Source organism: Hippoglossus stenolepis, chromosome 6, assembly GCF_022539355.2.
Source record: "Hippoglossus stenolepis isolate QCI-W04-F060 chromosome 6, HSTE1.2, whole genome shotgun sequence".
NCBI lineage: Eukaryota > Metazoa > Chordata > Actinopteri > Pleuronectiformes > Pleuronectidae > Hippoglossus > Hippoglossus stenolepis.
The window spans coordinates 15,378,137-15,606,377 of record NC_061488.1 but is presented as its reverse complement, the minus strand read 5'-3'; the positions used below and the strand labels follow the sequence as shown (position 1 = coordinate 15,606,377).

The 228,241-nt window shown below is 41.5% G+C and overlaps 4 protein-coding genes and 1 long non-coding RNA gene across 17 annotated transcripts; 2 read left to right on the top strand and 3 right to left on the bottom strand.

Annotated features, from left to right (window-relative positions):
* The first annotated feature begins 11,971 nt into the window (after nt 1-11,971).
* Nucleotides 11,972-15,896, top strand: masp2 (MBL associated serine protease 2). Its single transcript, XM_035159661.2, has 6 exons — nt 11,972-12,050; nt 12,124-12,346; nt 12,423-12,600; nt 13,438-13,569; nt 14,639-14,835; nt 15,071-15,896. The coding sequence occupies exons 1-6, from the start codon at nt 12,043-12,045 to the stop codon at nt 15,227-15,229; spliced, it is 897 nt and encodes a 298-aa protein (XP_035015552.1). The 5' UTR covers nt 11,972-12,042; the 3' UTR covers nt 15,230-15,896.
* A 2,494-nt stretch (nt 15,897-18,390) lies between these two features.
* dffa (DNA fragmentation factor, alpha polypeptide) lies at nt 18,391-26,253 on the bottom strand. The gene is made up of 6 exons (XM_035160307.2): nt 25,967-26,253; nt 24,408-24,563; nt 24,137-24,291; nt 23,338-23,542; nt 21,904-22,031; nt 18,391-21,083 (listed from the first exon to the last, which is right to left on the bottom strand). Exons 1-6 carry the CDS (start codon nt 26,058-26,060, stop codon nt 20,865-20,867), a joined length of 957 nt encoding a protein of 318 aa, XP_035016198.1. The 5' UTR covers nt 26,061-26,253; the 3' UTR covers nt 18,391-20,864.
* A 917-nt stretch (nt 26,254-27,170) lies between these two features.
* Nucleotides 27,171-71,123, top strand: pex14 (peroxisomal biogenesis factor 14). Of its 3 annotated transcripts, none has more exons than XM_035160306.2 (10): nt 27,171-27,270; nt 28,406-28,456; nt 45,388-45,472; nt 52,361-52,486; nt 54,737-54,822; nt 56,815-56,917; nt 60,993-61,090; nt 66,480-66,571; nt 68,475-68,863; nt 70,267-71,123. In XM_035160306.2, exons 1-10 carry the CDS (start codon nt 27,235-27,237, stop codon nt 70,284-70,286), a joined length of 1,086 nt encoding a protein of 361 aa, XP_035016197.1. In that variant the 5' UTR covers nt 27,171-27,234; the 3' UTR covers nt 70,287-71,123. The 3 variants fall into 3 exon arrangements, with proteins under 3 accessions (XP_035016197.1, XP_035016195.1, XP_035016196.1); XM_035160304.2 differs by having other exon boundaries at nt 68,475-68,934; XM_035160305.2 differs by having other exon boundaries at nt 68,475-71,123.
* On the bottom strand, nt 50,525-70,340 carry LOC118111595. Its single transcript, XR_004697104.2, has 2 exons — nt 70,256-70,340; nt 50,525-52,474 (listed from the first exon to the last, which is right to left on the bottom strand). It is a non-coding gene; the product is annotated as an uncharacterized LOC118111595 (long non-coding RNA).
* A 12,520-nt stretch (nt 71,124-83,643) lies between the features above and the next one.
* casz1 (castor zinc finger 1) lies at nt 83,644-160,264 on the bottom strand. 11 transcript variants are annotated; one of them, XM_035158407.2, is made up of 19 exons: nt 159,830-160,264; nt 116,967-117,524; nt 111,082-111,982; nt 109,198-109,263; nt 106,485-106,581; nt 103,769-103,933; nt 102,046-102,218; nt 100,555-101,420; nt 97,001-97,148; nt 96,585-96,648; nt 95,447-95,610; nt 95,099-95,221; nt 94,671-94,991; nt 94,367-94,592; nt 93,429-93,600; nt 91,697-91,845; nt 90,590-90,800; nt 89,484-89,819; nt 83,644-88,718 (listed from the first exon to the last, which is right to left on the bottom strand). In XM_035158407.2, exons 1-19 carry the CDS (start codon nt 159,876-159,878, stop codon nt 87,442-87,444), a joined length of 6,066 nt encoding a protein of 2,021 aa, XP_035014298.1. In that variant the 5' UTR covers nt 159,879-160,264; the 3' UTR covers nt 83,644-87,441. The 11 variants fall into 11 exon arrangements, with proteins under 11 accessions (XP_035014298.1, XP_035014293.1, XP_035014297.1 ...); XM_035158402.2 differs by lacking the exon at nt 159,830-160,264 and adding an exon at nt 131,500-131,641; XM_035158406.2 differs by lacking the exon at nt 159,830-160,264 and adding an exon at nt 131,500-131,641 and having other exon boundaries at nt 94,367-94,565.
* Between the last annotated feature and the right edge of the window lie 67,977 nt (nt 160,265-228,241).

Sequence of the window (228,241 nt, the reverse complement as noted above, 5' to 3'; positions counted from 1 at the left end):
CCAAAATGTGCTCCCCTGTCCTTTTAGACAGCCCACCCACCATTTTAGATCAGTTTTGTAAAGGGAGGGAGGGAGTCATGCTCAAGTGGGAATAAACTGCTTTCCAGGTTCCTGTATGTTAAGTTACTGTTAGATATTTAACAACATTAATAAATGTTGCTCCCTACTGGACAAAGATGGTTTTCGGCAGCTTTTTTGGCCTGGTCCCAACATCATTTAAAACTACACAAATTATCCCGCTGTCATTATTGTAGATTCCTGTCTTTATGAATATATACTAACTAGCAGCAGAATTTGGCTAGCTACACAATGCTAGCCAAATTCTTCAAAGAACTTTATACTACCAAATAAGCAAATTGCAAAAAACCCCGCTATTAATTGCTACTGCACAGGAGAAGTTTGAGCAAGTTAAGAAATATGGTGCTAGTTCAATATGGTACCATTTCTATTAAATTAGCTTTAACGGTGGAAGATGGTGGCACTTATGATACTCCACACCTTTCAGATTTTTTTTTTTCTTACCCAGTCATTTAGTTGTTGGCACTCATAAAAGAAACTAGGTATGATATAAATGCATTGAATCAGCAAATTTGACCAATAGCAAGGCAGTGCTGACCAAGGAGGGGCCGGACAGCTGGATGGTCCAAAATGGAGGAAGCAATCATAGCCTATCAGCTGTTTTTATATATCCCCGTCTCTGTCGGAGTATTAACTGTCTCTGTTACACAACTTCTTCTGGAGCTAATTTAGTAAAGCTGCACACATCTCTGAACCACTGTGGTGTGACCAGATCTGTGTATCCAATGTGTGTGAGCCTCCACATTATCTTTAATGATGTTTTCACCGTCACAGTGAGGAGGGAAGAGATTTCATTGATTGTTTCTGAGAGTGAACCTGAATCTTGAGTGTGACGTACTCTCTTTAAACTGGATTTACTGTAAAATTACTCAATATCTTACCTTTATTTTGTTACCTACAAACGCATTGATTGTCTCACTGTAATTGTAAGCTGGCTTGGCCTCACGTTGTGTTTGTCTCTGTATTTCACAGATGTCAGGACACATTTTCATCCCGCACTCGTGAAGATTTAGAAATGGTTAACATCAAACGGTTCCCTAACCTGGCCTGGATCAGTCAAGACAGGCCAAATTAACACCCGGTGCCCGGCTGATGCTTCTGAGGAAAGGTGTTAACAGGCGGGTTGTGTGGCGATTCGCTGCTGAAGGAAAGGCTGTGTCCTCCCTTGTTTACAAAAGACGCTGTAAACAAATGATATAAAAAATAATTTTACATGAAATCAAATGTTTTAGAGATTCAAGCTCCTGCAACTGATGAGTATTTTATAAGATGCGTCATGTACTAATTCAGCATGTACCAGAATAAATCGGAATAATCCTATAAATTGGAAATAACTTGTTATACACATACACATTTTTATTTGATAGGTTATGACACAGTGGGTGAACATGTTTGTTTCAGCAACAGAGATGAAGGTTCTGTGCAGTACACATGTACTTGTACTTTATTTACCCGGCGACTCTGGGTGCAGCGCCTGCAGCGGCCTTATTCATCTCTGTCAGCGGGCCTCAGTTTGTTTAGTTGTGACATTTCAGATAGGTTGTACGCAGAGCACTGAGCAGAAGCATTATGGTCGACTAGCTGAGGCATTTTGAAGAAAAATAAATATATATACAAACTAACCAGCGGAGAAAGGACACGCCAGTAGGAGTAATAGGCGTGTGTGCGTGTGCGTGTGTGCGTGTGTGTAATTGTTGAGAGATCATCAGAGCCTTTAAGTAGAGACTCTCTTGCTGTTGAAGTTTTGATTAAGATTCCAGCCTAAGTAAGAATTTGTAGATTCTTCCATTGAAACTGATGTTTCAGATTAAAGAAATTATACTTTTCGAAGAGATCGTAAATAGCTTTATCATCTGTGATGTGCAGTCACTCGCTGCCGCGTGATGCTGAGCGTTGACAGAGTGCAGAATTCTGGCTTAAGTGTCTCTGATGTATCTGTCCCAAAGAGTTCCCTTGTTTGGGAGCACCGTTGGGAATGGAGAGATTTTTTTTCTCTCCCCCAGCAGGACCTAATGATGCCTGATGGCTTATTCAGTCTACCGGTGGCAGCGCTAAAAGCTCATCATTATAGGGCCCTCTGCTCTTTCAGCGCTAAAGCCGTGGCTCCGAAAATGAGCTGTCACCGCAGCACGAGGACAGGATCCAACCCACTGGTCACTATAGCGACCCTTGTCCAGTCTGGGTGCCACTATTTTGAGAAGCTGGGCAGGTCTGCAGCGTGAAGTCAAACAAAGGTTTTCAAGGGTTTAGTTAATGGTGATATTTAAGTGCTGTGGTTTTTTCTTTTTTTTTATAAACCACAGTTTATATTCCTTGTTGCAAAAAGCAGAAGTCCTATCAGTTTAATTGGATTGTTTAATATGATGTCTACCTCTTGATTTTATTTTTGCCTTCACCGTGTAATTAGGATACCAGATAATAAATATAAAAAAATAAAATTTTACTAGATTATCCCCCATTGACTTTGTCAAAACAAGCCAGCAGCTCTGTGAGGCAGTTTGTAGGCACATCGCTGCTTTTAGCTAAATGTTAATGTCATATGTTGATGTTTATGGTGTTGACCATGTTCACCATCTTAGTCTAGAATGTAAAAATTCTGACATTTGCTTATTAGCTGGATCTAAGGTCATTTTGCAGGTTTGCAGTCATCAGCTAAACTCTGTGTCCCAATTCAGGAGCCGCATCCTGGGGAGGCTGCATTCGGAGACCGACTCCAAACGCAGCTGAGAAATGCATCCTTTCATTCTCAAGAGACTAGGGCTCCAATGGGAGGATCCCTCTCGGGCCAACCTATCCCAGGATTCATTGCACTCGGGTAACGAACTCTTTTTCATATGATTCAGATGATTGCAACAACAAGTCCAAAATGTCCGATGTTTACACCTTTAAATCTAAGTAGCCTATCAGACTTTAACTCAAACAACATTACACATGTTAAAGGAACCATTGAGACGTTCTCTTCATGTCCAACTGCAGCTCTTTTGCTTGGCAAGCTGTTGATGCAAATCATAGAAATCTTCTGTAGGACCAGAACATCTTATTTTGGTTCGGCCTTTGCTGTCTACCTGACCCACGATGGCCAGCATCCTCCTGAGGAAGGAGCCCCTGAATTGGGACACAGCTGAAGTCATATTAAAATGAGCAAATTAATATAATCAAAAAATCTATTATCATGGAATATGTTCTGGCTTTATTTTAAAATTACAGCTTTATTTAAAAAAGCATAAGCCACTCTTTGTTTAACGTTGATGCTTTTGACACATCAATGTACTGTATCGTGTATCTGACCAATATTAGCTTGACTTTAGCACAATATTAGCTTGCTGTTTTTACCCAGCAGAAGATGTAAAGTTATTATGCTTTGGTTCTTCCATATGCAAACATCCATTTTAATGGAAAATTTATCCTAAATTGCTCAGCAGATGATATATATATTTCGCATTTTAGAGCAACAGTGTTGTAAGTGTAAATCCTTGGCTGGATTAAATTAGCTACATCTCTGAAGTCAATGCAATAGTCAGATGCAAAAAAATAAAAATGTTTCCTCTAAATATTTTTTATAAAATCTTTAATGAAGCAGCAAAGCACAGAAGTCATGTGTAGGAGGAGCAGAGGCTTTGCAGATATTTGGTTGTACCAACAATACAAAGCATGTAAAGATGAATTGTTTTGTGCTTCGTTGACCAACTGAACGGTTCATCTGCTTTTACTCCTTCGGTGAGAACGTATCGTCCAAGTAAATTATTGTGTCTGCATGTCTCAACGTCGGGAGGAACATCCCTGAAATTCCCCATCGGCCTGTGAGCCCCGAGGCCAATTTCAACTGGAGTTTAGCTGATTAAAAAACCATCAAGTTGGAAAATTATATTGGTTATTCAGCAGTAATACAACATTGATCGAATCGTTGAAAAACAACTCAAGCACTCATGTTATTTATACAATAATAAAGTCTCTATATAGTTTTCAATTGCTGAGTGCTGCTGTATTATAGTCACTAAACTTATATCAGAGTAAATGCAATCCATCACGATAAAGCGGCGTTCCCATCACAGTTCATTAGGCTGGCTTTTACACGGGATGTCGGACTCATGACCGGCATCCACTCATGTTGATGGTGTCATTAGAAGAACAGGACTGCAAAGAGGTAGGCAAGCATCACAAGATGATAGGGACTGTCTTGTATAAGCACTGCCGTGTCCTCTACGAGGTGTACAATATAGGTCTCTAATCACAGGGGCACACTCCTGTGATTAGCCAGCAGTGCTGTCATTGTTTGCCTCAGCCTTTTGTACCCTCAACAGTCTTGTTGCCACAGCACCAGATGAGGATCTCGAGTAATTTGTTTTTCTCGCGGTATGTAGTGCTACTTATGACTATTCTTAGGACAATTGGGCCCTTGTAGGATAGCAATGCACCTGATTGCTGTTCCTCTAACAACACAAAATCACTTTTATGTCAAATGATCTGGTTGCAATACACACACGCACACACACACACACACGGCGCGCGGGCTACCGACATCCTAAATGTCACCACACCATTACGTGTGACAGTGATGGTTTTCGTTTATTAATGGCATGTGAAGTCCTCGCCGCCGCCGACCAGAGTCGCGCCATTACTCATATTGGAAATCCATGTTTAATGTTCAGGCTGACCACCATTTTTCTCAGGCCTAACAGACCCGAAAATGTTTAATCAATTATACAAGAAATAACCCCCATTAATATCCCTACTGGAGTTATTGAGTCATGGCCCGTCAGCACTGTTACATAATTTCATATCGGTGATCTGAGTGGATGCGTCTCTGACAAGGGCCCCGATGACTGGGTCAACGTGTCTAAGAAACGGAAGGACGGGCGCTCCTGGTCAGACGGAGGCTGAGTAGGGACGAACCAAGAACAGGCGACAGGGTGACAAGGGGATGTCCCTGATCCGCAGAGGCATGGGCCCTTCCACCTTCAGACCTCCTGTAGGGTCCAGGCCTTTGCGGATTGGGGCTCTTCTGGGGCACACAGAGAACCTACATATTAGGAAGAGGTTATCATGATGCGTTGGCTCCTAATTTTATCATGTCACTAAAACTATACAATTGCAGGCTTATCAAGAACTTAAAGAGGCGAGACCTCCTGGGTAAGACTCAAACACTTCACCCAACCCCTCATCTGCATAGTGGTGAGAAGATGATGAACTAGCCCTTTAAATCGTTATTCAGTCGTTTTGTTGCAAAAGAGCGAATGAAGGGGGAAAAAGCGTGGTGATGCTGAGCGCATTAATGAAGGAGAGGATTCTCGGGCGAGAGCAGCACCTGTGTGTCATTTCTCATCACTGCTTCCTCGCGCCAACGTCACTGACTGCTTTACTGCCTCATGGCAGTCCACTGAATTGCTAGAGCCGGGGCCCGTTTAAATTAGCAACGAAATGACCGTATTTGTTATCTGCAAAAAAGAGCCATGCCGGGGCCAAAGTGAAAGAGTAATGGGCCTGACGTCAGGAATGAAATCTGGCACAAAAAGACTCAACATCAATTCATCAGGAGCCATTCTTGGTGATTAGCATCGTGGCATGTTGGGAGCCGGGGTAAACAAGTAATTATACATTGAACATCTGGGTTTAGCATTTGAGACACTTTGTAGTAAATGCACCAAGGCCCTGCTCCTATGCAGTTGTTACATTGGTCCTTACATGAAACAGTACAACCCGTGTTAATGTGTTCCTGGAGATAATTGAAAAATGTATTAAAATTTACATGTGTGAAAATTGCAAAGCCGTAACCAGCAGCAAACATCAATACAAATGATATTGTTGCAATTCTCAGAACCACAAAAGAAAGTCCAAGTTAATTTTGCACATGAATTATTCGTCTGTCGAACTGATGAACAAAACAGTCGGCTGATCATTTACGTGACAACAAAATAACATACCAATTGGACAAGAACAATAAATTCTGCCTGTTTAACGGCCAAATATGATAATCACACATAAAATTATTGATTTAAAAGAAGTGGAAACTCCTCATCCACAAAATGTATTGAGCAGAAGAAGCCGTGGTCAGTCTGTCATACAAGCACAGACCAACATCGAGATAATATTTGTAAAAGAAACATAGTATTTTTTATATTTCTAAACCCTCGTGTTTTTTCGAATTCAGTACCACATTGTCATTCTGCCTGATTATTCCACTTTGACTGGTTATGTCCAACAAAATGACGGCACCAATAACATTTATTCTTTGCGTTCATCTTCACATTTTAACATTCTTAAAGTGTCATTTGGCAAGAGTATTTGGCAAGAAACCAAAAAATTTCAATTCCCAGGTGTATTTTTGCACCCACGCATGATGAGCAAGGACAATGGTGGTGTTAATGGAAACATTAAGCCAAACCTGCCACTCTCCTCAGAACAAAGGACAATGTTAATATATATTGATGGCATTCGTTTAATTCCGTTTCGTTTTCTCGTGAACATCTGGCCTCGAGGCTCCAGTCAAGGCAGCTGCTCATGGTTTTTGAAACAGTGAGTGAGACCCTGGAACTGTCACGACACATGAAAGCTCTTCTCTTAATTCTGTGAAATACATGTGGACGTTCCCTCCAGCAGAAATGTAACATTTATATATTGAACGTTGTTGATCTAACGCACTTGCAATCACACACACTGACAAACGAGTGGATGATTATCTGACATGTGAAAGAGACGTTTCACCTACTCGGCTTTTAAACCGCCCATTCCCTGCAGCAGGTCGTGTGCCACGGACGCCTAAATTCAATAGTTTTTTTTTTTTTGCATAACTGCAGTGGAGGAGCAAATTACAGTGGATTAACTCCACATTGTTCCTCTGTGTTCAGCCAGAGTGACACATCCCCACTTATTCAAGTCCCTAATTACAGTTTACAGCATGTGGGTGGATGAGACTGCTGTGATTGCAGCCAGTGGAAAGGAGAGAGAAGAGGAGAGTAAGGATGAAGATGGCAGAAGGTTGTCATAGTAAGACTAAATACTCTCACAAGGTATACTGGCACTAGCACTGTGTCTGGGGAGGATCATTTATTTCTAGTACAAGATGTTCAGGGAGAGACGGAATCAGGGAAAAGTTTTACCTGCAGCTTGTGGTCATGAGAAATCTGTATATCTACCTACAAATTCTACAAACGTTTGTATGTATGTGGAACACATAACTTGTGGCCTGTTCATTTAATCGGATCACGCTTTTTCGACACGTGATACGTTAAATATTAATAAAATCTGAATAAACAGGAGACTAGTGCTCTGTAACAGTCGGGGGGGGGAGTTGCGTGACAGTGTGCCTTCAGTCTGTGGAGCGAGTTGAACATGTCTTCTTCTACGTCCTTGGATCTACAGCAGCTGTCGAAAACATGGCCAAAGTTGCTGCCACATAAGTTTGATGATCTGATCATTTGAAACCATGTTATACTGAGATACAGACATTCCCAGGTGTCACAGGTGCTGATCGCTGTTGTGTTATCAATATTCATAGAATCACTTCCTCTTTAGCAATTTGACTTCAAGGTAAAAGCACAACGTTTCTTTTGTTGCTGCAATATTTAATATTGAGCTGGATTGCAGAGCTTTTATTTTGAACAGTTGTGAACTTGAAGATTTGGTTGATCTGGTTTACTGTAACAGACCTCTGAAATGGCCAACATGCAATGTATAAGAAATACAACAGCAGTTAAAAAATCATTCAAACTTTCAAACAACACACATTTGATTAAAAAAACATTGGCCATAAAATCTCCATTGCAGATAAACCAGGTAGGATGAATACGTTTTCTTTACTTGACTCTAAATGTTTCAATATATCTTTTTGAGGAGGACTCACTAATGACAAGGAATAATTCTGAAGTAGCTCCTGAGCATTAACAGGGGCCAGGAGGACAGCCCATTTCAAACAGATGGCCTTAGAGCGGGCACTGCACTAAGTTGTGCAAAATGAAGAAGATGAAAAACAAAACCTTTCACCTTTCATCTGATGCAGCATTGATTTGAAGCTCTCTCTCTCCCTGAATCTTCATCGTGCTTTTTGCGTTGACCCTCCAGACATCTCAGCGGCCTGTTTTGTATTTAATGACCGCCTGACTTCATATGAGGAAGCACTTCATTACAGCATGGAACAGCAAGCAGGCGAAACAATGGTGTGAGGGCAGCGTCTGACTTGCGCACATGGACATTCAAGATTTGATCATGCTGAAATCAAAACTGTGTGTGTGTGTGTGTGTGTGTGTGTGTGTGTGTGTGTGTGTGTGTGTGTGTGTGTGTGTGTGTGTGTGTGTGTGTGTGTGTGTGTGTGTGTGTGTGTGTGTGTGTGTGTGTGTGTGTGTGTGTGTGAGTCAAATTGCGCTTTGCTTGTGACGCAAGTGTACAACACTTAGCACAATATCTTCAAATGTATCCTGAAGTAATGAATGGGTTTTCCCTAATGTAACACAAGATGCATCTACACAACTGGTAAACAAATTGCAGTTTGGGCTCTTTTAAGGCATTTTACCTTTGCAAAACATCGTCGGTGGGCAACAAGCTCCCTCCCTCCATCTCACATTAATCTGATGATGCATATACAAACGGAGATCTCTCCTCTATAACTGGAAACCAGACTATTTATCTTTGACTTAATGATGTCACCAGGTACGAGTGAATCACTGACTGAGCCTGTTGACTCATGGACATGTTGTTTGAGGCATTGTGTTCATTCAAGTCGAGTTTTATTTAAATATAGAGCTTTTTCCTGGAAATACAAAATGTACTCGTAAACCCGACAAATCACCACGGCTGCTGTAATGATGTCGGCAGTTGCTCCGTTATTCTCCGTCTATAGAGCTGCTCTGGGTTTCGTCTCCTCGGTCCGTCTGTGAGACAGGCTCATTCGAATACAGAGACTCCACAACATCACAGCAATATTATCATTCTTTAAAAGTTTGACTTATTGTATTTTATTCTTGTTTGTTTCCTTAGCACCTCAAACTTTTCACATTTGCAGAGCATTCAGGAATCAGATCTAATCTTTAATGTGATAATTATGTGTTGTGAAACACTGCCTCCAGTCCACAGGCGGACACGGTAAGAGGATAGGTTGTTGTTGTTTTACACCTGAAGGTATGACTTACGGGTGTGAAAGATATGACCTTGGGTTGTGAAAAGGTTATAAAGCTGTGCAGCTGCAAAGAGCACGCACCGGAGAAGATGAAAAAGGTGCCGTGTCAGTAGCTCCAGGCGTTTCAGGGGGATGCTGTTGGTTTTCTGATTTCACAACACGCTGCAGAGCCGACATTTAGGCAAGAAAAAATAAATCTTTGGTGTCCTGTCAATAAAACAAATAAGCAGTACATTCAGAAGAACTGACAATCTTGTAACTTATGATTAGTACAGCTGATATGGTATTACAGTGACAGACACTGCATTGACATTTAGAGCAGAAGAACACCTTAAAACAAACCTTGTGATCAGAATATATACTTTATCGGTCATTTCACATCAGTCATTTCTTTAAAATTAAAACGTTTTACATTACTTAACAGAAAATACTATACTGTAGAAATACAAGTTTATAATTCATATTAAAGAAAATCTACTGTATCAAAACATTCAGTTGCAGATTGGGAGTTGAATTATTAACTGACTCTGAGAAAAGCTATTAGTGTGTGTTAGAGTCATTAATACTAATGTTTTTGCTGTGGAGCTGTTGTATAAGTTCAAAGAACATTACAAATAATGGTCAATAATTACATAATAATTTTAAACAACCACCCTTTTTACTCATTTACTTAAATATGTAATAACATATATATATATATATATATATATATATGTGTGTGTATTTCTTGAATTGCTGCATTTTAATACAAAGTAATATCTACCTCATGGTTTCAGGAACCCGCGTGCAATATATTTGACATTTGATAATTAGAGCTGCATATTATATTTATATGTAACATTTCATATTAGCATAAGAAATAATAACTTTTTTGGGGGGTTCTTTGTGCTTCAAATTTTTGTGTGGATAAGATAAATTGCATTTCTTCTATATTTCATGTGAGAGTACATTATCATTATGGCCTTTGAAGTAACTGTGGAGTTTTAATTGCTATTGGATACTTTAATACCTGGGTTACCTTGTGTGTTTTTTTACCTCTTTTTCATTTTGATAGTTTTGTAAACTGATTATTTTTTGTGCATGAACTTTGCCAGTGTTCCTTTGGATTATTACATGTATATTGGGATGAGAGGAGTCGCCAGAGCATCAGACTGGGGCTTCACAATGGGAGACTTATAAGTGTTATGAAATTCAAATATATATCAATACAAAGATGAGCAGAGAATATTTTACAAAAGGGTTTTACATTTCGCCCTTAAAAACAAAAGACGTGACCCAATAAATAACCAAGAGCAGACCCAGGAGGCTGCGGCTTTTCACCCAAGATAAAAACCTTGCACATGTGTTGTGCATAAAATTTTTAATTTTCTTTTTTAAAACAGCAGAAATTATTTGGGGGGGAGTTTAAAGAATATCTCTGGGTACCGAAGAGAAATACTGGGTGGGATATCTTTGGGTGAAGAGTTCAACCTTCTTTTTCTTTTTTTTTTCTTGATTAAGCTAGGTTACTTGTTTAGTGTCAGGAGGAGTCATTTCTGTGGGTGCTTCATACTTTACGATATCTGAGAGGAGACCATCTGCTCCCAGACTCCACCGGCTCTCGGGTGGAAAGGTTGTAGCACCATTTAAAAAGAGTGCCATCAGAGAGGTCATTAGCAAAGGGAAATCAACGTTGCTGTTTATGTGGATAATTATTGTAATTCGCTTCAGTACTAGCCATTAGCGCTTTTGCATAAGGGAACATCAGACAACAGTTGCTGGTTGAAAGGCCCCCGTCACTTCTGAATAACTTCAATATCCATGTTCCATCAACGCAGACAGCGGGGAATCTCAATTTGTTATATAAGCCTGTAAAATAATGTCTGACCTTAGAGCATTTGGCACAGTGCAGACGCAAATATGAAGATAAATGAATGGAAAATAATGGGAAACTGTTGCTGATGTGCCCTGGACTGTTTTTCATCCCCAATGCTGTAATTAGGTGCAAATAAAAGGACCAGGCTGGTAAATGTCGTGGTTCTAGTGTATTTACGTTGTGAGGCTTTTATTTAACAGCCTCGCTGCTCAGCAATCATGAGAGCAGGGTCTGAAGTAATTAGTGCCTGGTCTGATCAGCATCACTGTCTGCGCAGGTTTCATGGAGCGGGGAAGTGTGATACAAGCACTGATGATCTTTGCTTTTTGTTCTTTTTTTCATTTTACGATTAAAATCCTTACATTTTATGACAATTTGAGTATTTCTGTGGCACTTTCAAGGCTTCACTGAAAGCGCTTGACAGTTCAAGTTACATTCACCCAATCACACACACCCGAACAACGCACACCTATATCCAGTGCTTTATTCTATCACACTTCTATCAGAGGCACTTAAGGGTTCAGTGTCTTGCCCAAGGACATATCATCATACAGTACGGAGGAGCCGGAGATCAAACCACCGGCCTTCTGGTAAGAGGACAACACGCTCTACCTCCTGAGCCACAGCCACACACCACTGACAAAAACATACCAAATTGTTGTAAACTTAACTTTTTCTTAGTCTGATGATTTCGATAAGCCACGTCATGCACATCGGTCCTCCTTCATGTCCTCTGATGAGTGCAGGGAGTTTTGAGGAAGAGGTATTTTGAGGTGACAAAAGAGTTTAAGAGGAAGAATGAATATGAATTATTCTGACATTTCATCCGTCTGATAGATTTCTGTGTGACTGGGAGAGGTGGAGAATGATGACAAACCGATCATGTGCCTGTCTCACTTTGTTTACCTAAATGTCAGCCAGCCAGAACAGCTGGGTTCATTTACCCTCGGACCTGAGCCAGTGAGCTTGTTCCATAATATCCGGGGACTGCAAAGCCAACATGACCAGGTGAGTGTCACTGAGCATTTCTTTGCGTGAAATAATATTTGGAACTACTGGCAACACACCTAATTTTGCCCAGTGGGCGTTGTGTATTTGTCGTGTTCTCCCTCCTCCGTGTGTCGCTGAGTGTGGAACTGACAGGGCTGTATGGCAGCTTCACCTCCCCCAACTTCCCCCAGCCATACCCTGACAACCAGCACATAGCGTGGAACATCAGCGTCCCAGACGGTCACAGGGTCAAAGTCTACTTCACCCACTTCAGCGTGGAACCCTCCCACCGGTGTGAATATGACTACATCCAGGTACATGCTGGAGAAACCCACTCTCACTATCTGCACAGGAGTCTGTACTTAAAGGCCTCTGACCCTGTCACACCAGGTTTTGGCGGAGGGAAATGAAACCTTGCGGTTCTGTGGCGAGGAGGAGAAGAACTACGAAAGCGCTCCGAGGAACACCGTCATCCTGTCAGCCGGAAACCTCATGTCAGTGGTCTTTAGGAGCGACTACTCTAACGAGGGCCGATTCACGGGCTTCCGAGCGTTTTACACTGCAGAAGGTGATGCAGAATGGTGACATCTGAGGCCAGAGGGCAGATACGATTTTGTTGGCTGTAATTACACCAAGAATAATGGAGTTTACAGATAAATAATACCAGGATTACATAGTATACTGTATATATATATTTTTTCTTTGTGATTAAAGTTTTAAAATACTAATTTATTTATACTACTATAATACTATAGCACCATACACAGGACAAATAATGACACAACAATAGCACACAGCTCCAATAAAGTGCAACATAAGTTATTAGAAGAAGTAACTTAATTTACATTCAACTATCCGACTGTAATAATGCAATACTTTAAACATAGTTTGGCTGTTTAAAGAGTAATTTGGCTACTACTTCTCCTTCCTCCTATTTTTCATTTTGCTAGCATCCTTACATAAAAAAAATACGTGACTCCCCTCAATTTTCATTACAAAGTCCGTCTTTTATCTTCCATTACTTTTAGTATTCTGCAGCTGATATCAACCAAGAAGGGAAAAAGTGAAAATAAGCTTTTACAGCAACTAATACTTTTCCAACTGAATGTAACAGTCTCACCTCGGCAGCAGCTGCAGCAGCTTTATTAAAATGTTCATTCAACATCTGGTCGTTGGTTAGTTTCAGACAATTTATGACACATTTTTATGAGAGACGCTGTTAAGACAAAGTAGATTTATTACATTTGAAAGATGGTGACCTCCACTCCCCGGAAAGTTGCAGACCTCAAATCATTATTACTACAAGAGATAATTCACCCTTTCCCTGTGTAATGTACATTAATGAATGAAAATAAGTACATATTTATGATGTAGTGTTTGTCTCTTTAACCTCTCTACCTCACAGATATCAATGAATGTCTGTCCAAGATTGAAGATGAGAAAGCTTGTGACCATTTCTGCCACAATTACATCGGTGGGTTTTACTGCACGTGCAGACGAGGATACCTTCTACACGACAACAAAAGAACCTGCACAGGTAAGAGCCGTGCAGACCTGAGCTTAATCAGAGTCAGACCCTTTGTCGTGAGCTGAAGTGTCACTGTATATTGATCTGTGTAAATGGGGCTCCTCACGACCCCACAGCAGATGTTGATGCCCATTAGTGTGCATTGACCTGTTTGAGGCATCGGCAACAACAAATTTCAATTCCAAAATATTTGTTGACGCGGAACTGTATTAATGACACAGCTCGCACATTTGTAAACGTGGTATGAAGGTGTTAATAAAAACAAGTAGCTGCTAATTTTGAGACTTGGATGAAAATGACATCCCACTGCTGCGCGGTGAACTACGTCATTTGTCTTTAAAAATGCTCTCGATACTTCACAGAGCAAATCTTCAACAAAAGTATTTTCTGACCTTTCACACAGGGCCCACGGTTCAGAGTCCTGCAGTGGGTTCTATTCGGTGCTAGCTGTCCTGTGCTGACTCATTTCAGAGTGAAAAGGCAAACTGATGCACAAAGTAGTTGATCTCTGCCAGCTGGTGCAGAGCAAGGTTAATTACTGTCGATTCCCGAGGGAAAAGCAACTTCAAAATGGTGTTAAAAATTGATACCTGTGTGCGGCGCTAATAGTGTACTGACAACAGGTAATTTATCACAATTACCAGCTGATGTGCTTTAAATTATTATTCTTTGCCGGAGGAACAAGGTTGACAAAACAAATCATGCAATGAATGGGCAAAAAAAATGATTATCTGCCTGGAGTTTGTACTAATTATATGAATTACAGCAACTCAGCCTCTTTGCAATGCTCGTTTGTTTCCGTCTGTAACGGCATCTGCACACACTTGCCGGGGCAGTAATGCAAACCTAAATGAATTAATGGTGCCAGGAAATATCTCAATTCTCATAAAAAAAACGTATTTTCATCTAATCAAGAAAACATTTTCATACTCTGAGGCACTTTCAAGTAGAACCCTCATTCATCAGTTTGACAAATTAACATTCAGGAGTTGCAAAGATGTGAACACTGAAAACACAAATGGTTAGTTTGAAAAGTTACCACATTTAAAAGGGGTTTTAATGAGACTCCTCCTCACAGTGCCGTGCCACAGCCAGGTGTTGACCTCACCATCGGGGGTCCTGACCAGTCCCGGCTATCCGAACCCTTACCCTCCCTTGATTCAATGTGACCACACCATCCGCCTGCCAGAGGGCTACAGGATAATCCTGGACTTCCTGGAAACCTTTGACGTAGAGGGACACCAAGATGTCCCCTGTCCATATGATATGTTGAAGGTTAGTCATGTGACTTTAGGACCTGACAAACACACCCACACACGCACGAGGTGATGATTAGCAATGTATTCCTACTCATGCTTGCGGAGGCAGTCTGTCATTGACTTGTCCTCCTCGGGTGATATACCGTGTGGCCATTCGTTTTGCTGCATATTTAAGTTTGGCTGGACATCAGTCAGGCAAACATTTAATGACTCAACATGCCCGTCTCTTATTTGTCATTCCTCTTCTTCAGATTTCGACAGCTGGACAGGAGTACGGACCCTTCTGTGGATCAACCGCACCAGCCCGCATCGACACAGGAAGTTACCAAGTGCATGTTAGGTTCAATTCTGATACTGGTGGCAAAAACAAGGGGTGGCAGATCAAGTACACGAGCAGGCTGAATGCCTGACTTTAACTTCAGACTGACGGCTTGTTGCCACGGACATTGTGCATGTCGTTATACACAACCTGAACATTTTATGGTGACTTCTACGGTGGAGCAACTTCACATAACCATAATTTTTGTGATGAAGTTTGGATATTGTGTTCAGGCTAGCAGATGTCTTTTCTTAAAGGAGATATATTTGCCTAATTTCAGTTCAAAATTTTTATTTTGTTCTTATTTGAAAAGGTTTACATATTCCTTTTATTAGCCTTGGCCTGAAATGCTTGGTTTTGAGCATGGCCACACATACGTGAACGCAGGTGAAAGATAATCACATGTTTACCGAGGTTGATCTCTGTGGATTTGCTTCACCCCAGGAAGTAAATGTTTTATTCACCCCCCCTTGCTTGCACAGAATGGAAGTGCATGTGACCGTGCCCTTAAGCTCCTGTCTCTTTAAGGACCGTGTGGGAAATGTCGGTCTCTTGCCGCGTGATTCTCTTGCAAGGGGGCATGTCAGACTAACCACCTCATGTAGGTACATTATGCAAAATCTCACAATCCTTTGCAAATCGGCTACATACACAAGATACAATATATAACACACTAGAGCCGAGGTCTTCAACAGGGGGTCCTGGTCTTCCCACAAATTTAAATGTCTTTAAATACACATTAACATGAATCCAACATATTGTAGCGAACGGATAAATGGAGGCAGAAGACGTTATCTTCCAGTCAGCAATGCACACATTGTGTATTATTTGAATAGCTTAGTATTGAATGCACAATAACAGGGTAGCTATGTTTATACATGGCACTTGGCCCAGTTTAATATAAAACACAATTTTATACAATATATATAGTAGGGGGTCCCTGCTCCATCTCTCCATCAGTTTGGGGGTCCTTGGCCTGAAAAACGTTGAAGACCCCTGCACTAGAGGAAAGGGAAAAACTGAATAAAGAATAATATATCTCCTTTAATGCTTCTTTAATATGACATCGTGAACTTGGCACTACAAAGACCTCCCAAACTTCAAGCTATTTCATTGTGTGTATCTAATTTTATTGTTTTGATCAACAATCATTTTTAACCTCTTTTATAATTTTGCTTAATTTTTATTTTTCTACTGCAAATAAACTCAGGCTAAGAAAAAACTGTTGTTTTAACTTACTTTTATTTAGACATACAGTATATTGGCATTATTGTATAAAACCTGTGGCTCTATGTGACCAAACAACAATTAGGATTCAAAAAGATTATCCCACAAAATACCGTAGCTGAGTGTAAACAATTCTCCTGCTGTATTCTCACTTGAGACGGGGGCGCATTTTAACACCCTGGCAGAAACAATAAATTAACTCCTTTTAAAATATTCTGGAAGTCCCTGAGTCTCGTCTGAGAAGCTGGTCGTTTAACCTTCATACATTATGCAGCTTGTTCTCAGCAACCCCAGCTCTGCTCCTCTATCAAAACACTCATTACAGGCTTCTTTAGTCCCATGAAATTGCCTCTCAATGGACACCTTTGCATTGACTGACTAACATTTCCTCCATCTGTGGCCCACAAGTGGTGCAGAAGAGCATGCCTGATGTGAGGAGGAATCACTTGTGTTGATTTACTTCCACTGTTCCCGTTATTCTAGTGTCAGATTTTTCCCTTCGTGTTTCTTGGAATTACAGCAGGTTGAGTTCCTGTGATTTCTTGTTTTTTTTTTTTTAAACCATCACCATATTAACATTGAATGAGCTGTTATGCTGCTACACACTGAGTAAGGAAGGGTACTGACCCATAAAGCACATCACCTTGACATTTGCAACCCAACAGAATCGTAAGCTCCTCGGTGGACATGAGTCCTCTCAGAGTTATCTGACCACATTGGCATAAAGTTCATTTCCAGCACGAAAGGCCCAGACAGTCCTCGGGGCAACTGGGTGCTTACAGATTAAACCTGCAGTTTTTTACTTGGGCACTGCTACACTGACAATCATATCCACCAAGACAGTGTCACACATGACAGCACAATCGACTGATCTGGTACCACACACACTCACAGTTCAGCCTAGTTGGGGCCAATTCCACAGGAATTACGCACACCATGAAACCCATTAGCCATCTGTTGGAAAATATGTAGCAGCAGCATGCAGCCAACAGGGTTACAGCTAGGAAACACATCCTATTTGTAGACAACCCGGTATCTCATGCATGAACTTACTGTATGTGAGGAAAGATGTATAAAGAAGGTTTACTATGTCAGAAACGTTTTTTTCTTATCGCCTCCACCATTGAGGTTATGTTTTTGCCCCTGTCTGCTGGTTTGTTGCTTGATACATTTTTTTGTCAGCCGGATTCCACAAAAACTTAGAAGGATGGGACACGAGTAAAAAAAAGAAACAACATTTTTGACAAAATTAGAGATCCAGGTAGAGATCCAGGAATTTTTTCAAGACATTTTCCCAGATTTCCCCAGGAAAAATTCATGGATCTTGATGAAATAAATCTGGCATAGTTAGGGAACTGATATGAGTGTGTGCAATTTGGTGCAGATACAAATTATTTGTTTATGTATTGGATTTTGACTTCGTGGACATTGAAAACCGTTTATAGAAAAAGCCAATTCTCTCCCTGTCTTATTTGCTGTTGTAGGTTCCTAAAGAGGCAGCAATATTAAACTAAGACTGTTTCATAACCAGTTAAAAAACTCCTTTTAGGGTCTTTAAAGCTGCTGTTGGTAAGATTTGAGATTTGGTGAGCATTAAATATATAATAACCTTTCAGAAGAATGTAACTCAAGCAATCTGAGACCAAACTAGACTCCTGCACTTCCTCTAGGCTCTGTTAATCTGGCCCATGATGGGAGACTTTGACCAGAGCAGTTCACTAACCCTATAGGTTGTTCTCTTAAGCATGTCATGCATGCTCATCTCTTTGGTGAAAAGCCTGCCCTGAATCAATGGCTAACACTATGGGTGCCCTTCTAGTTGTTAATGGTTCTGATCATTTACTATTGAGCATTTGGGGTATTTAACCAGAGCTTATAGCTTTGTGGCCAAAATCAATGTTGTGCATCACAGCTCAATGCTCAGCTTTTGAGTAAATCCTCAGAGCACAATGCTGTGCACATAAACACTGCTAATTAACATACTTGAAAATAAAAACACATTTGAAAAAACAAAGAGGACACAAGCACTGTCAAAAGTTTGAGTTTATTTACCACCATTCAACATGTGTATCAAAGGTACCTTATACTGCACAATCATATACAAGTTCCCATTCTAACAACTGTCGTACGTGTTTCAATTAAATACTACATGTGAATGTGCTGGAGAACTGACACGGGGAAGTTCTTAGAAGCTTTAAGTGGTGTGACGTGTTACTTTTGACGAAACCTCTTGACCCAATAATGCACATACAGGAGATCTTTCTAAAAAACAAGCTGGTGGTGACAACTCAATCTCGCCACAACATAAAAAAAAGATGATCCTCCCGCAAATTCAAGTCCACCATCATTTGTGTTCTTTGTTCGAGAGACAGATGAAGCGATGACAGGCACGACAAAGGCCATCTTCTCCGTGACCTATGAGTCATGCGGACCTGCACACATCGAACACACCGATGCATATCACGTAGCCACTGGACTGATACATAGCCTCCTAATAGTATATAATTGATAGTGTTAAAGAGTGCTCATCCAGAAATACAGGTTCTCAATAATTCAAAGATGAAGCTTTGTCATTCAAAATGTCAGCCATAATGGGCTCAGTGAGGCTTGCATGTATGTGTCATACATCTCGTCTTGTCTCACACTTTACTGGTGGAATGATAAATTAGCCCGTGTGATCCATTCAAATAGATGTATTTATTGACGCAGAGTTTTGACACAATTATGTCTACTCGATTTTAGGATTTGCATATATGTCATAAAAATTGTCACTCTCCGAAGGATCAAGGTCACGGGTTCTGTCTGCACTCCATGTCATTCTAACGTAGTGCAAGTTACTTTGGCATTGAGTTTTGTGCGTGTTCCCACCATACTATTGTATTTCTACTATTCAATATTCCACATACTGAATCTACTAATAGTAACAGGTCAGTAAATTAGGATATTTCACACCTATTGGTAGAGTCCCACCGATTTTCTTGGCTATTTCTTGGCTAGAAAATCATATCATATGATCCGATATGAGCCGTTCACAGACTTATTGGTATCCGCGTTTGTTTGCGGATATACACAGATGGGAAAACGTTTATCTTACAGAATACAGGATGTGGATTTATGTTTGCATTTTCCGAAAAGAAAAGAAAAAAAAAGGTGATTTCCTTCATTCAAATCATTTTTTAATTTTTATTTATGGCTATTTATAATAAAGTTGACTGTAAAATATCAAGCCTATAGTTTTTTGTCATAAAGGTTTCATAACGACATCTTAGGAATCACTGCCAAATTTTATTTTTGCATAATTACATCGGCCAATGTATTGGTATCAGAAATCTTTCACTCCCTTATATCTGTATTGGCATTAGCCTCCAAAAATCTATATCTGTCGAACTCTATAAAGTAGCCCACACATGAAGAGTGTGGTGAAAGATGAAAAGGAAAATACCAAATTCAGTTCTATTAACACATTTGTTTTTTTTTCACAACAATTTATCAATTTCTTGACATTGAGAGTCTATTTGTAAACATAAGTGATTGTAATAAAAGTAAACTTTTGATACGGAGCTCTAGTGGGGTCAGTACATGTCTCTTTTTGCAGGGGCCACTGGGACGGGAGTGTTATACGGTACAGGATCAGCCTGGCTAGCAGCTGATTGAAATAAGAGCACACTGCTACTTTCAACGTCACAAAAGATCCCCTGAATTCAAAATGTAAATGTCCATTCTGTGATGGCCCTTTTAAATTATTTCAAAAACACAATATAATCAGTTTTGTTGCTCACTATGAACTGGACATCAACTGGGTTTCTTTGACTAGCTGAAAGTATATTTCTTACTTATATTCAACTTAAATGTGTGCATACAAAAAAAAGCAGTGCATAATTTCTGTCTTAATTGGCAATTATAATGAGGAGCACATAGTAAACAATAATACTGGGAAACTGATTCAACAATAACAGTTTTTATAAAAACTTAGAAGCAAAACCAGCAATAGCAGCTTCAAAATTCGTCTGATAGTCCACTGAATTGGGAGAATGGTATCTTTTATATTCCCAGTCCCCAATGAAAAATCACTTACATGCTCGGACATGGATCCCAACAGAAGTGATATGTGAACTTGTGATCTGAATAGGTGCTGGCAGGTTAATTGTGACCCTACATGAACAGAACCAGGCTGCTGAAACTGCCTGCTGCTTTCAGCTCCATATTGAACAGATTTTTTTTTTACATAGATATGTTTATATGTGTATATATGTATATTTTTACAGCCTGGCACAAATTAAGGAGCCAATAGAAAGCTGCAACTAGTGGTTAAAACCTCTTGTGGCAAAAGTGCTCAGGTGGTTTTGCAAGTTTTACAAAGTGATGCAAACATCAACATTATTAGCATTCATAGATTCCAGCATTATGTATATTATCAGTACCACAGGACAAATCCCATTCTACTGACCCTGAGGCAGGTAGTGTGAATTCTTATCAGTCTCTGCTCAGATGAAGCTGGCCTAGTCCCTGCCTCTGGCTGCCGTTCGTTTGCCCTGCGCGTTCTTCCCACCGGCCTGCCGGCTGCTGTCCAGCTGTGTGCTCCTGACGGACTGCACGGCCTGGACCTGCTGAAGACGTGTGGCCAGCTCGGCCTTGCAGGCCTGCAGCAGATCTGCCGTCCTGGATGAGTCCCAGCCCAGCACCTGCTGCATAGCTTCAACCCCTCTGCTCGCTACCATCTAAGGACACATGGAAGAGCCTTCGTTTCCAACGTGAACATGTGAGATTTTATACTAATTTATGGTTTCTGGATACACATGTACAAACAAATGCAATCCAATCAGACAGCCATGTAATAAATACTATCCAAATCCTATTCTCTGTGGAGAATATAATGTTCAGCTTCTATTGACAATGTGTCAGATAGATTTTGATTTGCGGTTTAGGTAGTTGTGTTGATATATTGGACTAAAGGATATTGACAGTAGTTTCCCCTCCTTGTTGTGTGTATTGAGTGTGGATACCCGACCCGAGTCCGTTGAGGACCCAGCGGCTCAGACAAAGGTTTTCTAGATATTCAGGGTTGGTCTGGATTCGATCACATTGGCTGAGCTATCTTCTTGATCTTTTTTTACACTACACATGAATGTAATTGTGAAAACATCGGGCTAGGGTCAGGTTACAGGACACATATAGTAGAATGTCTGTCCGGTTCTGGTCGGGCTCAGGTAGTTTCTCTCAGGCTTAGCTAAATTAAATACCCTCTGGATTACATAAGAGAATTATGTCACTATAGTAACATGTGGATGTGTCGTGTCAGTTTTACATAATTGCATAATCATTTCTACAGCTGCTACTCAAATAGGTATGTTGCAGAATAAGCCATGAAGGAATGATACATGTTGGAATCTCAGGTCTGATTAAATCCACTGTAAATCCTTCACCTTTTTAAGAAACCCTGGATCTGCATTTGAAGTTACACACAGTACATTCATAAAAGTCTAATTTGGGTTATTTGTATCTGCAGAGATGTTGAGGCAGATTGGACGGTTGGACTACCTGCAGGTCTTCAGTGGAGAGCCTGGTCTCTGGGCTTGTTTTGCCTTTCAAGACCATCAGAGTCCTGGACATGAATCCAGATGCGGAGTCCACTTCCATGCCGTCTGGCATATCCACCTCTCCAGCCCCTGACATATCAAACAAGTTTTCTCTCAGGATCATTTGTTGTATAAAGAGTTCACAGTTACCACTTGGGGAAAAAACAAGCAGAGACAACGGTTCCACCTAGTGCCCAAAATGCACAAGCACACCTTTTCCCTTACACGTAATGATAAATACTGTATGCCAGCAGAGGGAATAGACTGATTACTGATTTATCAGTAAGTGTTGGTAGTGTTTCTATTGTTTACAGCTGCAAAATTATTGCTGGTGCTGCATATCATGAAGATGCAATGCAAGACTCCGTAGAGAGCTTCAAATATGAAACAACGAATCCATGAGACAGGTGGCAAGGCAAGGAGAGAGAAAGAAGAGAAAAATAAAGAGGAAGAGTGAGAGAGGTAGATTTAACTAGCTAACATCAACCTAGGTAGATTTTTATTACCTGCAGTTTTTTCTAGATGATTCCACAGCATGTCATTTTTAAAATCAAAAGAATTCAAGAAGTCTTCCTGTTTGATTCAGTTTGTTGTGACAATATGCTCTGCCACTTGGCACATAAAAAAACTAAAATGTATATGAACACGTATCTATTTAAATATTGACCAATTGAATACAAATAGTTTTCTTAGTTACTAAATCAAATACATGTATAGATGTTTATAAAGAGTTCTTTTCACATCACAAGACTCCTCAGCATTTCTTAGTGCGGCAGTCTAACATGCTGGTTAAGGGTTTGTCACGATCCTTTATCAAAAGAATGAGCACTTTCTGGGTCATTAACTTCCTGTGGGAGCGATACAATCATAGACTTGTATTGATTACTTTGTTGGATGTTGTACTCATGCTTATTGATTATAATGAGGGAAGATTAATGAGCACCTCTGGCATATTAAGACTCATAGACGTATTTATTTTACGGCAAACATATATGAAATGGCTTTTATATGATTATCATAAACTAATTCGATTAGATACACAGATAAAAGAAAAGATAATATCACAGAAACAGAACTATTCTATTTAATGGAAAGATTGAGTTCTCAAAGGTTGCTGTGATAGGTTTGCCGAGCCAATAATATAACTGCTGGTTTTCCATGAGAACTCTATGTGACAGAATATTTCTGTGAGATACTAAATAAAGCTTCCGAGGTTTATTTGATGTAACTGAAATACAAAAACTGAAATAACTTTCTAACTTATCACATGTGTCAAAGAAGCCACAGTATAAACAATGCAACCTCTTTAGTGTGTAGGCAAGAATAACATGTCCCAGATCTTTATTTGGGAAAAACATTTTTAAATTGGAAAAACCACATAATGACAAAGCCATACCTCCCTGGCTGGGCTGACTCGGCTCTTCCTGCTGCTTGTCCTCTTTTTCCGCAGCTTTGAGGTAGAGCTGGAGCAACTCCTTGGACTGTCTCTCCTCCTCCCTTCTGTCCAAAACCCTCTGCAGTGTCTCCTGTAGGTCCACAGCCTTCTTCTCTTGGAAGCCCAGAGCAGAGGCTAGCTCAGGGCATGGGGCATCTACTAAAGTCTGGAACAGCAGGACACACAAAAGGATACTTAGAATGGACAGCTGTTTTTTTTTTCTATTGTTGACTATAGAAAAGTTTATAGAATATTCCCAGACTTATCCTCTAACAGGAAAAACATTAAGGGCATTTTCAAATCTAAAAGTTTAGATCAGGCCTGAACCAAGGTTCATGTCTTTGTTACATTGTTTGTACTTGATCTGGTTAGATTTGGTTTCACATTGTTATTCAGGGAGTGAACTAAAGACTTCTGTGTGACATATGTACGACCTGTTTTCATCACTTATGTGGGCTGCATCTATCTATACTTGATATTAAGTGTCTTTGAGTTTCTTGAGAGGCGCTATATAAAAAAAGTAGTATTATAGATTGGTTTGTCTTACGTTGGCATATTGTCAATTTGTCTGTCTCAACTGTCTCAACTTCTTGCAGTTGGTCCCAAAGTCTGTACCATCCAAAAAAGTGTTTTCACACTGTAAACAAATTCAACCATGGTTTTCTGGTAGTACCATTTCCATATTGTTTCCTTCCCAGTGCATGCTGGGATAGTCATGACAGCAGCTGCTGTTTGTAAAACAGAAGAATAATGTTGGTACCTGTAGGTCGTCCTCAGACAAGAGGATGATGCTGGCCAGGTCCTGCTTCAGCTGCTGAGCCAGGCCCCACCAGGGGGCTACAAGGCCGAGGGCATCCACAGTATCATTCTCCAGAATCACAGACTCCCTGGCCATCCAGGCTGTGCCACCATCCACTACAATGAGAGGTAAACTGAGCACCTAAACACACAAGGCTGAGCATTTCACTGTTAAAATGTTAAGAATCACTTCAGACTGAAGCCAGATCTGTGACAGAAGTAAACCTGCTTACTCTTGCGAAGTGGAGACCATGATTCTTTTTCATGCAACAGCATGAACTTTGTGTTTGGGGGTAAACACAAGAAGTAGGACTGATCCTCTACTATCGTCCCATCATCCTCTAGGACCACTGTGACCTGGTCACTGGGACACCCAAGGAACTCAGACCCTGCAGGAAGAGAGAGAGATGAGAGACTGTACAGGTCGAATGTGTGAATATGCTTCATTATGAGCACCTCTTTGACACATCGACATCTTTGGCCATGTTGCCATGTTTCAGAACCAAAATAAGTAGGACAACCGGTCCCAAGCTTGAATATCTTAGGCAGCCAACTCACATACCAGATGATCATCAGCTGATTCCAGCAAATACCGATGACTTCTGTACTTTAAACAAGTCCATCCAATAAAGATGTCACCTCCTCTTTCATCACAGCTGCTCCTCCCTGTCATCCAGTACACTGCTGTTGCATTCTTGAGTCCCTCTGCCTCTTTAACCTGAGGCTTGGATTTTAAAATGACGTATTCCTCATGCCAATGATAAATACATAATTTAGTTAATGTGTCTGGTGGGTTTGCTTCTCATAGATTTGGTTTTTGGGGTCTTTAATTACCTCCACCAAGGAGATTATGTTTTCACTCTTGTCTGTTTGTTTGTAAACAAGATCAGGGGGCAAATCCAGTTTTTCAACAATGGAACCATTTTCCTAGGGAATAACTCATGGATCTCAATGAAAAGAATTAGGCAAAATTAGGGGACACCATTGAAAGCAATTGATGACATTATAATTAGATCACAAAATGAATCTTCAAATGCATTTTTTAAATGACATGCTTCCAGGTATTGTCACATCACCAGTCACCAAAACTTTTTTATCCATCTATACATCTCTAGAAATCGACAATTTGTAGTCATAGTCCCAGAAGAGCAACACTGATGTAATCTAACATACAAGCTGCATCTAACACTTTGTGATCTTCAAATTACTTTTAATTGTTTCACTTTGCTTTTTCAAACTGTTTCCTATTGTTTGCTTTACATTTTTGACTGGTAAAGCACCCCTGTAACTGTGTTTTGAAAGATACTAAAGATACTACATATCAAGTTTATTATTATAATAATTATTATCATTACTACATGTGTGACTTCCAGCTCTACTGGGCAGACAGCTTGAGGATTGCAGTGATGCGGGCAACGCCTGCTGACGAGCACTGAAGGAATGAGCAGGACACTGAGGCAGCTCTCTGACTTTTCATGTTGGTCTCCTGCAAGTTCCAACAGGACCCCTGACAGATAAGTGAGATTCACGTGTGCAGCAGAATACCAGCAGAGTTTAACCTGTCAGTGACCAGGATCTACATTCAAACAGTCGTGTTACAGGTTCACACCAGAGCCCAGACCGAATCCCAGATAAGTGGGATCACAGTAAGACACAGATCACATCCACTCGAGGCTGTTTCACTTTGACGTCCCATGTTTCTGTGTCTTGTAGAGTGGGTGTTACATTAGAATCTGTACATCTCCACTGTCATTCAGACACGTTTACAAGTTGAACCCATTCAGCAGCTCACCTCTTATCTTCAGCTCCGCCAGGGAGGGAACAACCAGCCCGTAGGACTTCTGTCGTGTGAAGTTACACACCTTACACGGCCGTATGTCCGCCATTCTGGCCTTTATGTTCCCTAACTCACGTCTATTCTTCCTCTTCAGATGCTCACTGGGAACAACCAAACAGACTCCTGTCTTCGAACCAACGCGGAACTGCCGCGGTGACGCTAAGGACGCTGGGATATGCAGTTTTATACAACGCCAAGATCAGAGAGGCAAAGAGGTGACAACAGAGCTGTAAATCTCCAATGTGATAAAACATAACATAATATATGTTGTATTGTATTATAATATAATATTTAAAAAAGACTTGTCACAAGTAAGCAATTTAAACAGTACATGTATGTTTGCATGTAAAGGGTGTACTTGATGAATTTATAAAATGTTCCTTTATATTTTTTATAATCTATAATTTATGTTTTGTTTGAATTTTTTCATATTTCTCTCCTGTCATTTGCGATTGTTGGTTTAGCAAAGAAATGACAAATCTTAACTTTAAGGACATTTTGGCAGGTTGTTTTTCTTCTGAAATCTCTCATCAGATGACGATTCTCCCCCTCAGTAGAAAGTGTCAAAAGTAATCTGAAAACACATTTTTATTCTTTAGCCTTTCAATGTGCCTAAATTGTTGTGTTGTTTAGTATTATGATCGTTGTTGTTATCGGTATAATTGTAATCACTTCTTATCTGTCATTACTTTTTTTTTGTAAAGCACTTTGGATCAACAATGTTGTTTTTAAAGTGCTGTATAAGTAAAGTTGATCTCTCTCTATATTCTTATTTTGTTTGTTTTTCTCTTTCAATGAAGTGTTACCAGTTCAGTTGAAGTTGTCTGTTTGTGTCCTGTTTGCACTAATGGACACTGAACTGTGTTTAGTGTGGTGCAGGGTAGTCAACTATGGTGGTTAGTGAGAAAGTAAACAGAGACATCAGTGGTGAATATAATATATTTACTGGTGCAGGGTAGTTAACTGTGGTGGTTAGTAAGAAAGTAAACAGAGACACCAGTGTTAAATAAATATATATACTGGTGCAGGGTAGTTAACTATGGTGGTTAGTAAGAAAGTAAACAGAGACACCAGTGTTAAATAAATATATATACCGGTGCAGGGTAGTTAACTATGGTGGTTAGTGAGAAAGTAAACAGAGACACCAGTGGTGAATATAAACCGTTGCTGTCCTCCAAGGAAAAGCAATCGAGCGCGGCTCACCACAGCGAGGAGATAGGAAGATGGCATCCACCGAGCAACCTGATCCACCAACACAGGTCCACATTCACACAACTAAAACACATCCACCCGTTTGTGTGCACGCGTGACAGTGACCTCCTGCGACGTGTTTATCTTTCGCTTCTCTTCAATTGCCTTAACTCCCCTTAGTTACTTTTATAACGCCCCAGTTAGCTAGCTTTGGTTAGCATGCTCGCTAGTTAGCACGCTTAGCTAGCCGCCGCGGCAGTGCTCCAAAAGTTTCTCCTCAGACATGTTTGTGCAGTCACGTCCACGCGAAGGGCTGAGCGGACGTCGTCGTGTTTCTGCCACATGTTGCCATATGTTGTCGTGAACAGCTCACCCAGCCGGCTAGCTCTTTACTTGGACTCAATGCCCGCCCTTCCCCCTGACAATGTAGCCTCGTCTCTGTCTTACAGTGCTGTTAATGATAGGATGGGTGGAAAGGTCACAGTTAGCCCGGACGAGCCTGGTGGGGTTCGCACTCCCCTCCGCGTCTCGTCCCTGACACTGCTATCGGTTTTAAAACGCTGACAGACGTCGATCATTCAGAGGAAACTAATGGTAAACAAAGTTTCGACTCATGCTTAACTCGTCTGGGGGCAGCTTAGCACCCAGCTGCTGCATTTACAATGTAAATGTTCACACCACAGGTTGTGCAAAGTCCTGAAGGTCAATGTACCAGTGGGACTCCATGTTGACTAAATGACGAGCTAGTGCAGGGACATGTGTCCTAAAGTATCTCGTCCCTTTTGTGCACATGCATCCACTTTACGTGTCACTATTTCTTTTATTGCTCAGCGTTATATGAGGCAGAAGAAGGGCGCACAGATGTAATGCAAATAGACGATTTTACTGGTTCCTTCCCATTTATGTTTACAACTCGATTTTATGTGCATTCAGCTCATTATGAAGGAGCAGTCAAGTGACAGGTGTTCCTCCTGCTAGCTACTCAGGCTAGAGGTGGTTTGAGACCATCAATTATATGTTGTGCGAGATGTTCATGGTTTTATAACTGGAGTTAGTCTTGAGTTTTATTTTTCTCAGCAGCATTAATTAGTGAGAAACGTAGAGTGATGGATTTCATTTATTTATTTATCCGCTCCCTCACTGATACCCACTGTGCTCCAGTAGATGGCACTCTAATACAACTTTGTGTGTTTATCTTCTCAGGATGGCCTTCCACCTGGAGACAGTGGGCCAGCTCCCCCCAGAGAAGCACTGGTAAGAATTAAGTATTTAATATAAATTACTTCATTGATGCCAGATTCATAAAATGATTTAAGAATCCCTATTTGATGTAAATGTGTGTTTGCAGGATGGATCAAATGACAGGCAATTGTGATTTAGGAAACAGCTTTTTCTTGATGACTTTCTAATTTTCTATTGTCAGTAAATGTGCTCCATGCTGTTATTCTCAGCCTTGTGCTATTAATTCACCACAATATGTAAGTTCGATATCTATTTTTACTCATTTGTGTTGTGCTCTCATTGTGTTCTAACCTGTGAAATCCGCCTCTTTGGTATTTGGAAAACATGCACTTGTGGAAATTGACACAGTGAAGGAACATTGTGCTCGTCTTTTTTCTGATCGGGTGACTTACAGACATTTGTTTTCATCTTTTCATCAACAAACCACTTTTCCTTGGCTAATCAGATGATATTACCCACGTTCCCCAGTGAGATCGAGTATTAAAGGCGTCCAATTAGCAGCCAGTCATTTAGCACCACACTGATGTCCCCAAGCCCATAATGAGACTGTACTTTATGTTCCTCGGCTTTAGAGAGTAAAAAGCATGCAGAAAGCTCTGTTTTAACAACGACTGTGGTTCCACGGTTGCTTTAATCATGTTTCATAGAAAACTTTCACCACATGGATTTGTTTTTCCTTAGTTTAGCGCATTGTTTTTCTTCCTCAATACAATTTCACTCTGGATTTTTTTTTTGAATGAATTTCCTAATAGTTTGATTGAATACTCCTTTTGTCCTCAGTGAACAGTATTTAAGAAAAATGGCAGTGAAAAAGTTGCACATACTTGTTGATATTTGCAAAGCTGGTAACATTTAACCAGAATCTCGGGTCTTTGTAAGAATAAGAACGTCAGTTGTTTTTCTATAATGTATAGTGAACAGTGTTTATAGGACAAGTGATGACAATGATTATAACCGAGAGTGTCTTATTGCAAAGTGGGCTGGAATACATCACAGCACTTTCCTTGTATGGACACAGCATCCAGGTTAGAGCAGTGCTGTATTGTTCAGCCTACATGTCTCAATGTCATTCACCACCATTCACTCTTCATCCTCCCCCCATCATCCCTTCATGCCAAGGCTAATTTAATCCTGGGGTTATTGATTGTGGGAGCATTCTCCCAGGCTTTCTTTCAATTTACTTCAATTTCATCATCCCAGTGCGCTTCAAGACTGCCTACTCAAAAAGGGAAGAAATTCTTGTTATGAGGGTCCTGATTCGAGGCTGGTTGACAAGCCCCCCCCCCTCCCCACAGACAACCACCACCACCACCCTCACTTCCAGCCCCTTTTCTCCTTTCTCTTTTTGATGAGCTGCTCTTTCCCAGTTAAGTGGATTATTACAGTAGGGATAATTCTTGTCACATGGCATTATTTGGATGAGGTGAATAATTGAAATTTGTGTCTGAAAGGATTTTATCTGGTTGAGAGGAAAGGGAGTGCTGGCAGGGTTGGGAGGGCAGAAAGCGAGAGAGAGCGAGAGCATACACGTTTGTATAACATTTATGTGCACATGTGCATGTCAGACAAGCCAGTGTGTCAGGCTGGGGACACCAGTCATGTTAACAGGTTCTGACTCACCTCGCCCAGATCAGCAGGCCCTGGCACACTGCACGGCGTGGGCTCTTCTCTGTGGTGAGAGGGCCCAGCTCAGGGGCCAGTGCCACAGCCTCTGCCACCGTCCAGGCCAGAGGTGCAGGTCTAGACCTGCAGTTGCTGTAGAGAAAGAGAGTGTGTGTGAGTATGTATTCCATGGTTGACTGGTATACCAGTCACTGCCAGCTGCTGCTGTTGCCTCTGGCGGTGTTCTCTGCTCGCCCTCACCCCGGCTTGTTTCTTCTCTCTCTCTCTGTAACCCCCCTCCCCCCTCTACCTTCCACTTATCTCTGCCAGGGCCATTGCCCCTACCAGTCTCTAGCTGGCGTCTCCCTCGTCTCTGTGTTCTTACCCTGTAGTGTTACCCTGTGCTCAGCCCTAGTCACCTCCAATCATTCTGCACTTTGCTTTCAATTAATATATTTCCACCATAATTATATGTGAACAAAGTCACTTTGATCGTATGAGAAAACAGATGTAGATCTGCATTATAGTTTCTAGTAATTCCAATTTTATGAATTTATTTGATTTACGAAGTTAACTTTAGGTTAAAAATTAATACCTGCTTGACTATCTTAACTGCTCTATTCTAATCATTTATTTTCTCTGAATTTGTAGTTAAATACATACAGTAGGGCTCAAACTAATTGTTTTTTATTATCGATTAATCTGTTTGTCAATTTTCTGCCTATTTACTGCATTAAACTATATAAAATATCAGATTTTTGTTTTTCTTGTCAAACTCTAGGACCAACTCAATAACTGAAAACCAAATCATATATGTTTGCTGATGTCGGACTAACTTATCACTGAGTGTCCAGATTGTCCCTGATTTTGTTTGTGAATTTCCAGCACAGAAGGAGACGAACCGCTGCCATTCTGTGAAATACTTTTATTTTATGATGAATCATATGACTTTGCAGCTGATTTGCAGAAGTGTCGACCCCTCACAAATAAGATTCTTTTTCTTTTGGATATCCCTGGCAACATTAAGCCTCCTACTGTCACAGGCCTATATGGGGGGAAAATCGAGTTTCTGTGGGGATGCAAGCAGCTGGGTTATGCGTGCAGGAGGTGCATCTGTACCATTTGCATACTTCAGCTTGTGCATGTAGGCATTGTGTAAACTGAGCGTGTGTATGTGTTTAGATTTGTGGGGGGGGTCAACCCAGCAAAGGGAGGATGGTAGTGGGAGGGGGAAAAAGAATTGTATGAAGAACATCCCCAGTCTCACAGCAACTTCAAAAGCTCCCCTTCCCCAGGATATTAAGCGACTGTGATGAAAAATTTAGCAAGCGTTAAATAAGCCGCTTTGAAGTGATCTGTTTTGGCTCCGCAGTCTCAGAATTTCCGTAGCCGCTCTGCTATAGCCATCACACCACAGAAGGGGAGCGGGGTAAAAGGGAACAGTATGCTAAGTGTAGGAGTTGAGGGGGACCTGGCTGGTTGGCGGAGGACATGCCAGCAGGAATCGGTCCAGCCGGGCGACATGAAGGCACTGCCGCTGCTACTGTCACCTTTTGTCTCTCTCTGTTGCTCTTTTCTTCTCGCGTCACCTCTCCCTCCCGGATGGCTCTTCTGCTGAGCCCTGCGAGTCGCAGACAAACAGATGTTGCTCATATGTTAGCTCTAAAAAGGGATTTTTTTTCTTCTTCACTTAGTGGGTGTAACACAAATGTACCACAGTGGTGATACCAGGAAGTCAGAGGTTACTCTCGGGTTTAGTTATTTTTTGTCTTTAATGACTTTCCCCATGGAACTTGTGTTTGTGGAAAGACATGTCTTTCAAAACCAAACCTGCCCTCTGTGTGTGTGATTGTGTTTTTCTTTAAAAGAGCATTGAAATTCCTAAAATGTTAAAAAGAAAAACCTGAAATACCACAGATTTTAAGAGTTATGTATATTTATGTTTTCATTACCATAAATGATACAAATATTAAGTAATTTTATTGTATTTGACAATAAATATTTCAATTCACATTAATCACTTTAAAAACCATTACTTAAATTTTTGACTCAAGGTTTCAACACATGCTTCAAATTAATTATTGGGGCAGAATAAGAAATGGGATCCAGTAATGAGTCTGGTAGGGTAACTCCATTCTGTCAAGAAACTAGCCTTCAATTTAGTTAGTCAAGGGAACCTTCTGAGATTTTCCTTTTTTCCTCTTTGCTCATTACTTTAATTGTAATTGTAATCCTTTATTGGAGCTGTCTGCAGTAAAGGAGAGTTATGGTCCGAGTGGGGGCGCGAGCCATAGAGATATTTCATGATTATTGGAGAAGACGGTCACTAGGTGGCAGCCACTAGTTCGGCCTTGCTGTAATTACTGGGTGGGAAGTGATGGCAAGTGTGTGTATGCATTCAACGGTGTGTGAAGAGACATTTCTCAGACTCGATCACACTCCTTGAAAGAGAAAAGTGAAATAAATCTGATCGCCTTCCATCTCTCAGTCAGTAGATTGTGTATCCTGTCACGTTGACTGTAAACATGCTCCACGGACAAACAATACAAAGGCGTATGTGGAAATCATCTTTCTCCACAATCCTGTGGTTAATTCCAAATAACTTAAATTCTTCTTAAAACTTTATTTTCAATGTTACTTGAAAACAGTTTCGCACTGTGGGAACCAGTACAGACTGATGTAAGATTGTGTGTGTGTGTGTGTGTGTGTGTGTGTGTGTGAGAGACATGCCCACAGATTTACAAGAAAAACATTTGCACAGCAGTTTGTTTCAGTGGTCGTGGTGAAGTCGTCTCGTTTGAAAAGCATAAAAGCTCAATTCTCTGTTTCTCAGTGCAGCATTCATGGTGCATCATACGCTGTTTGTTTCAGTGGTTAATGATACAGGAAGAGCCCTCCATTTTATTGTTGCTGTGTTGCACTTTTTCCCCTCCTCGCTCAACCCGGCAGCCAGCCTCCTTAGAGGACTCTGTATGAAATCTCACTGTCATGTCCAAGGACGAGTGGCGCAGGGTCAGCTAATTGCTTTTATGATTATGATTTCACGTCAGATTTATCGTGCATGCTCGGAGCACATCTTCCAGGTCCTGCAGACGTTGCTGGCTTGGATGGGGAAAATGAGTTTACAGCTTCTGGCTGTGACTTCTTGTTTAAGTGCAGGTCACACTTTTTGACTCATTAGAGTTGAACGTGGGGGGGGGTGAACCACACAGGCTTTTCCTGTAAAAGTTTCTGTTTTCTATGTCAGTAAATGAGCTTGTTTTTCTCATATTTGGCCACAGATGAGCGTAGCTTCACTTTGTCTCAAACATGTGCTAAAGTTTGGAGGTCATAAGCGAGGAATGACACAGACAAGGATTTTTGGTTTTTCTGTCGTTTGAACTTTTTACGAGCCATAAATCTCTCATCTTCATTTTTTTTTTCTCAGATGAAATGATTGCGCTTATTCCCCTCATAGTATGCCAGAATTATCAGTCGACTTCTTTTTGATGTTGGTGACTTTTTTTTCTCTGATGGATCCACCCACCTCTTTGAAAACGATGCGCACAGATGAGTCCAACCCATTTTATACATTTTATTTATTTTGTGGTTTCCTCATGTGCAGAGCCGGACCAGATCTGCGCTGCCAATCGAGACAATAGCACTTTTATCTCTGTTTTTGATGAGCGTGTTGAAAATCCTTTTAATACGTTGTAAAGTTCATGGTAAATGAAGAAGAAGAAGCTGTTGTTGCTGTATGTCAATAATGCACATATTTTATGCAGGGAGTTTCGCATTATGACCCGTGGCTCTTGATTTGTTACATCAATTTGACCTCGCTGTGACCTCCCTTGCTGCGATGCTGTGTGACTGGTGACAGATGCAGCCTGGGAATATGGTTTAGATAGTTTTCCAATGCACGGAGGAATGTTGCAGCTAGCTTTACACAAAGTTCATTTTGGAGACATGTAAAGTCTGTGATTAAGCTCGATTCAATAAACTTTAATGAATACTTGGGATTGTATTTGTGGGGTTTTCGTCTCAGCAAGTATATTAATGTAAACAGCATGGTAACAGAGCTGTAATTTCCTATTCTCCCACAATTTAGTGAACTGTCATAATGTGTTTACTTAAGAAATGTTAGAAATATGACATTAGTTTAATTACAGTGCAGTCATTTTGCCTCAATATACTTGGGAAAGTGGCCTTATTGAGCTGAGCTTCCTTTATACTCTATTCTGCTTTGTAATTACTTCAGCTTGATTTATCGTCTTTTCTTTGTGTTTATGGTTGTAAACTGCTCGAGTGAGTAACTTGGTCTGAGAGTGGCTTGTCTCCTTGCAGCGAGGCTGGAAATCTCCCGATGAATCTGAGATGTCTCCGCTGTCAAGACTGCTCACATCGCTCTCAGCCTCCAATGTCACTTTCAAGGCATAATTACACAAGTTGTGTTGATTAGTATGAGAAGCAATTACGCTGGCTTTCCGCTGCAAATGGAGAATGTGATGGCTCTTGATTGACAGGAAGCATCCTGGCTTTAATAAGTAAATGACTATGGTAATTCAGGTACTGAGACCCTTTGATTTGTCAGCATCTTTCTAATTTTTGCGATGTCCTCTAATTTTAATGAACATGAATTTGATTGAATCCCCCTTCAATTCCCTCTGTCCCTGCACCCATACGTCTGCCTCTCCTCTCTGGCCGGCCGTACGGTTACACTTTCACTGTTCCTGAACAATCCTGCTGCTGTCGTTGAATTTTCTCTCTCTGAATTAGCCCAGTTTGTAACAATACGAAAAATAAATATATAAATGAACAACATGCAATTTTGGCACGCGATTCCAAATGCTTTTTAGCACACCATGCTCTCACAAGTGTGGAAATCAGAGGAAAAATAATTTTTAATTGACACTTTGGGGAACATTTTTTTTTTCCTCTTTTTATCTGGCTTCCCAGTAAGTTATTAGCTGTTAATTTGTCGGCAAGCTCCCCTACAGCGTTAGATATTTGTTCAAATGCTGGGATCCCCTCAGTGCATTTGTAACTACACTTCTGAAAACGCTGCCTTGTCTAATTATGTAATATAATACTGCCTTTTAGGCAAGTTTATTTTAATTGAATAATATTAGTTCTTGCTAAGGGTAAGCTATTGCAACCGTAATACTTTTAACAGCTCTCTATACTCTATACAATTCCCAGACATCTACAGTAAAATCAAGCAAAGGCTCTGAGTCTGCAGAATACTCATTTTATAAAAACGGAATTCTTATAGATTTAAAGCTTTTACCCTGAGATCAATGTATTTTAGATATTTGAATCCGGGCCAAACGTTTGAGTGATGTTGAAATCTGATTGGCCCTACCCTCAATGTCATATTTCTTTCTTTGTTAACCACAGTTGGCCTAATCAAGTAATTCCCTGTTTGTCTTAGTAACCCCCTATAGAGTCATACATGCATAAATATAATAAAATAATTTGCTCTTGCACTCCATAGCCCAGCTGTAATTTATATGGATTGAATGAGTGCTGCATTGTGGAAAAGCACGAGTGGACCAAATGCTCGTTTGTCACCTCTAATAAATGTTGGAATGTAAATTATGAAGTTATGCTTCAGATGTAAATGCACTTTATTCAAGTCCTTTAATGTAAACAGCCCACTTCAATACATTAAGGGGGTGGGGGGAGGGCGGAGGGGGATTTGATTTGGAATTTTGACTCTTTTCGTAATCAATAATAAACACAAAAGAGCCTGGATGGGGAGTGTTCTAACATATCTGAAGTTGGGTTCATAAATTATTGCATGAAAGCAGGCTTGTACACCAAAAATGTAAATACATTAATGTTATTAATAATGTAGTGACTAATAGTTCTATCAAGACGGTAATAGCAGTTTAATGGAATATGACAGCAAGAATGTATTACACTTCTAACATTAAGACGGGACCCCACATGACATTTATCAGGGATTTGTGAAACAATTTTTTTGATTATTTTGTTAAGTTAATTGCTTCTTTTCCCCCCAACGTCTTCTCCGGGAGAGGGGCAAAAAATTGGTAATGGATATTAATTAATAAGTGTCAGTTTTGTGGGTTTGATTAAAAATAATGAAAGTACAATGCTAATGGGATTTCAGAGTTTCTCTGTGTGTGGCGCCCTGAGATTGTGGCTTTATCTGGGGAATCTGAAGAGAGGAGATAGTGGACTACTCCAGGCTAAAATGAAAGTAAAATACAGTAAAGGAGAAATTATCTTTAAAACCTGCAAAAATGGAGAACTTAAGTGAGAATATTGCACGCTAATTAGCCCCACTATACGTGTGATACACAAGTGTACTGGCTGTAAAGTTTTCAGTGTGTCTTAATGGAAAGTTGCGATTCATCTCCTCCTCTCAGAATGACATTCTCACCTGCAGCCCAAGGATTTTTTTTTTTCTGAATGAAAGAAACACTTGAATCATTTCTGACAAGCTGCTGTCTTGGCAAGTCTTTTTTGCGGCTACTGTGATGTGTTTCTAATATATTGTTGTTTGCCAGCAACGCCACGTATCGACTTGTTTTTATAGAGGTTGTAGAGATTAGATGGGGCTTTTAAAAAAACTTTTCCCTCAAAATAGACGCTACTGATGCACTGTGAAAATTTAGCCGCACTTGACTTGGCACTGATTAAAGCGGGGCGTCTATGACTTCACCCGTAGTCCACTACAGTCAGCATGGAGAAACCCTTGCCAAGACTTCTTTGTGTCTATATGCAGCCTTCAGCAGAAAGAGGACTTTTAAAAGCTATCATTAAGGTGGGGCACAAGTGTAGATCAGCAGTGAAACAGAGGCTGGCACAGTTAAAAAACAGACATAGCCACTGACAGAACTGACAATTATCCAACACCTGGACTGGCTCCCCTCCCTGGCATGTGCGTCAAGACTGTCGGCTTCTTGTTAATGCAGTGATTAACAGGAAGATCGCATTTGTTTTCCTACGCAGCGCTCCTGGCAGCGCTACTTTGCTTTCTTTTTGATTAAAGTAGTAGATGGATGGAAGAATTGTAGCTCTGTCATGAACTTCAAAAGGAACGCTGAGAGGGAGATGTTAGAAATGTAGTAAACAGAGGAGCGAGTCTGAGGCCTTTTTGTTCTATCCACTTGATGTTTATTGTAGGATTTGGTATTTTAAGGGAGGTATTGGTGTCCTGCAATCCAGTTGAAAGAGTGAACAATCTTTGGTGGTGCCCGAATATGATTCTATATCAGATTTTTGTACGTCTCTCCTTGTAGGTCCCTGTTATTTACTGCCACTGTGCGACTGTCCCTCCTCACATCTATAGCACTACGTCATGGTGGTTTCCGCTCCCACACTGTATGGAAAGTGATTTTAGGTATCCTGGGGATAAGAAAAAGAGGAAGTGAAGGGGCTTCGACAAACCGCCTGCGCTTTTGAAATGCAGAGAGTGGCATTGTCATGTGTTTTCCGTGTCAAGGTCGACAGAAAATGTCAGAACAGGTGCACGTCTGCTACTGAGCCGCTTGCCAACTCAGCCCCTTTGCTGTAACGCGCCACCCTGTGTGACATTATAGTGGTTCACTCTGGGTTGTCTCCTATCTTCAATCTGTTGGAGGAGCCTGGTAAAGCGTGTGTTTTCCGCTGTCACCACACACAGGTTGATGTTCAGTCGAAATGGGTGTTGACGCCTTAACTTTGACCAGTGCCTCAGATTGTCATCCAGTCCCAGAAAGTGTGGTGCTGCGTGATGTGCAACATTCCTGTCTGATTACTCCTCTTTTTTGTTGAGTTGTGAATCTGATTAAAAGTTCTCATTTTAGTAGACATACTTTTGATGTAAAAGGAAGCCTTTGTCTTTAACATGATCATTGCCTCTTTAGAAACACTGCCAGAGAGAAATACATTGTTTTAAACCATGAGTATAATCTAAGATCGAAAGAAATACCTCAAAGTAGATTTAAGGCAGATGCATGGAGTTGTATGGGGTTGAGTTTGCTGATTTATATCAGTGTCACGTTATTTACCGACTGCATCAGAAAAACATGTTGCAAAACCTGATATTCTGTCGGAACATCTCAGGACAGGGAGGTTATATTTAGGTGCGGCATGGAGACCAAATGTCACGCATGCTTTTATCACTTTATGACATTTTATACACTGTGAAATCTCCGGTCTGTATCCTCAGAAAGGCTGAAATAACTATTTATTCGATCTGACGACTTGTATCCTCTCTGGCATCGGGTTAAATGAGAAGACAGAGACACTGCTGCCTCTGTGACCCCGATGACTATTGTTTTCTGACACTGTCAGCACCACATTCCTTCTGTGCTCATGCTAGTTTGGAAGTTGGATTCTTCCTGGCAGCTGGAGGCCTCCAGAAAAGGAGAATTAGCCAGCAATTTTCTCTGTCACTTAGTGTGATCAGGAACAGACTCTTGTTTGCTCTCCCTCCAAAACCAGACCAAAGGCCGACTGCTTCAAGTTTCCTTCCTCTTTTGATGACGATTTCAGACTGCCTTATCTGCCGCTGTGTATGTGTGGCCCATTGTCTTGGCAAGTGTGTCTAAATGTTTGTGACAGGTCTCAGTGAGAGACAGGCCGCAAGGGTAAACTGCCAGGTTTTCCTCCCCCCTTTTGACTCAACCGTCCCACCCCTGACCAGTAGATGGCGATGTTAATCTTCTCTGGCTCCGGTCCTGCCTTCGTGTGTCTCCCTTTACCATCCCTCTCCTCTCCGTCTCTCTGTGGCACTCGCTGAGCAAAGAGGGGTCTCACCCTGTGTGGAGGGTCATGCCACCAATTCCTGGCCCCCTTTGAAGACCATGAAATTACTGATCCAAGACGCACGATTAGTGCATTCAGCCTATTGACTGGAGAGGGGTTGACGTGTGATTATAATGTCACTGGAATGTCACAATCTGTCTGGTTGTCTTTGTGGACATACTCTCATTCTGTGGCACAGTGTACCCAAGAAGGAATAATTTGATCAATAAAAGGACACTACTCTCCCTATTGTCGCTGGCCTCTCTATTCTAGTTTTATTAGTTAATTTGGCAGGCTGGCAGGACTCGCACACACAACTGATGCCAACTCGTTGCATCTTCACCCCGACTCCCTGCTTTATTTGCTAATCATAATGGTTCACGTTGCTTTGCTGTGTGTGTATTGTAGGGTGTGTGTCTGTGGGTGGGTGCTGCCTCAGTGAGAGGAGCAGTTTGGATCAACAGAGGAGGATAGGCTTGTCACAGTAAGTTGCTTGTGACGGCGGCAGCTCTTCTCCTGACACCACAACACAACTTCTGTGGTGTGTCGCTTGGACACAAGCTTCACGTTGTTTGCTACTGGTGCCGCTCGCATTTTGCCTCAATCAACTAATTGAATGTGAAAGGCCAGCGGGCCTTGATGATATGAAGGACAACACACAGAGCGGTGGCAGTTTCAAGAAAAGCTTGTGTGCTTGTTTATGTGACCGTGTCCGGTTGCGTCTCCAGTTTAGGGTCACAAAGGACATCTCACCAAATTCATGCAGATCAGTTTATTGTGGCTAAAAACGTTCATGTTACAGTTTAAATGTTTGAGCATGTTTTGTTTGATCAGGGCAGTTTTTGTTTATATTTTTAAAATTGGATAAAATTGTTTGGTGTGTAATTTGTTTTTAATTAATTTGACTAAGCAACCACTGATCAGTAATATCTTTTTTTAATTATTTCAACAAACTTTCGGTAACGCATGCACAAAGTTGTATAACTACACATTTAGCACTTTCTACTCATCTATATTTCCACACATTTAATATACAACGTTGCAAAAACATTAACCTCTGTTATTTTATTGATTACGTGTAGTAATCAGTGAAGAAATGATTGGTTCAGTATTTTGATTGTATTACAAATATTTTTAGTTTTTCACAATTTTTCATACACGCCACATTTTTTAGAACATTCCCCTGATATAAAGTTACATTGTGAGTGCTCCTGTGTTTGTTCACGCTCAGTCCTCTCTCTGAAAAGCACATGGAGCTGCTTGTCACAGAATGTCATCATTGACTGTACCAGAAAAAAGAGAAAAGAAAAAGAAAAGCTTCAAATTACAGGAAAGAGGCACTGCATTAAAGAACAAAGGAGATCGATGGCAGTACATTAAATTTTATGCGAATGAAAAAAAAGTCAACTAATTAAAATTGATTACTCCTGCTTTGTAAATGTGTTTCTGAATTAAATTATTGTATGAAAACATTTTGACCAATCGAGGAGCTGAGGAAGTATCCATTACTGGATTGCAGCTGAGAAGGGGCTGGAATGTTTTGTGGTGGCTAAGTAGTTTGTTGTGCTCCACTGCGACTCCCCTCTCGCACCCCCACTGCTAAAGTGCCATGGGTTAATCTCTGATGACCCTCATCTCTCAGAGCAGCTCCAGCCTCATGGTTTGGGCCTTTTACCTGAATTAAAAGGAATTTGTGGGCTATATAAGTATTTTTGTCCAAAGTAAGTGAAAGTGAGGTGTCACTGAGGGAGTCGCTGCTCTTTAGTCATCGGGGCTCTCGGGGCTCTGAGGGCCCCGCTGGGGATGTCCTTATCTAAACAGTCATCTGTCTCGCTGGTGTAGCAAGGGCAACCCCAGGCAGCACGACTGACAGTTACACATTAAGAAATGTCAGACTCTGCACTGTAGCGAATCTCTCAAGCTAGTTTTGAGTTGGCTGCTTGCCGCATGCTTTTCTTTAGTTTCAGATCTCATAAGAAAAAGGAAACACTTCACTTTGATGCAGATCCATCTTATTTTTCAAACACTTGGCTGTTTGCATGAACCACTGTCAGTTCTTGCTGCACTTATGTTTTTGTGTGTGTGTGTTTAAGTAGAACCTGAAAGAAGCTGATTTATCTTAAATTACAAACTGTAAAAACCCAAACCAAACTATTTAACCCGACATTTTTTTATCATGCATACCCAGCATATTGAATCATAAAATATGTGGCTTCATTTTTGCAATATAATTTCACACCATTGTAAAAAAAAAAATGTTCTCTGTAACTGCAGAAGAGAAGAGAGGAAGGAACAGTTTTACTTTTTCTTCCGAGACAGGCATGACTCCCCAGGCTCAATTATCTGTTTTATCTGTACTCTGTTTTTACAATGTGATAGTGGCCTCGCTGGATCAAATGTACTTTAGCCCCTTTCTTACGCTGAACCAACTCAACTTTTCCATGTTTGTGATGACAGAGCTCTGAAAGGGAAATGCTACTCAATGGAAAGTTTGCTCTGTACATGCAGTGGTCTTGAAAAAAAAGCTCTATTTCCGTCCACCAACCCCCCATTACAAAATTGCATAATGCACTTTTGATGGCATGATTGCTTTGCCCATGGCTCTAACACTGACACCGATACAGCAGTGAATGTTATTTTTAAACCTTTGCAATGGTAATGTCAATGAAGTTTTCCATGACCCTTTTTCGTGTGTTGTGTGTTTTTAAATTTCAAAACTTTGCATCGGTAAGACTGACCAACTCTCTATTTACTCTTATACTGACAGTAAAGTGTTATATATGTGAAAGTTAGTCTAAAACATCTGATCATTTGTCAGGAGAAAAAGAAAAAAGGCCACATTTGAACAGTGTTCCTTTATCAGATTTTACTAATGCTGAAAATTGGCTTTAGTTCAGGTTTGGTTATGGTTTTTTATTTTATCTTCTGCTTCTCTGAAAATCACTGGCATTAAACAAACATCTCTTTTTGTACAGTCAGTATCAGAATGGTTCAGCTCCAGCAGGGCCCTTTCTTCAGTGTCATGAACGATATGGAGCTTAGCTAAATGGTCCAGTCTGCACCTCACTTCCTGATGTCTCTCAGGGTCAATAATTTCCTATAGCAGCTCCCATGAGGCCCTGCTTCCTCCGCTAAAGGTCACATTAAGGCGGGAAAGATGTCACAATTAGAAGGGCTTTTAAAGCTGCTCTTTTAAAAAGATTAAAAAGCACTGTTGGCCACATCAAGCAGTCAGGCGACTAAAGGAAATACAATAATTACATTAAAACTTCATTCCTCTCTGGCAGGGCTCTGGTATCACAAAGGTATTGGGTTAAGTCATTTAAGACAGCTGCCCCTGATAGCAAATCATCCATGAAAGCACCAAATTAATATAGAGCTTCATTTTTCGCCGTCTCTCACTTTCTCTCGCTTTTGGTCCTTCAAACGTGTGTTTGGGGGGTGAAACTTGAGACTGGCCTAACACAATTTTTGTTCATGTCTATCAGTGTGTTATTATATCAGGGGCACTTCTCCACAAATGTACAGGCCGGGGCAATTTGGAATGAATTGATTCACACTGAGACTGAATCCTATACTTGCTAATGATTTCCTTTTAGCCCCTCCATTGCACCCCAACACTCTACTTTGTGTTCCATCATGTTCTCTGACTGTCTTCATCATTGAAGACAAGATGTGGACATACACCTTCCTGTGGAACAGATGACACTGGTTAAAAGGTTGCTCAGTGCCTGGCAATATAAAATTCTGTAGTAAAAACCAATAGATGTGAATTTATGCAGTGTTTTGTTTGAAATACATGAGGGTTTGGATAGAAATTAAGTTCAGATAAACCCTGTGTTGTTAAGATGTGTAGTATTTTAATTAAAGTGAACATAATTATTTTTAAAAGAGGCTCATAGATCAACAATCAGCTAAACTTAAAAAAAAAGAAGACTTACCATTGCAACACTGCATTTCATCATAACTGTAGAGAACCAGTGGTTTGAGTTTGCCTGAATTAAACAAATCTAGAATATTTTCTTGTGAGATACATTTTTTCATCTCTTGTGGTTCAAATGTTGTTCTCCAGTTTATTTCCCCAGAATGCGTGGTCTGTGAAACATCCGTAGGTTATAGTTAAGTGATATTACCAGTTAAGGCAAAAATATACAACTAGTTACATGGATTTCCTCAGGCGTCCAACCATGCGGTTCGAACATAATTGGATTTCATCTTCATTTCTCACAATTCAAGGTATCACGACTGTAATTTTCAGACAAGTGCAGCGCAAAGTCTTGTCCAATTCAAACTCAATAACACCGCTGTAATCTTGTCCTTTCATCAACTGCACTGTCTTTAAGTGTGTTGGTTAATGTTATCTCTTCCTATGATTGAGTTTTCGTCTCTTTTTCAGCTTTACCTGACACTTTATTGTTTATCTGGTTAGCAAAGATTATTGCTCTTAACATGGAGCACTTTGGTGCATTAGCAGTCAAAGCTTTACAAGTAGTTTAACACAAGAGCCTAATTGTTGTTTTTAAACACGATTGGTTCACCAGTTTTCTACAAGGAAGGAAATTCAACTAATTTTTAGTTTTTGTTGTTTATGCCCCCAACCCAAATGGGCCTTGCACTGTTATCCGTCTTACCCCCCTAAAAGCCCAGTCATAGTGTGCTACCCAACACTATAACTGGGGTGATCCATAAGTCAATAACAAGACAAGACTGAAATCTGTGCAATGTGGTTATAATTGATTGAGATGTCTGGCTGGAACTTGTGCAAAGCATCTATGTCATCTGCTAAGAAGTGCACTTTTCCTCTCCCTGAAGATCTACCACTACAGTTTTAACCAAATGGACATTTACCTCATTAGTTTGCCGCTGAGCTAGCTGCGGTCCTTACTAAGATGTCATACTTACGCCTATTAACATTGACACAATTTTCTTGTCAATATTGTGCTCCTGAAATTTTAAGGGAATGTAAACAAGGTTTGCTCAATCAGCATATTCTTCCTCTATTAGGTCATTTCCCACTCACAGGGCCTACATCACAATGTTATTTACGGGAATAAATATTGGAATATTAGATTTTATTGTGTTCATTATCTCTGACTCCTGTCTTTTACCACAAGTAGTCTTGTAGGCTCACTTAGTTTAACAGCCAAGGCTTTGCCAAGAGCAGGGTTATTTTTGTCTTGTTATCAAAGGGATATTTTCTCTGTGTTTTGACTGTATCTTTTGGCCCAGAACATCAGTTGGTGGTTCACCATGCAAATGGTTTAATCTGCTTGTCACAATGAAGGTTCCGGGTGACTGACTTTAATAAGCCCTCAGCATATAGAGATCCAGGAAATTCCATACCCCTTGCGTAACCCCTACGTACATCAAGGTCACGGTAGTGTCACAGTGAACTGGTAGATGAGTGTCTAAATGAATTGTGGCAGGATCTCTCGGGATGAATCTGGCACATTTTGATAAAATTCACAATTGAAGTCTCATCACTGAGTATAGCACACTACAGGAAGCCTGCCTGTGTGTACCTTATTAGAACAAAAGTGCTATCATGTTTCTTTTCAGCATATTCATTGACTACTGTACTGTTTGTTTGTCACTGAAATCTAGCTCTTCACACATCCTCCCTGCCACCCCGTAGACAAGTTTAAACTGCAATTCTTTTGGATTGAAACGGGTTCATAGTGTATGCAATGCATTACCCAAAACGAATTACCACTGGCAGGGCGCTCAATCATTTTGTATCTTTCAACACTAAGAGAAAAGAAGAGTAATCAAAACCTTTCAACCTATTAGAGGGATGACTTTTACAATTGAATCACGGGGACCACAGGTGCGATAATAAGTCATCTAAACCTCCCCTCCAGTGTGTTTCCCCTTTCTCTGTGTTCTTACATATTTATCTATTTTAGGAGGCGCCACTTCACGGCGCCCACTTCAAATTTATGTTTTAATGCCATTTGAGGAAGATTTTTTTTCTCCCTCCAATTCTTGGAAATGCATACTGGGGTGGAAAATTAAGGTGCATCTCGAAGGAAAACATAATAGAATCGATGAACGCACTGCACTTAAAACTTCTGATGTTCTGATGCTATTTAACGTTCTAGTGCATTAACGTTTCAAGTCATTACAACATCCAGGCTGGGTGATTTGATCATGGCAGGTTTTTAACTGGAAGAATTACAGAAGTTTTCAGCCTAGGATTCTCAAGTTATTAGATACAAATGATCACCTCTGCATTAAGTATAGATTTTCTTCCACTGCGCACTTAAGAATGGAAGTTTGTCTTTAAGAGGGTAATAGCAAATTAAGCTCCATACTCCATTTGTCCAGCACTCGTGATGGGCTAATTTTATAACTGCTGATTTGGTCATTCCCCACATTTAGCTGGAAAGTGGTCAGGTGGTCTTTCTCCTCACTGCTGGGTGTGGGGGTTTTAGAAGCAACCATCAAATGGAATCCATTTTTTTTTTTTTTTATAATGAACCTTTTTCTTAAAGAAGCTCTGGACTCTAGTTTGTGCTGTTAAAAGCATCACTTCCCTGTGCACCTCGTCTCCTCCCTCTCACATTATCTTACTGAGAAGTTAACTCACATTTGTCTCTTTCCAGATTGTCACCGCTGTAAAATTTCTCCAGAACCCCAAAGTACGTCAGAGTCCCTTGGCCACCAGAAAAGCTTTCTTGAAAAAAAAAGGTGAGACATTTTATTCACTCTTCATTTGTGTTGAATGCAGTTCTGAAAACCTTGAAAAACATAACATATATATATATATATATATACACAGTATATATTAACATTATAATCAATATGTCTTTGTTTACAAAATGTGATTGACCAGAGATGGACACGCAGCGTTTTTTTTATTTTTTATAAGATTAGTCGGTTAGGGTCAAAGGTTGTGGCCATAGCTCTTTGCCCTGGAGGCTTTAACAGGAGTCGATTTGGCTTCAGAGTGCATGATTCAGGCCCTGTGAATAAATGACACACCAGTAGGGATGCTCCTTTGGGTTCAGGAAAATTAATATTGACAAACTCTCTCTGCATTTTCAATGGAATTATCAATATTGCCTTCCAGCATTTTAACCCTTTTACTTAATTTAACTGTTATCGTAAATTTGAGGCATGACACAGGGAGGGTTTTCTAAGCAGGGATGCTGGAAATGTTTGCTGGCTCTTCAGTTTCTTTGCAATTCATTGAAATTATTTCTGACACACGGTGGAATATTGTTTGTGCAATAAAACTTGCAAATAGCTTTATTACTCTGAACTCATTTAAGTCGGTTCAATATAATGCGGCGGTGGGATTGTGCAGTGTTATGCCATGTTTTTCTTCCAGTCGGTCCATGGCTGAGCAATGAGAGTATGTGGCTTTACTTTAGATAAACTCTTTATGGTGAATATTTTTACTATATATATTTACTATATAAAAACAGTTCAGTACTTCGGGGACTGTAGCTCTGCAGTGCTTGGTGACTTTGCCTCTAACATTATTGTAGCCAAACAGTGAAAAGTGAGCCTAAAAGCTCCATGACTGGCAAAGGTAACCTGAAACTAAATCCATGGTTGTCGGCTGTTACTACACACATCTCATCTGGCTCTAATGACTCTTTGTATCTTTTGAAATTGTCTCCGTCTTTATTTCTCATTATTGACAACTAAGCCATGTTCACTATCCACTGTTTGTTCAGAATCAGAATGCCTTTATTGTCAGTGTAAGCTATGCATACAACACAATGAGAAGTATTACTTCTCTTGGTGCATAAAGACACCCACAATCACACAACAACATCAAACAAACAACAACCGGCTTAGAATAAATATGCATTATCTCAAATGTAATGAGGCCTCATCAATACAAAATGATGTCATGCTACACCTCATGTTCCTCTTACTTTCTGCTTTGTTGTAAACTCCACAGAGCTCCGCTATCCAAAATGGTATGCTCTTACTGCACTTTAAGTCCATGAAATATGTATGACGCTTTGATGCAGATTTATTTTGGAAAGTCGGATCCACTGTAGATCTAAACAAGAACTCTTGATTTGCATAAGGACATTGATCTCAGGAAGAGAGAGGGTAAAGATGATAGAAAATGGAGTAATGTAACACTAAGCACAAAGTATGTTTGACTATCTCTCTGCAGAGAACTCTTTGACTTGAGTGGTATAGTCATGCATTAAGTGATCTTGAAGATCTCATACATTCCTACCTCAGTTTGCCTGAGTTGTTTCAGGAAAGTGCTTTACTATAACATCATACATCTTTAAATTATTTTTTTGTGTTCTTTTAGTACACAAAAAGTAGTACTTCAACACACTAATTTAGATCTTAGAGAAATATTTGCACGTGTTTATTCTACAGGAAACTGTCAGAAAAAACATTCTAAAACCTTGAACACTGTATAGTTAATATATCTAAGTTAACAGATAGAAGTAGGTCTGGGATATATGGCCAGGTAGTTAAATCAAGATGGGTTTTTTTCAGAGTTGTGGACAATTTAAATAGATTTTGTTGTTGGTTTTTTTAATGTGTTAATGAACTCAAGACAAAGAAATGTCTCATAGGGTTCAATAACCTTTTTTTCGTGGTGACACTCTAAACTATATCTGTAAAATGTACTGCTTCCTAGCTGTGGTTTTGGGAGTTGGGACATGAGCTAAAACATGACTACTTTTCTGTAGTATTATTTTGTCATCTTCATTGGCTGTGGCTAACTTTCTTCAAGCTGGTTGTTGACAAGGCTGAGACGTTTGGGTGTCTCCAAGGAACTGGCTGTAACTACAGAGAAGTGCTGTTGGAGTTTTAGTGACGCACAGATCAATTTCAATTTCCTTAGTAGGAGTAAAAACCTGACTCAAATTAGTAGAAATATGTTCTTATATAATTGAGCCTTTTCTTTGTCATAATGATAAATCGTTTCCTCTGTCCTTAACTATGGTGTTGCAACACACGTCAACATGAATTACACTTCTTGCAATCCAAATATAAAAAGTAATAGAATAGGATCATGATATTTGGAGATTGTTTAGATTATTTTCTAATTTCTGCCTTACCTTGGCCATAGTAAACATGGTAAACTTAAGCACAGACATAACAGTACGTCAATACTCACATTTCCCGTTTCTGTGTTGTCCTCTCTGCCTTGTGACATAGAAACTCAATCAGCCTCCTCCTCCCGCAGTCCTCACAGCAAATGTGTCAGTCTTAATTTCTAATACAGTTTAATGTCATATTTATGTAAATACTTCTGGATTTTACTCTATATTAACAGCCAGAAATGTCAAAGCACACATAAAATGAAACAATACCATCTCCTGGTAGAGTGGAATTTAAATTGGATTCCTCTTGCAGCCAGTACTTATGCTGGACAGCTGATGAAGGGGAAAATAGGGCCCACTTTGATTACATGTTGCAGAATCTTTACACAATAATCTCGGTCGTGCATATTATTTCTCCGCACATTTGTGCCCTAATCTGCGTTGAAGGATGCCTCTCTGGTTACATTTTTTTTCCCAAAGAGATCCTAATAGTGTGGTTTATTTCAATATTCATTGAAAAATATAATTTTCTGTTTGGCTGTCAATTTCCGAATATGAATTGGCAATTATGCAGTCCAATACTTCTAGCTGCCCTTCTTGAGTCCTTGTTGAATAAAGCGGCTGAAATATTGAAACTTTGTCACTTAGATGAAATATAAATCAAGATTTAAGCCCGGAGATGTTTTCTCTTTCTTTTGCTGAGTAGCGGGGAAATGAATTGCATTTAAACGCTCTTGCAGCCATCTTGAAGCAATTTTGCTTTACTTGTTCCTTGCCAAGATCAAGTGAATTTTATTGTGTTTGAGTGAAATATAATGTGGCACTGTCTCTTCCAGTGAATTGTGCCGTCTATGTCCTCTACAATTAACAGATGTAGCAACTAAGGAGTGTTGGGACCCATTTAACCAAGACAATTAGTAGTTACACACGTAATTACCAAAAACTTCTGATTCTCAGGACGAAGTCAAGAACACTTTCCAGCTTTCAGAATGTCACTTTGACCGTGGCCCCAAAGTGAAATCACTCAGCCGCTCCCAGATTACCAAACTGAGAGTACACATACATTGTTGCATTACAGGTAAATTCAGCAAGTGGAACAGGCACAGTACACTCTCTGTCAGTGAGACATAAATGATGGCTTGACTTATTTCTTTTTTATGCCGTCCCAGTTGTTATTGACTTGAATAAATAATGCTAATAGATTTCACCCTCAGAGGGCCACTGATCCAGGGTCATGGGGAACACAGGTAGACTATTGGTCTATTACCATACCTGGTATGAAGGTAAGGGTAAGGTTCATCATTCCAGATATTAATAGGATCCTGTTTGTAAGTGGGGTTATGTGACTCACCTCTCGGACAAAAATGACAATGACCAAGGCCTGCATAGAAGGTAAAGGGATTGATGTGGTTATAAATTACTCCACGGCGCCACCTAGCCTAGGCCTTGCCTACTTTGTCATCAGTACAAGGCGATAAAGCAGGGAAATGAGAGCAGAGTCCGCTTTTTTAATACATAAATGAATACTCTATGAGAGTGGTCATTATTTAGGGCATGCCATTTTCAAGCAGTTGTAGTGAACCAAATGACATGTAGAATCTCCGTCGCCAGCACACCATGAGAAACAGGTTGAAGTTGCACTCGACTTCTTAATAACCCATTGACCTCCATCTATTTATGACCCCTGCCGTGCATTTCTTTTTTTTCTAAATACGATATTCAAAATGTAAGTAATTTCCACTCAAGGGCAACTTCATAATTCAGGCCTTGGAGGACAGCGGAAAAGGCATTCACCTTTTACCACCTAAAATATTTTAGTAAGCAATTTTTATAATTGGCTGTCCGGCCTAGGTCTTGACCCATAAAATCCAGAAGTGCCAGAATCGGAGAAATGGATTTAATGCGGAGCCTTGCTGCCTCTTTGCCCTTAAAAAATACCCAGAGAATACGAGGCACTGAAAATAGAGCTGTAAATAACCTGACGAGCAATGGGTTTTCCTTTAAATAAATACCGATCAGGTTTATGTTGAAAGACAATAGAAAACGTTGCCCAGATATGCAGTTTACAGTATTTATAGCTGTAATATCGAGGTGCCAGCACCGTAATTTCATGCCCCAATGAGAATGGCAAGGTCAAAGCAAATGCTTTGGCTGAGCATCTGCTAATACGGTGACTCATAAACAGGCCCTGCGTGTATCAGGTGCACCAAATAATACAGTATAATGAAATACAGAATAGCTTTCCATTATTGTTCTTTTTTTATGGTGTCGTCATTAGTTGTAATTTATGTCTTAAAAATTCATCTCCACACAGGTCGATCTGAAATAGAGGTCCAGGGGTCATTCCACAGGTTTTGGAACCTATAATAAATTTCACAATCCCCTTTTGGTCTTTTCCTTTTATATGTAAAACTCACTTTCACCTTGTTCCGCTTTCTTTTGGATCTAAGGGCCCTTTCATTTTGGTGCTGTCTTCCCCTCAAAAAAAAAAAAAATAGATCAGAGCCTGCGACACACAACTTAGCTAGCTGTAATTTGACTAGAAAACAGCTTAAGGATTGTCCATGTATTTTATTTTAATACATGATAAAAAAAACACCTTTCAGTTGCTGAATATACAACATCAAAGACGTCAACCTCCATTAAAATGTACATACATTTGCATCCTAAATGTAGATAAAAAAAACATCAACTTTACATTTCAAGGTGAAATGAAAAACTAAAAGCATGTTTTTATTTCTTCTCTTTCGGTGAAACTGAGATCCTCACAAGTTTCACTCAATAGTCTGCCACCATGTAGTCTGCTGTGGTCAGAGGAATCAGGAGTCCAGGGACACATTATTGCTTATTTGACAGTGCAGTCTGACTGCACAAACTCAGCACATGGTGACACCACTTCCTGGCACTCAGGACCTGCTGTAGACTACAGGCTGGCCAATATTTGCCTTCAATTATTCAACAATTTTCATGGCCATTTGAAGTCCTTGGAGCATTTAAATAAGTGACGGCAGGGACCTCCCCTTGGCATAAGCTGCGTGGTAGAGTATCAAAAAATTCCTTTATGCTTTTAGTTCTGCTGATACAGGATTAGGTTAAAGTGGGATTTCACATTAATGTTGAACCTGCTATTGAGATCTGACCCACTGCTTAAACAGAAATTCCCATGTGAGGTAAAGATTTTGATTGTAATATCTCATTCATCTGAAGAAATATAATATAATAAACTTTATATAGCACATTTCTTAACAATGTAACAAAGTCCTTAATAAGACATTAAACCAAACAATAAAACAGAAAAGGCAGTTGACTAAAATTACATTGTCCACATAAGAGTTTAAGAATTAAATGCTCTATATGTTTACACAGTACAATTCATTGGCACTCTTCACTAGAGTACGTTTCTGTTATGTAGTCCATTCAGGAGGTCAGTATCAGATCTGGCTTTCTGCGGTCACTTTTAATGAAACTAAGAGCCTTCTCTTGAAACACTAGAAGTGAACCCTTTCCAATTTCTCTGGATGTCTCTCAAAACACAGAGGAAGCTTATTCTGAGCTTGTGTAAATTCTCTAAATCCTGAGGGAGTAGCTCAAGTAAAAGGCTCTGGTACAAAGGGGATTTTCTGTCAATAAGCACAGGAAATGGCTTTCAGAAATAATGGTACAATGTTAGGAGAGACAACCTGCTTAGCCACAATGAGCAGTATGCTACAACACTATGATGTAAACTGCTGATTTAGTTAACACTGCTTATCAATATCTAAGAAATGCAGCAGGTACTAATCAATTTTGATTTCTTTTTACAACATTTAATTGGTTAAGGTTGTATTCCATTGTATTTCATCAAAAGTTGTAATTATTTTCCTTTTGTTTAGACCAAGATGCTCATTAAAAGATGATACCCAGAGCAATGGCAGCATATGGTGTCTGGAATAAAATCCTTTCTTGCCACAAAAGGAGATGTTCATATTAGATTTTTTTTTCCGCCGCCCCTCTGATTCTCCATCAGGGAGCCCTTTGCAATTTAATCATCACTAAAATCATTAAAAAGATCTGAAGATTAAATTATATTGGCATTTGCAAAATTATGTAATACATTTACATTACAATGAAGAAATTAAAATAATGCATTTTCACTGTCTGGGGTGTATGAAATCTCCACATGGGAAATATAACTGGAGAAGTGGACAGACTCTTATTTTCCTTGCCTTTGGTGGCAGTTAATAGGCTAGCAGAGTTTCCGATTTCATTGTGTGAACCTTTCCACACTATCTGTCTTTGATAGATGTCCCTGAAACAGAGACTCTTAATGGAGAATCCCATTGAGAATCATGAAATGAAAATATAGTTTTCAGAATAGGGTAGGTAAAATTCAATAAAAGATTTGACATACTTTTTCTAAGTTGTACTTGAAAGATTTGTGGGGAACCTGGGAAGAATTTAAGTTCATATTATGATAGGCAAGGAGCCATTTGGTGTTTCCCATTAACACACAGTTGGTGCAGTTCCTCTGAAATGTCTTTAAAGGTGTGCGTCTTGATTTCAGGGCTGACGGATGAAGAGGTAGAGTTGGCCATCCAGCGTTCCGGCAGCACAGAGGAAGTCCTGGCCCTGAGCCCCGTGGGACCCCCACATCTACTCCACGCAAATCAGCTGGTTCCTGTAGTTCACAGTGAGTGCACAACACCTTATTCTTCCCTTTTTAGTACACGCTGCATATACATTGATTTAATATTTATGTTCACCATCTCACCTGGGGAAAAAAGCATTTGTAGTTGAGTCAATTCAAAACTTAGACCCTTGTCCAGAGCAGGTTTGCTGTCGGAGATCTTCCTTTTTGTTTTTATTAATTTAAACCAACTAAACAGGAGTATTCCTTGCTCCATTTATTACAAGGATTACAGACTTGCAGCATTTGACTTGAAATCAAACACAGGGAATACAATATTGCACAGCACAAGCTCATGAAGTCTCCCTTGCCATTCTTTTTCAAGGGGTTCTACCCTGGCAGGACCCCACACCGCAACCTGTATCTTTATTACCTCAGGAGGTTATGAGTGCTGTCCACTGATTTACCAATGCAGAATGAAGTCCGCGTAATGCTTAACCCATATGACAATGATTCCAGATGTATTCCACCCTCATTTATTACCACACTGTCCTTGACTCCCCCGGCATCTCATGTTTTGTAATGAAAGTGATGTTGATGGGATGGCCATGTAGTTAGGGAGACTAGCGGCTCTCCGTCCATAGTGGGGGGTTTTATATCAAAACGGCTATAAGGCAGCTGCATAATGAGGTGAGAGCGGGGAGTCTTGTATGGGGGGGTCATGCCGAAAAGAGGGGGCTACTTCTCTTTGATGTCCTTGTTATGGGGACGGTGCACGGGGACCCGCATCCATCTCTGTCCAAGTAATGGATACTCTGATCTCTATTTCCACACGGTAGAAGGACAGGAAGGCCTCCACTGAACCCAATAAATTTGAGAGGAGATTGGAAAAACGGGGGATGGAGACCACAGTTCCACAGCTTAAGTGACCAAATAAAAAGAGGAAGATGGCAGAGTGGAAGTGGCAGAGGAAAAGGGAGCGACGGGAAGAATGAAAGGTCCTAAAGGGGGGGGAAAGAGCATGTGAAGACCCCTGGTGATGCAGTGAGGCTTGTTCAGGGTCAACCACCTATCCCAAGGACTCCAAGGCCTTTTAGAAGCACGGTATTCTGGGATAGGTGACAGTATATCGCAGCTATAATGTTGATGAAGACCCAAATTTATGTGGTTACCATATGGATGTTGGAGAATAATTCAAATTTTAGATAGGAAAGGTTACGGTTTCAGCCCTGAATGCTGCCGCCATGAAACGTGCCCTTGAGTAAGTTGACTGAGGAGTAAAACGGCATTAACCTTGAAAATGTACCGTATAGTCCAATGTGACGTCTCTCATTTTATTTGCATGTCAAATCCCACAAGTGTTAAGGCACATGATCAATCTGGTTTACCTTTATCCTGTCAATAGGCACCACATAACCCAATAAGATATGTCAGACCTGCTGCAGAATATCATGCGTGCATTTAAGTGGCTCAGCCTCTGATCATTTCCTATTCATTTGGGCCCCACCAGAGTGAATCAAAGAAAAACTCATATATTTCCTCCAAACCTGTTTGTTGTTTAGTGACATTTTCAGTTGAATGCATCTCTTATGTGGGGAATTTCCACTTTGACAGACAGTTAGCCTACCCAGATGACAGCTTGCACAATGACACACTTTCACATTATCTGTCACTCAGCAAGACAATCCAACTTCTAAACACACACACACTCTCACACACACACTCGCTCACTCACCTTTTGTTCATGGCAGTTATTTAAATAGTTTGATGCATACACTGCATTTGGCCCAATCCCAAAATAAGTGCAGGACAATGAAGTCCTTTCTGCTCGATCAGAGAATTTCCACTGCAATTTTTAACTTTGCAAACTTATGCTTTAATTGTTATGTTTAGTGTCTCTGCAATGATTATGCAGTATTTATTAAGGGTAGACTATAATTACTATAGCCATGCACAATGTTTTTTTTATCTTGAGGGACCATACAAGTTGTTTTGCATGTTTTAGCCTATTTACTACAAATTCTGTGTGTGTGTACATACTCTGCCAACCATTATGCAAACCATGTTGCAGGGTGAATTGATGGAGAATGTATTTTTGATTGCTGCAAGGAAATACATCAATATGCGTTAAAAACATCATCTGAAAAAATGTGTTTGTAGTTATGAAATGAAATTCCAAAGTAGGTATGACATGTTTTAAGTTTCATGCCACAGTGTGTTCACAGATTAATGCACACATTAAAACCACCATGATATTAAAGCAAATCATTTTCCAAATCCGTATTTTACCACATGTTTTATCCTCTTCTCCAGGTCCAGCAGGCTACCGATGGAGAGACTACGGTGCCCTCACCATCATTATGGTGGGCATCGCCTTTGGCTTTCATCAACTTTACAAGGCAAGTTACACCCTGCCCCTCCTGCCCTTCAGACCAGGCACCGACTTTGTTTTCACAGTTAATGTTTCTCTAAAATTTGTTATACATATTATGCTTTGCATCCTAAGATTTGTCAGTACTGCCTCTCTCTGATATTACATTTAAATTGGTGGGCTTAGCAAGTCCATCAGTTTATGATGAATTATGGTGCTAGAAGAGAAGGCGCCTCTGCAGTACGTAACATCACTCTGGTCTTGTTATTAAAGCTACCCTGCTTTACGTCAAAGCATGATCTCATTTGAACCCCTTCTTTTTAACTTCACCTTCCCTCCTCCTCTCAGATATATATATATATATATTTTCCTCTAAAAAATAAAGTTGCTAACACAGCACACAGCCATTTTTGCTGTCCTACTGTCTAAAAATAATCACCTTGGTTTTTATCGGGCTTAGCAGCCCTTGAACATGAGCTCATGAGGCCCCTTGTCCCCGGTGACATTAATCCCATAGTGGTTGTTAGTAGTAGTCTGAGTGGCATGTGGAAGCCATTACTCTCGTTTTAGAGGAGGACAGCAGCTCTAGCAGTAGCTCTTGGCCTGGATGACAGGCCATTCTCCTCAGTGTCTGTAAGAGCGAGAAAGGGAGCACGTATCATGTACATGCATATGCCTACCTGACCCTGTCAGACATATAAGCTTCTCTTTAGATCCTGTTATGTCCTATTATTTCATTCTTCTATACAGAGCCTTCCATAAGGCTGCACATGCACATTCGGGGTCTCCTGTCTCTTCTTCCTCTATCCTTGCAGTCTTTCACCGACAAAAACACGCACTGTACCAGTCCACTGTTGATCCTACATGCAGCAGGCTTTGCCAGCCACTGGTCGCCTGGGAGGTGGGATTCCCTGGCGGGACGGCACAGGTTGCTGTCATGTCACTGGAGCGTAGCGCCAGTCGCACCATATGTCCAGGCTTCTGCCCATACTTTATTTATGTTATAGTGCACCTTGTAAACATCACACTCACAGCAACCCACTTATTAATTACTACGTGTTGACACTCATTTAATCTATTTTTCTAAAAAGTGTTTATTACTTGCGCTGGTGTGTCTGCTTGCCACCTGAGCTGGAGAGAAAACCTGGCTTGGCTGTGAGGGATTAAGGGATCCTTATTCAGCCTTAAAAACCAATGATTTTCAATGCAGTTCAGTGGGGACTATGAACTGTGGGGACACGGTTACTTGGACATTCTTATTTTGGGGAACTTGGCTCTGCACGCACGCAAACACAATCATACACACTCATACATACAAGCTGCTCATCTGGGCATCACTCACACTGGATAACAAACACCCTCATTTGGCTGTCAAACGTACATATGATTTGGTGGAGCTTTGTTTATTCAGTGGAAGAGAGATGATAAACAATGTGACATTGTTTTTGGTTTTGGACTATTTTCACTGTTCACCACCATGTTTTTCCCTGTAGGCTTGTTTCTTGCTTTCACTGTGCCATTCTGGGTGTCATTCATTTAGATTGCTGATGATGTGTTTTTTAGTGTCTGCTACTTTAATTATAGATCAGTGTGATTATTGACAAAAAAGAGAGAAAATTCAGAACCCAAAGTTGTATGTTCAAAGGGCTGTTATTTCCAACCAGGGGTCTAAAACCCAACGATATTTCATTTCCAATGGTTTACAATAGAGAAAAGCAACAAATATTTAACATTAATTCTTAATAAATAACTTCAATAGCTAATGAGTTTTTCAAAGTGTTGATTAATTTTCTAGTTGACTGATGGTTTCATCACAGATCTGTACACATACCTGTTTCAGTTGTTTGGACACTGTTTAAATATGTAGTTAATCATGCAGCTTAGACAATTAGGCATTAGTCTAATAAAACAATGCCTTTGACCCTCCAAGGCCAAGTATAGGTGGCCTTGTCTTTTTCTCATTTCTCTGCGCCTTCCCACTGAAGAGAAGTGTAATTTTGTGCCACGCTTTTAATTGCAGAAATACATCCTTCCCCTCATTATGGGCAGCCGAGAGGACAAGAAGCATCTGCAGAGGATGGAGAGCAACATTGCGGCAATGAGTGGCACGCTGACACAGACAGGTGAAGATTAATATCTTCATCACTTTCTCCCTCCTTAACATTTTCCCTCATTTATCTGTCGCCAAAATCGGGGGGCCCTGCACGTTTTTAACAAATGACGCTGCTGTCATTTCGCTTTAATTTGAAATTGCTTGTTTACTGTCAGGCTCGGGCTCAATTAATTACGTTTCGCTGAAAAGCTCTTAACCTCGGAATATTAATGAGGAGTTGGGAAATGACAACTTTTCTCTCCTCCACCCATCCTCTCTCACTCCCCCCCTCTTCTATCTGTCTCCCCCTGCACCAACTTACCCCCCCCCCCCATCTAAACCTCCACCACCACCATCATCATCATCCACCCTCTTCCCCATAGGTGGTGAGAAAGTTCAATTTAATTTTGTGTATGTGTGTTTGCGTGAGTGCGTGTGTGTGGCGTGCGTGCGTGCAGCATGGCACTGTGTGGCGTCTGGGCTCACCACTGGCCCTTGTGTGATTAAGTGTACGGTGACAGGTGCGGCTCCCATGTTGGACAGGTGAGGAATCTCAACCTGGCTGTCAGACATGGAGAGTGGGAGAGAGCGGTAGGGAGAAAGATGCTTTCCCAGCTCTTTGTCAGTATAATTAAAAATCCAGGGAGGCGTAAATGACGGAGGCACTCTGAGAAAGTTTGCTCTTGTTAGCTGTACTGTTGAACCGGAGAGTGTTTTCACCAATCCACCTTTGAGATGGACGGCCTGGCAGAAAAGAAAAAAACGTAATAAAATTGAATTATAATAGGAGTAATCAATTTATTACTCAAACAAGTTTAATCAAAGAACTCAGAGGCCTAAAATACATTAAGAATAACAGGTAACAAGACATTTACTCAAACATCAAAAGCATTTGAATCGGAGTTTAGTGTAGATTTGAGATTTGCTAAGTATTTACCAAGTGCTCCACAACATGATAAAAACAGCGATAAAATAAACAAAAATTCAAACAAAGATCATTTTTTCCCCCCAAGTTTAATTTAGAAGCAGTGACTGACCTCACAACATTTTTTTAATTTCAGTCTCTGGTATCAAAGGCCACCACCAGATGATCTATGATGGCACACAGGCTCATTGGGAACTTTAGTGGCATATATCATAATATATGTCTGTGTTTGACTTTTTCTTCTTTTAAATATGAATAGTTAAATACAAACTAAGATTTTAAGACAATGGATTGCCTGTTAGATTTCATGAGATTACATTCATGTGTGAATTTATTGTGCCCACCTGTTTGTTTGAGATGTCAAGCAAGGTAAAAACTTTACCTCAGAAGTTTTTCCTGCCCAAAATGAGTGTTAGTTATGCAAATCTCTCATTTGTCAAATGATTACAAATTTTATAATATATTTGTTCTTGTTATTGCAGAAAAACAGTATCAACTAGTATTACACCTGTTTATAGGAGTTTTAAACAGTAGATAGGAAATAATGAGCCATACATGAATCATAAGCCTGTGTGTTTTAAATACAGTCATTCTTTGTTTGAGTTTCAATCATCTCCTTATTAAAACAAATAGTTAGAGTTTACATCCTCTGTCACGGACCAACGTAGTGTAGATGAAAATAGTGCTGTTATCATTTTATCCAGCCACGCCCATGCTATTGTTGTCTTGCTGGCAGACGTAGGTGGAGGGTTAGAATTTGTGTGAGATCGCGTGCGAGGTGTGCCACCCTAAATCTGATTAACAAATATATGCTCCTTTATGGTCATTTTCTCCCAACTATGCAAACACATTTCTCCGGTGTATTTCACTACCAGTTCTTACTCTACTTATAAGTATTTGGAGATTTGCCAATGTACAAACCCTGTTTTGTTTGCATGTAACGACAGGATTTCACAATAAGAGTCCTCCTGTGTTTGCAGCGAGTAGGTGAGCCTCCAGTGGGGAAAAAATAAATAAAAAATCGTGGGTCTTTTCTTCAGCCAGTGTGGGGAACTAATTTGCTATGACTGCAGTAGCCAAGCTGCTATTGTAGTTAATGACTGTTGTAGTTAACAGTTTGGGAGAGGGGTTGCAATTACATCGAGAGTTTTCTCCCCCTGCTTTCCCTTTGTCTTCCTCTCCCTCTCACTCCCTCTCTCCTCGCTGCACTGAGTAATAGCGGCCGACTGCCTTGCTGCTGCCAATTGCTTGAACCCCCTTTTGTTAAAGTTCATGTATTTCTCTAGTGCCGGGCGCAATGAGGTGATGTATTCTTTTGAATGGGGACTACATTAGTCTCTCTCACCAGCCCCAGCTCGAGAGTAAGGGCCTTGACTCCCATTATGATTTGCCTACAACTTCACACAGACAATTAATGAATGGATCTTGGAACTCCTTCAGCGGAGCCAGGCTGTAATGGAATTGTGCGGCTGTTTGGGCACTCTTTGTCGGTGGGAGCCATATTGGTGACCAGCTGGCCATTAAAGACAGAGACAGGCCTGGACATATGTAGTGTACATTATATTGAGGTATTTACTGAATAATTTACTGAATACACAATGTGCGCCCTCCTCACAGCAGCTGCAAGCCTCACACATCATCTTGTCTCTGATTCTTTCTCACTCCGTCTCTCCTCTTTCTCTCACACACACACACGCTCTCACACACACGCACACATCACAGCAACAGCCGCCTCTTGATTCATGCCTGGCCAAAGTCACTGACTTCATTATTTTTGGCTCCATATCTGTGACAACTATGGATAAGAAGTTGTGCATTTTTGTCAAGTGTCTCAGCAGTACAAAAGAGTCAACTTTATGGAGAGACATGAAAAGGGTTAGTCTGTGAACTGCTTGGCTGAAGGGGCTGAAAAAGCGGTGCCAATGGTAATTCAGGAGGTACGGCATTACAGGCTGGCAGACTGACCCACGCATCTGGATAAGCTGTTTTGTGGTGGGGTGGAATCGGAGAGTAATAGGGCAGCTCTTGGCTTAGCGTGCACACCCTGTCACCGTAACACCTTTTTAAGCAGGGATGGCCGCGGTATTTTAGTTTTATTGCCGTCCTCAGAAAGCTTGGTCACACTCTGCATCACAAACCGAGCAGCGAACTGTTTGCACATTGGTTTTTTCAGCCCCAACCAACGATCCTGCTCAAACCCGTATTCTGCAGGATTCTGCGAGTATGAAAAGATCTAACGTTTCAGCACCCCACCTATATTGATACAACTCCACCCATTTAAACACAGGTGTCACTACAAGTTATTAGTGTCTTTGAAAGATCAAATATTTTGTCTGTGTTGGTTTTTCAAAAGAAACACAGCCTGTCTCTGTCTTTTGTACTGGTTAACGTGAGGGGAGGGCTCTTTACATCCCGTCCAGCCGGCTGCAGCTCAGGCTTTTAACCATTGGCCCGACAACCTCAGTAGTGGACCGCCACAATATCTGTTGATGTTAATCCTATTAGGCTTGATTTAACACTTTACACGCCCATGATTTATATGAATGTTTATTGGTTTTCTGTAATATAATCAGCTCGGGGAAACTTAATGCATTGTTTGGTAATACACGCGTGACTGGAAGCAGGGGGCAACAAACTGTGCCTGGTGTTATTTGAAATCATACACCCACATCCAACACCAACACTTGAACTAATTCAATCTTCAAAGTCAATGGAAAAAGAACAATATTTATTAGGATTAGGGGGGACATTTTGTCTGGCAGCCTCCTCCCAAATAGGAGCCTTGTTTTTTCCTTTGTTGATCGTTTGAGGATTTAAGATGCATTAGAAGGCAGTGTCTGGGTGGATAATGGAAGGTTAGAGACTGTTATTTGATTTAAGTTCAGACACTAGAGATTAATATCTCCATCCTATGTGTCCCCCCCTCCCACCCTCCACCCTCAGCGCCTTGGACCAAAAAGCTGCGACTAAAGTTACGGGGTATTAGCTTTGATTACAATTCTTAGAGGACAGCTTTGATCAGTAACATGAGTTGAATCCCATCAGTTCTGTCATCTCTGGAAAGAAGATATTCAGTTTTGCGCCACCAAAACAAATTAATCACACAATCTCACTTCCTTTTTAAAAAAAATGTTTTCAAATTTGCTGAATTTCCCATCTGTTCTTTTGCCTGTTTCCACAGTGAGCCAGCTGCAGCAGACTCTGCTCACTGTCCAGGAGCTCCTGATACAGCAGCAGCAGAAAATCCAGGAGCTCTCGAAGGAACTGACTTCAACAGAGGTAGAGCAGCCACCCATCTCATCAGCAACTGGGCAGCCTTCACTGTTCAATTTTAACTACAACATCATTGGTTTTACTTAAAACTCTGAGCCACTTTTTCTTTCTTTGTTCTACTTTCTCCTTCAACGCGTTCAGTGGATTCAAAATTACATTTTCAGCAGTAGTTCTTTAATCAATGCAGATACTGGACAAAGTGCGGACCCCATTGGTGCCAACATTTCCCATTCATGTTTGTCTGAAAAAGGCTTATGAAATTCTCTTCATATTCAACCATATACGTTCTGGCAGGTTATGTCTGTTTTATAACATTACTATCTCACTTAATAATTTTGTTAAAACTATTAAAAAATAATATATCTTACTGCAGGCAAACAGAAATTAGATGAAACAACTTAACTAGTTTCACTTTCCTCTTCAGTCGTGAAGAGTTTGCAGACTGTACCTTTTTAGAGTCTGTTACATTGCGATTGATGATTTGAGGGAAGCTCGACAGGCAGTAACTCTGAAATTACAGAAGAGCTCAGTAAACGTAAAGTCTCAGGTTCAAATCTCCAGATTGATGAGGAGAGAGAAAAGGTTTCCTGACGACTCTGTGTACTAAAATCTCTTTCGCTGCCCTGAGTCATAACGACCTGAGACAGACAGCCTTATTATACTGTATATCATCAGAACACAAGCTGCAAAATAGTATGGTGCATCTCATCATGGGACCATAATCTTTAACCGTATGGTCATTCCTCTTCGCCTTGATTTTTATAGACAGTGTTCATAATCTACTCAGAATTGTAAGTGTTTAGGTGAATCGAACTGAGCGATTGTTCTAAAAACTTATGTGCGAGGATGAAATGTTTCTTGCTTTTACGACACCACTCATAAATCATTTTATGATCTCTGGGCTCTTAAAAAGTGCCTTGGAAGAGACAATCTAAGACAATATTTTATGTCCACAGCTGTTAAGCACACGGGTGTTTCACTGTAGCATCTGGATATTGCGGGAAAACATATGCAGCCACATCTGCTTCGGCACAAACGAGGAAGAAAAATATGAATCTCTTCCCCTGGACAAGGTTCATAAAAGACTGACAACTCATAGCTAATTTTGTGCTGTTTCAAGTTCCCAGCCACACAGTCTCTCTGGTGTTAAAAGCAGTGGAAGCCCATATCCGCACGTGTGGATACATGGAAGAGATGATCCGATTTGATCTCACACTGCCGTGAAACAGACCAAGCTGCGGTGTTGTCTCAGGGAGAATGAAAAGGGATGTTATTTCTTTTCATTCGTCATCTCCAAATCACAGATTGGATTAAAAAGTGTCTACTTCATTTGCCATGAGTGCCTAGTTGGACAGCAGTAGTGTATAAAAAGTATATTTCACATCAAAACACCCATTAAACAAATCATAAACTCTGCTTTATAGCTATAGCGTTGATCTTAAATTTTCCCTGCGAGCCGGCACAAGGCCCTCTGTTGTCTCGGGCCATGGGGGAAATTGGGAAATTGTTTTCAGGTCCGTGATATTTGATGAGAAACACATGTTGGAGCTGGCGAGCTACTTATCATTCACCGTTTGTGGCTTTCGGGGTTTGCCTCACCACGCTGCTCAAAGTGCACCATGCTTAGCAATTATACCTCTCAACACGGAAATGTGCCTTTAACCCGAAACACATGGAGACTTCTGTTTCCTCAGCTGCTAAGTAAACATTTCTCGTAGTTTGGAAACCGCTCAATTGCGGAGTGTGTTTACTGTCCCTAAACTGGGGACCTCATCATGGAAGTGAGTTCAGACAAACTGACTCATGTCCACACACACACACACACATACAGAGCACACACACACACAGAGCACACGCTGATGCTGCACATTTCCAGACTTTAGCGCCCGGGACAGTTTCTCTTTTTCACCATTTTCTCAGCTATGACGACTCTGTCATGAAAAATGCTACTGTTTTCTACCGCAGGTGTTAAGGAGAGATTTGCCACAGGATGATTCATCCCTGATGTTAAACAGTGAGGTCTATTTCTGCGCCATTATCATCACAAATCTGACTGTTAACTGTGTTTGCCCCGCTGTCTAAACTCACTGATTGTTCTTTTTATTAGTGGATACTACAGAGAAGATTAGAAACCGCCTCCTTGCTTGCGCGAGACACTGCCAGTGGGAAAGCGCATAAACAGAGTGAAATCAATTGCATTGTACCAGTGTTTCGACTCAAAAACTCTCCTCTGGGGACTTCCTTTTGAAACTAATTCCATCATAAATATACATGTGTTACACGAAAACACACTGTCTGCCGGCGGAGTAACTGTGAATTAATTTGCCTTCAGACTCTCTTAAACAAGGCTTGTTAAAGATCCTATCTTGTTGCTAATGGTCCACAGGCATTTATCTTCATTTATCCAGATGCGTTGCCGTCCTTGGGTGCTGCTGCAGTTGATAATCTTTTTTTCTTTGCTTGTATGTGTCTGTGTATATCTTTTTCCCCTTTTTTTTCCCTGAAGCACTTAGTTAACCAGTAGAAAGAGGCTGACCCCAATCACACCCAGGCACCCACCCGAGACATATTAGTTACAAGGCTTTTAAACCATTTAGAGGAAATCTTTACCAGCTTAACCACCTTTAATGGTATTTACTCAGTAAAAAAAACATACCCTGTCAGTACAATGGTGCTTGATAATGTAAGGTTTTGGGTTTGGCTTTGGTTGGTTAGTTAATTTGTTCGACCTCCACCCCCATGACAGGTGTATTTGGAGGTGTTTTGTTTTTGGGTTGTCAGTCCGTCTGGCCCAGTTGTCACAAGCGATATCTCTGGAACGCTAAGAGGGAATTTCTTCAAATTTGGTACAAACGTTCAGTTGGACTCAAGGATTAACTGATTCGATTTTTGTGGTCAAAGGTAAAGATCCACTTCCATCCCGTTCTTCTGAGCATGATGTATCATGAATTCAAGGGATTTCATCACATTGGACGCAAACATTCACTTCAACTCAGGAATAAAGAGATTAACATTAGGGTCAATGTCACGGTGACCTCATATGACCAATATGAACTTTTTCAGGTCGTGGTTTTTAAGCTCTTCTTTATGACAACCACTTGATAAACAGAAAAACATTTTACAAATTTGAAATATGTTTTATACCTCATCACTGCAAAATGTAAAAATATGAAAGTAATATCTATAAATATTTTACTTTTGTTATATTGCTATTGATCAAAATTACATTGCGATAATTATTGATCTTGATTTATCACCCGTTCCCATTCTCTTGTTTATTACTGATACAATTGTTGTGAGAATAATAATACAAAGGTTAAGGTCTGCATTCTAATATGATCATCGCTGTAAATAACCCTTAAATTATTCTATTTGTAATCAAAGCTGCAAATTTTTTTCAGACGTCCATATTTTTGATCACTGTGTGCAGTCCACTGGATAAGCGTTGCCTCCTCTTGTAAAGTCGGCATGTGTTCTTTCAATCTCTTCCCTGTCACTGATAGCCCACCACTCAGCCTCCGCCTAAGCACCTACTGCACTTAACACAAGATTCTTACACAATGTGTGTGTGTATAAACACTGACATAATGTATCTGAAAGCTGAAATTCAGTCCTGGCCCAACATTTAATTAGGTTTCCTCAGACTTAATTAGACATATGTCAGAGGTAGTGTTGTGTGACAAGCCTTGATGTGAGATATTATATGGTGCTGCTCTGTAGATAATGCACATTATGGATGTAGCTAGCGGTTAACAATTCTACTCTAGAGCCTGTTTTCTTGCATGAAGTGATAGAAGAACATAGAAATCCTCACATTTCAGTCATTTGGAGAAATCTTTTTTTCCTCCGCTGATTTGTGCTTTGGAAGTGTTTTAGCTCGGCAATTAATTTTTTTTCCGATGTAAAACTAGAGAGAAGCAGAATCCAGCGTTATTATAGCGCTGCCTTGGGGAGGCAAGGGATTAAGATGGTTCTAATGAGGTGACGACTGTAATAAGAGTGTCTTCAGCTGGCCTCCAATGCACTCCCTCTAAAACACGGCTCCTTATCAGCGAGGTTTAGGAACCGATAAGAGCCACAAAAAAAGCCCTTCCCCTCCTCATCGCCTTTTCTGTCTCCCCCTCACTTCTCCTCCTCTTGCCTCCCTCCTTCCACTGTAAATGAGCCTGATCCCTTTCAGATGTGATTCAATTAATTTCTCTTAGATTTAATTACAAGCAAAAGAGTCCAAGTTATCCCTCTACCCTCGATAGGGGGTCCACGCTTCCTAACAAGCTTCCTCTGGTGAGTCAGGAGTCTTAATTACAGTTTTTACTTTTCTTTTATCCCACTTTTCCCCTGTCTTCTCCCTTTTTCTCCCACTGGTCCCATCATTCTATCCTCCTGCTCTTGCACATGTGTATGCTCTTTATTCAGGGATGGACTCAGAAAGGGGAGCAATTAAGTACATCACTAGCTCCCAACCATTTTGGCTCTATAGCCAAACAATGCAGAGTCATGACACCTTGTTACAGGTTGCATTTTTCAATGTAGTTCAATCAACGTCGTTTGAATAGCTTTAACATTTCTTAAGAAGTAAAACCACTGGAAAATGCAAAAGATTTTCTAAAGTCAAAAAAGTTACATGTTCATTTTGGGCCACTAAGGTCTCCATTTTGAGTTAATAATTATGTTGTGATCCATTAGTCAACATGTCGTTGCAGCACTTATAGCTCAGTTTTATTGTTGCATTTATTGGCGCTGCCACGTGATCTTTTTTTTTTTTTTCTTTAGGCCTTTATCAAAAGTCATCATTTTATAGCTCCCCCTGTCAAAGTCCTGCCTATCCCTAAAATAGTGCTGCAGAGACAGATTTTCACCAGCACTTTGCCATTCAAATACTTTGCTTTTATACCCTGTAGCATTTCAAGCTGTGTGTGCGTGTGTGTGTGATAACACATGCCTTTGATAAAAGAACAAAACAAACTGCGAAGCTGTGGTCTGCCTTCATGAATGTGGCCTTTGTTCAAGTTAAAGTCATTATCCAAAACATTGGACACTGGCTTAATCTTTTCTAGATAGTATGGAAAATTATGTAAAAACAGCATGATTCCCACACTCTGGACATTCGGAGCAGTTGAGGCCATAGAGGTGACTGACGTGTGAATGCTTGTCTTCCTTTCTGCCATCGCCAGCATTTGTGAGGTCATGGTGTTGACTACAGAAAAACATGTGGCTTTTAGCGTTAGCATTGACCATATTTGTTTACCTTGCCGTCTATGACCTTACATTTATTACATATTGTTGAGAATAGAGGAGCATAGAGTTGTTAAAAGATGTATATTGACTTTGTGTTGTGCCACGGCACGTGACCTGAACTGTGCTTGTGTGTGTGTCACTTGTGTTTTTCCTATAGACCTCATCTTCAACCAACCGCATCCTGGACAACCAAACAATTGGAGAGCTAAAGCAAGAGATAGTCTCTTTGAAGGGCTTACTGCTCAGCAGGTAACAGAGTTATCCATGCCCTGTCACATGAAAGTGTGTGTTCCTGTATCTCTCTCTCTCTGTGTGTGTGTGTGTGTGTGTGTGTGTGTGTGTGTGTGTGTGTGTGTGTGTGTGTGTGTGTGTGTGTGTGTGTGTGTGTGTGTGTGTGTGTGTGTGTGTTTTGAAGGGCCTAGAACATACTGTTCACATGCACTTTAGAGTTCCTGAATGCATTTGAGCCGTTTGACAGTGTTATACAGGATTAAAGCGTAATGTGTTATAAAACTACTCTTTACAGAAACTGGGGTTTCCACATAACAGCTCTTTTACATGACTCTTGCCTTGATTGTATTTGTCTCTTGGTTTGCATATATTAATAAGATAAACTTATAATAATCATTATATTACTATTATTTGATATATTTATTATATATAATAAGAGCCAAAAAAGCCTTTTGATGACTGTTTATGTTGAACATATAAGTCAACTGAGACTGTAAATCTTTCCTCAAAGAACACTTACAAATTTTTGCGGTGCTTTCAGTTGTTATCACACTACTGAAGTACTGAGGGTTCATACAAGGTGAGATAATCCCTCTATTTGAGCGATAGTCTTCAGTTTATTTAAATGCTCTGGAAAAAGCCTGTAAGTTCAGCTAAGATTTTCTTTGTCATACTGTGTATATTCTTCTTGAGCTCTGACTCTAAATCTCACAAACACTGTTCAAATAGTAACTACACAACAGCCATTATGGTTGCGTAGTCACTTCTACATTACAGAATTGTTGTAGATGGCCCGAAAGTTTGTGTTTGTGTATGAATGAATAAAATAAAAGAACACGTAATGTCACATTGCTCTTCCAAATTGCACACTTAAAGCATAATCATTAATCTTGAAGAAGTTTAATCTCACATGCACTAGAGGTTATAATACTGATTGCAGCGTTTCTTTTACTTCGCAACGTGGCTCGGCCTATTAGCATACTGCAGGCATCAGCTGCTCTTCTGTGTTTTACTGCTTTTATTGGTTAGCAAGATAACCACACGCGCACGTGCATAATTGTTCCTGTGCAACTTTCACTCATTTTATGAGACAAATATAAAACCGCAACAAGAGAAATGATGTATGTGCACTGACAAATCAGCTGTTTCCCGATCAAACACAAATACTTTAGTTGATCATTTCATTCACTTACACGTTGATACAAGATGTGAGACATGTTTTGTCACTAAGATCTTATTGTATAGATCTCATGCAGCTTTGTTCCTCAATCTAGTCAGGTGCCGCCTGGCTCAGTCAGGCCCATTAGCATGCATGACTATGTATCAGTGTCTGTAATGAAGTCTGAAGGAAGAGTGTACATCAGAAAACCGGCAAGGATGAAAATTGCCTCAGAACTGCCTAGTTGAGGATGTTTTGTTCCCCCCCTACATTCTAATCAGTAATAATCCCTTTGTCATTTGCTTTCTTGACTTCATCTGGATTCTCACAGTGGCAATGGCTCCGATCACAAAATAAAGTGTCGGTATCACCATCTGTCTCCAAACTCGTTCCCTTTCTGTTCAAATGATCCAAATCAGCTCCAAACATTTTTTTTTTCCAACCACTAAGAAGCGCTGATCCCGTTACGACTCAACGTTGTCCTTTTCATCTTAAAAGCTGCAGTGAATGTAATTAAAAAAATCTTGGAGCATCTTTAGCAGGTGTGATGAACATCTGGCTGTTTGGGGGGGTGGAAATTCTTTGCTGTAATTATGAGAATTACATTGGATGCTTTGTGTGCGTCGGTGCATTTTAAATGTTATAGATTTAGTTGTGTGGTTGCATTCTGTCAAATCTTAGGAAATGTGTTTTCACAAATTTCTATCACTGAGGTTTTTTCGATGAGGTGATGATCAGCTCTCATTTCCCTCCTCCCCGCAGGAAACAATTCCCCTCCACTCCCACTATTCCTAAGATCCCCTCATGGCAGATTCCCCTGAAGCCACCTTCAACATCCAGCTCGCCGTCCGTTAACCACAGCAGCAGCGACATCTCCCCTGTCAGTAATGAGTCTGCCAGTTCCTCCCCTGTCAAAGACGTACATCACAACCCTCAGGATGAACTGGCAGGCCCCGATGGAGCCCATGTTATGAATGGAGATGCCTGCACCGTGGGCCACGGCACGGCGCTGCCCGTGGACCTGAAGGACCAGGTCCGCATGGAGGTGCAGGGGGAGGAGGAGCGGAAGGAGGAAGAGGAGGATGATGTCAGCCATGTAGAGGAGGAAGAGGAGGAGGAGGGTCTGAGCATGCAGACAGAAGATCGGCGAGGTGGGGATGGACAGATTAATGAACAGGTGGACAAACTGAGGCGACCCGAGGGTGCCAGCAATGAGAGCGAGGTGGATTAGACAACAGCACAAAAACACTCTCCAAACACCACTTCCTATCTCTGCCGATGGCTTTGTTTCAATCTGCTCTCCGCTCACACTGGCTCTGTTTGTTTTTTATTTTTTAAATCCATCTCCACTGTCTCTTTCCACTTGTTTCTCTAACATCTTAATCTCGAGCAAAATGAGGAGTAGGCATGAACGTGAGAAGATGCAAAACGGACAAATATTGTCGAGTTGATTCATGGCTTATCTCAATTTGCTTTTCGTCATGCACACGAAATGACTGCATGCCGAGCTGAGTACCATTTTGTGATGTTACCGGGAAATGACGGGCAATAGGCAAATCAGAGGGAGTTTAGAGGGTTCATGCAGAACTAACCATGTAACCGACTGCCTTTAATTTTCATGATTTGATCAGATAATTCACAGCTGTGCGTTGGTGTCCTTGTAATTGTACTAAGGCTTTATACAGACCAAAGAGGCGACGCTGCACAGAATGTCTCTGCTGTCTAGTGCAGCTGTGGGTCAGGAGTCATATGTTGGTACTTCAGTCACAGAGTTACTGTGAGCTTCCAGAGAAGCATTAACACAGTTTGTCTCCCTGGTGATGGCAATAGGAGAGGACACGTTCTTCCAGGGCCGGAGCTTTTAGCCTCTTTTATGTGTCCTTTCGCATTGGTGTCAGTCTGTCAATAATTCACAAGGCCAGCAGGGTGGCATTTGGGTGAAATAAAAGCCCTGAAATTCGAGATTAGAATGTGATGACGGGCTTTGTTCCATGCCGGTGTCAGGGTGTTCATAGGCTCAAAGGAGGGGAAGATAAATGTTTTTTCCCCCGCTTTCGTTTTTCACTGAGGGCTGAATTGTACATCTTTCGTGAGTGTGTTTGTGCGTGGCAGACGCTGTCTGCTGAGCTGTATCTGTGTCTCCAGCAGGGCAGCTGATTTGGTTTGTGAAGTATGTTAATAATCAAATGATCAACAAATAACAGATGTATTAGTTCATGCAGCTTGAAATGTCAAGGAGGCTAAAACTGGAAATCTAATACAGAAAGCCCAGTTGCATTGTATTATTTTCCGTGACAAACCCTCCGGTCCAAATTATGTAGGGCCTCCTACAGTGAGTAATCTTTACAGAAAACGGCGCCGATATTTTGTAATTAAGCTGCAGTAAGACAACGAGGGCTGCCACAGATGGAAGTTGCACAACTTGTATCACTTTTTTTTATCTTGGTGTGGAGGTGGATGGGGGAAGTTAAAAAAAAAAAAAAAATACCCCATGATTGAAAAGGAAAGCAATAAATGAATTCTTGACTTATTGAATTACTCACTCTGTCTCCAGCTAACAAGAAGAGTCCCTGAGTGAGAAGGAGGGATATCAGCTCTCGTGCCACTTCCACCTCCATCACACGGCCTGCATAGGAACACAGAAAAGGTAGAGGGACACTGAACATTTCTGTGTGACAATGGTCCTAATCTACACATCGTTTTTAGTTGTGTTGATGTACTTTGTGTTCAAAGTTTCAAATGATGAGACGACAACAACGCTGCAGTGTCCTGTACATGTTTCCTTTAGTAGAAACACATTTGTGTGGATGAATAACTTAAAAGAAGTCAAGGTTCGAGTGGTGTAACGCATTTTAGCAAAGTGGTTTCAGTCATTGTTCCTTTCTATAAGCTGAGTGTTAGCCAGGAGTGTACATTACTGTCACAGATTTGGTTTATACATATTCTAAACCAACTGAACACACATGCTACTGACTAACCTAGTATTACTGCAATTATCCTGTTTATGAAATCCTTTTTTTTTTTTTCATTCAGTTACTGTTTTCCATGTGTCTCCTCAAGTGTTTATTTTGAAGTATACACAGTTAAATACTTGACTTCCAGTAAAAAAATAAATAAAGTGCTAATTGTAAATCCTAATAGAGGAACATGTACCATCTTTGAATTTCCATCCATTCAATTAACGTTTAATGAAAGAAAAATAACAAACATAAACCTCACGCTGAAAGTTGTTGAGTTGTCACTTTTAACTGGGTTGTGTTGTTTTTTTGTCTTTGCTTTTAAATCGATCTGAGATGTTTGTGTAAATGTGATTTTTCAGGGGAAGGAAAGTTTTCTGCAATATTCATATCAAGTAAATTTGTACAATTTCTTGTTTTTGTTTGGCAATAATAAAATCAGACCACGCTGTCATATTTGTTAATAAATTTGAGCCTTTTACAACTGAGCCTTTTGGAATAAAGAAAACTTGAATAATCGAGTGACTCACATCAAAAGGCCGGAGAGGTCAGATAAATCTTTTAGGTTCCTGAGCTACAGATTAGAGTGCTGCAGTTCTTCTGTGTACAATCCTAAACCACACAGTAGTGATTTTTCAGGAAACATGACGAGGCAGGGACTTTCAGCCTTTTTTCAGTGTTCTCTCTCGAAATGAGTAAGTGACAAAGTTATACATCGAACATGTGAAGATTTGTTTATTTCTGTGGGTGGATTTTCAGTGTCTGTTTTTCGGTTTCTGTTGTGGGAGTAGAATTTCCCATTCCATTTTGAATACATTAAAGAAGTTAAAGATAACACATTATTGGCTTATTTCTTGTAGTTTTTTTTAATTGCTTGGTTTTTAAAACTAATTATTTTAGCCTAATCCGACAGTACAGAATAATAAAACAAGGTGCATGCGTAGTTTTAAAATGTTTAAGTCGCCCCTCTTGCATTTCCACCAGTGAAGCCGTGTTGTTGCCTGTATCAGAAGGGTTCATCCTATTCATTTGTCCACAGCAGTCTCATCTTCACGTTGTCAGACTTTCATCAGTCTATGCTGTTCTGTAATTACCAGCTACAGCTAACATGCTAACTAAGCTTCAGAGCAATAATTCAAAACTGCAGGTGAGTTTTTTTTAATACTACTAATGCTACATAGATTCATAGTTTAATGCATTTTTTTATTGATAACTTTACTTGAAACGAAATTGGCATGCGGTATTGCTGTATTATTTTATTCCACATGTAACTTTTCCTTCTGAAAACCTTGTGCCTACATTACCCAAAGCGCAGCTCAACCCTTTACAATTCAGTTGGAGAGTTGTGTTATGCATAGTAGTGGGCTAATGTAACCTCAAGCCACCAGCCCATAATGTGTTTGTGTTGCTCCTTCTAAAGCCACAACAGGTTTCATACAATTTTCTTCACAATTATATTGCTGAGAAAATTGGTGGAATTCCCCTTTAGCTCAGCCAATAGTCTTTGAGATCATTTGTTTGACTGACAGTTTGCTTATCTCTCAACCTCAAACTTGGATTAATTTTAATTTATAGCAAAGTTTATGAATGTGTCTGAGCTGGTGCCTCATTCATGTTGAGAAATGATCCTCAGAATCTCAGCCTCAGTCATTTATTGTAATTTCTTGCAACGGTTGGGTTACTGATGATTTCTTGAGACTCCCAGCATTGATAGAGCAGCTAATCACAAACTGTGACGTTTGTTTTCCTATTACGCAGTTTTGTGTGCTCTTGCCGACAATGTCCCACTTAACATCCTCATCCTAACAAAGCTGGGCTGAAAACGATGGTTCTTCCTTTATACACATCATTATGAATATTACCATATATTATCAGTTGTATGAATTTAATTTATCAAGCTCCTAATGATCAATAGTGTTTCACATATTGATGAGGTGTATAAACTTCTCAGAGGTTCGATAGCACATCCCTTTGTAATCCATTAACCTCTCCCTGGAGTTCAGGCCAACCTTAGATTTATAGGGACCTACTGTAATAAATCCACTTGTACATCATTTAGTGTCTTAGGGGATTTGCAGTGCATTCCTGTTCAGAAAGCTGCATCTATCCTTCCCTCATATTCACTTCCACATTTTAAGACTCTTAACAGCCTCCACAGCAGTTTGCATACCTTCTGAGAAACCTTGTGCCTGTGTGAATCCACTTCCTGGGCGGAGTTGGTAGGTTAGACAGTAGCCAGCGCCTCTCAATGTGGTAGTGTAGTGAAGGATTGTTTGTCCAAAGCGACACCTTGGTTTTGACACCGTTTGGCTCCCCGGTTGGGAGCCTTAACCTCATCAATCTTGCTGCTAAACGGAGAGCACTCAATAGGATAGTGTATCGACGCGCTCTGAACTCCATTGTTCACTGGAACTGAGCACTCAGCAGGTTAGAGGGCTGAGTGTCTCCTTGGATCAATGCAAGGGTTGTTAGCCCATAGCAGCTAGTCAGAGGGCTACACCACGGCTCTGTCTGCACCGTAGACACATCATCTTTACTCCGGTAAAGTCCTCCTTCGGTCCTTGAGGGTTAATCCCTGTCCGGCTTTTGTTTTGCAGGATCATTTACGTCCTAGCAACACAGGTCAGGTTGCTCCATCCAACATGGCTTCCAGACATATGGGGAAATGTTGTAAAAGATTTGCATAGTCATGGACAATGCAGGAAAAGGAGCCCTAAGGATGACATCCTCTTCCCTGTCAGATAAGATGCATGTTGCAGGCATCTGAGGTCATACTTTCATGTGTGAGTAGCCCTGTAGAACATCAGAGGTTTCTCTACTCATCTGGAAATATCTCTTACTTTACTCTGCAGGAATCCTCGTTTGAACTGGTGTTCTCACCATTTGCAGTGAAACTAATGACCTGGTTTCAAAATGTTCTCATCATCAATGGGGATTGCCATTAACTTTCATACAGACATTCATGTTCCCCAGAGGATGAATCCTTATAACATTGGTTATCCACCAACATTTTTTCTAGTGCCAAGACAAGGTCAAGGTTTTCAGTTTTAAATATCGTAACATCTAGCTGATAGGTTGGCACAAGATTTTTGTTTTGTAATATTCATAGTTTCCAGATGATGCATTCATGTTTTCTTGACTTTGTCTTCACACGATGATAAGATCAACATTTGTGGCTTTTAGTGAAATATCACAGAGATTACTATCAGGAGTGCTGTGAAATTTAGCAAATGCATTCATGTTCTCCTAGTTTCCTGAGGATAAAGCAGTTTATAATTATGCCACTGTCATGTCAAGATCATCCAATACTAGTATTTCTAACCAAATAACTAAAAAATCATGACATTCTTATCACCCTTACTTTGTATTTAGATGTTAGAACTCTAAACTCGGATGGTGAAGATGATAAATGTTACACCTGTCATTGAGAGCCTGTTAGCATGCTGATGTTAGCATTTAGCTCAAAGCGCTGCTTGGCAGTACAGTCTGGCTTTGCCTAGCATAGCTGTGGCCTCTAGGTTTTGTTGAAAATATATTTATATTCATCATAATAATTCAACGGCCTATGCTTTTCTCTGAGTGACGCCTTTCCCCACTAGTGTTTTCCGCAGTGGAAGTAAGGAAGCATGGGTCACCTCCAGAAGCTCTCCACGCCTGTCTCTCTAAAAGCAGCTCACCAGCTCTGAGTAGCCGCTGAACCCTGGCTCCTTCCTGGTGAAAATGAGAACATTTGACAAGCCAAGGTCACCGGGGGGGGCTTTGCCTGTATAAGGCTTCAAACGCAGGGCCCCCGCGAACACTGCAAAGTCATAAAGCACTTTGTCATCGCTCGCTATATAAACTCTCAACAATCAAGTGGGATCACATTCCCCCCCTTCCACTCTGTGTGGCCTGTGTCACTTGATTTTCTCCTGGCGCTGTTTCAAATCCAAATGGAGTGTGTGAATGCTGGAAGGCTGTCATGAGCAGGGCTGTGGGGCCTCTTTTGAACTTGAAGCAAAGCCTTTACTCACCTTAGTGGCAGGTAAGGGAAGGCGCTGGAGACGAGCGGAGGAAAAACAGTGGCAGACCGTGAGGAGAAAAAAAACCCAGGGAAGTAGTCTCTGGCTGACAGTACTTATGAATGGCCCAATAGTGAGCCATCAGGAGAATGGTGGCCAAGAGAACGTGAAGGAGGAGAAGAGGTAGAAGAAATGGCCGCCCTTGTGCTGCGCTGCGCTGGTGGAGAGCGGATAGGGTATTGTGAGGAGATTGGATTATCCAAGAGAAGACCTGTCAGCCTGCTGAGGGGCCGCGGCTTCAGGCGCCGCACGGGCAACAGGTGCGGCGCTTGCCAGCATTTGTGCAAATTAGACTAATCACAGGGCCTGACTGTGGAACACCTGAAGCATGCTAGCAGCCAGGTGGTCAGGGGAGGGGGGTGGGGGGGAAGGGAGAAGGAAATAAAAGGGTTAGAGAGTCGAGTGCTTTATGGCTTTTTGCATTCACAGTTGTCCTCACATACAATATTTCACTTGGAACTTTAAAAACAAGACTATGTCTGAATCCAGCCATGTTAGCAAGTCTGTGAGTTTGTACTTAGACAGAGTAATGAACTAAATGCTAATGTCAGCATGCTAACAATGACAGTGCTAACATGCTGTTGTGTAGCCGGTATAATGTTTAGGGTTGTCATGTCCGTCCATTTTAGTTCGCCCATTTTGCATGTCAACAGTTTCATAATGGCGCTTAACACAACATGCAGCTGAAACTTAAATGATAGAATTTTATTAGCTTTGCTGGTATCTGGTCATAAACCAAAAGTGTCAGATCATCTCCCAGTTCATCTGGAAGGGGAATATGAAGATTTGCACAAGATGTCATGTCGATCCATCGAACAGCTGTAAAGACATTTCACTCAAAACCACAAATATGAACTCGGTGGAGAAGTATGAGGGGGAAAAAAAGTGTAGATGATGCATTAAGGTGATAATCGGATTCTGTGCTTCTCAAACTTTGCTAACAATCAACTTGTTTCTGTGAACAGTTCCGGAGAAATTTCAAAATGTTTCCTGGGCCTCTGACGAGCAACAGTCAATAAAGTCGTTGCCACGCCAATAAACACAGTGTTGTAATAAGATGAGTAAATATTGACCATCTAACTATATTTTATTTCTGTTCCAAGTGTAAATATATTTTTTTCAACTGTATTCAAGCTCTATGTTGATAAACGTTTGTTTTCAAAACCTAGAACCTCAACATGCAAAATGTGCTTTAGCTTTCTCACTCTATTTCCAACCTTTCGTCCAAGTCCCATGTGAAATTTAATGTGTAAAGTTGGATGGTGGGGCCGCACATTCACTGACCTTGTCCTCCAGAATTGGCTTGGATTGTCACAGCGAAATACAATCCACATTTTCGTGCCTGTAGCGAGGAGGAGAGAGAGTGAAAAAAGTAATCCCAAAATCCCTCGGTGGACACCCAATGTCTTGTTTTGGAGGGTCTGCGGTACTCGCAGGATTCTTCTGGTAACAGAAACCCACACTGAATGATGGACATTTTCTATTATTAGCATCGGCAGAATCTTCCCAACCTTTGCTTCCTTCGTGCTACAAATATCACATTGCTGATGTATTCCATATTAAATTACTGAGTTTTAACTGAGCGGGGGGCTGTGCAGTGTCTGTTATCAACAACCATAATGTGGAAGATTAGCACACACATGATGCCCACCTGTTGCCCAGCTCTGTTTTCTGAAGGTCACAGCTGTGATACTGAAACCGGTCTTTTTAAAGGCTCGCGCGATGTTCATGGGCTGCTGGTGATATTTAAGAGTCATTCAACAGAAATAAAGCAGAATGTTAGCACACTTAACTTTAAATGTATTTCAACGGTTCTGTCGCAAGGTTACAAGACACACTCCTAAATTAGATTCTTCTACATTTCTCAGTATTTTTTATGAACTCTTAAAAACAGGACTCCGCCACATGCTGTCCTGCAAATGCCACAGTTGTCACTTTTCTGTTTGACCCGAGCTATTTCAAGTTTACCCTCTCCCCCCCCAGTGTCACCTTCATAGGAGCTGTGACATTATTGCCTCTTTCTGTCTCTTTCACAGCAAAAATAGTCAGCAAACTCCAGAAGAAGGTCAAAAGAAATGTTTTCATTCCATGCTGTCTCTCACAGTGGGTGATTATTAATTAACCACAGCTAACTAGATTTGACAATCATTCACTATCTGCACAGTTATTTTTGTCACTTAGTTATGAAAGGTAATTTTGTGGCTGTTAAGTGGTACTTTAACGCAGGAGAAAAAGATAATTTGAAAACAGCTTGAAATGTATCAATAATTTCAGTTCATGAATTTCATAGATTGTATACAGCAATGCACGGTATTAACATTTCTTCTCAAGATGCTGATGTTTTCAGTGAGGGAGCGAGTGAGTTTCGACCATTAGTTTGATCATATAATATTTGTAATTTGCACAATGTCTGTTTTGCTTCCACATTTGTGACCAAAACTTCATAATATAAGAGTAATTTATTGAGACAGATTTATACAAGTGTGTGAGTTAGCGCTTTGCACATTCAGTAAATACCTTTTTTTTTTTTAAACGTACAAACACACAAACCACTTTAAGCCGCTTCAGTAGAATAATTATCATAATTTTTCTTCTCCACAGAAATTACAGTCGAGAGGCTTCCACGGCATTAACATAAGAATGAGTCACACGGCGCTGGTTTTACAGCTCTGTCAAACGCTGTCCGTCGTATGTTCCAGTCGTTGCCGCCGTGCAGAAACACCATGTTGAACCATTCCAGCTTATTGTCAGCCAATATGGCAGGCTTTTTCCCTGAAAGAAAATGATCCCGTTCCCCTCGGACTCGCGTCAAATCAAGCAAATTTACAGCTTAGCACTTAAGAACTTCTCCGTTTGCCAAGAACGAGGCAGCAGCAGCAGCAGCGGCGGCGGCAGGCCTCACTCGGCAGTTAGCGGTGCTGCTCTGTGGCAATTGAAGTGGAATGAGAATGACTGGCTTCTCAGGGCGCTGGGCTGTTGGATGTTTTTGCTCCAAGCTCTCACCTTTTGGATCAGGTTTATAAAGTGTTGAAACACTCCCACTCGACTGCGGAGACCTCTGGTCCAATTCTGAAGCAAACCACTTGAAGGGTAATGGCCACGTGGCTGCGAGCCAGACTGGATCGACTGTTCTGTGCACTTGTTTCTGGTCGCCGTCTTGCTACTAGTTGTTTGTTCTGCTGGCAAAGTCGTGTTTAACCCTGGGGATGACTAATCTGTGGCAATGGGCAAACTGGAGGCAGAGTAAAACAAATAGAACACAATGTTTGGTATTTCTCGGTAAACATTTATGTAACGGGGTTGACAGGAGGCTCATTTTTCACAAGCTGTTTAAAGGGCCGCAACACTAATCTTTCCACTGGATTCTGTTTGTGTTTGTAAGATGACAACTGTGTGTTTACCAAATAACATCTCTCGTGTTACATTACACCCCCCCCCCCTTTTTTTTTTGTGAAAATGTGTTCACTTTAAACAGAGCTCATGGAAATGCAGGAGCTATGTATGTTCCCAACTCAGCACGGTAACCGCGTTTATCTTTTGGGTGTGACCGCAACATCTGAGCTCGTGGCCAAAGAGATGAACGTACTGAACATAAACATCCATTGAAATTCAAAATGCACCCAGTGTTCAGTATATGAAGCCATCTCATCTACAGATATACACTTTATTTAATTCATTTATAGATTGTGTTCCTTGTTCCTTTTTCAGTGCGCGTGTGTGCGCGTGTGTGCGCGTGTGTGCGCGCGCGTCTTCTCTTTTTTTTTTTTCTTCTACGATTTGTATATGTGTTTGCGGAAGACGTACATTTTTGTGAATTAGGCGTCTTAGGCGGCCAAATGTACTGGCATGACAAAGAAATACAAAAAACGATGTGTATTATATGTAACATAAAGGACTCCATTCAAGTGTGTAAAAATAAAGAATTCCAAGAAACACAAAACCATTTTAATGTCAACCTCATACTCTGAAGAGCTCAAGAGTCTTTCAAGAAAAGCTGTGACCTCAACACTTTTATATTATATAATGTTATTATATAAAATTATAGAGAATAATATTAGTTGTCAATGTTTGTCGTTAGCAGCAGTGAAGCGGTTTCTGCTCTTGTTCAAGACGCCGAATCTCTACCCGCTAACAAACTGTGACCTCTGTGCATGTATAGAAAAAATGAAATGAAAGGGAGAAAAAAAGCGCGGGGGCGGGGGGGGGGAAATCAACCTGCTTCATTACCACACCGAGCTGATCAGCAGTTTCCCGTACGGTTTGCTCAACCCGTCTCTATGTGAACAGGCCAGAGTTTAATCCAGTTTTTCAGGTTTTTGAAGTTAATAACCACACCGTTGTTTGTGTTCACTAACTGAATGTTCCAGCAAAACTGTGAGAAGAATGTTTTGTTATCTTTACGTCCTAACAGAAAAAAAGAAACGTGTTGAAAGACAAAGATTTCTAGATACACCGCCCTCTAAAGAATGTGAGATGTGTTTATGGAAAAAGGAGAAAGAAAAAAAAAAGTTACCCAACCAGAAACAAAACAAAGGTGTTGCACAAGAGAATAATATCTGATTCAAACCTGTTGAGCATATAGAGACGTGGAGCTGTGCATCGTGTTGGCTCTTTAAAAGATAATTATATATATTCGTTAATGCATGAAATCATGAAGGAAAGAGAAGCCAGTACTCGTCCGACCAGCGGTTGCTATGTTGAGAAGCTCAACAACAACCTAAATCTCTTGGTGTGGTTAGATTTAGAAGTGGAAAAAAATCAAACAGATGGAAATCTCTCGTTTCTGCAGATCTTTGCGGAGCAGCTTCAGTGTTTGATGTGTGAAACTATCTCATGTTACAACCCAGACTTTCCTCTGGAGCTCAGGTTTTAATAGTGATTCTTCCCTGAACATGGAAATCCATGTTATTATGATTATTGTAAACTCAAAGTTTTCTTTTTTCACTCAGTATTTAGTCTTGAATCTTACATTTTCCAAAACGTAGATTTTAGTAGAAATAATAGCTTTGTTTTTTATGTACAGTTCCGATATGTAACGATACAGAGTAACTTGCCTGAACGTCTGTTATAGACTTGAGACGACTGCGCACGTCAGGCTGTGATCCCTAATCACAGATGCTAAGATTATCCCAGACCCCAGTCACACACATTGAAGAAGAACAGAGGCATATCTAAACAGAGCCACACAAGGCAAAGCTGCATGTTCCTATGGCCCTGCATCCAATAAGGTCTTGTTAATGGTAAATTGGATGAGTGTGTGTCCAATTCTCCATTTCCTCAGAGGTGTCTAAGCAGCAACAGCTGCTACCAATGGCAAAGCAGCTTTTTTCACACAGCCCCCTTTTCCGCCTTGTGACTGGGGTCTTTCCAAAATAGGCCCATACACATGCAAAAATAGATAAATGAACATCTATTGCAAAGGGCAGCGGATTTAAAGAGAGGTCTACCCGGGGCAGAGTGCTGAAAGAGACGGGGGAAACATCTCATCCAAAAATGTGAACTATAAATGGGCCAATGAAGCAGTAAAATGAGCAGCGTGGCCATGTCATATATACTCATGCTACATGATATACTGCACACCTGTGAGGCGGCATTTCAACCACAAGCTGCTCTGATGACAAAGATATGATACAAAGGCAGATGATTCATTTTATGCAAAAGGCTTTTCTCTATTTGCGGCTGGTGCCTCTTTTGTGTTGTTGAGCTGGAAAGACAGGACGAGGCTCGGTTATGAAACTTCTTGCCACATTTTTGACAAAATGATTTCAGTGTATGAGTTGAGCATTACAAAATAAATCGGCCTGTTTCAAAACCCCCAGTCATCGTGACCTGCAGACAGAGCTGTCGTAACATTCTGTGACTGTTTCCTTATTCTGTTTATTTTCAGGTGTGTGGAGAAAACATTTCTCAGGCTAATAGGTATTTATGAAGGCATAAAAAACACTAGATGAACACATACTGTCCATCTCAAGCTTTTTTCAGTTAGGACCCTTTAATTCTTTTTCAAATGCATGTTGTGAAAAACACATTTTTATCATTTTGCTCTTTCTACTTTTCACTATTTTCCTATAGGGTTGATTGTGGAGATCAAAAAAGATGTTTGTGAATTTCAAGCATCCACATGAGTTGTGTAACTGCAGAGTTGGTTGATGTGTGAGGTTGTTAAACACAGTGAATTGACATTATAGCACTTTATCTAGTAAATGTGGGTTTGATCACCTGGAACTTTGGCTTTAGGCGAAGAAGAGGCGCCTATATTTGTTTAACTGTGTGGAAAATGTGTCAGAACATCAGAAAGTCCAAGTTGCCAGTTGTCATAACAACTTTAATGTTGACATGAAGTGTCGTTATAAGGTAAAATTTGTAATTACAGTAATCCTGACACAACATTACTCTCTGTAGTTTGTCTTTTTATTCCAAGTTAAAAGAGTCAAGTTAAGAGAGGGAGAGAAAACCTTTTCTTTATTAAACTAGAATTACCGCACTGGGGTTGTATGCCTCCACCAACCAGTGCTGTTTCCGTGTACATGTTCCTCCATACTTTTTATCCAGACTCATATAAGGTCACTGTGACCTTTACCTTTGACACTGAAATCGAATCAGTTAATCAGCGAGTACATCAACTGAAGCAATCCTAAATCCACAGAATGTTGCAAACACAACACTAACACATTATCACCTTTTTATATAACAGTTGCATATTTCCACGTCCAACAGATATTGAGCCACGTTAGCGATAAAGTTGAGCCGTGTTTGTGTTTCCCGATGATTCACTTTACTTAAAGCTCTGTTTTGGTCTCTACCAACTAGGATAGAAAATATCTTTCTATTTAGCTGCTAAATGCGTCACTTTGTTCACCAGCTAGTCGTAGTAGTGTTATTAGAACAGCTTCCTATTGTGTGCAAACATAACATCGTAGTTCTGAGGAATTGAACTAAAGCAGTTGAATTACAGCTGGAAACCAGATGTTAAGGTGACAATTCTAATGTGACCCATTGTTATTATAAAACATGTTGTTCGTAAAGTCTTTTCTTTTCTTTAAATTCACATTGGTTATGTTTGAATAACTGCGACTCCACTCATTGTTATATTAGTGGAATCGTTCTACTTCAGTAACCATTTTAAGGACCTTATGTAGGATTTTTGCAATCTAATGACAGAGATGTATTAATATATATTTAGGTATTTAGTTTTTCACAAGTGTATAATCACTTGAAAATAAGAATACTTATTGTTTTTTACCTTAGAAAGAGTTTTTTTTCATCAGGAGCCCAGAATGTACCAACCAAACTCTGGCTGTAGAGAAGCACTTTTGTGTTTGTGTGGCAGCCTTCCGTTCTTCTACATGCGTAGGAGGGGAGTGTGATTTTCAGGTGGTTGCAATCTGCAACTTCACAGCTAGATTTCACTAAATCCTACACGTTGAACCTTTCACATACCAAAAAAGCCCAAAGTCGTGTGTAGAGAAGAATCAATTAGACTGAGGCGGGAGACAAACCAAGGAGGGAACAGTCTGTGTCAGTGATATTTGCCTGGAAGCAGTTTTTACTGACAGATGTGGTCTTAAGTGAACTATATTGTAGAAGCTCCTCCTCTGTAAAGTACGTACAGTCCATACAGACTTAGCCAATCAGCTTCGTGCCCTGACTGACTCTGCTGATGTGGAGCAGTGTTTTTGTTGGCACGACAACTGTGTCGTCAAATATGTTCAGAATGTAGTGGCAATGAGGACAGACGCACTGTAGTTATACACGTAACCACCTTTCTGTGCTGCCTTTATGTTCCACCAACATTTATAGCTCATTATAAATATATATCTAATGTGTGTATGTGATAATGCAAATATACAAACCTTTATAGTTATTTATAGTTATCGTCACACATCTGTACCTTAATGTTGTTTATGTATAATTTACCTTTAAATTACACATCCTCATGTCTACAACTTTCCTTTATTTTAAGAGTAGATATCTAAAGTTTTTCATGTTTAAACATCCCATATTTTGCCTCACACCACTAATATTTATAATTTTGTCAATTATTACATGCACACTGATGATGTAAGATGTGCATTTATTTTGTAATACATGTCACATGTTTAAAATCTTGGATATTTGGCTCATAATCCTAAAGCTGTGATCTCAGCTTTTCTTGTCATTTATACTAAAATGTCTCAGCTTTTCATTTCTGATCATGACATTCAATTGTGTTTATTTCTCTGCCTCAGTTTTTTAAAACTTTTTTTGTAGCCGCAGTGACTGACTGTCCTCACAGGTATTATTATAGTTTCATCTCCTCTTTTATGATAACTCTCTCTGGCTTCGCGGCTGGCACATTCTTCTCTCTGAGCTTTTCCAGCTCTCCCTCTCTGGCTATTACTGCGAGTTCGGGAACAGGCAGGCGGTGGGTGAGTCCAGGGCGGGCAAATCTCCATAAATCCTTCCACAGTGGCTACCCTCCTCAGACTCCACTGTACAATATCTGTCTTCATCTAGGAGTGCACGGGCCCAGCCACCTGCTTTTCCTCCGTTCACCCCCCTCCCTCCACGCTTTGTGAACTTAATAAAAGCTGCCATTAAGCAGCGCTTCATCTGTTTGGGCCCTAATCTGCCTTATAGGCATCATGTGACCACATATGCAGTGCACACCTGTCGTATGTGTTCCCAGCCCCGCCTGTTGCCGCTCCACGTTGCACACACTCTCACTCAACCTGTTCCTGGCACATCAAGCGGCTGCGTGTCAGCGATGGCCGACATGTATGCACCCCCACTACACACATTGTTGGCACTGGCAATATATACACCGCGACTCTGAGATTTTTTTTGGGAAAATGTAGAAAGCGTGCGTCTGCTGAAAGCTGTGTTGTACTCGCCTTTCGACACTCAAAGACACATCGACACTGAAAACAGGCCTAAAGTCGTTCAGTATGTTTTTATTTCACTGAGTGAAAAGCTCAATCTTTGCATAAGACATGCAGAAACAGAGGAAAACATAAATATAGCACAATGAAGATGAACAGTACTGTATCCAAGTGGAAATAAGCAATAGGACTAGAATGAATAGTAGCGCTGAGGGCAACAAATTCAAGTAGAGACTTTTTAAAAAATTGCTTCATTGTCTACTTCTCATATAAAAGGTCTCATGAATCGAGCCAAATTGAATGCTAACGGGAGATGGCTTTTAGTCCAAAAGTGCAATATATTTTACAAAGTCTAAAATGTTGCTGTTGATCCACTACGCTGCAGGAAGCAGGCGGTTTTCATGTTACATTTTTTCCAGCAGTGGCAATACATCTCAGTTTATTTCCCCAGCACTTCTTTATACCATCCTTTTTACTCTGTTAATTAAAACAGTCAAATGATCTGTCGTTTCAGCAGCAGCCTATGCAGGATTTGGAGGTCATTTCCGTCTGGTTTTTGTGTAATATAATTTTCATGTTTATTCTCTTTTTTTTCTGGTAGATTATATACAGGATGCCAGCTGGCTGACAGATGGTGATGCCTTTACTCGTGATTTTTTTTCTCCTTTTTTTTTTTTATTAAAAACATCACAAGGAAGAGAAGGAGAAAGGACAGGAACAGCTGTAGACGAGGGGACAGACAGAACCGGCACGTTGGCCACTGGGTGACATCAGGGAGTGGGAGGAGAACCCCCCGCACATGGCTCAAGGCAAAGAAAAAAAGAAAAATCAAATTTAAAAAAACCAAAAAGATAAATGCATGTGTCAATGTGCCCTGTTAACACTAAACCAGACACAGAGAGCCATCTTGTTAGCAGTAGCAGGCCTCTAAATCTCCCTAACGGTCCTCAGATCCGATCTGGTTTTTGCACCAGAAAGTCGAACATGAACAACAGGCGACCCCAACAACAAATATTGTTGATTCCTCTACCTGCATGGATGCAGATGTATGTTTTTTTTCTTTGTTTGTTTGTTATCTTCAAATTCTGTGGCCAAAAAAACTGTCCCAGTTGAATTTATAGCAGAACAAAGCAGGGAAGAGACGAACAAGGTCATGAAATATGAATCGGAGCTGTGAGCAGCTGGGACGGAGCCACAGGTCTGTGTTCCTACGGTCACAGCCTATCTGTCTCTCTCTCACACACTTGCACACACACACACTTCAGTAGTGTCACCTACAGAAAGAAAAAGAGACAGAGATCGCCGCCGTGACCTTTTACTCTGCTGTAGCTCAGCAGCGCCTCTCCCCACCACACGTGACCCGAAACATCCTCAGACTGAAGCACTATCAATCACTACATGTGTATTATTATATTTATCATAGTTTCTTTATTTTCAGCTTTTTACAAATCCTGCTATTTTACACCGTCTCACACACTCATACACACACATACATGAACTAAATTCAAGTGCACGACGTCTCCCAGCCTCTACGGTTATCTGATGAGAAAACCAAACACATGTCGTGACGCCTCTGCTTTGCAACAGAGTCCTGGGTGACAGTTGGAGTCTGTGAACGAGGCATGCCCACAGCAAAGTAAATATAAACCAAGAGTTTCAATTAATGAGGATAAAACAAAACAAAAAAAACACACACTCACACAGATAAATGACAGTGAATGGAACAAGTCATTAAATAAAACAGAAACATTGACGAATGAATTCAAATCAGTGTATTTTAGTTTGAGCTTCTGACACAGTTTAAAAAAAAAGAAAATATATATATATACTGCAAATATCATAACGGAATCTGCCAATGTTATAGTATCAACAACCTTTTTTGCCAAAAAATCTGGGGTAATTAAAAGAGCTCAAGCACACAAGTAAACTAAAATGAGGCTATTTGAATTTTTAGCTTTTTATTATTCACTTCTCCTTTTTACGGTTTTCTTTTTAAATGAATCTGTTCATCAAAGAGCATTTTGTTCATATATAGTTATTTTTTTACAGAGGAAAATACTGTACAACCTTTTTTTTGTCCCAAAACAATATCAGGAGGATTATAATCTACACACATTAATCCCTAAATAATGATCATTTCTTTCCAATGCCAAGCTCAGGCGATAATTCTTGATCAGTGTGTCCACTCCTCGGCCGTACATATTTGCTCAATGTAAACCAGAGGGTGGCTTTGACATATTTATAATTTAGTACTACAGTTAGAGAGCATTGCCATGAACTTCTCAAGAATTAATTTGAATCACAGTCCGTTAGTGGTTCTCCTCAGGACACAATGTTTCTCTGGTGTACCCTTTTTTTCTTTTTCGTCAAACTGTCCAATCACAGATGCAAAATAAAACCCAGTCTTTAAATAATCACAGAACAACAGTTCTTTGTCACACTAACATCTATTTGTGCATTAAAGCAAAAAATGTGAACTAAAACAACATCTTTAAAGCAAATTCCCTGTTAAAAGATAATATATCATTTTTTTTCAGACGGTAAAAATGAACCTAAAAAGTGCAATAACACCCTAAAATTTCTCATTGGAAGGTCACATAAATATTAAATAAAAACCGTTACAACAGGAGCTCAACCACAGCCATAGTGAATGGAAAAAAAAAAATGCCGGTGAGACATTTTTTCGGTCTGTACATTTTCAACATGAAACACACTTCCTGACGCTTCCTCTGTCACGCCCCCTCCCCTCGCTGCATCTGAGTGACTCATTGTTTCCTCTGGTCAGTCTCACCCCCCACCCTCCCGCCCGACTTGCCAGCCGTTAATCACGACCTCGCCTGCTAACAGATCGATATGCTTCTGACTAACAACACAACAAAAACGACACTGTAATGCAAAGATGCAAAATGGTAACAAAAATATTTTTTTCTTTTTAAATATGCTTATGAGTCGTCTAGCATCGTCATCGGTGTCGTCGTGGTCAGCTAATAGAAAAGTGCACTATCCACACACAAACTTGATTCCTCCACAGGGGGGTTGACAACCTTACGAGGGCTGAGCTTGGATTTTGGTGCTAGCGGAACATTTCTAGCAGAATGTCGAGAGAGAACTGTTGAGACCTGGCGTCTCGCCAGACGCCCCCGACTGCAGCTGAGAACAGTTACTGGTCGATTCCACATGTCATTGAGAACAAAGAAAATCACCTGAGAGAGACGGGAACAAGCAGAGTGTCACCCACTGTCTCTCTGTCTCTAACAACAATAATAATTAATAATAATATAATATCGATACAGAAAAAAAGATCAAATGTTTGCAACGAATCCTGTTTCCCCTTAGTGATTCACGTCCCTTTTTCTGTTTCCACGGCCCTGCGGTTTCATGTCACCTGTGCCAGCAAATTCCTTTTGTATATCATCGTTCACACACACTCACACACACACACACACTTACATATATAGTTATATAGAGAGATTTGTTTTTGTTTTTCTAACGTTTTTTTTTCCACACACAAAAAGTGAAAAAAATAAAAAATAAATTAAAGTCAAACATGCACGCACACAAAAAGACTGATGTGTAGTAAAATGCTTTACATTGCTGCCCCGCGTGTAAAACAGGGCCTAATTCTGTGTGTCTCCGTTCATATTTTTTAATGCATAATTGAATTAATAATGTTGGTCATCTTGTAAACATCATAATAAATCATTTCGGGCCGTCATTTTCACGCTGCGCTGTTGTTGTTTTTTGTTGTCATCTGAAGTCTCTAAACATGATAAATGAGGCCACTTTCATTTTTGTTTGTTCATAGTACACAGGGTTTTTCTTCAGTTTCTGCAGTCACTGTTTATTTTTTTCATGGGACAGCATCTTGCTTTTCCAGTTGGGAAGTATCAGTGTGGTTAACGGAAGCATTAAAACTCTCATCATTGTCCTTCTCACCATCGGGCTCCGGCATCGAATCATCATTCGAATCAGTGTTGAGATCCTCTTCTGCCTCCTCCTCTTCGTCCTCCTCCTCTTCTTCATCTTCCTGCGCATGCGCCTCCTCCTCTGGCGACACGTCGTCTTCGGCCTCTCCAGACGTTCCCGTGGTGTCGTCCTGAGCTGCCGGCAGAGCGTGAGGGGGTGTGGGGTTGTGGCCAGACCGAACTGCATCGTGGTGGTGAATCTTCTTGCTGAGGTCCAGTGAGTCGCTGAGACCCAGACCGACGGCGTTCTTCAGGAAGAACAGGGAGCTGCTGGTGTCTGTGCCCAGGTTGAGCGAGCCGTCCAGGCTAATGGTGGTTGGGTGGTACGGGTGGTTATAGTCGGACCCCATCTCGGCCATTGTGTAGAGCATGGAGGGAGCGTTGCTGTTAATGTTGTGGGACAAGCCATGGAGACCACCAGGTGAGGAAGTAGAAAGGGTCATGGAGGTTGGAGGGACCACCAACATACCTCCTACCAGGTGGTGAGCACCTTCCTGTTTGGGTGACACAGACGGCAGCTCCCCCCGCTCCTGCTTCTCATGCTTTCTCTTGTGGGAGTCCATCTGGGACATGCCCACCACCGTGTGCTTGCACTCGGGGAAGGTGCAGTGGAAGTGTGAGCACTTGAGCTTATATTTGCAGTCGGGAACCTCGCAATCAACGCTGGAGCTGAACTGGCAGAAGCCAGCGGCGGTGATCACATCTTGCTTGCCATGGTGCTTGCGGTGAGCGGTCACCTTGGTGCTGTCGGTGCAGCGGAAGCCACAGCGCAGGCAGTGGAAGTGGGTGCTGTTGCCTGAAAACTGGCAGTCGGGGAAGTTGCAGCTGAGCGAGGATTTGAAGCGCTTGAAGTCGTCCAGGACCAGGTTGTCCACGCGGTCGTGGTGCTGTGCATGCTTGTACATGTGGGTGCGGCCGCAGAACTTGTAGCCACAGTTCTCACGGGTGCAGTGGTAGTGGGTCACCTTCAGAGAAAACTGGCAACTTGAGTCCTTGCAGTTCTCGTAGAGGTCATAGCGCCGGAAGCCCTCCAGCATCATCCCCTCATCCAGCATCTTGCGTGACGATGCGGTCTTGCGGCGCTTGCCGAATGGTGACATGTCCTCGATGATCCAGAAGCGCTTTTTTGCACCGGTGGCCGTGGGAATGGAGATGGTATTGCCTGAAAAAAGAAATGAGGGGAGCACATTAAAGAACAATCACTTCACAGAGTAAAACCCACATACTACAAGTAAATTACACTGTGAGACCCTCTTCTAATATGCGACCTTACTCAGCCAGAAGTGGTTCACAGCTGAGTAAGCACAGAGAGCAACAATTTTTTTTTATTCCTAATTCCCAGAATGATTAAAGGAGAGGTAAAGTGATAGATTGACTTTGGAACATGACACTTTTACAGGGTGTCTCCAGCCTCCAAACAGAGGCGGAGCTGTGGGTCTTAACCGACCCTCTTATCTCCATGTTGTTTTATGAGGGGCACCCACCTCTCGCAACACCCTGCGGTCACTGCTAATGATGTGATCCCTGTTCTGCAAGACAGGAAGCAGTGGGCCTCGATAAAACTTAAAGCGTGATTAAAATGCTGCTGATGCAGCCTTGTTAATGGAAGCTAAACAAGGCCCAGGCTTCATAATATGTGTGCCAAATTTACTGCTCTGTCTCTAAATCCTAGTAACACTAAGAGTGAGAGCAGACAGAGGTGTAAGTAAAGTAATTATACACACTTGTTCTGTTATTGTACCAACTCAGTAAACATGCACCTTTCATCATTTCTACATAAACGTTCTGTTTGCATGCTGGAAAGCCCCTTTAGTTTGTTGTCTTCCCACAACTATACTTTAAAGACAGGTTGGGTCACACAGTTAAATGCTGCACAGGACTCAATTCAGAGACAGCTGCAGTGTCGGTTTGCGCCGGGGATAAGTACCTGCAGCATCCTGCACTATAGGGACGTCATTTTTAACCGGAGACGGAGTGGCAATGATGGGGCTGAAAGCTGGTGTGTTGGTTGGCATGACAACACTCCGAGTGGCTCCCAGAGAGGCGCTGAGCAGAGAGTATGACAGACAGGATGGAGAGAGGAGGTATGGGAGTGAGGGGAGAGGAGGACGGAGGAGAGCTGGAGAGAGGGATGGGACCTGGGACTGATAACCAGGCTGAGGGGCAGAGTGAGGAGGTGGTAGAGGAGGAGGAGTTGCGTTTTGGGTAGCGCTAGTGTCAGCAGGGGTGGTGGGAGCAGAAGAGGTGGCCGGCCAGCCTTGTCCTGGAGAGACAGGTTGACCAGAGAGAGTGAAGGACAGACAAGAGGAGGAAAAAACACACACACACAGACGGGAACACAAAAACAAGGAGCGCACACACACACACACACACACACACACACACAGAGGGATGGGAGGTAAAAAGGGAAAGATAAGAGATAAGAGAATGATACAAAATGAGGCCCATTCAAGACAAGTAACCCAAACACCCGCCAAATCAACAATGATGAGTGTCGTGGATAATACTGTCAACACATGGAGGAATATGAAAATTCACAGGCCGCCTCAGACCCCGAAAAAAAGCAGAGGAGAAACCCTTTTTCAGTAATTTTGACGAAAAAAAAGTTGTTTCTCCTTTCCTTTCTCCCACAATTCAACCCTGGAAAAGTGCTAAAGTAGACATAAAGCCACAGGGATGATCTCTGGCCAAAGGAAAATGTAATAAGCTAGATACAGAGCAATAACTCAAACCACTGATGTACAAAATGGATGTTTTATGAGGATGACCACGCAAACTGCAAAAGGCTTTGTCCAGGAATCAGAAACAATACAGCATTGTCATCAACCTTGTATTATATGACTGATGTTGTTGATTTAACTCAAACTATTAAATCATAAAAAACCAGAGTGAAGAATGACATGGCAAGTTGCTGCTTTTCTTTAGAGTTAAACTTTATGTACAGTGCTGAGTATATTCTTATATTTCACTTTTCACCTTTTGGACTAAACCAAAGCTCTACATGCCGGCCTGGTGTTTTGTACGTAGTCTCACCTGCTGGCGAGCCATCGTTGCCTACTGGTGTGCTGGAGCAGCTCCGGTCCTGGTTGGAGGACTCGGAGGAGAGGCCCAGGGGGCTGCCTCCGCCTCCCATGTAGTCCATGTAGTCATCAGTCTCATCCATGAGGCCAGAGGAGAAGCCGGACTGTGCCATGGACCCCATTCCATGCTGCATGTCATCCGACCTATGACCGTGTGGCATCATCTAGAAAAACAAAATAATTGTAATCTTCATTATAAAAGGACATGTTTGGTAACAACGTGTCATTAATGCAGGTGTTGGCTCTTGGCTCACAACCAAGCATTCCTCAAAACATCAAAAGTATTTCGAAAGAATGAAACTCTTCGCTTCGGTCATTTAATGAGGACTTCAAAACGGAAAAAAAAGAACAAACAGAACTAGACGATCCACATATCTAAATCTACGTAGGGAACATGACGGTCTGCATAGGTTAGGTTAGGGAATGGAGAACACTCCACTGTGATCAATTTCCTAGAAGAATGTCACGAGTGATTTGTCGCTGACTGGTGTGGCAGGATGTGAGCAGTGCTCTTTTCCCAGAATCTGACTCATAGCACAAGAAGCACAATTTAGAAAAAAACAAACAACCAAACTACGTACAGTCACAAAGACGGTTAGATGCAACTCAATAATAGATTAGTTTTCAGCCTGATTTAACAAAAATATTACTATTTAAAAAATTAAATAAACCAAAATCTGTGAGAAAGTTACTTCATAAAGAATCTGAGGTGTACTTGTTTTAGATATTGTTAAAAACATGTTTTTAAATCAGAAAGGACAACCACTGAACAAGTTTTAAATGTTGGGGGGGTGGAAAAATCTGTTCCTTTTCAAACATCTAGTTGGTTTTGGTTAAAAACTTGCAAACAAAATCAAATACATGAGCTTTTGAGACACAAAGACCCTTCCTTGTGTAACCTCTCAGGAACAGGGTGTGTGAGGTGCTTTGTCGGAATACGTTTGAATGAACTTCTCAACACCTGTTTTCGTTCACCGAGGTGTTCAGCCCATATTTTCAGATAATTACCCTTTTCACAATGGCATGTGCTTTATGCCACAGTGTGCGTGTGTCTTTGTACCTGGGATGGGACTCTGTCGAAGTTCTTCCCCAGCATCCGCCTCATGTGTTTGCGTGCGTGTGAGGTCATCTGGTGTTTGAGCAGGAAGGAGAACTGACAGCCCTCGCGGATGCAGTGGAAATGACTGTTGACTTGGTTATACTTACAACCTGCGCAGCAAAAAGAGAAAAAAAACAGTTGTTAAAGTCTCCATTTGCAGATTAATTTGTCTTTGGCTCATTGCGAGGCATCTGAGAGCAGCTCGGGCGGTAAATGCAATATTATCAGTGTGACGGTGTTGTGATTAGATCAAACACGCGGTGAAATATTTTTAGTTTTTTTTAATTTCATGATATACTGTAGCTCCGACAAAAGAGGGATCGGGTTTCAAAGTGTTTCGGAGTGCGCATGTAGGAGGAATATTAGATCACTCCGGTGTCACACTGAGCAAGTCAAGGCTTCTGTTCACTAAACCTGTGGAGCTCTTTTATTACACTGACATGCTTTATTCAATTAGGAATTTACATAAATAAATTCTCATTTTCTGTGGGCCAATAATGCACACACCCCTGCAAACCAAAGTAAATATACAATTATTACCATATTAAATTCATTTTTCAAAGTATCTCCATTGTCATTTTTCCTTTTGTTCTCCATTGCATTGGCGTCTGCTTCATATTCTTCCGTTCTTTTTCTCATGTTTTGACCGCTCTGGCTCTAATTGCTTTATGATTTCAAATTAAATGAATGTTCTGTTTTGTGCCTGTTAATCAAATACCATTATATAAAAGCAGGCAGAAATAATTGAAAGAGTTACATGCTGGGCAGGTGCTAGCATGTCAGTAACCATGGCACCCGGTTTAAGAGCACAACATGTCTGTGTCATCAAATAGCTTCCGCACACACAAACGCTTCAAACACGCAAAGTTGAGCAAATAACAGTAACCCCCGTGACATGAAGGGCCCTTTGTGAGACACAAGCCAGGTAACATCATCAGCTGTGTTCAGTTTAATGTTGCTGCCATGGATACTGGCAACCCATCAATTCTTTATGACTGGAGTGCTAGCGATGGTAATCCTTTCTGTGTTTTTTTTCCCCCCCGCAGCCCAAACAATGCAGTTGGCAGATCAGGCTGGGGACAAAAAACAGCTGTTTCGGGCCGGTTTTTGTTTGCTTTGTGTCTGCGTTCTGAAAAGCTTGTGTAACCGCCTGAAAAAAACAGATCACTTTTAATTCTTTTCCGTGCGATGGCAGCGGCGGCTGTGAGGCACAGCTTCGGAACACAAACAGGCTAAACCAGACAAGCCAGATAATTAACAAACACAAACCTAATTGCTCATTTCTGACGGGGGCAAAAGTAAGAAGAAAACAACCTGGAAGTGATTGCCCCCTCTGACGTTGTTGCTTATATCGTACAGGCAAGACTACCTTTGGGAGTTGAGGTGCCATTGTGAATATGCAAAAGACAACAACCGAGTCCATGAGGCTGTTTCATGCGAGACAAACAGGACAACGCTGTTTGCCAATACTGTATCTCTCCCTTTGCAAACACAGAGAATACCCCACACACACACACACACACACACACACACACACACACACACACACACACACACACACACAAATCAAACTACTTCTTTCTTACAAAACTTTTAATCTACACATCTCTCCTCCCAAAGTGTTCATGCTGACATGGAGGACCTGTATGGTGGCAAAGGACAAAAACGTTCATTTGAGAATCATTTTTCTTACCCAGCCTGCCACACTCCTCTCTCTTGGTGAAATACTTGAATCCATTGGCGGCGCGGCGCTCGGCCTTCTCGTGCTTCTTGATGTGCCACGGCAGCTTGGTGGTGATGTTGGTGACAAAGAAGCAGCCGGGCCGCAGACAGTGATAGTGGCCCCTCATTCTGAACTCGCAGTGCTGCGGCGGAGACACAGTTTCCAATTTCATGAGTCAAACGTAGAGAGAGGATTGATCTTTCTTTGTGGGAAAAGTTAAAGTGAATACTACACAGACATTTTCCTGAAACATAATTGATATCTCACAGTCTTCTCTTCCCCTCTGGTCATTTGGAACATCCCTCATTTCTAAGCATGATTACTTTTTTTTTTTTTACTTCCTTTCTAACATGTCTGTGCACCACCATCTGCTTGTGAGGCCCAGATCCCAAAGGACGGGGCCAAATAAGATCTGCTCACTTCAGGAGACGGAGACTAAAGGGGGAGCAGGAGCAGGAGGAGGAGGGGGACTTTTGGTGAGAGGGGTGATTTTCGACACATTAATGAATTCATTTAAACCGTTCTCCAAATACGGGCTCATGAGAGCAGGCAGGGGCTGCCATTTAGGTTTCATTTGCGAAGCATTCCCCTGATTTTTGCCCTATTCCAGACAGCCTTGTTTACTGTGCGAGTGACAATGATTTATTGGGTAATATCAGCTAAATTGGCCTTTTCTGAGAGGAGAATGCGGCAGTCAAAATGACATCATTGACATATAAACAGGCATTACTGGGGTGAGTCGACTGTCTTTTTCAGCAGAGATGGAAGACGGCGAGCAGCGGTTGTGAAAGCCTTGAGTCAAATAACCTCAAATACTGGTCTAATAGATAGCATACTTCATGCTTAGACATCCTGGCAGATGACAGTAGGTGATTCAGCTCCTGGGTGACTTATCAAGTCCCACTCACCTGGTTGGGACAGAGACACTGGAGGGAGTAGTAGGAGAACTGGTCGCGGACATTGAGCAGGTTGTTGTTGGGGTTGATGTGGTCCAAACAGTGGGACTCGGCCTTGCCAGAGGTCTTGCACACGTACTTGCAATTCCCAAACAAGCAGTGGAAGTGGAACTTGTTTGAGTACTTACAGTCAGTGGCCAAACACGGATCACTGGGTGAATGAAAAGGGAAAATATGGCTGATTCAAAACTTGACAATAAGAGGAAAAGCAACGTACTTCACTCTGCACTGACGTTCAAATGATTGTTTCTCTTACTTTTCCTGGAACTGCAGGAAACCTGGTTTGACTTGTGGCTTAGCGTTCTCTAAAGAGGTGGTGGCCAGAGGGGAGTTGGATGGCAGGCTGGGCATCGAGGCCGACATCTGTGGGATGCTGCCGGCCAGCTGCTTCCAGGCGAGCAGGGAGGGAGAAGGCGAGCTGTAGCCGCGGGAGGAGGTGAGGTGAGCCACATCAATAGAGGGATTGTTGGCCATAGACACCGGCGCTGCGGGCTGCAGGAGGGCTCCCTCACTGGAGTCCTTGCTCTCGCCGAACTGAGGCTCCGACTTCACTTTCAAGGTGGCGCGGAGGTGGAAGCTGAACAACGAGAGGGAAGCTCATTTTTATGTCGATCAATAAAGCTGAAAACTAAAATGTAGATTGTAAGGGTATATTTTCTGATCGTGAACCAGTGTGACACTCACTTAGCATGTTTTATGGCCCCATCCACTGTGCTGAAGAGTGCACCACAGTCTTCTACCACACAGTGAAAGTGCACTTTCTGAAGGAAGTCGCACTGAGCCTCGCAGAAGTCATCGGTGTCAAACCTTGACAGATAATAGATAATAAAGACTGTAAATGCACTGCCTAACCCCAACGCACGCTATACAGGAGAACTGGTTAAACTACTCATCTGACAGTAAATGATTGCACGCCCATAATCCCGCAGGTCATTTAAAATTCCTCAGTTATGCACATTATGAGTGGAATAGTACTGAGAAAAAAATCTTTCATTTTTTTTCATAAATATAAACATCCTCTGTGTTTTATACCTGCGGAGATATGTCCTCCAGATCTCAGTGGGCTTTTCTAGCAGGGGCCTCTTCAGCACTCGGTTCAGATACTGTGCTGCCTCTGACGTGTCACTGCCGTGCCCCACCTCCAGCTCCGTCTTTAGGTTCATGGCGTTGAACAGGGCGGGGTTCACCTGGGACATCTACGAGAAACAGCACACAAAGACACAGCCACTGGGTGAGCTACACATACATGAGCCGGGCCACTTGCTTGTGTTACTGTAGCTGGAATGTGAGACTTGACACACAAAATGATTTGGCAGTGCAAAAAAAAAGCACGGCCAGATTTACACAACATCCAAGCTTATGCTTGAGCGCCGGCCAAGCGTGTTTGCCAAGCGTCCTCTGGGAGCAACTGTTAACCCCTTTATGTGATGTGGTGGCTTGAATCAAACTCCGAAAAATCTGACATGACGTGAGGAGCTGTTGGACGACAGGTCTTCAAGCTCCTCCAGTGTCTGGGTTCAATGAATCTGAGCAGAGCGACTCCAAAGTGAACCTCTCCCGGGGAGAGACAATGTGTATGTGTGTGAAGGGGAAGCCTGAAGGGGGGTAGTATCACACCAGTTGGCGAGAATAAAATAATGGCGGCCGATCTGTCATTACATCATCAATGTAATCGAAACCACCTGGCACATTTGTATCAGTCAAATAAGATATACGAGTACGACGATGCCCATTTTGGCTTCACAACAAAAAAAATCTGTTTAGATTTCCATACGCTAACATTTACACTGGGTAAAAAAAATGAGAGCAGCACCGTCGTGTACTTTTTCCTCCCCTGACTTTTTAATCAAATAATTTACAAACTCTATAAATAAATGCAGAGTGAGGCGGGGGAAGAAAAAGTATAAAGGAGGAGAAAAAATGGACGGCGAGTTCAAAACAGCTCATCAAAAAACAAACATCTCTATATATCTGGCATGGCACCCAGCTACTGCTTCATTATATTAATTTGTGAGAGGTGCAGTGAAAATTACACTGTATGAAAAATGGCTGGAAAATTTAAATGATACAAACTCATCTTATTAGCGGTGAAACATTAAAAAACAAACAGGCCCCTCCGTGTCCCACTAATTTGTCTTGGGATGAAAGGCGTTTGATGGATGGATCTTACCTTATTCATAAGCGAGGATAAAAGAGATGTATTCCCTGGTACAGGGTGTCCGTTTGATTCATTACTGGAACAAGGAAAATGAACAATGTTTAGTCAAGATTTGCATGAGAACAGTAAATATTACTATTTATCACACAAGGTGTGCCTGTATAATGAAGAAGAAAAATGCTGTCTTCTTAAGAAATAAGATCTACAGTGAGTCGGAGGGAAGATTGGATATGAAGGTTTATGTAAATACCCTTCTTGCACAAAAATTGAGAAATATGTTGACGGTTTTCTAATTGTTTGCACGTCTATAAATAAGATATTTTTGATAAATAATTATGAATGACTGCCAAGAACATAGAACTCATCAATCAATCAGAGAAACCATATTTTGTTTGTGATTTATTCGTTGATTTTACAAGAAGAATTACCGTTCTCCTGCGTACCTATGGTCTTTCTTGCTCAGGTCCAGGCTGTGCTCCTGCGCAGAGTCGTGGGAGGACCCGGAGTGGCCGTCCATAGGCTCCTGCTTCACTTGAACCAGATTGAACTGGCTGGCTGAAGACGGCTGCCCGTTCCCTGAGGATCAAGCCAGAGATGCAGAGGAGAGAAGAGAAGAGACAACAAAGTTATTGTTGGTCAGCATTATTACCTCATGACAAGATCCAATCTGACTTCTGTCCAGGCCCGAAAAGAATACTCCGAGTGATAATTATTGCGAAATTATGTCAAGCCGTCAAGCCTTTTAAATGGTGATTGAGAGGCGGGAGATATGAGGGAAAAAGACTCCTTTTTCTGCAGCACTTGTCACAACTCATTTGCCAGGCTGCCTCTTAACTGGTCATTAAGTGAGATGCTAATGCTGAGGGAAAGTGGCAGTCTCAGATTGGCCACCACCCCCACTCCTTCCCACCTTCCCGGGCTCCGCGTTGGCCTGACAACGGGCGGCAGCCAATGCCACTGAGCGTACCCACAAGGAACAGGGGTGCTATGTCGGTCAGATTGGAGCTGACAGCCAATCAGATTGGTTCAAATAGCGTGACCCCTCTTTCACATTCTCGTCCAAATAGGTATTCAATGGATGTTGTGAGTGAGGACAGGAGAGCTGAAGTGAAATAAATAAGCAAACGACGTGGGGTAAAAATAATCCTGAGAGGAAGTTGATTTCTGCCCCACCACCCCCGATCCACTAGGGACTGAAATATTAATTTGTCCTGGGGCTATGAAGAGAAAGCTGGGCTTTTGGTAGACAATAAGTGGTGTTTTATTGTTTAAAAAAATGTGAGTGGGAGGGATGAGGCCCCCGGTATGAGATTGGAGAGCACCAGCGGGCTGTGATTGGTTTGGTGAGGGATCAGTTGTTTAGTAGTAGGGGCTGGTGCTGAGGGATTGTGACAGGCAAGGTCATGGGCAACCAAGTGTGTGCCCTTGGCCCTCAGCCTGGTGGAGGCCCCTCTCCTTTTTCTTAGCTGGGGAGAAAACAAGACTAGCCCATATACGTGGGGGGCACCAGAGTAGCCCCCTCCACTACAAGATGACCCAGAGACATATCAGGCAGAATAGGAGTGGAAAAGCCAGTCTTGGGCCCTGTCAGCTGAAAGCTCAGAGACGGGGAGGTATCACTGTCAGTGTCAGTTCAGTTTGACAATGGCTGAGGTTGGTTGGAGGGGCTGGGGGTGGGGCCGGGGTGGGGCTCAAAGAAAAACAGCAGTCAAACAATTTTGCATCTGGTTTGAGGTCACCGAACGCTTACCGAGTCGCCGCCGCGCCGCGCTCCTCCCCTCCCCCAACTTGATAAGAGTACACCCAAAATTAACTAGCCTGACGAATCCTGCCTTGTCATTAACAATTACATCAACTCTCAGACCAAATGAGAACACATCATATCAGGAGCAGTCCCTCACTGTGGGCTCTACACATGATCACCAGGCAGAGAAATGCACTCCTTCACTCTCAGAGGCTGAATGGGACTCTCTGAGGTTCGTTATAGTGCAAAGGTCTCTTCCTCTGCTGCGCATTGCGAAGTTGTTGTTTTTTCTATCCGCTTCCCAAAGAGGGAGAACAAATGAGTTTGACTCAAAGCAGCTTCTTTCTGGAAATTATCCAGGAATAATGTACCACCATGTAATTACTCCGGATAAGATACAGAGCTTGTGAAAGATCATTTGTACTGTGTATCTAATTAGTAAACCCTTCAGATGCTCGAATCTCTGGGAAAAACACTTAGGGGTAAATTAGAGCGGAACATTAATAAAGAAAAAAATACTGAGAAATGACTGAAAGCAGAAATAGGAAAAATGCACAGCTCACAATAGAGTTTCACAACTGCACGAAAGATATACACACTGTGTGAAATAGCCACAAGCACTGTGACTTTTCTCACATCTTTTCAACAGAGAAGCACAAACCACTTCCTCCTAATTTTAGCCCGAAATGTCCTGTTCACACATTTTATGAAACAAATATGAGAAACCAAACCGCAGCCACCCGTCCATCCTGCACTTGCTCTGAGCTTTTACAATAAATGATGTGCATGAGGTATATGGGGGAGCTTATTTTAAAACAGCTTCGCTATCCAGCAGCAAGATCTGAGCTGCAGCCGTTCAGTGAGCCGACAAGAGGGGTGGTGAATGCACCATCTGTGGAGGCCCCACCCTCAGTGGGGGCCTTCCCAGTGTTCAGACTAACTGCTGGAAGCCCAGAGGTGGAGCTCAGCCTGACAGCCTGGGCTCAGCTTGGCTCCCCAGAGCAGCTGCCCCAGCTCTCTCCCAGGAACTGTCCTGCTCCACGAACACCACCAGGAATTGTAATCCTTCCCCGTCCCAACATCCGGAGATGCTCCCCCTTACAGCCCCATTTACAATCCGCACCCCACCTGCTCAGGCTCAACACAGGAGGCCCCGGTGCTGCTCGAATGCAAGACTGCACTCTGCGGTGCATTATCAATTTAATACCTTAACTTCATTTTCAGACGCTTTGTTTAGAGCAGTATGATAAACAGAGACAAGGCAATTACCTCCAAAAATTATGTGAATTGTGTTTATGCTAAACAGATATTGACATGTTTTTCTTGGAACCGAGGGTTTCTAGAAATTCAAAAAGTGTGTCTTTGCTGATGCATGCAAGTGTGTCTGAGGTCTTGTATCTGTGAGAAAAAAAACGTCTTTTCAGCTCTGGTGCATTGAGTCATTTCTGCCTGAGCGATTTCAGTTTTTTTATCAGTTTGCATAGAGGATACGGAAAAAACATTTTTTTGTTCTTGCAATTTCTGAACTTAATTTCATTCCACCTCCATTTGCTTGGAACGGGCGCAGACACAGATAAGAGACCAATGATGAGGAAACATGTTCGACACAAGCCCCAGGAGCCCCCACTCTGAACATCATAAGAGACTTTTACAGGCTCTACTCTCCCCTGTCAGCGCATTTATCTCCAAATGGATTGTGGGTATCTAACAAACGATCAACACAATAACAAGCCCAGAGCAGAGGACCATGCCTCCGGTATGTCCCTGTAAGCCTGAAAACGGCACTTTTTCTGCCTTCCTCTCTGGTGTGGGATAGTGAGAGAAATGACCTCTGAGTGCACTCTCTCTGCTCTCTCTGCTGCAGTGGAGTGAAGTCCGCAGAAAATGATGTGGCTTTTGTTATACGTGCAGTTACTCGCTATACTGACTAAGTGTGAACTTTACAACTAAGTCTGTTAAAGTGGTTCAGTTACAGTAATAAGAAGAAAAAGAATGTTATATCATCTATCATATCATCGATTAATTTGATCAATTAATCTGTTTGATTTCTGTTGATAAGTCAATTAATAATTCAAAACTGAAAAGATATTCAATTTATAATATTATAAAACAGAATTTTAGCCATATAATTATTTGATTATCAAAATTGTTGAGAAAATGTTTTAGATGTTTTTTGAGCCCAAATCATTTATACTGAAAAACATCTGTACAATCATGGCGGTTTGTGGAGTAACTGACCTATATCATGGTTCATGTGCGGCTTCAGGGCAGCAGCCGCCAGTCTGGCCATCATGGGCGATATCAGACCTTTGCTCGCCGAGATCTTCTCCATGATGGAGGAGGTGGCGTAGGAGGTCGGGGTCGACGCCATGGCTCCCTCCGCCCCCGATGTGGAGCAACCTTGGGTGAATGAGTCGGTGGGCATGGAGTGGGCCCCAGAGGTTGCAGCTGATATCAGGCTAGCAGCAGGCAAAGGGGGCTGGAGAGGCAGCCTGGGCATGAGAGGGAAGAACGGGTTGGTGGCCATGGCGCTGTTGGAGAGAGCGAGGGTCACCGGCATGTTGCTGGGCAGGGCCTGGGACAGCAGGTTGGACATACGCTGGCCGGCGCTGGACAGTGAGGATGTCAGCTTGAGGGCGTGGCCCATTGTAGAGGAGGAGGAGACTACAGTGGTGGGTGTGACCATCATGTGCGGTACAGTGGTGGACTGCTGGGTCGTGGGCGAGGCACTCAGGCTTGAGTTCTTGCTGCTGATGGCAGAGAAATCCATCAGGTCATCGTTGCTCGATTCGTCTTGATCATCCTTTGGCGGCAGGAAGGAGGAAGAGAGGCCCATGACGCCAGAGGAGCGGATGTGCCGACGCTCGTGTTTGCGCTTGTGGGAGGTCATCTGGCTAGTGGAGGTAAAGGTGAATCCGCAGCCTGAACGGATGCAGTGGAAGTGGTTGGTGGCTTTGCTGTACACGCAGCCTTCGTACTTGCACTCCTCGTATTTGTAGAACTTCTTGAAGCCATCTTTGGCATAGGCATCATCCTTGATGTGGTAGCTCTTGTGCTTCTCGATGTCACACTTGTTTTTGAAGGTGAAGGTGCAGCCAGGGCGCCTGGGAAAAGAACGGAAAATAAAGGGATAACATGATTAGACACAATGCTCTGTTGCAAAGCCTCCTCAGAACCAGGTACAGTTGGGAGGCATGATTCATATGATTCAAATACTTGGTACAATGGAGAAACGATAACTGACACAGCAGCAGCTCATTGAAGCATCACTACCTGAAAACTCTGCCGGAGGGAAACTTTCCAGGGAGCGATTATCTATATACATTGATAAGATATGTGGTGTGTGCTTTTCAAAATAAGGTGAAAACATTTGAAGCTCAATTGGACTTTAATGAAAATGTCTTTGTAATTATTTTTTATAGACTGACTTTGTTTCCCCTTAATACTAACAGGCCATTAGTTGCAATTCCATGGTTCATGGTGATGTTAGACTATATCTTTTATTTACACTTAAATAAGGAATGTTCCTTAATTCCTCTTTTTCTCTTGTTTTTATAAAACCTGCTAGGACCTCTGCAGCTAAGTGTTTGTTCACATATACATATATCATAATAATAACTGTAAATGTATCTAAAAACAATTATATATAATATATATACATAGTGTTTTATGCATTTATGCTTAAGTTAGGTTTAATAAATGTAAAAAAAAAACATCCACCACATTCACCTGCAGTGGAAGTGTGTGGTCTTCTGCCCATAGAACTGACACTGAACCGTGCCACAGTCCTCGGTGGCCCGAAATCTCTGGAAGCCGTCGTTGATCAGCTGGGCGTTCTTTTTATGGAAGTTTTCATGGGTCATGACGTCTGAGGTGCTGGTGTACACCTTGCTGCAGCCCACCTACGAGCAGAGGCAAAGCATTGTAATCGGAAACAAAGATCTGGGCCCACTGCAGACCCGAGAGTTTCACTCTGAAAAAAAGGCAACTTCTGAAACACAGTGCTTTAAAGAGATCTGCTCGACCGTAAAAGTCTCTGAGAATGGAGTTCAGTGTGGTTAAGATAATGTTAGTGGCCTAGAAATGACTGGAAGGTTTGTTTTCTCACGTTTACAATTTAATGCGCTGTAACGCACACCAGCAGCAGTACAAGTAAAACTCAACAGTCTTATCATTGTGACATTTTGAAACAAAATGTGACTGAAAGTGTCGGTGGTCACAGCAGGTAGCTGAAAATACAGTAGCTTCCTGGCAAAGCTGCCATTTAGAAAATGAAATTCATATTATGAGTGTGACAGTACATTCGCCACAAGTCTTTCTCTAACTCTAAGAGCAAATTTTAGAGGTGGAGGGGGGCAGAGGAGAGCAGACAGGAGTAAGATGACTGTCCTGGTCTTTAGTTTAAAATGTTCTGGTACTCTGGAGCCCTCAGAGCCAACAGCCAAGGGAAAAAAACAGGTAATGTTTGAATTAAAAGCAGCAATTGTATATCATCCCTGGCACTTTTCATCCGCACAAACCGGGCAACTTCTCCATATTGAGTCAAACAATGAAAAAAATGCCACTCTGTTTTTTCCCCCCACTAAATCACGAGAGCCGATGCCAACATCTGCAGGTTCTCAGGGACTGTTAAAACAAGGGCTGAAACGTCCTAATAACAATTACGCCGTTAGAGGGGTTTAAAAAAAAGAATATATCTCAAGCCATCCTCCGCTGCACCGCTGCCCTGCTGGTGAGAGAGCTCTCCGCACAGTGACACGTTGAAAATAAGCAGATGTATAAAAAATTAAACAAATCCAGAAGGGGGAACGATCTTCAATGGACCGCTTGGTACTAAAAGATGAAAAATGTGTAGTTTATATAAACACCTAACTGAATTTTATCCATGCCAATTAAGGAGTGAGAGAGTGAGGAGGTGGGGGGGGGATGCACACGCAGCCTTACACGTGTATTCACCCTTTTTTTTTTTCAATTTTCTTTTATTTACTTTAGGACACGTTTGGCCAAACTGCTCTTTAAAGACACTTTGGTGTAAATGGAAAAAGTGTGGGACTGTGATTCCATTTCACAGATGCAAGTAAACTGTGGCGTCTGTGTGTGTCTGTATATGTGTGTGTGTGTTACGAGTGGCCTCATTTCCCTGATCTGACCATCATTTATATCACAATGTTCTGCAATTCATTATATACCTTTTGGTTTTATGATTAAATGTCACTGCAACATGAAAATTTGTTTTAAGGCTTTTATTGTAGTGTGTGTGTGTGTGATCTGGTTTGCTGATGACCGTTTGTTATCAATTTTACTTTGACATTTTTAATCAGAATTGTGAGTTGCGGGTTGTTTGTAATGTACGGAATCCTTAAGCACATAATTCTGTTTCTGTGTCTGCTGTGCGTGCTTGTGGGTTTATTGTGAGCACTTTGAAGAGGAGGTGTGCGTCTGGGTAGTGTACCTGCATGCAGTGGTAATGGGTGCTTTTCCCATTGAGGTGGCAGCCGTGGTAGTAGACACTGCAGTCGTCCAGAGGGCTGAAGCGCATGAATCCGTGCTGCAGAGAGTTGTCCCTCTTCTTGTGCATGTTGTAGTGCCTGATTACATCCTGCTTACTAGTAAACCTCTGCAAAAGGGGAGGGGGGAAAATGTACAGCAACAGGTTGGTGTTTATTTAAACCAGTCACAGAATCAGCAACAAGTCACTTCATCTCTGTGGAAGCAGCAGCTGCAGCAGTTGGGAGCCAATTGACAGTTGGGGAGGGCTGTACATGCTGCAACGGAGAGGCCCAGGGTGTCTTTAAATATGACGTGTTCTGTGGTTATTGATGCACTTTGCATATCTGCAAGTTGTGCTCTATCCAAATGCCACACCAAAACACTCTGGGACTTTCTGAGTACAAGATACGTCTGAAATGAAACTTGAAACAGGAGGCGTATCCCCCCCCCCCCTCCCACCCCGCTCCATCTTTACAGGTGGACTCCCTTCCACCAAAATCTTTTTTTAATTAAGATGAATCAATTGGCATGCAAGATCACAGTTCTGATGGTTCCGACTCTGGAAAAATTATGTTCCATACAGATGGTTTCTCAGACGTGCATAAGGGAAAAGGGAAGACAACAGAAACAAACAAACAAGCCAACCAAAAAAACGTTTTCCCTTTCAATTCGCCGAGATATGATTCCGTTTTTAATTAAAGCATTAACGCTCGCTTTTGGTGCCGGCTCCGTCTGTGGTGATGAGTGAATATGCTAAGAGGCCCGTCTTCTAAAATTACAGCATAAATAAATTAATAAATAAATAAATTCCTCCCACACCCGGGAGTTGAGAAGGAGAAAAAAAACAAAACAGAAACGTCACTCCACAGAGACCCGCAGAAACCAAATCTGCTGTAATTGGACTTAAGCTGATGTTACAGAAACTGTAACGGGAGAAGCGCAAATCAATGAGACATTTCTTCAAATCCATATTTATCTCCAGTTGAGGGAAAAACATCAGAAAGAACAATTCTAAAAAGCAAATAATTGCTGTACAAAGTAGGGTAATTGCTCTGTGTCATGTGTTCCACTCGCGCACAAGTAAAAAGCTAGGATCTCACACAGCTGCTCCCCTGCTCCTGGCCCGTTTCCCACAGCCTATTTCCACGATGTTTGACTCTTGCAGAAGCAAACACTTCATTAGGATTTTGTAAATCTAATTGATGAATGCTTTAGATTTTAAATGAAAAATGAAAAAAAATTCTAATCTCAGTTCTGGGCTTTGGGCTTTGGGGTTTCTAATGGTTGATGAAGACCGGAAGATAAGTTGAACTGCAGTCATGATAAATTCGATCCATCAAGCTGTCCAAAATAGGCCATGGAGAGAGCTGACTGGGAAAAAGATCTCATTTTCAGTTGAGTGGTGATGAAGGTTGGGAGCCACTTGCTACATTTATTTTAGGATTCCCACTAGTGTGGCAAGATGCACACTCTCCCTCATGTACAGGCCCATGAAAGGAGAATGTTAAGACTCAGCCAATCGCCCGGAGGCTGGCAGTGGGATAATATTCCAGGAGTGTGTGTCATGTAACATTTCATGAGTTATCGCTTCGAAAGGGGCTGCCGGTTTTTTTCAGGGTATTGACATCCCGAGAGCCGGCTTCCAGAGCATATCTGTGTTTCCACACGACGCAAAGGCAACAGAGAAATGTGGAGCTGACCGTGGAAATTGCCATGATAACCTGAACTAACGCTCTAAATAATGACATGAAATGATTTTCCTTTGTATTCCTCTAAGATTGTGTCTCATCAGACTGTGAAGCGGGATTCGTGCAGAAAATGAGAGCTTCGATATGTAATGCTTTTCACCACATAAACAATATTTATCGAGCGGTAATCTCTCTTGATCAGGAGCAGAAAAAGGAGATTACGGCCGAAGATGGCTTAATACAGAAAAACTGTAGAGAATAAAGGAAGGGAAACACACACACAGCACTGGCTGCGCATGTATTTTTGATGTCTTTGACAAATCTACCCGTGTTTGTCTAACTCTCTCAGGCCATATGCTACAGCAAACACAAGGCCCTGTAATATGATCTGCTTTGTGTTTAGTTTTTTTTCTCCTTCCTGTGCCATACATGACAACTCCAGGGACCAGGAAGATTAATAACGTGAAAAGGGGATTAAAGGCAGGCCCCCAGTCATTGGCAGATGTCTTTATAAAAAAAGAGCACATAGATAAAAAAAAAAGAGCCATATTTCAAGCATATTTACAATCAAACCTTGTGATAAAAGGGCAACTGTCAAAGACCAACTGTGCTTGGAAAACACCTGCAAACTGAACAAGTGTAAACACCCGTAGCCTGTTCGGCAGACCATAGGCCAACAAACTTTTCATCTTTGTAAACTTTGGCTGGGTGTGACGACTAATGAAAAGATGACACATTATCCTGTTTGTCTATCCTGGGATCACCACATCCCCTTAGACGTGTCCTGAAAAAGGAGAGGATGTTTTGCTTTAAGTCACCCAGCCTAACCTCGATATATAAATAAATCATGCGACACACTACCTGGTTTCAACCTTTAGTGAGATATGCCCGTGAAACCAAACTACATTTGTCAGATCTTTTCCCAGCATACAGGAGCAAATGTTAAAAGGTGTGTTTAGGTGATGCTCAAAAAAGTGATAAATTACTCACGCTCACCTGGTAGTTACACTCAGGGTCCATGCAGTGGTAATGCTCCCTGTACTGGTAGGCACAGTGGACGTGCCCGCAGTGTTGACTTCCGGAGAACCTGAAACCCAAAGTTACATGACACATTTCAACAGTTGCGTACATTTTGGCGGCCGCACAGAAGGCAAAATCAAAACTGCTTCAAGACCTGGGAACGCACGAGAGCTTATCGCACAGGGAGCAGAGTCACGGGGATGAAAAAGGCTGAACGATAAAGCGGCGCAGAAAGATATCAGTGCGATTCAAACATAATTGACAGAAAATGAAGAATGATTAGCGAAGAAATTATTTGAAATTCCAAGAACAGCACAAAAAAAACAAAACAAGCCAAGGAGTTTTCAAAGACATTTTGCTCGTCTCACCTTCAAAGTCGCACGGCTCACACCTTCAAAGTGACTCCTGCTTTCCACACTGCTGCAACAATTTACCCGTCTGTCACACCAATTTCAGCCAAATTAGCTCCATTTATTTCCAAAGCAGCCGTAAGAGACACTTATTACACTGAAACCTTTTCCCTTGACACACATTCACACGCCCCATAACTACTTTATTTCTCAGCGCTGTGAAAACCCTTGTCAAATCAATGCACAGTTATTTCAGGTTAACCACAGTTTCACTCTGAGAGGAAGAGAGTCAGGTATCCTGAGATGTGGGAACATCTCCGTCTACTTTTCATCTGAAACCTTTGCCACCCTTTCTCCTGGAATCCAAAAATCTGGTTTTAGCCTGGCACTAGTGGGGAAAAAAAAGCTGCTGCCTGCTACAGTACAACCACTTTTACGGTTGTGATAATAAGACTGACGATGATGACTGTTAAAATCCTTCAATTACCAGTGAAAACACACAAATAAACATTTGAATTGCTGCTGCCAAGAGCTCCATCTGCGAGTGGAGAGGAGAGAGAGAGGGGGAAAGGAGGCTAAGTAATATTTTTTCCATCTCTCTTTCTGTTTTTCCTTGTTAGGATTATCCCAGAGCTGCATTTACAGATCACTTTGCTGAGTTCATTAAGCTAATTGAACGGTATATCCACTACACTTTTTAAGTTGGCTGTGTCCGTGTGTGCGTGTGTGTGTGGAAAGCGATGGAACCAGAAGGGGCTACGAAAGGTTTGATGGATCTTTTAGAAAAAGGATCAAACCAGTCAAACCAAGACGCACAACGTGTACGCAATAAAACCAACATATGCTCACACAGTAGTGATTTCTATACGCCTCTATATACATGCAGACACACACATTTACACTTATGAACACACAAAGCCCCCATCCTCCTGAGACTGTGGCCCACCCCTCTGCTCATTGCCCAGCTGTATCACTTTGCCTCTGGACAATTCCCACTTGCCGCGTCAGGGGGCCTAATGGGCCGCTGCTATTCAGCAGCAGATTAAATATTAATATCGCCACGATACAGAGATTGCAGCGCATCTCCAGTTACAATAGAGATACACAGATCAAAGTGCCGAGGCAATAGTGGGTGCATGAAAGCATTTAAAGAGTGAAAACTGCAACTAAACACTACCAGGGAAGCTCTTTAAAACATCAAACTGTAGTGTGGTGAGAAGATGAAGAACTTTTTTTTCCCTGTTTTCACAAGGACTAGGTGCGAACACGTTCACAAAGCTGGTTTTTAGTATTAGTGTGCACTCATTAGCCCCAGCTCCGAGGAGGACCATCCCCCGCTTCTAGCTCCCCTCTCTGCGTTACATTTGCCCTTTTTATGAGCCCTCCTTTTCCATTTTTTTTTCCTCCCTCCTCTTCTTTCCTTTCTCTTTTTTTTCCCAACCCCAACACGGAAATTGAAACTGTATCTGGGCTTATCTGCAGCCTCCCCGTGCATCAACTGCCGAGATGTTTAGACAAATTTTATGCATTATGCAGCGCAAATATCAAAACAGTTCTTGGCAGTGCCAGCAGAAGCCTCATTAAAAATTCCTTAATTAAATCTTCTTGCAAAATGTAATCAGTCCAAGGAAGAGGTTTTGTGTGTGTGTGTGTGAGTGTGTGCGGAGAAGAGGATGTGTGTCTGTCAGTGCCAGGGCTTTGATTTGTGCCCTTCATGTTATGGCTTGGAGAAGTAATCATTAATGCCAAAGCCACTTTGGCTTTTCAAATGCTGTTTTCTTTCTTTTTAAACGGAATAAACAAACAAGTGATAATCACCTTTCTAGTGTCTGCTCAAAATTAATCCAGAATGAGGGACATTGTTCTGTGTCCATAGAAACCACAGATACCTCTCCTCCCCTGAGGCTTGGATCTCCGATGGTGTGGAAGACGGACTTTTTAGATCAGTCCCTCACGTGTTTCAACAATTAATGGCAGAACTAAAGAGGAACCTGGTCTGAGCTCATATCCTCTCTGTGTCAGTCAAAGCTAAAAGTGCAGATTTATGTTCTCCTCGTGTTTTAGTGCTAGACACACTGTGAGCATTTATTCAACCAGACACTGTACGCTGCCGTCAAACCATTTCTCTTTCATTACCTCTTATCCTTCTACTTCCTCTCAGCACATAAATTGGAGTCTTTTCTTAATTAATTTAGTGCGCACCGAACATTTTCATACCAGCCTAAGATCGAGTTACATCACTTAATAAAACGCACCATCAGTACATAAAAAAAAGGCCCATCTCTGTTTGGTATGTTTTTTCATTGGTGTAGCACATTGAGGGATTTGCATACCTAGCAATATATTTCTGGTAGAGGTTGATGTCTTCGCTGGCGGGTTTATCTGGTGGCAGGCCATTCCTAATGCAACAGAAAACACAAAAGAGACAGGATTAATGGCGAGGTTGGGCTGCCTGTTGTTAATAAAAACAAACTGACACACTATTTACTTACAGGCCGCTCCCAAACTTTGGACTATCAATATACATTTTCTTGTGTCATAACAGCGTTTTCATATGCCGTATGAATCAGGGATTTAAGGTGCACACTTTGATGCATGGTCTCCCAACCAATGAAAGGCAAAATGCAGGAGCAAAGGACATTAATCTTTTATGGGGGTATTTTGGTGAGTGCTCGTATGCAAAACTGGATAATGGGGATGTGGAAGAAATGCTCTGAAAAGGTCTTTTCTGATAGTCTCTATGGACCTTGCCTCTAGTGCTGATGTCAAGTTGTCTCCAATCAGTCTGGACCAAAGATGTAAGACAACACTGAAGCCTGAAAAGCATATGGATCCAGCTAATTGACTCAGTACCAGTTTCAACTCGATCAAATTTGTATTAGAGAGACATGCTGGGAATTGTTGTGTGCTTTTCGTCACCTGTAATGTGACTGCCTTCATGAAGCCTGTAGCAGTACTGTCTGTAGATGTCATAATACAGTTATTGGTTCTGCTTGCTCCCTCTCAGGGATGGCATTTAGCTCCATGTGAGCAGCTCCACACGGGGGATGACCTGAGGTTAATCTGGCCCAGAGGGGAGGATGTGCTGCCAGACACTCTCCCTAGCACCCCCTCTTCTCCCCGTATACAAGCAACAGACTGGTTTAGTTAGCCAGGCTTGCAGCTCCGTTGAGCCCCAACCTGACAAAGGCCAAAGCCTGAGGGAGAGGTGCCTGAGGGCTCTTGAACAGTGTCTTTGATAGGTCTTGACTAACTAGAGACAAGGTCAAAACCAATCAAACAGACTCTGGGAGCTGTTTCCTACTGGTAGTGCACACAACTGTAGGCTAGTTCCCCAAACCCCTCGTTTGCTTCCTTTAAAGTGCACTCGTCAGGCAGTGTTGAGTCGGCCCCTGTGACTCGCCGGGAGGTTAGTCATGGCTCCAAAGTAATTAAAGGGAGAGTTGTTACACCCTAGCCAAACGAAAGAAGTCAGTCACTTTGCGATGACTGTGCTAAATCAGTCTCCATGGAGTGCTACAGCGAGTAAACACTTCATGTGCCTTCGCAACTCATCATGTCGTGGATCTATTGGGCGCTATGCGCTATTTCACACAACGTTCCTGTTGGCTGCTGTAAAGATAGCAATTACCTTTGCGTTGGGCTAACTGACTCACAGTAGCAGTTAAGTGTATGTGAGCTTCACATTAGCTCCAAGGTGTTCCACTGAGAGACTATCGGTGTGAGGAAGACAGACCTCTGAGCTTGAAATCTTTTCAAACCACCATTAAACTTTAAATTAGAATTTTAATGACAGGTTAAATGATTTATTATCAGATTTTTATATTTTGTGAATAAGTAAATGGGATGCATGTCGTCATTAGAAGGGATGCATATCATGTTCATATAAAGTATAAATGTTTGGGTAATGTTTTTCCCCAAAATACCTGCTCAAACATGTATCTGTCCATAGGCCACACCCATTTTTGTGCAATGAGAAATTCTGCTATTTTTTATTTGCTTTTACAGCACACTTATTTGACCAGTCCATCTACAGATTTAATACAATCTGCACCATATTAGACGAATTTTAGTACTGTGATGTAGTACTAAAACTTGGAATATCCACTATCAGTGGCGAGGCCAAAAAATTGTTTTTTGATGCAGATGTATTCAAACAAAATAAAAGCCTTGTCTGTGTTTTCTAGTGTTATATGACAATGTTTGATCAGACTTACTTAACGGAGGACACAGTGCCAGTGGTGATGGAGTCAGTCTTGGAGAAGCTGGACTTTAGGTAGTCGGTGGCGTTGAAGCTTATTTGGCCGGTCTGGTCCATTGTGAGCCCCGGAGTGATGCTGGCCCCGGCTGCACATACAGTGGGAACACCAGGAGCTCCTGGGTTTCCTGGTGCTGTAGCGAGGACATTGGGCATCAGCGAGGCCTCAGGATTTCCTGGCATCAGTTTCTGAATTGTTCTGATGTCATACTTCGAGGGGCGGCCCACTTTGCCCGTTTTAAAGGCGATGGCACCGCCCATGTCAGGATTGCCCTCGCCGGGCTTGAAGAGGTGCAGGAACTTGACGTTCTCCAGGTCGTACTTGGAGGGTCGCTTGTAAGCATTACCATTCTGCTGCTGCAGACTCTCACCCATCTTCAGCTTCTGAATGAAGAAGTCATACTTGGAGGCTCGGGGTGTCATGTTCTGCATGTGAGAGGGGTTGGCTGGCTGAGATGTTCCCAGTTGGAGTCCTCCTGGCTGTTTGTGGTCCAGGCTGGAGGGGTAGATCTGTGCCTCGGCTCCTGGGTGGCACCCCGAGGTCTGGAGCATGGTAGCACTCTTGTCTTGGGCTAGTTTTGAGTTGAGGTCGTCTGGTTTGGGGTGGGAAGCATGCACAGGCCAAGGTAAGGTCTCACCTGCTTTTAGCTTGCGAATGTACTCTTCGTACTTAGAGAAGCGAGCACGCCGTGATGCCTCCTCACTGCTGAGGGATGAGGGGTCTGAGGTAGCAGCTTTGAGCTTCTCAAAGCTGATCTTCTTGGTCAGCTCATCCCTTACCTGCTGGTCATCATAACCGAACATTCCCAAAAACTCATTCATGGTGTTGGCTGCATAGTCTCGCAGGGCAGATGCCTCTCCTGGTGACAAAAACAGAGGATAGCTAAACTTAACTTCAATCCTGATGCCCATCAAGTCAGTTCTGTCTGGTATTAATTATTAAAGTCTAATCATAATAATAAAGGCTAATACAGCATATACAAACATGATCTACCAAATGGTTCCCTCTTGTTACATATTGACTGATGCTCGCTTTTGTTTGACAACTTTGCATTTTGTTTGGCATCAGATATCATTGAAGTTGACAATCTGACAAAATAGCTGGGAAGAGACGCTATCTCACATTACCATTTTGGCAAACACACAGCAACAAATACATAATGAAGAAACTACTTAGGAAAAAAGTTTTTTTACATAGCTTTTGAAAAAAAGACTTTCAGCACATTTTTTTATGTGCAGACTGAGGCTGAATATTATTAAAAAGACAAAACTATCACTATCAGCAGAGACATAATGACACGTGGCAAGTGTGTTCCATTTAATCCTCCATGAAGCTTAGTGTAAGGTGTTTTAAAATAATGTGATTATTGTGTCACCTTCAAAAGTGAACAGAATGAATCTTTTCCTCTTTTTACACATTTGTGAACTGAAACATCACTTTCATTTTAAGAGTCCATTAAATTGGACAACTTCCCCAAGGACATAGCGAAATACTGTATAGTCAATGTATAGTTTAATTGCATTATGTGGAGATTAATTCTGGCCCATTAACTTTCATCCAGGTTAGTGCAAGGGGTCAGAGAGTCGGGAAAAGGGAAAATGATTTGCGCTGAAAGCAGCGGAGGGACAAAGCTGTGCATAAAGAAGAGCGAGGGGTAAAAGACGAGGGGAAGGGTATATGAGAGCGGAACAAAGACAGAAAGAGACAGGGAGGACCTGTGAGGCTGCTTTTCTCCAAACTGTTGTGTCTGCTGATCCGGCTCAATTCAGAAAATCTCTTTCTGTGTCAGTTTGCATGTTAGGCAGGATCCCAGAAAACAGACATGCTAGTAATGAAAGGAAAGATGATAGATGATAGTCATTTAAAGCCTTTGGCCATCTTAACTCATCACTGGCACAGGCACAGGATCAAGGTCCAAATACTAAAATCTTATTGGTTTTTTTCATGACCACAGGAACACATGAGCTGGCGAGAGGTAATATCACCAACCACCCGGGTAATTAATACACAAATATCTCTGCTCTTGTCTCAGATTTCTCAGTTATTGCTAAATCAGTCGCTGGGTCCTGCTTTTCACATCTCCTGCGCAGCATGTAAAATAATCCCCAAATTTTCCATTCACTGCTTTGGGGTTGCTCCTCTGCTCAGTGGATCAGTATGAAAGAGGAGCTGGTGGATCGAAAGGGCATGAAAAATTTAAGAGAAATGCATGAGGTATTTGAGAGGAAGTTTGAACATGTTTGTACATGCACTGAAACCACAGAGTGACACACTGTGCATACATATAGAAGTAGTTGGTGCAGGGTTCACCCTATTCTAGAGTTAAAGTCCTTTTTATTCTTTCCTAAGCCTGTAAAATGATAAGTACACATGGCATCAAATGTTGTTAGAGATACATCTGGACATGTCCATTAAAAAGCATTCAGCTATACATTCCTCACATTTGATTTAGGTGTTGATGACTTCAGTGCTTGGTTGGAGTTTACTGCTACTGTATTTATAAGGGCATCTCAGGTCACAGTATATCATATAGCTCTAAAGTTAGGGCTGAGCCGCCAACACTACTACTGGGTCAGAAAGTTGAAACTACACTTTACTGAGTGAGGAAGAATGATTGGAAAGGGAAAAGGAATAGAATAAATATTGTTGGATAGACTCGCATTTTAGAATATCAAAGTAAAAATGTTTGGAGATCAATGCCATGAACAACATAACAAATCTCACAGTTCATTATACTATCATTATAGCAAAATGTGTTAATTACAGAAAACCTCTCTTGTTTTAGTTGCAGAGCCAATTGCTAATTGTTTCAGAGAGATGGTGGTTTCTGTCATGGGAGCTCTGACATCCCTTTTTTCATATTCTCTTTGCTTCAGGTTTCATCACCACCTTCTGCAAAAAAAAATATCTGAGTCTCTTTATTCCTTCATGTGACATCGTGTGACAGCTATCAATGAAAGGCAAACGATTGGACATGAAGGGATTATGACTGGGACCAACAGGAGATAACCTTTCTGAAGCACCATGTAAATGAGTTTTCTACTCAAGCCCTTTCTGGCTGATGTCATGTGACACCGAGCAGGAAACTACGAGTTAATAAATAAATAAATAAAAATCCCCTGCTCGTCTGACCGTGCTCTCTCTGGTGCCACTGGAAAATCTACAAACAAGTGGCTCCTAATCTCGACACTTCAGGCCAGCAAAATCCGACACACCACACAGACCTGCCTTGTCTATATTTGAGGCAATTAGGCCACATTTTCCTGCTCAGATATGATAACAGATGGGCATTATATCTCCTTTTGGCTGACCAAACATGGCCATCCACATGGCATCGCTTCTCTACTCACAGGACTGAGAGGCAGAGGTGTCGCTGATGATAAAGGTGCATGCTAGCTGCTATATATGGACTAATCTAGACTTTGAATACCCTCTAAAGGGGTCTGCTTTGAGCCACACAAGCACAATGTAAACTATTTGGATTTTTTATAATGTGCTGCGTTTTCACTGGAGTTCAGTCAGGGAGAGTTTTTGAATTGTGTTATTTTCATAAGGTACAGTCATTTAAATCCATTTTTAATAAGCAATTTGTGTTCAAGTTGGCGAATTAGTTTGAGTGTGTTTTGTTAAAATGAACAGTGGTATGCTGATAAATAGTTGGCTTGAATAAATAATATCAGGGGCATTTGTTTGGATTAATTTGACACATGCACAAAACTGTACAGAGCCTCAAACTTCCTTGCTGTTTGGTTAGTTAATTAACGGGCAGTAAATAGAGCGAGCGCTTTGAAATAGCTTGAAATGAACAATAACCTTTTACAGTGAACCCAGAATTGCAAATGGAAGTCATGGTCAAGCCTGTTTGATCCATCGCTATGAGCATCTCTGTCATTGCTTTCATAGTTTTTATTCATTGGCTTTTTTTCCCATTGACTGGCTTATGAGGGCTCTAATGCGACATCTAAATTATCTAGGAAAAGTATTCTGGGGTTTTGCACTGATAGGAAATCCGCACGATGCCTCAATGTGAGGAGTTAAATGTTTTGAAGGTCGCAGTTTCTCTCATTGATCTTGCAATGTTTGTTAATTACATTGTCACTGATGTTGTGAGAGATAATTAAGCCACTATGTTTATATGCATAATTATGTGCACTCCGCATCAGCCTTTGAAAGACAGCGGCGAGAGAGAGAAAGAGAGAGAGAGAGAGAGGGGGATGTTTTAATTGTGAGCTGAGCAGAAACGTGGCAATATAGATGCCCTAGTTACAATCAACAAAGAGCAACTCTGAAAAAAAAACACACACTAAAGATAAGATTTGCAACAACTTATGCAGGATGCTCTCCCTGCAGTCTGCAAACTCTGTCTTTGTAGTGAGATGTGAAGTAGTAAAGGAGACAGAGAAGACAGAGGTGGAGGCCTGCTACAGTAATACATATTTACAGACAGGTTTTGTTTTTTTAGGGCCATGACAAACACACAAAATGACTAATTAAAACCACAAAACCTTTTTCATTTGCCTTTGAAATGAAACCCGCTTCATTTTCTGAGAAGCCCCTGCCCCTGATTGTGTGTGTGTGTGTGTGTGTGTGTGTGTGTGTGTGTGTGTGTGTGTGTGTGTGTGAAAGAGTGTGTGTGGCCGGAGCTACTGGTGCACGGTCGTTGAAAACAAGAAGAAAAATGCAAACAAAAAGAGCTCGTGTACATGACTCTGAGGTACATACCTAAACCTAGATGAAAGACCAAAAAAAAAAAAACTGTTAAACTGATGTGAGCAACATCGAAACAAAACTTGTTTTTGTACCACAACAACCGGTCTCGCCTGCAAATTGCTGTTTTTTTCCCCCCTCTCTCTCTGGTTGTCTGTGAAAAAACAGGCTTTATCTATTCATATAACCGAGTTATGTTTGTTTTTTTCTCCTTTTTACAGCTCTGTTTTAACTTTTGCTACACAAAGGCCAATCTCTCCCATAGTGTGTGTGTGCGTGCAGTTTCAAGGGTCACAAAGTATATAACAGTAAAGGGCGCTTTCTTAAAAGATTGTTTGTGCTGCTAACGCATATTCTTGCTACCTCAGATGACTGTTGGAAGTTTCTACCGATGTTATCTCTTTGATAATCAGTGAATTATTGCGAGGGAACATCATAAATTTACAATTGAACCGTCAATGACTCATTTACGAGAGCACATATGAGAAATGTATCAAAACACGTTAATGTGTGTTAATCAATAAATAAGTGGAGCTGTTGTTTGTAACATGCTTAAAGCTTGATATGGCACTGCAGTATAACTTCTATGTTCCTGACTTTATTTGACGATTGATCTCTTGGATTTGACAACTGTGGAAAAAAACAACAAACCCCTCCAGGGCAGACTACGGCTCCATGTAATAGAGGAGCTTGAAGCAGTGGCTAAGTTTAGTGAGCTTAGGGAAAAATCAAAGAGTCAATATGTAATCCTGGGTGTAATGTGAAGCTTAGCCTGGCCCGGCCATGCGCTGTTGGCCCACAGCTGCTGGGAGAATACATAAACAGCCTTATGTTGTAAGCGCGCTCCATTTATGAATTTCTTCATACAGTTAACCACACACTGACAAGTTACTGATTTCCCCCCACCATGTCTAGGAGTTGAATCTGTCTTTAGGGTTATGTCTCTGGCTATTCATACTGTAACTGTAGAATGTGACTTTGAATACACTTAAGCTTTAGTGGAGGTGACAATGTCACCCACCCTTTTATCTAAGCCTTGATACTATGGAGTGAAATGTTTTAAAGGGCAAAGGTGGTGTTGGTTTAAGACGTATAAGAAGTCTCCATCAGAGGGAGGACACAGTGTCAGAATGTACCTGGAGAGGAGAAAGGTGCTTGGCGACTCTGGGCCTCGCTCGGTGGCATCAAGGCGTTGTCTTTTGGAGGCCTGTCTTCACCTTCTTTGTCGTCATGGTAACTGCCATCTTGAGACCCGGCCACAGGCTCGGCCTCCTCTGCATTGTCTTCATCGTCGCTGCAGCCTTTGGGCTGTACCATGTACACGCCCTCGGGAGGGCCATCTTCATTGCTGACTTTGAGTTCGCGCTCCTGCTCGTCCTCGGGAGCCGGCGGCTCTTCGCCGTACTCGCCGTTGACCCACTTCTCGATGGCCTCGCGTCTCTTCTGGTCCTCCTCTAGGCTCTGATTTAGGCTCAGGCTCTCGGGGAAGTTGGTCTCGTTGTCGTCGTAGTGGGAACTGCCACGCTCGCTGTTTTCTGCTACACTCTGGTCTCCCTCTGCATTCTGGGAGCTGCTGTCGAACACCACCTGGCGGCTCAGCTTGGCACAGATAGCATTGAGTTTTAGGCCACCTTTTCTTTTGGCGGCCATCTTGGGTTTTCCTGAGGTCGTTTCAGTGCATAAACTCCTTTCAGCTGTTAGAAACAAACAAAAAACAACAATATACACATTAGTAAAAATTAGTAAAACCAAATCGGTTACAGTTTGAGAAAAAATGTACCTCCCTCCACATGAGGCGCAGAAATGCTTTGAGTATCACCAGAAGCAGCTTTGAAGCTGCTTTTCCACGTCAGTAACTTGTACTGATTTTAAACATCGCAATGGAAAAACAAACTGCCATAGAACAACAGCGACTGCTGCTATTAATAACATACAAGAGCACTTAACAATAACAGCACAAGACTAAAAGGACAAACTGAGATACTGTACATATCTTTCTAAGTCACACCTCTTTGGTCAGCTCTGACGTTAACGCAGTGGTGGGAAAAAAAGGAGAAAAAAAAGGTGCAGGCAGCTGAAACCACAGGCAGATAGGTATCAGACCCCCTACGGTACTACAAGCGGCAAATACACGGCTACATAATCCTTCACATGACAGCGCTATACAGACACTGTGAAATGTTATCTTCACTCTCACCTCAAGAGGCTGTGGTCTTGCCACTGAGTGGGGATCTGCTCAGTGTTACAGCTGTCAGAATACGCTGACCGCTGAGCACTTTTGGGCTTTTTGGACCTTGTTCTCACGTCGGCTATTCAGCAGGATTCGGCTCAATAATCATCATAATAATCATTTTATTAACAGCAAAATAACACAACGTGTGTGTGTGTGTAAGCTGTTTACACTCTGCTGTCTTTTACTGTTGATCTAACCAAGACAGCAACACAGGTACATCATTCAAACAAATGTTGTAGTTCCTGTGTTTTACATGTCTTTACTTCACAAGACATACTACACAGGCTGAGCGTTTTTTCCCACCGGGCCTCCCTGAACAATAGAGCATGATAGAGTGTGCTTCGGGGCAGGAATGGGTGGCATTATTTCAACCCAAGTGGGGCTATCTTTATAACATGTCCTCTGATGAGGCAGGAACAGCTGCCTGTGGCATTCCAGATCCAGAGCTGCCTTTTTAGGGCAGAAACTGCACTCTGTTACCTTTCACTTGATTTCCAGAGCCACCAAAGTTCACCTTCCAACAGCATTTTCCAGACTCAAAATCAAGGCCAGATCTTTATCAGTTTCGTAGGAGGAGGAGGAGGAGGAGGTGGCCCTGAGTTACACAGTATTTATGATAAATTAAAAAAAAGTTGTTCACTTGTGTTCAGATTTTTATTCAGCAGAGCCTCAGCTTTGTCAGTTGAGGCTCTGTGGAAACTGTTAAAGGCCAAATAACCGAGGAGACATTTCCTCTTAGTTGTATTGAATTTGAACTCAGCTGCACTATGAGTAGGATAATAGACCAGGCCGAGCTACGGACACACCATCCGAACAGAGAGAAATGTACGATATCAGAGGTAACAAAGTTCTATCTTAAAGATTCAATTCACTTTCTACAACAATGAGAACGAGCCCCTTCATTTTCCCTCAGCCATAAAGCCAAGCACAATCATGTGTGAGCCATTGCCGGCATTATGTAAATCACGCTGGTGCAACATAAAATCCTGTTTTCATTTTCTTTTGCAAAGCTGTGGAATCATTAGAGGATATACAATTTGAAGGAGTTTACAGATCACAATGCACCCCCTGCCCCCCACACATGCTTTCTCAGTTACTGTATTTACATTGCAGGCTTCCTCTCTGAAACAATGACTCCAGGAATTATGTAGTTTTGAGGCGGTTATATATCAGCGGCACATTACCGTACAATTTAGTGTTAGACAATTGCAGGCAGGGGTGAAAGGGTCACCTTTTAGAAGACAGCAATTTGGAGAAAAAAAAAGAAAATCAGCTGGAAAAACTATTAGGAAGGAGAAGCCATAAATTTTCAAGTTATATATATATATTTTTTTTAGAAATACTCTCCAAAGGAAGATTGAGGTCATTTGGGTGTTGCAGTGGAGGTAGTTTTTTTTCTGTTTACCGTGTTCAGTATTTCATGCTTTAACTACTGATTTCCTTTCCATTGCGATCTCAAGCTCCTTGTAGGAAATGACCCCTACACAGTTGTTTCTTTCCATTAGTGCCTTTTCACGTATACATGTCTGTTAACAATGAGAAAAGAGGGCCGAGTGCTACCGTTTCAGGCCTACAGCTCAATTAATAGACATCTTAAACACACATGTAGTGTTTTGTTTTAAAGGTGAAGCGTTCTTTAAAACAAATTTAATATTGCGAGCTTCCCCGAGAAGGGACATGCTATGGTTCGATGGTTTACGGAGGCTGTCTAAACTATTATTTATGCTGCGGGTTTTGTCCTCAGCAGCTTTTTTGCCATTGCTTTCAATGGAGATTGCTATGGTAACAGTAAGCTGTTTACCTCAAGTCGTTTGTGTGCATGATAGCGTACAATGAGATAAAATCTGTGGGGACCTACATGAAAGAACAACTTTTCCCTCCGGGACCGACTCCCCCACCTCCCCGAGAGTCCAGTAAGCATTCTGCCTTATTAATGAATATCAGACAGAAAAACAACACTGTCACACGCGCCGGACATTATTTACACTTCTGTTTTAGCCTGGTGTGCTAATTGTCAAGGAGGAGACACCTCAGTAAGCACGGCGAGGAGGAAAAAACAGGCAGGTTTCGAACGTGAACACAACAGCTGAAACTAATTTTTCCGACTGCTTATGTTAACTGTGACACTATTTTTACTGGAAACTGTGCAGGGCCACAGTGGAGCGCGGCGTGCTGTCTGTATAAGGCCAAAAACCTGAGGAAAAAGTCAAGAAAGTATTTTGAATACATTTGGACCAGGTCAGGTTCTTTTTCATCTTCAGTCAAAAATAAGTGCATCATCTAGTTCTTCAGGGCCCTGTTTCTTGTCAGCGCTTGGATGACACAGCTTGTGTTCAAGCACTGCCGCACTGACAAACACACTCTTCCACAGCTCCAAACCCCACAGGTCTTGTTGGTTTTTTGATGCAGACTCTCTGTTTGTGTGCCAGAATGATATCATGCCCAATCAAGTGGTGTTTCAAATCCTAATAACGCTGTTGGAAGTGCATTATTTGTGTGAACGTGCGCAGACTATAATCAAGGCAGCTCCGGGTAAGGGTTGTGGGAGTTAACCACAGTTGGAAGACCGCGGCTTTACCTCTCTCTGACATACTAGACGAGGCGGCTTACGTCCAAGACGCGTTTGTAATCATGGTATGGAAATTGTAGAATTACATTTACAACATATAGAGAATTAAATAACCTGGCTTTATTGTTCATTCTAAATGCGGTGCCTCACCGTAAACACATCGACTCCCTGCAGCGCTGTCAGTTTGTGCGGAGCGAGCCAGCACGCAGGAGGGTCTGTATATAAGGGAGGTAGATATTACTTGTTTAAACTGAAGCTTATCTCTTCACCTAATCAAACACAGGTACGGGGCTCGTTGTAGATTCCTGCTGAGTTTCAACATGACTGACACGGGGACAAACCCCCCGCAATATCAGGACTTAATTAATACAAACAGGGTCTGGGAGACGTCTGCTCAGCTCAGGATTATTTTACAATATGCAGAGGTAGAGTTTCTCCGGCTCTTTAAAAAAGCGTAGTTATAACTTTATGAACCTTTGGCAGATTAATCGACAAGGCTGCAGCTCCCTGTGTGGAGCTCAGTGAACCTTTTGTGTCTGTGGCTCTCCCGGGAGATGTACGTGCGAGAGAGTGAGTGTGCGTGCGTGTTTCAGGAAAATCATTGAGCCACGCAGGCAAACATGCACAGACACACTTGAAATTACCATGTTTTTATTTTTGTAAATTTAGGTCTCGCAGGAAGAGAGTGTTTTCCTCTTCTCTCTCTTTCTCTGTCTCTCTCCCCTGCATGGTAGAGAGGTTGCGGCAGACGCAAGGAAGTCAAGCGGAAAGCCACTGATGGACAACTACGCCACGACACCCAGACCCCAGCATCTGGCCCCTCTCTCATTTTTATTACACAAGAATAACAATAAGCAGGTCGCCGACCCCGCTGTGAGATTTTGCCACAGTTTCCTAACAGTCGGTGCAGCCTATGCTGAGAAATTTCCATTTTTCCGCATGCATATTTAATTGAGTTTTGTCCCAGTGGTGCGGAAATGATTTGTTTTTTGCTCTCTGTTCACTTGACTCCTCTTCGGAGTCGCTAACCCTGATTAAGACGTTCCCGTTAATTTCCCAGCGCACACCTTTTTTTTGTGCATTAATGGTTCTGATCGTCTAATTAAAACTTCTCAGCTCGGCTGCTGATCACCGCTCGTTGTGCCTCTGACCTGAAGTTTTAATTGCCGCATCAGAAGCGATAATAATAATTTTGAGGTTCTGATGATTAAAAACAATGCCATTGCCAACTAGTTGATAGATGTGGGTTTGGGGGTGGGCACATCTGAGGAGAAGTTTATGTAGAGAAGGGATTTAGAAAAAAGGGGGCTGTAAAGACGGGTACACGACCGAGGAGCAAGAGGGGTTGGGGGGTTGGTAGACTGCTGTGGAAAGGGGGTGGTAGAGCATATGGAAATCTCCCAGCCCTCCTGTCCCTCTGAGTCTTCCTGACAAGACAGTTTTGGCTGGGGCTGGGACTTAGCTTTCCCCACCTCAAATCTAAATCTGCCACTGACTGATCCACTTTAGAGCTCTACTCACTTGGCAGGTTTGCCAGGTTGGGGACAAGAAGGAAAAAGAGAGCGAGCGATAAAGGCATATAAAAGATGACGACAGTCCAATACCCTGTGCTTATTTTCATAAAAAGATAATAACACAGTAGGTGCAGCACAAAGGGCACATTGTTCATTTAGTGACTGAATGGAAAAAAGGAATCTACTGTGTCTGTTGTCACAGTCATAAAACGCGATGCTGATGAGATATATACGATATGGGGAATACTGTGAAAACAGGAGAAGTGAGTTGCTTGTGATCTTCTTTTAAACAGTACTTTCACACTGTACTTTACAGATCACATAAACTGTGGGCATGATAGGAAATGATTCAGGCATGAAGAAGAGAGAATGTGCAGCCGGGAAACTGCCACCAGCACCCATCTGTCACATTTTGTTCTTTTTTAACCACTGGATTTCTAATGGATTTTTTTAGGTTCCACTACAGGATCAATGTTGTGCTGCAAAGCATACTGTACATGCATGCACACACACACACACACACACACACACACACACACACACACACACACACAGTACACAGACACATGGGCGTACAATCAGGAGGTAGCTGTCTTCTCTCCCTCTGCCCCCGACCCTCCCCCTGTCTCTCTCTCTCACAAATCTATTTTATTATTAATCAGTTGGTTGCACATCTGCCTGCTTGTTGTTTTTTTTTCTATCAATAAAGCACTTATTGCTTTTAGTCTAGAATGTGACCTTGCACATTGTGTACTGTCTTTCTGGGGGTGCCGACCTTGAAGGACCCGTTTGGACTATTTCACTCTGGCTCCGTCCACGGGCTGTTATCAAATACGAGCCCTCAGCCAAGTGCCACGCTCCCCTCACACTGCTGCAAAACACAAACAAGACGCTGCAGGACAAAGGCAGACACAAACGGCCCAAGTAACACACACACACACTCACACACACAGTGAGACTGCACAGGACAATGGCTGAAGAAAACAATGTATATTTCAAGTGCAGACGGAAGAGGAAAGACGTTGAACTTGAGGGCAATCAGACAGGAAAGTTGAAATCGTAGGACAAATACGCCCTCCGCCTTCATCACAAACAGGGTAATTATGGTGTTTTCCACCGCAGAGGACAAGCAACCTAAAATGGTCTAAGGGAGTTAAAAAAAATAAAAAAATAACACTATCCGACATGAGTGACATGATCCATTCTGACAACCACATACCAAAACAGGCAACTTTTATTCAGTTTGCTGCTCAGGGTAATTCATGGGACACTCGGCTAACTTGTTAAAATTGTACATGAAATCTGGACTCACAGCTGGCACCAGATGACGACTTAATTTGTAAGTGTTCCTGTGGAGCAGGGCAAAAAGCTTTAAAATACAGTCTCGTGCGTCTATGTCCTGAAACCGGGAGAAATTATTCCTGCAGCTTTATTTTGAAGCTCAGCTCTCGAATTGCACTCCAAGTCTTTTTAAGACACTGGGAGTGCAATTTGATGAGCCAACCACCGTGGTAAATGAGCAGACGACCCCTGTGTCCCTCCCTCGTGGTTGCTGTTCTTGGTGCCGCATGCAAGGCAGTGTGGGTAGTTTAGTGCAGAGGGGGCTCGGCGGTGCACCTCTAAAGGGCCCTTGAGCTAATATCTGTACAGATTAACTGCTTCAGTTGTATTTTGGTCACGGGGATTTCTTGTTGCCTTTGTGGCTTCTTGGGAGATGTGCATGTGTGTGTGTGTGCACGGTGCTCACATGGTTTAGTTTCACACTTTCTCGTGCAGAAAAGTGAGCGGCCTACTTGCCGTAAAGTTCAGGAGCCCCCGGATTGGCTTGTGTCACTCCTTGCCATTATCTTTAGGGCCGTACTGTATTTAATTTACCAGAATCCGGCGCTACACTGCTGAGTAAGTCATCCCCATCCTCTTACCTTCACCTACCCCTCTACCCATCTCTCCACAGGACACACACACACACACACAGTGTCAATCCTCCAGGGTAAACTCAGCACACGCCGCTCCATTAGTTATCAATTAAGTCTGGAAATCTCCACCTGGCTTACACACTCTCTCATACACACACACACACAGATGAAGTGGGCCCCTCTCAACAGGAAGTTGAGGAGAGCGTGTCTTATTTGACTGCGGGTGTGGGTGATACGGAGTGTGTTTGTGTGTCCGCGCGGGTGGCACTTTTGTCCATGAGGTTAACCTTGATATGAGGCCCTGTCAGGCCAGATAATGTCAATCAATGACAAGCCCTCACAGATAACCCCTAATGTGAAGCCTAAAAAGCAAAGCTGTTTAGATCTTTAGACATGCCCCCTTTCAACAGCATATGAATTGCATTACAAGGAAATGAGCTGTGGCATTTCTTTAATAAGACTCTTAAGGCATTTTGACAGCATATACGGCACTCTGCCGTTACAAAAAATTAAATAAAGCCCCGCTGACAAAGCCCCCGTACACGAGGCAGCGTTCTGATGGGCAGATCCAAGTCCCTGTTAAGTGGAGGACATGAAGAGAAAAAAAAAGAAAAGAAGGGTGGACCTTTTCTTTATTTTTTCTCAAGCTCCCGGGGACTTCTTAATTGATTTCCAAGGTTATGTTTCAAATTTGTTTTTCAGATACGGGGGCCGGGTGAATGAGTGAGTCAATGTTTTTCAAGCTATTTCCCTAAACTCTGTGTCGTTCGGATCGTTTGCATGAGATCTCGTCGAGCTCCTTCCATCTCACACCTTCTACCTCTTCTTCCCTTGCTCTTTTTCTCTGCTCTCTCTCTCTCCTTGAAAAGAAGGAGGTGACATTAACCCCCCAAAAAGTATGTATTTCCAGACAGGATGCCTGCGCTGACAACATCGATCCCTGGCTACCATTAAAACATTTGCTCTGCCTGACAGACTTTTCCTCTTTCGGACTTTATATGCGCTGGAGTGAATCACAGGTGCCTGTTAAAATGTCATCTTGGACAGGTTGTCTACCCGTCCGACAGTGACCCATGGCTCGCTCAAAGGCGGAGGCTTTTTCAGACTTACTTTTTATCACATTCTGCACTTTCAATATTCAACGTATTTTTGTTATGAAGCGCAATTAAACTTTGATCACAATATATTCTTTGTAGGGCTAAGAGAGGAAGTGATGAGAGTGAGTCTTCCTGCTGGTGGGATTTGCATTTTTTACCCCTGTGGCTGTGATTCTCTTGCCAGAACTTTAGTTTGTTATCTTTTTACTTCTCGGATAAGCAGGATGGAAGTGACAACACCAGGGTTTCCATGATACATGACATGTGAAGAGTGTGTGTGGCCATATGCTGCTGGGGACGTGCGGGTATGTGCACAATCCACTGTAAACACATATGTTAAGTGGCTGAAACAAATATAAAGTGTGGTTGTTGGTGTGCATGTGTGTTGCACGCCTGCTTGCAGAGTGTTGTAGACAGACATTGTGCTTGTGTGCTCTTTCTGCTCCTCTCTGTCTCGTGGCTGCAGGTCACATCATTTGCTGTGAGACACACACACACACACACACAGTCAAATGAGCACACTGCCATTTCTACACACTCAGGAGAACCTGATCCACAGTGAGGATAAACACACCGGTGTGTCAGTGACAGCGCTAAATCAGCGTGCTTTAGCGAAAAGTTCAATGTGAACTGGAGGCGGAACTAAACGCGGCAGTTTTCACCTAAAACGGAAACATTCTTGTTTCTGGGAGTTCAGTAGAGGGAGGAATGTGCTGTGGCTGAATCTGAAGATGGGATAAAACAACACACACAAAAAGGCAGAAAAAAAAGAGAAAAATGACTGTGAAACGATGAAACATGCAAAGCAGCTTTACAGGGAAAAAAAAGAATGCTGTCTATTTTTGGTCTCAGTATACAAAAGGAAGTTCACTCAAACAAATAAATTTGCTTTTGATAAAACCACAGCGACTACTTTTGCATTCTACACCAAACCCACTTTGTTTCCTGCATCTTTATCTTCATGACTTCCCACGTTTGTGAGAAGCCACTCACTAAATTGTCGAGCACAAGCAGCTGAAGGTTTTCAAACGGCGCCGTGTTGACGGCTTAAAATGTAATTTTATTTTAAAAGTGACACGTTAAAGGAAAGCCTCAGAAGTGAACACGGAGCGCTTGCCTATTTGCGCTGTATCCAGCTGCCCGTTTTACATTTCTGCAACATTAATATTCCTCTTATTATTATTTTAAAGTGAAAACGGATACTCTGTTGAAGTGCAAATCTGATGAATTACGGGAGCAGATTGCTGCTATTAATTATTAAAATCTATTTTATAAATATTCAGGTCTGTCATGCATCTAATAATGAACGCTTTAGAGGAGGTTACTTCCCGTGCGCATTCTAATGTGTCAGAAATATCACTTTTAATCACGCTCGTGTCAGCGAGTGCTGGGTTTGAACCTGCCGAAAAAATCGACCAAATCAAGGAAACTCAGCCAGCCTACTACTGTGCTCATCACAGCTCATCCGTTCCTGCTGTTTCGCGTGATCCAACTTCTTCTCCTGCCCCGTCTAAAGAGGTGGCGAACACCTCTCTCTGCTTCCCGCTGCATTCTTACTGTGGTAATTTGAATGGAGAATAATGCATCGGCAGCACTCTACCTTCTGGACACACCTAGTCCCAGCGCTACTGCTGCCATATGCTGTGTTGATACATATTCATAACACTTTCTCGTGTGTTGAGTGTCGGTGTGCAGCGAGGCTTAAATGAGTGTCTCACAACTTCAAATGGGAAGGGGAGAAAAGGAAAAGGGCACAAAGAAAAGTTGGACTGCTCGTCCCCTTTTTTTTCCGCCTCCGTTTCTTCCTCCCTCTTCTGCAAAGACGAGTTCGGCTTTCGTGAGCTTGTGCGAGAGGCTGTGGATTTTCAGGACTATCTGCTAGAAGCTGTGAGAGGCGGCAACTGTCAACATGGCCATATAAACTGCGCTGTCAGGTGGTCGGTCTCACTGGTGGGGCGACAGTCGGTGGCACTTTACCACGACCCTATACACTCCAGCAGTATATACATGTGCTGCACAGAGCAAGCACACACACAGACACACAGACACACACACACACACGCACTCTGAAGCACTCCAAGATTAACGCTGTCAGAGCTACAATGATACCCCATCATTATCTGTACACGGGGCCTCCTTTGTGCACTTGCTTGCCTCACTGTCCTCTCCGCTGCTTCTCTATGGAGGTACTAATTACTAGAGCTAGTATTTCTTGCTCTCTGTGCCTCCAACTGCCTTCAACTTCCCCATTATTTCTTCCACTTTTGCAGTGCTCTCAAAAGCCTTGCCAGCCTTTTGCCAACTGGTGCCACAGCTGAAGGTTTGCCAATGTTGACGGCGGCAGGTGTGCGACTCACTGTGTTTGTGTGAGTGCTGTATTATGAGATTATTTGTGCAATAAAGGCCCAGTGTGGTATCCCAGTTTCAAATCAGTCCTCTGGGTCATTGTTGTACAACAAGAGAGAAATGTTTGACGTACCGGTGCCGCATCTGTTGTACTATACATTGTTGGTTCAACACGCCGGGATCAGAGTGATGCTCCCTCTTGCATGGCATTTTTCATTACCAATAATGCTCGTACTCTTTGGCTTTCTTCTTCCTCTCCCACTGGAACTATGGCTTTATCAAAGGTGATTGCTTGCTCAGGCGCATTTTCTCAAACGTCTTCTTCAGCCAACCATTTCCCAAGCTGCTCTCGGGTAAACGTCACTCATAAAAAACGGGGAAGATTTGATGGCGAGATCAAAAAGAGAGGAAGGACAGCAAGGAGAGCAGGGAGATGGGGAGGAAAAGGGGGGACGATAACCCTCCTCCCCCATCGAGCGCCAACGACTGCTGAGGGTAATTCCTCCAAGCAGGGCCTGTGTTTTCAGACGCAAATACAACAAAACGCCGGGTGCTGCCATGAGACATCAAAATGGGCGATTTTGACTTCAGAGGGTCTTCAGATGCTTGAGGAGTTGTCAGTGTCGGGCCAGTGGGACTGAACAGAGAGAACAGAAGGTACCAGCAGGCTGTTAACAACCAATACGGGAACCACGCCAGAAAGGCCGTCTCCTCCCAAAATGCCAGTCGGCACCAGATCAGTAAAGGCTTCCACCATACTGTAATTTCCCACCTGAGCACTTTCATCTGCTGAGAGTGAAATGGCTTGAAAGTTTATCAGCGGCTGTATGTCTGCTATTTATTGTACCATTGGGATAACATGCTGAATTCCACAGGTAGGTGCCATAAAGGCAAAAAACAAAACCACACACATCGACCTTTCTGAGGCGACTGAGGGCTTCAACAGGTGTCTTGAAAGTAGGATTTTTTATGTCCTTGGCCTTAAAGAGGGATTTTCATCAGCAAATCAAAGACTCGCTTCGTTGTTCGGAGACCTGAGTTGTGTTGTGACACGCCGAGAGGGACGTCCGCATTTTCTCTGGTGTTGTTCGCGCTCATTCTTGGAGCATTAGGCTCACTCTAAATAGCCTCAAGGAGATTAGGCTGGCTCATATTCAAATGCACATTTCTTCTAAAACCCACTCCATGAGTGGGCCAAGCAGATCAGCACAGGAGCATGGTGAGACAATAGTCAGAGTAGATTCTGTCACGTATAAATCAGGTGGGGAGGGAAAGAGACAGAGAGGAAGAGGGAGAGAGAAAGGCTGATGTAAAAGACAAACAAGTGTTGGCTCTGCTATATGAGTTTAGTTAGCTAGAGAGTTAGTGCATGAGTTATGGCTAGCGAAGGGCTGAGGGACGCTGTATTTATGAGGGGACTGAGTGAGTGTTAAATCCCTGGTAAGAAATAAAGTCGTCCTTGAGCGAACAGGGGAAACATTTCACTCAGTCTAAGAGGTGCCTTGAAAAAAAATGAAAGCCATCCCTCTTCCCGGGGAAACACTCTTCCGTATTCCCTAAAATTGCTTTATTCCTTAAAAACGCCATAGATCACATCCCAGTGGATTGAGTCTCACATTTGAATAGAGAGGAGGATTCTCCATGTGTATGATATCAAGGAGTTCACGAGCCAACCGAAGGGAAAGAATCTGATTCTCCTAAAATTGCATGAGGATTTTCTGAGGGATCTTTGGCTGAGGGGGGCTGCCAAAACACACAGTGCACTTGTTGCAGTGCAAGGGTTCATCCAAGAGAAGTTTTCCATCTTGGTTTACCCAGGAAAAAGTAGGCTTTATTTCTCTTCCATTCAAATATTTGAATTTAGCTTTTTAAAGGAATCCTTCCTCTAAACGCACATTTTAAATTCTTTGAGAAACTTGCACTGTTGAATGGAGTTAAAAATCCAAGAAAAGAGAAGTGCATGAAAGGAAAAGCTTCACATCCAACTCTAAGTCAGACCTCTCTCCAAACCCCTGCAGTAGTAATAACAATTATTACTTAAAAAGGCTGTATTTTTGCATTAACTTAAAAGGCTATATCTTTTTCTTCCCTTCCAGCCTGTGCGGCCTCACTTACCCTAAGTATCTTCATAAATCACCAGTTACTGTTAACATGTACTCCACAATTCAGTCATCAATCTCCTACCAGGTCAGAGTGAAAACAGAGGGGGAAATGTCTGCTTAGTAAAATGTCTCTCTCGTGAATGGTGCTACCACCACCCAGTACTCAAACACACACACATGCACTCACACACAATACACACGTAATGCAGGAGCACACACACTCACACACACACACACACAGCCAGTTAAATAACAAACACACGCGCCCGGCACACAGCAACCGGAGCAGCCCTATGGGACACAGGAGCGGTTGCCAGATCGCCACGGTAACGCAAGCCAAATTCAATTCTGACTTCACCTTTCACTCGGGAAGCTGGTTCCATTTGTTATAAAAACAAATAAACAGCAAGCATGAAGTTAGAGCTGGCCAACTTCCGCCTCGTCTTTCTTTTCTTTTTCTTTTCTTTTTTTCCTGTGGGCCTTAACAAGAAAAATCAGGCCCAAGCTGTTTAAGAGACAGACACCCACAGGGCCGCATGTAAATCTGTGTTTATGTTCACACACACAGTATTTATTTCACCAAAAGGAGAAAATCTAATTGTACACGAGGAGAATTATTCCTTTCAGAACTGTGTCTCCAGCAGGGAGAGAAGGATTCTTTAGCCTTTTCTCAACAGACAGTGTTTACATCAGCAGAGTGGAAAATCCCTCCGATGACAAACCTCTCCATCACAACATCTGTATCTAAACAGACAAATCAATCTGGACCAACACCGCAAATTACGGCATGTCTGATCTGAAAACATCTGCACTTTACGTTAGAGTGCAGGGATTATGGTGCTTTTTAATTATTTCTATTTTTAACCTTCTGAGTGGCACATTTAGATCTTTTTATTTCTGTTTCCAATTAAAAAAGAAAAGTATTTGTATTACTTCAATGACCTGAAAAGTGCTTCTTGATAAAAACTATTAGTATAAAATTAAGTAATGTGCAAGTATTAATGTCTAAAGTATTCATATGCTTTACTTAAGTAAAAGTAGTAACACAACAAAATATTTAAATAAAAGTTATTTATTTATTGAATTATTTAAAAAGTACAAATTTGAAAATATAAGAAGTAAATATACATAAATGGTTTTATGGATTATGAAAGATAAATGAAATATATGAAATATAAATAGTTATATGAAAATATTTTAGTGTGGTAGCTGGTTGAAGTTGAGCTTATTAAAACTACATAAAACTACTTTATCAACTGCTGTGTAGTTTCATCTGTAACAATTCACTGTATTTTATAAGTTCACAATATCTTATTTAAAATTAAAGCAACTTGTATCTTAATGGAAAATTACTGCATTTTAGTTTCCCCGAAATGTTGTTAAGTTAAAGTATTAACATAAAAAAAAGTGTCAAATGTAAAAGTGGAACTGCAGAGTGAACAAAAAGTCAACAACAAAACTTTTGAGGAAGCAACAAACTATCAAAACTACTTCAACACATTCAGTGCACGATATGTGCAAATGTGCATCTGTAGTTAAAGACTAAAAAAATGTCCCAAAAAATAAACATTACACCTGCTCTGTTTCCTCTCTCTCTCTCTCTCTCTCTCCCTCTCTCTCTCGCACACACACACTTTGACACCACCCACCACATCACTACACATGCGTGCCTGACTCATGCCAACTGCAACTAGTAGCAGTCCCGTTCACCTCGAGGTAGCACTCAACCCCAGTGTGTGTGTGTGTGTGTGTGTGTGTGTGTGTGTGTGTGTGTGTGTGTGTGTGTGTGTGCGTGTGCGTGTGTATGTGTGTGTGTGAGTGAGTGAGAGGGGGGAGAGGGGGGAGAGAGGGAGGGAGTGAGAGGCAGAGAGGAAAGTGTGTGAGAGTCTTACCTGGCAGCAGACCGCCCTCTGCGCTCTGTCTCACCTCTCCCTCCTGCCCTGGAAGAATTCTCTCCACAAAGCAAGGCATTTTCTCCTCAACTGCTCTCTGCCAAGCCTCCCTCTCTCTCTCTCTCTCTCTCTCTCTCTCTCTCTCTCTCTCTCTCTCTCTCCTTCTCACTCCTTTCCTTGTTCCCACTCTGTCCTCCTCTCTCGCTGTCTATATTTCTCCTCCCTCCTTACCCTCCCCCTCTATCCTCCTCTCCACTCCCCCCTCCCTCCCTCGCTCCCTCCCTCCCTCCCTCCCTGAGCACAGATGTCGAGGCTGTGCAAGTTTACCCACTTTACCGGTAGGGGTCCTTCATCGCCCTTATCCACCCCACAGCCACATGGGGGAACAAAATACACACACACACACACACATGCGCACGGGCCCCAGGAAGAGAGAGCCACTTAACGGGCTCCCTCCTGTCACTGCTACAATGAGAGCCCTGTGCCAAAGCAGCATGGCTGTATGAGCTGTGTGCATGTGTTTGCGTGTGTGTGTGTCTTGGAGAGAGCGAGAGAGAGCGGCCGAGAGAGAGCGAGAGAGAGAGAGAGAGAGAGAGAGAGAGAGAGAGAGAGAGAGAGAGAGAGAGAGAGAGAGAGAGAGAGAGAGAGACAGGTGTGAAGTGAGTGATGTGCGCAGGGAGCTGGCCCTTGGCCCTTTCCAGCCCTGTTCGGCTGGGCTCGTCCTGGCTCCTGGCCCCTGAAGTGTTGTACAGTAGTACAGTAGCGGCTCAGACGCACACAAATACACACACACAAGCACACGAACACACAGATTGACTTACAGTGGGTCCCTCAGAGCCAGCAGCCAGAGAGATTGTGGGCCTGCACAAGCACACACACACACACACACACACACACACACACACACACACACACACACACACACACACACACACACACCTTTGATTCGTGCACAACACACATACCCACACAGAACAACTGCTGCTGTTTGCTACTGCTGCTGTTGACAGTGATAACATGTGCTTTGTGTCCTATGTGTGTGTGTGCACAAACACACACAGCGGATGCCTATCGGGTCTCGTATTTCAGATCTCTATTCTATCCCGAGTTTTTTTATTTAAAAAAAGAAAACAGTATTCATTGACACTGGCATGTTAGATTTGAAGGCTCTTAGCTAGTGCACAGTGGGGAATTTCTAGTTTCTCTCCTACTTGTGGGGCACTTTTCACATTGCAATATCAATACTGGAGAATATTAGCTGTCCTGCTGAAGAATGTCAGATCTCTGTTTGCCTTTGAATAAGGTCTGACTCCCCTGGGCAAAAGAAAGCAAAGATCTAATTATCTGAATCTAAATAAACCAGTAATTATCTTCTGTGTGCAAAATCATCTCAACAACTGATTTTAAGATTTTTAATAAGAATAGAATGAAACTAATGTTTAAAAGTAGACGTGTGACGACTCCAAAACACCTCATTTGTGTTTTAGGCAACAAACTAATTTCACCTATGAGACAAAGAACATTTTCATCAAATGTTGAACAGCGTTTATGATGATTCATATTACAGGAAAATGACGGATCCAGATCAGATCCTACGCTATTAAAATATTAGATCAGTAATTATGAGGCTGAGCTTTGTGTGAGGACTTGTTTTTCCATTTATTGCTGTGTGGAACAGGATAAGGGTATCTGCATTCAAGACGTGTTGTCCCGGACCTGCTGTTTGGTATCATTTGAACAGAGGGTGGATCACCTTTATTTGAGTCAAACAAAGCCTTATAATGACACAAAAATGGTAGTGACTGCTTGACAGACGAGGCTCCAACGCCCAACCGGGCTGCCGTCAAAACGTTGACAAGGAGTAATAAAGAAAATAGGATGTTAAAAAAGCAGGACACGGATGTTGAATAAAGCCACCAGAAAGTGTACATACTTGAAGTGGTGATAAGCTAATGAGGGAAACAGAGCCGTGCTTTTGGTCGACTTATCATTGTTTGCATCAGTGGAAAATCTCCCTTAACAGCAAGACTGAAATCAAATATAGGTTTTAAGGCAGTTGAGGGAAAGTCATTTGTATTTACGGGAAATAAGAATGATGCACCAGATCATTATTCCCTCGCTGTGCTAACTAGAACACAGCCCCCTGTATTAGACGTTGGAAGAGCAGCACAAGGACAAGTAAAACATACCTTAAATAGACTACAAATGAAGTCACTTAACACCCACTCGCCTCCCTGCGCCACCCCCTGCTCTGTCTGTCTTCAACAGAAAAAGCCTGTGTTTGACTATCTCTCTCTCAGGTTCATAGTTGTCTTTTGCTTTTTAAACAGGCACCTCGGCTGTCACAGTGCAGGGACGGGCGCATTCCCCTTAAATGGCTCCTTTTGACAACTGATCTGTAAATACAGCCGGATCTGCAACTTCCCCCTTTCTCTTTCTCTCTCTCTCTTTCTGTCGCTGCCTGACTTTCTCCCTCCTCGTCTTTGCTCTCCTTCCCTCTGCCCAAACTCCTGCTAGAACAGACACACACACACACACACACGCACGCACGATCACACGCACAGATCATGAAGGGCTCCCAACGACCCCCCCAACTCATACACACACACATGCATGCACGCACACACACACACTCGCACAAAAAACACATCCATACACACACATTTACCCCCACATCCCCCTCCCAACTTCCCCAACTCCATTCCCCCTGCCTCTATAAAAACACAAATATGCCATAACTCAGGCACTGCTGCCACATAGCCTCCATCTTGCCCTGTACCGGAGAGGGGGAGGCCTCTCAGGAAGGTCACCAACAAATGGTTTTCCGATTCACTGCCCCTGAAATAATTTTGTGTATTAAAACCTGAATCTGCACTTTCTGGCCTGAAAGCTTTTCTAATTATTCCGGTGTCCTTGGGACAGACACAGATCCTTCACACGCCGGGGGAAACAAGCTATAGAGCAACCACTACAGCCACAAACACCCCTCCACCTCCCTACCTCCCTCTCTCTATCCCTCCATCTCCTCTCCTCTGCTCTCCTCTCCCCGCTTTACAGCCGCCCCCCTCCCCAATCTGTTTTCAAAGCGTGTCTGTCCTTTATTAAATTGTTTTCTTTTCCACATTATCAGTTGCCATGGAGACCTCATCTCTCGGATTATTTGAATTTCATTATATCTATTGATTTGGGAGCATTTCATCTTTTTTATTGTTTTTCTGTCAATTTTCGAAACGAATAACCATCTAATTTGCGTCAGCGCTGATTACGTTCGTCCCTCAATAGAGGTCGGCAGCTGCGCCGGGGAAACAAATCAATGGAAAAACATCATAAAACTCGAAAGTACAATCAACCAGGATATGGGTGACATTCCGTGGTTGCTGAAACGAAGTCATCAAAAAATATATACTTTTTTTCCTGCGCCTCTGCATGTGTGGGGGTGCAGTGAGGAGGACACATATGTGTCTGGGCAGATATATTACTATATTTCAGAAGATAATATACTATGGTAAATTTCCATACTGATAACAGCCCCTCCCTGCCTGACCAAAACAAAAAAATGCTTACTGTATCTAAATAATTTATGCAATTTTAGCATTTCTATATAAATTTTTTAATAAGCTGCTTGGAGCAAAGTGGCCATTAACAAAACACACAGCTGTCCAATGGGCTAAGCCCAGCAGATCAATTGCGCTTTTTTATGACATGATAAAATGCTTTTAAAGCAATTTACACAAATATGGAAAAAATGACTTCATGGGCTTCATTTATTCATAAGGACGTGTATTAGAAAAAAAAAAGTCTTACAAAAGCCAGACAGGAGAGATCGTCCCGGTCCTAACTGGAACGGACTTGCTGCCCTCTCCACAAGGACATAAAGTTTCATTACTGATGCACGCAGTCAAAGGCAATTTAGCAAACACAGTGTGCAAAAGAAAACATCAGCATATTGCAAGTGTTCCTGTATTAGGTGGACCTTGCATGTTGTTTTCCAATTTTTATTCATTTTTGTGGGGGCAGGGTGTGGTGGTGATGGATTTTTTTTCCCTCCCCCCCTGCCAGTGTCACCCTGACCCAAAGCCAAGGGGAGGTAGCCTCGGTGACAGGGACGTGCGCTTTCTGGCCCCAGAAACCAAGTGAAAGTGAAACCATGTGCCAGATGATGAGGCCTTGCACTGGGACAAATGTGTACATACACCTTCTGCTGTGCAGTGATATACAGCACATAACACCCAGACTCATTCTGTGAGAAAACAGGCCTACAAATATTTCAGTGGACCTGATCATTTAGCATCTTCGAGCAGACGCACACACATTATGTACAGGAGTACAGATGAGGGGGGGTGGTTAGGCAGGCAGGGCCATTTGGAGGATAATCTTGTTTCAAAGCATCCTCTCTTCATGTGCCGACAATGTGCCTGAGCCACTCCGGTGAAGGCCTCGTGTTTGCAACACATGTCAACATTTGACAAAGCATTTTCTTTTCCCTCCAACAATATTCTCCTGCTCGGGCCTCTGAAATGAGGGTGCTAACAAATTAGCTTTTTATGTTTATTTGTGTGTGTGGGTGTGTCAGTGAGGGAGATCTCATTTTCAGAGGCACCAGTTCTCAACCTGATAGAGAGAGAGCGAGAGAAAAAGAGAGGTACAAAGAGAGGAAGAGAGACAGAAGAAAGAAAGGCTGAATGTTTTGGAGTCACGATTCTTCTCCTGATTGCCCTAGCTGTCTCACTTGTGCAAAACATGACCCTCCCCTCCCTCAGCCTCGACAGAAACACGGGCGACTGGATAAACACTATTTTATGCAGTGACTAGATGAATCGCCAGACAGTAATTACAGTCTTCCTCTTGCCTAAACAAAACTCTACTGTACAGGCTCTTTCTTTGACACCAAACTGCAGTAGCACGTACGAGAAAACTGCAGGTGTGTGACATGTTTGTCAATGCCTCTCCCAACTAGATAAATATAAATATTAGACCCTGTGACAACAGTGAAATGCTCTCCGCCACTCTCAGCGATGTGTTAATAATCTGTAGCTGAAAGAGGACTTGTTGTTCGGACGGACGATGTTATCATGTGCAGTCAAACGTTGCCGGGGTTGGCTTTGTAGAGAAAGTTTGCTGATTTTTTTTTCCGCTACCCTTGCAGATTGTGCTTTCTTCTCCTCGATGTCACAAAAATAACACAGTTGCGTCCCAAACCAAACATTCCCACAGAGGGGCTGGTGGCCGCGCTCTGACGCCAACATGCCCACCACAGACCGACTCGGCCCTGACGCCTGTTTAAAAGACATCCGAACTTGATGTGCTGACAAATTCGCTCAGCAAATGAGTTAATTTGTTCGTCTTGCGTAGACGTGTATTGACATTTCAGAAATGAAGATCAATCCTACATCAGTTAGCGATGAAAGCAGCGAAACGCACTCACCCGCTCTTTCTCTTTTTCTATACTAATTTCATCCGGTCTGCAGGCCGGGCCCCACATGCGGCGCAGTAAACCATGCTGTCAATGTCCGAGCTCTAAAAAGCACAATTACAGAGGACCTCGGCTGAATAATTTAAAGAGCATAATTATTGACCTCTATCCAAATTCCTCTGAAAGGTGCATTAAGATATAGAAAAGAGCTGGAGGTGGAAGTGGAACTGAGGGGAAGAGAGGGAGTGTGTCTCCCCAGGCCTCCCTAATGCACTCTCCTGCTGTACTCTAACTTCCTGTGGACCCCTAATGTGCCCGCTGCTCGCTGGCCTGATGAAGACTACAGTTAATGAGGCCCCTGTTTCTGAAATGAAGTATCTCTGAAACCATCAACATGCATTACTATCACACCACCACCCCCAACCAAACCACACGTAGATACACAAACACACACCGCCGCTGCCATTGTCCCAAGTCAGCATGCACACACATATACATAAACCACCAATCTTTTACCCCCAACACACACACACACACACACTTTTAGTGCCAGCTTCTGGTAGGCTGGACCAGACAGGGGGAAGGGTGGAAGTGGGAGGACTGCACTAGAGAGAGAGTTTTTTTTTTTGTAGGTGGGGGGTGTTCGAGGGTTAACTGTCCCTCAGGGGGCTATCAGTGAACTGGGCAGCCGTCACTGCTGGTGTCCCTGGTTCTCAATTGACAACCAGCCTCTGACAGATTAGCAGCTAGTCAAAAGGAAGCCATGGCCCAGGACACGTTTATTCGCCACTCTCAAATTTGGCTGCATGTATGTGACTCTGTGTGCGACTGGGTTTTAAAAAAGCATCAGAAGAGTGTGTATTCATATGTGTGTGTGTGTGCGTGCGTGCTTGTACGTGTGTGCGTGTGCATGCGTGTGTGTGTGTGTGTGCATTGGGGGGTCGTTGAGAGCTGGCAGCAGGCTTGGGGGAGGATACAACGAGATGAGGCCTTTTTAATTAAAAGAAAATATTTGTGTTTGCAGACTATCGCGGTCGGAACCAGGGACAATTCAGAGAATTCTTGTTTAATGTCTCGCTCTTTAAAGTGATTTGGGGCATTTCCCATCCTCTTTGCATATATGCATTTTTAAAATGTCAATATGCCTATACATTCTTTTAAGTAAGTTTCGAGAGTTCATCACATTCTGGACCCTGCAGAAAAACTGATTTTTTTTTGCTTCTTCCTGAAATAAATTAGATCCATAGATTTCTTCTTTGTAAATTCGGTGTTTATGATCGTCTAATTCATTATCACACGTGAGCCACTGTCTCTGTTGTATTTCAAACAGGAAGGATAGAGGGCACTGAAATAATTAGGCAACTTCTGCAACATCCTGAATGCCAAGGACAGGTGGATTAAAGTATTAAAACAATCGCATTTCAGTCTTGAAATAGTCCTGTGCACGACTCAGCACCATGCGCATCCGTTCAAGTTCAGCTGCCAGCTCTATAATGCCACAGGAGAGGGATAGAAAAAAAGCCCAATCCCATTAGCTACGTACATGCATCTCAGCAGACCTGCTGGAAATGTGAGCAAATCTCAGCGATGATTATCCCCCAAAGCTCTCAAATGATAATACATAATCGAACTGTACAGAGGATTTCTTTGAAATCGCACAGCCAGCGAGCACTAATTTGCCCCCTCCCACATTTGTGTTTGAATCCGGTGCTTTCCAAATAAAACAGAATAAGAGACTTTTGCGATCAGTCGCCTCTGCACCTAAAGAGACATTTAACTGCTGTCCTCCAATTAGAGGCCCGAGAATGGAGCTCACACATTAGGAGGAGGAAATTATTTAAGACAAAGGTTACGACACCAGTTCACGTTTGAATCTATTTACAGTGCAAAATTAATAAGAAAGCAAAGTGCTCCGCGCTGCTGGTTTACTCAAACATTTGGGAGAGTGATCTTCAATTTAATCATGGGTGTTTAACGGAGCCCTCTACGTTCATAATCAGAGAATATAGGAATAAAGTGGAATGGATGACACACAAAAAATCCTATTCTTCAGCTACAGTTAAGAATCAAACTACAATGACTTCTATGAATGCTCTAAAATAAGGGTTGAGGCTTCAATATATGTTTAAACCCTATTTGTGAGCTAAACACTACCGCAGGGATTTTTATTTTATCAGAAACTGAACTTTTTTCTTGGATAGATGAACAGATTTTTCTACAGATTTCATCAACATCAAAAGGCTAGCTCTCTTAACGGCAGAAACCATTTACATATAAATGTAAAAAATCTATTTGTAATTCTGTCAAACAAACTGTTTCTAGAAAATAAGGGATTTAGTGCAATTTTAATATTATTTCTACATAAAGTATGGAAGTTACACAAGCCAAAAAAATACCCTCTTTTCTTACAATTGACAATAATTAAGGTGAGCTCTCTGATGAAATCTAAGCCTCTTAGCCCGACCTCCTGCCATCTGTGGCTCCGAAAAAGCTCGAGGAGGTTGGTTCACTTTTTCACCTTCTGGAAGGAGCAGGGCAGGGGGGGTGGAGAAATAAGTGCCGTTTATACCGCGAGTCAGAGCGCCACGGTCAACCTGCTTTCATAGTCGTGTCATGGAGGTGGAATGAAGCCTCTGTGACAGAAAACAAACAGGAAGCTGAGAGAGAGAGAGAGAGAGAGAGAGAGAGAGAGAGAGAGAGAGAGAGAGAGAGAGAGAGAGAGAGAGAAACCTGTGCCCTTCAGTCTCTCCCAGTAAAGACACTCTTAACCAGGTCTGACAGCTGACAGCTCTTTGGCAATTGGGGTCAGTTAAAGGAAAAGTAGCTCAAGTTTTGTTGGGGCTTTGGCTTCGGAGATGTTCAGGAGCCACTGCCCACCGCAGCATCAAAGGGGATTATAGGGACAGGGCCATCTGTTGCCAGAATAAGCGTGAGCCCTTTTATGTCTCTGCCTGTATGTTTATGTGTGTGTGTGTTGTAGAAAGACGGAGGATCTGTGTACTTTTAACTTAAAGGGCAGAAGAGGTGTGTAGCGCAGCCAACACCGTAGGTCTGATGACTGCTTCTGATCCGGCCTGGGGGCACTAAAGGTTAAAATAAGGCAAACAGGCACATCATCATCACCGAGGAGTCCCGTAATGGTTAAACACTCAAGTGTGATGCCGACACACTCTGCAGGTTCTTGTACTGTATCTGTGCTCAGCGATGGTTTAATGAAAACAGGATCCTCCTCTAATCGTGAATAGTCGGTCTTTTGTAATCCAGGCAGAGCACAGAACTTGTTTTTGTTGTGGCTTTATTGGAGTGCCAACCTTGCCTCCCTTACCTCTCTAATTTGTTTTGGGTCCTTTTCCTGCATGGCCTCTGCCTGGGAGTGTTTTCTCCTCAATAGTCGGCTACCTTTTAGCTGAGCCGCCCGGTGCTTGACCTACTGCCGACACTTATTTTCAGCACTCTAATTGTCGTTTAATCACATATCAACCTGTCACTTAAAGACCCCCTTTTTTCAAGGGGGAACATTTGCATATGCTGTAAAACTAATTCCTATCTAAAGCTCCGGTGGTTGTGAAAACGGGCGCTCTGTCTCTCTCCTTAACTTTCACACCAGTGTAGACACAGTTAAGCACGAGAGAGGAAGAGAGTTAGACACACACGGTGAAGTCTCCTGTATCTCACCTTAACAGACAAAAACACACATAGGCCGACATCATACCTGATATTCTCGATTCAGGTGGTTTTATCACATTTGTTAGCAGTGTGTGGTGACATGTAACGTGTTAGAATAGGGACCGTGACAAGAGTGATTCCGAGTGCATGTACTTGTGCGAGCCGAAGTGAAGGTGACAGTGAATGTATGTGTGCGTTATAAAGGAAACAATTAGAGTTAATAATGTATCACTCTTCCAAATGTTACATTCATTTGTTCACACTTAGATAAAGCTGCCGCAAAATAGGTTGTGCCGGGTTTGCCTTGCAGACTACGCTACATTTACATTATCACCCTTATACATCGAGGAGCCATGTTCCGCTTGAGTGGTGGCGGCATCGTGGAAGGGGGGGTGAGAATCATGTTTTTCGGGCCCAAGGAATGCCGGTCCTCAGGAGAGCTCCCCCTCTAATTACAGAGCTGGGGAAAGAAAGCTCTTTGTTCCACCTTTTATTACATTAATTGATAAAACGGAGCTCGGGTGGAGTCGTCTTATAGGGGGAGAGGAGGGCTGGGGGTGAAGTGAGGGGGATACTTTGGGCAGATGAAGGTGGGTGAGAGGCTTTCGGGGCTAAGGTCCTATTTTCAGAGGACTCCTAATCCCGTTAGGGGCCCCGATGGTGGCGCAGCCCTGGCGCTCCGCTTTCCCAGAGGCCCCCGTTGGCTGCAGAGCTAAGGAGGGGAGCGGCGGCAGCAGGGGCAGACGATGGTGTGGTGGGTGAGAGTCCCGGCAGCGTTGTCTGGACCCAAGCCTTAATTAACTGTCTCTTCAGGGGGTACGGAGGACCACACTGAGACCCTATGTCACCACCAGCAAGCCCAAGACGCTTTAAGAGGAAGTGGCATCTCACCCACTGTGGAATTGTGGGAAACCCTGTGGACCTTTAATACGGACCCCATACGGTGCGAAGCCATATAGATGTCGCAGGACATTAGTGGGACTATTTTATGACTGATTATTAGTTTATCACAAATTTCACAAGTGGTAGATACTTTTACCAGCATCACGGTTTTCCAATTATAAGCTTAAGATGAAACACTCAAGGGAAAATATTCTGAAAATCTAAACATGATTTAGTTGTTTTTCAGAGTTTTTTCAAAACTCAGAGGACAATAAGTTCCATTTCTATTTGTGCGGGATTGGGCAATCTTATTTGTCAGTGGTTAAGTAGCTGTAACAGGCTTTGTCAAGGCTGTAATCTTCTTCTGCTCGTTCAGGCTACCTGCAGAAAACAGAAGCCGTCAAGTGCTGCTAGCGTGGCCGAGTGCAGTCTGAATATGTTGCAGAGGCAATTAAGCATGTTGGTGTGTGTGCATGCACACAACGGTGTCAGAGGTGCTAAGCCGGGCCAAACACGCCTCATTGAAATGTCCATCTTAAAGCCACCCAAGTTCCTCGTCTTCCCCACCCTCCAACAACCAAGATGCTTCAAGACTGTCAAAAGCATTTTCCACCAAGCTGAGGAGAGGGCAAGGGGAAAAAAAGGACCTGCCACTGTCACATGCATACTTGCGCGTGCACACACACTTGCGAGGCTGTCAGGTAAATTAGATCTGAAAGCTGACAATTTCTGACCATATTTCCTTGATTATTTCGAACAAATGCACACCAGCCGCTCTAAGGAGATTAAAGTGACATAAAAGTCCCGAGTGGGAGGAGGGAGGGCAGAGAATCCAGGTCACCCCCATTTGTCCCCCTGCCTGACAGCAGCTATATCGCTATCCAATCCAATAAAAGTCCCCCTCCTTTTGCTTTAATTAATTTTACAGCTAGCTTGCTTAATTACTTTCAATCAAAATCCTCTTGCCATCACAAAATTAGAAATGGTTCAACTCCATTAGTCTAAATTCTTCATTTACATACACAAAGACTGTCAGCTCTTGCTAAGCAAACGGCCTCCTGCTTGATGAGATTGTTTTTTTCCACACACTCTATCACTCTCTCCCTCACACACACACACACACACACACGCGCGCCCATGCAACTGTGGTGTTAATTTTTTTAAAAGGAGAAAAGTAGCATCAAATTATTTGATCCCCTTACTTAAGACATTCTCTGCCTAATCAGGGTTCAGGTGAGCTGTGGTACACACCAGCCAGGGATAATGTAGAGTTGAGCGTGCGTCTACAACTGTCGAAATTGATTACGTCCACAGCTTTATGTCAAAAGGAAACAGCGCGACCTCAAACAACGCAGCACAGAGAAAAAAAACTGCATGTAAGAGATAAAAAAGAATTAGTAAGGCTGCAGCTGAGATTGTGTATATGAGGCTAACTAGTCCTTCTTCAGGATTAGCTATTATTTGTGAAGCGATAGACGAGCTGCAGATTACCCGATGACACATAATGCCCTATAAATCTGACTCCTTTGTGGCAGGGTGTCACTAGTCCTGACTAGACTGTGGAAACTAGTGACGCACTATCAGCGGTCGGCTGCTGTGAGCAAGGCAGCAGGATTTTTCAGAGGGCCCATGCCCTCCCGCCCGATCACTTCAACTTGGCAAACAGGCATCCTCTCCATCACACACACTGCCCGGGGCCTGCACATCATTGAGAATTAAGGACATGCAGATAGGGTTTGTGCACTGACCAAAGTGAAACCCAGGCGCACAAGTACACCACCACATGTGCATACAGACACACACACACACACAATTTTTGCACACACACTAGTGCCATAATTAGGTCCCGAGATGAGGGCATTAAACTGGTATAATGCACTCACTGCTGCAGCACACTACCACAAAATATATCGACACTAAACCTACATAATCATCAATGACACTCTTCTATTGGTTTTAATTTCCTTCTCACATGCGGGCCCAGCGCAAATACACACAACACAACAGCCTTTGATCATCTGAGTTCAGATCATCTTACATCCACTGCTCTTTTAATAAGGTAGCGTAAGAAAAAAAAGAAAGCACCTTGAAAAGGACAGAGTTAAGGGGGATTTGTAGCATTTCCGAACAGTGTGCCAAAGTCTGGAAATGCTTATAAATTAACCCCTAACAAGTGACCATGGGTTGGGGCAAGGTAAAAAAATGGATTTAAAAAAACAACAAGGACCCTCCCTCATGGGCCGCCGGCCTGACTACAGTATAGGTCTGACCTGGCCCCTTTACTCTGTGTCTGCAATCACCGGTTTCCCTTGCCCTCTTTAACCAGTCCCCATTAACGCTGTTAATTATCCAAATCCATCATTCTTGGGGTAAATGAAGACTGCCTCTTTAATTCAATTTAATAGGATCATTTTCCAACTCACGTTCACTTTAGCCCCAGCTGCCCGCCCACTAGTCCCCCACTGTGTCTCCCGACTGTATCTTGACTCCCTTGGCTGTATCTTCTGCGCTCTGGCTCGCTCCCATTGGTGGAAGGGGGAAGGTGCTGAGGGCTGAGGCTGGGCGGCAGCGATGGGCTGACACACTGTTGATCTACCAATGTCTTGTCTTGGCTCGGCTGGTGGCAAGCAGCAGTTCTGGGTTCCCAGTCTGCTGCGTGCGTGCGCGCACACACACACACACACACACACACACACACACACACACACACACACACACACACACACACACACACACACACACACACACACACAGAGTACCAGCCATGCTCACTGGGGCTTAGCTAATCCTGTCACATCAGGCCACATTGGCTGAGTTGAGGCCCTTAGCAGAACCACTCCTGCCCCCTCCCACCACCACCTCCACGTACCTTTACACTCACTCACTCTCTCACTCTCTCACTTCTCACTCACTCACTCACTCACTTTCTCTTTCTTTCTCACACACCCCTTTGTTCGCCTCACAAGGTCATGGGTGGCAGACCACGGCACGCGAGTGGTGAAACGGGACAGCTGACGAATCCCTGTGTGTCCAAGCCGTGCATGTTGTGCCGATCTTATGGCAAACACACAACAACAGTTAAATACCTTGATATAGAATAATGAAATACTTTTACTCATTGCAACTTTGTAACTAGTCATTTATTTAAAGACTGCAATACATTTACATTGTGATATTGTAAAACTAAATTATATTTTCATATATAGTGTATAAAAAACATATTACTGTTCAGGGTAACTAAAAGAGACAGGCATGCTTGTGACTTTCTGTGATTGCACGTCACCAAAATGTGTTTATATAATATACAGGTGTCATTTTGTCTTTCCCTGTCTGTGGTGTGTCAAAGTGGTCCCAGTATCGAAACACATTTTCCATGAAACATTGCCAGAGTATGGAAACTGGACACTCGTGCCCTTTAATCGGACTTTCTATCTATAAAATTACAGCTATATCAAGACTGACTTGGGCGGGTGTTTTATGAGCCTTCTAAGATTTTCCTTACACAGAGCTTTCCTCGCTGAGGCCTGAGTTTCCATACGTTCAAATGCAAATACAAATCAAAGAAAAATTAAATACACATTATATTAAGTTATTTCTAAAAGACTACAAAGACAACTGTATGAGTAAAAGTCTGCCTGTACAGTACTGTGTCACATAATTTCTCTAAAGAATGTGTTAAAAAAATTGTCTCGCCTTACTCCATTATTCAGTGTGAGGGTAAATTTGCCCCCATTTCCACAGTGCACCCCCCCCCCCATCCCCACAACCACACACACACACACACACACACACACACACACACACACACACACACACACGCACACTCAAATGAACACAGCGCTCCCTTTGAATTTTTCCCAGACTTTCATTGTTTGGGCATTTGAGACAGACACTGGGAGAGTTTCAAATGATTTTAGCCATGATTTAATTTGGTTTGTTAAAGGGTGATGTCAGCACAATGGGAGACGAGCCTCTAAATCCACTACATTCACCCAAAATGCCCAGATGAGATAATCAATGGTGACGTCTACGAAAACACTTATTATATTTGCCCATCGCCCGGCTGAAGCTGTTAAAACTCATCAGCGTTATTCCCCATTTTTTTTCTCTGGGAAAGAGAAAAAAAAATTGAGCTCAACTTATAGTCAAAACTGTCAGCCCTTTTAAAGAGACACTGCAACATTGTTGTGGCCGTGGATGGAGTTTATAAATGGAAAAAGACAGGGCAGAGGGATATCGGGTGTCAATTCAATACTCATTTTGTTTGCACCCAATACTAATTAAATAAAACACGCGCAACTTTTTAATTGGTTCTGCAGAGATCAACAGTTTCAAGGAAGTTGAACAAGTATAGTATCTACTGTAGTTATATAAATACATTCTTCATCAATAAGCACTAACAACAGGTCCTTCTCATAGCCTGCTGGAAACTGTGAATGAGTTGTGCTGGTTCCTTAACTTGTCCGCACTATTTGAAAGGGCTCGGGGGCTGACAAGGCAGCAGAGGAGATAAGAAATGGATCAACCTGAGCCTTTCTCATAGCTTAATTTATTTTAAATCCAAGCCCTATTTACACACCGCACACCGGCAGGCCTTGTCAGCTCTAACTAGCATTGAGATATTTAAAACCATTAATGCTGTACAGCGGCAGCCTGAGCGTGTATGACACAAGCTGTCGCCGTGTGAAACAAAACCAGATCTCTAACTGCCACAGCTTCCACTTTTGAACACAGCACAAAAAAACGGTAACCATGCAGTCAGATAGATCAGATCAGATTTCATAATACAACAAATGACAACTGCCATACTTTTAACAATTTGAGAAAAGGGTATATCAAAACTACAATAAGCAATAGAAGAAAAAAGAGAGCTTTATTCCTCATCCGAGCACAGGCCAGACTCAGTATATCTTTAGTGCAGGGGCTAGCTCCACAGAGGCAAGGGTCAGGATATGAAACACACCATCTATGCGCCTCCCGACAGGATATCCTCATGGATCAGCAGCGGTAGCCATGTTGACCCGCCCCATTATTAAAGAGGCTAATCTGTTCAACATGTCAATGTTAGCACTTTTAGCTGCGATTAATAAAAGAAGACCCCAAGAGTGCTGCGTGTGCTTTTTCACTGCCCCAGGTTGTTTTCATTTGGTTTGTATTTTTACTGGTATTTGCTGTTTGGTAATTCAACAGTCCTTTTTTCTGCTATTAGCATAAACAGTGTAAATTATTAACTTTGTTAAAAGAATTATAATCAGCCCTGAATCCTAAGCTCTGTAGTCGCTTTGTGTGTTTTTCCTTTTCTGCCACTGGCAAAGACTCGCTTTGGCACTGCAGATATCATTAAAGCAAATGTAACTTTATATTTTATAGATGCGGAACAATGAGCATGTGACGCCTGACTTTCGTGTCCATTTGTGTGATGCTAAAACCGTATGGCCCGGTGGCTTTCACAGACTGGTAGTAATGGAACGGCTCTCTAACAGACTTGCTTTCTAAGTGCCTGGTGCTGCGTCTTAATTTGTAATCTAGTCAAACCAATTGTCCGCTAGCTAAAAAGGTCACAGAGACAATAGACTACACAGCCTCCTGCAATGTAGAGAAAGCCCAGGGTGTCTTTTGTAGCTTTTTAACCAAAGATGTAATTAAGACACCTTCATCTTCAGGGGTGAGGAGGGCACCGGCAAAGAGTGTGCTGGAAACACAAGAGAAACTCCACACTGCTGGAAACAGAAGTGAGACGCACACTAAGATAGAGCGCTTGGTTTTTGAGGTGAAAAGCACCTGTGTCTGCTGCAAAATGCAACCACCGAGGACCAAGTTTACCTGCTCGTGCAGCCGGCGTGTGATTTTATACACTGTGACCGACGACTGTGGCGAAGAAAGCTTGTTGGGGAAAACTGAGTGATGCAAAGCAACACAGGAGAGGCAGAGGGGGGGACTTAAAGGACGTGATTTATCTGGGCTTGATTGCGTGTTAATCGAGGTTACGTGTATTAAGTGGAATCTAATTGGAACAGACACTGGCAGTCTGACAGATCGACATGATGCAGATGGATTGAGGGGGAGAGAAAGGGGGAGTGAGGGAGACAGGGAAAGGAAGAGGATATGGGAGAGAGATGGGGAGTCGAGGAGACGGAGAGCAGAGACAATAAAGAACACATTTTGCTACAATACAAGGCCAAACTAGAATAGTCTTGTGACGGTGCATTAAAACAAAACCACCGGAGCCTTTAAAGCCGTCGAATCACAGGACAGAAAATGGGGACTCTGTCTTCAGGTTCGTCTCACGTGCGTCTCATGATTGGCGGCTGATGAGACATGTAACCCTCCTGGAGGAGGACACACACGGGTGAGATTGTGAGTGACAGGGCACAGCGCCGGAGTTTGCCCTCCCCCTCCAGTTGCCATAAACATTCATTTCAGCTTTATTGGAAATGAGGGGGAAAAAACAACCCCTCCAAAAAGAAAAAAAACACGAGGTAAAGGGGCCGAGTGACAGCTGCCGGAATATTTCTCACCTCAAAGAAGGGACAAGCAACTGTTGGAGCGGTCCTCCTGACTCCCTGCTCCTCCTGACAGGCGACAACTGTTTCGAAGGCCCTCTCTGCTCCCAAAATCTGAGGTATTTAGCTAGGGAGCTGAATGACCCTTTCAAATGTTACCAGAGTAATAGACCATAAAAGATGACCACCTGTTAAGGCCAAGCAACTGGGAACTCATATCCCACAGACTCCATGGTGAAATAAGGAGAACACCATTTGTAGAAAAGCTTCAGAGAACAGAAATTTTCCGATTTGGCATTAAATAATTGTGCGTTTCATGTATGTAATTTCTATTGTAGCGTTGCTCTGAAGTGGTCAGTGTGGGCTATAATTGGTAATAGGGGATACAAAGTGTGAGTGACAAGAACAGCCTCAAAGCAGCACAGAGCCCAGGAGCGAAAAAATGACTGTCACAGTGCCATTATCTAAATCTGGGTTAAAAATACAGTAGTTCCCAATGAAAGGGTCACTTCTGCTGATAGCTGACCCAAATGAAGGGTGGCAATATCGAATGACTGTTTGAATGTACAAAAAATAAAAAATAAATGTAAATGAGAGAATAACAGAAAGATAAGTAAACAGAGAAGTAGATAAAGAGAGAAACTATGGGCATAATTTACGGGCGGTTTGCAGGATACCGCGGCACTTGAAACTTCACTCATCAACACAAAATGCCCAAATTGTTCCCGACATGATCCCGTCATAGCGCGGAGACAGAGGAGTTGCTTCGGTCATCCGTTGATTTGATCCATTATGACTGTTACACTAATGGCATTAATAAGGGCAAAATTGCTATTTTGAAACACAGAATTTTCCTCCTCTTCATTTAGCCAACCTTATTGCCTTTCTTCCCAATGTGTGTGTGTGTGTGTTAGTGTGTGAATGTGTGTGTGTGCCCCCACCGTGTAATGGCTATAAGGTCATCTCTATTTGTCATTGGTCATAGGATTGTGACATTCTGCGTGCTTTAATAAACAACAACATGAGCTTTGAAACTTGACTCCCTGCTATTGCTGATAGATGGATTCAGAACTGTTGTAGTCACCAACTGACTCTATTAAATACCCCAACCCCATTTAACACTATAACAATACTGTTTAAGTCAAAAATCGTAGTTTCAGAGACAAATACTTAATGGCCGACTCAACGTTACATTAAATACACTGGTAACCCTGTTTTAGAGACATCGAGCGAAGTTGTTTAAAATCCAAGTCTGTGAAAATAAATGTGCCCTTGAATGGTGAGTTAAATTTACTATAAACCTTCAGCATCAGCTCGATGAATGTGTCTGAAAGTTTCCTGTGTTATGTATTTGTGCTGAATATGAGTATATGTGTGTGTGTGTGTGTGTGCTCAGGCCTCATCAGCCTCTAACATTGAGAGGAATGACACTCTGTGATCAAGGACATGAATTGCTCATTGATTTTTAGGGGCCAGCTTAACTATCCATTCCAATTGATTTTTAGCTTTGCTGGGTGTGCGAGTTATGGCAGTTTTAATGTATCATCTGTATGTGTACTCATCACCCACTGCAAGAGGATTTACAATATAGTCAGTGGAAAATGCATATACAACACCAATGTGCAAATATGGGACAAGGACTTTATCCTTTTCCTGTTCTTTTTTTTATTATATATTTCAACAAAGCACAAGCATCAAAACTCATATCTTTATAGTAGGTGGGGAAAAAAAGACATTTAACACGATTTTTATACCTTGGTCATAATGTGCTTCTGAACTTAGCTGTATTTAAAAGGAACATTATTGTTTTTGTGTTTCTGACACACTCATGGAAAATAAAACCGAAGCACGTGAATGAGCAGTAATCCCCTTTAATGTAAAGCCAGTGTTGTTTAGAGGATGCATTTCATCTCAGAGTATCATGTAGTCACACTAACCAGAAAAGAGAAGACATTTTAAAAGGCCCACTCACAGACATACCATCGCTTCGCCACAAACCATCAAGGCGGAAACAAAACAGCAGATACAGTAAGTTCAAGAATCTCCCTGAGATATCTTTTTAGTTTTACGAAACAGAAACGAACAGTCGCCTTTTTTTACATTGAGGAGAATGTTGCCATAATAACTCATATTACCCATCGATTAAGAATTAATATAAACTATTAATAATCAATGGTTTGATGATGTAAGAGACAAAGTCAGAGCAATGTGATCCAAAAGGCAGTCTAAAGTCATCTGTCAGGTAGAAAGTCATTAAAATAGAGGCTCATTTTCCTGCGCCAAGCTTAGGTTTCACTGAGGCAGGGATACATTTCTATTCTTCAGCAAAAGGCTGCGCTCTCATATGATATCATCTCCTTCAGAACATTACTCTCAATGGCTTGTCTCTTTCTTTTTGTCTTTTGTATTTTTTCTACAATTCAAATTCTCCTTTTATTTTCCAGATGGTTTGGGTGAAGCGTTCCTCTGTGTGAGGTAACTGCCTTTTGTTCAGTGAAAAGGACTCTGCATAAAGCACACTTTACTCCATCCTTTAAAAAAACAAGTCTGCTTAATTAATGTTTTACAAGTGCTGCTGTATTCTTAGTAAAAAAAAAAAAAAAGCCTCTATCAAAGCCGGCAGGTTCAGATTACGTACGCTAATTGAAATTCAGAATTTCTAAGCCAATTTCTTTTCTTTTTTTTAATTCCGCTGCCGCTCTTTCTTTCTTGCACACACAATAAAGCCTGGCGTTTGGTAGTCCACAAATGACATCAAATCATCTAAGTAATATGGGCTTTTCTTTTTTTTCCTGTATTCTCATGTTCAGCTAGTGGGTTCATGAGACAGCTTAATAAAGCAGTAAATGCTTGGGGAAGCCGAGAGCCTACTGCGTGTGTGTGTGTGTGTGTGTGTGTGTATGTGTGTGTGTGTGTGTATGTGTGTGTGTGTGTGTCTGAGAGTGCATGTGTGCGCACATGCAGGCACGTCTGTGTCTATGTGCACACCCATGCTCTCATGTTTTACCTCCACCAGGGAGCTCAAAGCAGAAAATAAAGCCGGGTTCCACATTTAAGCAGAATTTGCCAAAGAATAAAGCAAGAATAAAGCCAATGAACAAAAGAGAATGACTAATACCCAAAGCAAAGCCAAAACTAAGACACTTATCTCACAGGTTGACATTGATAGAGCCCATATTAATGCACATTGAGTTAAATGAATAAAGCATCATTTACAGGTTATACATGCATTAGTTGCTGGAGGAAGGCAGGATGTGTGAACAGCTGCAGGTGTGGGGCCAGAAAGGCTGAGGCCCAGTTTGGGCGACCATTATAATCACCAAATGCCACAAAAGAGGAAACTGGTGACCATGATCTGAGATGTAGTTGAACATCGCATCAACGAGGAGATGAAACAAAATCTTTGTAGCTCAGCTTATACGCTGCATATACACACACGTTTGTTTTCTACACGGTTTGAACTTTTCCTGACGTCATCGTTTATCGGGTATGTCTCTATAGCAGGCAATTACATAAATTACAGAGTTTAAAAACTTGTCATCCATGATAACCTTTGCACTGAGTTAATCATTGCAGCGAAAGAAAACTGCTTCTCATCTGTTTTCTTTTATGTATTCACAAAAAACTCACGGCGGTTCGACAGGGTATTATTTTATTGGCTTGTTTTGCAAGCATTATAACTTTGCATTCTTCTCCCAAGGTCAGTTGTTAGCGTGCCATGCGCAGTATTTACACACAGGGCTTTTCAGGTCAGTTCCATTGTATTTACATCAAATAATTTTTGATAAGGGATGTAAAAGACCTATAAACCCAACATCATAAACGGGAGAGGTGTAGCTGAAGTAAGGACAAAAGATCAACGGCTGAATTTTTTCTTATCTCGGACACGTTGATATTTTTCAGTCAACTCAACAACCCCCCCTCTACCTCCAACCCCCCCCTTTCTCCCTCTCTCTCTCTCTCTCTCTCTCTGAGTAGAAGCGTGGACTTGTTAGATTTAGTCCAATGGCTTCCCAGTGCGGCCAGCGAGCGAGCTCTTGTTTCATAGAGAAGTATCTCCGCTGTTATCTCCCCAGCACTATAATCACTTAACAAAGACTTGGGCATTCGCACAAATTAAAACATCAATAATGCATAAGTGCTTTTCAGTTTTGAGCTATAGTGTCCCTGTATTGGGATGAAATACCCCCCTCCACCAGTGGAAGAACTCTAGCTCGCCATCTTCTGTCCCACAAACGACTAAAAGAAGCCACGGCTTGGCTTTGAGCAACAACCCCCTCCTTCCTTATTTTAAAGCTGAGGGTACAGCTGTGGTGAACATTTGGGATCTGCTCTGGTAACGGGACAAAATGGCTGGGCTGAGTGGGATGCGGAAGTTGTTTTAAAGCAGGAGGCGGTAAGTGGTGGTGGTGCATCAATGCAAACAGGCAACACCCTTGAGTGGCGCAGCGTGGCATCCTTCCATAAACAACACCACCGCCGTGTCCCCAACATTTATGATTTTGCGGCGAGAATGGCAACACAGGCCTGATTCTAATCCAAGTCTGCATGTTTGCCCTATCGTTACATGGCTAAATCTGCCCGACCTAGTCTCTTATTTTCCCAGATGAAAACACCACACGTTTTATTTGGTTGTCAGTCGTGCTTTGCCTGAAACAAGTCATATGAGAACATTATGCTTTGGACAAGATGTGGAAGGGCGGGGACATCATGGGAACCAAACTTAGCGACACATTGAAACCAGGATGCTGTTCAGGCTTCTGTTTAATTTGAGCAAAGAAAAAAAAAAGCTTGTCTATATTTATTACTGCAGTTGTGAATATGAAGTGTTTTTGCGCTGACTGTGGAGGAGTTAAGTATCATTATTGGACTTGTAAATCCATGACCAGCACTGTTCCAACACCAATGGAGGACGAGCCATCCTATACAGATGGCCTCAAGGACAATTAGCAGTAATGATTGGTTGCCACATAAATGAGGGAAATTCTATTTGCTACTGCACTTGCTGATGATCACAGACCAAATGCCTCTGACAATAATATGGATGGCTGCTTTAAACTTGAATGCATACAGTACACTGGAATAGGGAAGTATCTGTCGCTCCGTTTTATATAAGAAAGGTTGCTCTTTAATTCTTGCACAAACACCACATTATCACAAGGAATAAAGAGACGAGACAAACAGCGCGGTGATCTAAATTATTATCTCTTCAATCATATCCTTTTCCCCAGATATCTTCATTTCCCCCCTCCCTTCTCTGTCAGTTAGTCTGGCAAACAATCCCCTTGTTAGCAAACTGTTAAGACAGCCGCTTGGTACACAAATTGCGCTCGACCAAGCGAATTTGTTTTGCAAGGGTGACCTGTTTAATCATCTCATTTTCTTTGGCGGACATTTATTCATCTGGTTTCCACGGTTACAGAGAACATTAAGGGGCTACAGTAATAAGGCTGGAGAGTCAAACAGGTAATAAAAAAATTAACGCCATTTTCCAGCAGCCGAGGACAGTGGGTGAAATGAATCAAGGGAGAGGGGAGAGGAGCAGCGGTGGGAGCGGGCGGGTGGGGTGTGGGTGGCTGTGTGTGTGTGTGTGTGAGGGGAGGGGGGCTTCAATATTGTCCAAACAATAAGCCTTAGTGGTTATTTTACTCTGAAGATCAGGTGGTGCTGTTATGGACATGACACTTTGGGCACAGAGCAGGAGAGATAAAGCTTTTAAAGTGGCCCTGCTCCTTTTTTTATTGTCATTTAGCGATTACATATCAGAACAATTAAAAGTTAGCCCGAGATATCTATTAACTTTGCTCTTTTTTATTTCTCCTGCGCTTCACAATAATTTGCACTCATGGCAATGCAACGTGTCAATAACATGCGGAGGGAGAACATGACATTTAGATGCCCCGGTGAGAAATGTTTCCTCCCGAGTTGAATCCTGGTTTTCGTATATTGTCTTTTGAACAACTGAGCAACAGCAGAGAAAGAAAGATAAAAAGAAAGAGATAAAAAATGACCTTGGAGAATTTATACTTCATCTCTCACACTATTAGAATCAGTGACCTACGCACCAATTGAGAGAGTCCAACTTCTTGCCAAATATAGAAAATTCCGGCACAATAGAGGGAACAGGTGCTGAGGGCCCACAGAAAGTGACGGAGCCGAAGAGCTGGGTTGCAGCTCAACGCCAAATAAGGTAGCGAGACACATTGCACCAAGACACAAAACAACCTACTGTAATGTGATTTTCTAGGCCAGATGACTGTCACACATTCCCCTGAAAAAATAACATTTTTATTTTCTACATTAAGACAATATTCAGGGGTGATTTCCACTTAAATAACAACCCAACAAGAAAAAACAAGCAACAAATTTTATGCATTACTCATTTCTCCACTCCTTCCAAAACTATTTATAATTGACAGCAGGGCTTTGGCACTCCTAAAATATGCACAAACGTTCTCAACCTAACCCTTAATCATTTAAATCATCTGGTTTAACCAGTATTTGGGCATTTTACGACTGTGCCAACACCTGGCCCCTACCTTGGTTACAAAAAAGAAATAAAAAAACTAATTGAAATCTTTCTTTGTTTGCTGTCGTGTTACTTGTATATATATACGTTGTTCCGGAGGGCGGCTCCGCTGTGACTGAGGTCAGAGAGGGAGGCACAACTGATGGCAGACAATGTGTCTCAGGAGAGGGAGGCAAAAAGAGATGTCAGCCAACCTGGCCTCACACACACACACACACACGCGCGCATGCAAACGCAAACGCAGGATACGCAATCTAACATCAAACGCGCAGCGCTCGCGTGTCACAAGGATTGCTCTCCCCTCCTCACCCTGTGACTGAGGCGGGAGCCTCGGAGAAACAAACTCTCTGTCATACACTACACGCGGGGGTGAAATCCCCAAAAGAGGATACAGAACGGACAGCAGCGAGGGAGGAAAATGGCTAAGCTGTGGCTATGGGACTGCCAACTGTTCTGCTAACAGCCTCTTAACAGGTGTGGGCCCTAGAACCATGTAATCCTATCAAGTTACCAAGTGGAAAAAAAAGAAAATCTGACAAACTGCAAACTCCTGGCCTCTTCCCCTCTTTCTCTCGCTTGCTCTCCCCCCCTCTCTTCTCTATCTTTCTCCCCTCTTTCTGTTGGCAGTGACAGAAACGAACAGCTGGGCTTCAGATTTATCATGTACAGACAGTAATTATTGCTGGTGCTGCCTGCTACTGACCCAAGTGAATAGAGAGTCACATGAAGAAACACACGGCAGAAACGGGGGGATCTGGAGTCGAGGGGGCGTCGGGTTGTGGAGCATGTTGTGTGCGAGACAAGGCAGAGAGAAGGAGGGCAGTGTTTAAACGTCACTACGTTCCTGTTTGCAGTCAATTACGGAACGAGGACAGGGGTATTGGCTCTGTAACTCGCCAGAGCAAACACTTCCTCGCTCACATTGAAGGTGACAGAAAAAAAACTGGTTCCATGTTTGTTTGTGCTTTTTTTTCTCTTTCCTCATATCAAGAATAAAGACAGTAAAACAGGCGCTGGATTCCCGTCAGAGAAAAGGTGACCGAGAACTGAAACTGAGAGATGTGCTCAAAGCTGAAAAACAGAGTTAAAGTCAGAAGATTTGTTTCTGCACCTCTTTGTCTCTGCCTTCAGTTTTTTCGCCTCAGATGAATGATTTACTAAACTCACTAACAATGATTGATTAATTAAAAAACAAGAAAATGGCATTGATGCCGGACCACAAAGTGTTTCCGTCATTATCTCAACCCGGCCTGACCCCACCTGCTGTATTTTTTCCAAGGATAACAGGGTCAGGAGATAAACTATCAATTTATTACCTGTGTCAATCACTGTCCTTGTCATTAAATAACCCCACATCTGCCGCTGCTGCCTTTTCATGCACATGGAGAGTCGTATGGAGAGTTGTGTTCTGTCACATTCCAAACCTACATACGGGCTGGTTCACACCTTAAAGACCCCCTGCCACATTTAAAAGGATTAGTCACCACATTTTGTGCCGCCTTAATCTCTCTTTCAGCTGCCCCTAATAAGTGCGCTTCGATAAGCAAAGCATGCAAATTCATTCATGGCCAGTGGAGACCATGCTTTCAGACAAACGCGCCAAAGTTTTCCACTCTGCTAATTGCCTCCTCATTTTCCCATTTTCCTCTCTTATATGGCATATCAATGACTAGAGATTATTATTCTCCTTTATACTTTGCATGAAATTATAATTTCATATACAGATTAGGAGGAAAAAAAGAGAAAAGTTACTGGAAGCTTCGCCCTTGACTCTGCACACAAGAAATACATGACACGGCATATTTAGCTGTGAGATTAAACGCAGGTTTTCTTTTCGACTGGACGCTGAGACATATGAAAAAGAAAAAAAAGTTTTTTTTTCTAGAAATATAATAAATGGTAAAGCTTTTTTCTAATTGCTCATATAATTTATAATTCATGGCAATCCTTTTAAAGATAGTATAATTAAAAAGGATATTCACCCTCTCTTTTTCCCCTCATTTCGAGCGCAGCAGTTTAACAAACATGTATTATCTGTGATAATAAAACTTGGCTTGTTATATTTTAGATAATAAAGGCAATGAAGACCCAAGGTGCAACCTGTTTATCATTCTGGAATATTTCTTCACCGAGTATTAATTAGGCCATTACTCCAGATTGGTGACGGGGAGCTTTGAGGTTTTAATTAGGTGCTGGCCACTGCATGAGTGCACAGGAGTGAAGAAAAGGGGTGGTGATGCCACTTGCTTCGCTCCTGGCCCATATCAAGTAGCCCTGAACACTTTGGCTACTGCGGCAAGATGCATGGCAGCCCACGTGCATCTGGAGTTCATTTGATCGTTTGATCTCCGATGTTTCCTCTTACTGCCGTAAAGGAAAAAAAAGGCTGTTGGTGTGATTTGGGTATTAAAAGACGGGGTTAGGGTAATTATGGTGTTGGGTGGCTTGTGTCTGATGACTGGGCACATGCTCAATCCGGACTCAGCTGTCCCTCTCTTTCTGTCTCTACCCCCCGTAACACACACACATGCACACACACCTCCCTCCCCTTGTCTGCTGTCTATGTTCCCCCCTTCTCTCCCTCTGCCACTCTGCTAAAACCAGGCATAACACACACAGCCTCGCGTAACATCAATCAAACACTGAGAGCGCACCATAAAACTACACAAACATATACACTCCCATTTACTACTGTATTTTACACTTTTTTTTAAATTGTCCAGCTCCGATGTAGCTGTAAAATGAGAAAAGTAAATTTATACCTGATTAAATTGATTAAGGCGGGAAAATTGAAAGAAAGGATCCACTGATGAGGCAGTGTTTTAAATATAAATTAAAATGATAAAATTGTATTTTTCATTTTTTGACATTTAAAAAACCTAAATAAAACATGAATAGAGGCATTTTTTAACACCTGATTCGAGCCAAGCCTGGTGTACACTGTGTCAGTATATTCAAATGCATATGTAAGTGATAACAAAAATCATATATTTTGGCATCATTTGAACAAATAAATTACGGGGATGTGAGCGTTCCTCCTCGGTTGACAAGGCGACACTAATCACCTCGTTGCTGAGAAGCACTCTTCCCTGACAAGGCTCCTTAGAATACAAGGATCCCCCAGGAGAAATCGGCATGAAAGAGGTTAAAGACAATGACTCGCATTTTTTTTCCACCAAATGTCTCCCTGTTAAATTTATTTCAAAACTCTGTTAATCTGCTGTACACAACATTCCCATTAGCATAGCCCAGCCCCCTAATAAAAATTCCGGCTAGTTTAATTAAAAAATGTAAATTTACTGTCATCCAAGGAGCAGCAGAAATAGGAGTGCAACAGCATATTTTATTGCTTAAGACATCAAATTGATTCAGGTTATTGCTAAATTGTGATAAAAGGTTATTGAGGGCCTTCAGACCTGGGCTTGTTTTTCTCCCTCATTTCATTCTGCTTTTTGTGGAAGGCCGTAAAAGTTGGAGAGGGCCACAAAGGGTTAATGAGACAACTCGGTGAGGGAGAAGGCAATCAACATTATGACTCATAAGAGGGTAGAAAAACATTTTCCGAGCTGACGAAAAGTTTGAAATTAAGGTGTGTCATGCAAACACTCGTATTTGTCTGTTGTTATTTTAGACCATAACACGATCTACCTGAAATAACCAGACAACATGACTGAGCCTTCAGGTCTGTCTGTCAGTGTGTCTGTCTGTCCTGTGTGTTTGTGAAACCCTGTGGTGATAGTGGTCGTCTATACAGTCTCTGAGAATTTTATTTAATAAGCAGCACCATCTTTGATTTGATTTTTTTTTCATTAATTGTGCCATATACGAGTTAAAGAGCAGAGAAGCCTGTGTAGTGTCAGGAGTGCTTAACGGCAAGATTAGACAGCTGGAGAAAACAAATAATTGTTGAGAGGATTCAAATAAGACACAGGGACAGTATGTCAGTGGCAAATAAACGTATTAAAAATAAGAGCCTGGAGCAAACCCTGCTCTCCAGTGAAGTTTTAATTACAGATTTTCATTCAAAAAAAAATGTAAATACATGAATATAGAATAAATCTGAATATGTATATTTATATTATAATTTCGGTAATTTATGAAAAATTCTATATAAAATTTAAGCAGCTTACTCAAAAAATATCACCACATTATTTACCAAATATGTATAGATTGCAAAATTTCAAAATAAAGCTTTTTTTTTTTTTACTTGTAATATTACAATTTAGTCATAAAGTAGTTATATTTATGCATGGTGCAAATAATGAAATACACAGAGACTATTAATACATACACACAAGTGTGAAGGGAACACACGACTCAGTGCATGCAGACACAAACGCTTACATAGTGTACACACGAAACAGAAATATCTAAACGTAAAATATGACTTATTTTAAAACACACACAAACAAACCCTTCGTGCAAGTGAAGAGGTGAGGAGAGTGACGCTCATGAGTGTGAAGTGTAATCCACTGACACTGGACAAGTTTATCCTCCAAAAGTACGCACAGACTGACTGTAAACCTGACAGTTACAGCTCTATTAAAATTTAAAACAAGCCCCATCTGTGCATTTGCAGAAAAATGCTCATAACTGACAATTGTTTTGTTTAATATTTCAAATATTATTCTGGCTATCATAACATGCACTGGATTTATTTTCTTTTTAATGTAACATACACCTGTGTGCTGCAAGTTACACTAATTAGAAGTACATGCTATTACTGATGTTAATTCCTGTTCCCTTTACATGTGTAGAGACATAAGCAACACAACAGTTTGTTTGCTTTGTCCCCTTGGCAACAAACCCTTAGGCCATTCACTGTACCCTGATGGCATTGCGAGTGCCTCTGTGGGTGAAACCAACAGGCTACCTGTATTTCTACAACACCAAATGTTGGCTTTTTTCATAAACATGTAATTAAAGGAAGGGACAAAATCAAGCAGGAAAAACAATGGATGAAGACAGAAAAAAAAAGAAAGTCAAACAGGGAGTTGTGCTGGTCTCATGTCCTGGGAGAAAAAAGGCTCCCTGACAAGAGAAAATGAAACTGGCTTTGTGAACTTTCTTCACATGTGTACTGCGTGAAACACAGCCTCATGGGTCGTGTGCGAGAGAAATGGGCAATCATATTTGATATTGCAGTCACCTTTGGGCACTGTCAAAGAGCTATAAATAAGGGTGTCGCAACACTCGGGCATACATACGCACCGGCACATTGTTAAATCATGAACAACTTCCCCTCTCTGTATATTTAGTCAGAGATAAAGGCACACCTTAAACTGTCGGCTAATAAAACATATCTGCGACAGACAGAAAAAGAAGAGGAGTACTCACCATATTCAGCAAAGTCGAAGTTAAATCCTCTCAGACATGTAACTTTCATAATATTACTCAACTCTGCTGGAAAGTCATTCGAATGCTGGTTGGTGGAGGGGGAAATAAAGCGGAAAAGTAACTAGATTTTTTTTTAAAAAAAGGCTTCCTTCAATCATGCACTAAACTCCTTGACATGTAATCTGTCAATAGTTTGTTGCTGAGATAATGCCGGCTGCCACGAGCGGATTTGATTGGCAGCTTAGGGTCTGGCCCCTCCTTCCTGTGGTTTGACGGGGGGTAGGTGAAAGAAAATGTAGCCTCCCCCTTCCCCGCTCTCTCTGTGTCGCTCTCTCTCTGCCTCTGCGTGCGCTGCCTCGCTCTCTCCCTCTCTGCTCTGCTCCCATAGACACACACACGCACAGACCAAGCTGTTGGTGATGTTTTCTGAATAGGCTGATAGGAAATTATGGCAGAGGAGCCGGAGCAGTTTTTTTCTCCCTCCCTTAGTGGGCTGGCCTTTTCCATCTTTGTGGTCCTCTAGCCTTTCAACTCTCTTGGGGTGGAGCCTCCACTGCCTCTATTCAAATGAGGGTATAGCACAACACTTTGAGAAAAAAAGGAAGGTATTTGCGGAGGATCAGAGAACACGCTTATCGAGATATATTCTACTTTTACTGAGGAAGGAGTGACAGAATTATTTAAGTCGAAAAGTCAAATAGAGTGTAAAAGCTGCTCTTTAAATTCTGACCATTTATCATTGTTTTATATTAAGTACCAGCTACAGGGACTTACTATTACTGAATGTCATGTATTAAAGGATTCATTTAACTACATTTCAAACTGAGTACAATACATATTCCTCTATATATATTTGACGTAACATTAGCTCGAAGCGAATACCTCTTTCACTTCTCTCACAAAACAGGGATCCTCTCCATTTCAGTGGCGTGTAGTACTTTCTACGCCTCTCTCCCTCAGAGCACACTCTTTCTCCTTCCCTCCCTCTGATAAGCTATCAGTTTTCATTGTAATTTCAGGTGAAATGATAAACGACAGCCGTTACCAGGTGACAATGAATACTTTATAAGACAAACCCCTTATTTGCCTGGCAGTTTCTTCCGCAGTGGCATGCAAAGTGCCTCTGGTCCATTTGTACACACACACTGCCCATATGCTGTAAACATGGCTCTTTGTCAAGAATGCAGAATTAACAAAGTGACACAAACAAAAGAAAAAAAGTCCAAACTTCGAAAGGTCACTAGGTATTCCTGTTTTTCTTCACAGCAGTTTTATTTCTGAATAAAGGTGGTGTGCAACTAACATTTCATGGATATAGAAAAGAGGAAATGAACAACTTTATGGCTGTGAACCATAACACAATGATACACGTTGCTGGCTTCAGTTCCTGAGTGCTGTCAGCAAAGTCCAAAGTATGTACATAAAACAGGTTTTGGTGGATTTTAAAGTTATGATGACTCATCCTGTTTAATAATGGAAAAAAACTGCTTTGTCTCCTCCTTCTAACCCACATAAAGGAAATGTCCATAAAAGAATTTCTATCAAAAGCTCCCACCCTTGCTCTAACACTGTACTGTAAATACTACCAAAGCTTTTGTTAGACGTGATGAATAAAATCGAATTGTTTTCGCTCTACATGACCTGACTTGACAGACCTGTTGCAAAGGTTAAAATCTTTTTTTTGTCAACTGTCAGTTATGTTCATCATCAATCACATATTATGAAAATAAACATATGTTGTTAAGTGGATTAGTGAGGCCTGGCAAGAACAATCTTAACACAAAAAAACTCTCTGTACACACATAAAGTCAATACAGGTGATCTGTAATGGAATTATAATCACTATAAGATGTACAGATCACTAATGATCAGCGAGATCACAGAATTTTTACAAATTCAAAGTGGTGATATCTTGTGAAGAACTTAATATCAACCAAAGTCATGTGGTTGGATATACAAAATAAAAACTTCTGTGTGGCTGTAAAAGTGCTTTTTTCCCATAGAGCTACAGCAGTGTGAATAAAAAAGGATAACACAACTCCGGCAGTATCTAAACTTGATACTGTGGGACGTTCTGGTTTGATTTCTCTTCATGTAACACAGTCCACAGGAGGGAAGGGGTTTGTTGTCCGTGCGCTACAGCCCTCTGGCCCTGGAGCTGCCATCTTTGGGGGCAAAACCATTACTTTTCAAAAGGAGCTGTGGGGCTTTTCGTTTGATGTGGTCTGGGGGTATTGTATGGTGCATGCGGGAGAATGTTGAGGGCAAGGTGGAGTGTGTATGCGTGTGAGTGCGAGTGCGCGCTGCCGTGCGTGTGACATGGCAGGGGTACATCAGTCAAAGGGCCGCCGGGCCAGACGTTTGGCTGCCCCTGACAGTGCACTCCAGGAGGGGCTGGTCTGGTGCAGGGCCCACTCCGAGTCCTCCATTCCCCAGGACAAAAGCCAGGGCCCAGTTGAAAGATGTGAATTCAGTGGCTTTTGTGCCCAAAGCCCAGAGACATGCCGAGTGAGAAATCTGACCTTTGCCGAGAGTCAGATTGTGTTTTTGAACCCCTCTTGCTGTCTCTGGCAGTTCGGGGCAAAGAGTGACTGAGCGAATGGGAGGAGATGGAGTGGGTGATAGTTGGCGTGGGGTGGAGGTCGCTCCTAACTGGTGGAGTGTACAGGTGGGGGCGCGGGCGGGGGGGGGGATACACAGAAGGAGCGGGCGGCGTGAAGCACTTCCACTGCGTCTAACTTCAAACACAACAAATTAAAATAGTTTGTGTTTTCCAGCAGACGATGGATCAAGTTTATTCTTGATATTCACTGTCATGTTGTTGTTAAATTGGCAGGAAATTGGACGTGTAAAAGCTTAATTCTGAAGCTGGGGCTTTTAAAGTGGGATTCAACGAGAGTTCACCCCAGTGTTATTCGAGGTTGTCTGTGATGTGGGATATTATTCCCTCTCACGTCTGTTTATATTGCATTATATATTTATTTTTAAGCAGAGAAGGAGCTGAATATTAAGCTTACACACAAATATAGCCGGAACAATAACGACGGTGATACACCTCTTCTTGATGAGGATCATTTGCATTACTCATGACAATGATTCTTCAGACTCTCATTTGAATTTCATAATTGTTGCATATAGCTGTATACATACATGCACTGTAAAAATCGCTTGACAAAATCGCGTTTTACGTACACACGTAAAAGCAATTAACATGGAGTTAGTATGAGGTGTAAGGTATATTTGTTTGTCGACAGGCTGCAATGTCTTTCTGTTATTCATGCAGTGTTTATGATATTACATGAATTATGATATAGCATGTTGCTTGGCGGCAGTGTGCTGAGAGCAGAGATTTTGGAGATAGAATAGGCCTATGTTTTTGAGTCATACATTTTTCTTGACACTGCTTTCATCCCCCGGCCGTAATCATCATATCTCCCCCATTGCTCTCCCGGATGCAGACATCCATAATGCAATCTTCCTAATTTTGATCCCTCGCAATCTGGTTTTTAAAAGGGAGGGGAAAAAAGGGACATATTTCTGAAGGCTCGCTCCGTAATCATTTTAGACAGATAGCCTTTCCCATCGCAGATGAGCAAATATTTGTAAACCAGCTATCTAATGGAAAATTATAGTGAAATTAGAGTGAAATTCATGACAGCGAAATCCGATTATCTGTAATTCTATTATGCCATCTTAGCCCACACAGCATATTTTTGTAGAGTTTTTTCCATAAATACCTATGCCAGGGGTCCTACTAATCAAATAAAATTGAAATTCATCTTCCCATTAAATTCAATTAGCTGCAATTTCTAAAGCCTAACAAAGATTTTAATTACTAAATTATAAAATTCTCCCTAGCCAAATTGGGGAGAGAAAAAGTGCATCCCCTGCATCTGAAAAACAAAACCATGAAAGGAAATTGTTGATCAAAAAAGATATCCAGGGGAAAATAACATTAGGGAGAGCACTGGGGCCCTTATTCAGCGAGTCTGGGTGGGGAGTGACGTGTGCCAAGCGCTAGGCTCCTGGGCCGGAGGAAATGAACTTAGCCGAGGTTCTCTCTGTCTCTAAATGTCTGCCCTCAGAGTTATTATGCTGTAATTGACTAATTGACACCTTAATTTCATTTATGGGGCTCCTGTGTTCATAAAGCAACCTCTGGGTGGGGCAGTGGTCTTGAGCGGAAGCAAGGAAGTCCAGGACACCAGGTATAGGTGCCTTAGGCCCTCGGTTCTGTCCACGGCAGATGACGATTATGCATTTGATAATGAAATGGTCAGGAAGAGCATACTGACTTAGCAGAGGCTTAAGGAGCATCTTACCGGTATGTTTAAATCCCTCTGATGAATGCTGATGGGTAATAATCATGCATGTCCAGTCTCACAATCTGTCACTGCAAATGACCTCCTCCAGGGTCAAAGGAGTTCTACGAGTTTTTGTTTTCAGTTTTTACATCAAGCAATGTTTCTGTCGTCTTTAAGTTGACAGGTGACAGCGGTTGTCGCATATTGTATTGTTGTATCATCGAGAAAAGAAATCGAAGGCAGAAATTACAGCTTGTAACATTTAGTGGAAAGCTCACTGCTAATAGGACAGCTCTGGGGTCTCAGGTCAGCCACCAGGTCCATTTCCCAGCCACCCCCTGCTCCTCCACCAGTGGGCCACTAAAATAACAGCCCAGCACCCTCTGCAGACTACAAAGCTCCGTCTGAAAAGGCACCTGCTGCTGTTATTCACTTTAGCCCCTTTGGCAGCTCCCTCAGTCTGTTTAAAGGACATGTAGAAGAGAAAGACTGACTGGGAAATGATGAATTATTTAAGTATGATGTCTAATTGTTTCAAGGCAGACATCTTGTTTCTGGAAGGTAAAGGCTTGGGGGTGGGTGTGTGTGTGTGTGTGTGTGTGTGTGTGTGTGTGTGTGTGTGTGTGTGTGTGTGTGTGTGTGTGTGTGTGTGTGTGTGTGTGTGTGTGTGTGTGTGTGTGTGTGTGGGAGGGCTCTTTGTGAAGAGGTCTGTCTGCTGTGTAATGCAGACGGTCTAGCACTTGAAGTGGATGGGTAAATATGACCAAACTGAAACTTTAATCTGCTTTTTCCACACCCAAGCTGGCTGGGTATTAAAGATAATCTTTTGTGTGTGTCATATGGTGGGAGATATAGATGGAGCTAATTTTTTAGAGACAAATCTGATATTTGTCAACTGGTTGGAAAAAACCTGGGGATTTTCCTTCTAATCCTCCCTCGGATGTGAAGGCGCGTTAACAGCAAAATGCAGATGGTGTTCTGTGCACGGAGAGTACCCAGCACTCAGCGCGGTGCAGACGGAAAGGCGCGCACGAGCCTCGCCAGGGCTCAACGCAACCTGCAGATAGCGAACTCCCCCCCCCACACACATTCAATTAACAAGCCACTTGTGAAAGCGGAGGCATATTAGTTTATTCCAAAGCGCAAACTTTGCAAAATACAGTTCTTAGTTGTTTCTCTTTTCTTTTTGTTTCCTTGCTGACATAACATCCTTACTTCTAGGCTGTGCTCATCAAATATTCAGTTCCGACTCAATTCCAATAAGGAAAAGAAAACAAATTATAAATAAAATGGAGGCATAAATCTTTCAGGATCCTAATTCTAACTTTCCCTCGGAGTGTTTCTGTCTTTATTTTGTCACATTAAGCAGTTTTTCTTTCCGTTCCCACTGTTAGGCGTGGCTGATTTCACACTGGTGGAAAGAGCCCTTTATTCTTCTGCTCTCTTCTTTGGGAACACTGTGTATTTTGTGGTATCACTTCTTTTATGCACAATTATCACTTGTGTAACTTCTGGTTAGTTTTTTATGACTGATAGAACAATAACAACCTATATGATGTTCTTTTTTTGGTTTGCAGTGGGACTGTCGCAAGCCTGCACGTCGCCCTGTAGTTTAGCTACAGTGCGACTCCAACCGATCGTCAAAGCTGTCCTCTCCCTCTTATCTTATTTCAGGAAAATAGCACTCTGGTCATTTTAGCACCAGAATGCAACATGGCAAAGCACTTCAGATGCATTCCTAAACTGCTTTGTGGCTCTGCATTACATTTGACATTGTATTGATAGTCATCCTGTGGCCTTTCGCAGACATCAGGCGAAACATACTTTGTACCACGTCCCTCAAAAAGAATAAACAACTCAGAATTAAAGAACTTCACACTTCATTACTGTGCAGACGGGTTAAAGCGTGTGTATTTTTCAATTCAATTATTGAATATGTAGCTGTGAGCTCTAAGGTTGACAGTATGGGACGAAGCAGATTGATGTCAAGAGGAGCGGGAAGACGCTGACAGCATAAAACTTACAGGAGGTGCAGTGGGACAAACAACAACACCTGCAAACTGCAGATAAAGTGAACTTATTTGTCTTCACTTACACCCTTACAGTATCTCTTACAGTCATGTTAATATTAAGAACTATGGCTGTTTCATGTCATTGCTATCAGTTCAATAACGATGGAGCAAACGTTTCAAACAAGTCAAAGCGCAAGACATCAAACCAGAATGATGCTATAATGCTTATTATTAAAAAAATATATATTTCTTTTATTATGTGAATCAATGATAGAATTATTAAAAAAATAGAATATATATTTAAAAAATATATAAAATCCTGCATCTAGAAATGCAACAGGCAAAGAATCTGCATCAGTCTGTGGTGTAGGTAGTTGTTCTGCGCAAGATAAAGCTAGCTTCTATTGATTTGTCCTGCAATGGAAAAAAAGTTGACATTATATACACTATGAAATTCAGCATTTTTTTAACCTTCAGCAATGCTTATCATTCACTTGTTAAATAAATATATAAATATACACCAGGAGAAGGAGAAGGGGGGAAAAAAAATCGCTAAAGCTCTTTTGCTGTAATTGGCTGAATAGCAAGGGCAGCAGAAAATTTACAGGCAGACAACAGTGTGAAGGGGACTCGGTCACAGTGCAAAACTAAGCCCTCAGCACCGGCAAGGGAGTAAGCAAGCCAGCGCAGGCGAGCGAGCGAGCGAGCGTCTAGGTGCCGGTCTGGCATATCTTAACTAGCATGTGGCACTTGTCTCTCCCTAGCTTTGGCGGTAAGCTGCAGATCACAGTCCATTTTCTGGACAAGTTAAGTAAATAACCCAAGCAAGCATGCAGAAGACAGTGACAGGCAAAGAAAAATCCCCCAAAGTCACAGTGGTGACACTCTACTAAATCCAATCAAACAGAGGAGGGAGAGGGGGAGAGACAGAGCGAGGGAGGGGGAGAGAGAGAGAGGGAAGACAGGATGAAGATATCGTCTTTGCTGCCTGTGTGTGTCCAACAGCATTGATGCAATAACACCTCATTCAGTGTTTAGCCCTTCTCAAAGGACAGGCAGGGATAACACTTTAAACCCTGTGGCTTTATCTCCTGCAGATTTTCCATAAAATGCCAAGCCAGGGAGCCGGGGCCATGTGACTACCATGTAGGTCAGGGCAGATGGGGGGTAGAGAGTGTGGGAGGCGAAGGGAGAGGGAGTGGGGGAGGATGGGAGTTTTCTAATGGAACTGTTGAAAATAGAAAGCAGTAACCAGATTAGATCAATTAAGATTCTGTGTGTAGCTGTCGCTGAATAGACTGGGAATTCAAAGAGAAAGAGACAGGAACAGATACAACAAAGCAGCAAAACAAATAAATATGGTCACTTTTAGTTAGATGTGAAGTTTGCATGTTTCCGATAATGTGTTGTGTTTTTGACTTCTTCTAAGACCTTTGCAGCCTGGTCCTAATCGTTTAATAACAGAGAAGAGGTGCAACATGGAAACTGCAAGGTCAAGAAAGAGGATTTTATAATGTCAGAATGTTGTAAATTTACAAAACTTTAAAAAACTAGGCTGCACTTTATCTGAGACCCATCTGAGACTATCTCTACCTACAGTTCTGGTATGGCTACGCACCTTTTGGATCCCCTAACTACACAAAAACACTGGTAAAATAGTCCAGCAGGTACACATTTTCAAATTGAAGGTTTTTTGTGGTCCGCCATATTTTTTTAATTTAATTCACTACAAAAGTGAAGTGTAAAAAACAGAATTACAAAATTAATGACACAGGTATTTTTCCCGAAAAATGTTGGTAAGGGTCCTTCGGTACCAAACAAACACTGCATGTACAAAAATATGTGTGTGTGCGGAGCTCAGTTTGAAACTCTGTGTTTGAGCCCGACGTTTTCCCCAATTACAGGCCTGTAAACAAGTGCCTGTAAAGTAGAAAACCCAACCAACGCGGCCATACTCAGGTTTTAAAAAACATGATGACAGTAACCGAACCCCATAATCAATTGTTTGAATTACTTTTGTAAATGTACTTTATTAGAAAGTTGCAGCCAATTGCAGCATAATTACAGACTTTAAGAATGTCAACCATTGACAACCTCTGTTAAGTACACTAGTGTTTTGGTTGTTTTTTTAAATGAAAGAGGAAGTAGTTTAACGTTTTGTATTTCTTGTTTTCGCTGTAACAAAAACAAACCAAACCATAAATCAAAACCGAGGTACGTACCAAACAAATTTGAATGTTCCTTCTGAATATATTCAACCTGAGTTCTGTTTCTGTGGTAATTACTGTGATCAAATTTTTAGATTAACAACAGTATATGCACTGTTTCTGTGAACAGTGTCTGTAATAGACCTTGCCTCAGAGAAGACAACTCTCATAGAAATTAAGCCTCTACCTTTAGGCAGGTAAATCCTGACCTTATAGCTATAGTCCTACAAATTCAATTCACTCCACATCTTTCCCCCAGATCTTGGTTTCTGTGAAAGCATATTCTGGTGAACCAGGTTGATCATTATCCATGACATTTACAGAATACCGAGATATGTCAATATTCTGAAGCTCAATGGGCTTGTATAATTGAACCAAGGGGCCCTTGGTTTCCATATGCTGAGGGCACAGAAGTTCCCAGTGGAATACCAGTGGCGCTTGATGGAATACAAAAGGTGGACAGGATTAGGCTTTGTGGTGTTGACTGACCTTGACCTATTTTTGACCTACATCTTCAGTCAATCACATCATTCTATTTTGATCAATACAACTCAGGTGAATGTGTTAAAAGGTACGACCAAACAGTGACTGTGGCCCCTCTCAATATCTACATTTCTGCACGGGTCCTGCAGAGCACCACTGGCCAGCTTTGTATATCCAGGTCTCAATCAAACTCAAAGGCACTATCCCCGTGAAAGTAGTATTGATCAAAACTAGCATCTATCCATGCATAAGAGCTTGTTTCAATTGATTTTTCCCCTTTGAGCTGAAAAATATAACAGACTTGATATGAATTACAGGCTGTTTTGCTCCAATTCATCAACAGAAGCCAGATAATACTGGCTGTTGCCAAGGAAACACGATAACATGATGATTTTGTCTGTTTTTCAACAATCAATTACTTTAATGCATTTAAGCTAGTGTTTACAGAGAAACACACAGCAGCGTGTAGACGTCTCCAATACTGTAACTAAAGCAGAAACATACAGAGTGGGCTGTGGACGATCAACATTTTGTACCATTATAAATAAACTACATCTGCAAAGCTGACAAAGCTCAGATAACATAAGGCCAAATGCTGTTTGATATCTGTTGTTGTGTAAATATAGGTTTCTCATTATGTTATTACATTTTTTTCTGTGGTGGCTTTTTCCTCATATGGTACCCAAAACAAATACAATAACATAACTAGAATGGCACTCAGTAGAGGGCACTCCTCTTCTTAGGTTCAGCAGTCGCCTTGTATTTCATCAAGCTGCACTAAATTGCACAAACTGATAGATATCAGCGTTCCCAAACATGCCTGATTTTATTCATCAAGATCCAAGAACAAAATTTAATGGCATCTTTCCTGACCTCTACCGCATCCTTCCACCGAGTTTCATGGTAATCTATCCAGTAGTTTTTGCATACTAACAAACGCCAATGAAAACATAACCTCCTTGGCGGAGGGTGTAAGCGCTATAAAAAATATATATTAATTCTTCAAAAGAAAGTTGCTGCCCATTGTGTCTTTCTAAACTATCCCAGTTGTCACAGTATACTCAAAGATTTGCTGTCTCTAATTCCCCAGCTCAAGGCTGATCAGTGTTATTCTAGTGACACCTCTCCTAAGGCCGCCTGACATTAAGCCTTTATAAGACAGTTATGGGTATTACACTGGTCTTGCAACATAAACTACTTTTTATTCCTTTACCACCTTGTTTAAATTAAGTAGCTTCAGTGATAGATTAAACTCAATAGGCCAATAGGCTACCTCCTTCCTTGTTAACAGGCTATTATTGTACTGTTATCCTTGGAGTGTCTTTTGTAGGTTTTAGGCTTGGGGCCTTAATATCACTGACGTAGCGGAGGTGTTGTGTTTCAAAGGGATATACTGTACGAGTGATGCCTGTTTAAATTTATTTCACTGTCCTTGTCCATTCATATCATTTTGGGCCTGTAAAACTGATGATAATAAACCAATAGGAGTGGACTTGCTTTGAACAATCCCCAGAAACTATCTGTAGTTATGAAATAATATTACCTTTAAGCAGTATTTGAAAATATTCTCGATTTACTCCACTATCACTTTGCCCTAATGAACCTCATGAACTCATCAACATTATGCACAGAAACCCATCAACTGTTCACATTGTTTGCACCAAAACGTAATTACGATAAGACATGTTTTACTAAAAACAAATTTACATTCTCAGAGTAGATATATAACAACATCTAGAGTGAAAAAAGAGATACACATGCTACTAGACATACAGTACAGATCACTGCATTGTTGCAATGTAAAACAAGACAGACATGAGAACCATTTAGTAGTTTGCTTCGAGCTAAATATACTAAGCATCGGAGACATACAATTTACATATTACTTTCTACTCCATAAAATGAACTAAGAATAAAAAAGGGTGGGTTGACTCAGGAGTATCTCAGGAGTAGGACTTCAACTAAATCTAAGAACAGCTGACAAAATTAGCACTAAATGGCATGTAGGATCGTATGGCCCCTTATTCCCAAAGCTGCCCCCACTCACCACCCTGAGGGACACATTCATAAGCCTCTTCCAAATCCATGAAACATATGTGAACTTGATGAGCAAGAAGGATGAGCAGGAGCTCGCACACTTCTCATGTGTCCAGGAATCTGCTTTGGTCCTGTTGAATTTGAGGTGTGAACCTGGGCTTGAATTTACTTTCTCCGGTGGGGAAAGTAGTGGGTTGCTGCAATTATTGTAAAACATTTTCCATTATTTAAAAAATGTGGCGGTTAACACTGTTGCCTCACAGCAGGAAGGTTCCTGCTTCCTGGCCGGGGTTTTTCTTTGTGGAGTTTGTATGTTCTCCCAGTGTCTGCAAGGGTTTTCTCCGGGTACACCATCCACCTCCCACAGTCCAAAGAGATGAAGAATGGGGTTAGGTTGGAGACTCTAAATTGTCCGTAGGTGTGAAGGTGAATGGTTGTTTGTCTCTGTATGTTTGGCCCTGTAATACGCTGTCAACCTATCCAGGGTGTACCCCACCTCTCACCCAATGTCAGCTGGGACTGACTCCAGCTTCTTTCCCGCTGCCCTTAAAGTGGTATAGATAAGAAATTGATGAACCACCAGTCTCTCAGGGTGTTTCTAACTCATCCCAGTTGCCTTAACTGTTGAGAGTTGTGTCTACCTAAGTGACTACTGACAGAGAGACAGACTCCTCCATTGTCTATGCTGTTTGCTTCTAAAGCCAAAGAGACTGCAGTCCTCCAGGCTCACAACACAGTCACTGCTGAATCATAGGGACAAACAACAGTCAAACACATGCAGCATAAGTGACCTTCCCATTCTGGGTAAACTCAAACACACCTGTGCACAACCAGGATCTTGTGACTTTCACAAACAACTGCTTGAAAGAGAGAGAGCGCAATCCCAGCTCTTAACACTCCATTAAATAATATAGTCCAGTCAGTATCTACGGCTTTGGTCACAGGTGAAGCCAACTTTCACTTGGTAGTATTGCTATCGCTGTGTAGCAGAGTGGTTACTCAGCCACTTCAACAACCTTAGTGGGCTGTATTGATGTATTGTAGTATTGTGGGCCTAAATTGTGTAACTTCTCAGAGATATTCAGACTCACAGCATGTTGGAGTTATTAGCTATACCATGGAGGTTGTGTTTTTTGTCTTTTTGTTTGTCTGTCTGTTTGTAAGCAGAATTACACAACAACTACTAAAACGGTTACGACGGAACTTGGTGGCAGGATGTGGTATTGGTCTGGGAAGAACCCAATACATTTTGTTTCAAGTTTTTTTTGTTCACTTTCTTTAATGTTAGATAAGCTGTTTTTCAACATTTCCGTTAATTTCTCAGAGAATAATTCATTGATCTTCAATGACATAAAAGCAGCCATGTTAAGGGTTTATATTTATGAGTGTGTGAAGGGTTGGGCCTTGGGGTGGAGGTATGAGCTCTCTGAGTGCCCTTAGTTGGTTTACTTGGTGGTTTCTTGGTTTACTTCCACTTAAGTTGGTGGGGGGATGGGGTCTGGGGCTGAAAAGGTCTCATCACATTTTGGTGTGGATGTGGATTAAGGGAGATTTCTTCTTCTTTTTTTTTGCTATGTTTTATGACAAACAAAAATAATCTTGTTATCAGACCACTTTCCAATAATCTTTTATATTTATACCATGAGAACTGAGATGATGATGCGTTTGATTGGCGTTGTAGTTCTTGTCAATGAAATGTTATTTTAAAAAATGTGTAAATGTTTAAAGAATAAACTGAGTAATCACTGAATTGAAAATTAAATTGAAATTATATGAAAAACAAGCACAGAACAAGAAAATTATGTTATGTTGTCAAACACATTCCAACCAGTGGATATCCAGGTGCCTGTTGCTGGTCCAGCATAATTAGAATTATCTTTCATATTAAATATCACAGAAAACATGTGTTTATATGTGTTTGTGCGAATGTCTTTTACAGATCAATCATATCCATCAGGACAAGACAGAAACTTTCATATAGTTTCCAAACATAGCACATATTAAGAGCAGCAGTCCCAAGTTGCTAAATAGATGAAAAAACCTCACTTATTGACAAAGTTTCTTAAAGCTCTAAAGTCTCAGCTTGTCCAGGTCTTTGGACGGAAAATAATACGACGCTCCATCTTTCAAAGATGTACTTTTCCTAAAGCATTGTTGATTGCCCTGTGTCCATTACTTGGAAGGATTATGATAATATTCCACATTGTGCTCGGCGTGATGCACAGGAAATTCAATACTCAAAAGGTTAATGCAATCAATTAGGATGACAAAGGAGTAAAGTAAAACCCTCCTGCTCGTGGAAAAAAGAGACAGGAGAGGAGAGGGGAGAAAAGGTATTGAAAGCTTGAATGGATCCGCAGAGAGAAAAGAGGCACTTGAAACGACAGAAAAATGGTATTTATTCAGTATCATCCAAGGCCAACTAAATGAAACACACGCAAAGTGTGTACACAGACAAAGAAAAAGTAGCTCTTAGCTAGTGAATTGCATCATTCAGCACTCGACCAGTTGTAATTGAACAATACAGAAGCAATATTTTTGTTTGAGGGTAATAAGATACCTTAGGAAAGGAAGAAGTGCCCAGTGCTGGAGGCTGGAGCATCGATTCATAACGCTCATAATGTTCTATGGACTTTTTCCCTGATCTGAGTCAAGTTTGTCTCAGCACTTCATTCCCATGTGCATTGTTGCACGGGCTGCATATTAACAGCATAACAATTGTGTATGGGAGAGATATCTTTTGTTATTTAGATAGATGTTACAATGCTATACAACACAAAGGAATCTCATCATGCAGATAAATGGATAAACTTGGATGGCGGTATTGAGCTCTACAACCATTGTAATAATCCATATTACCTTTTCAGGCTCAGTCTGTCAAAATGGTGATGTATTAATCACATTTCAGCAATCCTCCGTGGCTAATGATAATGTTATGAGAGTCTGGGTGGCAATATTTCGCTAGCGTCTGCAACGCCTATTTTCTGCTGATAAGTTGTGCAAGGAGAAAAGCCTAAAACCTTGTAATCCACTTAGGTAAGGCAGTAGACTTACCTACTTCTACAAACACACTACCTCATAAATCTACTACACCTTTGCATTCTTTAAGACTGCGGAGCTTGAAAAGACACAGCAGATCCTCCATCCCACTTTGTGTGTAGCAAATAAAGACATGTTCCACGTTTCGAGCCATTGCACAAGTCAGAGAACTGAGCTTGCCCACTCTGTGAGTGAGTCTCAGAATTATTACAGGCAGCAAATAATCTCAACGTACAGGACCTCAGCTTCAAACCAAAAATAATTTGTAACACATCTTCAGCAACTGGACATTGAGTTCCCAAGTGAATTTCGAAAAAAAGTAGCTACGAAAAGGTTAAACTTAAAGGATTTTCTTCAAAGCTCTGTGGACTACAGCCTTTTTTTAGTCTACATTTCCCAACGTTCATTCAGCTCTGCCATGAACAAATAAAGAGGTACATGGACAACAAGCACAAAAGCCGGGGTCAGGCGGTAACCAGGGCTTTATTTTCTGACCATAAGAATTCCACTTTTTTTCAGGGCCACAACTGCTGTAATTTGACCTACATCACATTTTTCTGTTTAGGCATTTTTCGGTTCTAGCGGCCACGTCACAGAAAACAATGGGCCAAAAATGGGCTTTGAAGTCGGCGCTGAATGAGAACCGAGGGGCTGACACATGAAATGCCCTCACAGCTGGGCTGCCCCTAGTCAAAAGAAAAACAAATACTTTGAATGAGAGGGGGACACGCCGCTCCTGTCTGAGCTTCCTAAGGCCCTGAGCCGCCACCGGGAGGTGGGCTTTCACGATATGCCCGTAATGATGGATGGATTGGGAGGAAAGTCTATTCACATGGAGATGTTACATCATAAATATTTACACAGGGCTGCCGTTTCCATGTAGCCTCTGCTTGTTTTGACACACAGGGAAATTTTTAAAAGAAGAAAAAGTAAGGGACAGAGTGAAGTGCGGAAAATGAGAAGGCAGCTTCTCCTTTTTGTTATGATACAACACAGAGTGATTCAATAACACAGAATTTAGTTTAAGGAGTTGTTGCTCTTTTTTTCATCTGTGAGACAAATTATCGTACCTAAGGCAAACCGTGGTCTATATTTACCTCTATCCACGACAGTTTGAGCTCCTGTTTATGAAAGAATTATTACCCTCCTACACACACTCACACACATACACACACTAACAAAACACCAAACAAAGTGATTCTGAATTTCAATTATCAGTCATTATCAAACCAATTCCCTTGTTTTCCATCAAGAAAGGAAACTTAACAGAGCCCTGAAGTACAAAACACACATTACACACAATTTTTTTTAGCAAAGCGTCACTTTACTTTACAGTCAGTCCCAATCTGCCGGATCTTTCACTGAGACTGAAAAGAATTAATAGGGAGACACCATTCTTGTTGGTAAGCAGCCCCACAAATTTCTGCTCAGTGAGCTCAATTAAAAGCCCTGAAGTCCCCTGAGATTGTCCCTGGAACCAATGAAAACAAATTTGGCAGTTTAATTTTCCTCCCACTGTCTAAGAGAGGGACTTTGCTCGAGGAGTGTTCCCTAGCCCGAGTCTGTGGGGGCCACGAGCGGAGGGGGATGTCATGCCAGCCCTGTGTGTTCGAGCCAGCTGGCCTTTATGATTAGCTGCATTAACATATATCAAAAGCCAATTAAACTAACTGTAGTCAGTTATGTTGTTCTTATGTGGTTACACGAGGGAAGACTTAAGTTAGGATATGTAGTCTGCACTGCAGTTGACTCACACTTAACTTTGCTTCACAGGACTTCCAAAGGAACCTGTTTAATAATGTCTCTGTGTGTTTGTCCAGTTGTGCCGGGGGACTTTAGGGAATTGCGGCTGAATGTGATCCGCGGGTCTCACTCTCCTGTTGCTGCTATAGTTATACTATCTATGAGGGGATCTGTGGATAGTGTCATAATCAAGTCGTAGGGAGGTACACTAGGCTTGTATCTGGGGCTCTGATTGATGCAAGGAGTGTGTCTTCTCTCTGGTGCGTGAGTGACACCACCAGAAACAAAGGAGTGTGATGTAGCCCTCCGCCTCAATTCACGGCCATGCCACCCCCCGGTGATAGCGAGGGTCTCTGATTTGACATGAGACAGCCCACGGTGTCACTTCTGAATGTTTAGATCCCTCTTGACTAGGAGGCCAGGGGCAAGGGCTGTTGTATGCATCCTCATGACAGACTCCCACATCAGCATTGTGCTTATACCAGCTAACATCATTAGCACAGAAGGTTTCATCTCGGGGAGAGAGAGAAAAAAAAGCAACCCAGTTTCTTCAAGTCACAAGTCATTAGTGTCCTCTCGAGAGTCAAATTGTACAGGGGCAGATTTTTTATCAGCAACAAAAGGTTTTATACTCTTGTTAATTTGGTGGATGTCATCTGTACTTAGATGTCTGTGTCTAATGTCTGCGACAGTAATAAATGCCATATTGTGGAAAAATTTTATTATTTTGTCAAGATGACAATGTGGGATGTTGCCACTACACCGTCTGAACATAAAGCAGGCATAAAAGAACATTGAGTTATAATCAACAGAATGTAACCTGCTTAACGAGAATACGTCACACACACGCAGGAAAAAGAATAAAGTACGACAGTGACGAAACACATATATATTTATTACTGTCAGTGTAAAGCTTTTCATATTCTGGCTGATTATTTTCCAATGGGTTGGTCTGTGTTCACTCATGCATTTAAAGAAGTGCAGAGTGTAGTTCCTGTATATGTCAGGAAACTAATAAAACTGCACTTTTTATGTGTCAAAAGCACCTTATTGTTCTTGTAGTTTTGAGTCGTTGCAGCCTGGTACGGTTTTTAATACAGTGTTAGGGCTGCTTTTTGCCGTATGGATCTCTCATGCCACGAGAGCGAGAGAGAGAGAAGAGAGAGTGAGTGAGTGAGAGAGAGTGAGAGAGAGAGAGAGAGAGAGAGTGAGTGAGAGAGAGTGAGAGAGAGAGAGAGAGAGAGAGAGGCCCTCTTTGGAAAACAGATACATCAGTGTGCCTGTATAGTGTACGACATTGCTGTGAGTTAATCAGTTGGAAAATAAAACGGTGGGATTCTAATAAGTCATTTGTCAATTTTTACAACCCCCAGACACATTGATCCATGGGGATTAATGAAGATGCCTGATATTGTTGTAGATATGAACAGGGGAGATGGTGGGGACAGTAATCAGTCATGTTGGGGATTTGTCCTACCTCGTTCTCTCTTCCTGCGGAGTCACTCCATACAGGGGCTCACTTCATCTGTGCAAAGAGAGCAAAGGAGAAACATTAAAACCTCAGACGCTGATTATTCCCATGAATATATACCTCGTGCACTCTCTTGAGAAATCCATGCATTTACGCAACTCATCTAATCTGCAGTGGTTGCGCCCGATGTGGCAAAACCTCTTGTTGACTGCAAAGGAAAATGTGTACTTTTGTTCACTCCCGTCTATTTGGTTTTACAGTATTAAAAACAGCACAGATAACCAGGCTCCGTATCATAGCTGGAGGGGAGAGAGAGGCTGGTGATTGAGGGAGGAGGCTCTAGTTTGTAAAGCCCACTGAAGCGTGGCGAGCAGGTGTAGAGTACACTTAACTATGTCTAATTTACTTGGAGGCAGTAACCTTAAAGTCAGACTTCGGTGGATATCTTAATCACAGCTTCCCTCGAATAGAAGAATGAGTCGACACAGTATTGCAGAATGAAGAATAAAACAAATCAACTTCCCATGAAATGTCTAAATAAAGAAGCAAAATTCAAGGATTCATAGAATTTGGGGTAGAGAATTCAAAGTGCTGTTTTTTAATTCATACTCCATGGCTAAAATCTAAAGCTGACAGTTGCAACTATATGCCGCCTTCTTTTGTGCAGAAAAGTGCATTGTCTTATATGACACCCATTAACCCTGGCAGTGTTACGTCAGGACAGAAACTGACTTTGGCAGAACCAGTTGAGTCACTCTTAAATCCTCTCAAAAGTTTCCTAACCTTGAGAGCCCATGCGCCGCCGAAAAAGTAATAATAATTCTAACCTGATCTTCCTACTTATTTTATATCTCCCCTCAGCAACCTAACTTCTTCTCGGCAACAGTGCAGTTATTAATTCATGAGGCACTAATTAGTTCTTTGTTTAATTTTGTGTTAAACAGACTGACCGGAATGATAACGACTCGCGCTGTAGCGCTTCGGTCCCATGCCACTCCTGTTTGCTACAACAAGGGAGCATCGTGCGACTAGCATGATGAACCCAATTCCCTTCTAAGTTGCACTTCATTAAGTCAAAATGTGACAAGGAGCTTAGAGGAAGAACTGGCAGATCTGATCATACATAACAATGCAGGCCCAGCAAGTTTGAGGGGGGTGTAGGGGGTACTGGTGCAGGGGGTGGTGTGGGGGGGGGTAGTGGATTCCGGCATGCATGTTGATAATTTTCTATTTTTAACCCTTGGGGGCCATCTTTCATTTTCCTTTAATTGTTTTTGTTCAGAGCTGCAGTGTCCTCTTTTTAAATTGCAGCTCCTATCAACTCCCCTGATCAACCCCCTGTGCAACATTGCAGGCAGACAAGTAAACAACAGGGTTGCCCTTTTTTCCGTGATGTAGTGCAGATGCTCCAGTAAAACGGGTGACACTTTCCCGCCGCACACATATGCAGACACTGCAACCACTGAAAAAGAGCAGTTAGGTGACATGCCACAAGTGTGGCGTGAGAATCGAAAAGAACTCGAAAAATAACGTTTTTGGCTTTGTAAGTAGAAAAACCTGCTGAGTGAAAACAAAGGCGACAGCTCGTTCATAACATGAGAATGCATCAAGGTGGTTCCATCTTCCCATATTTTACATACCTTCCTCTAAATGTTCTTTTGAGTATGTATTTGAAAAATGTATTCCATAGGTCTCTGATGCTGAGTTTAATGTCTGTAACCTTAAAGTTAGCTGAACCCAAAAGACGCCCTGTGTACAGTAGGTAAACCCTCCAATACACTCCCTGACTCTGCACATGTTGCACTTTCATTCGCAAACTGGTTTTTTTTTCCCCCACTTCAATTCATCAGCAGACAAGCTACGCTAAGATGTTTAGCCCCTCCAAGTATCTTCCCACTGGCTGAAGATATGATAAAATCAAAAAGCAGACAAGTAATTACACTGTATAATAGGCAAGATTGGCATTTTCAAAATCATTTTCATGTGGATGGAAATGACATTGCATAGACTATTCTGTATTCACTGGTGCAGATAAATAAACAAGGCATGAAGAAGGAGGGGGGGCATACAGAACGCACAGTACAATGGCAAGCAGGTCAGTAATTAGAAACTCTGTTTGCACAGTAATAATTTTAATATATTCATCAGGAAACAGAGCATGCCTAGCATGATAAAATCCCATCAAGGAACATATCCCGACTGCCTTAACCTTTTAAACAGACTGGCAGCACATTGTTGAGAACCTCAAAGAACGGACTAAATAAATAAATAATTACACACAAGTTAAAATAGGATGCGGCCAGACCCATGTCTGTATTTTTGTATTTCAATATCCTCAGCTGTCATCATAGAATGACAGGGACAAGCAACCCTGTCCTTACATAATACTTCAGTTCTTAAATACTGATGAATCCCTGCACATAAATGTGTATCTGGAGATATTGACCCCTTTGTGTAAACAAGCTAAAACCCTCCACCACTGAAACCCGTTCAGTTCTGACTGCGCGAGTGTAAGGAGGCAACACATGTGTGTAACCTTGTTTGTTATTGAAGGTGGCAGTGATGATGCTATGGAAATTATTGCAAATTGCTTAAAGGACTCCTGACACGCAAAAACCTTGACCTCGCGATGCCACTTCCCAAAGACAGAGGAATACGTGATTGTTAGAGGAATTTGGTGGAGCACAAAGGTAATCACCATGAACAACATACCTCAAAGGGAAATGTGTGAGATACAGTATATGGCTGCATGCAAGCGTTCATAATTTATTGTCATAAACACAGTTAATGTAAATAAGGCCTGCATACATTGAAAGGCAGTAAGATTAAAAGTTAGTAGACAAGTTGAGCTGAACTCTCAATTATTACAGGTTTAAATAACAGGAACACACCAACAGGCACTCGACAGTTTGAAATAATAACTCTCCTCGCTGTAATGACGGCCCATCTATTGTCTGAGTTTCCTGGTTTCATTTCCCACACATAAACTCAGAAACGTACAAGTTTACGTGACCTCACTCAACATGAAACAACCTCTAATTACACGAAGTGGAAGCCACAACAGGAATACACTTCTCACTGAGTTGCTGTGTACATTGTGTTTTCGTGTGTGTGTTTCCTTCTGACGTTCTGAAGAGAGAGAGTGAGAAACCGACCATTTACTCATGCATATTTGACAGCACCTATAGTAGGCCCCTTTTTGTGTTGTCACTTCTGGCTCCTATTCTCCTTTTCCCCCCAGGAGAGGACAGAGTCGGGGGCTCGAGGGCAGCTACCTCCACAGTCCCGCTGTCCCCTCCTCGCCTAATTTTTGTTGTCCGGCCCTTTGAAACCTCAATCTCGTGTGGGACCAAAGAATGGTGATCCGTGTGCAACAAGTGCTGGTGCCATGGAAACCCCCGTTTTCCCCCCAAAATATTCCTTTTTATCCCTTTTGAAGACCTGTCACCGGGCAGAGCAGGCATCACACGACCCCGGGCCACGGCCATGACAAAGCTCATTTTCTGCCTGCTCCTTGATTGATTAAAAAGGACTTTTTAGTAAAACCATGTTAAAGGACACAAAAAGTGACACGCAGAAGAAAGAGCCCTCGGGGATGGCCCAATCAGACGGGTTCCCTGGTAATAACGCATAGAAAGAGGAACAATATTATAATCGGCACAAAGGAAGGGTCAGGCCAAGCATGAAACATGACTACAATGGAGATCATGATAATGAGAGAAAAGGTTTGGGATTTAGCCGGTAGGACACAGCAAATTTACAAATGGCATAACTGTATTTACAATTGTTATATTCACATGAAGTGTGTGTTTTTCCCCGGTCCCCAAACTGCAGTTTTTATTGAGACTTATCATCATTGTAACATTTGCTGCAAACTTCTCCATTGTACCTCTGGATATTTTATCGAACCTGAACACAGCGACTTCCTGTTTGATTAACGACACTCTACTGAGCCGCTACAACCAGCAGCATATTATCTCAGCATATTCACACCGTAGCATAATACCAGATTAATACAAATGCTTTTTCCATTAGGTCCCTGCTGCACTCTGGAGAAAAATTATACATGTAGTGTGTTGTGGTTCACGTGTGATACGGGATCAATATTCTATGCATCGGACATTTTACTCCACCGGTTGTCCTAAGTGACAGAGCATTTAAAACAGAGAGAGACGGCTCAGCTGCTCTGCACGGCACCAAAGGGAGACCACATTATTAATTTATCTGAAAAGCACAGGTCGATATGAGAAGCCGATTGCTTACATGTTGTTTTATTTTTTTGGGCAGTTTTTGTGTTATACGCAGTAGCTTTGAATATCTGGCCGCTTTCTGTGATTTGATAGTCGAGGTTGTCAAACAGGACAGATTAGCTGTAAAATGTGAAAAGTGTTGTTGAGCCATCTTAGAGGTTTCACCGCAGTAAAACAGAGAGACTTTCACCAGCCTTACAGAAAGAACCGCCGCTTCTGTCCCTTTGTTTCTGTGTTAGAGATGTGGAGGAGATATTTACCAAGACAATAGGGAGGAGTGGTGGTGGTGGGGCGGGGGGGTTGAGGAGAGGAGGAGAGGCATTAGGCGCGTCCACACATGAGCAATTAGTATTCCAGATCCTGATGGTTCTAAACACAAAAAGGCCTCACCAAATCCCCACGGCGGAGGTGTCAGACGGAAAATGACGAAAATCTGCTCCTTGACAGGGAGTCATTTATATTTTAGCTTCGTTCCATTATCTTAACGAATCCATCATCAGGCAATGCAATATTAACAGCAGAAAATCAACTCATTAGATCCAGGGGGATTTAATCAAGATTGCAATCATGTATGGGGTTCCTGGAGAGTTGGCTTCTTCTTTTTTTTTTCTTTTTGGTCCTTTCCACGTAATTGCTGCATCTCAGATCTTAATAAATTATTCTCGATCTGAGATTGATGCCTTTTTTTCTCCCCTCGCCTCTCACGCCATGCACTCACTGTCTCCAACTATAATATTTACCATAAACATTATTATGTCATGGGCACACAGTTTAAAATGGCCTTTAGCTAACTCGCAGAAGTAATTGGCTTCTCCATTTCTCTCTCGTTTCCTTGCTAATTGCCCAGTGATATTGCTAACAGTTCACTCAGAAAGAAAGAAAAGGCCTCTTTTGCACAAGCTGGGATGTGTTGCTAGGATTTTTCAACCTTTATATGTGGATGTAGAAAGCATTTCCTGTGTTTGATATTGCTTAACAAGACATGCATGCAGATGAAAGAACATTCCACTTTTGATATGTAAAACTTTATGTGAAACCCCCGGCATCAGAGAGAAAATAGAAAGAGCTCACATTTCAGGTAGAGATATTTTCGTCTCGTTTCTCAGAATACGCTTCGCAGGAAAAAAAGAAGAGCCGCATCGGCCAGATAACTGCTAGTCTGGATGTTTTATCAGGCAAGAGAACAGGGACTTTGCACTACCCTGTAAATGTGTACATTGACTTTACATCTACTAGTAACAATTCATTTGCCATAACAAAACACTAATCTTAACAAATGTATTTAAAGCAGTGACATCACCCCTTATTTGTTTCAAAGAAATACATCAACTAACTGTTGAAGGTGACATGACACTATATGGAAAGTACACACAACCTGTGTAAACAAAATCCACATCCGAAAGTGAAGGATTCCAAAGCTGAAAATGATCCTCTATACATATACAAATAATACATTTAGGATTTTAAGAAACCAATCTCTTATGACATATACTTAATAATGTTTGATTCTTTATTACCAAGACCAAGGCGGTTATGTTTTCAACTGCGTTTGATAGTTAGCAGGATTACGCAAAAATTACTCAACCGATTTCCATGAAATTTTGTGGAGGGGTGGGACATGACCCAAGGAAGAACCCAGTAAATTTTGGAATGAATCCAAATAAATGGAGTCAGGATTTCTTTTGACTTTCTTTGCAGCGTTTCCCAGAGAATCAATTCAATCCATGGTGGTAGAGGGGATGCAAGGGAACGTGCATGATGGTGGCTCGAATGTGCATCAGATTTCAAGTGACAGGTACACAGACTAAAGAGTGAAAGAGAAGTTGAGAAGGAGAGAACTGGATTGCATGACACAACTGTAGCTGAAACTCTGAGGTCTGGCGGTCTGTGTGGACAGTAAAAACTTTTTGGACAATAATGCAAGCTAGCATGCAAATAGTGCTGTAGAGAGCAGACAAACAACTTAACTTGAAACCAGAAAACCAATACTCTAATCATAACATCTCAGCAAACAGCTTGAGGCTGCTGCCAATCAGTGAATAAGAAGTTTATTTTCCCTTTAGTAACTCTCACTTAGACCCAGTGAATTTTATAAGAAACTTTTAAAACATGTGATGTCGCATTTCATGATGCCTTTTTTTCATGAATTTACCTATGGAGCAGAACAAATAGGGTGGAAATAAGACAACAACAACTTGATTGTCAATAATATAAACACTAAAAAGAAAGGTGATATTTGCCAATAATGAGAAACTTGTTTAGTTATGTTGTGTGCAGCTTTTTTTATTGAACGCAGTGTGTTCACCATTGTCTGCACCTATCTGTGATCCATGTGGCAGCAGGGCTTCTTCCCCTCACAGACAGGATTAACTCCTAACATGTTCAACATGATCCAAAAGTGTAAAAACTGTCAAAGAGACCTTTAATCTGCCTATGGAACAAAGCCTTTTGTACAAGGACTAACCTGACCTTGTCACTGTGAGTTTAACTTGCTGCCTGTTAGAAAGCCCTCGCCAGCCCTTCCCCTCCTCTCCCTCCCTTTAAGTCTTCTTCCTTTCCTCACCGCCTTGTTCTCTCCCTCTCCCTCTCCCTCTCCCTACGCATAGATTTGGGGGGTGTGCAGCTACAGCAACAAATGCTGTGTTAATCCCTGTTTCTCTGAGATGGCCAATTGTAAATCCGAGCCCTCTGTGCACCAATCTCAGAGTTTTTTATCTTGATTTATTAGATTACGAGTCCCGGGTCCCTGAGCCCATGCTACACTTACTAATCCTAATCGGAATAGACAAGTATTAGCCCAGTTCAAGGGGAGCTAAACAGCAGCGGTGGCCAACTTTCAGTAAGAGGGAAACTACGAGCTTAAAGGCTTGATGGGGCTTTTTATCCGTTTTCCTTTTTTCTCCACTTACATTAGTAGAATGAGTGTGTAATTAAATACATAAATCCTAACACACAAACCCTCAAAAGGCCTAAAACCACTGAACCTCGTCCAGTTTGGCTTTCTGTTCCCTGCACAATGAAGTTACTGAGCCAAGCCCAATCATTTGTATTTTTCTCAGATTTTTAACAGCGAGCAAGGCAAACATGAAAGTCCCATTGAAAACAACTGCAAGAATTAATTTTACATCTCAGTGAATTCAAGGCAGTGTTGTCAAATTATAAGCAACAGCGCTATATAACTAATTTCCCTTGGTCCAGAGACTGTTAAAAAAAAAGTAGTAAATCACTTTTCATCTGTGATAATAAATCGCACATAATTAGTAAGGTCTGTGCACTCTGTTTGCCTTCTGTGGGCAAACAGAGGCCACTAGGACGTCAGAACCGGTCACATTATTGTTGCTGACCTGAAACCAAAATGAAAGGACGGTCTAGAGCGTTTTTGTAAATTGCTGGTCTCTCACTGCTTTCAACCAATCCAGCTGATGCGAATGGCAACCGGGTTATAGGCTGGATGGAGTCCATGTGACACATGAGGCCAGGGCTGGGGAACATTAAGAAGTGTCTGCTTGTACACTAATGCTGGTGGCAGCTGTTAGTCTGCCAAAAACTGCAGCAGCAGCAGCAGCAGCAGCAAGGATATCCTGAAATACTATTGAAAACCACTAAACCTCCTCCTCACTGATGTAAAGCTATACAGCTGCCCGGCGCCAGAGCGATCACTGATCAATCTGTGAAAGTTAAAAATGGAGCCAGGTTTGTGGACGAAATCCGCTGCTTTCTCAGCTTGGAAGGTCAAAGCGCTGATCACGCTGATAAAGTTTAACAACAGAGAGTCATTTTTGCTTTATTTGAGAACAGCTACAACAGATGAAGCATATGTTTTTATGTGTGTGTGTGTCTGTACATGTCTGGTCATGTATTTCTGTCCCTGCATGAGTATATGTGGATTTTTTGTGGCATCACCACAGCGCCGAGGTTGCCCCTGCCCGCTGCCCTCAGGGGTGACAGGGGGGAGCTAAGGGAGATGTGACAGCCATGTCTGCTCCCTGTATGTGTTTGTTTGCCCCTGAAAACGAGACACCGGTTTCACTGCAGCCCCCTGGGCATGTTTAGCTCGTGCCTCCACCGCATCGCCTTCATCTGATACAAAGTGGAAGTCCACTCGATAATAATATGTATCTCCGCTGGTGGGGTGAAAGTGGATACATATACGCTTCAAGAGCATGAAAAGAGTCGATTGATTAATCCCCTCACTTTTCACTTGCAAACACTGAAGATTAAAGAGACTGAAGAATGATTTTTATACATCGGTTGCTTGGCACTACATATCAAAATACATTAAGTGGTTTAAAAAACACTTTGTAGTAATGTCACCATAAACTGTCCAATATAAGGTGTACTGTGTTTATGTGATAAAAGATAAAAAACCTATGATCCAGGGCTTTTGTGTGCCAAATATAAGTGAGGAATGGATTTTCTTTGCTCTTGTGTTTTGTCCTCAGACCAAAGTGTCACCAAGTGTACTTTGAAAGGAATATTCATTTCCTTAGGAAGGCCTCGTCAGCCCTGTGACCCAATCCATATCCATTCTGTCCTGTCTGCCCTCCCCCGTCCCTGCCTGTTTTCTGTAAGTGGCAGATATTTCACCTGCCTATCAGTTTCCCTTTAAACGTGCTGGTATATGCAGGAAAGGCGCCCATATAGGGTCACTGGCTGTCCTCTACAAAGCCCTCTTTGAAGCTACTATCTTGCTGCCTCCACCCCCACCCCCCTCTTCTATCACTCAAATTACAGCGCGTGGACGTCACCAGTGGCAATGAGCTCAACAGAGCTGATTAACTTTGATCCAGTTTGTCAGTATTATTAGGACGGAAAAAATGCAAGTCTTGGGTGGCAAATCAGAAAATTTAAGACTGTTTCATAAATATTTACAACAAAGGAAACAGAAGCCTTCTTTCATTTTACTTCAGTGCCCAGAATAGAGCCTGGAAGATGTTCGCCAAATGGCCAGAGAGCATACTGTATTTGCAAGTGTACATTTGTGTATGCAGCCCCACGGCAAAACCTAGTTTACAACCAAATAATGGGAATCAAATCATTTCCATGCAGAAATGTGCAGCGGGGAGGGAAAGCAGCTGCTCCAATGTGAGGAAGGTAGGAGGAGGTTAAAAGGAGTCAATGGAGGCTAAAGAGACAGCAGGTCTGCCGATGACAGAAAGAGTAGCCAGGGACTGCAGTTCAGGACTTCTGGAAACCACATCAAACAGACTATGGAGCGCTGCCAAGATGAACACACATCGACTGTTGCAAAAAAAAAAAAAAGGAGAGGAGGAGAGGGAGGGAGAGATAAATGAAGAAAAGCAGGGTTTTAGTAACAAAATACAAATGTATGTTAGAGGATCAGTTAAAAATAAAGATAGTGATTCTGCAGGATTTTTGTCTGCTGGCAGAGAATGAAAGAAAAGACGAGAGGCGGGGGGACCTGGCTCTGCTGTGTGTTCACGGGTAGAAGGAATCCACTCACCAGTATTATAAGATAAAGTATCATTATTATTGTTTAAAAACGGTAAGTAGTCCTTAGTGAATGTGCTTTTTGTCTTTTTCCTTCATCTATCTAATTTCCCACTGTTTACAGAATCATTTTAACAACTCCCCAAGAACAGGTACAGATGTACTTTAAGTAAAAAGGGAGATGTGAGTAAAGAAGAATGTAATTAAAATTTTGTAATACAAAGCTCTGCAAAAAAAAGATGGGGTTCTAAAAATCTACAGGAACTCAGTTGCTTTGTATTTCTACGTTTAACGTTCAAGATTATCTTTCAACGTTAGCATGTTTGAGGCTGAATCACATGTATAATGAGATGGACAAGACAAGATGAGGAATATTAGACATGTGCAAGCTGCTATCACTTTATAAAGAAGATTGTAATGAACTCCACCAAGGAGGTTTTGTTTTATTTGTTTATTTGTTACCAGGATTACGCACAAACTGCTGGAAAGATAAATCGTGGTGGAAGGATGTGGTGTGAGTCAGGAAAGAATCCATAAAATTCTGATGTGGATCCAGATCAAGGACACATCCAGGAATTGTTTTCAATTTCTCTAAATCGGGGCTTTTTTCCAACAGTTTTGTAGATTTCTTTAAAAAAAGAACGGATCTTGATGAAAACAATCTGACATGCTTAGGGAGTGATATTTATGATTATGTGAAATTTGGTGAAGATCTGAATAAAAATCTGGATCTAATTGATCTAAATGTGGTTTGTGTTTGCTGTATGGTAACAAATCAGACCAGAAACCTGTCATGTGTAGCTGAAAAAGGTAATGTGACCCCAGCTATAAGGCTTCTATTGAGTACAGTTATATTTCTTTAAACTAATAGGTTTGGTTTCTGTGTCGTTTATAGTAAATTGGATGGTAGATTTTTACACAGAGGCTCAGATACCAAAAAAAAGCTATGTGAATATATATACTTCTACAAATTCAATTTCTAATTATCATTTTGCAAACATTTCTGACATTTTATGGTAAAATCATATTTGAGAAAATAATGTACAGATTATTACAAATAAAAAAAACAATGTTAGTTGTAAGTACACAAGTAAATGATGTGATTATCCTGGTTATTCCAGGACTGTGGTATCATCAGCTACTGACTTTGTGTCGTCTGTATGTTTATTTCTGTGCAAACAAATAATGTGAGCCCTTGCCTGAGTTGGCTGAGGCTTCTGTGTGTTTCTGCCAAATCGTACCCAGGCACAAATAGAATAATGACACAGAAAGCAAAACAAAGAATTAACCAATGTACAATACAGTGACCTCATTTTTGTTCTTTGACAAGTGCAGTGAAAGGTAATTTGAGAATGATATAGTGAGTTATTGTAAATATTCTGCTTTAAGGCGTTTCTTTAATAAGCGATAACGCAGTCTTTAGAACAGAATGAGTCTGAATCAGGCAGTGTTCCAGAAAGCTGGCCCCACAGTCAGGCCCCATTCTCAGGGCCTATCAGGAACCAGCCACTTGTTCAGAGGAGCACCTGACTAATACCCACTATAATGTCACTTCTATATTTGTATCCTGCTAATCTGCTCTCAGGCTCCAATCTTTTCCACTTTCTTGCAAATTTATCACTAGACTGAAAGACCGGTGCCAGATCCTAAGTGCCTCACCCTTTTAAATTAAATAGTGGCATTTGTGATAAAGCCACTAAATTCCTTATCTAACTGGCCTGAAGAGACTTTCAAGGCAAAGTGTCACTTTTCCTAAACTGGAGCACTTGTGACGCCACACACCCCACCCTATCTGACTAACACACAAACGCATACATGCACACACACACTTGCACACACACACAGTCTGTCAGTTTTCTTGTCCTTTTCAAGGACAGAATCAGGTCGAAAATAGAACAAAACACAAGTCAGGCATGCTGTGTAACAGACAGCCCCTTTTTAACCCAGTGGATCCATAAATAGACAGCTTGTGAGGTTTTTCATACACAATTTAAATCTAGTTTACTTATTGAAACTAATTGTCTTGTTCATTGTCTGTAGCTTCACTAGAGCGGGAAGTGATTTCATAGCATAACAAACTAATATATGAGAAACTTGTGGTGGAAAAACTTCCATACCGTGCTTCACTACTGATTACAGAACGTGGGAACTTACTGAATTACTCAGAAAGGTGATGTGCTTTGATAAGCCTGAGGCAATGGCATTATATGCCTGAGACAAGCACATTGGAACTTCCACATTATTCAACCTATCACTATTGAAACTAAACCCAGTGTGTGTGGAGAACCCTTTTTAATTGTTCATGAAATAAAGCACTTGGCCAGTATCTCTTTCTTAGGTTATGTTGTCCTGTGCTTGGACGAAAAGAAACACTCGCTTGTCAATAAAAAAAAATTTGTGCACTTCCTTCCCATTGTGGATTCATGACCTAATAAGGTACTGTCTGAATTCTGGAGTTATTTTGAGTTTGTGTGATAATGCTCACCCTAACTTTGTCCCTGTTTAGAGATTCAAACAGGAGGCAAGCAAGGAGCATTCACAGTTTGATCAGATAAAAGCCACAGCATAAGGACTGTGATATCTAACCGTCTAGTTTCATCATTTTATAATGTTTCATTTTATCTTTGTTTGCTTTTTAACTGTTTCCTAGTGTTTGCCATCAATTCTTAATTCAAAGTTTTAGGCAATTGTTTTAACATGTAAGGCACCTTGTAACTGTGTTTTGAAGTTTATTATTATTATTTACCTCTACTTTTACTACTACTTTCATAACGATGATATCATTCATTGTATGAGATACGTATATTTAATAATGCATAATGACAGTGCAGTTGTATAAAAGATCATAAACATCTTCATGCTTTTATCAGTACATACTGTCCAAATATCTGCAAAACAATGTCTGTCAAACACATCCTGGAAAAAAAACAGTACTGACTGTTTTTATTGTTTCATTGCCACTTCTTTTGTTCTCATGCACTCATGTATTTTGGCCTTTTCTTCAGTTTCTAATCTGTTTTTGATATGGCGAGATGTGACTTCCTACCCCAGCCGGTTCCATTGTTTTCCTGCATTTTTGGAGGAATGAGGTTAAAACAAACTGTTCCTATGCAGAAGGTCAAACAACATTGTTGAGAAACTAAGAAAATCAGACTAAAGGTAACAGCATGAGACCAATCGGGTATTCCTGTTTCTGAGCGAAGCCCTGTAAACACCGCTCTGTTGTTCTATAATTAAGTGGGAAAATCTTCACTTTGGTTCCTGTGGGCGCCTCGCAGTGACACTTCCTCTTAATATCAGTCTCTTGTGTTTATTTATCAGTTTTTAAATTCGTACGCTGAAGGACTCTTGATTATTTAGACTAGACACAGGAGTATTTCCTGGGCCAGCGGAGTGAAATCTCTAATGCGGGGATCCGAGCCGGCAGCTTACTAAATGCTTGACCCTTGACCTCTCCAGGGTAATAATGCCTCCGTATCTATCCTCACACACGTAGCAGCAGAGAACAATCACATATTCAGATGCCTGGAGAGGTTTCACATAGCCGTGCAAAACACTGTCGGATAACCGAGCCCAGTGTTAGAAAAAAGTTTCTATTTCTAGCGACCCTCGTGACATTAACTCCTTCGAAAGTGATCCAACACATCTACTTTATAGAGAGTTTTTAATTTGTGATGTATAAATATGAACACGTTGAATCTAAAATGCATGAAATAAAAAAATAAATCCCATGTCCCAGTCCCTGACCTTTGTGAGATGTTTGCCCTCCCCCCCAGAGCTGCAGGAAATCAGCATTTGGCACTTCAAGCAGCACTTCCACACATCCAGATTGCCCTCTGGTTAACATCTCTGGCATTTTCCATTTTCTCCAGGTTTTTCCACAGATGGACCCCGCTCAGCTGTTCCTCCCGTTAGTCATATTCCTTTCACACAATTCATAAAATCTGCCACAAAGTCATGAAAGAAGCAACTGCAAGCTGAGAACTGCTTGCAAAAATAAAGGGCTCTCAGAATAGATAAATAAAATCTCTGTTATCCAGCTGCCCTCCCTAAATCACTCCCAACCCCTTCAACAAGTGGTCACAAGCCACGGCAAAGCAGACTCTTTCAATAGCACATGACAACCACAAAAGAGGATTCTTTTAGATTCCTCAACTGATTGCTCAAGTTTTACAAGTAAAAACGGGGCTGAATCTGTATCTTTGAACATAATTACAGTATGTCCTTGTATCATCCTTCCTGTTGGTGAAGAAACCGCTTTCTTCCATACAAACATTCCTGAGAATAATAAAAAAAAAAAGAAGGGAAGTGGGAGGTTTTGTCAGGTTTATTTTGAGTAAATATTTCAGGACTTTGGCTTTTCGGAGAAAGGAAACTGTCAGAGAGGACACGCAATCAGGACATTCGCTATATTTCACATATCCATCACAGTATGGGGTTCATGTGTGGGGGGGGGGGAAGTTTCAATAAACCGAGGGGTAAGCACTGTAAAAATCAGCTTGTTTTCTTTTTCATGTTTTGTTGAGTGCGACTGAATCCCACAACCACACAGCCTGCCAAAGTGATTAAGTTTTTACTGCGCTGGCACCACTGCCTCCGATTCTGCAGCGCAGTCCCAAACACTTCATCTCCGAAGGCCCCGACATACTCTCGCAGCCACAGTGCACGAGCGAGCATAAGTTGCCAGAGTTACTTAACATGTGCTGTTATGAGCCTGCCAGATTTTCAACCAGCTGATAATATTTGAGCATTTAAGGCTTTTTTTTGGAGTTTGACCAAATAAGCTCAACACAGTGTAATGGAGCCCCTTCGCGCGGGATTTAAACACCTTTCTCGTAAGATACGAGTTACGGTGCTAATGATGTGATAACACTCTATCTGGCTTTTGACAAAACAAATACGGAAATTAGACAAAGCTTCTCAAATGCTACTTAACAGAAAAATCTGGGTATTAAAACAGTTTGCTGCAACATCACATCTGCTTTCCATATCTACGAATTCCACAAACGTCTGTCTGTCTGTATATGGAACGCATATCTCCTAAACTGTTCATCTTATCGGCTTCAAGCTTAGCCTGTTTGCTGTAAATTGCCAGAGGAAGTGCAGTGTGGAGTCTGGTGCAATTTGGACATGTGATACGTTCAATATAGTAATAAAAAGAGAATAAATAGGTGACCAGCACTCAGGGGGCAGTGGGGGCGGGGCAGTCTGTGGACGGAGTTAAACATGTCTTTTTCTACGTCCTTGAAAAAACTACAGCGGCGGTTGAAACTGTGTCAAACTGCAGGTCAAAATTGACGCTAGATCATTTTTATCATTTTATTATTTTTATTTCTCCATATCGGACTGACAGTAACATTCATGGGCGCATTGGGGGTTTGAAGAGCTTAACAGACCCGAAATAGCCGACATGTTATGTATGGTAAAATTAAACCAGTTAAGTAAATAATTTAAACTTATACATGAACCACAAACAGTAATTCAGTTTCATTTAAAAAAGAAAACATTGACTATAAAATTTTCACTGCAGATAAACCAGGTAGGATGAACACAAAGTTTTCTAAAATCACTCTGCACCATAGACTGTTTAGCTCTGCACACAGCATCCAGCACACAAACAATAAAAAGTCACAGTATATTGTAGAACCGTTTGAGGAGGACTCACTAATGAAAAGGAATAATTCTGAAGTAGCTCCTGAGCATTAACACAGGCAAAGCAAACAGCCCATTCCAAACAGCCATGTTTAGAGCAGACACTCTACCAGTAAGGCTAAAATAACCACTTGTCCCATGCTGTTAAGGTGGCTGTGACCAGGCACAAGGTATATACAGAAGCCAATGTACAAGCAGAGGTGCGTTTGCTTTCATATATAGCTACGAGCGCAATGGTCAGACTCACCGAGACAATAAATCCACAGCCAGCCCAGAACTGGTCTCTGCAATCCCTACAATCAGGCTGCAGATAAATGGTATTTTGTGCTGACTGCATTGTCTCCTGCCTCTATTCTGGTAATCTAATGTGTGCAACATGCTCTTGGTCACCTTGACTTTGGTTGCCATAGTGCTCAACACAAACATATCCCCACCCAGAAATACACCAAATAAGGCTTGGGGGAAAAATCTCATAATCAGACGGCACAGAGGGAGAGGCAGATATAACCTTAAATATATTGTAAACAGGTCAAAGCTATTCCAGTGTTTACATATCCAGTGCGTGCGAGAGGTGACTGGCGACACACACGCACACAGTCTGGCTAATTAGTATACAACAATAATTGTCCTAAGCTCAGCTATTGTTGACTCAAAGAAAATGATAATTGCATGGGCATCAACAAAAAATAAATTGAAGTTCTTTAGAATGGAGAGGTCTTTCAGGACAAGTCTGTTTGTACTGAGAATGACCTTTAAGCACCTTCCTGCAACACAGAGGAATCAGGCTACAAGAAGGCAGCCGTCCTGTCTAGCTGTCGACCCCGGCAGATGTGAGTTCTGAAGAGTTCAAAAGAGTTCTGCGTGGGGGCACCGCCATTTACATAATCCTCCAGATATATTCCCCTGCAACCTAATCAAATTATTCACAAGTCTAGCCCCTAACTATGTAGACCCCGCGATACACAGCCTTTCCATTACCAGCACTGTGAGCCTTAATCGTATCGAACCAACCAATGTCACTTTTCCCTTTAGAATGGCCGACAGACGCGGCAAACAAAGCGCGGCAGTGTCTGACACACAAAGATTTCAGACAAACAACGTCTTTCCCCCCTCGTCCACTTTGTTTGCCATTTCTTATTGTCCTGGGATTTTATTCACTTTTGAAGAACAGAGTGCACTAAGAGAAAAGAGAATTTTATCACTGGAAGTACACAATCTTAAGACAATGGGACATTATGTTCAAATGATGCTTTCAAGGGGAGTTGGTTGTTGTGGTAATTAGCGGAGCAGAGTTGGAGCTATTGAGAATAAGTTTATAAGACAACTGCAGATGACTCAAGGGATTTCGATAATCATGGGGTTGGGTTCCCTCAAGGCCTAATCCGAAAAGAAGATAAACAAAACTGCTGATTCAAATATAAGTATAACAGAATTTTCAAGCCTGGAAATATGACGCCTTTTTTACTTTGGTGAAATTAATACAATTTCCATCTTGCTGCATGCACACATTGCCCCTTGTGTTCCATAAATAATGCTTAATTCAATTGGTGAGATCACGCAAAACAGCAACATTGCAATCTATTATATTGATAAGTTGTCCCGGGTTGTTTTTACTTTTCTAAACAGAAACTGTCACAGACTTTCACAATGTACAAATACATAAAACACAAACGTTACGTTATAATAGTCATTGGATCTCACTAGCTGCTTTATTTTCTTCAGCTTTGTTTCGTCTGAGAAACAACATCCCATTGTTAATCAGCCTGTTGTTGCTTTGTGTTCAATCTGCTGCCGGGGGAGGGAGGGTAAAGGGTTAATGGATCAGCCAAAGTTTATATCCCATATGCGGTCAATTTTCAATGACTTCTTTTCCCACATTGAAATAAACTATTTTATGTCTCCAAATATGCAGATCATTTTGCTTAATGAAAGATGCTTGACGTCTCAGATCCAATTAATATGCAAATGCGAGTGAGGATTTATTTGTGACATTCTGTATGGGTGAGAGAAAACAAAAAGGCTTCTTAACAGTAACACTAATTGCTGTGACTGATTGTCACATATCATCATTCACTGCGAATCTTCTAAATACCAAATTCAGATAAAAATTTCCCACATGCACACCATTAGATGTATTTATTTTTGTTTGGTTTGGTTGATTAGGTGGTTTTGTCGCCGTACAGTGCACCATGTCCTGTTTTGATGAGAGCGTATGCTTAACCAGCGTCGTCCTACAGTTTGTCTGAAGGGTGGAGAAATAAAATCAACACAAATAAATCTTTTTTTTCTGTGGTTCAATTTTGCACAAAAGATAAATCTAATCATTGTATTTAACAGTTTGGAACATAAACAGTGTGTTTAAGAGGTCCTTTGTATTTGGTGCACTTTATATACTAACTAATAACTCAGGCTTCACACAGTTCCTTCGTCTGATTACTCATTACGGCTTTTTAAAATAATACTGTGAAAAGCTTGCACTAGCCCAGTTGTAATGCCTACATTAAGTGTCACATATACAGACTTTATGGCTTCCATGCGTCCTATCTCTGTTCTAACTCCTCAAAAAGCCACACTAATGCAATTCATCTTTGACGTGAAAAACCTTCAATCAGTGATGTATTTATCACAGTAAAATAAAATCAATAATGTAACCCAACTATTAAAATCCTTTAATGGATGAAGTAATATACTTAGCTGTTTGCATCATCCTCAAGGTTTAATGCCCAAGGCACTATAGAGAATGGGGCTTACATTTCAAGAATCATAAAACATGAGTGACACCTATTGTGACATATTGCTTCAACACACAAGCTACAGAGGGGGTTTCAGCCGACATATTTGTCTTTGGCGAGATTTAAAAGTAATGATTACTGATCAAGCGCATCTTAATATGTGATACGAATACTGTACGTTTTAAGGTATGTTTGTATTTAACCATCGAGCCGTCAGACTATAGCTGCTTTGTTTGCACAGGGAAGCACATACACTACATTGGTCATTTCCCATTGGACAACCTTTAGCCATTTTATACAGCATTGAGCGGAGCGATGATTTAGTGCGCCCCAATTGAGAAACACTTCCGGGGCTGTAAAAACAACAATCAGCCTCTTTGAATTAAAAGGCCATATGTCCTTTAACAACAACCAAAAAAAACAAAAGATGCTGACTGGAAGTAGGGTGGACGAAATAAAAAAGATCCACTGACATTGCCTTTAATGCTTTTAATCTTGTTGTGATATCTTTACAGCGTCTAACCTTGCTTTGTAAGGCGGACAAACCTCCCTGCTCGCTCCACTGTTAGTTCAACAAACAGCTTTTGGATCCAGATTTGGAAGAATATGAAAACTCGTTTCACCATGGATATGAAACTGTCAAGGTCCTGATAATGGAAAGTGTAACTGCATTACTTTACATTATATATAATGCCAGATTAAACCCTATGCTTGTATTTTCAATGAAAATGGCTCAATTATTTAAAAAAACAAGCATTGGGGATAATGCTTGGAGTTTCTGTAATGATGACTCACGATAGAGTATAGTGAAAAAAAACGGAGATTTTGAGAATAAAGTCATAATATTGGGAGAAAGTCATAATTTAGGCTACAAATAATTAAAGAGGGGCAAAATAAGGAATGTGGAGCATCTTATTAAATTGTAGTTTAGTAGGCTATAGATTTCACAAATAACAAAATACTTGTTTTAGGTCATCAGCACCACATTATCATAAGTATCTGAATTTTGAAATGATTGTGTAAGAAAGAGATACACAGACTTAGACTCTTTTGTGGAGGATGTTTGGTTATTGTTACATCTGGATGATGTCAAAGGGGTTTTGTAGTTTCTCAAGGAAAATTTTTTTAACTTCAAATTATAACTTAATTCTTGTTGTACTATGACTTTTTTGTATTATTGAATTATGGCTTCATTCTCGTAAAATTGCATTATTATTCTCTAAATTTATAAAAAAAAAATCTTCACCCCAATACTCTGTACAATATTACCAACATTTTATTTTGTTACAGGGCGCAGAGCTCACTGACAATCGACAATTTGCTCCAATATTTAAGATAATACACTTTGAAACACATGGTTAAATATATGAGAATATATCACACTTCTTTAATAACAATGTATCTAATTCATCATCAAAGAGAGAACAATAACGATGTCATTTTACGTGTTTGTGAGTCACAACATTGTGAGCTATTGTAGTTTAATATGTGCAGTAATGTGAGAATTCATCGATGTAACAGACTGATGCTACCGTACAGTAAAATTTCAACATGTCCGCTTTAAGCTCCCCATGGAACCATTGACTCACAACTGATCCGATGACGACAAACACTTTTCAGGTTGCCAACGTTTAACCATCGAACAACAAAGCTTATTGATGGAGTCTCTTGTTTAATCAAACTCTTGTTTTTTCTAATCCACAGTGATCCCAAACATCTCAGCACTTAACATGAAATCAAATTGGTGACAGGTTTTATTGAAGTTCAGCTATCGAGTATCAGGATTCAGGTTTCTTATGCTGCTTCTTAATCATGCAAAGTATAAAATTAGATACTCAGACCTACATGTCAGCAAAATGACTGTACTGCACGGTACACATGCAACACTAGATGATAGACCAAACATATTCATACCCAAAGCTTAACAAAGTCCTGAGCAAACGTATTGCTTGTGTCTGAATCTGTCAGTGTTTGTGTGTGTACTTGACGTCTGTTTGCATGCCGACCTAGCTTCAGATTGCTGTTTGAGGATGTAATTGCTCTGCTCCTCTCCTCCTCGGAGTGGCCCAGGATGGATCTGCGCGGGCTGTTTAGCAGTCAATGGCCGGTGCAGATTGTAAACAGATCTCCCATGAATTGCGGGTTTAGCGGTTTTGTGAGTCTCCAAACAAGGTTCTACAGATAACGCCATTCTCTCCCAGACAAAATCAGCCACTTTGCTGCAAGGGTGTGATTTGAGAGGTGCCAGTCAATGTGATTGACAGAATTAATCCCCCACAGGAACAAATAGGAGAGGAAAACAAACCGTGCCCTTATAGAAAACATGTCCCTGTTTAAATCCTACTTTGGTAAATATTTCACCTATCTAACTGCACAGTTAAGAACAGTGGAGGTTATTAAGAAATTAAGCTGCATAATTGACCAAATTAAAAACAACACACACACACACAAACACACAATGGAATATAGGACATAATGCAGGAGAAGGTTGAACTCCTTCGCCTTATACACATACAACCCCAAGCGGAGCTAGTGAGAATATACATGCATATACATGGTTTCTACCTCATATAATCATGAAGTTTGGCAACTTAAATTATACTGTTTCCATTCACTTTCTAAATCCATCCTTAATTTGTGTGCTGTCACCCTGATTAAGACACAAGACTGTTGCACAGATGTGACACACAAAGCACACAGTGACTTTTTAATTAAACATTAAGCTTTCCTGGCTGGTAGGAAAGCAAGTCATCAAGCATTAAACACACATATTAATTTTCAAAGAACCGGTGGTAATGGGAACATCTCAGAGACATTGATGCTAACTTGCCTGAAGCTGACAGGGCAGCAATCTGAAATACAACACTTAACTGTGTAAGCCAGAAAAACAGTTTTTTATCAACTACTTTAAACATGATGAATGTACAGTAGCCCTGGACATTGCAATATTTGATATGAAGTCATGAGGCAAGCCATGTCTGAAGACAGAACCGGTGAGTATTTCAACTTCTCCGGGAACACTGTGGGAGCTGTGATAAGGCTGATGACACAACCAAGACAAATATTGCAGATCCGTGGAAACTCAACAGTGCAATTCAGTTTCCACAGTCGATTTGACAAGAGTAAAGAAGAAAAAGAGACTTTTACTGTAGAAAATTAGATTACACACCGAAATATCACCCCTTTGATACTGAACTATTTGATGCTATTTGGATTGTTTCCAATTTCATAATTATATTTGACAAAAGGCAAAGTGGCGTCTTGGTCAGATTATTGTATTAACTGTTAACATACTGTAGTGGTTTCCTCAGTGATGACGACCCGAGAGCAAAAACACTGTAAAAATTCTTATAACTAATGATGTGACAGTTTACAAAAACATCTATTCATTACCTCTACCAAGGATGTTGTGTTTTTATTGCTGTTAGCAGAATTAGGCAAAGACTACTGAACCAGTTACATTGAACCTTGGTGGAGTATAGGCCCAGGAAGAACCCATTAACTTTTGGAGCAGTTCAAACAAAGGAAGGCGGAATGTTTTGCACTTTCTTTAACATTAGGATATGTAGGGCATTAGCTTTGGCGTAGGTATGCACGCTTCATGTGCCCTTATAGTTTTTGTCAATTATTTGATTCAGACAATGATTGACTCTATGAAACTAAAAAGACCTGATATATAAGCAATGCAAAAACTAGAGATGTTCCGTACAATACTAGCATCGAAAATGCCTCGGAGACTGCCGAAAATGCCGGTTTGGAAGTGATGATTGGTATCATTGTTGTATACATATATATATATATATTTATTTATTTAAAAAAAATTGAATGCACTGGTATCGGACGATACGCAAAGTCCAGGTATCGCTATTGACATCGGGTATCGAAACATTCCAAACAAAAACACATCATAAAATTACTGGAATAGTCTGAACAACAGCTAACATACAACAACTAGCAACACCTAAAGGAATAAGTGTGTTATTTATAATGTACATATATGTTGTTGTATAGAAACATAATGTGTAGGAGACAGCATTGCCAAAGCCACCAGCTAATGTGACATGAATTTCATCATCTGCCTATGTCCATGAGAGTTCACATGGATAATTCACAGGCTTAAACAAAGATTATGTGTTGTCTGTGCACATGCAAACATGTTTGCCTATGCAGACACCATATAAACAGAATTGGGTGAATGTTTGCAATCCTCTCCATTGAATACATACACGTGAATGACTGTACAAGGTGGAACTTTGGTACAATAAATCAAAAACAATAACAGGTTTTGCTAAAACCACAAACAGTACAGTGAAGAACTTCCTCACGCGGACTCACATGTCCAAATTACTTTTAAGAACTGGCACCTATAATGATAGAGGTAATCTACATTTAACACGTACAGCAGTCCCACAATTCCAGTGATCAGTGCGAACACAGATGGAACAGCAGCACATACTCTATCATTTTTTCCTTATAAATGATGTAAAAATGGCCCATAATGGCAGGGAACAAAGAGGATATTCCCCATGTTAGAGCTAACCCCTCACTGATGTCCCGGTGACTTGGCCAGCCACTCTCCCAAGGCCCTACTCCTTGATTAAACGCATAATCCACTACTCCCCATCCCCAATGATTTAGTGTGCCTTTAAATCAGCTTGCGCACACATAAAAACCTCAAATAAAAATCACCAAGAAAAACCATTGCACTCTAACTGTTCTATTAAAATGATACCCAGCCCAGCCTTTCTTCTCTGCAATACCGTTTATTCCACATGAATGCATATCTTCATTTTTTTTCATAGGTATGCATATAAAATATTCAAAGTTTAAAATGTCACAGTTGAAACATCAAATGCAGGAGTCTCTCATTAATCAGCGAGGATGGAGGTTCTCTTTTAAGGTTATAACCCTTTGAAAGAGCAAAAATTACATTTTTGACCTTGAAGATGAGACAAACTCATAAACGTAAAATAATTTGCAGTTTAAAGGGGAAAGAGATATCGTTACCTCAGCCAGCAGTGCTCTGGGTAGGCGGGGGGAGACCAAACAAGTCTCATTTTCATATTTACATCCAAGCTGTTGAGATTAATTTGAAATCACATCAAGTAAAAAAAAGAAACAAAACTCAGAGAAAACATCAAAAGGGGCAACTGTCAAACTTCAAATCCATGCGGGCCTAGCTATCTCCAACGTGTGCAACACAGACTTTTTTCTTGCAGTTTTATTAAATGGTGCATGACATTTTCATTACTCAAGGAAATTAAATTGACTAATTTTCTTACAAGCCCTGTACGTCTGCTATTTTAGGGAGGTGCACAGAGGAGAGCAATTGTTTCAACACCTACACAAAAGAAATGCAGGCGTGCATGTGCTCTCAGAGGAAAAGTGATTTCAAAGACTTATAGGAAATTTGTTCTCTTAATGAGGGAATTTAGAGTTTGGATCTTTTTCTTAAAATGCGGTTTTGATCTTGTGCCAGAGTGTTGATTTGTGTTCATTCACAACAACATAAACACACGCATTTACAGTGAAAATGAGAAAGTGTTATTTAATGGTGTGAGAAAGAGAATTATACTCCCAGAGACCAAGTGATTCAAACTGAACATCGGAGTCAGAGTCAGTATGAATTTAGTTCAGGTTCATTATCTAACAGAAAATAAAACATATACATAACAACAAACATTAATTGAATCAGTACATTTCAAAGATGGATCTTTTTTGGGGAGAAGAGTTCAACGTATTGTTTCTGAGTGTTTTCAGCATCCGAATGCAACACTCGCCAAAAATCATTTAAAATCAGAAATTCAAATGACAGACGTGGGTCAAGACATGTAGAAAAGACTCAGTAGCAGAAGGCGTGAAGCTCTGCTCCGAGACAGGGAAGACATCTGAGGGAAATATGGAGTCAGCCAGGACATCAACGTCGCCCCTCCTCTGGAGATGAAAAGGCTGATTACCTTCACCTCTCAGGGGTGTAAGCCACATGGCTGACAACATCATTGGAAAATAGACTACTGGGCTCCTTTGGGCCCTATAACAGCTTACATTTAATGTGGTGGGGGGAATTCACACTAAAAAGGAGGTGACACCACAGCCTTACTCGTATTGTTGAATACATTATGAAGGAAACCTCTTATTTCTTGTTGTTGGTCGTGATGCAGTAAGAGCGATCAAATATACTGAAATAAAGTGGCTGGTGTTGTTTGAGTTAAAAAGCACAGTTGGAAAAAATGTCACTTATCGACAAGCTGTGTTCCGGTTTTCAATGTTCAATAGTGCGTGTGGTTTTATTTTCCATGTAGAAACAAAATAATGTATCATATGCAGGAGGATTTCGGTAATATTTTTGTGTTTCTCCTGTGGTTGATTAATATTGAGCACTCTGCCGTTACCTGTAACACAACAAAGCCTTTACAGAGATACTCTTAGTGAATTTTTACTGATTCTAATAATAATACTTGCTGCTAAGAAATGGTACGAGTCAAAGACTGTATACAAAGATGGACAACACGTCTCCATTTCCTCCCAGTATCCAGAAATCAAGCCAAAATACACCAGATTTGACTCTGCAATAGCAATTGGAGGATGGAGCTGCAGTAGTGAGGTCTCTGCGATAAACTTGCTCAGCCAATCATGAGTCGGTTTCAGCTGTCAATCATGACTGTTTTTACGGCATCAAATAACTAAAACCAAACTCACTGGAAAGATTTGAACGTCAATCAGTATTAAGAACTAAATAAAAATCATTTTTTGAACAAAGGTAATTTACTTGTAATATTTTTTTGTTTTTAGCCCATGTCCCATCGGCTAACATGGAGGATGCAGGGATTATGGCCTCTATTGCAGCCAGCCTCCAGATCTACTTGTGAGGAGCTGTCATGTTGTCCATCTTTATTTACAGTCTATGGTGTGAGTGAATGCACCCAACAATTTGAAGCTATAAAATCTAAACCAAATTGTTTTTTAAGTCCTCCACACTGTATCAATGACACATTTCAAATGCCATCGGATAAAAAAATGGCAATTCCAAAATGATATCCCACTAATCCTTTGTTGAATAAGCTGGGACCCTCTGTATGACCTCTGAGTTCGTCATCAGAAAACCACAATTTACTGGCTGCCTGAACTCTATTTCAAAGGTTAGCGAATTAACTTAAAATTACTTACAATGCTATTAAAATGCTGAGCTCTTTTGTTGTGGCAGTAAATTAATTTAAAACCTCAGCGATTTGAAATATTCTGAGACATGTCAGGGGGGAAACATAAAAAATAATAAAAAAGAAAGGCAGAAGTGAGGCTTTCTCAATGCTTTTGGCTTGGCAAATGCTTGTCTTGAATGATGAGAAAAAGAAATTGCGCTTAACCAGAAACACATGGTATTTCACTGGAGAGGAAGCCTTCATAAGAGGATCATGGCTGCGTAATAAACGGAGACAGGAAAAGGGCACGTGTGGCGGTTTGGGTGGATGAGGAGTTTTTCTAAGGCGAGATGGAGCCAAAGTCTTTTTTTTTTTATGTGTGAGCTGAAGTGGAGGCTTGCTCAACCTCTCTTGATCTGCGCAATGAAAACTGAACACTCCAACACACACACACACACACACACTGAGTCATCTACGTAAAAGTGAGTTTCTCACAATTCTATATTTCCTATTCGTCGCGTGTGTCTGTAATTATCACTATCAGATTGGATGCCCGTGTTGTGCCCTGTGCAATTTTGTCATTATAATTAAGATTTCTTGATCTTGTCTCTATGTTCTTCTTGACATGATTGCTGAAGGGAAAAGTGTCCACGTTTAACCATTGCACACATCTACTTGCCTACTGGACGATATGTTGATGGGCTGATTGTATTTTTTTCTTTAGCAATTGATCAAATCTCAAAACAAAGATATATCGAAAAAAAAAATCTCATCGGTAAATTCTAGCTCTATTTGTATTTTCTTGATATATGATTTAGTATCGGCAATGAAAAATAACTGTATATACAGCACATAATCAGAGGTAAAGCAGTAACCTTGGTCATTTTGGGTCTTTTTGCCTGCTGGTGTCAATTTTGTATGTGCTCTGCACTCGGGCATACATATGTCTGTGCCGTAATCACAACAACAATCTTTTACAGATTGCCCATAATTAGAAAAGCTCCTCTCCAAACCAGCTCCATGTTAAGAGCATGATTGCAGCCAAATTGAGCAGTAATTTGTACGATGTGGATGTGGGTGCAGCGTGAGGGGAGAAGTCTGATGGTTTAATACCACTTTTATCAGGCCTGGCTCGCCAGCCTCACTCACACTGAGCACACGGATGTTTGGATCAGGCCGGGAGAAGAGCCTCTGTATTGCATCATGGTGAAACAGACATCAAGCTCATTAAAAAGTAAAAAAAAGAGGGAAAGAAGGCAGAACCAGTTTACAGGTTTTCTGTCCTGAAGAACCCCAGGAGACCCATCATGGATGCTAATGGAATCACTTGCCCCACTATTATACAAAAACCTAAACATCACCTGGCTACCTGTGTGTGAAGGAACAGATGCACTCATTATTATTCCACGAAGCTTATCAAGGCCATGCTACTGAGAGGTCCAATAAAAACTGTAGCACAGACACAGCATTTATTCTCGACTCAGGGATATTTATACATAGCAATGTCTTTTTTTAACCTGGATAAGAACTGTGCAACTTAATCATGACCTCTGATACAATTAGATCCCACTTTTCACAGTGGCTCACTGGAAAGGACACTACATCAGGATTTCTATTCAAGGGCTAATGACTTTTTCTGTATATGACTTTTTCTGTATATGCAGTCATACTACCAGAGACCTGTTTCCTGATTTTGATGTTTAACATCTGTGATGCATCTTGAGATGGCTTAGTACAATATTATATAAAATATTATAGTATAATTAATCAGCTTACATTTACAGATTTTATGCAATCTACAGAAAACATCGTAGAAGGTTATGAATTTAAAAACTATTCTGGATCATGTCAAACGCATTGTAAACAAGCTTTGTGTACTTATATAATAAGGTTATTTTATGTTAAATGTATTTTAGTGTAAAAATACACATAACATAACTTTGAGTTTAAAGTGATTAAAAAGTAGAAGAATCTTAGTACCAGCTTAGAAAACTGCTAAAGCCATAAACAGGTTGGAAACACTGGGCAGTTGATGGCCTGCATCAGCAAAGGTATGTTTTTCACCCACTGTAATTACTGCTGCCAATCCAGAGTGATTTTATAATTCCAAAAATCCTGACACTTCACAAAGACTCTATAATTGCATCAGTGCGGCCTTTCACACCTCAGGTCTATTAATTATTTTCTTCCAAGGACCTGTCTCGAAATATATCTGGGTTTTTTTCCTGAACGCCACCTCATGAGAAGATGTGGAATTTTTCATGAAAACATGAAAAATATCCTCTTGAGATCACTGCTCGCTCTCCTCTCCCGCCTGCCCTCAGAAACGTCCCAGAGTAGAGCAATGACGTGGTGCTAAAAACACAGCAAAGCTTCAAGAATTTCAGAAACGAATGGAGAGAGGAGAGTTTACAGTCCAAGAGGCAGAATGTAGAGGAGTAAAGGTCGAAACCAGCACTTTCAACTACAGTACGAAACTTCATAAAGGAATAAAAACTGGTTTGTTTGGCACCAGAACTTGGCGTCAGTCACAGACAATAATCCCAAATGTAAAATCCTCCCTAAAGGAACAGCTTCTCAAAATATATAACCCAAACACACTACATATACTCAGTGGATATAATGTATTATTGGATATTGCTTTTTCTTGGAGGTGTATTGGAGTGAACCACTAAGTAAACACAAAAAACACAAGACAGGCGCTAAAGCTTTGGCAGAGCCAGCTAGCACCTTAGCCATGCAACAGACAGAAGGCTAACCACCAGCAGAAATGCTACTTACATAATAAAAGCCCCAGCTGCTTGAAAGCAACACGCAGAGCACACTTGATAATACCTTCGTTTTGGGGACGAACAGCATTAAGAGCAGCTTGGGCCACATTCTTCTGTTCAGACAATTCTGACCCCGCAAGCAAACTAACCAGGCTTGACCCGAACCCGACAAGCGTTCTGGTTTTTGGTGTCCAAACACGTTGTGGTTAACGTTAGCTGCAGTGAGATTGTGCAACATGACCGACCTGACCTGAACCTGATATCATGTTAATCTAAACCTGGCCTGGCACAGGGTTGTGTCGGTCGATGCTTATTTCTCAGGAAAACATTAACTCTTGTTTTTAGGACTCAAATAAGACAGAGCTTATATCACAGCAATGCAGGCATATTGAAGGACTTGTAAAAACACTACAGCTCAAGGAGAGCACCAATTTCTGTTTCTATATGAATAGCAACAAATAGCTTAGACGAGATGTTCATATTGGGTCAAGACATTATCGTCTAACTGTCAAATATCATGTCACATTTCAAACAGGATATTGTATATCATATATTTACTGGGTGACTTTGTGTGTTACCATGATAAAATATGGTCCTGCAGGCACTGCGATAGCACTGAGTCACAAAACTGTACAGGTGTAATTGTACAGTTGAGTTCAGATATGGGTGTGGTCGTCTATGACAACCCAGTATCCATGGGTGTGATACCAACACAACATGGTCTCTGGTATTTATTTTTCCTTATTACTGTGAAAAACAAGAACTGGCTCAACAGGCTGGTTTTCAACAGAAAACTCCCACTGAAAAAAACGAGTTTAACTGAAGTTGGTGTAACAGGTGTGAATCCTTCTCTTATAGTCATCAGATCACATAGAACCAATCAAACATGCAATGAAAAAGTACACATACATACAAAGCAACTGTTTATCTCTAGAGTGAATCTTTCTGCCTATACTGTAGCATCTTTTCTTGACTTGGGGAAATTATACACAAATGCCACATCAAAATAAATAATAAAAATAATAATTAATGTTGCTGTTTTAACTTTGCTTTTATGACCCGCAGTGTTTGCAAATGTATTTTGCTGAGTGATTTTTATAGCCTGTTAAAATCTGTATTTGTGCTAAAGCCAGTAATGCGCTTTGTATTCGTCAGGAGCGAAATGCAAATTGCTCTTTTCAGATGATTTTTACCCTTCAGGTGTTTATGAACAAAGACTTACGGCGCGGCATCAATTCACATAACTGGAGGTCTAATGACATCACTCTGAAATAAAGTTCTTTAGTACACTGCTTTCGAGCCAAGTGACAGCTTCAAATCTGCTCACTTAGGAAAATTGATGAGCTCCATTTCCAAAATGGTGCCCTTGACAGACATTGAAATGATGGCAAGCGTTAAGTTTTATGTGATGTAGTTGACTCCAACATAACCATACTACAAGCTCCGATCAACTAGTCAACCCATGACATCCACAGAAGCTGCTGATACATTTTTCTCTGTCACGCAAAGAGACGCTCGGTTTTAAGTTCAGCCTCTCCTCATTTAATAAGAGACCCTATTGTTGGATGTCCATTTATAACTTTTAAGAAGTGCCACAAAAAGGATCTCGTGGAGAAAACACCAGTTTACTTAGTTCAAAACTTTCGCCTCCTGATTGTTTTGGATACACAAGTGGGCCGCAGTGGGGACTCAAGAGGAAGCGGCAGTGGCAAAATAATATTTAAACAAAAAGACAAACATAAAATATTTCTGCAAGATGCTAAAATCCCTGTAGAGCACCAAAAGCATGGAGCTTAAAGATTTACTGCAGTCCTCTTATCTTTCATTACTGACGAGTGTGGAAGAGAGGCAGACATATTCTACTTTCTGCATTTCTGTTCTGATCCCAGTCCAACTCCATTAAACAATTGTGTTTCAGAGGATGCATCAACTTCATTCTCTGAGCACTGCTTGGATATGAAGAAGGGGAAAAAAGAAAGAGGGAAGACTGTCTCAGAAATTAAGTTCTTTAAGACCATCTTTACCCTCTTCTGTTCTTAATAAGAGATCTGTTTCTTTCTGTTGTTTTTTTCTCATAAAGCTGTGCAACGTATGAAAGCGCTGGAATGAAAGCCAGCACAATAGCATTACAGAACAAAGGCAGGAAGGAGATTGAGGGGAAAAACAGGGGGAAAATGGCATCATCTCTAAACTTAATGAAACAGCATCCTTTCATTTTTTTCTGGTAATTATAATAAAGATGGAAAAACATAATAAACGTCTCCCTGCCCCCACCTGCTAACAGTAATTATAATAGACTCAACAATAAATGGTAAAGCAGCACAGAGCTGCATCTTGGGAATTCTCAGGGGTCTGTGGATTAGCTTGAAAAGCCTGAATGATTAAAATACACTAATTAAAATTTTGTGTTCCTTGGTAACTCGTCTTCCAAGGCCCCTTGTGCTGGCAAAATGGGAATAAATGCGACAAAAGCAAATACTCTTTTGGACCTGAATAAATAAACAAGTCTAATCAACTTAGTGTTTTTACAGTGAGTTACATCGAAAAAAAACTTTCTTCATGACCTTTCCTAAAATTTTCTGCACTTTTCATCCGTCGGGGCGATAGCAAGGGTATTTTTGACTATGTTGTTCTAATCAAGCCAGACTTAGGAGGCACCAGACAGGTTGGATGTCCTATCACACTGCTTTTGATCAGGCAGAGCAGCCCCGTCGTGACTTCTAATTATTATTTAGACAAAGTTTGACAAAGGATTTGGTTGATTTTCTGTCTAGAAACTGAAGCTGCTATCTTTGTGGCAGAATTATACAGTAAAAAACTGCTGTTGGTTCATATTGCAGACTATACCGCACTTTACTGACGTGGACGTGATGAATACATTTTAGATTTTACATAATGCCTGGTATTTACCATAGGTGGGATACATAAAACAAGTGTGTGCTTGCTTTAAACTCTGAGGTGGGGTTAATCTCTAGTTAAAAGATCAGACGGGGAGGGATCAAAGTAGCGGAGGTTACGATCAAATAACCGCCATGTAATCTACACAGGAACCAATGTCACTCCTTTTGTTTTATGATTTAAAACAGGCAAAATTATACCAGAAAGATGTTTTTAAATCAAATTAGTTGTGAGAAAGAGTATTTTTTTCCCGAGCCTCTTCCCATGATCCCCCTCTACAAAAAGCGTACACTGAATCCTCTGATATTCTGCTGTCTTTGCAAATAATGTCAAACAGTTGTTTAAAGTCAGCAGGGACAATATTGTGATATAAAAAAAGGATTCTCTACTTCACAGTAGACATATTTTCTTTTATCTGCTGTGGCAGCACTACGGAAAATCTAAAGGTAAAAATGAATGTATTAACATTGTGTTTGGCAACTGATTTTCCTTTTTTCTTTTTTCGGGGGAGCCAGTGGGTATCAAAAAATCAATTAGCTTGTTATCATGATTTTGTCAAAGAAATGACACCACAGGCACACACATACAAATTAACACGGAGGTGCTGTACTTAATCTGGCTGGCAGAGCTGCTCTTTGTAATAACCAACACTTTTCCTGACATTCCTGCCTGTGTATATCCACAGTAAAACACACATCATGTGCTCTGTATCTGTCAGACAGTTAGGCCTTTGGCTGTCGTGAATCCAGTCTGGTCACTGGGAGTTGGCCCCTTTCTGCCAGGGTGTCAAAACAGAGCTGCGCTTCAAAAATGCTGTAATCCCTGCCGGGATTACCGAAGAGACTGAAAAGATTCAAAAAGCCTGCTTACAAATTTAATTACCTTTGCAGTTAACCAGAGCTTAGCAGCCAATGACCTGATATTTCCACTGAAGACTGGCTAAGGGAGAATGGATTGGAGATGGCGGGGCCGAGTGGGCCACTGAGACTGGCAAGTGTGGCAATCCGGGGCGGCTCAGAACCATCCGGTGGGCATACTCAGTGCCAGCCAGGGCAACAACAGCACACATGTGGCCCTATCTTCTGCTGGAGTGCAAATTAGATACAGTTGATTAAAATATCGAGTCATTTCACAGTCACTGTTGGGGGAATAAAAGGAGTGCGAGTACTGGAAATGTGCTGTGGTGTGAGAGTGTGCTTGTATGTATGAGACAGACAGGGAGAGAGAGGAGGGAGAGTGGGCGGGGGGGTTCTGCGGAGAGAGGGGAGAAAGACCGAGCTCTCTTAAATTTGAACAATGAACACATTTCTCATTTATATAGATTCCCTTTGACAAATATGCCCTTTCCCAAAGGACAACTTTGAGACACCTCTACTTGCAATAGCAGAGAATTCTCAGCGATAAATCAGGTGACTTCACAACAGTATAACAAGTGTTGGGGAGAGCAGTGAGCAGCGTTGTGTACTCATGAGCTGCATGTTCCACAGACACCGTTTAACACCTCTGCTCCCTCTTCGTCTTTTTTAACTCAAGTAAGAAAGAAAATTCCAAGTTCTTTGTTCACCCAAAAAAGTGAGTATGACTTGTGGTATAAAAACTTCTGCCTCGCTGCAATACAACAAAAGAAAATTAACACTTTGGGGTTGCCCTGGAAACCTAATTGCATCACAACACCGCGCACAGGAGCCAAAGTAACTGAATTTTGATGAAAAGGCGGTGATAATTTACGGCATTGAGAAATTAGTTGCCGTGGCGACGCGTTAATTACATCTCAAATTAACAATGCAAGTGTAGTGAAATTAAATATAAATCATATTTTCTGCATAAATTACAGGGGTTGATTAGTGCGGGCGCCAGGAGAGAGAGGTTGAGATTCCAAGGGCCTGTCACATCCCCCTCCCTCCTTCTTCATCCCTCCTCCCTCCCTCTCTCTCTTTCTCTCTCCCTCCATCCTGACTGGTTCATTTAAAGACAGGGACTGGATTACACCAGAGGACCCAACTCCACCTGAGCATGTTTTGCATTTTTACAATAAATGAATCAATGCACGGCAAGTGGTAGCTGAGCTGGATATTAGTGGATTTGTCCATAAACATGTCTGTGTTCTTTTTTGACAGAACTCATATTTTTGGGAGGGTTTTGCAGGCTGGTGTGCACATCTGGAATACTATAGAACTGCATGTGTATATTTGTGTAGTTGGAATAATAATATTGATATTGGGTATAATTCGGATCAGTGTGTGTGTGTTTGTATGTGTGTGTGTGTGTGTCTGTCTGTCTGTCTGTCTGTCTGTCTGTCTGTCTGTCTGTCTGTCTGTCTGTCTGTGTGTGTGGGTAACTCAGCATTTTGAATCTATACACTTGTGTTCTATGTAGAACTTTCTCCAGCTCTGGGGCTTCTCTATTAAGTGCTGCATGATACATTTATAAATGTCAGGTAAAAATCTAATTAAACCAAGTCTTATTAACACAGTGTTAGTGCATAAGAAAGATTGCATTTAAACTATTAAAGTCCAGGCTTTCAAACTTCAATGGTGTGGAAAGTGTACTCCAGAGCACATTTACAGTTTTCTCTGCATCTGCAGTGTCTCCACATGCTATATGCCATTGTGTGTGTGATGGAGGATGTGTCCCGGTGGGTGTTAAACTGTTATCTGCGGTTTGTGTAGGTCCAGGAAAGACAGGAGAAGGGAGAGAGAAAGCACAGCGGAGAGGGAGAAGTGAGTCTCTCCTCCCCACGATCCCTCATGTGGCCCAACTTCCCTTTAAGCATCACAAACAAGCCTCAGGAGTGATGTCAAGGAGGGAGGGCGGGTGGTCGGGGGTGCCGAGCCGAGAGAGAAAGCTGAGCACAAACACAACAGCAACAGGAACCAACTTGAGCAGTCTAAATTATTCATACACCAGATGGATACATTTCCCTAGGATTTCACACTAAAACGCAGCTATTCAGCTTCCCCTCGCGTTACTGTCTATTCAAGGGACGGCGCCAGGAATCAAGATAACTATCACTTTATCTAAACCGTTTCATGTCTGATTCATATCAACTTTGAAGAGTGGAAGCCCCTCGACACCGTGATCTCACGTTTGTTCTGTTCCACAGGCACAGTGGAGGGGGAACATGTTCTCTTCCCTCTATCTTCAAAGAAGTAGGCACTGCTATGACCTTGTCTGAAGGATATTATACAAATCAAAGGCTCCTTAGAGACGCATGTCATGTATATCACTGGCTACACCTCACACGCTTGATGTGTGCTTGTATTCAGCCCAAAGGTGCTGGGATCAGGAGAAAAAATTACAGTCATCTTATCGACGTACAGTGGTATTTTGTACCACTGTTCCGACCCTACTCCTCATTCATTTCTGAAACTCAAACAATCCTTTTCAAGTGTGTTCAAGTGAGTTGGAAACGTCACTTAAAACCACATACGTTTTGATTATATCAAAACTGTGATTCACCTGAGTCAGATATGGGGAAATGTAACCATTTACATAAGATGAGATAAAAGTAATTTAGTCACTTGGTGATTGTTATTGCTCAAATACACTCACCTTGAATCTGAAAAATGAATTAATAAACTAGAATTGTACTCGTAATTGTAATTGCACCATGCAGTAGCTGATAAAAGCCTACACACTTATGAAACCACTTTAAAATCCACTAGACCCAGATTTTTATTTAGATCGAGAATCGCACTCTCGCTGATGTCTGATTTTTTTCATCAAGATTCACAGATAATTCTCAGGGAATTCAATGAAAATGTTGATAAACGCGATGTCAAAGAAAGTGAAATAAAATTAAAATTTAGTGTGTTTTTCCCTGACCCATACTGCATCCTTCCACCAAGTCACGTGGTAATCCGTCCAGTAATTTTGTGTAATCCCGATAACAATTACACAGACAAACAAACCAGAGGGGCACAGAGAGGGCACACCCCCGCCAAGGCCCGATAGTCCCTTTATGAAACCACATTGAAATTCACTTGATTCGTATTTTGATATGGATCTGCACCATATTGCTCACTCTCAAAATATCAGCCCCATTTAAAAATGTGTTCTATTGAAAAATGGAATATTTAAAGAAACTAAAGGAAAGCAGGAAAGAAACAAATGCAAACAAAAACATAACCTCCTTGGTGGAAATAATAATATAGTATTGTATATTGTTCTGCATTTAAAGTGTAACAGTGTTATGATTTCTGGGGGCAATAATGTGAGTGTTTTGAGTTGTTTGACAATAAAAACACTTTTTTACAAACTCCATTACCTTTAAAGGAATCTCGACTAAATAAAGCTCACATTTTCCAATGCACTCGTGTTACCATGACACTCACCATAATAGATGGGTGTTGATACTTTAATGCCCAAGCTTGTCAATGGATGGATTATCGTTCTGTACACTCCCATGAGAAAAATTCCTAACTTATTTCACAATGCACGCTGAAATTCAAAGACACTGTGTTTATAACAACTTGATGAAGCTGACGGCGCCAAGTTTTAATATATGAAAACAATCAACACAGCCATTCATAAAGAAGATCTCTGGCTGCTGTCAGTGAAGGATTCATCTTTCACATGTGACGCACTTAGTCAAAAGCATTCATTTTATGTTTACAGTATTTCTCCTGCCGCAGCTATTAGTAGGCAGAAAACTAATCATAAATGTCTGCCAACTAATCCGCCCCTGTAATAATTACTGTGTGGTGTGTGGCATCACACTCCCACCACCACCCCCTGTCAACAAATTCAACTTTGAACACAAACCGTCCCGCCTCATTTCACAGAAAGTAACTTCCTGTGCTGGGACAAGAAGGTTAGGATGACCTCGGTCCCTGGGGTGCTCCGCTGCAGATCCATTTGTGAATGAAGATGACGACTTATAAAAGGACAAGACGTCATTAAGAGAATAAGTAGCCTTTCCAGTAGTGTTTTTTGCACCACCCCCCCACTGGAAGTAATTCCAATGCATTTATACAGAACTGAAAGTGCTTGAGAGTGGGAGGGGCAGCGATTTAATGGTCCAATAATGTCTAAGCTAAAGCATAGTTGTCCTCCCAAGATGGTACAAAAAAGTAACACGCTCACACTGACCAGTTGGACGATTTAAGAGGCAGTTAAGGAGGGATGATTTCAAAAAGGATGCACCGCAAGCTCCCATATATTTAGTCAAATGCATCAATAGAGCAGCCAGAATGGATAAACTATCCACATATGAATGGATTCTATCAAAATACCACATGTCAGTGTGTGACACTTTAACGAGAGATGGTCAAATGACATTTATTTAAGTGGCATATCTTACACAGTAGATAGAAATGGGAAAGAAAATGGAAAAGGTCAATAAAAACAAGCCAGGGACCTCAGTATCAAGCTGTAAAGGATGTGTTTGACATCTTTCCTCATTTGTCTTTTTCCATCCTCCTCCGCTCTTCGTTCCTCCCCTCACCTTTCAGGTTACAGTATCGCAAAGCGCTAAAAGTCTGGCAAACGCAGCAGGCCTTCAAGGCATCTCAGCATCCATCATCCTTTACTTATGTCACCGGCAGTCGAGGCGCAGGTGTGGCCCCCCCAGCATCACGCAGACCATTTCTAAAACATGTCACCACTTACCTGTCACAGGAAATAGGAAACACCTTTGGCTGTGATATTTGGTTTGATAAGCCAAATAAAATCACTTTCATACGCGGTGAGTTCTCCTAAATGTCACATATACTGCTGCGTGAAAAAAAAAAAGGCAAGACCCTCCTCACAAGTTTAAATAAACCCTGCAGGATAATGCTGGCTCTCCTGGGGGAACCAAAAGCTGATGGCTTTGAAACAGGAGGGAAGGTATTTTCAGCAGAGCTGCCCAGCATGAGAGATCCTGCATGTCTCACAGCTGAGCTTGTTTTATTGAAAGGTTGTTTGAAAGGCCCTGAACCTAAGAAATCGGTGGTCATGTTTGTTTGGCTTAAAAAGGGAGTAGCATTTAAAAGCTTCACAAAAAAGAGCAGTGTAAATAGAAAAGAAAATGAGATGGGCGAGTGCCCATAGCAACTTGGAAACATGCGCAGGGAAGATTTGTAGAAATTAATAAAAATGGCCTCAATAAAGCTTCTATTACAACCTGCTACAAATGTGCAGAGCACAAGCCGAGCTCAACTGCACTGTGCAAATAAGTGGCAGAACCAGTGCTGTTATCAGGTAATGGAGTCAGAGGAAGCGAGAGGGCCTCGGTGAACTTGACACTCCCATTAGGCCCCTACTGGAAAGTGCAGTATTTGATCAGGAGATGGGAATTGAGCAAAAATGAACTGAAACTAGATCCCACATGACTTATTTTCCTGTTGGCTCTCAGCTTTAGGTGTCACTCAGACTTAATAAAGCTCTCCCATTTTCATTTTATCACAGAAAATAGACTGAGCAAAAATAAAATCAGTCGGTTTTGCCTTAATGGAGAAAAGTAATGGCGGGGTGAAACTGACACAACACATTTTATCCATAGTAATACTATCAAAATGAAAGCATATTCACTTCTGGTGTTTTCCAGGAATCAATTCAAACTGAATATTGGCCTTTTTCACAGACTTTATTTCATAATGGTTCCAACAAATACAGCACTCTGGCAACAGCCTGTCACCTCGGGTGATACCAACACAGCTATTTCACCCTATAGAGTTACAGTGTTCTCCAGCCCACACTGTAGCTCCTCCACCAACCTATAACTCTTATTTTATTTCCGCACTTTATACATTAGAGGTACATTACACCCATCCCAGTAGATAGGATGAGTCCACTTTTACACCCAGGTGTTACATTGCAAGGTTAGGTCATTTGGATGGCTGTGACCTTTGATGGCTCCATCTTCAATGAAAATGATCTGGTGATCTCCGCATTGACATGCACACAGATGCCCTTGTGCTGAACATTCACACTATGGTGATAAGGCCAGAGCAATTCACTCGGGAGACATTATGGAAATATTCATTTGGGAATTACGAATTATAATTAGAAGGCCACATTTCCTTGTCGTAGGAATGGTGGGGTTTGCATAGTTTCACAGGGATAAGGCTAAAAAGGAAATCTTGTCAAGAACAAGATTTTCCTGCATCTTTCCTAGGTTGTGCTTTAGCGCAGCATATGGTTGGGATGTTTATAATTCCAGTCTTCTTTAAAGAATGCTTTGCGTTTAAAGAAGTAATTAGATCAAGCAAAGTACGAGGAAAATCCAACACTGAGTCCCAAGTGTTCTGGTATGTGATTAATTATTCTGAGGAAGACAGATGTTAAATTGTGTATGCCCATCAGCGCTAAGACTTTCTGAAGATTTATCATTCATGTAAATCATGAATAAAATATTTCCTTGTTGACAGAAAATGCTACATCTGTTTGGCGCGCCATTTACCAGCAACTGCAGGAAAATAAGTACACAAGTCTGACCTATTAACGCCTGTTTTCCACACAGAGTGGACACACAACACAAAACTGACAAGATAGGCGATTTGTATTTAATTACATGAAATCACTTCAGAGTGGTTACAAAACTTGATCAGCCACATAAAAACCAATTACCAGCTTAAATGTTGCAGTCGATCATACAGTATATTGCTTCACTATAAGAACTGTATGTACGGTGCTCTTCAGCGATAGTGTATCAATGAAATATCTGAGTTACATTAACAAAAATTACTCTAAATTCTTTCTATCAAACAACAACTGAATTAGCCGCCCTTCGTGTACATGTGTGCTTCTGTTTTCCACAGATGTATGAATAAATAAGTAAAAACAGTCAAGCGAGTGTGAGGGTGTCATGGGGATCACGGACGAGGCAATGGCGGTGGTGGAGGTCGAGCCACAAGCCACTGGGACGGTAGCGTCTCCAGTCGCCCCTGGCGACCATCACGTTGCCATGCTCCGGAACAGACAGGCCTGCTCGCACAACAGATGGAACTAATGATGCGAAACAAAAGAGATCATTTCACCGTGGTCCTCTAGGAAGCCACAAAGAAGTTTGAATGATGGGACCAGGGGACTTGCATGGGGTTAGATATGGGTAGCGTGTTTTTTTTCTGGATGTTGCTCAGAAGAGGAGGGAAAAAAGCCCTTTGATGTTTCTAACAGAAAGCGGAGCATTAAAAAGGCAAGTATGAAAAAAAAGAGAGAAATGTTAATCAACCTTCAAGGATCCCCACTGGACATGGGTTTTATTTCAGATTTTATGGACTTTGGGTCTCTGATAAATATTCAGTCACATACGGGTCATCAGACATCTCATTAATGCAAACTGATGACCGAGACAGCTGTGAACCTGCAGTCACTGAGTGGGTATTTCAAGGTTTTAAAAAAGTCCTCTCGTCTTGTTATTAATATTGTTCGTTATTCTATTAACCTATTTTACAAATAACCTGAACAATAACGAAATACTATAGTCATCAGACTTGGGTCAGTTTGATAGCTTTACTTTATGATTTATCATGTCACATATCATTAAGAGAAAAACAATTTCAATACCAAAGTGTACAGAGAAATTATACAAGACCTCAATATCAAAACAGTCTGGTGAGTAAGGTTGTAAAATGTCCTGTAAAATAGGATTGCGTATGTGCGCCACCCGTTTTTTTACACGGCGGTGGATAACAGTTGTAAACAAACTGCTGTGTCCTGAACTGACAAAAACAAATCAAATTTGAGCTGAGGACATTTGCATATCCTGGGGGACAGGATTAGATTTAGAGGTCATCTCTTCCGAGCCGGTCCTCAGCAGACGCCAATGTAATGTTTCTATGTCAAGTACATTCAATTGAAGCGTACGTGAGCCCAGTCTGTTTTCCAAGCCAGACAGTCAGAGAGAGGGAGCGCCGCTCTCTAAATACAGTGTGTGAACCTAGAGAAAGCCAAACACCTAGGGATGGGATTTAACCGGGATGGAGCGGAGTGGAGCCCAATCCACGCCCGTCCACACGCGGAGGGGATCGCTGGGAAAAGTTCAGCTCCGACACCGACACAAACAGCGGAGCGAGGCCTGTATTAGAGTCAGGTTAGCAAAGATAACACTATCAGCCTGATCCCCATGGGTACCAAATGCCGGGCCTTACTGGCAAATAAAGCTACAGTGTCTTGACTCCTTGGCACATTAGCTCTGATTACAATGACCTTCATTATATCAGCTACCCTTATTACAACACGTAGAAGGCGTCTCTCCCCTGGGCAAAGCACAGTGGGGGAAAGAGTAAAGGAAAGCGGCGAGATTCACTCGTAAGACTTGAGCTGTGAAAACCAGTGTTCAGACCTGTACTGCAATGTACAATTAACACCTGTGAAAACAATCAGTTGCTGACCAGTTGCTCCACTTTATGTCACTTTGGGGATATATATTGTTAAATTTAAACTTATCTATACTGCATTTTGAATACAGTATTGGACAGTTAAGTTATACTTACATTGTTATACGGATTGGCAGTAATACGGTAAATATGAGCATTTGTTTGGATCTTTTTTTAAATTTGAGTTGTAGGATTATACAAACAGTAATGAGTCAGCAATCAATAAGCCAAAGATATTAAAACCACAAACTCAACATCATCGGCGCTGCAGCTTTCCACAGCAAATTGGCCATAACCTCATTATGATTTTAATGTCTTTTTGATCTTTAGTTCCTTAAAATAGCGTATCCAGAAAGAACCACAAATATTGTAATTGAATACAACTATTTTTGCAGATTTCATTACTTAATAACATGCTTGGCTGTACAAGGATTTAACATTGCACATCCTATGCGCACTGCCAAGCACTGTTTAATATGTAACCATGTTGTTAACCTCAATTTCCTGCCCAGTCTGCCCCTCCACAGGCCACATTGTGAGCTCTTGGCAAACGTTAGCGCCGTAGTGGTGACTCTCATTCAGCCTGACCACCCTGTAGGCGAGGGGGATTCTCTCCCACAGCCCTGCTGATCCCTCCTCCAGGGCTCCGGCTCCGCGTCTCATCCTCCCTCTCTGCTGGCAGGTGACTCAAAACAACAGACGCTGCCCTGAGAGAGCCGCCTCACCCTGTTCACTTAGCCTTGCCAGCACATCCCCAACATGGGATGAGCTGAACCGTGGGGGTTCCGAGGACCGTCCCTTCAACCAGCGGGAGAGCGCGATGTTTGTTTTTGTGCAGCGATGGGGAGGGAGGGGTGCGCAAATCAGCTTGTTTTGGATTAAGTACAAATCAAGAGATACTGAGAACTACGAGATGTTCCTCGACAGCGAGTGGAGAGCGAGAACACCTGTAGGAGGCACAGGGTAACAACCAGCGGTTGTCACACACACACACAGTATCACTCTCAGCCTCTTATTCACATATTTGTCAAAGTATAATTCCTGAGGAAGAATAGATGATACAATAGCAATATAGCCAAGAGTGCACTTAACAGAATCAGGGTTTAAGCCATGTTGATCCCCTATGACAGAATGTTAAAAAAAAGCAAATAAAATTGTAACTTAATTATAGATTTATAATGAGCCACTGCACCACTGCCAAAAACAAGTCCCATACCAAGGCAAACAGGCACCTGCTGAATGCTCTCTGCTCATGGGTTTTCATAGCTTAATTAATCTAGGCCTTGGGGTATCATGACTCGTGCGTGCTGCTTGCGTGCATGTTTGAGACAATTAAGTTGTTCCAGGAAACGGAGGTGTAGCTTCAACATGGCGCGGTGACACCAATACTGCACATTACTGGCCACATTTTGTGTTTTCTGAAAGTCAAGTCAACGATTCCAATAATTTGTTTCCCATGGACAGAAAAAGAAATAGTAAATGTGTGAAATACGGCTCAAAACAAATTAATTACAAAGCATTTAGTTTCATTTCATCTTCTTAGCTAGTGAATACATCTACCTACTAAATCCACAAACGCCTGTCTGTACGTGGAACACACATCTTGCAAACCATTCATCTAATCGGCTTCACACTTAGCATGTGCATTGTAATTTGCCCGAGGAAGTGCAGTGCTGAGTTTGGTGAAATTTGAAACATTGCCGATAAAATCTTCATGCAGATAATCCGGGTAGGATGAACACAAGGTTTTCTTACTTCCCTCTGCACTATAGACTGTTTTCAAAAACAAGCTCTGCAAACAACGTCCAGCACCCAAACAAAAAGATTGGACAGTATAGTGTAGAACTGTTTGAGGAGGACTCACTAATAGCTCCAGAGCATTAACACAGGACAAGAGCACAGGCCATTCCAAGCAGGCAGGTTTAGAACGGGCACTGCACTAGCAACTAAATATACAGTAAATATTAGTATACCATGTACAACCGCACACAAATATAATTTTGAGACTCACCTTTCTGTTGAAAAATCTGTGCCGGAGCTGAGTCCACTGAGGAGTTATCGCGTCTGGGCAATGCTCACTCTGCTGCCATCTATTTTCTGTAGATAAACATAAAACAGCTGTTTACCATCACATGTCGTTTCTTTGAAATGAGAGATTTAAAGCACAGAGTATTTGACCAGATTGCACCAAGGATGCCACTGCTAACGTGACCAATAGCAGCTTGGGCGAAAATAAATGAATCTTCAAAGCAGTTACACAAAGTCACACACATCTCAAATCCAGACAAATCAGCAGAAAATCGTTGCTTAAAGAAGATTAAATGAAAACTATGTTTACTCTAATATTTACTAGGTGATGTAAATTTATTTCTTGCACAATCTGTACCTGAATAATGACAAGCTTTAATCTTGTGAGAACAATTTTTCTATGTGGAAATGCTGCCTCTTCTACAGACAAATGTAGAAAATTGAAGTCTGACAGGGGAAAACCAAGTATTGACTCTGTCTTTCATCCTCGTGTGACCAAGGGAGAATCCCACGTTATGGCCACAGCTGGCAGGAGAAGGCAGAGGAAGAAGAGGGGATTGATCTACGAAGGACAAGCAAATGAAACATGTCATCTTTAAAGCTGCCATGACTAACAATTTGTTTTTCTCAAAATTAAGACCCCACTCTTCCTTTTGCTAGTCGACAAGTAAAGTAGAGCTTCAGTTCTAGAGAAAAAAACTGTAGTTGTGGTTTTCCGGCTCTTTAAATAAGTAATAATATTTATTGAAAGATCTAAATTAATGTCGTAATGATGTATTGATGTGCAGTAAAATACCACAGAAATATTTGGTTTACCAAAATGAATTAGGACAAAAGTATGAAATTCTCATGACTGCTAATTACCAGTTTGAATGAGCCTGATAACTAAAGAGAAAAGGTATTAAATGCAATAATTATTACTAATGCTAATTACATTTCCAATTATATGCCTAATGAGAACAGCTTAATTATCAGCACATTGGATAAATAAGAGTTTCGTTTTCAACCAGTGGTGATGGAGGCGGTGATGTGGTTAGGACATCAAGGGCGAGTCCTCAGACCAAAAACGCAAAATACAGCTACGAAGTCAGAGAGAAGCTAATTGTATCTGCTTCCCACGCAATCAAGACTGCGATGTTCTGGCGATGAACACAAAATTTGGGAGCACTGTTCTTTACGTCAGAGTCAGCGTCACAGAGCCAGATCAACTTAGTTGGTTCGATAAAAGAGATATTTAAATTTAGTTGATTGGTCTGAAAGTAAAAAGAAAACCGTCAAAATTAAGAATAATGTCATTCAGGATCACAGCATCTGAGGGTAAACAAAGACATATTGGTTTGCCAATATGACATTGTGGCTAACATTAGCATTACCCGCAACCTTTTTTCCTTGCACATTAACTTCTGCGTGCCTGTGCAGAATGTTATTATGCGTTGCTCTGGTCAAGGTTATATATTTAATTTTATTAAAAACATCCGGGGATTAGCAAGAAGCATTAGGAGTGGGGGTGGGGGGGTGGTGTTGGGGGGTCGTCTGCCGTGGCTGTTCCCCCAGCTAGTTAAGCAGCGTTGTACATCAACAGAAAATTATTAATTAGCCTAACTCACTGGTATTTCTGGTGCTGACGAGCGCACATTCATAAAAAAGGAAAGTCGGCTTGACAAGAGGTCTTCTTAACGTCAACATGGGTGAGAAGTTACATTCTGTTATCAAACAAAGCAGGATGGGGGTTTGCCCTCCTAAACAATGTCTGTATTATTCACGGTGTATAGCCGTGGTGTAATTTTTTCAACAAATAATCCACTAAATAAAATATTTCACTGTTTTATCAAAACATTTTTACTCCAAACATTAAACAAAATACTAAACCTGATCTGTAGTTTCATCAACATAACATTTAACTATCCCCCATCAAAAACAGACAGACATTGCCAAATACGTAGGCAGACAGAAAAGTACTGTGAATATTTGTTGTTAAATATTTTACTTAACTTGTAAAATGCTGGCATGAACCAATGTGCCAAGAATCATGCCAATTTAAAGGCCAGTTAATGTTGGCACATTTGTTTAGATGATTTAGATCAAAATAACTTAAACTTTAAGAAATGTATTTTCTACAGGAAAAATATTTTTCTTTTCTTTCATGGAGTTTAATTGCAGTAAGATGGTAAAGGGGCCAGAAACAAGTCTAGAGCTCATCTATTCCCTGTGTTTAACAGTATAGGAAGCACTGATCCATCTTGTGCAGCTGAATATTTCAGTTGGTTAATGACTGCTGGAGAACTATAATACCCTATAATAACTCCCCTTCTCACTGATCCCCTAACAGTCCATCTGCGACCCTCCTCCACAAGGCACACTGTGCCCTGTGTGCCTGTCAAAATATTGCCGTATCACGCTCTGACAGCCTCAAAACACTCTTGATATTTCTTACATTCCTTGAGGGTGTTGCTCTACCTTTTAGGCGAGCGGAAGTGTTGCCGAAAGCCGTGTCTGAATGCCAAGTAAAGGCACGGTGGATTAGAGTCATATCTTCCACATGGCTTCTTCCTAATCCTACCATCTGAGGTAAACACAGGACCAGGTGAGGCAACATGCCTGTCTGAGACACCTCTGGAACACAGAGGGATCTCCTCCTCAACACCCACGGGACTCCTACTTCCGACTAGCACTAAACTTATTCATAGTGGGTTCAGGTAAAAGTCGGGACATATCTGTTTTCATGTTTATAGCAGATTCATAAAACTGTATTCCTTAGAAAATCTTTTTATTACATTTATTGTTTTTTATGCACATTGTCGGGGATAACGTTCAGGACAAAAAACTGGCAGCTGAAGTGATTTTACTACATTAACAGCAGGTTTAGTGTTTACCATATCTAGTGATGGCTGGAATACACTCTACTTTAAAATAGACAGAACAACCAACATACATGTTTAAGATAAAACACAGAGCACAGAAACACAAACGTACACAACATCCTAGAAACTAATGACTCCTTTGGCACCACTACAAAAAAAATCAAATGAGTGAACATTTATTCAAGTAATATACGCCGACACTTTTCTAGCTATACATGCAATCTGTTCTCAGATCAGAACTTGAACATCTGGTTTAGCTCTTTGTGTTTTTCATGTGTTCAAAAGCTGAGCAATAAGGTGATACTTCTGTGTGTTTCACTGCCAAGGAATGTTGCCAACTTTAGTTTCAAAGTCTCTCCCTTTCACCTCAGAGGCAGGACAAGAGGAGGAACAAAACAAACACGAGCAGAGAGGAACATTCATTGTGTGTTTTAAGATGGGGCTGATTTTTAAAATATCTTGATCATTGCGTAAAAACAGGTTTCGATACGTTGCAGCATGACTGTTTTTCAATGCATTTTTCACACATGATCTCACAACTTGAGAAAAACAATGTACACACCCATGGAACAGGTACAGGTAAAAAACAAAAAGCTTCAGGAACATGGGTATCTCCCAAGTAAATCTGGTATTTGACTCATACTTCTGGGACAGTTAAGCACAAACGTGTAGGAAATGCTACAAGTCATTTAGCACTATTTTCTACACAATTTCTATGCATGAACAGTATGGATCTCTTACTGTGAAAAAATGTTGGCACATTAATATTTACAAGACCTAACATTGTAATGCAAGGTAGTGGAAGGAATGTACTGACAATCCTCTGGCATTGGCGTGTGTTTCCCACTTGTTTTTATATGGGGAGAAAATTCCTACAATCCCCTTAAGAAACGATGTTTAAGTGAAAACAAGGTACACTAAAGTACACAGTAATACTATAAACACAAGCCCAGGGCCAAGCCACTTGTGAAGGCCTTGTCAGAACATGTGAATGAGGGAAGGTTCTGAAAAAGTGCATATTTTGATTTTGGTGATAAAACAGTAATCACAGGAGCTGAAATGTGTTAACTGTTCAGTGACTGTGAACACTACGCCCACGTGGAGACGTTTGATCAGGTGATGTTTCATAAACATTTGCTGTGTGATGAAAATGTCTCATTAAACGAATTCCGCTCACGAGGAGACTTTACTCAAACATAAAGTGTCCCTGTTAATTGGTGCTTATTTTGTTGCAAATCAAATGTTATAAGCACAGAAGGAGGATAGGGTGTTTTTTTCTGTGAAACGCAACTTCGGCACTCAGCGGTTTTTATGGCGCCCCACAGATTGGAAATTATGATTTCATTGATGGTCACTCACTGTACTCATGGAAACTCAAAAAAGAATTTATGAAAGTTGAGCTGTAAGTCTGCCATATAAAAAGATAAAATGCTTTTGTTTTGAGCACTATGTCATAAAGCAGGTGTGCGACAAAAACAGCAAATGTGAACCTGAATGGTGAGATTTTGGGGGGTTACCTTACCAACAGTTGCCCTTGGGCACAAGTATGAGATAAATATACTATACAATATACACACCTTTGTCACGCAATGTGACTTGAGCAACAAGTCATCCAGGTTCATCATTACACTTCGTCTGAATGGCTCACCTAACTTTTATGTATGTGTGTGTGTGTGTGTCACAGAAAGAATCTGAACAAGCCTTTCCTTCTAAACTCTCAGGGCATTTTTTAATCAGGACAAATTGTTCCTCAAATAGATTTAAATAATAGCTTGTTTGAATTTCTCTCAGTGTGTCAGGTCACCTGTTTACTTTTGGCTTCTCCCAAAACTTTGTAGAGATTTTAGAGCCATATTAAAATGTATTAGATTTTTTTTTGGGGGGGGGCGGGGCATATAGTTAATGAAAGTTTTTTTAAAGAATTAAAAAAGGCTATAAACTCAGATTACGATAAATCTCAATTGTGTTTATAAAGTTTTTAAATTGAGGGGAAATTGTCCTTCCTCCATTTGATTGCTTACCACAACCCCCTTGTTTTGCAGGTCATGCTGAAACTTTGGTTTTCTGTTACATAATAGTTTTAATACCATTTTTCTTCTGTGAAAACTTCCACCATTATGAGCAACTGTGACTGATATGAATACAGCCTGACCACAGCTGCTTTCTTTACACAGATAAAAACTTTTTACACTGACCCTTCCAGCCAACACAGGGTGGTTATTTGATGCACTAAAGATAGATTTTTGGGTGGAGTGTCACTTTAATTGCATCTAGGTACCCAGGCAATTTTAAAATGCTATTTTAAACTCAGGTTATTGACTATATTACAGGGAGTGGCACTTTAAGGGAGCAGCAAGGCTCCACCTGTTTCATGCTCCAGTGGAGGGTATCACAGTGACCACACAACAACTGCGTCACAACAACAGGCTTAGATTTGGCTGTTTGCCTTTATCATGGAAAATTTCAAGAATCTGTATCAGCTACATCACACTGTATGTCAGCAGTCGTTGCAGTTGGCATTGGATTTAAGCCTCTTACACACAGCTCAATAGTTTTCCACATCCGTTGGAATGACAGTGTTCTCGCATGTCTGGACGAACTACATTTTATTGGGGAAACCCCTCCAAGGCTCTGTAAATGAACTCAAGCGAACTCTCATTTCATCTTCATACATGTTATGGATTACACAGCATTGAAATATAAGTAGTCGTAGCCATGTTTGTTTGCCTCGGGGACATGTGTTTTTGGGCCTAAAGCCCCGGCTATGATTAGCACTGGTAAAGCATATAGAAACAGTTTAGAAATACCATCAAGCGCACCCAATCTGTTGATTGAGTGAGGTTGAACTGGTGTGACTGCTGAGTCCCACCAATGTAAAGAGATTGTGCGAGTCTAGAGTGAACACCAAGTGTGTACATGTTGATTATGTATGCTAGGAGTGGTTCAGTCTTTTATTGGAAAATTTACACCCGTGCAGTGATTTATATAAATCAGTAGTGCCCACAAAGCAGTAAAACTCTAATTGTTTCTTCCATTTTGAAAGTCTAGCGTCCATTAAGGATGCAGCGAGTAATAAAAAGGACTTTTAATCAATCCTCTCTTGTTGATGAGTTGATGTGTGAATGGGTTACCCTACCTGGCAGTGCTACCATATGTTGATTTCTTTTTCTAATAGCCACCAAAGGATATAGAAGGAGATTATTTAATTGTAGGCAACTGCATTCACTACATACATCTTAATCAAAATACTCTAAATGAACACAGTAATTCATCTGAATCGTTTCAGGTCTTTTGACGTGTTTTCTTGTTTTCATGCAATTTAACACTTGATGTACGAGCTAATTTGTGCTCGAGTCCAGCGCTTCGTGACTTTTCACCGAAAAGACATGATTCTTATGTTTGACATGATCCCGGCCCCCTAATAAATAAATCAAATGAATACAGCCCCTCTCATCTTTTCAATACTAGTAACTCTCATTATATTATAGAGCAGTTTTCAAGCAAGTGCAGCCGCGTGCCGCCATACTCCCCTTCGCCCCAAGCCGCAGTCTCTGTAGTGACCCTTTCATTGTCGGATTAGACTGGCCAACCCCTCCTCGACCGGCTGGCATGGCCACAGTAAATCCTGGAGACTGCTCATGCTAGGGACCTCGGGTAATTAATAAAATCCCCATTACATGCCTTGTGCCCGTTGTTTGCTATTTCAACACCCCATTTGTGCCACGATTACAGTCATTATCAGTCACCGCCATTAATTCTCTACCCGATGCCAGAACTGCATACTAATAAATTGGGCTCTAAAATTTTTTTTACCTTTCAAGGAGTTGGTGTTGGAGCCGGGCCAGGAAGTGCCACTCCAGATTAGGAGTCATCTGGTGACTCAGAGAGAGCCCTTTGAATGGAAGGCTGCTGCATCTTTGGAGATAGTTCAAATTTCCCCTTTGATTATTTTCCTTTCCCCTCCAAAATGAATCTTTATTAAGCTTAAATCCTGAATAAAATGAAATTAGCAGACTGCAAAATATTGCTTTCTTTTCTGACTCTATTCCCATGTGCCTGCATGCAAATTATAATGCTTATTTATGCAAATGAGGTGTCGTCTTTAATTAGTTTTGCTTGAGGGCATTAAAATACATGTATTCTCTCCCCAAAAATGATTTGTTTTGTTGCTCTGTTCAGTTTAGGTTCAAAATGAATGATTATGCCGACTAAAAAGGTTTATTAATGTTGTAGTTTCTTTCTTTTTTTCCTCCTCTTTTGGAGAATTATCTTCTCCACCCACTTCCCAGTACGAGTGCATTCTCAGTGAAATCGAAAAGCCTCTCCAGGCAGCACTCTGAGCGCTTCTCTGACGAGCTCTCGTGATGGTCCCAGGTTGAAACCACATGGTAGAAATGCACTTATCAAATCTGAAAGCTGTGCTCTTCATCAATTCTCTCGCTATATCTGCTACATGACTGTTTGTATAATGATTCGTTATTTAACAGGAGATCTGCTTTAACTGTTGTGCATTTACAATCACATACGTGTCCTAATGTGCTGTTTAACCACTGAAAAGAACAATGTGCTCCAATCATGTGTTGATTCTATTTGCATTTTGTTCATACATCACAGATTTATACACTTAGAACATGACCAGTCTTGAGAGTGAAAGCTGTGTTATTAATCAAATGTTAATATCGATGTAAATTCAGACAGCCTGTCAACCGCCGCGGCCCCGGCTCAAAACTGAAGCGAGCATGACCTGTTATACGACGTTCTGGCTGATTTGGGTCTTATTTTAATATTTGTTTAAAAGGATTTGCAGTGTTACAATAAATCTTCTGCCTTGCACTGTTTTTATGCATTTACTGTTGATTTACAGTCCCTAGTTGAGTGGCTGTGGAACAGAAAACTGCTTTATGTCACTGCGGAAGGTGTTGGGTCAGCTGCGGTTAGAGGCAGCGACTGACTGTGTCGTGCAGTATTTCAAACCACTTCAGGTTGAAAGTGACCAACTGCAGCTCCGGTTATTGTTCAATATCATATCAGTATTCAGCATCCCTTCAGCTGCTCAGATGAGCTGAAATGGCAAGTTAAGATGCCCCCTCCCCAGCCTCCGAGCATGATTTATGGAAAGGAAGCTAAAACCATTATAGCATTTTTATTATTATTGTTCTTTCAAGGCTAATGCAACAATAGATTTTTGCATGATTGATGCGTTACACTAAACATTAGAGGATTACATTAACTTTGCATAGAACAGCTAAATGACATGAGATTACTTATTATTATTTTTCCTCCACATGATCATACTGTAAATGTAGTACATATAGTATTTCTTGGCATGTATTGATTACTATACAGTATATCCACAGAGTACATTAATGCCAACTGTCTAATGTGGCTTTAGTTGTCTGCTTTCAACATTGCTTCTTGCTAAGAAGTATAAACGGCTTCCTTGTTCGAGGGAATTCGGTGAATGGCAGCGCTAGAGATTAAACAAACGTACGTGACTTTGATAGCCTCTCATCTGCCCCCTTCATTCTGCAAATTATTAAAACTCCTGGCTCTTGTGGGAGGGAATATGGCATCAATATGCTGATACTTCAATCAGCTGGGAGGAAATTCCACATGTAATAAGGCGGAATCGCTGCTCTCCCTTCCGCAGTTCCTACCACGAGCATTGGCTCAGAGGATACAGCAAAGCCATAAGTCCTCTGTCATGGCGTGTGTGATAGAAAAACTCTTCGGACCACATCAAACCTCTTTCATGATTCTTTGCACATTAAGCACATGCACAGACAAGGTCTAAAGACTCTGACGCTCGCCTCACACTTGATTCTTTATTGTAATATTATTTTGTTTTTTTCCCAGTGCATTTCAAACCAAGCAAAGAAACCAGGTACACTACGTGAAAAGATACTTAACCCAGAAGTTTCAGGTCAGAACATCCTTGAACAACATTGTGTGTGTTTGGAGCTCATCCAACATAATGTGGATGAGTCCAATTGTGTCTCCTATCTATTTCCACTTACGTACATGATGACCTG

Excerpts from the sequence above, each read along its gene's own strand:
- masp2 (XM_035159661.2), top strand. Across the intron at positions 13,570-14,638 it reads CAACAAAAGAACCTGCACAG|TGCCGTGCCACAGCCAGGTG; the intron begins GTAAGAGCCGTG and ends TCCTCCTCACAG. Across the intron at positions 14,836-15,070 it reads GTCCATATGATATGTTGAAG|ATTTCGACAGCTGGACAGGA; the intron begins GTTAGTCATGTG and ends CCTCTTCTTCAG.
- dffa (XM_035160307.2), bottom strand. The coding sequence starts at position 26,060 with ATGGCGGACATACGGCCGTGTAAGGTGTGTAACTTCACACGACAGAAG. Across the intron at positions 24,292-24,407 it reads ATGGTCTCCACTTCGCAAGA|TGGATGGTGGCACAGCCTGG; the intron begins GTAAGCAGGTTT and ends CTCTCATTGTAG. Across the intron at positions 21,084-21,903 it reads TCTCCACTGAAGACCTGCAG|ATGGTAGCGAGCAGAGGGGT; the intron begins GTAGTCCAACCG and ends ATGTGTCCTTAG.
- pex14 (XM_035160304.2), top strand. The coding sequence starts at position 27,235 with ATGGCATCCACCGAGCAACCTGATCCACCAACACAG. Across the intron at positions 52,487-54,736 it reads GCTGGTTCCTGTAGTTCACA|GTCCAGCAGGCTACCGATGG; the intron begins GTGAGTGCACAA and ends CCTCTTCTCCAG. Across the intron at positions 56,918-60,992 it reads TGGCACGCTGACACAGACAG|TGAGCCAGCTGCAGCAGACT; the intron begins GTGAAGATTAAT and ends CTGTTTCCACAG.
- casz1 (XM_035158402.2), bottom strand. The coding sequence starts at position 131,578 with ATGCCTTGCTTTGTGGAGAGAATTCTTCCAGGGCAGGAGGGAGAGGTG. Across the intron at positions 102,219-103,768 it reads CCCATTACCACTGCATGCAG|GTGGGCTGCAGCAAGGTGTA; the intron begins GTACACTACCCA and ends CTCTGCTCGTAG. Across the intron at positions 90,801-91,696 it reads TCGACAGAGTCCCATCCCAG|ATGATGCCACACGGTCATAG; the intron begins GTACAAAGACAC and ends TTGTTTTTCTAG.